At 33.3% G+C, this 288,358-nt stretch overlaps 4 protein-coding genes across 9 annotated transcripts; 2 read left to right on the top strand and 2 right to left on the bottom strand.

Annotated features, from left to right (window-relative positions):
* Positions 1 to 15,112: 15,112 nt before the first annotated feature.
* LOC129234201 (uncharacterized protein K02A2.6-like) lies at positions 15,113 to 18,148 on the bottom strand. The gene has a single exon (XM_054868124.1). The coding sequence runs from the start codon at positions 18,146 to 18,148 to the stop codon at positions 15,113 to 15,115; it is 3,036 nt and encodes a 1,011-aa protein (XP_054724099.1).
* A 13,878-nt stretch (positions 18,149 to 32,026) lies between these two features.
* Positions 32,027 to 45,556, top strand: LOC129218109 (uncharacterized). Its single transcript, XM_054852347.1, has 3 exons — positions 32,027 to 32,167; positions 36,605 to 39,785; positions 44,614 to 45,556. Exons 2-3 carry the CDS (start codon positions 38,508 to 38,510, stop codon positions 45,523 to 45,525), a joined length of 2,190 nt encoding a protein of 729 aa, XP_054708322.1. The 5' UTR covers positions 32,027 to 32,167; positions 36,605 to 38,507; the 3' UTR covers positions 45,526 to 45,556.
* Positions 45,557 to 99,253: 53,697 nt separating this feature from the next.
* On the top strand, positions 99,254 to 134,689 carry LOC129234193 (AT-rich interactive domain-containing protein 2-like). The gene is made up of 4 exons (XM_054868112.1): positions 99,254 to 99,366; positions 114,224 to 114,288; positions 115,834 to 115,962; positions 130,598 to 134,689. The coding sequence occupies exon 4, from the start codon at positions 130,706 to 130,708 to the stop codon at positions 134,597 to 134,599; it is 3,894 nt and encodes a 1,297-aa protein (XP_054724087.1). The 5' UTR covers positions 99,254 to 99,366; positions 114,224 to 114,288; positions 115,834 to 115,962; positions 130,598 to 130,705; the 3' UTR covers positions 134,600 to 134,689.
* Positions 134,690 to 160,915: 26,226 nt separating this feature from the next.
* On the bottom strand, positions 160,916 to 282,373 carry LOC129231220 (myosin-7B-like). 6 transcript variants are annotated; one of them, XM_054865492.1, is made up of 10 exons: positions 282,169 to 282,373; positions 210,783 to 210,838; positions 203,044 to 203,136; positions 198,947 to 199,039; positions 189,918 to 189,992; positions 189,795 to 189,821; positions 185,939 to 186,112; positions 181,932 to 183,878; positions 179,848 to 179,977; positions 160,916 to 162,989 (listed from the first exon to the last, which is right to left on the bottom strand). In XM_054865492.1, the coding sequence occupies exons 1-10, from the start codon at positions 282,215 to 282,217 to the stop codon at positions 162,757 to 162,759; spliced, it is 2,877 nt and encodes a 958-aa protein (XP_054721467.1). In that variant the 5' UTR covers positions 282,218 to 282,373; the 3' UTR covers positions 160,916 to 162,756. The 6 variants fall into 6 exon arrangements, with proteins under 6 accessions (XP_054721467.1, XP_054721459.1, XP_054721475.1 ...); XM_054865484.1 differs by lacking the exon at positions 282,169 to 282,373 and adding an exon at positions 228,659 to 229,122; XM_054865500.1 differs by lacking the exons at positions 198,947 to 199,039; positions 282,169 to 282,373 and adding an exon at positions 228,659 to 229,119.
* Between the last annotated feature and the right edge of the window lie 5,985 nt (positions 282,374 to 288,358).

Below are 288,358 nucleotides of genomic sequence, written 5' to 3'. Positions count from 1 at the left end.
TACAGAAACACCCTTTATACAGGTACCTACCTATTACTTAGATTTAATTAACATTTGATAATTTTATTATTTAGGTTTAATTAACAAATGAAAATTTTTCCGTGCGAAGCCCGGGGTGGGTCGCTAGCATTCATTAAATCAGAAATTTGTAATTAACTAAAAGGTTTAGATTATCCCCCTATGAAAAGCTGAGGAAAAGAACGATCGTTTATCTCCTACGAATGTGAAGGGTTTATGGCTACAATCCAGTGTCTTAGAAATGATTTTTAAAGAAAAATCATATTTACCTGGCTTAACACTATACTAGTCAAAATTAGGTATAAACATTGCTTTTATTGCTAAATTACTGACAATGATCTTTACAAAACAGCGTCATCATGGAAATACCATCAATTCTCCTGAAGTGAAGCTCATTTACAATGGCCGCCTTACAATCTTAGTTGTCAACTACTGGGACACTGCTAAAAGGCTTCAAGTTACATGTAGATTTAGATGATTATATTAGATGCTGAGAAGATTAAGGGGTTTCTATTGCATGACTTGAAGCATTAATTAACTCTGTGGTAGTTAAATCGCTCTTCTTGTCCCGATCAATATTTGAACACGATTCCTTGACCGAGAATATCCTAAGAACTTAGTTACGCAAATTTTTCTTCTGTTTATTTAGTTTCCAATTATATGATAAAGATTGGGGGATTCCAGTTGCAACAACAACTTCTGATCACTGAAAAATTATTTTAAAAATAGGTATGAATTACTTATCTACATATAAGCAGTTGTTGAAACTTCAATTTCAAAGGTATTAAGTTTCATATTAACAAAAAATTGCAGTGAATGTACCAGGACTATGTGGTGATTACATACGACACAAGAATCATAAGTAAATCATGTTGGAAAATAAATGGTTAACTAGTATAGTTCGCTGAGCAGCAGAAAGCAAGATCAGCGAGATCTCTCATAATATGTAACACTTGACACGCATTCAAAATTGGTCTTTTGACCAGTCAATACAAATCTTGTCAAACGTTGCCAAAATCAATGCTGATGATTATTTTTAAAGAACATATGCTTAATTTTTAAACAAAAAATGGAAAAGTTACATTATGAAAAAATAATTCACCAAAAAATTTAATTAAGCCATTAAAATAAAAAATAATCCACAAACTATTTTAAAAACAAGTCATTAGCTGAAGCAAAAAGTTCCAACAACATGCAAAAGTATGAGGAGCAAACCTAACTTGCTGGAATAGCAAAAAGCTATTTTAGCAATGGGAATTTTTTTCACACAGTTGGCATGTCACTCCTTATGATTATTCCCTTAATAATTCCATTATTGAAAACAACCTTAAAACTCCTCAAAGTCTTTCCCTACAGATTTTGCTTTTAAATTTTAAGGTGAATTATAAATTCTTCGATAGACTTAATTTGACGTTAGCAGATAGATGATCGTGAAAAAAGTCGTAGTATTTTAATATTAATATTAGTATTATTCATTAGTATTATTGTTGTTATTGTTGCTTTTGTTATCGCAATTAATAATATTGTTGTTGGTATTATTATTAGTATTGTTTTTGTTATTGTTATTATTATTGCTGTTTCTACACTTAATATTTTCTTTAGCATTAAAATTATAAATTATTATGTTTGTCCAAGTATTTCGCATCACCCTGTACATTTTTAGCAACTACATTTTTAGTCTTTCAAAGGTGACAACGTTTTAAAAATATTTTTGCAATAAGTTTGTCCCAGAAATAAATGTGAGCAGATTTTTCTTTCATTCTGATCTTTTTTTAAACAGAAACCAAACAGAAAATTGATCTCAAAATGTTGCAAAATCGAAACTTTTTTTTCAATGGTAATGCAGTAAAGCCAAAACTAATGATAAAAAGCCGATGATAAATGAAATACTTTCGTTAACTTTTATGAAAAAGAGCTTCATGAAGGTAATGTTTGATCGCTGTCACAATTGGTTTGAAATCGCAAAATAGCTAAATCAAAATAACAGAATAAATATATCATCTGGACACAATATGCTTTCAGCCATTGAGACATTACCCTCAGTTAACAAAAACAAAACTGAATGTCTAACAAAATAACCAATAACAGAATTTTTAAAAAAGTACCAAGCACTTTTCATGATGCACTCAAAAGGATAAAATAACTTTTCTGTGTCAGAAAGGACAATTTAAGAATTCCTGTAGTTTCCGAAAGTTCCAAGAAAATGATACCACAAACGAAGAAAAGTGCTGCTCATGTCATTAAGAGAATTTCTTATCATTATCTAGCTTTCAATCATAACTTTGAGTGTTGAAACATGTATATTTTTCTTACTGAGAAAATTTGGTTTGAATTGACTAGAACCGCACTTTTCTTCGTTTGTGGTGTCATTTTCTAGGAATTTTTGAAAATTATAGGAATTTTTAAATTTTCCTTTCTGACCCAGAAAACTTATTTTGTCCATTTGAGTGCATTATGAGAAGTGCTTGGTATTTTTAAAAAAATTCTGTTATTTTATTCTTTTTAGTGTAAATGTATTTCAGAAATAGAATAATTTTCCCCTCACGAAACTTCACCTTATTTTTTCATATAAATGCTCGGTACTACTGTCTAACCACGGATTGTATGGAAAGGCAAACATCCAGATTACACGCGGAAATGGAAGCATTTATTAGTTTTCAAGGATGTCAGATTTTGCAGATGTATGTTAGCCTATAAATTAAGCAGAGTCTCGTTCAAATGAGCGGAATACGCGCATAAAAGTTTTATTTTTCCCCTCATTCAGATGGAGTCGCCTTAATTGGATGTTTGCCAATTCCATACAATCTGTGGTCAAACAGTAAAAGGAAAAAACCTTCAAATCTTTCAATTATGATTGCTTTTAACATTACTGTTGCAAGGCAACAAAATTTATAACAATGGCTTTTATATTTAAACGTTTAATAGGAAAATTACATGAAATTTGCTGTTTTCTATCCTAACTGAAACAAAAATTTTATTTTTGAATTTTAATTTTTCAGCGCTAAGTTGTACATTAAGATTAAGCAAATCGTTTAGTGAAATCTCGAAGTCTCTAAGTGGTCTAGTTGCAGAGATATAAGCAAAACCAGGAATCGGATTTCTCCGTGACAATCGGGCCAAGTATAATGAAAGTGCTTAATAATAAAAAGCGCCGAATTGCTTTTGTTGATATTGGAAGGAAAAGTCGCTAGATAAAATAACAATAAGTGAACTTGTCACAAATCCCGTAAAGACAAGTAAGTCTGAAAAAAAAACTTTTCTTTTGGGTAAATGAATTAAAAAAAAAAAATGTGTAACTCAGCATTTGCAGAGTAATTTATGACCGACAAACTAAAAGTGAGGCCCAAGGATCACAATAATTTGGAGGCCCTCTGAAAACTCTATCGCAGAGTGTAGTGGCTGATTCACAGGTTTGAGGACCCATCAGAACGCATTTTTGGAGGCCCTTTTGTCTGTCACAGAACTGTGTTAATTATTTATCCTGTATTATGTGCATTTATGAATCCCTTTCGATCGCGTTGACCCCTAATTGCAACGTGGTATATCTGCTAATAACAGAATTTATAAAAATTCCCCTTTAGGGAATTTTCTCCCAAATAATAACTCATTATTTTGCGAAAAACACATGTAATGAGCCTTGTTTGTATTAATTTTAATGCTATGCATAAGTTTTAAAAAAAATGGGGCCTTTTAGCAGGATGGGGCGCCAGACTCAGGCCTAGTAGGCCTGTGTGGTAATCAGGTATCGCTGTTTAAGACGCAAAAATTTAGAAAATAAATTTTGAAAGCATGCAGAAAACAAAGAAAGAGTTCTTTTGAGCTTATTTCAATACTTCTTTGTCTTTATCCCTGGTAATATTTACTTAGCAATTCGTCAACCAAAAAATTTCGCCACCAAATGAAAACATAGATTATTTTTGAACATAGCATACACACTTCAACGGTTACTGTTTTTATTGATGTCAAATAAAGTAATGATAACTTTGCACTTGTGTATTTGTGACTATAAAAGTATAAGTCATCCACACGAATAGTCATTATCGACCATCTCGCTTCCCGTCATAAATCCTTGAGATTACCGCGTTTTCCGACAGCGAAGAACACTACACTTCAGATATTTTTAAATGGCCCGTAAAACGGAAACTTTTACGGCGAAATAACGTGTACGCGAAACTGAGAGTCCATGCTCCATATCTTCAAAATAATTGCTCAACTTTTAAATGCGTTTTACTTGGAACAACCGTGTAGTTAATTAGTTTCGGTGTCTCAAAGATTCTTATTCCCTTCTTATTCTTCTTTCCCAGTTGCGGTTGCTTTTTGACAAAGATATGCTCGCAGGTGCTGCCATCTAGTTCAAAAATTTTAAAAAAGAGTTTTTAATTCTTAACCGATTTTTTTCTTTTACTCAAAATTGAACTTTCGTTTTGGTACATTTTAGAAATTGAGAATTCAAAGCAAACCTAGTGTTTATGGTTAATATTATTATGCAGGTATTCATAGAATGAAATCAGCACTGAAAAGAAGTTTTTAAAAAGCAAAAACTACAAAAAAAAAGAGGGAGAAAGAGAGAAGAACCCTACAAAATTGTATGATGTCAAAATAAGGTTTTCTTTTTTGTACGTGTGTTTTGTTCTTTTTACCAACTGCGCAAAAATTATTAAGTTCATCACGAATCTGAAAATACAAAGACTTGTAACGTCGCTGCCCATGCCCGTGAAGACACAATTACTTCATGATTTTTTATCTTAATCACCCTCCATTTTTCAAAATATATCTCAGCACACTATTTTCTCTCTACTTCCCCTTTAACCTATTTATACATCACGATTACGTAGACAATTTTACTATTGAAACAATGTACTAATATGCTAGATCAACTCCACCTACAAAACTCAGCCATGGTACTGCGGGGGAAGGGAGAGTCCTCAGTATCGTTCTGCATCCATGTTGCAATCATGTTGCACCTGCAAGGGTCATGTTAGCCTGAATAGTAAGGCATTGAACTCGTGACCGGACCGTCCCGGGCTCGATCCTAGCCGGGCGAGGATCCACCGTCTTCATTAATGGTGACTGGTGGACATTAAATATGCTCGTTGTCACTAAGTCCTCCAAGTGAAACGATACCTCTGGGGGTGATGAACCAGGGATGGCTCGGCTTCTGGTCTGAATAAAAATTTACCTGTCTTCAATATCCCATCCAACTAATTAAACCACAAATAGTGGTAGGTACGGGGGTACCTAAAGTGAAAAGTATGGTTTTGCAAGCGTCCGTCCACAGGACTTTCGTAGCCACTGATTTAACAATCACGTATTATGTATGTACTCGAATAATATCAAATAAGAAAAGCATCAGAATCCATTTGCGTTCAAGCTTAAGTCATACTCACAAAACACACTTCGGAGAATATTGCAATTAATAACAATTTCCTATTAGTTTGTTCCTGATATGAATCAACTGAGCAATTTTATATAGATCATCAACTTGCTGCAAAAGTTAGAAAAGAATAAAGGAATGTTCGCTGTTTTGAACAACTAAAATGTTTAGAATGATAATTTCATAAAATACACTGTTCGGCAAAAAAAAAAAAAAAAGACCTTTCAAAATGTTTCTGACATTTCGTCTGCTGATTCCTATATAAAATGATTATGTGAAATGAAAGAAACTTTATATTAACTGCTAATATAGTTTTAGCGGGCAAGAGAGGTTCAAAGTTCAAGATCATGGACACCGATAGCAAAAAGGGGGACTTGGGGGGTATACCCCCCCTTAAATACTAGAAAAATCATGAAAAACGATCTTTTTATTCTACTTTTTTAAAACGATGTTTTTAAAAAAAATTCGGTGCAGAGTGACAGTATAAGACTCGCTTCTATGACTCCCATGTCCAAAAACATTTTCGCGGTGTAAAAAAAATTTAAAAAAAAATATGTGAATGTCGCACGTTGCATACGAGTTGAATTACAGGTCTTCATTCAAAAAGACAAAAAGACATTTTCTTCTGGCTGATTCTTATGTGAAATGACCCCTTGTTTAAAAATACGACCAACCTTGCTTCCCCATCACGCCCCCCCCCCCCTTTTTAGAACACCCACCCCCTCCCTAATCTGATTTAGAGCCTTTTTTTTAATTTGGAGGGGGAAAAGAGCATTAACCGTAACCAATAACCGTAAACAATATTCTGAATGACTAGAGATGTGGAAAGCTCAAAATCTTGTGCATATGTAGCAAAAAATAAAACTTGCTCCCCCCGCCCTCAAATTAAAAAAAGAGGGTGCCTTTCTACAAAAATCGGTACGTGTAGGAGACAAACGGAGCAGAAGAATGCAGAAGAATCAGCCTGAATTGTCTCAGAAGCATGTGAGAGTTGTTTTGCTGCACAGTGCGTTTGGGGGGGGAGGTGCCCCCCATGTATCGCTTTTTGCTACATGTGCACAAGATTTTCAGCTTTGCACATCTCTAGTCATTTAGAATAATGTTTACGGTTATTGTAGGCTCCTTTCCTCCTCCAAATTAAAAAAAATGGCTCTGAATCAAAGGGGGGAGGGGGGAACGTTCTAAAATAAGGGGGGTAGGTGGTCGTATTTGGAAACAAGGGGTCATTTCACGTAAGAATCAGCCAGAAGAATGTCTTTTTGAATGAAGACCGGAAACTCAACTCGTATGCAAACGTGCGACATTCAAATTTTGTTTTTGTTTTTTTTTTCATTTTTTTACATTGCGAAAAATTTTTTTGGACATAGAAGTCATAGAAGCGTGTCTTATACTCTCATTCTGCACCGACATTTTTTTTACAAACATCTTTTTTAAAAAAGCAGAATAAAAAGATCGTTTTTCGTGATTTTTCTAATATTTTGGGGAGTACACCCCCTAAGTCCCCCATTTTGCGATCGGTGTCCATGATCTTGAACTTTGAACCTCTCTTGTCTACCAAAACTATGTTAGTAGTTAATATAAAGCTCCTTTCACCTCCAAAAAAAAATAATTGCTCTAAAACTAAGGAAAATTGAAAAAACCTTGGGTTCTTTAAAAAAAATGGTACGTATAGGGGGAAAGCGAAGGTCATATTCGGATTCTGGAGGTCATTTTTTATAACAATCAGCCGACGAAATGTCAGAAGCATTTTGAAGGGATTTGTTTTCTATCACAGTGATATTAATGTTTCGGACTTTGTGAATTTTGTTTCAAAACCTAGGCTTTTTTTTCGGTTTTAAGCCTAAAAAAAAATACTAACATTCAAGAAGAAAGAGTTTTATTCAAAATTCGCCACTACTGAGTTTAAAGTACTACTGAGATTTTTTTTTTCTTTACAGCGTGCGAAGTAATGGTAGTTATTTTTTTAACACTATAAATATTCCTGTATAGTTATAAGCATGTTCTGTAAAAGTAAATTCTATTTTTCGTTTGCGTCCGCAAATGTTGACTGATGAGCTAAATAACTCCATAGGCGGCTAACAAGCGATATAATCTTTTTAGTACAGATTTATTAAATATTTATCTGTAGAAGACGAAACTAGTTTTATTGTTCTTCTTTAAAAAACTTGGTTCTAAGTTTCAGCGATAAGTTCTTTTAAAAGAAGTTCAAGAAGTTCGATTTTCTAGAATAGTTTTATCTCTTTTAATTAACACTGACATGTATTAAAAATCTCAGTAGTTTTCTTGATTTTTAATTGATAAATACAAATTTTAGGGAAAATATTTTTTATTTTTTTTTTTTAACTTTTTAAGACCCTTAGATAGTACGATCAAAGGTCTCCAAAAAAAGGTAACCAAGGGTGTGTATTGTAACTTTATCTGTTCCTTTTGTTGAGCGAATTACCTTTCGTTGATATTCGCTCAAACGTAAAACATTCTTTTCAAAGTCAGTTCTGTCATTTAAAATTAAAAAAATAAAACTTCCAGCAAGATTGAACACCATTAGAAACTTCGCAGCATCAACAATATCTACAGAGCTTCATAATTAACTTACAAAGACAGAATTTATCGTTTCTCGAGCCTTAAGATCAAAAAGTAATTTTCAAACTCATTCATCGAAACCTCACTACGATAAATATTTATTATATTATATTTTCTCAAAGGCAGCATTTGTAAAACTTAAATCTGAACTCGAGCGAAATAAAACTTCTTTTTTATCACAACATCATTAAAAATGCATTTGCAATCAAGTAAACAGCTCCAAAACAAACTTTTGTTTGAATTTCATTATCTAAGAGATTTTTTGAGTTTCGTGAAAATTCTTTAAAATAAGTTCCAGGTTTAAAATAGGAAGGATGCGAAGGCTTTTTGCTCTGCCTTCATTAGCATCACGACTTCGTTATGTAACATCTTTTTATAAAATATACAAATCGTAATTTAACGAGGACTATAGTTCTTAAATCTTTATGTATAACTGGTATAGTAGTAAAAAATAAGTGGCATAGTCAATCGTTTGCAAGTAACAGAGGTATGGAACCAATTAGTTTAATGTGATGCAATTAACAGTTGTCTATTAGGGTGGGCCGAAGAAAGGAAATTTTAGAGAAGCAACTTCTAATAGCAAAAAAAAGGTTGTGCATTGCCATCCTAAACATGCGAAAAATCTTTTTAAAAAAATTTATATTTATGTTTTCAGAATGCGCATCGGCAGAAAAGTTTGAAAAAAAACTTTAAAAATGTGGTCAATTTTCAAATTTTTTATAAAACCCAAATGTTCGAAATTTTTGTTCTAATACCGTTTACATGCTTCCTTTTAAAACTTTCTTCATATATCTTTGAAAATGTTTACGTTCCTTTACAGTTTTTAATTCGCGCATAAGCCGCAAAGTTTCGTGAAATAAATCAAAAATCGACATTTTTAGCTTATTTCGCACATTACGGTTTTTCTTCTTTTAGAGATTGCAGTTATAGTTGTCTTTTACAATAAATGTGCAATATACAACTCTTTGTTGGAAATGCAATTACATTTTACTGCAAATTTACCCAGAATCCACCACAAGCAGGTGGTTGTACTTTATGTTCCACCCTGCCATTTCCAAGAAGACTAGTTATTTACAGAACTTATACATTTGTAAAAAAATTACATTTATAATAACTATAGTATTTTAAACAAGTTTCTAAGTTTCGATCAAGGTTGGAAGTTGGACTTGAGGCTCGATTTTTGCATTGATAATCGCGAGTACAGTGCCCGCCGCTTATTAAAATCACATTTGTTCTGAGGACATTTGATTTTATAAAGCGGCTGATTTTATAAACCGGCAATCATGCACTGAAAAAAATAAAAGGTTTTTAAGTATAAGCACTCTAAAAAAGAAATAAATTACGATTAGTTGTATTTTATTTTTAGTCTAGTTGTATTGTATTATTTTAGTTCTCATTTGCAAAATACAGTTGACATTTTAACTTACATAAGGTAAATTTTTAAAATTTCTCAAGGGTCTTAAAATATTGACTTATTGTTGTTTGAATAAGAGAATTTGAAAGTAAAGATTGAGAAATCCCTAATTTAATTGCAGCATCACACTAACTACATTTAGGAAGCTTGTCATACTAATTCAAAATTTTGAATTGATCTTTCACACTCAAGTCGTCACGACTTGCTAACTAACAATTTTAACTCAATTGTAAAAATGAACTATCAACCCCTGTAGATAGCTGAATGAGTACGAACTGATTGACTTAGTGGTGAGTGAGCAGGGCTGCATGTCGAAACAGTTCTGCGAAGTGGAAATAGGCAGCACCAACTAAATATATGACTCTGAAACAATTCTCTTGAGACTGCTTCATTCTTCTTCTTTTTCATTCAACCCCCCCCCCCCCCAAAAAAAACGTACAACCTTCACCTTTTTTTTTGTTTTTGTTTATGTGTAATTTGTTATTTTATTAGTGCTGCAATGTTTTAAATCCTTGAAAGAAAAAATAAAATCCTGGTTTATTCAGAGAAGAATTAACATATGCTCTCCAAAAGTTTGATTTTATAAAATGGCAAGGATGATTTTATTAAAGGATAAACCTAACATGTTTTGATATAGAAAAGATTCCGTTCTTCCAGATTTGATTCTATAAAGCGGCTGATTTTATAATCCAGTGATTTTATTAGTGGCGGGCACTGTATTAAGATTTGAAGCTTCGAAATATAACAGTTGATTAACTGATCAACTTATTTATTTTTCTCCACTTCAGTGATGATGTGCAAAACAAGAATATTTTATCACTTCTAGAAACCATAAATTTGCTTAAGTATGCATTTTTAGAATTCCCACATCACACTCGGGCAGGTGAAAGGATTGTAGAACTGGTCTGTGATTCCGTAGAAAGTCATTTGAAGTATTAAACGCAAGAGATTTATTTGAAAAACTTTTTATTCGGAAAGATCAATGCCAAGACTGAGTCGTATGTTCAAGTTCAAATCTTGCTCAAAACGTAGAAAATTCTTTAAAATCATATAGTTATTGTGAATGTGAGTTACTTTACAAATATATAAGTCCTGCGCAAAACTGCTCTTGGGAAAAGCAGGTTGGAGCACGAAGTGCAACCATCTACTTGAGGTAGATTCTGGGTTGTTAATGCAATAAAATACAATTGCATTTCCATCCAAGAGCTGTTTAATGCACATTTGTTGTTAAAAAAACATAACTGGGATTTAAAAGAAGAAATTCTGCAATGTGCAAAATAAGCTAAAAACGTCCATTTTTGGTTAAATTCACGAAACTTTGCGGCTTATACACGAACTAAAATCTGCAAAGGAATGTAAATATTTTCAAAGATATATGAAGAAACTATTAAAAGGAAGCATGTTAACGGTATCAGAACCAAAAATTTCGAACATTTGGATTTTTATTTAAAAAAATTTGAAAATTGACCATTTTTTACCTTTTTTTCAAACTTTGCTGCCAATGCGCGATCTGAAGACATAAGTATAAATTTGTTTCATCATTTTCCCATGTTTAGGATGGCAATACACAACCTTTTTTTGCTATTAGAAGTTGCTTCTCGAAAGTTTCCTTTTTTCGGCCCACCCTATTGTCAATCAAAGTTTTTAAATCAAGTAGGGAAATGTGGAGCCAAGTGAAATACGGGGCTAAGTGAAATAGTGAAATATTTGCTCCGCTTTTAGCGTCATTTACCTAGTAATAGTTTAAGTATGCAGTAACATATGTAGGCTATTCCAGTCAAGCAAAAGCTACCTCTGAAAATCAAAGTATATGATAATGTAAGCAATTTTCAAAAACAGATACTCAAATTGTAATATTTTATTTTAAGTCAAAAATTATTTTGCTGTTTTTAATTAATAAAACTCTTCTTATTAACATATTAAACACTAATTGAGACCTTCTAATAATCGGTGCAGTATTTTTTTAGTTAATATTTTGCTTATTTGTATTTTTAATAGTTTCCACAATTAGTCGAGTGCATGCGGGGCAAAGTGAAATAGTTCATTTCGTTTACTTATTCAATGATTTACAAAGTTACTTACGTATTCATTTATTAACTAATTTATTTATATTCATTTATTTAATAATTCACTTATTAACTTATTTATTTATTCACTTATTTTCTTATTCATTCACTACTTTATTCACTCATTTATTTTTCCTCGGGTATTTTTAATTAACTTATTTATTTATTAGTTTTTTGTATTAATATCTTCCATTTATTAAATTATCCTTTTATTTGCTCATTAATTCGTTCAAAAATGTTTTTCACAATAGAATAACAGATGTTTCATTCGAAAAATATTTCATTTTTCAGTTTGTCCCATAAAAAAAAGTAAAAATGTTCCTTTTTTTTAAGGCACAATTTTACTGCCAAAAATGAAAAATAATTTTTCAGTGCAAGGTTTTTTTTTTAATAATTTCCTTCTTTATGTACTGTAATTTTCAAAAAAATAATTAATTTGTTCATTTTGAAACAGCTGAGTCATCTTAACTATTTTACTTTGCCCCACATTTCCCTACTTCTGCTACAGTGGCAGGTAATGGTGGTTTGAGTGAGTTCGAACGTAGTTCTATAATTGGTGTGCGAGAAATTGGACATATCATCTTTAAGATTTCAGATTGTCTCCAACGACCATTTCTAGACAGTAGTTCTCTACAGTAGAGCGGGTGGAAAAAATATTTTGATGGTGGGTCGAGAAGAAAAGGTGCCAATGCAGAACAATAGTACACATAAGAAATTGAACTTTTTTAGACACTATTTTGATTTGCCGCAATTGCATTTAAGTTTCGAACAAATGCTGCTTTTTGATATTTTAAGTAAAATTACTGAAAAAAAATTTTTTTTCGATGATAGCGGAAAGAATGCCATTGGTGGCACTAAATTGCCCCCAAAAAATGAGGTGCTGTTTATAGTTTAAGTTTCCATACTAGGCTTGACCTACCCTCATCGAGTTTCCATAAAATGTTAGATGATGGGTTAAAGTTGTAAACCAAACGCGTAAGTAAGAATTTCTACCTCTTTCAAGTGAACTAATCAGGGTTGCCAGGGGTTGAAAAGTGCCTAAAAATGAGTAGTTTACCCTCATCGAGTTTCTAAAAATCGTCATCATAAATGAAAACTAAAAGAAGGAAATAAAACGCTTAAGTAAGGTTGCCTACCTTTTTCGGGTCCCTAATCAAGGCTGTCAGGGGCTAAAAGGGGCCCAAAGACGAAGATAAGTCACCCCTCATGAAATATGGACCGGATAATCATGTCATGTCAACAAGGGACTTTTCAAGCTGCTGGAGGTTCTCTCCTGTTATGCAACGTGGTCAGTTGGAATGATATTGGACCCTGGTATGTCTAGATACTAATTTAATAGGTAACAAATACATAGGCATCCTATCTAACCACCAACCATCTATTCATGTCCATTGTGCATTTCGATGGATATGGACAATCCCAGCAGCATCGCCCCATGCGTCAGGAATTGCTACAAAAAAGCTACGGGGATAATGTTTTGACTTAAAACATTTCTGTTGTTTAACTACACCCCCTGACAGGAATATTGTTGAACATATCTGAGATGCTTTTAATGTGCTGTTTACACTACCACAGATTTGTAGATTACCCTACAGTATTCGTGGGGTTAACTATATCCAGGATTACTCCAGACGTTAGTAGAGTCGTGCTGAGGCACTTCTGTTTCCCTTTTTTATGCTTGTGTGGTAATTTTACCAGGTTTGCATCCTGTGCCATTTTAATTAATAAAAGCATGGATAAAATTGTTACGCATATTTATTCTTTTAATTTTTCACTTCATAGTAAACTCTATACTGCCGTGGGCAGGTAAACGGAAGTATCTGCAGAAAAGAGTTTTCGCGATATTTGAAGAAATGTGTGGTGGATTCAAAACTAAAAATAGGGAAATGTTGGAATTAGACTTTTTTCATGCTTTTTTTTCAGTGGAAACCAAATAAGCAAGCTTGTACAAGAAAGCTAACGTACAATAGATAACAAAAATGCAAAAAAATAAAAATAAAAAATGGAAAATTTGCAGTTACTGCCCTTGACCTGCCTACAGCAGTATGACCAGCAGTCCTTTAACCAGCTATCAAACTATGTTTATTATATGGATATTAATTGCTTCAAAATTCTATATTAGGGAGGGAGCAGTCCAAATTTCTCACCTCAGTGTAAATTTTCAGTATTGTAAATTTCTTTCTCATTCCACAAAATGTTCATAAATTCAGCTCTCATCTGATGATTTTGGAAAGCCTTGGAATAAACTTATTTACCTAATTTACAACATTTGTGTTTTACATACAATTTCAGCGATGAAATACGTCAAATGATGCAAAATTAAGCCAACGACAAATAATTGTAATATTTAAATACAATTCTCAACCGCATTTTTTTCACGTTAATCATTTCTAAATTCTTTTGTTAAGCACTTAAACCATTTTTAGATTTAGTATATAAATACCACAATCCTAAATGCATCGACTGTATGTTAATAATGATTGTACATTGCAATGACATACTCAAAAATATTACATAAGCGTCAATCATGTCACTTATATGTATATTATGTCATTCACATATTCTACGAAAAACACAATAACAAAAATGAAATAAAATGCTAATATAGTTAACTTATGTTGATGTCTTGTTTTAGTTACACTGGTAAATAAGGATTTTGGTAAATGAGACATTTACAGTGTATCTAAGTTAATTTTTGACGCTGATTTCAAATATTCAATCAGAATTTTTCCATCTCCCGCAGTTTTTGTTCAATTATAGGTTTTAAATAATTTATTTTTTGCGTTTTTTCCTATATGATCTAATGATAAAAACACATAACTTACAATAAAATACTTGTCTTAAAGACGAAAAATGTGGAGGTAGATAGTCAGGTTTGCTCCTACTGCAGTTGTAAGATGGTGGTCAGTCTTCATGGCTCCCATTTTCGTGATATACGCTACCTGAATTGAATCATTGTATGTGGTTTCATATTTGAATGCAAGCATTAAGAATTGATGTATTTTTACTCTAAGGAAAATGCTTTAGTACGCTGTAATAATATTGACTCTGTAATGAATATGTTTGTATTTTAATATAAAACAGGTGATGTTTGTATTTTAATATCAAACAGATGAGACTTGGTAGTAATTCTTTCGAAACTAGTTTAAAAGCTATACTGGTGCATGATTGAAAAATGTTGTCTTCGGCATCGTGTTTCATGTTATATAGTCTTAAAATATTTAGTAAAGAGATACTTAAACTCCTATAGTACAAAACCAACTAAATCAGTGAATTTATTTACATCTCTGGAATACAGAAATGTTGCCACTCAGGCATAACTAATAACACGTAACATCCTTCCCTTTTTACAGAACTTTCAAACAGTTATTTTCCCCCTCAAAATAAAATCACAACACAATATTATACTATAATCAAAAAATTTTTTAAAACGTCACAAAAGTTCTCTCTTCAAAATTAAAGAAATAAACTTAAAAAATCACTAAGCAGAATAAGGTACATTAAATTCTGAGAGAGAGAAAAAAAATTAAAGAAAAGTAGCAGTTCTAGTCTTTGTATCTTGATGGCAATTTCACAACGCGTCCTGATTTTGTTTTATGTTCTGTATTGTCTCTTTTTGAATCAGTACCCATTTTTTGTAGTAAAGATGGTATACAAGTTTTATTTTTTGTATTTATATTTTCTGTTGGTACACTTTCTGGTATCTGCTTGGTTGGCGTATTTGGTATTGGTGTCTCGAATTTTTTTTTTCGTGTGTGTTGTTTTGGGTATTCCTCGAATAAACCTTCTATTTCTGACATATTTTTGTCCATTATCCGTGGTGACCTCTAATCTTCTAGGTGTTAAAGTCTTTGTAACCACAGCTTTCTTCCAGGTATCATTTTTCTTTTGAGGCTGCATGTACACTATATCTCCATACTGAAATTCAGGCAGAACAGATTTCTTGTAATCAGCTTCAGACTTCCTCTGTCTTAGATCTTCTTTACGATGAGTAATTTCAGGATAGGAATTGAAAGATGGCTTAAATAAATTATTTGTAGTGGGTACTAGAGTCCTTGTCCTTTTTCCAAGAAGTAACTGTGCTGGGCTTTTTGAAATGTTTTCAATTGGAGTATTCCTATAATTCAATAGACCTAAGTAGGGATCTTCTTTTGCAAAGAGACTCCTTTTCATAATCCTCTTCACAATTTTTACGGCAGATTCAACTTGACCATTTGATTTACTATTGTATGGACTGGTCTGCTTGTGTTTAATATCCCAAGCTTCACAAAATTTGTCAAATTCAGAAGATTTCAGCTGTGAATCATTTCCAGTTACAACTATTTCTGGTATACCATATCTTGCAAAATGATGTTTGACTTTTCCTATAACAGTTGTTGATGTCGTGTCTGGTAGATAATCCACTTCTATAAATTGACTAAAATAGTCCACAGTAACTAAGTAATTTCTATCTCTTAAAACAAATAAATCAATTCCAACTTTCTGAAAAGGTCTTTCTGCTACTTCATGCCACTTTATTGCTTCTTGAGGTCTACGATCACTATATGATAAGCATGTATGGCATCCACTTATGAATTGTCTAATTTCAGATGACATACCAGGCCAAAAAATAAGCTCTCTTGCTCTTCTTAAGCATGAATTAATACCTTGGTGTCCTAGATGAATTTTGTCTTTCATTTCTCTTCTCATCGCTTTTGGAATTACTATTCTTTCTCCTCTTACTACAACACCTTCTTGAATTCCAATTTCATCTCTATAGTCAAAATAATTTCTTATATTTGGAGGAACATCAATTTTGTCCTCTGGCCATCCTTTTGTAATCATTTCTTTTAAAGCGAGAATTTCTTCATCTTTATTTGATTCATCTTGTATTTTCTCTAAACAGGTTCCTTTAATTGGCAGAGTGTGAACACTGCAAACTATATCAATTTTCTTATTGTCCTGTTCTGTTGTATTCAGTGGCGCCCTAGACAAAGTATCTGACACAAGGCTTTGTGTTCCGGGCTTGTAGACTAAATCAAAATTGTAACGTTGAGCTCTAAGTAACATACTCTGCAAGCGCTTCGGTGCCTTGTGTAAGGGTTTCTTTCTAATAGCTTCTAAAGGTTTGTGGTCATTGTATACAGTTATTTTTCTTCCATATACATAATGGTGAAATTTTTCTAAACTCCATATAACAGCTAACATTTCTTTTTCAATTTGAGCATAGTTACGCTCCGCAGCATTTAGTGTTCTACTTGCATAGGCAATTGTACCCGAGTCTTGCATTAATACTGCACCAAGCCCAAATTGGCTTGCATCACATTCTACTTGAACAGGTTTTGTAAAATCAAAAATTTTCAAAGTTGGTGCTTCTGTGAGTAGACTCTTCAGCTTCATTAGGGCTGCATCTTGTTTCTCTGTCCAATTCCATGGAATATCATTCTTTAAAAGAGTATACAATGGTTCACTAATAGTAGCATAATCTTTTAGAAACTTCATCTGATAATTACACATTCCCAAGAATCGTTTCAATTCTTCTTTATTATTAGGCTTTTTAAGATCAATAATTGCTTGAATTTTCTTTACATCAGGTTTCACGCCTTCTTTGGAGATTTTGTGACCCATAAAGATAATTTCATCACATTGCAGTTCCATTTTTTCCTTATTGAGCTTCACATTCAGATCTTTGCATCTCTGTAGAAAAAGTTGTACATTTTCATCATGTTCTTTTCTGTCTTTTCCAAAAATTACTACATCATCAGCAATATTGATGAGTCCAGGAAGACCTTCAAATGACTGTTTCATCTTAATTTGGAAAATTTCCGAAGCTACATTCAAGCCAAAAGGCAAGCGCAGAAAACAATATCGTCCAAAAATAGTTTGGAATGTTGTTAGTATACTTGATGCTTCATCAAGAGAAATGTGCCAGTAGCCATTCTGCAAATCAAATTTGCTAAAAACTGTAGCACCATTTAATTCATGTAGCACTTCTTCTAAACTAGGCATAATATATCTTGGTCTTTTAAGAGCTTTATTCAATTCAAGCGGATTTAAACAAATTCTCAACTTACCGTTTGGTTTTTCTACACAGACAATGTTACTAGTCCAAGAAGTTGGTTCAGTTATTTTCCGGATAATTCCTTTTTCTTCAAGTTGGTCCAGTTCCTTTTTAAGTTTATCTCGCAAAGCAATAGGCACTCTGTGTACAGGCATAGTAGAAGGTGAGATATTAGGGTCAGTCTGTAGATGAACAATACCAGGCAAGTCTCCAATTCCTTCAGAAAATATATTATTATAATCAGTTATGTTTACTATGTTTACAGACTGGAATTCTTTCTCTTGGATCGTAATCAATTTCATAGCTTGAATAGCCTTCAACCCTAGAAGTGGTTGTATATGTTCCTTGTCAACAATAGTAAACTCAATATTATACCTTTTGTTGTTCTTCGGATTGATTACATGTTCACGATGAACTCCAACTGGTTCTAAAGTACTACCGTTCCACATCTTTAGAACTTTATGACATGGATCTATGCCAGTAGCATAATGTTTGGGCAAAATATTTACTGTAGCTCCAGTGTCTACCTGAAAAGTTACTTCTTTTCCATTAATTAACATCAGACATTTTATGTCTTTACCTTTGTCTTCAACTTTATTCACCCATTCTTCACTCTCGTGATCTGAATCTAAATGATGAATACTTTCTTTCTTCATTTTGAATGATGATACACATTTTTTTGCAAAATGGTTCTTCTTTTTACATTTCGAACATGTTTTTCCCCAAGCTGGACAAAGTTCTTTCACAAATTTATGCTTTTTACCACAAAACTTACATGATTTTTCTTGTTTCTCGCTTTCAAAAAACTTTTTAGCTTCAAATTTTTTATTTTGCTGAATTTTGTTCACTATTTCTGGATGAAATTCTTTTCGTTTACTTTGTGCATATTCTGCAGCTCTGCAAGTATCGATGCATTTCTCTAAGGTTAATGTTATTTCTCTCAAAAGTAGTTCTTGTAACTGGGAGTCCTTTAAACCTAAAATAATTCTATCTCGAAGTAAAGAATCAATACAGTCTTCACAATAATTGCAAGTTTTGATTAACACTCTTATGGCAGATAAAAATTCATCAAATGTTTCACCATCTCCTTGTTTTCTATTATTGAACATAAATCTTTCATATGTTTCATTAATTTCACCGACTACATATTCATCGAACTTGTCAATTATTTCTTCAGTTGTTCTTGCTTCATCATCTGTCGAAAACGAAAAACCATTGTATCTTTGTAATGCAGCGTCACCCAGTGTATGTAATAATAGCGCAACTTGATACTTCATAGTCTGCTTTTCTAAATTGGTAAGAATCGCATAATTCATCCATTTTTGCTTGAACAACTTCCATCTTGTGCATAGATCACTATCGAACAACAACGGTTCAGGAGCTTTGATAATAGGCTTAGCAGCGTCCGTGCTCATTGCGGCTAATTAGAATTTCGATCTGAGTAACTTCTTCAAAGTTATTTAAGAGAATAATAATTTACTTATTTTTCCCGCTGCCACCATGTTTCATGTTATATAGTCTTAAAATATTTAGTAAAGAGATACTTAAACTCCTATAGTACAAAACCAACTAAATCAGTGAATTTATTTACATCTCTGGAATACAGGAATGTTGCCACTCAGGCATAACTAATAACACGTAACACATCGCCAGCATATTCAGTCAAAATGAATGCAACATATGGAGATTTGTAAGTTTTTTTTTTAGAAAAATTCAAGTGCAATACATATCAGGGGACAATTATTTTGGCCTGAAATTAAATTTAAAAAAATTATTAACTTCTTGGATTTTACATAATGTCTTTTTTTTCATGAATTAAAGACTATTTCTTAGCTTACATTATCCGTCATAATCCTGTGTTTTGCTTCTGGTTTTGAATTGTTGCCAGAAACAATGAAAAATAACAATAATTACGAATTTAAAATACTTCCGCTTTTTAATTGTTGCCATAAACAATGAAAAAATATAATCAATTACAAGGCTGAACTTAAACAATCATGTACGTGTATATGTGAACGCTTTTAAAAGCTTTCTTTTTTTTCAATATACTTCAAAAAAAATTGCTTTTAAATTCGAGCATGCAAACAGCAATACTGAAAAAAGATTAATGAAAAAAAAGTTATTCTTTCTTTATGCGCAATACTTTTATATTAAAATGAAAGTCAATGCCTTTTTTTTTCTTAATAAGGATAAATAACAATAAAATATGTTTTAACTTTTAAAAATTTTGATCTCAAATAACTTTTAAAAACAAAAAACTTTAAAATATGAAAAATTATTTTAAATTCTAAAGACTATTTCTATACTTTTAGATCGCACTAAAAAGTATGAAATAAACTAAGTATATGATTTCTTAATTGCAACATCCCCCCCCCCCAAAAAATGAAGTTAAAAAGTATTTTCCCAACTTTTTTCAGCTTTTTATTTTTTTAACTTATGCACTCTTAACTTTATTGTAATTGTAGAATACCCTACACATACATAAATTACTGCAGCAAAAGTGAAATAATTTCATTTATACTGACTCATTAATATTTTTATGAGTTAGTGTTTTTTTAATTTTACTACAATGAAATTGCAAAAACACCGCAAATAAACAAACAGTTCGAAATTCCATTTTCGAGCAATTTTCCCTATTTGCTTCATATCTTCCAGTCCCAGTTATTCATTCGAAAACAATGCTTCTCTGTAAGCTGGGATACAAAAAAAAAGATATAGAAATTTTTGTGTTTCGCTCGTTACTTCCTCTTTGCCTCGCTTCTAACAATAAAAGCATTTTGCACAAAAGTCACCAAATATCTGTTTCGGGATAAAACATTTCGATTTCAGTTTATTTTCCTGTATGTTCAACTGCTTAAAGAGGAAGTTAATTTCGAAGGTTTTCAGCAGGCTTCGAAATGAAAATGCATGCAGCAATTATGCTAGCAAGTTCGAAAAAGAACCAGAGCACAACTCCAATCGTCGGTAAGTATTGAATAACTTCATTAAAATATAAATTTTGAAATTAATAATACTACGTTAAAATACATCTTATCAAACGTGATAAATAAAATGACATACCTAAGTTAAAATATCCTATCTGTATGTAAAAATTGACTTTTTCCGAGCAATATTCAAGGATGGGATTATTCAGGCTTTTTTTTAACAATAAAATGTTTCGAACATTATTGATAGTGGGGCGTGCGGATGTGGGCGTGGAGGTTGAGCAATGTGTTCATTTTGGGACTTAATCTCCACGGACGTTTGTGATTATAATCCAGTACTTTAACTGCTGAGTCAAAAGGACCTCTAGGCTCGGGCCAAAGTTGGGTTGTGTGCTCTCCCGACATATGGCACAATAGAATGCATTCAAGCACCCAGTATAAATGTAAAATGAGATATCTTTAACCAGAGCATAGCGTGAGTCCTAATTCGATGATTTCATTAATCTGTACTATCGTTATTTTGAGTTAAGTGCATATTTTTTTCCACCGCAACTTTGAGACGACTAATGCTAGAACAGTTTTTATCCTCTAAATATCGTAACCATGCCTGATTTGGAAGTCAAAACTAAGGTTTGTATCTTTATACATAAATGGCTACTTCTGTATGTATGTATGTCCGGGGTAATCTTCAAAACTACTGGATCGATTTTAACGATTTTTTCACCACAGATAGCTACATTATCAGTTAGCAACTTAGGTTATAATTTATTCCTAAACAACTTAGTTTAAAAACGTTGTAATGGAAAACATTAAACGTCATGTAATTTCCCCATTTAATGATTAAACATAAAACCCATTGTGACGAAAGTTCGTTGCTTTACAACAGAAATATTAAAAGTAATCATAAAGAAACTTTTGAACCAAGTATTCTCCGAAACAAACATGAGTTTAAAGACATTCAAACATTTAGAAACTCTACTTTTTGCATACTTAGGGAAACATTGAGAGCTTTTTTTTTCTTTTTGTGTGTGTGTGTCCTATTTCATTAAATAAAGCACACGGTGTTTTTTTAGTGATCTTTGTTTTTGTTAGCTCATATTTTGGAAATTCTTCAAATTTTTATATGCTTCAATTCGTGCTTTCGTTTCTAAATGAATACTCGTTCGTTCTTTATACTTATTGCTATTTTACTTTTATGGGTAAGGGAGAAGCTTTATTTTTAACCACGTCAAAGCGGCGTGTTGTGAGTTCTTTCAGTTAAAACAGAAAACGAAAGAAAGTAGCGATTGTTTCTCACAATTATTTCTGACCCAGGCAACGCCGTGTATTTTTGCTAGTGTAACATAAATATGAATAAGTCAAAGTTAGAGAATAGGTTCCAAAAACGTAAAATTATCAACGAAAAAGAGATGAAATACATTTTTATTGAGGTGAGGATGCTATGACGGATCATCAGACATTAATGAAGGTTCAAACCTTATCAAGCTGACGACACGAAAATTATTGAGTTTCTTTTTGTTTTTGCTAATCAAATAATACATCAAATATTCACAGTTAACTTCTATTCTTATGCGAAAAAAGTCCCGCACAAGTGCATCGTCTTTCCCTTACCATACGGGTGACGTGTCGCAGACGGTTTAATTTTTTTTTTTTAACTGTCGCAACACACGTATTGTATGATAATCAATAAATAGCACCGGATGATCTATTTTATTTTATGTCTATCTCGGTACTTTTTTCACAGCATCAAAAGTAAAAAGTGCGACTCCCGGATGTATCCAAACTGCAAGTTAAATTTAAAAAAAAAAAAAAAAAAATAGATTCGGCACTAATTATGTTTTATAAAACTATGTGCATTACTTTATGTAAAAGCATGTTTATTTTCATATAGAAAACTGAAAATTGAATGAGCCAAGATTCGCCTCCTTCAGTTTTTTTTTTTTTTTACTGACCACATTTTTTGTCTGAATCCTCGCATGTGGCAAGATGGTGGCATAGCTGCTGTTTAAGAGACAGCTAGGTCTCATCGAGCCGTATTCGAGACATTCAAAGCCGTCTTAGAAGAAGAAAAGAATGCAAATTGAAATCATAGTTAAAACTAGCTGCTATACACCAGGAGTTTTCAACAAAAACATAGCGACATCAAATGGGTAAGTATTCTCATTTAAGTAATAAAAAACCCAATATTTGCCAATAATCAATCAAATTCAGCTGCTATAAATTATGAATTTCAAATAAAAAGATGATGCCACGAGATAGGTAAATATTTTGATTCGTGAGACTTAAATAGTAACTAAGACTAAATATTTCAATCATACATGCGCAAAGAAGGAAGAGGCGGAAGTTAATAGATAGTTAAATAGATGGCAAAGTAACTTTAGTTGCCATCAAGACATTCAACTTTACGTTTTTATAAATGCATTTTGAAGTAAAGCTTGCAAGGAAATATTATTTTTTATTTTTGGCAATAAATTTGTACCTTTAAAAAGTGACGAATTTTCTCTTTACGACATGTATAGGGCAAGTGAAAATAGAATATTTTTCTAATGAAGTGTTTTTTAACTGATTATAAAAAAATATTTTTCATCAAATGAATTAAATAAATAAACGAAAGAATAATTGATGAAACAATAAAAAAATAAATAAATAAATAAAGTAATTAATGAATGAGAAAAAATAAAAGAATTAATAAATAAGTGAATAATTAAATGAAGGAATACGGATTGATTAAGTAATGAATAAACACGTAGGTGATTTAATAAATGAATGAAGAATTACACGAAATAAACTTTTTTGTTTTGCCGCACTCACTTGCTCCAGGTGCACGTGTCAAATTGCATTTAACAGTTAAAATCAAAACCTGCCTAATATCACCTAATTAAGTACTGCATTGGGCATCAAGAGATCGCAGTTAATACTAAAAATGTTAGTTGCAAAACTTTATCATATTACTGCAATAAAAAATGTTTTAGATAAACCACAAAATTTTACAATATGGGTATTAAATTTCAAAAACTACTTTTGTCGGTATATACCTCTATCTCAATTTATTTTTTGACTGGAATCAATTATATGTTTTCGATCATAGTTAAAATTTTGCTAGATAAGTGGCGCAGCAAATTGTGAAAATATTTTACCATTTAATTTTGCTCCGCTACTTCATATTACTCCACACTCCCCTACTTTACATTTTTAAAAGCATTCAAGATAACTATTACGTAATGTTTTCGAGCACAACCACGTAAATGTACAATTAATCTTAAACAATTTAATTTGGCTCAGTTATCTTTTATATCTTTTTAAATATTTGTTGCCTTTACTTTTCAGAGCGGATAATAATTGAAGGGTTTGCAGCAAAAAAATAAAAGGAATAGCTCCATTTTCTAAGTTTTCGAAAGGTTCTGCAAGATCATTCCATAGTGATTAAAGTAACATTCCCAGCTGATTTTCTTACTCTTTTACGCCAAATCCATGTATTATTTGTCAATCGTGTGCAAAAATCTTACTGTCCAACCACGGATTGCATGGAATTTACAAACGTCCAGATAAGACGAATCTATGTGAATAAGGGGAAAAGTAAAAATTTGATGCGCGTATTCCGCTCATTTGAATGAGACTCTGCTTCTGCAAGAGCTGACATCGATAAAAAATAATAGATTCGTCCATTTCCGGCTGTAAAACGGATGTTTGTCTTTCCATACAATTCGTGTTCAGACAGTACTTCTAAATTTTACTTGAGAAAAGCCTTGAACAGTCACGAAAAGCAAAGACAGGCAACAATACAAAAATTGTCGCTATCGACAGGGAGTTGAGATGATACACTAAATACTATATTGAGTTGAGAAAAGCCTTCGAACATGGAACTAAAAAGCTTATAACTCGTTTTTTATTACTTAGAAATTTTGAACCGGTGCCACCTTCAGCAGAAAAATCAGAGCTTTCAATGGACATATAATGTAAATATGTGCAAGTATTTTTTCCTCCCCATATTGGAGAATTTATACGAAAATTGTGTTTTATATTCCCCTAAGGGAGTTTTGTCCCCCATAATGGGACGAAAACTACCCTATGTGTTATTTTGATGCATAAGCTATATTATTGTAAAGTTTCAGTAGTTTTTGCGTGAAAGAGTAACAAACATCCATACATCCATACAAACTTTGCATATATAATAGTAGTACGATGATTGAGTGAGTAAATGAAACAATCAATTTCACTTTGCCCCATCCACTTTGGCCCGCATGTACTTGACTAATTGTACAATTTAGTTAAAATACATAAAAGCTTAATATTAATACTGCATGAAATATTGGAGGTCTCAATTAATACTTAAAAGGTTAATAACAAGAACTTTATCATTTTATAATAACAAAAATAATTTTTGACTTACAACAAAATATGAGTATCAATTTTTTAAAATTGCCTCTATTACCAAATGCTTTAATATTCAGCGGTATTTTTTTCCTGACTGGAATAGACTACATCCGGTACTACATAGTTAAAGCAATACAAGATAGGTGGAGCTAAAAAAAAAGCAGACTAAATATTTCGCTATATTTCATTTCGCTCCGCTAGTTCACTTTGCCCCATGTTCCCCTACTAGTTATCTTCATAAGAAACTCTGCAGTACTTTTCAACGGCTATTATTTTTAAAGGTTTGCTGATTCATCGAACTAATAGTGTTATGCATCCTGAATTAAAATGATATATTGAAAAAAATTATTCAAACATTTTTACAGAATGCATTTTAATTCCAGATATAACTTCAAATGTTTAAATTTCTAAATGATCATTCATGCATTTTCTGAAATATGCTGCAGCAGCTCTCATTGTCACTGTATCGAGTAACATCTTCAAATGATTTTCAACGAGCTGCCATTACTTTATTTTAATAATAGGTGGAGATGTATTTTCTAAAAAATAGAGACATTCTCCTTTGTTGAGACTGTTTTTTTATTTTCTTAATTCTTTAGCTTGGATTCTTGTGTTGAATGCACATTAGGGTGGGCCGAAAAAACTTTTTTTGGAAATCTGTTTTTGGATAGTGCGGAAAAGTTGCTATATGGACCCGTTATTACCCATAAAAAATTTCGCTAAATTTGTTTAATATTTAGCCGGCGCTATTTGACCTTGAAAAACTGAAAAAAAGGTCAAAAATGCACTTTTTTCAAAAAAAAAAAAAAGAGGGGGGGGGGGGCAAAAATAAAAGTTTGAAGCTAGTTTCAACAAACATTAGAAATATCTGTCAGTGCATTAGTTGAAATCCTCAAAGATTTTTATACATTTCGTAGAATATTTAGCTACGCTCCTTTAAGACTGAAACATTGGAAAAATGAAAAACAAAAATAAATAAATAAATAAATAAAAGTATTTTCGAAATAAGTAAATATTGAAATGTTACGCAATACGTTACCTAGAAAAAACAGTGAAAATTCAATCAATTTTATGCGACATTTGTACGCCAATTTTAAAAAATGCACACATTCAAATAAAAAATAGTTATACATAAGATGCTAATTTTTTAATCTTTGGTTCCAGTAGTTTCTTCGGGATAATAAACGGCGCTCAACTACTTCTATTATTCCTAAGATTATTTTATAACTATTTTATATATATATTTGACAAATAGAGCCCTTAAGTATTAAAAAAATGTGAATCCTCTGAAGTCCTTTAAACTGATTAATGAATTGAACGCAAGTATTCTTCTTTAAAAGAAATGCTGTAATTCTACACCTCCACAGCTGGGAGTTAAGCAATTACAGGGGTCCTCTCTTGCGTCCAATGTCCACAATGTGTTGCCACTGAGGCATCTTATACTGGAATTGGACGGTTGCACAAAGTGGCCACATTCATATTCTGGAGCTATCGAACAACTTCTTAGAGATTGTAAAAAAATCCGGTGGTCAAATTTGATAAAATTGACTGCAATCTTCTGGTTTTGGACATGGAAGATATAAAAAATTTAAGTATTGAACAACAATATTTGTATAGAATCTGTCTTGCCGTAAAAGATGGTCAGTTGTCCTTCAAGCGTGGCTGACAGTAGCCCAGGCAAACTCAGTCAGTCTTGCGCGATGGCTGACAACTGCAAACCATTTGTTACGCTTGTATATAGGCACTCCAACTCCATCAAAAAATCTTACAATACTTGTAAAGTATGTAATGTTAGTTTATGCTCCAATGTGGTTTGAAATAAAAATAAAACCGAACTGCCATTACGGCGCCCAACATTTTTGGAAAATGTTGGGAAGGCAGTTTCCAGACAACGTTAAGGAGATAATTTTCAAAGTTCTCTCAAGTAATGCATATTTCGCTCATCCTGAACAGCTACTGTTGACAATGTTGTTTGACTCAAGAAAATACATTCGGGAATTAGCTGTTAGGCGCATTCTGAACTCTAGAAATCAGAAGACGAAGAGCTCGGATGGTGTACGATTTTTTGAGCGTCCTAAACTCAATTTTGAAACCGTTGATTATGTTGATTTGGCAAACTGTGTTGTAACAGAGCCAACTCTTACAATGCATCTAAAAGACCAATAATGGAAAGAAATGTTCAAAGAACATTCTACAGAGTTTACTTTCGAGAAATTTCCCAGCCACACGCAAGCTGTGAAACGTTGTGTGAAACTAATAACCGAAGCTGCAATAAAAGTTCGTGGTGAAACTGCATGAGATGGATACATTCGTGCAAAACTTCATGCTAGGAAAGAACTTCCATCATTTGATAACAAGGGACAATATTATTCCAAAAAATAATATTCATTATGCATGAGGTATTATAAATCAAATTTGAAGATTTCTTTTTTAAGATTTTATTATCTATATATGTAATTCTAGAAAATGTATGATACTATTGCGTGATAATAATTACTATGATTAATAGTGCTATTTAATTAATTAGTCTATGATTTAATTTTGAAAAATAATTTTCACATTAGTTTTTAAAGAAATTCAATATTTTTTCATTTTTCTCCAATTTTTGATGTCGGAAAGGAGCGGTTAAATGCTCATTAAAATCAATGAAACATTTTATGGGCTCGAACTGGCTCATTATATAACATTTTCGGTGCATTCCAGCAAAATATTTGGAATTTAGTTTTTTAAAAAAAATTTCGACAAAAATTCATTTTTCTCTTTTTTTACGGTTTTTCAATGTAAAATAGCGCCGGCTAGATATTTTTTAATATCCAAGAAATTTTTTGCGAGTGCTAACTAGCTCACTACGCAACTTTTGCGCGCTATCCAAAAATTGATTTCGAAAAAAAAATTTTTTCGGCTTATTTCGGCCCACCCTAATGCACATTCATCAGAGTACTCATTTCGTTTTACTTACCTTCTTTTTTTTAAATAATAATTCTTCAAATTGGAAGTATTTTTTAAAAGACCTTAAAAAAAGGATTTTTCTTAGTAGACAGAAGGTCTACAATGTAATATTACTCGTATTTTTCACTCTAAATATTTTTAATCAGTATAGAATGCATACTTATTCAAAATTGCTCATGAAAATGTACATTAAGTTAAAAAAGTTTTAAATATTAACGGTCATTTTTAAAATGTTACGTTAGTCACACTAATTATTTTATATCTACTGATACTAAAATAAATATTTTGCACTTTTTAAGTAGATATGATACAGATGTAAGAAAATAAAAAGTGCTGTTTGGTTCAATCATCTTGTTTAGTTTTTAAGCAGAAAATAGTACATTTTCGTGACTAACGTAACGTAAATATTCTAGTTTAAATAATCAAACTAATTAAAATACTTATCTTATAATGTACGCAAAAAGAACAGTCAATTTTATTGGGCCAACATCTAATCTTTAAGAATAAACATAGTTCTTTTAAAAATTTGCAAAACTTTTTACATTACACAACTAAACTTAGGCGTATGTTTTTTGCGTTTGCTAAACCTTTTCTACTACCTCGCATGTTTACAGCCAGAAGAAAAACACTGAATGAAATTTTCGCTAACTGTTACTATTTATGTACTAGAAAGTATGCTGAATGGAATTATAGGTCACAATTAGGGCTTTGTGAGAAAAAAAATTCGGAGGTTGAAGTTGACATTTCTATGGAAAGACCCTGCATTAGAACTGGAAACACCAATCCACTTTTTACTTTACTATATTTCAAAAGCTCCCTGTGCATGCTCCTGAGTACAGTTATACAGGAGAAGTAATGAATATACTTAAAACATTATAATGTTATGTGATATTTTAAGATTTAATGCGGACCTTTTGAAAACTGAAATCTGGAGCCACTCTTTTTTGCAACAAACCTTTCAATTGTGGTCTTAAACCTTTTAAAACAAGTTAACTGCTATTCTTAGCCTTTGAAGCAAAGAAGTCATGGTACTTACTCTTACTTCTCAACCAATTTAAAAATCTTATATCCGAACCATTATCTGTACTTCCCCTGAAGAAATACTTTGTATTTTTAGACCATTGAATTGTAAAAAGACATTACATTTTATTTTAAACATTCGTTTGGTGAAATATACTCAAAATGGAACCTATTTTTTACTATGGCATTGCTAAGAATTACTTAGTAGTTAATTCGTTATCACGTCGCCAAATTTTTAAGATATTCAAGAAAAAAAGTAATTAATTGTTCAAAATTATAAACGCCAAGACATGTAGCTTCTTTTCCAATCGTTGTAGAAAAAAAAATCTGTTTCGGTGCAATTTACTTCTTTTCTCAATTATATAGCCCCCAGCAGAGAATTTGCTAGACTACAAAACAAGAAAAACTTATTACATTCCGATTAAAAGCGATTTGTTTAATGGTGTTTATTCTGATTTGGACGCTTCAGAAGAAAGATTAGACTTTTACAGTGTTAATTGAAGAAAATATCGATTCGGTTAATTACTCGGTTAATTTCATTAACAAAATTTGAAAGGGTAGCTTTCGAGCAGTTGAAAAAGCATTTAGTCATTTTTGAATATCTTTAAAACTTTGACTTAAACCCAAAGATTCTTTGAAATGTGTATTGTGTCATATCTATTTTACGTTTTATTACACACTTACTACTTACACTACTACTTCTTACTTATTACACTATTACTTACTCTTAAGTGCTATTATAAGTATCAGTTTACAGTCACTTTAGTTGTTAAGTTTTGCTTTTTCAACTTCCATTTTGGGAAAGATGGAATTAAAAATGTTTCATTGTTTGAAAAGTAGTCCATTCGATAGCAAAGCCATTTGTGGTACAAACAGATTTCATTTTTAAAAAAACTTTAAAAATTCAAAATAATATGAAGCACCTGGAAGCGAAAGGGTGTAAGTACCAAAATTAAAAATTTGGAGGTAACTAGTATAAATAATAGAGCAAAGTCTCATCAGTTTTGAGGTATAATGATGATATACAGCATAATTTCGAAAAACTTTTCAATGAACGCCTACCTGTGGCTTGAACTTTGCCCGCTTTTTATATACTCAAAACTTTTTAAAGTACACTCATATATCTTTACTGTTCCAAATTCGTATTTTACAGTCATTAAATCTTGGAGTGGAGCTGCTTTTTCTTTCTTTACTAAGCCTTACCTCAAATATTCAGCAGAGAAAAAGTAAAGAAGGGCCATTTCACGAAAAAATCAACCCATTGTCCCGCACGTGACAACTCATATATTTCATTAAAAAGTAATACTTTTAAAGGATAATGACCAAATATTTTGCTAAAGATATCACACATTAGTTTTCGATTTGTCAAGCAGAAAAAAAAAATTTCATCAATATTTGAAAGTAGTATTTTTAATGAAATATATGAGGAGTCACGTGCGGGACAGAATGACCATTTCCCGTGGAATGAAGTAGAATGGAATGAGCTACAGTGGTTGGTTTAAAAAAAATTGTTAAGTTATTGTTAAAGAGTTGCATTCAAGCATTTCGAGTTTCAAATTTTTCACATACAATTGCTCTTTTAGTTTAAAAAAATAATGTTTGATAGTACAAAACGAATAGCATCCAATATGGAACATTTTGAAGCTTTCCAAACATTTTATATTTCTTGATCAACTTCTAATTAGATCGTTAATCAGCTTAATCGTGAAGCCGTACCAATGAATCTGGATAACTGGAAAGATATTTCAAGTCCGGTAGTAACTGTAAACTATAGAAGGAAGCTGAACTATGCAAATATTATTCTGCCTTTCATAGTAGCTTTATGTAAATTTCAGCGAGCAAGATTGAGAAAGCGACAAGTGTCATTGTTTTCTATCCAGAACGATATTTTATGATATTGTCAAGATTATACTTTTTGCGTAAAATTTAAAACAAAATTTGATTTCAGTCACGAAATTTTTTTTAAACTCTTATACGAGTATTCACAATGGACCCATCACTTACCTTTCTACCATTATATTTAATCACCGTTTAGTTTAAATATGCTCACCTAAAAGCAAAACGGGCGTTTTACCAATTTTTTAGAAACATAACCTTCTTGAATTAAAAAAGAAAAAAAGTTCTAACCCTTTGTAAAAGGGTGAATATATGGTAAATGAATGTTTTGGGTTCTCAAAGAAAATTTTTCTGTTTAGTTTAACATTCATTTTTTTTTCATAAGTTATCGTTATTTTTGTACTTGCAAAGATGAAAGTCAGATGAAGTTTGAACTTTTTTGAGCTTTATAAGCACCCGGGGGAAATATGCCTTTAAATGGCGACGCTATTGGCGTTAAAACTGCCAGATGGAGTCACGCCAAAGAAGTGACAAGTTCACACATAATCTATAAAAACAATATCGCGCGTTTTTTCATTAAAATAGGCACACAATAAACATTGCATTGTACAAACGTACATTTAGGTAACGATAAAATTTAAAAATAATTACTTACCAGGGGAAATACTGAGACGGATGGCACAAGCATGCTTTGTAGTAGTGCAAAAAGAATTGATGCAATATTATTTGAATTTCACTCATCCTCACGTGAAAATGAATACTTCTTTGTATGTTTATAAATATTTTTACAATGTCTTTTGATGAAATGTGTTTTGATGTTTATTTAGGTGCATGATTATGGTAAAATACATTATACCAAGTTATTTAAAAAGGAACGTTGAACTTGTTTGTATAAAAGGGAGGCTTAAAGAGTATACATTTTTAACTACTGACTATGTGGAAAGAATTGACTGTGTGGGGTGTGTGGGTCACATAAAAGACAATATTTTTTATTGATAAAGCATAGAACAACAATAGTATAATTTGTTTTACCTAAAAAAATTCTATGCGCCGTTGAAATTCAAATAGCGTATATTCACCCAAACCACAAAGCACAGTGGATTTTTAACAGATTTTAAATTAATTGAAATTTTTATTGGGGTTTTTCAATTTTTTATTTATATTTATAAACTTTTATCAAAATGCTAAAAGCAGTAAGTAGATTTTAGTTCACACTTTGTTAATTCCCACTTTGAACAAGAGATCAATTCTAAAAATTTCTTCTCTCTTATCTCACTTTTCTTTTCTTTAATTATCCACACTATCAGCTGGAAACGAAACGAGATAACTTATCAAATTTTGTGAGTTTTCGGTTCTTGATAGGACAGTGATAGCTATAGTAGGTTTTCATTCTTTATCGAAGCAGTTTAGGGAGGAATAAATTTCAAAACGAAATCAAGCATTTTTTTTTTTTTCAACTGATATACTCTAAATGACCAGACTCAAAAGATGTACTATTACACAAATTTTACGCCATGAATTTTAATGTACCTCATTCCAGCAATTTCATAAGATTTTCCTCTGCAGCAAAGGGTAAGTTATATTCTTCTATAATTTTCGTGTATTTTAATGCTTTCTTCATATTATAATATACTAACACATTCAAATTCAAAACTTATATTTATGCTGCATTTATCGCTTTCTTATTTTGGTAGCAAATTTTGGTAGCAAAAATAGGACTAGAATAGCGATTGGAGGTTGGTTTCAAGGGGTTTTACAAATGTGCGTCACGTTAGAAAGGTTTTCGCGCATTGAAATTAGTACTGGGCCAAATATAAGAAAATTAACTGTCGAGTTACCGGGGTAGTCGAGTTACCGAAATTTCACTGTACGTAGTTTTTGTTCTCATTAACCGAGTCTGCTCAATTGCGTTGAACTTTTTGTAATCACGCATCAATTTTTTGGACCTCATCAAGATTTTGGACCTATACAAAAAATATTTAAACTTCCAATCAGGATTTCACCTGAAAATGCAATTGGGAATAATTTTTATGGTTTTTTGTTTTAGGGAACATAAATTTGTTCTACACTGCTAAAAAAATGAAACGTTTCTGGAAAATAATGGGCTGCTAGTACGAATTTCTGCGATATGTTACTAGTGACATATCTGGCCAAAAAAAAAAGGTTATATTTGTGCTAGCAAAGTACGTATGAAAGGATTGTGGTGATAATTTTGTGGCGTAACTCAAATGCTATCTTATGATGTTAGTTTCTATTTGTGATCGACGGTTTTTCTTCATTGAAGTAAATAATTTACAGTGGTATAAAAAAAACCATGCCGATTAGCAATTTTTATAATAAAAGAAATTACAGTGGAACCTCGATAACTCGACACCCCAAGGGAACACAACATTTCGACTAAAGCGGGTTTCTAAGGTTTCCTAATTTTAATTCCTGAAGAGTTTCTGTATGGTCTGTCTGTTCTTACAAATGCTCAACATTCGCATTAAGAAAAATAATTGCAGTAAATAAATTTTCTTTTCTTTTCGTTTTCTTTTTCTGAAAATTAATAAAATCACCAATATTAATTAAACATCTCATGAGGAATAAATCTTTAATTTTTGAAAAGAGATAAAACTTCTTGTCAATCAGATGCGTTATAGATAAAAAGTCCTGCTCGAACTTGTTCGAAAGGCATGCCCATAGTACCTTCGCTGGGTACATTTATCCTATCTTTTCCTAGCATTTCAGCATTGTAGTAACAGCTCAAAGTGTGGTGACTGACTCCTTGGATAAAAGATAGAATTCTCTAAAAGAGTTTTCTATAAAAGGATTGACTGCCCAAAAAACCGCAGCACAAATTCCGAGAAAAGGTCAGTAAGAATGAATTTTGGTAGCAAAAATAGGACTAGAATAGCGATTGGAGGTTGGTTTCAAGGGGTTTTACAAATGTGCGTTACGTTAGAAAGGTTTTCGCGCATTGAAATTAGTACTGGGCCAAATATAAGAAAATTAACTGTCGAGTTACCGGGGTAGTCGAGTTACCGAAATTTCACTGTACGTAGTTTTTGTTCTCATTAACCGAGTCTGCTCAATTGCGTTGAACTTTTTGTAATTACGCATCAATTTTTTGGACCTCATCAAGATTTTGGACCTATACAAAAAAATATTTAAACTTCCAATCAGGATTTCACCTCAAAATGCAATTGGGAATAATTTTTATGGTTTTTTGTTTTAGGGAACATAAATTTGTTCTACACTGCTAAAAAAAATTAAACGTTTCTGGAAAATAATGGGCTGCTAGTACGAATTTCTGCGATATGTTACTAGTGACATTATCTGGTCAAAAAAAAAAAAAAAAGGTTATAGCTGAAAGTCACGAAACTGATTGAAATTAAAGTGGAATCTAAAGGAGACTTCAGAACCCTTCACAATGAAAGCCAGTCATGTTTCTGGAATAAAGTAGGAACCTTCAGAAAAAACTTAGATGTGTTTTAAAAAATTGCTTGGCACCTTCTCGATTTACCAAGAAGGCTCCTGGAGAAATTTTAGAAAATATGGCAAAGCAAAGGCAAAATTTTCAAGGAAAATGGAAACTAGCTTCATTTTCCTGTAATTCATGCTAAACTATTGTATCCAGAGACTGCAGTTCACCCTCGTATGGGACACAGTTAGCTAGGGAAGTGCGGTAAACGAGGTTGAAAATGAAACACCTAATAAAGGAGTCGAACATATCTTCATACTGCCGTGCTAAGCACGAAGTCGTTATCTAAACTTCTTATCAAAATTGAGTTACTGCCACGAGGTGGTTCTCTATAACATATTTTATCTTTGTACTACGTTTTATGGTCATTTTGTAAGCGGGAAATATGTTTTAAAAAATTTTGTGAAAAAGGGTTCTGAATCAAATATATAGAGGTGTAAATCTTTAGCAGTTTTTTCATTTTGAGCTCAGCTGCAGATACGACTTTTTCGCATAGTACGGCAACATAGTGGTTAGCAAACATTTTTCACAACAGTGAGAAGATTGCATTCATGCAACTTGTATTAATTCAGGGAGCGATTTTTCGGCACGATACTTCTTTTTAGGAAAACTAGTGGAAACTCGTACAATCTCTGAAAGTTATTTGGAATTAATCTGTAGCACTTTGGAATTTTCTTGCATTGCAAACATCGGAATTGTGCCCCCCCCCCCTCTCGAAATGCTCGGCCTGTTATAGTATGGCGGTCTGTTCGTCAATCTGCATAATCCTTCATGAAGACCAAAGAATGTTTGAAAGTGATTTTTTTTTTTTTCTTTTAAGGTTTGTAGTTGCGGAAAATTTACAGAGGCAAGACCCCGACCGCTAAGAACCTCCTCAGTGAGATCAAAGATGGGGCTTTCGGGGACTTAAATTTCGAACAATTTTCGTATGAAACCTTCCCCTCTCTTGCGTGTCTAACGTAGCCAAATATAGCTTTACAATGTTTTCAGGTGGAGAAGCTCTTGCGTATCCTATATCATCTCCAAGAATCACTAAAGCTTACTCGAAACTACATTTTTAACCTCAATCTTGAAACACTGAAGGCGAGATCCACGGATCCCTCCCGCTCCTCAAAATTCACAAAACATGTCCCTAAAAAGTGCATTTCAAGCTTAAAATTTCAAACATCCCCCCCCCCCGCCAAGTCTCTATATAATATTTACTAAAACTGCTTTTTGGAACTTCAACTGGGCCATTCCACGGGAAACGGTCATTTTTCCTGCACGTGACACCTCATATATTTCATTAAAAATACTACTTTAAAAAATTAATGAACAAATTTTTTCTGCTCGGCAAATTACAAACTTATGGGTGATTTCTTAAGCAAAAATTTCGTCATTTTACCCATTGAAATTATTACTTTTTAATGAAATATTATGATCCGTTATGTGCGGAACAAAGGGTTGACTTTTTCGTGGAATGGCCCAATATCAAAGAATTTCGGGAGGCATTCTCAGTTTCAAAAATATTTCAAAGGAGAGCCCCCGCCGAGCCTCAAACTTTCTTAAATGTTGCTGTTAAAGACGTTTTTAAGATTTCAGTGTCCAATTTTTTCCCCGAGATCATTCCCAATACTCCCCCCCCCCCTTCCCCCCCACACACACCCCTTTCCAACCTAATGTCATTAAACGTAGCCTAAAATTGCGATCTAAAAACTTTCCGGGAGAAGCGATCGACTCTCTAATATCCCCAAAGTTGTATTAAAATTTTGAAGAAAGTTTGGAGGGGAGCACCCCCAAACCCCCTTTACTACAACATTAAGAAATAATGACTAAAATTACGAATTTTGCCGTCAATACCAAGTACTTACATTTTGTTCTTGATACTAACCACTCTCTCAGTATCTATAGCAGAAGTTAAAAGGACAATTTCGAAATTTAACGAGTGAGGATCAGTTTAAGGAACAGATGATAGTCGATCGAAGCTCATTCATGTTCACTAACGATGACTGGGGCACTATAAATATATCGTGGTCACAAAGTTCTCCAAGATCTCATTCCAAATCAGTACATCATGGGCAGCTGAACTAGGAGTTGATATACTTCTAGTTTGGATCAAAATTATCGAAATGTCAATAGGTGGCACTTTTATCTATCGTATGTTGTCTGAGCTAAATCGGACTTCCACTTTAGTGGTACTCTATAAACGGAAGCCGTACATATCTACCTTAAATGAGATAGAATTGTCAACTCGAACTCGGATACTCAAGTGATTAAAGCAACAACAACAACAAAACTCTGTAATAGAGTTGCAACCTTGTGAAATGAAGTATTTCAACACTGAAATAAAACTAACTATGCATATTTCCAGTGTATTACAAGGGTCTAATATTTATTTAACGGATTTTTTTTTAAATATACTTAAAAAGAACCAAAATATGTTATACATAAAGCTATTAATCTCAATTACCTCGGATAAACGAAGTTCTACTGTATTTTAATTAATCAGTTTCAATAGTAAAAATGACTTATAAAAAAACACATTAATCAAATATTTTATTTTCTAGATTTTGATACCTTACAAACCTAGAAGATTCTCTGCTTCTTGCACATGGCTGATTTAAACGGTTATAACATTCGATGCCTTTCTTATAAGTTACCGAGTGATTTACCCGATTGGGAGTAAGGGTGAAAATGAAAAGATTAATTTATCACGTCTGCTAGAACAAAAGTTGTTGTAGATTTCAATATTAGTTGCGGCAAATTAACGTAGCAAGACTCGAAAAGTAAATCTTAAGTATCAAAACTTTTACGTAAGCTGTATGTAACTGAGCTATTGGTATATGATTGCAAAACTTTTAGTTGTTTGAAGAATAGTAACTTTTCCTGGGCAATGAAGAAAATTGACTTTTGATGTTTGGAAAAAGTATACGCAGCGCAATTCTACCAAATCCGTAGTGCTATGAGACAAAAAAAACAAAAGAAAATAACCATAAAATAAAATATCAGCACATTTAAAGAATAAGGTTTTGAAATAAAAAAACAAATAATGCAGCAGTTTATAATAGATAATAACGACGACATTCATACAACTGAAAGGAATTAAACTTGTTTCATGGTGTGCCCAAACAGTAAAACAAAATGTTGTCTACTGCTACCAGATGTAAAAAGGAATAAACATGTTTCCAGTCAAAGAAAATATTAATCTTTTTTTTGATAGATAATAATGAAAGCAAAATATCAGACTACTTATGCTCACCGAGTGTAAATGTGATATGTAATACTGAGATGAACCCAAAACACAATACAGTTCCACAATCAAATCCCTCATCCTTTCCGGAAAAAAATTGAAGGCTTAGTTTCCAGCACGCCAAACCATTCTTTCAAATTTAAGGAAAATGGAGTAAAAATATTTAATCCCACACACCCGTATCATGCAAATAAAATAAACGAATACGATTTTAATGATTTTGCAAAGACTGAAAGTGATGAAGCATGCAGAAAGGCTTAACTACTCACGGAAAAAATTCAAACAACAATAGCGCGAAAGCTACTGGAAACCTTACGGAAAATCTGAAATTCAAAAGACCAGAAATGGCACAAGAAAATGGGGGGAAGTATTCGAGAAGAAGATTTCAGATAATCAGGTTTTCGTATTTGGCAATACGTTAAGAAACGCGCTTCTGTCAAGTCCATTATGGAATGATACCAAATGCAAAATATATGAAGAAATTAGCAAAGAAAAAGAAAGTACTGGCGCATTAAAGGAAGAAGGAAATGAAATCCAAAATAGTATGATACAATTCATCACTGATGACATGGATGCAACTTCTATTTGTGAAAAAAATAGCACTGGTTTTACGTTTGTGCAAATTTCAAACGAAACTTCCAGCCCTTCATTGCTAGTAGATAGTAATAACACAAGTAAAATTGTTCAAAGTCAGGAGAATATTTCATTTAGCGAAAATAACGAGACCAATATACAAAATTTTCCATCTTCACCTACCGTAAACATGGTTAGCACATGTAGAAAACCCAATCATTCTATATCGATTCCTAAATCTATTGAGGCAAAAATTGAAGAGTTTGTTTTTAGCCTACCAAAAAATGCTTTCAAATTTAGCAAAAATATTACTGAAAAATCCAATTCAATATGTTCATATAATGCTGATAAAAGCAGCGAATGTACTCTGAATTATTCATTAAAAAACTTTCATACTCCGTGGAAGCAAACAATTTCTAATGTTCATGACGTAAATTCAAACGATGCCAGCGCAAAAAATTCTGCAATTCTTTCCGGAAATTTGACTTTGAAAAGACATGAAATATCAGAGAAAAAAAAGGACTCATTTGAAACAAACATTTCAGAAAATCAAAGCTCGCTGCAAGTAAATGCGCTGCGACAACGTAGAGTACTAGAAAATGCTGCCGAAAACAAATCTCAAAGTATTTGCATGAAAAGAAACAAACATGAATATAATTTATGTAAAGAAAAGAATAACGAACGTTCTCATTTACACATACAAACCGAAAAAACGAGTTTCAGGCACATCACTTGAGTGGTGTATTAGTGATAAGGAACATAAATTTAATACCAGTAATCAAAATTTACAATCATGTACAAAACATAAACCATGTATTCATCCAGACACAATTTCACCAACTTTCAATTTTTTCAAACGTTCTAACGGGAGGATGTCTGGTAGTTTTAATGATAAAATAAAAAGGGCTGAAAAGCTTCAATGTCCTGAGGCTATTTCAGCGTTTTCGTTAAATACAGCATCAAATAAAACTTCTTTACCAGATGTAGATGTCAATAGAGCAAATTCCGGAATTAGAGACTTTGAAAAAGAAGATAGCAGAATAGGAAGTAAGGAAAAAAGATTACTTTCACACAGTGATACAGAGCAAAGTGGGGACAAGCAAATAATTCAAGGGTACGAGCACCCAGCTTTCTCATTCTCTTCAGAAAATGATAATAATGGGAGCAAGTTTTATGTTGGCAAGACTAGCAGCTACGTAAAAAGTTCAGTAAATAATAATATTTGGAGCAAGTTTTATGACGGTGAGACCCACAATTACTCAAAAAGTTCGGTAAATAATAACAGTAGGAGCACGTTTTATGGTGGCAAAGCCTGCAATTACGTAGGAAGTTCAATTAATAACTTTTGTAATGCTTACAGTAAGACCAGACGTAGAATAAGTTTCTCAGACAGTACAGAAGACGAAATCAACGACAAAGATACTTGTTGTCTGAACAGGATAAAGTCACCAAGAGAAACCTTACTACGAACAGGCTATTTTCTTAACGTAAGGAAAACAAAACATTTTTATCTGCCTACCAAGACTGAAAATGCGCACACCGTAGATAAGCTTCAGCAACATCATAATCCGTCATCTAAGACTCGGGAATCGAATGAAAGCTGGTTCAAGAAGGACTCTGATCACCGCAGCTTGGCAGAATACATTTATATTGAAAAACCTAAACAAAGGAAAAGAAAAGCAACTTTGCAAATGAAACAAATCTCTTCAGAAAACGAAAGCGAAGAATTTGGTAGAGAATATAGTTACATAAACAATCAAAATATGCGAAGGAAGCAAGACGGGGTTTCGGCAAAAATAAAGGAAAGATTATTCATTGAAACTGACTCGCAAAACGGCGGCAAAAGTAACAGATTGACTTTTTCAATTAAAAACTGTCCAACACATATATCGATAACAGGCAATGGAAATTTGAGACTTGAAAGCGTAAGTAGAAAATCATTTCTTTAAAATATTTGTCAATTTTATTTTCTTGCAGAAAAAGTAAAAGATATTCATTGGAATAAATAGAATAATTCAACTTTATCACGGTTATGCTAACGTAAGATTATGTTGTTAATGATATCCATAAGAAATAGCTATTAACCAAAAAATGTTTACTGGGTTGTTGGTTTTTTTTTTTTTTTTTTTTAACTGTTAATTTTCCCTTTTACCATACTTCAACTTACTCTCTACTTTTATCTTCATAGTAATAGTTACTTTTCTGTTTTTAAGCCTGCAACCTCAGGAATTGCTTCATCAGGTAACTTAAAAAAACTGTTAATATACGTAGTTCGAACACCATAAAAATGTTTTTACACTTCTTTTTTTTTTACTTAATTTCCATGTTTCAGCTTGCTGAAATTTTCCACTAACATATTCCAATCATTTGACACAGATCCCCCTTTTTTAACAAATGTTCAGTATAAACTCACATCTTTTGCATTGAAAAGGGTGTTCTTTGCAGCCCCCCCCCCACACACACAGACAAGTTTCTACTATGTGTATTGATATTCACGCTTGTAAAACTAATTTTGATTTCTAGTTTTTAATTTTTTAACTTTCCAACAAAAATATCGTTCACGACTCTAAATCTAGCCTTTTGCCTTCGTTCTGTTTAACCAAATGTTTAGTGGTTATACAGGGTTAGTACAAAAAAAATTCCTGGTTTTAATATTTATGTTTCATAAAATATTACATTTACCGCTATAAATGATGCATAAAAATAAAGATGAACTGTCCAAGTTTTTTTTGAACGTACTTAACTATTTAAACGTGCACGTTCCGCACTAGCACAGCCAGAAATTCCTTCTGAAAGGGAGTTTTTGGTAACAGCATTCCTTACACATGCATTAACTATGGTATTAGGATTGGCAATAATGTTAAATTAAAATTTCTAAGAGGTGTTCTTGCTCCCCCCCCCCCCCCCCTTCCCACTTCGCTGCGCCACTGACGCTCCGCAACGCTGGATTAGCCATGCAGGTGATAATGATTTACCCATAATGCGTTGGCCAGCGTCCCCAAAGCTAACCCCGTGAGATTTTTTTAATGGGGTTTCGTCTAAGACAGTGTTTACACACCATCATTGCTTACGGCATTGCAAGAACTGAAAGATCGCATATGTGTAGCAAAAAATTGACAGAAAAACACTCCAAAATGTATGTTGAATGTGTGTCGCGTTAAGAAAGGTGCACACATCGAACTTTTGTGAGAGAAAAAAAAACTTGCTACTGTTTATCTTTAATTTTATGTATTACTAGCAGTACCCGCACGGCGATACTCGTGCTAAGAATTTAAACGAAGTAGTTGAATAAAAGAAAATCCAGCCCCCCCCCCTCTCCTTCTGAAGTGAAATGATCATTTCTCTTCACCTAAAATGCGCACACACATTTTCAAAAAAACTATTAAATTCTCTTTGGAATTTAAAACTGTTCGTCAAAACACATTAAAAGACCAGCTGGTTCATCTTTCTATGCTAGCAGCCCCAAAGGAGCCCATTTTGTCGGAAAATAACAAAAAGCACGTCCACTTTTACGTAAATGATTTATGTTTTCAAAGTCGAGGGAGAGGGGCATGGAACACCCGTTGAAGTTCCTTAAATACGGGACTATCTATCTCCTACTGACCACCTACCTATATCGACCTCTATATTTATCTGTCGATCTATCTATGCGATCTATGCATATCTACCTCTGATGGTAATTAACAATATTTTCTATGTATATAAAATAAAGAGCAAGCAAAAAACCGCTCGCTTTATTTATTTAATTAGAAAAACACTAAAAAATAAAGCTCTGTGTCTCCCGTAGTGTGCAAAATATAAAAAAAAAAAGCTCACTGCACACAAATATGCAATGAATAACGAATAACAACAGCAAAACAACGGGGGGGGGGGAGGAGCGGGAGGAGAAATGAATAAAATTTCTAAATGGAAAAAAAGAAGCTAAAGCAAGCGCTGCAGTTGGATCACGTGGCCATGGCGTCATTGCCCTGACTTAATGAATATCGCAAATTGAAGACAGCTAAAACTTCGGCTATGCTTGGAAGTCGTGCCGTAATCCGCATTAAAAAAATTATTTAAAAAAGAAACTATTGCGTATTTTTGAAAACTTTCTTTTTTCCAGAAGAAGGTGAAATGTTTTTACTATTACATAGTTAAATTTTAGAAAAGAAGTCTTTATACTTTTTGCGGGATGAGTTTAAAAAATATTAAACCCAGGAAAAAATGCGAAAAAAAGTTTTTTTTCAAAAATTCTTTAAAAGTACAAGTATTTCTCTATCTACAAAAAATTTTTTTTCATCATACTTAAAATTCAATTTTCTACCTTTTAGTCGAAAAAAAAATCTGACGCAATTGATTTGGAGCCTGTGGGGTAAAAAGTACTAAAAACATCTAAAAATCACATAAAACATTGAATAACTTTTTTCTCTAATTAAAATATCAATGTAAATTATAGCGTATTGCCTTCCTCAACTAATGGACTATTCTACACAAAAAGAATTTTTGCGCGTTTAAACAAACAAAGAATCAAACTCTTCAGCTTTATATTATTAGTATAGATTTAAAGTGCTAAGTGTAATAGTTTATGAAATATAACTTTTAAAACCGGGATATTCTTTTATGCTAACCCTGTATTTTAAAGTAAAAAGTAATTTGAGGAAAAGAAGAGTTAAAACGTACATAAACATATGTTCTGCAAAAATATTTAACTTTTGTTTTGATTCTTTTCAAATTATTTTGATACATACTTCATAACTAGTTATGAATCTCTGTCAATTATTCCTCATTTTCGTCTGCATCGGTATTCGTTTAACAAATGCTAATTTCGTTCATTTCAAAATGAACTTCAAATGCAATCCATTTCCCGTCCGTTTCAACATCAGATAGGTCCAATTTCATAAAAGATCCATTAGACAGGATTTGCAGTTGCGTTAACGGCTGCCATTACGGCAATTGTATTATAGTTAAAATGTATTTCAATCTATTCAGAAATAAATCCATTATTTCACCATTTCTGACTCAGATAAATTCAATTTCATGAAGTTATCACTCGTAGGTTTTTCTTTAGTTTTAATAAATGCTAATTTCGGGCATTAAAATAATCAAAGTTATCCATAACCCGATAGTATTCAGGAAAGAAATCAAGGCTTAATTTTACAAGTTTTCCCGATAATGAGAAATAAGACTTTGTAAATTTAATTGGGGATGACATTGTAGTATCTATTTTGTAGTTCCATACGCATTCGAATCTTAACTAATGAGACCAATTATGCATTTACTTATACTCATTGAAGCAGTTTTCTGATGGTTGATTCAGTCCTCAGGAACGAATAAAACTCCGTTTTTTTTTTTAATTTCGTCCTTACTTTCACAATGCTTCACAAAACGATTTATTTATTTATTTGTATTTATTGTCACTTAACCTCAGCATTTATTCTAAAACGAATAATTCTGGAGATGTATTAGATCATGGACGCTGAGTTTCTCAGGAACTTGGACACTTCAAAATAAAAAATACATTGAACGAAGTTCAAAAGGCACAAAATTGCAAAAAAAAATCTTTTTAGAGGAATCAAGGAATCAAGCCTATAGAATTTACAAATAGGACGTAAGAAGTGATGGGTTGGTCGCATGACCCCAGGTTGTCTTGTTTATATAGAGCAGTGATTCTCAACCGGTGGTCTGGCAGACTGGTACCGGTCCGCCAAAAAAAAAAAAAAAAAGACCGGTCCTCAGAGATTTTTTTTCTTGTTCATGTTGAAAAACTTTCGTTACTCAAAGAAAAAATGAAAGAAAAGAAAAAATTAAAAAAAAAAAACAGTTATAACAATAATAATAATAATATCCTTTATGACACTTTTTTTCGAACTTTGTGATTAATTTTCGTATTTTTTACAGCTTCTTTACCAATACTTCTAACTTATGAATACTTATCACAATAACTATTTATCTTTACATTCAAACACTTTTTGTGACAGGCCTTTCATACAAGTAAAGTTTAATTTATATATTAATCTTTATTTAGCTACTGTTATTATTTCTATATTTTGCAAAAGAAAAAAAACCTCAGCCGTTCGCAAATTTTCAAGCTTTAAGCGGACCCCAAGTCAAAAGGTTTCTTTTTTTCTTTTATTTTTAATTAATTTATTTATTGTATTTATTTATTTATTTATTAAGCAAAAAAGAAGTTTAAAAAACCTCACCGGTCCGGGGGGAATCGCGTTTTTTCACTGTCCGCGAGTGAAAGTTTTTTTTTTTTTTTTTTTTTTTTAATGGAAGAAAAAGGGAGGAAAAAAAGCTTGCATGTCTACGAATTCTTTTTCAATAGCTTTGGCAGTCCGCTGGTCAAAAAAGTTGAGAAACACTGATATAAAGTGCCTCTCTGCCCCATATGCAAATTTTGTTGTAGCTTTCTCCACCTTCAATTTTTTGGATAGCTTTAATATTCATTCTTTGTTATACACTTGGGAGTGTAATTGGAATATCAACCAATAGCGAGGTAAGATGCTCAGATTATTCACTGAATCACATTACATTCTGTTCAGACAGAATTTACTCTGTCAGTGCCTCTGCTTTGACAGAGCATTAACCTTTATGACCTCTTTGATTGACAGAACTGTTTAAGCACTTTGATTTCATACTCAGACTTATCACATTTTTTCCTAAAAACTATTACAACTGCACAAACGTCAATGAGTCTCACAAAAATTCACATTACATCGATCCTCAAACTTTCTTTTTCTGTCTTCATTTAATTGCCCTTTTTTCTTCCAGGAAAGTCCAGAAAATGAAAAGATATACTGGATTAGAAATTCTGGCTCGTCTTTGAATGAAGAAGACATTTTGAGTTCATCTCCTCCAGCAGGATCTAGCGATGATGAAAACTTTCATTTCCACGGAAGTACAGACACGTCGTCAGACGGTGAATTTTCGTCAGAATACAACTCTAAACAAAGAAATCCAGAAAGAAGGATTTCAACTAGCCCTTCCTCTTGCATCTCCGAAACACATCAGATACATTCTGAATCAGATATCTCTGTTGCTAATGATGATGAAAAAACAGAAAACAGTACTGCTGTCTGGAAAACTAGCCTTGATGATACAAGAGACAATTTTCGGGAGTTCGCTGGCAACGTCGAGCAAGATGAAAATGGTGCTGATGATTATTTAATTACAGCCGAGAACATCATTCAAAATCATGTGAATTTAGAAAATTCAAAATCTAAGATTTACCACTTAAAGTATGGGAATATAAATTTAAGATTTTATGACACTCCGAGAAATCACGTTACACTACGTTTAATTAGTGAAAATGAGTGCCCACAAACTGATTGGCATTCCAAGGAAAAAAGAAATTCTGAACATTATTTAGCGATAAAAGAACTGAAACCAACGAGTTTTGACAAAGAAGAGTCGTATTCAGCTTTTGGCTCTGATGTTGATTCATCGATAGACGAAGCATCTGCCAGCGATGCAAGTCCAGCGTTCAAAAAGAGCGAAGATTTGGAAGAAGCAGCATCATCCCATATTGGGAAGAATAAGACAACAGACACTGAGACAATCAAGTTTGATTTCATACCAGATAAAGGCATTTCCGAAATAAAATTCCGTCGTATGCCTGCAGTAACTTATTTGCAGTATAAATCAGAAAAAACTAAACTTTATTTTAAGAAAAAGTATTCCTAATTATTGTTAACTAAAAGTTTTAAGGATTAAAATATTCATCTTAAATCTATTCGTTCATTTTTATGCACTATAAATCACGTTTCTGTTGCAACATGCTAAACTAGGACCAGCTCTCTCGATATTCATGCTCTAAAGTTGCGAGCTCTGACCTTGACGAGGCAAAAGCTCGTTGTGTTCGCTAAAGGCGACTGGTGCATGTTAAATCGGCCGTAGTCGCAGAGTACTCCAAGTGTATACAGGTTCTTAAGGGCCAAGGCATACCTTGGGATTCTTTAAGTCCAAATTGCGGTGGGGGGGGGGGTTAATGCAAGAGCGAATAAAAGAGGTGGGAGCAATCCTTTTCTTTTCCCCTCTGCAGTTCTTTATGGGGTAATATCGCTTCCATGATCACTTGCTTAATTTCCATGACGGGATCTTCCTTCACAAATAAATGAGAAAGATCATTTGCCATTGTGAAAAAATGACTCAAAATTTTCGGTGTAAAATCTTTTGGTTGTGTGTCATCGATGTCGATACTCTCGCTGGTTTCGTTTTCTTTTATGTCTTCTAAAAGCTCTTCTTCCAGTGTGCTCTGAATTGTGTGAGTTGAATAACATTGCTTCTGGATAGAGCTCAGTTCAATCACAAAAAATGTCCCCAGTGGCCCAAGCTTACTTGTTAGCTCGCCAAAATACAGTTTATTGCTTGTTAATTGCGATATCACTAATTTGGATTTTGAAAGAGGGGAATATTTTACCTTACTGCGGTGCCGCATCCGCGTAAAATCAAAATTCATGCGCGTAAAATAAAATAAAAGTGTCAAATCATAAACCGCGTAAAATAAACCAGCGCAAAACGAGGGTCCACTCTACAAGCATCCACTACCCAATATTGATAATATGCCGCCTAATTTGTATTTTTCATTTCCATTTTATGATTTTTCTAATAAAAAATGCGTAAGTAGTTTTAAAGATATATATTTGACCGATAAATATTTGTTACTCTTAAATGGTAATCAATAGTGGTTTTGCAAGCTAATAACAGTTTGTAGTACAGCCAGGGGAGTTTTTTATTATAAGTAATGCTGTCTTTAAATTTTCTGAATCGGCAGACAAAATGTAACAAATAAGAACATACGTATTTTGGGAGATCTCGATAACCTCAGTAATTTCTCATTGGGGCATTCCTGAGTATAACACAAGCTGAATTCTCACATCAGGTTGGGTAAGAGCCAAATTTGGAAAAAAAGGCCTTCATAGTAAGGGTTTCAACCAGGGAAAAAAAGTTTCTACAATAGTAAAACACTCCTCGTTTTAAAACGTCATAGATCCGGGCACTCGATTAGCTTCTGCGCATAGGCAAACAAAATACGTTAGTAAATTACAATTCGTTTTCTTCAGAACTAGTTGTATGATTTTTATTTTAAGCAGCAGAGACTTTTGAGATTTTTACGAATTTTACTTCAGGCCATTCTGTGTTTCACATTTGAAGGTATTTAAATGAATTTTAATTGTATTTATGGCACTTGTTGTTAATAAGTGTTGCATGTTACTTGTTATAAAATACTGTGTTGTTATTAGTTAGTAAGTGTTGTATGTTACTTGTTAGGAAGTGTTAAAATTAGACTTCCTAACAAATAACATGCGTCTTCTTTTTGCATAGATCAACCAAATCTAATGTGTTTGTGTGGGGGGGGGGGATTGTCATAGTAAGCTCCATTAAAGCTTTAAAGTAATGACTCCATTTAATTGTTCACTAGCTAAAGGAAAATAAAATAGAATCAATTTACTTTCATCTTTTTAGCACAAACTATAAATACATAAGAATAGACGTTAGATTTCCCCCAAAACTATAACATTTATTATTCAGCAGATAGCTTTATGCAATTAAAGGCTATCGACGCGTTCGTCATATTAACCTTAAGTCATAACGCTTCGTTTTTTCAATATCCTATTATTATTTACTCCAATGTAGCTTAAAATAATTACAAGACCAATTTTGCAGTAAAAATTCAAAATGGTCTATTTGATTGTAAACCAAGAATCTTGACGTTACTGATTTTATATCAGAAAAAGATTCAACATCGCAGATATTTTTAATTCTTAAATACGATCCAAAACCCATGAAGCTCGACTCTTTCAATCAGGGTTCAGACCTAGAACGGTGGGCGAATTATTTTTAAAACAATATGGATTTTAGAGAACCCCTCGTTCATGAACTGAAGAGCAGGCAATATGTTTTTATATGGTGTTGAATATATACGGGTGAATATATGGTGAAGGAATTTTTTACGTGCCCAAAGAAAAAGTTTATTGTTCAGTTTAATATTCATTACTTCACTAGTTGCCGTTATATTTGAGTTTGTAAACATGAAGGCTAGAAGATTTTTTTAATTTTTTGAGTTTTATAGGCACCAGAGTAAAATGTTATCAGGAGAGTGACCCTATTGGCCGAATGCGCTATGGTTTACTCTTAGTTTTTGTTCATTTTAATTTTTCAGCAAATAGTTAAGCTTTTTTTTTTTTCTTTTTATTTAGAAATTTTATTCGGATCATTTTTAATTCTTTGGTAAATTAGTCTTTCAGGTTTTTTTCCCTGTCTAATTTTCCCTGTTTACTTTTTTCAACTGTTTTTCATGATATAAGTTCGAACGAGCAACTGGAACGAAAAAAAATGTAGTGTTTTAATCGTAAGTTGAATATGTATTTCTAGTGGCACATAAAATGCCAGAGGATTGACGTCAGAGAAGTGACAAAATCACACATAACCCGTAAAAACAACATCAAGCGTTCTTTTTACTAGAACTTAAACGCAATCCGTGTTGTTTACACACATTAAACATTGCATTGTACAAACGTACATTTAGGTAATGATAAAATATAAAAACATACACTTACGAGCGGAAATACAGCAACGACTGGTACAAGCACGCTTTGTGGCAGTGCAAAGAAAAGTGATGCAATATTATTTGAATTTTGCTCAACCCAGTTTGCTTGCATTTAACTTTAGTCTGTATTACGCGGATTATTCGTTGTCATGAAGATCCTTTAGCAGATTAAATGTTGAATCTCAGTCTTTCAATTTCGCCAGGTGGGGGTAACATCATTATTCCGTGACATAATTTTCTCTTTTTTTAATATTAATAAATATTTTTTCAATGTGTTTTGATAAAATATGCTCTGATATTTAATAAGATGTATGATTATGGTATAATACATTATGTCAGGTTATTCAAAAAAGCACGTTGAACGTGTTTGTAAAAAGTAGAAAAAAGGCAAGCCAGGAGAGTATACATTTATAACTATTTTAATCTATTAATGCTAAAACAAAACAGTTATAGGGAATTGACTGTGTGTCGGCCAAATAAAAGACAATATTCCTTGCTAATTAAGCACAGGATAACAATAATTTAATTTGCTTTAGCTAAAAAATTTCTATGCGACGACAAAATTCAAATAGCGTATATTCACCCATACTTATGATTCGCATTATTTTATTTACAATCTGAGGGAGGGGGGGATGAGCAATACAGAATAAATGAAAATTAATTAAAAATAATATACTCGCACAATACTACTGCGGAGATAATCAATGTTTAAAATCTACACGTAAAATTAAAAAAATTTCCTGCGATCTTTTGCCTCAAAATATGCTAGCTTTGTTTAAACGAAATTAAACGCACCTAGTGGTTGGGAAATTTACCATCGGAAGTTGTAAGTGATGAAGGTGATTGGGATGTTAGGGCAGCAAATGTAAAACTCAATCTGAAGAAGTTAACCATCTATTGAGGAAAGAAACTGATTATCTTGCTTCAATACAAGATTTAAAATTTCTCTTTGGTTAAAATTTTTTTAAAGAGGATTGAAAACAGGTCGGATGTTTTTTAAGTACTGATTTTAATGTATTGATTGAAACTCAATGCCATTTAAAACAGCGGGTTCTTAACCTGGAGGGCGTCCCCCCCCCTGAGGGGGGCGTAGAAGGATTTCAAGGAGTACTTATATACTTTTAAAAATCAAGTGAAAAACGTAAAATTAACTACAATGTATTTAATCTTGTTGCCGCATGTAAAAATCTTCGACATCGTTGCTTGTTTTTTTTTTTTTTTTTCAAGATACACTTTTTATTGCTACGCAGCATCGACCTCACTCGCCTGCAGCAGGTTTATACTAGGACTGGACGATATCAGAATTTTAATACCGTGATTTATCGCTCTCCAAATATCGATATTTTCGATGTATTGTTAAAATTGGGGGGGGGGGGGGGGTGCAAAGGATTGAAAAACAACAAAAACCATTTCCAAATATAATAAATACAATTAATTCTCTAATTCAAAACTTTCCTGGAGGGGAGGGGCGTGCAAATGGTATAGCTCAATGCATGTCAAAAGTGATTCGCAACGAAAAAGTTTTAAATATTCAATTCAATATTTTGTTTAAATTTTTCAATTTGAGCAGGCTCAATAATTTGAATGTACGTTGAACTATATTTCGCATTGGCGACTTAAGTCCAAGCATTGGAAAACTTTAATGAGATTCAAAAATAGCAGTAAAAAATATTGGTTTGTTGCTCCAAAGTCGAAGGCGCCATCTATCGGCATTTTTAAACTACATCTTCAAAATTCATCTTCGAGAACATACTGATGAAAAGAAGAATTTTAGCGAAATTCTCAAACGAATCGAATAATTTCTCCGTTTTTTATGATCATTTAAAATTTTGGACCCTAAACTTTAATGGCGCCTATCTCTTTCGGAAGATGTTTGGGACCCTTATTTTTGCTATTATATTGTTTGTCCAGATGTGTACTATCCCCCCTTAAAGATTTGCCCAAGAATTCAGAAACACTGTATAGGTGAACATTTTTCGCGTAGAAAATGAGACCTGCTGTGCTAAGTGAAAGAATAGGAGCATTTTGGTTCATGTTTCCAGGTGTATCGTTATTTTCCATTCTGTCTGCTTGAATGACTTTTCCAATATCTACAGTCATTTGATAATATTGCATCCAAAGTGTACAGGAAGACCCTTTTCATTCTAGGTTGCCCGCTGAATCTTTGCGTTTGATATAATTAGCCTGGACAGTTTCATTTTCTCTTGCAAAAGGAATGTGTGAACTCTTATTTTCATTTATTCTTTGTCTCTCTACTCGTCTGTCATCGGATAATTGAACAGACTACAAATTCGTCTGATATCAAAAATATTCTCCATTCAAAATAGAACTCGGTTGGTAACTTTCCAGTCGAAAAACAAAATTGCGACGGAAAATTCATCAATAAGAAAGGTATAGATACTTAGGGGGAGGAATGTTTCCGTTATCAGCATAAAGCTGTCAACTATAAGCCTTTTTTTTTCCTTCATAACCGGCGTGTTTGCCAAGCACAGGTAACCTATATAAACACACATTAGAGCCTTGTTATTTTATACTTTGCCCTATCTTTTAGAATACTACCTTCCATATTGTCTTGAAAAGTGTTTTGTCTCAGTTGTTCAAAAATCAAATTTGTAAAAGAACTATTGAATCTAAAGACTTCGTTTTCGGCTTAAATAAAAGCCAATTAAATTTTCTTTTTTTTTATTTTTTGCCAAAAATGGCCAGTTTTTGAAACACGATAGATTCTAAACTTTTGGTCGTACATAGCGCCAATTAAGCTTAAATTGTTTAACATTTAATGAACTTTAAAACAAGTACAGTTTAGGATTTAGAAAGGAAAAACTAAAAAAATCCGAAAATTTCTCCGTTTTTCGCGAATTACGCAGTAAGCACAGGTTTTTGAAAACTGCAAACTTAGGTTTACACTACTTTAACTGACTTAGAACCATATATTAAAAAATCAGAACTATATCGTGCTTTGCGATTTTAGCCAATTTTTCTGTATTATATGACTGGACTTTATATGTTTCGCTCAAAATTATTTCTTATTTACTTAAAAACTAAAAAGAAAAAAATTCAATTTTAATACAATTAAACATTAAATGCAAAACCATCAACACCTCCTTTTCATAAACTATGACTGGTTAAGAAACAAACTCTTATAACTTTGTGCCGTAACAATCTTTAAGAACGATTTCTTTTTGAAAATGGGTTTCTTATAACCTCGAAACATATGCGCTTCACATCTTTACATTGCTTTTTTCATCTAATTTATGAACATTCAGTTACTAAATGATCAATAGAGGTAACTATCTTTACTAATATTATAAAGAGAGAGGGCGGATTTTTGTATGTTTATATGTTCGAGGTAATCTCCGAAACCATTGCACCTATTTGAAAATTCTTTCACTATATGAAAGGTGCTTTCTTGCTGAGTAACATAGACTATAATAATTCGAAAAAATCCGATAAATAGTTCTTTTTTAAATCAAATTTAGGCCCAAATTTCACGTAAATTGCCTATTATTGGCTATTAAAGGGGTGAAAAATTACTTGCACATATTAATATTTTATATCGTTAAAAAGGGTAGAATTTTCTGTTCTAAACAATTTATTTCAATGCTCTAACTTAATTACGGCGGGAGTAATTTGCGTTTTTAGCTCGAACTTTTTTAGGCTTAGTTGAAATTTAGGCACTACTTTCTTCATTAAATCTATCAATAAAAAGTAAAAGAATTGTCTCACAGTTTTTTTTTTTTTTTTTTTTTTTTTTTTTTTTTTTTTTTTTTTTTGACAGCATTGGAAAAAGCTAGATTTTTTACTCCAGAAATATCTCGACTTGTGGTCAGAAAAATTAGCTTCTATCTTCAAAGGAAAAAAAGTTACAAGCATTTTTAAATCAATTTCGAAATATGTCATTTTGATTCAGGTTGTCAACCATTTTATTTTCGCGTTTCCATAGTTACGCTTTTTGAATCCATTGTATATTTTCTTATTTTACATCTGGTTTCTTAAACCAAGGCTTCACTCGCTACGCGTCTTATCCGGCTCAGTCATTTCCCAAAAGATCAAAGGCGCCGACTTGCCCGCAAGAGAGCGCTGTAGTATAACCGGAGGAAACTTTGTTTATATTAGTTAACAAATTATTTCTGCAGTAAAAGGGGATGTTGTGTCAATCTTTAAAGTAAAATTTCATTGATATGGTGAACTGATGCGTAGAACAGGGTGAATTGATGTCGTAACGCCGTATCAGTTCTGCTTTTCAGGGAAAATGAATTCCTTTTTCAGTAAAAGCTGGTCTCAACTCAGGATTCAGTTATTTCTCATTAATGTTCGCTACTTGCAAAATGTACGAATTCATCCCTGAAGCCTAATATCTTTTATTTAATGAAAGTGAATAAATAGTATTTACGTTTACCGGGATTACGACAAAAAATTTTGAGATATATAATGTGAGTAAATTTTGTAAAAGGTTTACACATTACTCTTTATCTGAATTTCAAAAAAAAAAAATGTCCAGAAAGGATCCCTTGTTGCTTACAAATTGTATAGTATTTTATTGCATATCTGAAGTAGATATTTAATGGCGCAATAGTTAAGATTTCGACAATAATCGTTTGATTTTGACTACATCGGTAAGAATGCAATACATTTTCTCCTACGATATTTTTCCGTTCTAGGTACCTCACTTATTGCACAAATTTACAGAGCCTTTCAATTTTTATTTGTGACCCGATTTATTTAATCAGCTGATTATGCTACACGATAAAGGATAATTTAAAATTGGTTTGGCGTAAATGAGATTTTTCATGTCATTTAAATGCTCGTTTTTATGTGGTGAATAATTTAACTTTGTTTTGTTTTAAAATCGACAAAAAAGACAAAATAATGTACGGTTTCACCTATTAAATTAATTAGGTAATCAAAAAGCATCCAAAGTTACATAAAGTAACAAAAGTTTATATATTACATATATATTTTAATGAAAGTTAAAATAATCTTTCCAATAAAGTAAACAAGCCACGAAACGACAGTAAAGTTTCCATAAAAGGTGAAATAATCCGGTAAAAAACTATATTAGACAACAATAAAAGCTTCATTTTATTGAAACCAAAAGACGAAACACGGGGACAGCAAATAAAATGAAAAATAATCGCCAAGATTACATTTCTTGCCTTTTAATATTCACATTAAGATTTGGAGGGGATTATCACGACGTGAAACATGCCAAATTGGCGAAAAAAATTCTATTGCTAAAATTGCAACTGCCATTGTGTGCTCTACAACATTTTGATTGAATTTTTATTGATTTTTAATAAATTAATGTATTTACTTGGCAGATTATTTTTCAATTTAACGATTCTCGTCGAAACACTTGTCTTGCTTAAAAAGTAAACACTTCAACCGCATTGTTTTCGGTGACGTTTGACTAGTTTGGCGAAAATTTTCAAAACGCGCCGAATGTTTTCACGTTAATTCTTCGGCTAATTTTTGCAACAATGATGCTTTTTTTGAATTAAATTTCTTCATAGTACTTAAGCATTTGAATACCATTTACATTTTTAACAGGTATTTATTTTTTATTCTTGTTATTATTATTATTATATTATATTTTTTTACCAAGCAAAAATTTAATTGAAACAAAATTTGGAGGAATTTTTTAAAATGGTTTTTCTAAATATTGAAAAGTAGGTTTATAAAAATCTTTTGCAAAAAGTTGCCATCTTTTGATTTTTCGAAATTTCTATTGGCATGTTTTCCTGGGTGAATTCATTATTGTTCCAATGTATTTTTTTTTTTTTTTGAGCAATCACGATTGCTTATTGTCTTTACTTGACCGTCCTCGGCGTTTGGTTCATTTTTCAGCTTGGACCAGGGGCCTCTGCAGCACCACCGTCCTCTGCAGGCGCGGCTCCTCCGTTTCTGAGCTATCCGCTTCTCCTGGTCGGAGGCGTCCATGTCCTACACACACGCACGCTCACACACATGACTTCACACACGTACACACACACGACTGCACACACACTACTTCACACACATACACTCGCACACGCCTACCTGCATACACACAGGTCTACGTACACACACAAGCCTACACACACACACACACAATTATGCACACGTAACCGCCCTGGAGGAAGGGCAGGCTTGGGGGGACAGAGCCGTTTCTAGAAACAATAACTGGAATGATAAGGGTCCTGTCGTAGTTCGTGATTGCGAAAAACATAATTTGAATTCAAAATTTCAGAATTCAAATTAGTTTTCTTTTTTTTACTTTTAAGTGATTTAATTTTTTTCATCTTTAACGTACAACGTATGCCTTTATGATATGAATTGTAATGCATTCTGATCATTAAGATATACTAATATTCAGTTTTATGTCTAAAATTTTATTTCAGAGATGTTTTCCACATTTTTTTTCTTTTAAAATCATTGCATCGTTATGCATTTTATTATTTCCTTTTGTGTAAGAAATGAAGATATAGGATTGAGTGACTGTGTTTTATTCATCATTTTCAGAATTAATAAATAACTTTTAAAAATAACTAATTTTGAGTTAAACTTCTCAAAGTAAAAAATACTACAAGGTATTTGAATGTTTCAATTAATATATGTGCATTAATTGTGTTTGAAGAGGAGCATTAACTAATTCTTGCATAATAAAACTAAAAAAATACTTTCTTTGATACAATTTATTGAGCATAGTTCATACGTTTAATAGACATTATGGTCTTGTGCATAAAATGTGATGTTTGATTTTATATTACGCATAATTTCATTCAGAACAACGTTTTCGAATGAGTTCTTTTATTAATTGAAAGCAGAAACTAAATCCAAAAAAAGAAAAAGAAACGAAAGAGAAAAACAGCATAACAAAAACATTTCATTAACATGCTTTTCCAAGCAGCAAACTTCTTTTTGAGCTTGTTTGAAATAGTTATTTAATGCATAAATAATAAATAAGAAATGATCAATATTCAATATTACTAACCACTATTTATATTTACTGAAGCTTTAAAGTTAAATTAATGTAATAATTTTGAGAATGTTTCACTGCTAAAATTGGAATAAATTAACAAACTTTTTCATTAAATTAATTTTACATTGATTTAATTAGTAGGAGAGTTAATTATCTTCCTCAGCTCATGTTCATGGGATTTTGCTTTGAAACTTTTTTTTTTTTTTTTAAACAAAATTTCACATTTATTTACTTTTTGCCTAAAATATCTTTTCAAACACTTTTCTTGAGAGAAATAACTCCACCTTTAATTTAACTTGAGCACTTTATAACTCAATTTTAAATTCTCACTTTAAAAATAAAATAATCTGATTTTTATACAGTTAAAAGTTAACAAAAAAATTCAACAGATCCGCTCATAGACTAATAATAAGAGTAGACCGAGCTTTCTCATTCTTGCTGATGAAGAAAATTGGTTCATAGATGTATCATGTGACTAGTGGAAGGGCTTGGCGAAGACTTTGGCAGCATGGTTGCTAGATGGCAGCATTATCTATAGTTTGGCACTCGACATGTATTTTAAGACAATGTGTTTTCATTAAAAAAAACTTCCAGGTGCAGAGATTGAACTGTTTTTCTTTTAGTTATGCATTATTTTGACATTAGTAATAGTTTTTGATCAGTTTTCGGTAACTTTTATTTCATTTGGAGCTGTCAGCGTTGGCGTGAACGAAATGGCGTAAACGTTTTGCGTTAACGCAAAAATGTACTAATCGGTATCTTAAATTGAAACTGTAGGTAAAAATCTTACCGTTTGCTGATTCTTCTTGGTCGCTTGCATCTTTCATTGCTTAGAGAGTTATTGAAGTTGACTAAGAAAATGCACATGTAGTGAAGTGAAGTCACTGATTCCTGCGAGCGAGCAACTCAACTCGAGCAGAGAGCAGGAGTGGAACGAAAACAATTCAGCGATCGAACAGAAGCGTTTGATTTGGTGTGTATCATTGTAAGATTAATGAATAATATGGAGTCAGATGATAGTGTTTACTGAATCAACAACAACACTAAAGCTACAGTGGTGACCTCCGGACTATTTTGTGCATTGAAAATGAGTACTGATAAAGAAATTCCGAAACAAAGCGTTTCAACGGACGTTCTTTCTGAAACCGAAAGCACTGAGCAAGCCTGCTTTGTGGGTCATGTTGGAGTGAAAGTTCCACCGTTTTGGAAGCCTGATCCCAGGATTTGGTTTCTGCAGTTAGAAGCACAGTTCCGCCGTGCAAAAATCACAAGTGACGAAACAAAATTCGACCTAGTCGTCAGTTCCATAGAGGCGGAAATCCTAGCGCAAGTTACGGACATTTTAGTTACCCCACCACCCAACAACAACTATGACGCAATAAAAGATCGCCTGATTTCGACTTTCGCAGACAGTGAATCCCAAAGGACACAAAAATTGTTGACCCAAATTGAACTTGGGGATCGTAAACCTTCAATTTTACTCTGTGAAATGAGAAATCTTGCCGACCAAAAGGTTAGTGAAAATTTTCTAAAAACCTTGTTTTTGCAACGCCTCCCAATGGACATGCGCAGCATTCTATCAGTCAGCAACGATGATTTAAATAAACTGGCCACCATGGCTGATAAAATTTGGGACCTTCGATCACCCAATAATTACAATTTGGCTTCTGTGTCACATACTAATGTGTCGATGGTTACTTTGGAATCCCTCCAAAAACAGATAACAGATCTCCGAATACTGGTGGAAAATTTAAACAAAAGGGGAAGTTCCTCAGCTCGTCGTCAGCATAGTGGGAAGAGCCACAGCAAATCTGGCAGCCGCAAACCCTCCGATCAGCACGGAATATGCTACTTCCATTCAAAGTTTGGTGATAAAGCGTATAAATGCTTACAACCATGCAGTATGTCTCTTCAACTACGGCGTGAGGGCCCCGACGTGCAGGAAAACTGATACCCCGGCTTTCCACGGCGACAGGGAGCCTAGGGGCGGAGCTGAGTCGCCTCTTCATTAGTGACAAAGCATCAGCAGCCCTTTTCCTGGTAGATTCAGGGGCGGAGATTTCTGTAATTCCTCCAATGCTCTCGGAAAGAAAAAATGTACATAAGTTTGAACTATTTGCAGCAAACCATTCGAAAATTAAAACTTTTGGGCAGAAACTGTTACGACTCGATCTTGGCCTCAGACGAGACTTTGTATGGCCGTTCATAATAGCCGATGTCGACAAGCCAATCATCGGGATAGATTTTCTGGCAAACTTCAACCTTTTAATCGACAGCAAAAATCAAATGCTAATAGATGGAAATACAAAACTATCAACAAAGGGAACGTTTTTTTCAACGAGAAGACCAGTCATCACCGAAATAGAAACGCAACAGCCATATATGTACATAGTCTCAAAATTCCCTGATCTGCTAAGACCTAATATTGTAAATACTAAAATTGTAAATCATAATATTGAACATTTCATCACCACACAGGGACCACCGGTATATAGTAAAGCGCGCAGACTTTCCACAGAAAAATTAAAGGCCGCTCGAAAAGAGTTTGACTACATGCTACAGCAAGGTTTGTGCCGCCCTTCCAAGAGCAGTTGGGCCAGCCCACTACACCTAACCCAGAAAAAATCAGGTGATTGGAGACCTTGCGGGGACTACAGGGCCGATAACAACGTTACGGTTCCAGATCGTTATCCGATACCATTTCTAACGGATTGTAGCTATATACTGCATGGAGCTAAGATTTTTTCATCCATTGACTTACTGCGAGCGTACCAGCAAATGCCGGTGCATGAAGCGGACATCCCAAAGACCGCCATAACCACGCCTTTTGGGCTATTCGAGTTCCCCTTCATGCCGTATGGCCTTTGCAATGCAGCACAGACTTTCCAACGTCTGATAAACACTGTGTTGCAGGGATTAGACTTTCTTTTCTGTTATTTAGATGACATATTGATTGCTTCGAAGGATGAAGAGACACATCAAAAACATCTGTTCCTTCTCTTCGAGCGACTGAACGAGTATGGTCTACGCATTAACCTTTCTAAATCTATATTTGGTGTAACACACATCCAATTTCTCGGATATGAAATCAGCTCCGAGGGAATGAAGCCTTGTACATCCAAAGTCGATGTCATTAAAAATTATCCCGAACCTAGCTCTGCCACTAGCCTGAGACGGTTCCTAGGAATGGTAAATTTTTACCACAGATTCATTCCTAAATGCGCTGGCATACGGCAACCACTCACCAAGTTACTTGCTGGCCATAAAAAGAATAGCACCAAACCTCTTCAGTGGACTGACGAAAGTCGTGAATCGTTTTCCAGGCTCAAGAATGCCTTATGTTCGGTGACTCTCTTATCACATCCAGATCCAGAGGCTCAACTGAGTTTGGTAACGGACGCTTCAGACATAAGCATCGGAGCCGTCCTTCAACAAGAAATCGCTGGATTAAAAAAACATCTTAGTTTCTTTTCAAGAACTCTATCCCCGGCACAGAGGAAATACAGCACGTACGATCGTGAACTTCTGGCCATTTACAGTGCAGTTAAGCATTTTAGATACTTACTAGAGGGAAGGCCTTTCGAAATCTATACGGACCACGAACCCCTCACATACGCTTTTCGACAAGACTTGGACAAAGCCTCTCCCAGACAAGCAAGACAATTGAGTTATATTGCTCAATTTTCAACGGATATTCGCTACATCAAAGGAGAAGAAAACATTATTGCTGATATCCTTTCCAGAATTGATACAATATCCGCACCATCTCCAATCGATTACGCAGCTATTGCAAAACTTCAAGATGATCACGATTTAACAATTTTGAAGAATAACCCAAGGCTGAGAATGGTTAAAATATCCATTCCAGAAACTGACGAATCCATTTATTGTGATGTCTCCACCAAGAGTAATCGACCCTACATCCCTCCAAACTTCCGACGACAGTTATTTTCTTCTATTCATAACCTATCTCATACAGGGATTAGAAGCACAAGAAAATTAATTACAAAAAGATTCATATGGCCAAATATCAATAAAGATTGTCAGTTATGGTGCAGGGAATGCGTGGAATGCCAAAAATCCAAGGTACAAAGACATACCAAATCAGCTCTTATGGACTTCAAGGTTCCTACCGAACGTTTCCAGCACGTTCACATTGATATCGTTGGACCTCTGCCACCATGTCAAGGTTTTAGATACTTACTAACGATGATTGATCGTTTTTCGAGATGGGTTGAAGCTGTTTCTATGGCAGATCAATCAGCAGAAACAGTTGCAACAGGCATGATCTCAACCTGGATTTCACGCTTTGGAATACCGCAACGTATTACGTCTGACCAAGGACGTCAGTTCGAAAGTCAAATCTTCTCATCTTTGAGTAAATACTTCGGGTTTCAAAAATCCAGAACCACAGCCTACCACCCACAATCGAACGGACTGCTTGAGCGACAACACAGGACTATTAAGGCAAGCTTGAGATGTCATTTACAACAAAGCAAATCTTGGGTTGACGCTTTACCTTTGGTTCTCCTCGGATTGCGTTCTGCACTGAAAGAAGACATAGGATACTCTTCGGCCGAGCTCCTTTACGGAAGTCCTCTACGTTTACCCGGAGAGTTTGTTGACACCATTCCTACTGTCACGCATTCAAAGTTTGTACAAAGGCTACAAAGTATTATCCGCAACCTAAAACCTTCTGCAACGACTACCCATGGTAATACGAACGTGTTCGTTTCAAAACAGCTTTTGAATTGCTCACACGTTTTCGTCTACAATAATGCCGTCACTTCATCTTTGCAACCAGTTTATCTTGGGCCTCATGTTGTGAAACATCGGTCACCAAAGTATTTTGACATTGAAATCAATGGAACTGTCAAAAGAATTTCAATTGATCGACTGAAACCATGCTTTATCGTAAAGGACAACGACGAGAAACCCCTCGAAAACCAAAGACACAGGGATTTCACGGATCAACCCACCCAAGGTGCATTTCGAGAGGAAATTTCACCACCGTTTTGCAATCGCACTCATACCATACGCAGCGGAAGGATTGTCAGGCTCCCCCCTCATTTAAAGGATTATGATTTTTTTTTTCTCTAGGGAGGGAGTGTGTAGTGAAGTGAAGTCACTGATTCCTGCGAGCGAGCAACTCAACTCGAGCGGAGAGCAGGAGTGGAACGAAAACAATTCGGCGATCGAACAGACGCGTTTGATTTGGTGTGTATCATTGTAAGATTAATAAATAATATGGAGTCAGATGATAGTGTTTACTGAATCAACAACAACACTAAAGCTACACACAATACTATATAAACGAAAAACTCACTACATTAACAAAATATTTACACCTTAGAATAACAAATTTACAAATCGGACTCCATAAAAGATCATTCTTCCGTGTTCCATCAATTCTATTTATTTTATTTCGCGTTAGCGTTGATCGTCTGCTACGATTAACGCCCGCTGTTGCTAGGATATCCACCAGTCACATGGTTTGGTTTATGAGCAGCAAAAGGGTTGCCATAGCTCGGTCTACTCTTATTATTAGTCTATGGATCCGCTGGAGTCTGACCAGATTTTTTGTTTGATTGATTGATTTCACACTACAACTTTTATTGAAATGACTAAGCCTGATAGAAACACGTATCAAGTGCAGCCTTGCTTAAACTTATTTTATTTCATGTTTCCATGGTTACGCTTTTAAAATCCATCTTTCGCATTCGCAACTCCAACAAACTATAGGGGACGCTGCAGTCACTGTCTAATGGCGGATGAAAAACTAAAACAAACGCACGCCGTAACGTATAAATTGCTTCTAAACTTAGGAAATGACAGAAATTACGTGATAGACTGCCAAGAGTAACATTTAACTCTTAGATAATATATTTCTATGACTATATGATTGGATATCAAAAGAAATCATCATGCATTTAATTCATTTGTCATGGAAATGATTTAACTGATATGCGAAATCTTGTCAAGATAAATTATTTTTTCACACAATACTAAAACCATTCGCAACTCCAACGAACTATAAGGGGCACTGCAGTCACTGTCTAATGGCCGACTTAAAAACTAAAACAAACGCATGTGGTAACGAAGAAAATGCTAAAAGTGTTGTGATTTTTGTTGTTATGTATGATTTTTTCGTTTTATACATTTGAAAAGATTTTTCAAAGTCTTTTGGTTATTCTGACCCATATAGAAAGAGATTAGAAACCAAAAAGTATTACGAAAGTAAACAATTAATGCAGAACACACAGTAAGTTGTTCTGAAGCAGCCATTTTCACGATGTTGAATTCGGAATTCATAAATTCTTGGTTCGCTTCGAACGGCATTTTCATTTTGTACCGTTTTTTCTATACATTAGTACATATTAAGTTTAGTTTCGTGACATTTCCGGCATTTGTTGATATTTTTGTCACATAGTGCACATACGTGGCAGACTGTCAAGAGTAACATTTAACACTAGATAATTTATTTCTATGACTATATGATTGGATATCCAAAGAAATCATGCATTTAATTCATTCGCCATGCAAATGATTTACCTGATATGCGAAATCTTGTCAAGATACATTATTCTTTCACACAATTTTAAAACCATAACCCTATCAACAGATTTTTGGCGAACTTTTATTTTTCATTGTTCAAATTCTTAACGTTCTTTCTGGATTTTTCAATCTGTTCTGCGATAAATATTTTCAAGAAAATTTATTTGCATACTGTCTATTTCAGTAGGATACTGTAGTAACAAAGGTTATTTAAATCATTATGTGGAATTAGGTTAAGGAAAAGTGTCCAGTCAATGTTGTTAAGTTCGTTTTTTTTTTTTTTTTTTCATTGAACTGAAAAACTGATATTTATTCAAATTCACTCAGAACAAAATAAATAAAATGTGTACTCACAGTTTATATATGGTGGTAGTTTTCTTTTCAGTTGATTGACTATTATTTCTTTTTACTTATCGAATTCTGTAATCTTACTATCATTTTATTTCACTCATGATAAAAATTAAAAATGGTTTAACTAAAAACGCGAAATCTCGCCAAGGCTACTTTGCTCGCACAATACTAAAACTATAACCCTAAACAAATTTGGCGAAACCTTTCAGCTGAGAATAAAAGGAATAAAGTAAATTATTTCTCGGTTAAACATTTTTCATTTTGTTCTACGATAATAAATTCAAGAAAATATTTTGCATACTGTCCATTCCAACTAAATGCTGCTGTAAAGTATGATTAGTTAAATTAATTTAAGATTAAAAAAAACTCATATTCTTACAAATTCATACAAAACAATAAAAAAATTTACCTGGTGTAACGTTATCCAAGTTTGTTAATCCAGAATTTTCGCTTTCACCAATTATTAACGAAATAATGAAAACTAACATTATTTTGAGAAGCTCGAGAATACTACTAAGGGACGAATTAATTTCAGTAGCTGAAAGCAGACTAAGACACATCGATTGCGTTAATAAATACTCAGAACAAACTGCCTGTGTTTACGTCAACAGACACACGTGGAACGCAACGTGGCAATGTTTTAGTTCCATCGGCAGTTTTGTAAATCACCGCAAGGTAGCGTATTCGAGCGCTGGAGTTCCGAATAACCCCATAAACAGATTTTTGGCGAAACTCTTCCACCGATAATGACAGGCGCGATATTTTAGCGATAAAAGTTCCAAGCTTTTATTTTTTATTGTTCAAATTCTTAACGTTCTTTCTGGATTTTTCAATCTGTTCTGCGATAAATATTTTCAAGAAAATTTATTTGCATACTGTTCATTTCAGTTGGATGCTATTCGCAACTCCAACGAACTATAGGGGGCACTGAAGTCACTGTCTAATGGCGGACTTAAAAACTAAAACAAACGCACATGGTAACGAAGAAAATGCTAAAAGTGTTGTAATTTTTGTTCGTACGTATGTTTTTTTCGCTTTATTCTTTTTAAATTAATTTTCAAAGTCTTGTGGATATTCTGGCCCACGTAGAAAGAAATGAGAATTCAAGAAGCATTACTAAACGTCAAAGATTAGTGCAAACTACGTAGTTCTAAGCAGCTATTTCCACGATGTTGAATTCGATATGTATCAATTCTTGATAAAACTAAATAATAATTGTGGCCTGACAAGGATAACAATTAATGCTGGAAAATTCAATATGACATTACAAATTGTTATCGAAAGAAGATACTTTTTTGCCTTGCTTGGCTAGCGATTATTGTTTTCCATTTGTAGCTGAGTTATTTCTCTCGAATTCCCGAATCGGTTAATTTAAAAATTTTCTGTTTCGATTTTTCTAATTTCTGAGTTACGATTTAATTGTGTCATGTTATGCAAATCATCAACAAAAATCTCACGGATATATGGTGGTAGTTTTCTTTTCAGTTGATTGACCATTATTTCTTTTCACTTATCGAATTCTGTAATCTTACTACCATTTTATTCCACTCATGATAAAAATTAAAAATGGTTTAACTAAAAACGCGAAATCTCGCCAAGGCTACTTTGTTCGCACTATACTAAAACTATAACCCTATACAAATTTGGCGAAACCTTTCAGCTGAGAATAAAAGGAATAAAGTAAATTCTTTCTCGGTTATTCATTTTGTTCTACGATAATACATTCAAGAAAATATTTTGCATACCGTCCATTCCAACTAAACACTGCTGTAAAATATGGTAAGTTTAATTAAAGATTTAAAAAAAACCCATATTCTTACAAATTCATACAAAACAATAAAAATTTTTACCTTGTATAACGTTGTCCAAGTTTGTTAATCCAGAATTTTCGCTTTCACCAATTATTAACGAAATAATGAAAACTAACATTATTTTGAGAAGCTCGAGAATACTACTAAGGGACGAATTAATTTCTGTAGCTGAAAGCAGACTAAGACACATCGATTGCGTTAATAAATACTCAGAACAAACTGCCTGTGTTTACGTCAACAGACACACGTGGAACGCAACGTGGCAATGTTTTAGTTCCATCGGCAGTTTTGTAAATCACCGCAAAGTAGCGTATTCGAGCGCTGGAGTTCCGAATAACCCCATAAACAGATTTTTGGCGAAACTCTTCCACCGATAATGACAGGCGCGATATTTTAGCGATAAAAGTTCCAAGCTTTTATTTTTTATTGTTCAAATTCTTAACGTTCTTTCTGGATTTTTCAATCTGTTCTGCGATAAATATTTTCAAGAAAATTTATTTGCATACTGTTCATTTCAGTTGGATGCTATTCGCAACTCCAACGAACTATAGGGGGCACTGAAGTCACTGTCTAATGGCGGACTTAAAAACTAAAACAAACGCACATGGTAACGAAGAAAATGCTAAAAGTGTTGTAATTTTTGTTCCTACGTATGATTTTTTCGCTTTATTCTTTTTAAATTAATTTTCAAAGTCTTGTGGATATTCTGGCCCACGTAGAAAGAAATGAGAATTCAAGAAGCATTACTAAACGTCAAAGATTAGTACAAACTACGTAGTTCGTGGTTCTAAGCAGCTATTTCCACGATGTTGAATTCGATATGTATCAATTCTTGATAAAACTAAATAATAATTGTGGCCTGACAAGGATAACAATTAATGCTAGAAAATTCAATATGACATTACAAATTGTTATCGAAAGAAGATACTTTTTTGCCTTGCTTGGCTAGCGATTATTGTTTTCCATTTGTAGCTGAGTTATTTCTCTCGAATTCCCGAATCGGTTAATTTAAAAATTTTCTGTTTCGATTTTTCTAATTTCTGAGTTACGATTTAATTGTGTCATGTTCTGCAAATCATCAACAAAAATCTCACGGATATATGGTGGTAGTTTTCTTTTCAGTTGATTGACCATTATTTCTTTTCACTTATCGAATTCTGTAATCTTACTACCATTTTATTCCACTCATGATAAAAATTAAAAATGGTTTAACTAAAAACGCGAAATCTCGCCAAGGCTACTTTGTTCGCACTATACTAAAACTATAACCCTAAACAAATTTGGCGAAACCTTTCAGCTGAGAATAAAAGGAATAAAGTAAATTCTTTCTCGGTTATTCATTTTGTTCTACGATAATATATTCAAGAAAATATTTTGCATACCGTCCATTCCAACTAAACACTGCTGTAAAATATGGTAAGTTTAATTAAAGATTAAAAAAAACCCATATTCTTACAAATTCATACAAAACAATAAAATTTTTTACCTTGTATAACGTTGTCCAAGTTTGTTAATCCAGAATTTTCGCTTTCACCAATTATTAACGAAATAATGAAAACTAACATTATTTTGAGAAGCTCGAGAATACTACTAAGGGACGAATTAATTTCTGTAGCTGAAAGCAAACTAAGACACATCGATTGCGTTAATAAATACTCAGAACAAACTGCCTGTGTTTACGTCAACAGACACACGTGAAACGCAACGTGGCAATGTTTTAGTTTCATTTGCAGTTTTGTAAATCACCGCAAGGTAGCGTATTCGAGCGCTGGAGTTCCGAATAGTAACAAGGTTATTTCAATTATTTATGTGGAATTAGGTTAAGGAAAAGCAGTAATTTTTCAGCATGGCCCTAGTGTCCAGTCAATGTTGTTAAGTCCGCTTTTTTTCTCATCAAATTGAAAAACTGATATTTATTCAAATTCACTCAGAACAAGATAAATAAAATGTGTACCCACACTTTATATCAGATATTTTTGATGTTACGCTGTTGCTAATGACGATTCCAAATGATGAATTACGCAAATAAAAAAATGCACATAATAAACTGTTTGTTTTGCCCAAAATGAACACGTGGAACGCAATGTTTTAGTTTTTCGGCAGTTTTGTAAATCACCTCAAGGTAGCGTATTCGAGCTCTGAAGTTGCGAATTTTAATTTCTTAAAAGTATTTAAATATCTGTCGTCATTGTTTGGAAGGGTAATTTTGCATGATGTTTCTTTTTTCTTTTATTTAAGTTATTCTATAAGTTATTAAGTTATTATTTTAATTAATTGTTCAATATCTGTCACTTGACACAATTTTTGTTTTCAAGGTAGACCGGGCAAAGACGGACAATGCAGCCCCTAATATTAGACAGTAGATTTAAAAGCTACTGTTAATGTGATTTTATACCTTTTAGTTTGTTTGGCGAAACATTTATTATTGCCAAAGAAAGAACATCCGCTTCGCTCGCAAAAAAGCTGGGTTCCGTTAGCGTCGGCGCTTGACACGTTAGGCGCTGAGCAGTTCAGTCTAGGATTATTGTTTTAAGGCAACCGTTAATGTAATTCATTGTTTTGGCGATTTGTTTTGAAAGAGAAAGAAACTTTTGATTTGTTTTTATCCGAGTTAAATGTACGACATTTTTTTCTGACGATGATTTTTGAATGTTCCACGGGATGTTTTTTTTTTTTTCGTTAGACAGATGGATTATGATAGCGTGGTTGCTGGGCAAGTTTGGCGATAAACAATAGAGCTGCAGAATTATTTTTACATTTGAAAGATATTATTTGATGTCTTTTTTTTTTTTTTTTGTTTATTTGGCGAAATATTTTAAATTGCAGTAAAAACCGCTTCACTCGCTAAATAGAGTTTTAAAGCAACTGTAAATCTAATTTAAAGATTCAACGAAAAGTTTTAAGCTCCAAAAAAGCTTAAATAGTTTTTTTTTTTTTTTTTTTGAAAAGGTGTGTAAGCATTTTATACGAAGAAAAACGATCATTTTACATCAGAGGCGGAGGGGGCGTCAATTCTTTTTATTCAACGGACTTCCATTAAATTTTTAGCACGGGCATCGCTGTGCGGGTACTGCTAGTATATCATAAAAGCGTGGGTGTCACTTTTAAAAAATTGTAAAACTAAATTTATTATTTATTTTCTTTGACAACCAACATTGCCTTGCTTGGTTTCTCATTACTAGTAAAAACGAAAAACAAATTATGTCCGAAGATCTAGAATAGCTTTACTACTAAAGTAACTTAATATATAAAGTTTCAACAGATTGAAATTTAAATAAAAATAAAGAAACAAAAAACATATCGGAAAAGTTGCTCCGCTTTTGGTAGAAATAAATACCGTAAAAAAGAAAAAGAAAGAAATTGATGAACATGTTTCAGAATTAAGGAGAAATGAACAATTTTTATACTCGTATGTCGTATGAGTGAAAAGATTTCGTTTATGCGATAGTGGTTTTGGAAATCGGTTCGTGTTCACAATTGAGATTTTTATTCATTGTTTCTTTTTTGCGTTGAACTAGTGCCAAATTAGTTTTACTTTTTTATACCTTGTAGCCCTATTGCATGTTTTTTTTATTCATTTATTTATTTACTTCTTGGAAATGAACTCCCGGCGCAATTACTTGACAGAAGACTCTCGAAATCATGATTCGGCATTTCTGCCTTCTTGTACTGTCGAGGTTTTAGTGTAATGAAAGTTTTTAATTAATTCAGACCATATAATATTATATTAGAGTGTCAGTACTTATTTCTTTAGTTTAATTTAAAAGTATTGAAGTAAAATCGGGGAAAATGCTCAGGTTTTAAATGTTTGGATGAAATGTTCAGAAATTTTTCCAACAAGTCAAACATACTATTTTGAATCTTGCTTTTGGTACTAGTTTGCTCGATGAAGTGCAGAGAAAAGAGTGGGTATGTGGGCATGTAGAATCAGACTTTATGAGGGTTTGTTGGAGATTGAAATCTTATTCACATTTTCCCCAATGTGTTTATCCCACAGAATTTGGGATTAGTTGAAGGAGTGCTTTCTCTTCCTTATGTGGTTAATGTAGGCAGATAGCCACAATACACAGATTCGGTTTAGAAGATTAAGAAGTTCAATATAAACATTACTCAATTTGCGGCTTATTGGTTGCATGAAAACTGTTGAATCCCCCAAATGCAATTGGACATCATTAAAAAAGACAAATCACACAGAAGAGTAAATCATGCACAAACTTTGCATAAAAACCAACAGAGGTTATTTATATCAAAAATTAGACTTCTAAAAAAGTACGAAGAATGAAAATTTTAATTGTTTTCCCCTTTGCCCCAAGTAGAGAATGTAGGGATACAGATAAATTGTCCATTAAAAATGGTAGGGAGCAGGATATACATTGGAAGAGAAGATAGTCAAATTTTAACTTTCATGTGATTTTTGAGATGCTGTTATAGGAGTTAGTTTTTCTGAAAGGTATTGGCACCAGAAAAACTGATTTGGATGGTGCCTATCTTGAAACTTTTAACTGCTCAGCACTGGGCTAGAAGCTTGCCGTGGTGTCATCGTCAGCGTACCTGTACCATCGAAAGGCATCGGCAATCGCTCATAGATAAACCTTGTTTCTGTTTGAGGAAAAATGACGGCCGTCGACAGATATAACTGAATATATTGTTTCAGAAAGGGCATAAGTCCTACAGGAAACCATTAGACTTAAACCTTTTCTGAAATAATCTATTCAACTGTGACTCAGTAAATACTTTAAGTCAGCCGATTTCACCGTGTGTTCCACCAGTCCTGCCCCATTCATCAAGATTAAAATTGGTGTAATTTTTGATCACAGAACGCCCCTGGTGTGCATTGACGACAGCATGACAACGGACAGCCACGTCCACAACTTGCACTGCACCTGTTTCTCTGCTCTTGTTTCAGGTCGCCCCCATCACAGCAAGGCAATACCAAACCACATGTCGCACAGCAAACTCTAAACAACCAGACCGGATTTAATATCCTTCCCTGGCCGTAAGTCTCACTAGATCTGAATCCCGTCGAGAAATTGTGAAATCTCATTGGACGTGACACGAACCGAACGCCTCTAACATAAATCATTGGTGGTCTACGCACAGTAGTGGATGTGTCTGGCAAATGTGATGTCAAAGAGTACCAATAAACTTATTTAGGCCTTGTCGGATTGCAGGACTGTATAGTTGTCCGAGGCGAGTACATTAGAAACTGAATAAACTGGTTAATTTTTAATCATTTTCGTCAATTTTTAATCATTTGCATGTCTATCTCACTCACTACTATTGCTCTTAAAAATGTTGCGTGTACAGAGGATTTCTTTCATGGTGTTTCATTTTCACTTTTGAAGAGTATGTTTGGTGAACATACAAAAATGTTTTAAGTCCTATCATTTGGATTTCAGTGACTGTCTTTAACACCATGAGTACTACTGAATTTGAGGAGCTGTTGACCAGAATCCGGCTGGCGGTAGACGTCAACGGGGATGAGGGTAAGTCAATCTCTCGCTCAATGTACGAGTAGGCTCAGTTATGGTTATGGCTTAATTTTAGATCATTCCCATCCTTTCGTATAAACCGAGAAATAAGTTTTTGACATAGGGTCTAAGACTACAATCTCCGAGAGTATGTGGACATGTAGAATCGTACTACATACTCTCGGAAGGTTTGTTAGTTATTAAATGTTTGCTTTCTTTTCCCCATGTGTTTACTGTAGGTAGATAATCATAATATACAGAATCAGGTTTGATTATTAAAAAGTTTTACATCAACAATACTCAATTCACGGCCCGTTGGTTGCATGGAAACAGTTGAATCCTACAAATGCACTCGGATATCATTTATAAAGACAAATCACACATAACATTAAATTATGCTCAAATTTATGTAACGGGTCTTGAAAAACTGATTACACGGTACTGAAAGACTTATGTACTTCTTAGTGCACTGATTTCAAACATAGCATCCATTTTTCTCAATCGGAAAAGGATTTTTCACAAAATAGGCTGAAACAGACGGGCAAAAAAGCCTATTTTACATATTTTAAGAAGTCTTTTTTAAATAACCTGTAAGTTTGATTCACAAACTAATTTATTTGTCTAGCAATTCAAAATAGCATGCTACCTATTCAAACTTATTTTATAGTAATTAGAACACTTAAAATTGTTCAACATAGCCTGAATTCGATGCTCAATTTGCCTTTTCCAAAACGGAAAGACTGTTTCATGTCTTGTGACCTCTTTTTCAAATTCTCTGTACAAGGGTGACGCACTTTATGTGGAACCCATGATTCATCCCGGTTATCAAATTTTACACCGATATATCTTATATATACTAAATCTGTTTTTTTTTCCCATGCTTCACTACAAGTTCTCCGCAAAAATAATTTTAAAAATCGGGTGGTTCAGACAAGGCCATGTTGCCATTGAGAATAGATAGGTAAAAACATGCAAACCATAAAATCATACACACTTATCTACGGCGAGAAATAAACCATGTACAGATACTACACCTTTGTAAAAAGTGTAATATCCTGCGCAGGATAGTTTTACTCAAAAATTGAAAAGTAGTTGGGCAGAGAGCAAATATGTTAAATAAGGGTATAGGAGGTCGGGTTGTGAAAAGTAAGTGAGCCATTATTTCTATTTGTTCCTCATTCTTATGAAATTCCTGTTATGATAACTAGTGAATATTAATGAAGATTTTTAAAGTATTCACTCTACAAATTAGTTATTTTTAGGACAATTCCGTTCAAAAAAACTTTTTTTTAGACGTAATTAACTTAAAAATTGCTAATTTTAAAAAAAAATTCCTCGGGACACGAAAATCTTCAGCTTTTGCAATAATGGCAATTTATGACACTACATGCTCATTCATAAAATTAAATATAACACTATTTAATGATGCGGCTATACGAAAATCTAAATTTATATTTCTGAAAAATTTGTATGTTATGGAATTTTTGACTTTTTCCTGAAATCAGCTAAAAATATCGTACACAATCAGCTTTAGGTTTGAAATCACTTTTTTGGTTACAGTCTTGTGTAATGTATGAAAATGTGCTTTCATTCTCGACGTGGAAAATTTTAATCGCTTGTAATCAATTACAGATATTTTACACACGGAAGTATGAAAAATAGACATTTTTGTGTAATGCAATTCAGATTGCACACTAGTTCCTTGTTTGGGACATATTGCAGAGTGCTTCACTGACACAAAAATATCGACACCCTAATCGCAACTCCAGTAAACTATAGGAGACCGCTGCAGCCACTGTCTAATGGCGGATGAAAAAGGTAAAACAAACACAAGCCGTAACTTATAACTTGCTTGACGCTTAGTGAATGGCAGAAATTTTTCATCGTGTTTGTGGAAAGTTTTCTTTTCTATTCTTCTGAAATTACATTACACCACAAAACTGTCTGAAGCCTGTAATTCACCCCAAAGAAAACACATATAAGTGGAATGTTTTACCTTTTTCTTTAGTATTGTTAATCACCGCAAGATAGCGTATTCGAGCTCTGGAGTTGAGAAATGCATTCTTACAAACTTAAAGATACATCCAAAATACAGGGAGCCAGCTAATAAAGTCCTTTGCCATCCCAAAAACTTCAAACAGCGAGACATAAAATCATAAAAGTGTGTTGTAGGTGTTAATCAAATTGCCATGCGCTATGCAATTAATTCGTTAACAGCGCCAGTGGTTGTAAATTTCATTAATTGTTAGTGTCCTTATCTCAGAAACAGTGAGAGAAACGGGGGAAATGTAAATTACAAAGCTGTTCAGCAGCATCAAATTCAGAAAGAAAAGATTCCCGCATCGTAATATTGAAAATAGTAGGCGGAAAATGCATTTCAGTTACAAGTCTTCCAGTATAGTAGTTGCGTAGAATGGACTTCACGTTCACCTGACTTGAACCCTAAGAATTTTTTTGGGGTAATGTTACATTATACTCGAGTTTGGCAACAGCTCAACCAACACTACAGGAATTTTAAAACCGTATTACGTATGCTTATGCCAGTGTGTTACCTACCATGTTGTACAATGTGCAACGTGAAGTGCAGTCGAGTGTCTAGATGTGTAGGGTCAGGTGGGGTGGAATGGGTATGTGGGGTGGAATGAGTAGTTTAGTCATCTTTCGAGTTACAGAAAATATTTATTTTTAATGAAAACACTCATGTTATTTACAATACTTCGACTTTATTTTGGTTCAAGAAAAAACTGAATGGAGACAGTTTAGTGGCAGCCTTCTTCTAAGTTATATTGTAAAAATCAAAACTAACTGTTATCGTTGAAACTTTGTTTTCAAGATTTTGTTTGAAATTAGATTGCATTCTATTGCTGTTATTTTCATTGAAGGAAGCCTCCTTTATCAACTGAAAAAATCAGAAAAGAAAAAATCCATAGATTTTAAGAAATATGTTAAAAAATTTTAAGTGGGGTGGAATGGGTATAATATTAGGCTTAATGACATAGACTGTGGAATTAACATTTTTTCCCATTAAAAGTTATTCTCTAAAGTAAGTTGTTCATTTTATTAAAAATTTTATACATTCTGAAATCTTTATGTTATGGAGTTGCTTATGATTGCACTAAATCTGGTTGGATGGAAGACAATCTTTTAAAGAATGGTTAAAACTTTTTACAAGGCATCTGAAAAGACATGCAAGCCAGCTGACCTATGAAACTGTAAAACATGCTATCTATAATGGAATTATCATTTGCCAATCGCCTAATACGAGTCATACCATGCAACTACTAGAAAACGCCAGAGCTGACTAAATAAATTGCAAACCAGTCTGATCCAACTCCCATTCCACTAACCTTATGTTCAAGTGCAATATCTACAGGAGATTGGGTGATAGTTAAATACAGTGTTAAGAAATTTAAAAAGTATTTTATTGCTCAAGTTCTAGAATCTTTATATACTTGTGCTTATGTTGTAAAAATTCTTTGATGGGAAATTTTTTCACCTTCCCCAATAATGGGAAAGTGGAGATTGAAGAACAGATCATCAAAACCTAAGTCAGCCAATCCTCTATAATCGTGGACATAATACCTTTCATTGCAGTGAAATTATAGAATACATTGTTCAATAATTTTTGCCCTTATATTAACATATTTTTGTAAAAATAATAGATAAATTCTTGTTTTCACTCTGTAATTTAATTTAAAACAATACTACCCATTTCACCCCAGCTCATGTGGTGAAATGGGTATAAAAACAGACTTTGAAATAAAAGCATTTTCACTAAATAATAAAATTATTTCAGCAATAATAACTATGGATATGTGAAGTGTATTGTTGAAATGTAAAAACTCAGTTGAGGTTTTTTACTTGTTGGATATCAAAATTGAATAGTTTGATAATCATTTCAAAAATACCTATTTTTATACCCATTCCACCCCACCTGATCCTAATCGTGAGAAAAAAAATGTATCATATTTAGCATTACAGATAGGTGAAGCCCAATTCCGGCAAGTGGGCAATTTTGTTCAGCGAGATCAAGCAAAGACCTACTATTAAGACCAATTAAGTCTACTATTTTCAACATCATTGTGCGGAAAATTTCTTTTCTTAATTTGATGATGTTTAAAATTATTTAATTGAATTTTTTCTCTCATCTTTTACCGTTTCTGAGATAAGAACTTGAGCTCCAAGTTTTGACGTGAGGTGACTCTTTAAGTGGCTTTATTGTGTAGCACATGGTATCTTTACTATAACTAGACACCTTTTTAATGGATATAGCTCTTGTCAATCAGAAATTATTAGGGTCGAAATGGATTTCAACGGGTACCCTGTATATCGTTAAATACTTTTACCTGCCCTACTAAAATACTGAGATATATTAAAAATTACTGTTTTAAGAAAATAATACTAGGAGGATTTTTTTTTCTTGCACTGTAATATGGGAAATCTGCAACGACTCATTAATACTGACATGCATTTTTGACAAATTGCTCTTAAAATAAGTAAATGTTCACAGATGAGTCTCATTTCTGTCTGTGAACAAATGACTGCCTTCGCAAGGTATAACGATGACTCAGAGCAGAGACGAACCAGCACATTTCACTGCCCATCACACCGATCTTGCCCCGGGCATCATGGTTTGGGGTGGCATAATGTATGATCACAGGACACCCCTGAAACAAGTTGACAGCAGTTTCGCAGTAGACCGCTACGCTACACAAGTTGTGGAACCTGTTGTTCTGGTCTTATTTCAGGCCGTACGCAACACACTGTACGCACTGTCTCTGACTGTTAAGTGTTCTCTCACGTAGAGAACTCTTAACAGCCAGACCGGATCCTACCCCGACTTGCACATTCACTAATTCTGAACTCCAACAGAAATCTGTGGGATCTCATTGAACGTGACATCTGACAAGGAACGAGAACCACTGGCATAAATCATTTATGATCTTCACCAAGTAGTGGATGTGACTTGACTAAGGTGACCTCAAAGTTCACTAATGAATTCATTGATAGTATGCCTTTCCGAGCGGGAACACTGCTTAGTAGTGGAGGCTGACACATTAGACACTGAATAAACTGATTTATTTTTAATCAATTTTTTCAGTGTTTTAATCATTTGCATTTCTATCTCACTACTATCACTCCCGCAAATGTTGTATTTGCAGAGGTTTTCTTTCTTGGTGCTTCAATTTCACTTTAGGTAAGGTAATAGCGTGAAAATGTTTTAAGTCCTTTCATTTTGACTTTCAGTGACGGCCCTTAACACCATGACTACTGCTGAATTTGAAGAGCTGTTCACCAGATTCTGGCTGGTGGTGGCGGCAAACGTCGACAGGGGTAAGTCAATTTCTCGTTTAATGTCGGAGTAGGGTCAGTTTTGGTAAATGGAACAATCTTTTGACTTTAGATCCTACCCTTTGCGTTGAATAAGCACAGGAAAAAAATTTGAGAAGAATACAATCTCCGAGAGTAAGTGGGTAAGTAGAGTTCGACAATGTGCTTTGCTAGCGATTAAAATCGTGTTCGCATTTACCCCAGTGTGTTTCCACTTATCGCAGAGACCATGGAAACAATGCTTTTCTTCCCCCATGTGGTTAATGCTGGCAGATAATCGCAATATACACAATCGGTTTTTAAATGAACTACATAAAACATTTTCAAATAAACTACACTCCTCAAAGTGAAACTGCAATACCAGGAAAGAATGCATAGTGTCATGACAGTTTGAGGAGCGAAAGTGGTCAGATGCATGTGCAAATAATGAAAAACAAACAAACATAACTAAAAATTTCCAAATTTGTTCAGTATCGAATTTGCATACATCGGGCAGCTATGCAGACATGCTATCAATAAGTTCATTAATGTTTTTTTCAGGTAACCTTAACTAAGCCGCGTCCACTGCTCTGCACAGATCATCAACGGCTTGTACCAGTGGACCTCAGTTCATGTCATGTACAAAGAGATACCACGCGCTCGATGGGATTCGGGTCTGGAAACGTTGCCGGCCAGGGAAGGAAGCTAAATTCTGTAAGGTTGTTACGAGTTCGCGGTGGAACATGCAACCTGGCATTGACTCGCTGAGTAGAATAACAGGTTCCACAACTCCTTTTGACGTAGAGTTTCGCTGTCAAACTTCAGTCAGTGTGTGCCGAGGGGCGCCCTGTGATCAAACATTATGCTACCCAAAACGTTGATGCACGGAGCAGCTATATGTGCGGGTATCAGCCACAGAGGTACCACTGGCTGCAAACAATAGGGCTAGAGGCGTGTTGAAGTGTCATCGTCCTCGTACATGTACCTTGTATGGCATCAGGAATCGTTTACGGATAAACCTCATCTCTGTTTGTAGACAAATAATGGTCATCGAGAGGCATAAAGGTAACTTAGTAAACGCTTCAAACTAGACCGTTTAGCCAAGCGTCGTCACACCGTCCCTACACTGGTCATAAGGAATTGTGTTGGCATAGTGTTTGATATAAGATTCCCCCTCGGTACACATTGACGGCAGTTTGACAGAGCAGTGCCACGTCGCACAAGTTGTACTGCCCCTGTTGTTCTACCCTTGTTAGAGATCACCTAAATTAGTACAGCAAACTCGCAACAGCCACACCGGATTTAACATCCTTTCCTGGCCGAAAGTCTCACTAGATCTGAATTCCATCGAGAACCAGTGGGATCTCATTGGGAGTGGCATGAACGGAGGATTTCTGGTATAAATCATTGATGATCTGCGAACAGCAGTGGATGTCGCTTGGCTAAGGTGACGTTGAAAACCACCGAAGAACTCATTGATAGAGTGCCTTGCCGAATCGGAGGACTGTATATGTGCCCGAGGCGGGCACTTTAGACACTGAATAAATTGGTTAATTTTAAATAATTGTTGTCAAATATGCAAATTATTAAAAACTCACAATTTTCGCTCTTGTAATTTTTGTGTGTAGGTGATTTCTTCCACTTTTGAGGCTTATGTCTGGCGGTTGCGTGAAAATGCTTTAAGTCCATTCGTTTTGACTTTCAGTGACACCCTTTAACTCCATGACTACTGTTGAATTGAAAGTGGGGATCAGAACCTGGCGAGCGGTAGAGGCAAACGTGGACAGTTACTGGGGTAAGTCAATGCGAGTAGAAGCAGTACACTGGTAAATGGAACGAACAACTTTATATTCGTCCTTTTGTCTCGGATAAACTGAGAAATAAAAATTATTGCTCATTTTGTCCGAGACTAATATCTCTGAGCTCCGAAAGTAAATGGGTATGTGCTTACATTTCTCCTAGTATGTTTCCATTTATCCCAGAGATAGGGGATTAATATAAACAGTGCTTTTCTTCAACCATGTGGTTAATACAGGTTGATTATCGCAATATAGACAGTCGGCTAGAAGTTTTACATCAACTATACTAAATCTGTATAGTTTAGGTCGCCTGCGAATCCGTTTAATCCCCCAAATGCAATCGGACAAAAAGACAATCACACACAAAATGCATGTAAAATATCCACAAAAGTGTCATTTACACAAAAATTTAGTCTTTTAAAAAATAGGAAGAATGACTTTGTTTTTTTTTTTTTTTTTTTGGTTCTACACCCAGGGACGTATCCAGAAAGGGGGCCCGACGCCCCCCACCCCTCCCCCCCGAAACCCGAAATGTTTTGTAACGTAAAACAGAAGAAAGAAAGGTTTTTTTTTTAATGTCAGAAAGGAAAATAGCAAAGATTTTTTATTCTTGATTTTGTACCTATGAAACGAGTGAAATTTTTAAGTTCTCATTAGCTGCAAAGCATACTCGAACTTTAGACACTTATTAGGACTTCCTGCTTCGTTTCCGAACTCGGTTCACGGCCGTCCTGGCCCAAGGCAGCCCCTTGTCAGTTTGGTAGACACCCTCCTTCCCCAAACACTCTTGTAAAACTTACACTACACCGATTTCGAGCCGGGGACTCCCCAAGGGTCGGGGACCTAGTTTCCGATAAGGCTAGTATCTGGTTACCAAGATAAGCTAAATTCAGCTCCTTGACACATCCTGCGTAAAAAACGCAAAAATCACGATTCTCGCGTTTTTGCAACATATTTTTCAAGGTAAATTTTTCAGACTCACAAGTTTCATGTCTTGCCACTTATGCAATACCAAATTCAGTATTTTGGAAGTTTTTTTATTATTGCTTATTTTTATGTCACTTCTACGGTATACTGTTAATATCTTAAGCATGAGAAAAAAAATGTAACTCTTACTCTACTCTATTTCATTTTCTGCACTATTTGTGATAGAAAAAAAAAGTTTGTTTTGAGAAATCTTTCATTACATTTATTTTTAACTTAAAACCAGTGTGTCTTACAAAGTTAGAATCATTTTGCAAGTCTGTGCTATCAACTTCTGGAAAGTTAAAATGAAGGGCTTTAAATAATTTCAACTGTTTTAGAGTCTTTGGAAATTTAAATTTTTGAAATTCCGAGAAAAGTACTTCAATTTTGTCTCTTGTATAAAAAAAAATGAAGTATGAATTGTTCGAATGACCAGAATATTGTTCTAAATCGATGGGCAATTTTAATCATAACTATCCATTTATATTAAATCGATTTAAATAAAACAAGATAATATCAGATAAGCCAAAGTTTACCTTCATCTGTTCATCTGTTGTTCACGTTAAGGCTTCTCTCTATAACCAATTTATATTTCTTTTAATCGTGTAGTGTTGTCATTGTTACATGCTTGATGCAGTCACTGCTCAGTAATAATTTAACTATTAAAGAAATTAACAACATTTATTAACTAACATTACATCACATATCTATAAACTACGGTGGTTCGAGAGAGACTGACTATTTTACAAAATGGACGTGAACGCGGAATAAAAATGAATTAATTAGTACGTATTGGTTTCAATTTGAAAGTTCGCGTTTTAGTTTACAGTTTTGGTCTACGTTTAGCGAGATTCCTCTTCGGTTCACTTCAGAGATCACTATTGGAACGATATTTCTAATATCCTGCTTGATCTCTGAAGTCATTATTTGCAGGTTGGTTCTACACTGGTGTGCAAAAATTAAGGACGAAGTCGAAAAATTAGCATATCAGCTGAACGAAGAGGCAGAGCGGACAGAAAGACCAATCAGGAGATTAAGTAAGGTGATGTACGGTAGCACATGAGCAGATATGCAGGCAGACGTAATGGGGGAGTGTCTGAGTAGTATAAAGCATGTTATCGGTGTAAGATCAGTATTTCTGGCAAAGAGATTGCACGCCGTATAGCAGTTAAAATCACACCGAGTTGCTGCCTCAGCGAGAAATGGCGAATAATCAATCTGTTAGACGACATCTGGATGCTTTTACCCGAGGTCGAATCATTGGGAAGTTGGAGGAAGGCCGCAGTGTGACAAGTGTGGCTGCAGAGTTCGGAATTGCTCACAGCATCGTTTCACGACTTTGGAGACAATTTCAAACTACAGGAACAGCTATCCGGGGGTTCAGTAGTGGTCGTCCACGAGGAACCACACCCGCAGGTGACCGATATATTGTCTTACAGGCCAGAAGAAACAGGCGGTAGACAGCGGGAGAAATCGCTAGACACACGTCACAGGCGACTGGACGACTGATATCGCGTTTTACCGTGGCCAGAAGACTGCACGGTGGTGGTCTGTTTGCACGACGCCCTATACGGTGTGTACCTCTAACGCCTACCCATCGGAGAAGGCGTTCTCTGTGGTGCCGGGAACACCGGAATTGAAAAGACAATGAATGGGGACGAGTAATCTTTACAGATGGGAGCAGATTCAGTCTGAGTAGCGATTCTCATTGCATACTCATCTAGAGAGAGCGAGGAAGCCGCAATCATCCCTCGAACATCATTGAAAACGACAGGTATGGAGGTCGCGGTGTTCTCGTTTGGGGATGCATCATGCTTGGTAGTCGTACAGACCTTCACATCTCCGACGCAGGTTTAGTCAACGCGACCCGTTATTGTAAACAGATTCTTCTTCCATATGTGCGTCTTTTTAGAGGCGCTATGGGTCCGCAGTTCCTTTTCATGGCGACAATGCACCATGTCATCGCACAGTAGCTGCCGAACAGCTCTTAGAGAGTGAGGATATTGAACGTATGGATTGTCCGGCACGATCTCCGGATCTCAATCCCATCGATCATGTATGGAATTTTCTAGGCAGACGCTTGGCAGCTCGTACCTTACCACCAGTAACGGTTCGGGAGCATCGATTGGCGCTGCAAGACGAATGGGCAGCAATACCTCAACAACTCATTGACACCCTCATTCTCAGCATAGGCAGACGCTGTGAAACCTGCCTAGCAGTCGGGGGAGATCATATTCCCTACTAAAGACCGGATGTTTCTTGCTGGACACCCATCACAGGGATGTTTCGGGCTTCAGTCGCATTGCGCTCCATGCTACTTTTTCAATAAAGCTTCTTTTTATCTTTCTGATTTCTCTTTTAGTAAGTGTTGCTTTCATTACACATGTCCTTACGTATTGGGGAGCTTACGGTATTAAATGTGTTGATTTGGAAAGCTTTTGTACAAAGTTATATTAAAAAAACCGTCTCATCCTTAATTTTTGCACACCAGTGTTATGTCTGATAAAGTCATTCTTTGGTAAAGACTTAGTTAAGATACCTGCTGTCTTATCCTTGTTAGGACAATATTCTTAGTCAATTATTCCAGTTTCCTTTAGATGTTTGATGTTCTGGTACTCTATATCAATGTGCCTTGTTTTAGCGTGATACTTGTGACTTTGCATCATTTTTATGCAGGATTGATTGTATTCCATCATAACTATTCGTAGTTCTTGCGGCAAATCGAAATCTTTTAAATGACGAATTATTCAGATTGTTTCTTGTGCTGCATTAGCTGCTAAAATATATTCTGCCTCAGCAGATGAAAGAGCAACTGAGTTTTGTTTCTTAGTGATCCATTGAATAGGAATTACCATGTTTAAAGAGATTTCCACTGGTTGATTTTCTGTCAGATATGTCTCCAGCCCAGTCTGCATCGGCATAGGTTGTTAATATTGGATTCATCTCTTTCTTTATAATCAACTTGTATTTTATAGTTGTTTTTAAGTATCTTATAATTCTCTTCACTGTTCTTCCCAATCCTTCTGTTTGGGTTTTTCATTCCTTCCGCTGAGGATGTTTACAGAGGCAGATATGTCAGGTCTAGTGACTGTTGCTATGTATAACAGTGTTTACGCTTTCGCCATTTACGACAATCATCACACTTTTTAGAGGGAAATAATGAAAACTAACATTATTTTGAGAAGATCGAGAATATCATTAAGGGACGAAATAATTTCTGTTGCTGAAAGCAATCTAAGACACATCGAATGCGTTAATAAATACTCCTAACAAATGGCCTGTGTTTACGTCAACAGACACACATGGAACGCAATGTTTCAGTTTTTTCGGCAGTTTAGTAAATCACCGCAAGGTAGCGTATTCGAGTGCTATAGTTGCGAATTGTTGGAAAACTACAAGAAAACATAGAGTAATCGCGAATGAAGAAAATCGCGATGATTTAAACTTTTAACTGTCGCCATCTTGTGTTTGTTAACAAATAAATGTTAGTAATTATTTAAAGCAAGGCTTTTAAAATAATTATCAATTTTCCTTCTTTGCTTTGATTTTGAGATAAATCGGGAATTGGGATGATCGTTAAGTTTTTGGCGTGTGTAATTTTGTTTTGGCTGGGAATATTGCTACCTCGTCAAGCATGGGGGGGGGGGAATCATAATTATAAGAAAGATATAGAAGAAAGTTTCGTGGTGGCCACAACATACTAGTTACTGTTAGAATAGGAAAATCTATAGAAACAGTGGTTTTACATTTCGTTTATTTCTTTACAAAGATTCGACAAAATATATAAATTTCTTGATTTTGAACATTGGTGTATTTAAGAATGCTTGTAATTCATGTTCTTTATTTCTTGGTAGATATATACATAGTCCTTTTGATGCAAGTTTAGAGCTCCATGCCAAGGGGAATATTACTCAAAATATAAACAGACAGTTCAGCTTTTTTTTTTTTTTTTTTTGAGTCATGTTCTCCTTACATTAAATGAAAAGGATTTTGTAATTTTGTGTTTTTACTCGCACAGAAGAACAAGACCGATCCACGGACGAGGGGCCCCGAACTAGGCGTCCCCGCGAAAGACGAGCGGTAGTGCCGCACCAGGCGTCTGTTGAATCGGTTCGCCATCGCCCGCGCTTGCCGGCCCCCAGTCGAAGACGACGACGAGGTACATCCCGGTAAATAAGTAAGTGACATCTTTATTGCTTTGTTGCTTAACTGATTTTCCCCAAAATTGTGCAGAGACATTGAGCGGAAATTACATGAAAAATGTTGCAAATATGTAACAATGTGACTTCTCTGTATTGTCACAATTCAATCACTTTGTGACTATGACGCTTGCGACTTAGTCGTTACACGTTATGCTATTAGGAAGGTTTTTGAAATTCACAAATCGTAAAGTAAAAGAAGCTGACCAGGGGTAGTAAAATCACGGGAGTAATGAGACAGAAGTGATGGCTAGCATTTAACGACAACTTAGTGATATTAATACAGTACTGCTCAAGATTGTTGGCGCTCGACCTTTTCGCCGAGCCTAAATCAAAACCAAATGAAAATAAGGTATGCATGAGATGCTGTAATATAGCTTTGCCAAAAAAAATTTTATTTTTGAGAACTGGTTTTTTTTTTTTTTTTTTTTTTTTTTTTTTTTTTGGCAATACAGTCGAGTCCCGACTTATGCGAGGGATGCGTTCCAAGATCTCTCGCGTAAGTTGAAATTTCGCTTTCTGGAAAAGGGTATGTATTAAAACTTTTATAAACATACCCAATTATTTTAGACACTTGTAAACACCACCTCAAACTGTTAAAAACCATTTCTTAACTATACATTACTGTTTCTTACATAAAAAACTGAATTTTTATTTCAATTAAAAAATGTTTTATTGCACAGAAAATACTGCTACGATGTACAAAATCAATAATCAATGGGAAATAAAGACATAAAACAAATCATTATGGTACGTACAGTGGGTAGTAAGAAAGACAAATGCACTATAGTTATGTACAGCAGATCCAGTAATGATTTTTGTAACTTAAAAAAAGTGAAGATGATGATGATTTATACTGCGTGATCGAACCGTTATTCTTATATATTGTTAAACACACAATACAGTTGCTTCATCCTTTCTTTTAAAAAGTTTCCATCTATGGAAACGCCCCTCTTTCTAGTTTCTTAAATTCACAATACAAGAGCAGCTTCCATTTTCATAATTTTTGCATTTTGCTTATATAGTACTCTGTGAACTTTTATGGATTCCCTTTTTTTGACTTTTAATTGTACAAATGGAAGATTCACTCATACCTAATTGTCATGCTATCTTTCACGTATTTTATAGTTGTTCAAGCACATTATCTTTAGCTTTTATTTAATTGTCGGAATTTTTCTCTTTTTCATTTTATGTTCACAAACTTTAGATGAAACAGCGCTGTTAGGTGTCATTATATATCATGAATTTTTTGTTATTTAAAATGAAAAAAATAAATGGAAAATGCGGAGCAGTTATTTGTATAAGCGATGCTCACTCCAGTACGGTGTGGGAACTACCGCTCTCAGTGATGATAAAGGGATGAAGGTCCATTCACGGGGGGGGAAAAAAAAAATGAAAGTAGTTAATAACAAAGCCGATACTTACACAACACGATTCTCTTTCGAAAATTTTCGTGTTGAGGGCGAGGAATTCGCGTTATGTCTAAAATTTTTAATGGTGAAAAAATCGCGTTATAGTCTTTTTGCGTAAGTCGGATCGCGTTGTAGTGGGAGTCGACTGTAATGAATAAATTGCAATTAAAACGGGTGCCTAACTCGTGGATAAGGTGCACATTGTAGAAGTCTTGATTTGCTTATCGCGTTTATTCCCCTTCGCATTTACAAACGAGTTTTATTTTTGACTCTTCTACCAAGTGCCAACAATATTGAGCCACTTTCCACATGCAACCATGTTTTTCATTTGTCTTTTTGTCGCAAAAAAAAATATCGCTGTTCTCGTAATTGTTGGAGATCTACAGTCACTGGTGGAAAATTTTCAGTCAACGGAAAGTATGTAGATATCTTGAAAAACAAAATTACTATACGCATCAGAGAAGTTACCTGTAAATGTACAGGCGAACCAAATTCCCTTTTAATTTTCTGCGACGGTCAAGTCCATGCGGGTTTTTATTGTCTTTTGCCAGCTATTCTAGCAATATGGGGTGCACTGCTTCACTTTTTCAACTGTACCGTAATTTGTGTGAAGTCTGACTTCCGTAGTACACACACATGCCAGGGACGTGGTGGCCTGATCGGTAAAAGGCATCGGACTTGTGACCGGAGAGTTCCGGGTTTGATCGTAGCCGGTCGAAGATCCACTGTCTTCACTAATGGTGACTGGGGGATGTTAAATATGCTCGTGGTCACAAAGTCCTCTAAATGATACCTCTGGGGTGTTGGAATAGGGATTTCTCGGTTTTTGGTCCGGATTAAAAAGTCAGAGCTATCTTCACAGTCCCGTCCAACTGGTTAAACCACAAACAGTGGTAGGTACGGGAGACTCTGTAGTGAATAGTAAAAAGTACACACATGTTTTAGGGACCAGTAAGGGTAGGCAATCATTCACAGCATAACTCATTTTCACACTAAGAAAGAACAAGGACAGGAGAGAGAAAGTACATCCATACCCGAGCTGAGATTCGAACCTGGGAACTCCTCGTCGTGGCCAGACTTCTCTAACCACTTGACAAGGTGGTCGGTGCCGTGCGGGTACCGCTAGTAATTCATATACCACGTCAACAAGAGTGTTGCTTACGCAGTTAGTTTTGAACATCAAAGAACAATTTGAATTTCTTTCAAAAAAAAGTCTTGTGTGTGTGTGTTTAGGGAGCATATATTGTGTAGATTAGTGTAGAGCCACTATATAAATTATAAATAGGGGCCTTAGACAACACACTAGACACTTGTTGGTGCGGAAATTTTTTCCCGTAAATGTGGGGGTTAAGGGCCCTATATATACGAACCGACGCATCAGCTTAAGATTAGCCATTTTGGATCGGAGCGCGTGTTTGAGTGGTTGTCTTTCTGGAGAGTTATCGCGTTTGGTGATCGTTCACAGTGAGCAATTATTAGCGGCACGTGAATTGTTTATTAAATAAAATATTATTTTCGGCAAATTTGGCGAAATCCAAAACTTTGCTGTAGTAACCTAGAGTGCAACAATGAAAAATCCGATCCAAAATATGGCTAAACTTAAGCTGATGCGTCGGTCTATCTATAAAGCGGCTCTAGTGGAGGTTAAGGCCCCTATATATACCCAAACAGCACAAATCGTCCCAACATCGTAGAAGTAATGTAACATCAACGTGGTCACATGTACCGAAATCCTCTTAAATTCGTAGAGAACTGGTTGATAAAACAGCAAAATGTCCGCCCAGCACAGCGATTTTACGTGAAATCGCTGTAGATATGATATGACTTTCAACATTTTTGGGAGCAATTATCAACGTTTTTTGGATGCTTACAAAATACCAACGATATTTCTATGTTGGTTATATTGTGCTCTGGAGGAGTTTTCAATGGATTTTAGAGGTTAAATGGATTTATCTACTAATATTAGATGAACTAACAACCTGTTTCAGAGGATTTATCAACGATTTTCTCATGTGTTTGTGTCACGAAATACCTACATAAATTGCATCTTAGTAAATTAATTACCAGTAATTTATAGACAGTTTACACACTTTTTGAAAGTCTTAAAAACTTTTTTACCCTCAAACTTTTTAAAACAGTAATATAGTTAAGATTTTTTAAAAAATCATTTGAAAAAAATTCAAATTTGGAATATAGCTCAATAAAATAATTAAGAAAGACAAGAAAAATGAAATAATTTTTAAATTGATTTCAAATATAAATAAATATGTATATTTTATTTAAATAATTTAAGAAAATGGCTAATGTTAACTATTTTTAGCGTTTCAAAAAGTAATTTTAAAGATTTAAGACTGCCAAGAAACATGCCAGTAATCTATGATTCATTGATAACCTATTTTGTGTTCATATTTAAATAGACAATAAACGATTTCTTTTGTATGCACAATTCACAAATTTTATTCCAGCAATAATCTGAACAAAAAAAACAAAATAATAATAATAATAATATAAAATAATAATAATATGAGACTTTTTAATTCAAAGCTATCTCTACGTCGTTCTTGACGATCAGAACATTGTCTCTTGAATTTAGAAAACATAATTTAAAAGAACTTAAGAACTTAAAAAGCAGGCTATATACTTACTTCACGTTAATGCAAGAAATCGCTAATTCATTTACACACTCGCAACAATACACAAGCCGACAACTGACAACGTGGAAACATACTACAGTCAGCCATTTTTCTCAACTGAAATTGTTGCGCATGAGCGGATTAAAGTTTTCAGACAGGTAAAAACTCGTCAAAATGATTACAAAAATTAGAGATACGCTATATACTATAAATGTAAACTTTCAAACATATTTTGGATTTATTTTGAAACCTGTGCCAATTTCGTACTTTTGTGAACCACATTTGGAAAAGTCCAACTACGTGAGGAAATCTACACCGCGTCGATATCCGTTTGTGATATGTCATGAGTTTTGCACCAGCTCAACGATATAACAACAAATATTGGAAGATCTGTGCTGTCTGGGTACAAGCCGGCGCATCAGCTTAAAGGCCGGATTCAAGTGAAACACTACACAATCGCAAAAAAGACAATCGCAATCGACGACATTTGCAATCGCTGTTGGCAGTCGAATTCAAGTGAAACAATTTGGACAATCGCAAGTGAGAAGTCGGGAAAGGAGCGAAGAATATAGATAAAGGGAGAAGAAGTTCCAAAAAAAGACATTAACGTCAAATCAATTTTTCTAGAATAGTGTATAAGTTATAACTTAACATGAAAAGTGCTGTGGGTTTTAAACTTTATTTCTTTTAATTAATTACATGGAAAGAGTGTTTCGCGTTGATTTTGTACGTCTATCTGTAGCGCAACATTGCTTAACGTCGCAAAATTGAATCCAGCAACATGCATGTCAAAACTATCAAAACATGTAATTTTAAGGCAGAAACACCAATATGTAAACCAAGAAACGATTCATTTCTCGCGATCGAAATTGTTAAAAAGTGTATCTAATGTGTGTTAAATTACTAACCGATTTAAACAATGCTTCAGTGTTTAATGAAAACCATTTTCCTATAATAAGATTACTATTATTAAAAGTAACTTGACTGCATTATTTCCTAGACTCCTCCTCTTGCAAGATTACAAGCATTAGAAATCTCACAATTGCAAAATTTCCATCACTATGCAAGTGTAAACAGTCACAATGCTTCTCTGGCCACCGCCATCTTGACTAGGAAGTACTTCTCACCTCCCGAGAAAGCCAACTCACCACCTGTCAACCGGGTGAAAACGAGAATGGTCCTTCTCGGCAGCTTAAGTCGGCAGCAAGACGTTTAGGATAGCTTCATGGTAGGCAGAATCGCCGCGTCACGGAATGTGACGTCACGTGCCGAGAAAAACCGATTTTCTCGCTAGCGACTTCGTTCTAGAGATAATCATTGTAGGGCCCCAGTTTGTAAGCTCCGCAGAGAAAAAAAATACTAACGGAAACATGTTTTGAGACGAAAGCCGACATTTAGGAACAAATTCATCGCCAACGGTGAACTGGCTTGGCGGAGGGTTGCCATTTCCTTGCGGGAATCGGGGAGACACGCCCCCCATGAAGATTCTAAAGCCTTTTGTATCTGAAGATTTGAAGAGTTCCAGATGTTCAATCGTTTTTCTCTTTTAACTAATGTACTCATTTGCTACTGTTGAAAAACCGCAACTGATACCGCGATTTTTCTCTTTGAGTGGGCCTGGAAGAAGTGTCATCACGCCGTTCGACCCCTGAGCGTTGTGCGAACTGATGCATCTACTAATCAGAATGAATTCGCCCTAAATTTCCCCTTTTACTGATCATTGAGGGAAGAAACATTATTATTTATTTCCACTTTTGCTGATTTATATCATTGAGGTTGTAAAAACAAAATAACCTTTTTGATCTGCTACGGGAGTTGTTTTAAGGGAGTATTCTTCTTTTTTTTTTATTTAAAGAAATGGTTTAAACGAAGAAATAAATTTAAAAGTAGTTAATATTTTGTTTGCTTAATTTTACCCCTTTTGACAGGAACACCAAGTGTCCCAGCATCTACTTTACAGCACAAAAAAAAATGTTGCATTTTTGGTGCCCAGAGTTTGACGACTGATTTTAGATATGTTCGGGGCTCTGAATCAAAATATAAAATTAGTTTTTCTCTAGCAGCTCTAGTTTTCAGATAACTTTAGCTGTTTTACCCAAATTATGCAGTTTTAACTCCATTTTATGCATTTCTAAATCAAAGTGTAGGCTTCTGAAACAAGGACCGCCTGCAGCATATTTGCTCTGCTATAGTCAGTTTGCAGTCTAGTTACATTCAGAAAAAATCACTACATGGAGTAAATATCTAGCAAGTTTAGTAACAAGGCTTCAACGAATTACGGTCAACTTGTAAGTTCTTGCAATGCATATATTCGCTTTGCGTGATGTGTGACGAATGGACTCGTTTCACGTGCCGTCATAGGTCACATGATCTCGGTGTCACGTGATCTCGCTCCGCTCCGCAAGAGTGTGAAAACGTGCTGTGATTTAGCAGAAGATTTTTGTTTACATTACTTTCTGCGAAAAAAACATTCTCTTCGGTGGTTAATTTGTTCTGATGAGTGTAGTTAAGATGTATAAAAGTACAACAAAGTTGTTTTCCATGGATTTCCAGAGAAAAAAAAGGTTTTGGACAGCTTGTCAACATGAAATGACACTTCGCCAGGAACGAATGCACTAGTTCTATGTTCCAATATTTGAGAAATGGCACTTCTCGCATCGGTATTTCCTAGCTATTATTTTTTAATATTAAGTTGACATTAATTCTGACAGTGTTTTCTGTAAAATTCGTAAAACTCATGGTAAAACTTCGAAACATTTCTGTTGAATTTTTGGAGCATCGAATACTAGATCACATACATGACTTCAATCATTCTATTTAAAGAAAAACAAATATCGGAGCATTACTACTGGAGTTACAACAGGGAGGTTTGGTGTCATGTTTGTAATCAAATCCTCTGTAGTAGTTTTTCAGTTTTCCTGACCAATACCTTGCAGCTGAGAATTATTTCTATATTTATACAAATACAAAAGTGACAACCAACAGGCTTGTTTGATGCATGATATTTTGTTTCAGCTCTGACAGATTAGGTATGTGATAACTTTCTAAATGTATATTTTAACTATTTCAACTTTATTTTACAAACCAATAGATAAATTCAATTCAAAATTTTTGTTTTTGAATTTGCCAAAATGCAATTCTGTTTTTTTTTTTTTTTTTTTTTTTTTTTTTTTTTTTTTTTTTTGTTAATTATCAATGGTATTTTCCCTTTGTTGTGTTATTTTGAAGCGAAACAATAGACAGTTGCATCTTGAACTGAGATAGACCGTGCAGATCTCATGGTGCGGTTTGGGGAGGGGAGACACCACTAAGGGACTCCCGGCCCTAGAAACCAAACTTTTTTTTTGTGACAAGTATACAAATACAGTTGTAAATATTTTTGGAAAATTTGGTAAGAAGTTGTTTTAGTAATAGCTGCAAAAAAATAGAAATTCAACGAATATTATTTAGGAAAGTCAACAAATGCTTAGTAATAAAAAAGAAGAATCTAAAATGTTTATTTCAAAAAATAACAAAAAATTGAAATGATAAAAAATGTTTTATAGCCTACGGCAACAGTGGCGCAGCGAAGGAGGAGAGAGGGTTGGGGGTGAAAACACCCCCCAAAGGTATTGTTTTTAACATAAAAATGCAAATTCTTATACAGTAGTTTTTGCATATGAAAGGGCTGTTTTAAACACACAAAAAAACCCTTCAGAAGGTATTTCTGGCTGCGGTAGTGTACGACAACATTAAGAATTTTTAAAATTTTGAAAAATCATAATGAAAAGTCATTCCAGTTCGAAAAATAAAAGTCTGAGAACAAAAACATAAGCTGACCAAACCATCGAAGTTCAGGAATGGTCACTTTTTTCACTAAAAACATTTTCAAAAGCAAAATTAGAAATTTCTGCATCCAAAATTATTAATTGTTTTGTTTCTACAAAATTTTCGGATAAATAATATGAACATTTTACTCACATTAGAAATAGAATCTCTACCAGTAATTTTGTACTTTGATATTATTATTTTTTGGAAAGTGGCACGATTTGCTAGCATCACCCCCCCCCCCCCTTCTAATGGCTCCGCAACCCCCGGAACCTGAAAGTGTCAACAAGCAGCTCTGATGCGCAGACAATTGTTTGTGTAACCGACTATTCGACTATTTCCTGAAACTTATTTTTAACTTATACATTTCGATATTTTACACGGGTTCATTACACAAAGGCATGCCGGTCCCAAGTGTCAGTTTAAGGATGAGTAGGAGATCTGAAGTGAGTTATTCAAATTATAAGTTGCAAAAGCATATGTCAAACGTATTAACAAACACAAAAGTAGAATTATTAATTAAATAAATACTTCCATATATAGAATGGGGAAATCTTACGGGAGAAGTTTTAGATAATTTTAAAAACCTGGATTGAAATTCCAAAAATTGAATGAAATTTGAACAGTGCTGAGCAATGCGAAACTTGATTACTTGGTGCTTATAAGCATAACTTATCAAATAATGTTTCCAAAAAGCATGATTGAAAAAATCTGCATTGCGCTCTTCGAAATACTTAGACAAGTAGTAAAAAGCTTTTATATTTTTCATAATAAATTCAAACATTAAAACAAATGAATTCGAAAATGTATGTAGAAATATTGAAGATGTGAATTAAACACACTGATTTAAAATTAAATTTTTGGGGGGAGCAGGGGAGACCTAGTTGACAGTTTTGGGGCCTCATGGATCTTTTTTCAGGAGTGCTCAAAATTTATAGATCCAGATCTGCTTACATAATTAAATTTGCTTAAAAACAACTCTTGTGAATTACTGTTACAAGGTAACTGTTGTACGATAACATTATATTTAGTTAATACCCTTCGACGCTCCGCCCCTTAATTAAAAAAATTTAAAATGACAGGGATGTCAATTCGATATCTGAAAAAATTATGCATAGTTTTGGCTTTCTCAAGTCTCACCGCATAAAGCTCTGTACTTTCTACTGTGCTTATTTTCTTATCTGTAACATCGGTACAATCTTGCAGGGGTGAGAAGGGCGCAAGTTTGCGAGCTTTCTTGTGTATTAATAAAACTTAAAAAACTTATCTTAGTTATAACTGCCTTCATGAAAACAGGGCCGACAAGAGGTTATATGACATGTCAGGTTGTCGGAGAACTAGGGGCCCTTCCCTTCAGGGTGCCTGTCTCAGAATCGAAGTAGCATAAATTTGACAACTTTTATGGCAAGGCGCGCCTTGGCTCTCAGCGGCCCTGCACACAATTTGATATCCAAGGTGTGGTGGAAGGAGGAGACGATATTACATTATACCGTCCCGTCCCAAGTAGTGTTCCAGTGGGTTCCTGTACACAGATAGCCGCAAAATGGTTATCGGCTATCATCAATGAAAGGGCTAATTAGGTAGGGTGCTAATCGATTGCTTATTCTGGCGCCGAGTGCGTGGTGGCTCGGCCCACGAGCAGGGCCTTTCCACAAGGGAAGGAAAAGATGACTTTTGTCATGTACGAGTCGACGTTTTTTTAAAAAAAGAAGACAATTGTCTTCATAAGGTTTTTACAAAGATTTGAAATCGGTTTACAAAAATGAGTGAACCAATTTTAGATTTTCCAATGTCGCCCAGTGGTTTGATTTCACATCTTCTAGGAGACAGATTTTTTTCAATAGGCGACATTGGTGTCGCGTAGTCCCTATGTCAAAAAATGCTCTGGTGTAAGTCGGCTGGGTGGCGTGGTGGTCAGGTTATGTCTTGGTACTGTGTTCTGATTCCCGTTGGCCAGTTGGTATGTTTTCCAGATGCAGAAAATCATCAGGGCCCTTGTGGTACGATTATGCGACAGTAAAAGATCCCTTGAGTAATTGTTAAGCTTTGAACGCTTTCGGCAAAATTGAAAAAAAAATCCTATTTCGGTTTCTAATCGTTGAGGTGCCTCTATCTCGTGGAAACAGGGTAACAAAACCATCTGTGCATTGACATCCGTGTCTTAATGGTGGCACCAGCCGCTTTTGGTACCTGATATAATTTTTGTTTCTCATGTGAGCCTATGTTGGCCTAAAACTTTAAATAGCAGTTCCTCATTTTGAGCTCACTTCAGATGCAGATATGACTTGAGCTTAGCACGGCAGCATAAGGATTTTAATCTAAAATGTATGTTAAATTTTGCAATATGCCCAGACTTGATTCCCCTTAATCCAGCAATGAAACCTTGAATGATTATTTGAATGATTATTGAATGAAACCTTTTAGAAAATAAAATAGCCGAGAAGTTTAAATAATCAAATAACATTATGACTTTTTCGCATTCCTCGAAAAAATTTTTTGGCACCCTCGTTTCGCATATATGAATTGCTTGGCACCTGATATAGTTTAGTTTCTTAATGTAGGCTTTAACCCTCCCCCCCTCCTCTTGTAGTTGCTTTAGTAATTCTCGATCTTGGGCTTTAACAATTCCTTAATCAAAAAACTAAATTTTAAGTTATATTTACTTGTTTGTTTTGAAGAATCAAGTTGAAATAGCTAAAAGAAAATGCTTCGAAAGAAAGCACTTGTAATAAACTATTTAGAAAAGTTTTTACATTAAATTTTAGAGGGGAAAAAACATGTATAACTCATCAAACAAGAAAATAGAAGCAATTCTAAGCTGCAAAGCATTAGTCAGGTAAACTGAAAAGCTACTACAAAGGATTTGATTTTAAATATGACACTAAACCTCCCTGTTGTAACCACCCAGTCATGCAGAAGAACCAAATTCTTTGATTCTTGTTTCGTTTGAAATTATGAATATGATTTTGTATTTGAATGCTCTGAAAATTTTCCTCGCATGGAAGTACGTGTAACGAAAAAACCCAGCAAATATCCGAAACGATTATTTGAATAGCTAACAAATATGTATTTTAATGTAACATGTATTCGATGACAGCAAAATATGTCGTACTTACTGCGAGTCATATGTGGTACGATAAGATTTTGTTTATAACACATTTATTCAATAAAAATGCTGCAAGAAGTGCATGTTTGTGTAAAAAAAAAATCTTCAGTGAATGGCTGGGTCGAACACAATATTAATCAAGTATTTGAACTCATAACAACAATGCATTCGTTCCTGGCAAAGCTTGTCATTTCGTGTTGACAAGCTCTGTTCAAAAAACTTTTTTTTCAAAGGAAATTCATGGAAAACAACCTTGTTTGACTTTTATATCTCTTAAATAAACTCATGAGAACAAGTAACCATGAAACAGAATGGTTTTTTCCCCCAAAACTTAACGTAAACAAAAATCTTCTGCTTAATCACAACACGAATTCACCGTCTTTCGGCGCGAACCAGAAATCATGTGACACCGAGATCACGTGATCGAGCAGACGAAGCTGAAACAAGTCCATTGGATCTTTGTATGTAATATTTTCAGGGCCCGACTAATGTAGAACCTAAACAAACTTTTTTGGGGGTCCTCTACAGTCAAACCTTATAAACAAAAGCATTAATGAAGAATCAGGGGTGGTAGTTTCAGGGGTGTTCAGGTGTTTAATCACTTATTCAAAGCAACCCACACTTGAACACATGAAAAACTGTAGATAAATTCAGGAGAGTACCTTAATTTTCTTAAATAGAAACTACAGCAATTTTAGTATTTTGGGGGCTCTTAAAAATTGGGGACCCATGGCCAACAGCCTAATTGGTCTGGGTAGTAATTGAGCTCTCATTCTTTTGTATAATACACTATGAATAAAACTTCGAATCAAGATATTTTAGTATTTTAACCATGGAATATTTTCTTGTTCATTTCTGCTGTTTTTTTCATTTTGCAATTCCATTGTCATAGAATGAAACAATATGGTTGACTGTCCCACGGACTATTTGTTTTAGGAATTGCTCAGAAAGTGTTGGATATCGTAAAAGTAGCCTAAACCATAACTTGAACAAACAATATGAATCAAATTTTATTTTGGCGTCTAGGTCCTTAGTATCTGCAAATATACCTTATACAGTGCAACCTCTCTGAGCAGACACCCCTTCGTTCCGCAAAATTTCGGCCGTTCAAAATGGGAGGCCGCTTTAAAGGGTTTTCGTTACAGTTGCAATGTTATTCTTCATTAAGCAATATAAGTTAGTCTAATACATAAAATGAAATTTGAGGCTGTTCTAAAATGGAAATAGTATATTATTTAATTATTGCTTACATTTTTTCGAAGAAAGGATACAATTTGGGACTTGAGTTTTCAATCTTCTCCTACAATTGTGCACAAAATCGAATTCAAAATGTTGCTTGTTGCAATTCAAATGTTTTTCAGTTCAAAATGCCAAAAAAAAAAAAAAAAAAAAAAAAAAAAGCTCTAACCAATTTATTTGTCATTGCATCTGAGCAGATTTCTAGTGAAATATAGCTTTGTAATTAATTTGTTGACCTGACAACAATAAGAAATGTAATGATATGGAAGCAAACTAATGAACTACTCATGTAAATATTCTGATTTTATGTAATAAAGTGTTTCAGTGTATTATGAATTTTATTGACTCAAATTTTTAATGCAATCTTTATTTTTGATGCAAACAATACAATTGGGAAAATGAGAATGCATACCAAACTGATTGAAGTCAAGATAAATCTCTACATAGTATAAAAGGAAGTTTCCAAAAAGCGTCTGTTTGTTTCAACTCGCAAAACTCGAGAACTACCCGGCCGATTTTGCTGAAATTTTCACAGTTTGTTCCTTTAAGTCCTGAGAAGGTTTGCAGACCAGTTCGAAAACAATTCGATGAATAGTTCTTTTTTTTATTCCAATTTAGGCCCAATTTTTACATAAATTCCCGAATATGGGGGTGAAAAACTACTCGCAAATAGTAATATTACATATCGCTGGAAAGGGAAGAATTTTCCGCGTTCTATGCAATTTGTTCCAATGCTCTAACTTAATTGTTGCGGGAGTTTTTTACGTTTTTAGCTCGAATTTTTTTAGGCATAGCTGAAATTTAGGCACTACTTTCTTCATTAAATCCATCGATAAAAAGTGAAGGAATTGTCCCACAGTTTTCTTTTTGACAGCATTGGAAAGAGCTGTTTTTTTTTACTCCAGATCTAACTCGACCAAAGGTCGAAAGTTTAACCCTCTATCTCCATTAGAAAAAAAGTTACAAGCGAATTAAATGAAGTTCAAAAATCTGTTCTCTATTCAAGTCTTAAACCATTTTATTTTGCGTTTCCACGGAAACGCTTTTTGAATTCATTGCTTATTTCCATCTTTCTCATTTTCAATTCTTAAACTTATTTTATTTTGTGTTTCCATGGTTACGCATTTCAAATCCATCTTTCTCATTTTATTTTAATTTCTTAAAAGTATTTTAGTATCTGTCGTCATTGTTTGGCGAGAAAATTTTGCATGATGATTTTTTTTCTTTCATTTAATCCTGGTTATTGAAGATACTTCACTTGACACAATGATTTTTTTCAAGGTAGACCGGGCAATGCAGCTAGTTTAATATAAAAGTAAATAAATAACTAATGAAATTGCCTATGGATCATTAGAATATTAGCTCTATATAGACTGTAGTACACATTACGTAGCATAAAAAAACATTGTATTATGAAAAACATTGAATGATTTCACCAGAAATGAATTGAATTTGTGGGATCAAAGCTATTTTTTAAATTAGACATCTTGCATTACTTTTCATCATTGAAAGACTATCACTCATTATCATGTTACCGACCTTTGTTAAAATTATTTTTTCTTTTTTTTTTTTTTTTTTTTTTTTGCACAATCTAAAACACTTTCACTTTTATTAGAACCTGTTGAATTTGTCAAAGTGAAGTTTCAGTACGAGTTCTCTCGAGTACATTTCCGGACGAAAATAGTTTTAAACATTAGTTCTTAATTGTTTCCATCCAGGTATTTTTGATTTGTTGAATTTTATTGATTTTGAACTATTTTGACTAGAACCTGGGTCAGTAATAATTATTAGAAAAAATCGTTACTTGCTTTTGTTATCTGTTTTAAGTGAAAGAATTTAAAACACATTTTTTTACGTGATTAAAAATCGAGTTTCCTCCTTACCCATAAAATTAAAATAGCAATAAGTATAAAGAACAAAGTAGTATTGATTTAGAAACGAAAGCACTATATTTAAGCATATACAAATTTAAAAAACATGAAATTAATCTTCTCATGTTTAAAAAGATTAATCTGTTGATACCTTTTTTTTTTAACATGGAGTCTAAAACCTTCTCTGTATGGCTAATGAAGTACGAAACGATTTAAAAAAAGTAGCTGCGCTCGTAATCCCCTTATACTTGCTTTAGTTATTTCGGGAAATTTCAATCATTGTGGCTCTTGGTGCGATTTTATCGAATTTGCGAAAGTCGTTTCGGTTTACCATCGATGATGCTCCCCCATTCTTTCCTTACTTTGTAAAACGATATGATATTAATTTTCGTTACAGAGATATCGTCGCCAGATGCTGAGATATTTTTGGTCACCATAAAATGGCGCTAAACAGTTTCATCCGAAATGTTACCTAAATAAGTAATAAAATTTGGTGATTGTTTGAAATTGTGCAAAAAGGAAAATTAATGGAAGTTTTTGTGCTGTTTATGGATTTGCCTAATTTAGTTGCTGGACTATTTAACACAGTAAAAAAAGTCTTTTGAAAATTCTTTGATTGGCGATATTTTGTTTACATGGTGGAAGCTGAGAAACATTATGACGTAGTCTTCGGCTTCAAAAACAGCAACGTTGAAAAAACTGCCAAATGCATCAGCTACGGAAATATTTCTGCAAAAATTTTGGCGATCTGCTGGTTGTTTGGATAATGAGTAAGTGTTCAATTAGCATAAATAATAATAAAAACCATTAATTACATTAAAGTTCCGTTTAAATGGAAAATCATCAGCCAAATCATGTATTATTTGCCAATCTTGTGCAAAAATCTTACTTCAAGATTTGACTTGAGAAAAGCCTTGAACAATCACGAAAAGCAAAGAAGTCAACAATACAACAATTGCCGCTATCGACAGGGAGTTGAGATGATACACTAAATACTGTATTGAGTTGAGGAAAGCCTTCGAACATGGATCTAAAAAGCTCATAACTCGTTTTTTATTCTACTTAAAAATTTCGAACAGGTGCCATCTTCAGCAGAAAAATCAGAGCTTTCGATGGACATATAATGTAAATATGTGCAAGTATTTTTTCATCCCAATATTAGAGAATTTATACAAAAATTGTGTTTTATTGCCCCCCTAAGGGGGTTTTTAACCCATAACGGGACGAAAACTACCCTATGTGTTATTCTGATGCATAAGCTATATTATTGTAAAGTTTCATCAAAATCCGTTCAGTAGTTTTTGCGTGAAAGAGTAACAAACATCCATACATCCATACAGACAAACTTATATAATATTAGTAAGATAACAACATTTAGATTGCAAGGATATCTATTCCTCAAGTGTGATGGCGCACCTTTTAAAATCAAGCCCCCCCCCCACCCTCAAGAAGGATATTCCCTAAATATGACTAACGTCCATTAAGAATTTCAATGGCGCAGTCTGCGCCATGATCCACCTCCCCTGTGGGCACCGCAGCGCAGCCCGTCAGTCACTCCAAATTTTTCTGGGGGAAGGGTTCAATGCAAATCTTCTCGGAAGACAACAAAAACCATGCCCATTCATAAGTAAAATCATTAATTTTCCAAAGCCAGCCCTCTGACCCCCTAAATGGCGGATCCGCCCCTGCAATTGAATCACTTCAGAAGCAGAGGTGCCCCCCGTAGGTCAAAGGCGCCCCTCTCAATATCGCGGAGCCCCCCAAAAAAGAAAAATACCCCTTAAAACACCCCCCCCCTAAAAATGTCAATGGCACAGGCTGAGCCATGACCCCCCCCCCCCCCCTCCCTTCCTAGGTGGGCACCCCTGTCAGAAGTCAACTATATTGAGAGGTTCATTCGATTATCATATCGGTCGAAAAATACATTGCTCGAGTGATTGACATCTCGAGAACTCAACATCTCGAAAACTCAACATCTCGAGATTTTAACATCTCGAGAACTCAAGATCTCGAGAAGTTCAAAGCGAGAACTCGAGCAGTCGATCACTCGAGCACTCGGAAAGTGGCAGTCGAGAACTCGAGCAGTTGATCGCTCGAGTACTCGGAAAGCGATATTCGAGAACTCGAGCAGTCCGCATCGCTCGAGAACTCGGAAAGTGATAATCGAGAACTCGAGAAGTTCATCGCTCGAGAACTCGAAAAGTGATAACCGAGAACTCGAGATACGATAATCGAGAACTCGTGGTAATCGAGTTCTCGAATGATTTTGAATAATCGAGTGATTCATTTATGAGAACTCGATTATGCCCATCACTAACTTGTACTGTTGTTCAGCCGGAAAAAAAATCCGTTGATTTCTTCAAAACGATGAAATAGTATAATGACTATGCAGAATATTATGCCATCAAGTATTAAGTCATAATTAAAATAAGTACTGCATTTGTAGATGAAAACAATGTTAAATTGAAGAAGTATCGCATATTTTGAGTAAATAATACCAATTATACTTCCAATTTAAAATGAAGGCTACTGCAAAAATGCTATACGGTAAACAAAAAACGAGTCTCGCATTGAGTTTCCAATTTAGAATTGAATATTTTCAACTATAGCATTCCATTTATTCTAAAATCAACTTTGCATTCAAAACAGACGCCATTGATGTTTTTCTTCACTTGCGAGGGATTTTCCAGACTTATGACAGCTCGAGAGCAATTGCAAATATTGCGAGGGAATCGGGACTGAAGACAATCGCAATGTTACACTTGAATTCAAATTGGGGAAATAGCGATCGCAGCGGTGCGTTGCGATCGACCGTGTTTCACTTGAATCCCTGTGTAAGATCAGCCTTTTTGGATTGGAGCGCGAGTTTGATTGATTGTCTTTTCTGGCGATTGTTCGTGTTTGGTGATTGTTCAAGGCGAGCGATTATTTGGCGGCACGTGAATTGTTTATTAAATAAAGTGTTATATTTAGCGAAACTCGAAATTGTGCTGTGGTAACCCAAGCAGTGCAACAATGAAAAATCCGATCCAAAATAGCTAAACTTAAGCTAATGCGTCGGCCTGTCTATATAGCGGCTCTGCGGGGGGGGGGGTGACTTGTCAGTGACGTCATGTAAATAGAGTCCGCAGCTTCCAGGGTCAGCTACCTCTCCATTTAAACGTACCTCATCGTTCTGAAGCATTTTTGGTATCTTTTTCTTTTAAAACCGTTGGCAACAGTACGTGTAAACAAAGCCGGTTGTGCTTTGTGAAATGATTGTATAGTTATAAAATAAAATGTAAAATTCTAAATTCCGTTTAGAATTGTACTTGACATATTTTTGATTTATAGTTTTAAATTCTCTCATTAAGAGTTCTCTAGTGCTATCATTTGACAAGCAATGTTGAGGCATAAGTATTCAAAATGATTCCCCGACTGAAACACGAAAACTGGTTTAGTAATTTATCGTACGTAATTAAAGAACATTCAAGTCTTTTTTTAGGTAATGAATTTTTTTTTAATCTTAGGTAACAGGTCTATGTATTGGTCATCTTTGTCACTTCAACCTAGAGCGCCGGTTTATTTGTTGAATTTTTCGTAAGTTAAGATTAATGAAGTATATGTATACAGGAATCGATGGCATGAAAATAACAAATGAGAGATGTTTTAGTACCTTAGTCCAGCTTGATTGTTTCAAAACCATTTTAGTTTCGTATGGTGTTTAGTTTACTTTCCTCTGCCCTCAATTTTGTCCACTAATTGTAATTTTGCCATTTTTTTGTTGAAACACCAGTTCCATACTCATATGTTAGGGATAACGCTGGGGATCTTGAAAAATTTCTTTAGCAATGCCTAATGAGAATGTTGTTGTAAGTGTTCCCTTAGGAGTAACTATTTGTAACATTTTAGGAAGAATTAATTTGTTCTATTTACCCTTTTTTTTCCTCTCTCATATTAATCAGAATCATGCTTAATTACTTCCAAAAATATTTCTTTAAGAACAACTTTTCATTCAATAACGTAAAAGCCTGAAGTGAAATTATTGATATTCAATGAGATTTAAAATGTGCTAATGCTGGCAAACTTTTTGCATTTTACAGCTTAAGATAATTATGCAACATCAATGATAGCCAGGAAACAGACCCATTTTTACTTTAAAAAAAAAATCACAAACGTTTTATTTATTATAAGTTAATTCATTCATGAAAGGTTTGTAAAAAAAAAAAAAGATGATATACTATAAGTTATTGCGATGTGTCCATATCAGTTAAAAAGTATGTTTTTAAAATAATGTAATCAATATTTTGCAGCTTTTTACTTTTATTTTCAAACTTTATTTGCATATTTATTATAAAATTTATAAATGAGTAAAATAGGTCAGTTTGAAAAAACATTTTTTAAAAAATATGAAAATCATAATGTTTTTCTGTGGTGACAGTTTTATGTATTTTAATACGTCATCATTTTGTATGCAAAATTAGCTGCAACATCTGCTTCAGAATTACAAATATTAGTGATTTAAAGCTTTCTGTAATTACAAGCTTGAATGTGTCGATCATAAAATCTTTTGATTAAAACATATTAAAGGGAAGCGCAAAGTATTTTTATTAACTTACTGTATAGAGCACATGTGATGATTAATTTGGGGCAATTAAATGAAAAGTGAAACCAGTAGGTCAAAATTTCATATTGCTGTTACGTTGCTTTATCATACAGACCCCGAAGAGTTCCTATTTTTCCTACTTTTTAGAGCTCTCTCCTAGGGCTGGACGATATCTGGATTTGAATATCGCGATCTATCGGAAAGTAAACATCATGATATATCGTTATGTTATAATCAGCTGTATACACATAGAGGGTTACTTATCATGGCGTGCCTTCTCCACACCTTTATAAAATAGATATCAAAATCAGGCTCTCATTATTTACAGGCTCATACTAATAATTACTATTTTCAATTCGAAACAAGAGTGTTGAAGAATTTCCCAACCTTTATAGGTACAGTACAAGAGCGTTACAACACACACCTTCGGATCATTTGCATTGTAAAGATTTTGGCATTATGTAGACAAATTCGAAAATTTATAAAATACTATTCAGATACCAATCATCCAGTCACATCAGAATACAGGTCTGCCAATCCCCCCCCCCCCATTTTTTTCTTTAACCTCTCCCTTTTTTATATCTCCTTTTAATTTCATTTATTTTTTAAAATATTTTTTATACATATTATTGATTTATTATTATTTTATTAGAAAAATTGTGTGCTGTGAAAAACTGTGTGCTACGTCAATGACACACACTCACAAACTAAATAAATAAATGAAATATAAACATAATAAAATAAATAATTCAAATTAAAAATAAATCAAATAAAAAAAAAAGTTATCCCCCCCCCAAAAAATTTTTTTTTTTTTTGATGGCGCAAGTTGTTCTATACCCCCTCCTCCCCTCGCTGTGAGCACCCCCCCCCCCTGTCAGAATAAGTTTTAACTATATCTATCTTATTGTGATATAAATTGCATCAAACGGTCTAAAATCATAAACTAAGAAAGTTAAAAAAAGAACAATAAACAACAATAATTATTTAAAATATGTAACAGTAACGATAACAACAAAGTAAGAAGGACAAAAAAGAAAATTAATAAAGCGCCAGAAAACCAAATGAACGGTACCAAATAAAAGCTTAGTGACAAATTCGGTGAAGCTTGCGAAGTGAAAAAAACGGTATCAGCAGCTTCGACAAGTTCGAAATTCGAAATGACAAAGCTTGCTCCTAAATATCGGTATTGTTAGGCATGACCCCTCCCACCCTCCATCCACCCTCGAAGCAGCGCAAGCGTGGTCCATGCCAGATGCACCGATGACCTAACACTTCTCTGTTCGCGCTATGCAATGGGAAGCTGTACGGATCGTGCGGTGGACAGGGGGGAGGAGTGTAGTCTTCGAATCAGCAGGTCTCGGAGGGGAATCGGCGATCTTCAGGCAGGTCGAACGTCCGTCGGAGAGATTGCAATTCAACCGGTTTCGTGCAGCCGATTCCAGCGTCGGTGAATTCGAAATTCCAAGACTCCGGTTTCATTTACAATATACCGCCGTCCGGATATATCATAGGTTCAGTTTTGAAAAAACCGGTTTTTATGATATGGCTATGAAACCGGTGTTCAGCGGTATATCAATATGTCGTCCAGCACTACTCTCTCCTTATTTTCCTACTTTTTCCTATTTTTTCTTTCTTTAGTATAGTACTTCTAATTGTGCATTGATTCTTATTTTTACAATGCCGCACCAATAATTTTATGCGTGTTTTGATTTTGAAAAGTAAAAGGAACAAACGGATCCTTAGCTTTTCATTGAATGACTACAGTAATTTCTGGAAGGAACACCGCGGCGTTTGTGTGTTTAAAAGTTAAATTTTCATAAGTGATTTTTTTGACGTTGTGGCATTTGTGATCGACTTTTCTTTTTATCGTCCTGACTTCAGTCTTACTGTATTAATGAAACGGCCGACTGTTCAAAAAATGGGGAAAAACTGAATTTCCTATTCGCCATTTTTTGTATGATTACAAATGAAATAGAGTCGCAGAAACTTTTTCGTACATAGATATAATTATTGTTCATTCTAAATCGTAAACCTGATTATAAAATTTATAAAATTTCATTTTCTTTCTTTGCAAAGAGTATTTGCAAAAAAAAAAAAAGCGGCAAAACCTGGATGGGCAAAATGGTCTCGATTTTTTGAGAAATTTCGGAAATCAATTTAAATGCAATATTTTGTTTTTATTTCTTCACATTTTTAAAAGTAGGGGGATAGAGCTACAAACTATTATGTTTTTTTTTTTTCATTTTAATGGGTATTTTCTAATCTGATATACCATCAATATCGAGGAGTTGCTCATCATTTTAATGTGCTGTGTTTATAACAATACGACATTTCTGAGCATTTAAAATTTTTTCGACAGACTCTTACTCTTTTCGGGGTGCGGCAATTATACCGACGCGGCGTATCTACTGTAAGTTATTGTACTTAGTGCGCCTAATCAAAGCGAGGGGGAGAAAGAGATATATGCAGGCATTTGATGCCAAGTGCTCCCCCCCCCCCTCAATTTCGTGAACAATTTCCGAATGAATATTTTTGTTGCATGGTGAGGATTGAGATAAACTACATGCCTTCCTTTTATGCACAGAGAAACATTAGTAACTGATCTTTGTCTTTGATAAAAATGTTATGTTTACTATGTGCATGGATGCTTCCTTTTATTTTCATGACAAAAATTTAGGAACAAGAAGGAGGTAAAAATCATCAAACCATTAAAACAATATTCGTTTTTATTGCATGATTAAAATTAGAACTGGCTCATCACTTTGATTCCCCCTCCCCCCCCCCAACCCCCTCCCCTGGAGGTAGCTAGCGAAGAATGTATACTGAATGCAAATTATATCTGCAAACAATAAAAACCACACAATTTTGTATACTAGCTAAGCATTAATTTTCCAAAGCCAGGGAGGGGAGAAATTGACCCCCCATAAATGACGTGCCTGAAACAAAACTGTATGTTGAATTCTAAAAGTACATAACACAGTACAAATCCTTTAGTTGACTTATTTCATTATTTATTTAGTTTAATTATTTTATTATAAATTTTATGTCCCATATTTAAGAACACTTTTATTTTAGTTCTGCAATTTCAGTCGATTTCCTGTTTTTTTTTTTTTTTTTTAATTAAAACATCTGCCTCTGGTTATGCAAGAATGCATGTCAGCTGCTTATTATTTTTTAACTAAAATTAATTTAATATTTGCTTTGCTTTTGTATCATAGTTTATGATAACTGGAGCTGAAAGCGAGAGTATTTTAAAATGATAAATGGATGCTCTCGAAGGAATGTTTTTGTTTTTGACAAAACAAATCTTTAACAAAAATGGTTTTATTGAACCAAAATAGGACGCTATGTTCCATTTTATTCTTTCACACTTAAAAATTTTATTACTGTATCGGTTAAAGGTGTTTCTTTGTTTAGATTTTATTTTCATATTTTTGTAATTAATATCTTTGTTTCCACCCCATTTTTTCCTACTTTTTTAAGTGATTTTTTTTCCTACATTTCCTACTTTTTTTGATTCCTTATTTCCTACTTTTTCCCCTCAAAAAACCACTTCGGGGTCTGATCATATATCATTGTAAAGCTTAAAATGTGTATTTTCAGAATATTGCATTGATTTGTAAAAAAAAAAAGTTAAGTAATAAATTTTTTTCCTAGTTGGAAGTATGATATTCGGGTCTTCATAATAATCAGAAAAAAATACCACAGTTTTAAGCGTTTATTTCTAATAGCAAAATGAGAATAAACAAAATTAATTGCAGCACAGTTTAAACTATTAACATGATACTATAATAACATACATCTATTTAAATTGTTTTGCAATATGAAATCAGGCAATTTAAATTTTAAAAAAAAATGAAGTTTAATGTTACGTTTGTAACAAAAATTTAGCAAAAGTTGTCATTACTTTATAAAAATTAAAATTAAAAGAAATCCTTTTTTGTTCTTTTAGCAAATCATCAGAGTAATTGTTTACCATAGTTAGAAACATTACAATTTCTTTAATTTTTTTAAAAATGGCGTTACAGACGTAACATTTTTTGTTTCAAACGTAACGAAAAGCAGTACGTTACGTCTGTAACACATGTATATTTCTGATTAAACAAAAAAAAGTACAGAATGGGCAGTGAAAATATAGTGTATGACATGTAATATAATCTTTCAAAACTTCTGATACTCTGATTTTCAAATTTTTATAAATGTTAGTGGATATTTAATTTTATTTTTTTAAATTATTGAAATATACATGTGTTCCTCTCAAGGTAAGATTTTTTGTCCTCCTAATCATGTAATAAATTCAATTGGTGTTAATAATTCTACACTTGCAATTAATGCTTAATAACTTGCATAAAAATATTCTAGAGGGAGAGGATTCCTTAATTTCTCCAACTTCGCTTCATCAATATACTTTATTTAAAAGTAATATCTACATACATATATATACATACACAGGGGTCTGGCCAGAGGATATTTGGGTCCGTTAACGGACCCTTCACAAAAATCCGATCAACCAAAACGGACCTTTCACAAAATCCCGATCAAACAAAACGGACCCTTCACAAAATTCTGATGAACAAGATCGGATCTGTCACAAATTGTTTATTGAAAGAGCAAATCTGAAAGCAAAATAACGCATATTTCTGTGTATAAACCGATAATTTTTGGAACCTTTTTTTGAGTCAAATTAGAGGGTTCAGCTTATACGAAATCGGCTAATTTTGAAGAAAAAAAAAAGAAAGAAAAAATCGGCACTCTTTCGATGCTCCTGCAAGCAATAAATAATTGCTACTGCCAAATAAATATAATGGTTGTTTGTTTTATCACAGCAAATTAGTAGCGGTGTTGTTGTACACTTTTCTGAAAAGGCATTGGTAAGCACTTTTCTCAGCTCATGATTTAATAAACAATAATAATATATATCTGTGAAATGAACTTAGAACTGCAAAGGGATAGAAAGGATGAGGAAAAAATATGATGGCTTCAGATAGGGTTACCAACTTCAAAACTATCACCACTTAGCGTCTGGCATTGAACCTTTATAATGACTTGATTAGAAAATATTCTCATCATTTTGTTGGCTTGTCAATATTTGCGTTTTAGGGTGCGGTGCAATCTTAATTGTTATTTTGGGAGAAAATTATATGGGTTTTGATTTTTCGATGCTAACAAGGATGATTAACTTTAAATAAACGCTTTTAATTACCGTTTTTTTTTCTTTAGATGTCTACATTTTGGAAAATGCAATCTTTTAACATCCGATATGAGAATCATATTTTGTTCTTTTTTCAAGCTAACTTCGCTTTATTAGGATACAAATAAATGAAAAGTCTCTTTATTTCTGTTAGAACTCTCATTTCAAGTTTTAAAAGCAAAATTCCATTTTCTGTTCTATCAAAAATTAAAATGCTGAATAGATGGTTTATTTTATTTTATTATTTTTTTTTTGGAGGGGGGGGGTCAACTATGTTCACAGATATTAATGATATGTTATCATAGGACTCTAAAATGTAATTTTGAAATAATTCTATCAAAAATATTTCTTTTACAAGCCGTTTTTATGATTTTGATGCCTTCACTTTGAGAATTGCGATCTCTTTGCATACGCTATGGGAATCCGATTTTTCGAATTTTTGATGATTATTACGCTTTGTTAAGAGGTAAACAATTGAAATATCTTTTTTTTTTTGCTAAAATTACGGAATTTATAAGTTTTAAACGAAATTCTGTGCTTTTTAAGAGTGTCTTGGGTCAAAAAGTTGAATGCTGAACCCTATTCTGAATTGTGTTTTACTTATTTACATTTTTGTTACAATTATTTTAAATACTGTACAGAAATATATCTAGTATAATTTAACATAATGCAGAATGGTAGATAAATATTGATACTTGAAAGAGCAATACCCCCCCCCCCCACCCGCCGAATATCAGGCAAAAAAACCAGAATGATTTTCTCGTCATAGAAGAGGAAAACACTCAACTTTAAGTTCAATTGATGCAGTTTGTGCCATCTCTAAATTCTAAAATTTCGTTTTAACAAAAAAAAACTTTTTTTTTTTTTTTTTTTTTTTTTTGCGAAATTTTTTGATTTTTCACAAAAAATGAACCCTGTAAAAAATCCTGGACAGACCCCTGATACATATACAAAAGTTGACGACCAGCAACAGGCTCTGGGCCCAGCTAGACTGGTCCTAGTCGATTTACAATCCCCAGTGAAGATCAATAGCCCTCTTAAAACTATCTACTCCCTTGTTCAAAAAATTGTGTCCTTCAAGTAGATTTTAGTGAAAATTGACGATTCTTGACGATGAAACCCAAAGCATTTTTTGCTTAATTTTCATTAATAAAGTTTTCTGTCAACTTTATATATTACAATACATTATTCATAGTTTTTCTCTTCAAACTTCTACCATTCTGACAGCATAGCTAAATTGATATTACTTCTTCATTAAAAAATAACTTAGAGATAAGAATGTGTCATGTTGTTTAATAGAGTTTAAACCAAAGTTAGTGAGTTACTTTATTGTCATTTACTTTCCACAAAATATTAATGTTTAGATTACTGTTTCATTGATGAATTAAATATTTTATAGTTTTAAAACTTAAATTTAATAACAAAATTAAATTGGAGCTAAAAGAACTAAATATGAAACTTGCTACATCTGATTCTCAGATCAGCACATCTATTTTTGAAACAAGATTAAGATTTACTTAGGCAAATGTTGGCCAAAATGTATTTTTCCGATGACAGTAATGACCGTTTTTTCCCACCTTTGACAAAAACGTGTCAATTCTATTAACAAGCAATCGAAATCAAAGGCAACTGTTAAGCTTTAAAAGAAATTGGATAGTTAATATGTTTGGTGAGAGATAGATAAAATTCTCAAACTGTAAAAGTATCCTAAAAACTCGCAGATTCACGGGAAAAAAAACTTAACAAAATTTAGTCTTATAGACCCCCCTCCTGTTCACGTTAAAAAAGTTGAAAAATTTATTTGTAACTGAATAATTTGACACATTTCTTTTGCTTAACTTCCCCTTGGATAATTTAACTTCTTATGCACCAATTTATTTTTTACATTTATCTATATGGTGGTATATGTAAGGGTGCTGCTCCCTACCTCCCCAAATCTTTGAAAACTATTAAAGCATAGCTTAAAGTATCAATATAATGTGTTACTCTATACCATTGCACTCTCTTAACAAAAATTATTAGTATATGTAAGCTTTTATTTGCTTTGTGCAATCAACATATCAGACATGTTACGTCCGTAACACTTTTTTGTTACGTCCGTAACAAATATATTAATTTCTATCATAAATGTTACAAACAATATCCACGAAAACTTTATGGTTTTAGAAAGCTTGAAATCTCTAGAATAAGTCAAAGAACATTTTAGAAATTATGAATAATTGACATTAATATTGGCAGTTGTATGACAATGTATACATTTTGCGTTTTCTGAGTTACGTCCGTAACAAGCAGTTTTTAATTTTTGTTACTTTTTGTAATTGAGCAATCTGCTCCTAAATTTTTGATAGCATAAATAAAACCAATTTATACAACAGGAAAAGAATTGTAGCCTTTTATGAAACCAAATTGAAATTATGTGTATTTACAGTCTGTGATTGTTACGTCTGTAACAGTGGAATTGCCCTTTGGTAAAATTTTGAAGTAAGAACAGTAAAAATAATTTTGTTAGGTAGAAAAATATGTGGGGTGAAACAGGTCATATTTTGAATTAGGTTGACCTTAGCGTACATTATATAGATTAATATTTTTTGGTTTTTAAATATATTTTTATGTACATATATGTTTGTACTAATTGTCACTCTTTACACATAATAAATGCTTAAAACCAATATTTAGGAATGTAGCAGTATCTCATTCAAAGAACTTCCTTGTTAAAATGCTGTTCGACAGGTCAGAGGAGGTGACTTGCTTTCTCTATCGAAAGCAACGTGCAAATAAGCACTAGTGCACTTTAAAACCATTATACAGAGCTGATTTCAAATAATGTATTTCAAACAGTGACATTTACATCTAGAATCGAAACCAACAAATGAAGCAGTTTGTTCATCTGGGAACAAGATGATTCAAGCATAGGTTCACGTTTTAAACATTCTTTCTATCATATACACTCATTGTTTTCTCCACCAACTACCACTTGTAAAAAAGCTTTGAAGAATGCCCAAAAAAAAAAAAAAAAAAAAAAACAAGTGTGCATAATGAAATTGGTGAAATCTTAACAGCTCTGACAACTGGAGAACTATTGCAGTCAAAAAATAGAAAAAAAAAGTTGATATCAAGTAGGACACTAATTGAACTAAACTGTCTTTGAAAAACCCACACACAGAAACCAAAAAAAAAAAAAGTCTTTGAAAGAAACTTCTGCAACTGATTCAGAATACATCAATGAGGGCTTTTTCAAAATTAGATAATGGATACAAAAAAACTGATTGGAAAAAAAAGTAAGCCTATTTCACCCCATCATTTTTTTCCACAATAAAGAATCATTTACAGTGAAATTTTCAAGTGGAAATTAAAGTTTTTTGCTTTTCTATAAAAAGATTGTTTGATAGGTTGATATATCACAAATAGTGAAACTCATTCCTGAACCTAAGATGAATCACAGAGGACAATATTATCTTCTTTTAAGTTCTTTTACCAATTGCTTTCTCATTATTGATTAAATGTACAAAATCAGCATTCAATAAATTGCACAATATAAACTTTTAAAGACTTACTTTTCATACCCTGCTAGCCCCAAAGCAGAATACTAACTAAATTTGCGACATATGTCGTAGAACAGATGCCTGAGTTGCAGAACAATTCTATTCAAATGTGAAAGGAAAACTGAGACAAATTTTCTGCAGAAATACAACAGATTTCTGAAATTTCTGCTGAAACTGCAGATTTTCTGCAAATATCTTCCAACTAAAGATAGAGTTTTGCACAAATTCTGCAGATTTCTTTAAATTAGAAGGAAAATCTAAAATTCTCGGAAATTACTATCATTCGGGAGGAAAGCTCTCTAAAAATGTCGAATTCGATAAGTCATCTGCAGGAACTTTAGATTTACTTTGAACTACAGAAAGCTGCAGAATTTCTGAAAAATTCTAATTTGAGTTTGAAGATATTTAGAAAATCGATAGTTTCTGCAGCAATTTCATTTCTAAATCTGAAAAGGTTCTGATTTTTCTGGCGTTTTTGGTTCCCCTTTTCCTTATTTTCCTAATAGATCTTTATCCACTGCAATTTCCTCCATAAATGTATGTTTTGGAAACCTGCCAACATTGAAACACGTCTATCACTGAAAAATTGAGTGTCATGTTTGAGATTTCAATCCTTTTAACATCCTGAAAATTTTTCAATTATTTAGAAAGTTTTGAAGTGTTTTATTATATGGTACCCTAACTAAACTGTTTTTTATTAACTTTATTTATTATTTTAGTAATTTATTTATTAAAGTTATTTTAATTGCTCCTTCATGCCATGTAAAATTAACAAAAAAAAAAAAAAAAAAAAACATAATTTGATACTTAGGTTTGGATTTTTATAAAATTTTGTATCTTTGCTCTTTCTATGCATTTTAGAAAACATATAAAATATGTTTGGAGAATCTCAATCAATTTGGGTTCCGCAGAAATGCATAGCAAGAGTGAAATTTTAAAAACTGAAAAAAGAAAAAAAAAAAAAAAAAAACTGCTGTATTTAAACAATTTTGATTTAGGACTCCCGATTTATGAAAAAGGTCATGTTGGTTGCTTGTGTAATATTATATATAATGCCTGAAGTAATTGTAGAACAATTGTGGTTGGAATTTTACGTTGTAGAACATCGTCAAGTCTTCTGCTTTAGGGCCTGCTAGTAACATATTTTATACCTTATTCATCAGTTCCCGACATTTTGTTTTCTCAGTGATGTCACTTAAAATGTCATAAGTGCATATTCATTTGCTAATCCTCAGCGTTTTTTCACCAGTTTAATCAATAGATTTTGTTGCGATCAAGGTGTGAATATAAAATTGTTTGTCTTGTTTTACTCCACCTGATCTGACTAGATTGCAGATCTGCCAACTCTCCATTTTTCATGGGGAGACTCCCATTCCTTGCTCATTTTTCCAGGTTTTACCTTTAAGAAAAATCAACTTTTCCTGTTTTCTTCATATTTTTTATTTTCTCATGATTTATCAAGATTTTTGTTTGTAAAAGGAAAATTGTTTTTCTATTCCTGATCACTGCAATAGCTTCTAGACCAGTGGTTCCCAACCTTTTTTGGCCCATCGCCCCTTTCGGAAGTAAAATTACACCGATTGCCCCCCCCCCCCACCACGTTCTTCCCTTAAAAACACAAATTAGATGGTGCTGATTTAATTGAAGATTAATGTTAATGAACGCCTAATTTTAGTTTAAAGCTTCAAAAGTGCATGATAAAGTAATAATTAGCTTTAAAACTGACTTTTTTATTCTTAACCCCTTCTCCCCCCCCACCCCCCCACCCCCCACCCCCCCAAAAAAAAGAAAAAAACGGGCTTTAATTAACCAGCGTCAGTTACATACTTAGCAAAAATAAGCATACTACATTTTTCAGTAACATGCTTTTTTTCCTTACATCCCCCTTGAGGCAGATGTCCAATCCATTTCTTTGCTTAGTGAAGAGCTGCACTACAGAGCTACTATATCCTCTTTCAACTAAATATGTTGAGGGGAATGAGATGAAAAGCTGTTCAACTTTTTTCCAAAGTTGTGGGTAAGTACCCATAAGCTTAACCCAGGCAAGTTCGTAACCGTATTGCTTGAAAGTAATTTTTGATTCACAATCAAATTTCAAATCCATAAACTCTGTCTGCAAAGAGTTTTCCAGTTCATCCACATCTTCAAATCTAAATGGGTCTAAAATCCAGTCAGGAATTTGTAAGTTAATCAAATCTGCAAAACCTTGATTCCATGTTCTTTTTTAACTGATCAAGGTGATGAATAAAAATAAAAAAAATTTCTGCAGGAAGTTCATCATTCACGATTAAACTTTTTTCTAGAGTCGGAAACAGGATTTGTGGATTTCGAATTTGACAATGAATGCTGAAATTAGGCTTTTGGCCTTGATGCGGTTCATCTTGTTTCCTTGAAGCTTAATGTTGACTTCGTTCATTTTTTCAAAAATATCTGTGAAATACGCAAGTTCCAATTTGCGCTGTTTCAAATTCTCACTCCAAAGCAGGATCATGCAAGGTCGAGAAACTCAGCTACAGAGTCGAATAATTCAAAGAAACGGCGCAAACAGTTTCCTTTGGAAAGTCATCTTACAGACGTATGTAAAAAGCAAGCATTCGAATTTTTCATCATTTTCATGGCAAAACTCTTGAAACAGGCCGATCATTGAGAGAATTAGCTTTTGATCTTGTTAATACCAGTAATGACATTGTAAGGTTTCATGTAAAACACCACACTGTTAGAAATTTAGGAAGATTTTCTGGTAATTGTTACTGTAAAATGGCGGACTAACGCATCGCTGATTTTTACGGTAATTTATACCGGAGAAATAAGCGATCCCCAGCGCCAATTGGTTGTTGTGGCCTACCAAGGAAACCGTAAAATTTTACAGTAACATTTGATTTTTACAGTAATAGTTACTGGCAACATGGATGCCAGTAACAGATACCGTCAATTTTCCGGAAAATTTTTAACAGTGCACTCAATTTTTTTGTAGGCAAGTGCTGACGATGAGTGACACAATGGATGGTAATCACTTCTGGCACTTCCTTTTTAATGTGTGCAAGAGACCCAATATGACGACCCGCCATGGTAGGGCACCATCTGCTGCGCAAGCACTTACATTTATCAATGGAATTTCTTTTTCTTCAAAATAATCCTTCACCACTTTAAAAATCGACAATCCCTTTGTATCAGTAATCAAAGTTCTGGCGAACAACATTTCCTCAGTTATCTCTTTCAGCTCATTAATAAACCTCACGTAAGCTAATAAAATAGCTCTGTCATTTGTCACAGTTGATTCGTTAATCTGTAGTGCAAATTTACTTTGTTTCAAAACATTTATGAGTTTGCACTCAACGTCAGCAGCCATTTCATCTATTCTCCTGGAAACTGTGTTGTTACTCAGGTGGAGAGATTGACTTTTCTTTTTACTGGAGCCCTCACCAAGCAAAATTTCAACTATTTTTTCGGCAGCCGGTAGAATAAGAGATTCGCCAATTGTATGATTCTTACCACATTTTGCTATCAAAAGAGACACTTCGTAAGAAGCAAGAAGCCCTTTGTCAAGATCTGTTGCTTGTCTTCTAAGTAATTCACCCACCTTTGGCCGTTTTGAGGTCTTGAAAAATAACTAAGAGGTTTATTTACTTTGTCACCATGTACTCTTGACAAATGCTCTTTCATTCTCGAGGGCTTCATCGCTTCATGCTAGAAAATGTTTTATCTCACAAAAGACAATGCGGAAACTGCACATTTTGCGGTGACGTGACAAACCCAAATTTTAAATCCTCTGCTGAATACTGCCGGCACTTCTTTTTTGAATTCATATCGAACTTCCACATTACGAAACATGCACAATTAAACTGAAATCTACTAAATTAAATCAAACACTAGAAACCATACATAAGGTGGTTTATGCGCTGATTGCAAGATTCTGAATGACAACTGATAAGTAAATGCAAAAAATCCATTCCTACACATATCCATCCACTTCTCAGGCGTTACAATATATGCTGGCACCAACAGTCGGACAGTACTTACAAGATTTTTTTCTTCCTCCGGAAAACGTCAATAAAATAAAATATTTGCTTTTTCGCTTTTGGGATTTTTTTTTTATCCGAACAGATTCGATTGAGCTGTAAATTATACATGTCTTATTTTCTGGGAACAATTTTCTTTGATTTGATGTACCATATGCTTGGTTTTGTATTACACAACATAGGTATTATGAAAGATATTTCTGAATTGTGTACCGATTTGTTTTAATAAATATAGTTTTTGAAAAGTCAAGAATTTCTCATTACCAGGTATCCGAATACCGTCGCCCCCCTATCGCCCCCCAGAAATCTATCGCCCCCTAGAAGAGTTTGATCGCCCCCAGGTTGGGAATCACTGTTCTAGACCTTTCCAAGACCCGATTGCACCACTATTCTATACAGTATATTGTATGCACGTGGGAAAAAGGCTTCTGCAATTTCAGTGCATTGCAGGGCAGCAATCTTTCAGTTTCTCTATCTGGTTTGTCCTTTTTCTGATTATATCCTGAATAGTCGACTGTGCAATGCCTATTTGAGCTAAAATTCAAAGGTATTTTTGGCATCCCTTGCTTTCAGACCGGCCCAAAAAATTTCTTAAATCAGAGTTGGTTGTTCTACTTGAAATGTACTGCCCTAGAAAACTATTTGGTGACATTTTTCAGTACATAGTACATATTTTCTTCAACATATTTACATATAATCAAAATCCTACCTAAGGTGACTTTATTTTATTTTATTTTTTTTTTTTTTTTTGAGTAAATTAATGTTTGATATAGTTTCTGTTATTTGCATGCTACGATACAAGAAATCTTTTAGCACTCCTAGATGTTAAATTTATATCTTAAATCAGTGTATTTTGAACTAAAAATGCTTGATAAAATGATATTTCTTTCCTCAAATAGTGTTGGTTAAAATAGCCTGTTTTCTCCCTTGAAACTTGGACTTTGTCTCCTGTTATTGTTTTTACTTTTACTTACTTTCATTTAATGTATCATGTATACTTTTAGAAGCAGAAGACATGTTCAACGTTCATCTCTTTTATCCCTTCTGGCTGCTTTTATCTGATCCACTGGTAAGAATTCAGTTTGATTTTGATTTGATTTTTTTTTTTTTTTTTAATTTCTATTTTTATGTAATTGAAGGATTTGTTCATTTTTTACCACATTTTCTAATTTTTGTCTCCTTGATTTACATTTCATTCTATGCACACAAAAAAATTTCTTATTTTTATTTCAATTTATTTTACTAATCTCTTGTAAATTTTTTGCAATTTTTATTGAAATGAAGTATTTTCATTATCATTTGTATATTGCTTTCTAAACTTAATTTCGTTTTTCATTAGCACATTTTGTCACACCTCAATTTTAAAGTCTCGCCTATTTTATCAACTTCATTAAACTCGGCTCAGTACTGGCTGACTTTGACATTATCATTAAAGTTGAACAGTAAAATGGTTGTAAAAAAATATTGAACATCAGCACTTTCACAGAAACTATTCAAAAATTGAGTATTGTTTATGTCGTCTGACTTGGTTAGGTAAAACCTTCTGCAAATTGGAACGTATGTCAGGCATCCTAATTTCATCAAAAATAAGGAATATCGGAGATATACCAATGTGAGGGCATTATTCTGTTTTTCTCAATCAAGATGCAACTGGGTTGTTTCCCATTTTTCAAAAATATTTTTTTCTGAAAGAACATAATTGAAAACATGGGATAAGTTCCTTTTTTTCGTAATTTTGACTTACAGTAGGCACCGCTTAATGTGATCACAGTTAATGTTATCATTCGCTTAATGTTATCAGAATTACGAAGTGCCAGAACACTTGTATGTTAAAACACGTTAAAAAATCGGATATTGTAATCAGCGTCTTCGTTTATTGTTATCACTTTTTCATAAACCTGTTTCAAGTACAAACATTCTACATGAACAATTTATTAAATAGAAACAATTATACTTGAAACAAAAGTGTATAAGGACCCTGGCTTAACTATCCCACAAATTATTGCTTTCTTCAACATCTGTTGATAAAATTTACAGAGTACAATAACAGCATTTTTTCTAAATATTTTAAGGTTTTAATGAGATAGCCACCTATTCCTGGATATTTTACTTTTGGTTTTAATAAATTGGTCGAAATATTTTATCCAAATTTATGCATTTTAAGATTGATATTTACTTAATTCTCTTTTCATGGTCTGGGCAAGCGTACTCAATTGCATTGAAAACTGTTTGTGAGGCAAAGTGCTTGAAATCAAGAAATGGGTTAAACAAGTGCTTACGGAAAAGTTTAACAATCATTTATTTTATTTCAATTTAACAAGCTTATGAGGGAAATGCGACCCCTTAAGCCTTAACAAGTGTGAAAAATACAAAGCCTAAATTCTACCATGCCATAAAAATCTTTTTCTTTCATTAAATTTCTTTTTGGAAGAATATAACCAGATTTGTATTTTGTTCACTTTTTATTTCAATTACTAAAAAAATGAGTAAAAAGTCTTCTTATATCAAGTATTTCAACGGCTTTTGCTTTTCCTCTTGTTATGGTAAGCAACTTATTATTAACAACTAAATAATAGCAAACAATCTTATCAATAAATTTTTTATTGTGTAATAGGTTTGATGATGACTATGGAGTAGTGATCTGAAAACAAGTTTCTGATTGTCTTATCTCTATTATTTTGTTCATTTTTTCTGGCATCTGAGGATTTAAGTTTTCCTGCAAAGTACCAAAAAGAAAGAAATTGTAAGTACTATAATTTTCAGCCTGTAAAACTCTAAACACTTTGTGAACATTAAATTATACCTTGTGGAATAAGCGAAAATGAGAAAAAAAGTGGTGGTAGTAGTAGTGGTAATATATTTTAATGAAATTTGGCATACAGGTTCATTTTATGTTTATCTAAAACTATCTAAAATATTTTCGATTAATCTTTTAATTTAGTTGTGCTACTGAAGTTTGGCCCAATTGAACAGAACATCATTCACACAAATGCTAAAAGTTGCATTTTTGAAGCCTTGTATTTCATTACCTAGTTAATGTAAAAAAAAATCATATTGCAGGAATCTTTGGAGTAAAGCTATTTATCTGTTTCACATTTACTATTTTTATTGCAATAGTTAACTTTTAACCAAGTTGTAAAAACTGAAAATATTTCAGTTTTCTCATAATCAAACATTTTATTTTTATATTTTCAAGCTACAAGGAATGTGTAAGCATTGCTGAAATCAATATCCAATGAAGTGCTAAGTGTCATAAAAGGAATGTCTTGCTTTTGAAGTTGTATTTAAACACTTTTGTCTTTAAAACCAGTTTTAAACTAAGACATTTTGCAAGCCTTCATGCATGTACAAAAATTTAACTGAGGGAAACTTTAAAGTTTGAATAACTGTGTCAAATTTTGAAAAGATATAGGTCAACTTCTACTATTTGCTTGATGAAACTCAACATTGGCTTTTGATTTCCAAACCCAAAAAAGAAAATCAGAACAACAACGTTTTCTTAGTAATTTATGTGAATATCTTGAAATTCAAAAGATTACACAAACAGATAAATTTATCAAGTACAAATGCATTCAACGTCACTTTCAATTATTAATAAATACTATGTGTAGCTATGAAGCCCAGTGGCTCAGTTGTAGCTCTATGCATTCCCACGTGACAGGCCCGGGATCTATTCCTGGGTCAAGCATGGTTGACTCAGGCTTTCAACCCTTCAGTGGGTCAATAAAATGAGTACAAAGCTTGCTTGGGAGCCAAACACTTGGGTTTCCGCATTAGGCTAACCACCTAACCGGGATATCTGCCTTGAACCCCAGAGCTCCAGGACAGGAAAACTGAATTAGGCACAGTAGGCCTTGACTTTCACGGGCTGTCGTGCCACAGGGTTTGGTTTATGTCAGCCATGGGATAAAATTCGAAATCAATTATGTAGATTCTGTTTTTTATGTTGTAATCAAAAAAATAGAAAAATGAAATTATTAAAGTAGGATTTTGGTGTTAATTTCCAAAGTGTCGTTTTCTTTTAAAACCTTTTTTTTTTTCACTGATGCTAGCAATAAGGTTAAAAGATGGATTTTTGATGTGCAATTTTAAATGGGGATGAAGTAATGATAGTTACTTGGGGGGGGGGGGACCAAAATACTTTATCAAATCATTATTAAAGCTTGCCATCAGTATTGGCAACATTTACTGATAGGATAGAAAGCACTTAATATTTGTGATTGCAGCAGTGATTAAGGGGAAAATACCTTCTTCACTAATAATCTAGTTGTGATGTGCTCTATGTGAACTTGCTCCTGCTACCAATCCCAATCTCTTGATAGTCCCACCAATGCTATCACAAGAACTTTTGCTGTAGCTTGTAGCCCCAAAGCAGAACACTACTAAATTTGCGATGTACGTTGCAGAACAGATGCCTGAGCTGCAGAACAATTCTTCAAATGTGAGAGGAAAACTGAGAATTTTTCCGCAGAAATTTCTGCAGAAACTGTGGTGCAGAAAATCTGCAGAAACCGTGGTGTCGAAAATCTTCAGAAACTGCAGAGCAGAAAACCTGTAGAAACTGCAGATTTTCTACAAATATCTTCCAACTCAACATAGAATTTTGCAGAAAATCAGCAGATTTCTTAATTAGAAGAAAGCCTTAAAAAACCTAAAATTCTCGCAAATTACGATAATTTGAAAAGCTCGCGATGTTAAATTTGATAAGTCCTTTGTAGGGGGGGACTTTCCCAATTGATCTTCATCCGCTGCAATTTCCGCCAACACGTATGTTTGGAAACATGCTAACATTCAAACAAGTCCATCACCGGAAATTGGGTGTCTTGTTTTGTGATTTCAATCCCTTTGCATCCAGAAAATTCTACAATTATGTAGAAAGTTTGAAGCGTTTTATTATATGCTACAGAGACTAGACTCATTTCATTTTTTATTTCAGTAATTTATTTATTTAGTAACATTATTTTAATTGCTCATTCATGCCATGTAAAATTAATAAAAAAAAATGGTTTGACATTAGGTTCAGATTTTTATAAAATTTTATATCTTTACTCTTTTTATTTATTTTAGAAAGCATATAAACTATTTTTGGAGAATCTCAATTGGTTTAGGTTTGATACCTTGTTAGTTTTTTTAAATTTTATAGTTTTCATGATCAACTATTTTTCCAAATTCAGTGCTCTTTAATTACTCATTTGGTCGAAAACTGTGTGTCCAAAATATCTCATTTCCACAAAAGAAATAGCAACATTCCAGTTTCACTGTTTCACAACAGCTGGTGGTACCGGAGCTGATTGCGCTCTATATACAAGCACTACACTTGAGATAATTGCTAAGAAGGGATGGTAATAGCTACCACAAAAAGAAGGGCAAGGAAGTATGGAAATTAGCGTAAGTGCAGGATACAGTAAGACGTGGGCTTATGCAAATTTTTGATTCACGACATTGTTCATAATATGGTAGCTCTAATAAGCAAAAAAAAAAGGATTTGGTGAAGATTGCTGTTGTTCAGAGGCAGAGTTTAATGGGAAAGAATCGACAAAATTGCAATTTTCAGTATTTCTTCCCGACACCACTGATTTTACAGCTGGCTGTATTATTGGCAAGATTTAAAAAGGATGAAAAATAAGAGATGTTCAGACCCCGAAGAGTTCCTATTTTTCCTACTTTTTCCTATTTTTTAGAACTCTCCTTATTTTCCTACTTTTTCCTTTTTTTCCCTACTTTTTTCTTTCTTTAGTATAGCACTTCTAATTGTGCATTGATTATTATTTTTACAATGGCGCACCGATAATTTTTTGCATCTTTCAAATTTGAAAAACAAAAGAAACAAGCGAATCCTGACCTTTTCATTGACTGACTGCAGTAATTTCTTTAAGGAACGCCGCGGCATCTGCGTGTTTAAAAGTTAAATTTTAGTATGTGACTTTTTTACCGTTGCTCCGTTTATGATAGACTTTTCTTTTTAGCGCCCCGACTTCAGTCCTACTGTTTTAACGAAACAATAAGGAAGTGGATACCGGCACATTCTGATGTAATTATACATACTTACCCGTATATAAACTTACCCGTCAATTAGAAGCTTTAATAACGGCCGAGTGTTCAAAAAGTGAGGAAAAAGCCGAATTTCCAATTCATCAATTTTTCGTATAGATGATTACAAGGGAAATGGAGCTCTATTTAAACAGAAAGGCAATGTAAAACCTTAAAAGGAACGTAAGGAAGCAAAAATTGAAAAACCTGTACACAGTACATATTTTCTTGATATTAGTACAAAATAAAAGCGACATATAACAGAAATTCGCAAAAACGGAACACTTCAAAAATAATCGCAGAAACTAACTTTTTTCATACATAAATATGATTGTTGTTCATTCTAAATAGGAAACATGATTATAAAATTTCAGTTTCTTTCCTTGCAAAGAGTGTATTTGCAAAAAAAGAAAAAACTCTGCAAAACCTAGATGGGCAAAACGTTGCCGATTTTCGGAGAAAAATCGGAAAACAATTTAAATGCGAGATACCGTTTTTATTTCTTCACATTTTTAAAAGTTGGGGGGGGGGCGATACAGTCACAAGGAAATATGTACTGTATTTCTTTTTCTTTTTAATAGATATTTTTTTATCTGATATATCATCAATATCGAGGAATTGCTCCCCCCTCCCCAGATCACTCTTAATTTCGTGAACAATTTCCGGATGAATATTTTTATCGTATGGTGAGGATTGAATTGTTTACCATGAAAGGATTTTCCCTTTTTTTTCCCGTGACAAAAATTTTGGAAGAAGGAGGTAAAAAATCATCAAACCAATAAAACAATATTCCTTTTTATTGCTTGATTGAAATTAAAACTGGCCCGTCATTTTGATTTTTCCCCCGGGGAAGGCTAGCGAAGTATGCATACTGAATGCAAATTTTGTCTGAAAACAATAAAAATCACACAAACTTGTATAGTTAAGCGTTAATTTTCTAAAGCCAGGGAGGGGAGAAATTGACCTCACTGACCCCCCTAAATGATGTTCCTGAAAGAAAAATTTTCTTGTATGCTAAAAATATATAACATAATACAAACCCTCTAGTTTACTTATTTCGTTATTTATTTAGTTTAATTATTTTATTATGAATTTTATGTCCCATATTTAAGAACAAATTTATTTTAGTTCTGCACTTTTAGCTTATTTCCTTTTTTTTTCAAATTCAAACATCTGCCCCTGCTTATGCAAAAATGCATGTCAGCTGCTGATTATTTTCAACTAAAACGAATTTTATATTTGCTTTGCATTTTGTATCATAGTTTATGACAACAGGAACTGAAAGTGTTAGTATTTTCAAATGATAAAATGGATGCTCTCGAAGGAATGTTTTCGTTTTTGACAAAACATATCTTTAACAAAAATGGTTTTATTGCACCAAAATATGAGTTTTATTATTATTGTTACTATTTATTTATTTATTTATTATTATTATTATTATTATTGCGATTGCTATATTGCATTTTATTCTTTCGCACTTGAAATTTTTATTACTGTATTGTCGAAAGGTGTTTGTTTGGATTTTATTTTTATATTTTTGTATTTAGTACCTTTGTTTCCACTAGTTTATTTTTCATACTGAAAATTGTCTGTTTGTTTCTTTCGTTTTGTTTTTTGACTCGGTCTTTCATTAAAACCCTTTAATACTTCAAAAGTACTGTTAGTTTATTTTTGGGACAGTTTTAAATCAAAAATAGTGTTAGTTTATTTTACATTAGAAATAAAGTTTACGCTAAATCTGTTTCCTCTTGACGTCTGTTTAGTTTTATCTCTTCCTATTTTTTCCTACTTTTTAACTGATTTTTTTCCTAATTTTCCTACTTTTTAAATTTTTGATTCCTTATTTCCTACTTTTTCCCCCCAAAAAACCACTTCGGGGTCTGGATGTTACCAGGGAGTTCGATACCTCATGTAACTTTGGCATCCCTAAAGAAATCCTTATGTAAGGAATGGGATAAAAAGTGGAGTTGCGGCCTATCCCTGAAAATTGTGTTACATGTATAAAGCTCTGTATTTCGGCTAAAGGTGGTAACTTTTAAAATCTAAATATTTTAGACAACTTAATGTATTCATATTTATTTTGAAGTTTGGTTGTAATATTTTCATTAGCTTTAAACTTATAATGTATCCCATGTGTCTAAGTTATTTCTTGTCACTCTGTAGTTGGTGGCTAGAGAACTTCGGGTGATTAAGCCTTGAGGACTCATTTTACACCAAGGCAGAATTTACAGCTAAGATTTTAGCTGGTTAATTTTTCTTTAATGACCTAATATTTTTAAATTAAATATATATTATAAAGGGTGTTCTCTCGTGCCTAGAATCATGGCATAAATTTCAACTATGATCGAATTTGAGCTTGGAAAATCCGGATTTTCTGCAGAGCATGGATTTTGAACTCTAAAACATATGCAACAAAATGTTATGGGTTAGGCTTAAAATTTACGGAAATTAGATTCTTTTTACATATTAGCCCACCACCTCCCACATAGAAAGCCCTATTACTGGTTTCGTCACATGACCGAAAGAGGCTGACTGGGGGGAAATTTCCCTATGAAAATCGTTTTAATTTATATCTCTTAAAAGCTATTTTAAATTCTAAAGCTATTATTTTGTGAACAGTAGTTCGTCAAACTTATAAACATAGATCAAAGGAAAAATCAAAACACTTATTTTTCTAAGTTAGTGCTGTTTCTTTCTTTAAATTGAACAAATACATAAAAAAGAATGTAGGGAACAACATGATTACAGCAACAAAAATGTTCAATACATTGTATCATATGCGTATAATATTTAAGGAGCCTCATTAGATTCGAAAAATGTCTTAGTATCATAATAAAGTAAACATAAATGAAAATTTTAACTATGATAGACTGATATTTGAACAAGAACGACATACTTTAAATTTTCTCATCCACTATCGTAGAAGCGAGCGTTCACCTACTCAGTTACGCAGTGGGTATCACAATAAAATGTATAATTGAATATGAAATGCACTCTGCATAAATATAAAAATATACATGAGAATTATGTAAATCATGCGTCACTATCTGCAGCACAAAGTAATCAAATATTTTGTAAAACAGAAAGCAATATTTTTAGAAATGTCAGTTGTGAGTGAAATATTTTCTTCTTGTTTACTTTCCTTAGAGGCATAAGTTTCATCTTTCACAATCAATTAAAACAAGTTTTTAGCTTTATTCTTACCAATTTTTGAATTTCTTTTTTCCAATTTCAAAAGAAAACATTTTTTTTACCTGTTTTTATGTTATAAATTATATCTATTATAGATTATTAAACTTCAGAGATTTTCATTTCTTTTTTATTCTTCATTATAGTGTAATATTACTAAAATGCTTTCAAAACGGAGTTTTACTAAATCCAAGAGTGAACTCTGTTGTACAGTAGCATTAGTGAAAAAAAGATGGCAAAGAATTCAAAACTTAATTTGAGATTGTCGCTTGCGTTGGCGAGTACTGAGAGCGCTAAACAGCCAAATTAGGATTTGACTCTACCACTTTTTAGTATGTCATCTCTCATTTAAGGTAACCATTGATGGGGCCTTCTTATAGGTAGTAATGATTAGCTCAGATTTTAACCGCATATCAAAATCTGGTTGCATCCGTTTATGTAAAACTAGCTGAGTTTCGTTTACTGTATTTCTATCGCTTGGACATTTTTGTACTTCACATTGTGTAATTGAGAGGTTGCCCACACGTCATTCTGCCATGCCCAATCAAAAATTTTAATCCTTTTGCGTCCAAGTTGATTCTAACTGATATCACCATCAGTATTAACTTCAATCTATAAAAAAAATTTGAAATTAAATTTACCAAAATAGTTAATTAAGAAAATTTAAAATGGTGGCAAAGCATGGAAATCCTGAGTGTTCATTGTTTATTATTAAGTCAAGAAATGTTGCAAATTATGTAAATTTCAAATTTTTTTCAGTATTTATATGTAGCTTTTCCTAAAATTTCGATGATCATATCATATAAGTGAATAGCTAATATTAAAGGCAATTTCTTTAAATAATTATATTTGAGATTTCAATCCTTTTATGTCCTACTAATACAGTAGACCCTCGTTTTATGTGGGGGTTACGTTTGACGGAAATGCTGCATAAATTGAAACCACATCAAGACCTAATATTAGTGTTGAAATGAGGGCTAGGTTCAATAGATTTTAAAATACTTCAATCCAATGATAGAGGAATAAAGTTAACTAATGTACTTATTCCGATACATATGCACAACGTCCCATAAGAAAACATAAATTAACTTTGTGTTTATTAAAAAAAGCTGTTACGATCTTCTTTTGGCAGTCATTATTTTCCTCTATAGTTCTTTGTGGGGCATTTAACGCATCCATGATCACCATCTCATTTCCATGAAGCAGGGCTCATAGTCTTCCTATATTTCCTATATTTTCACAATTTTCAAATATTCTCCTATATTTCCTATATTTTCTCACTTACTCCTGTATTTTTTTCATTAGATGTTAAATGCTACCCAAATATTCATAATGCTTTGATCCATTATTTCCTTCTTTCTCCCCTGCAATGTGCACTCTTACATCTTAAATGTTGGCATATGTACTAAACTTATGTTTGATAATTTTTATGAAATATACCAAGTATTTTCTTGCATTAACTTGTTTTCAATTAATTATTTTCTTCTAATAAGTTTACTTTGTAATTTTAATAGTATAATATGTTAATTTGAAGTGTACTGCTGTAAAGATTTTAAAAGCTTTTAATTTTGTCACATACAATCTTACATGTAGTTCAAATGACCGCTTGTAGCTCAAATGATTATTTTTGAAAAAGGCTGTGTACAGATTTTGGTACTAATTCAACTTTGAGTACTTCAATTGTTTCAAAGCTTGTAGCTTGCAGAAAAATGTAACTATGTCAATGAAAAAAAAAGTCATTTTATAGGATTTTGCCCGCTTTTTTTCAAATATGTACTTATTTTTTGTGTGTAGATTTTCCAAGAATTTCAGAAATCAGTCTTCATCTCAGATTTTTTTTTTTTTTTTTTTAAATCTACTTGATTATGGTTTCAAATTGGACAGGATACTGGATAGTTCTGTGCTCCACTTGAGCTCTTCTAACGCCCCTTTTCATTTGGCAGATTAGATTAAATTCACTCTTTATACATGGTGTGTGTAAATATATATACACATTTTAATTAATATAATAATACACACATTATGGATAATGCCATTACAGTGGGCGCCGGGTAATTAAATCAGCCACTTTAATGAATCAATTCCTCGAAAACAAAACAAAATCCAGTTTTAATAGTAAGAAATTGCTGAATTTTTGAATCAAACATGCTGCTTAAATGAATCAAGCATATGAGACTGACCATTTCCCTCAAACGTGATGCATTAGCGCAGCCTTTTTTTCTTTGCCTTTGTTTAGTAAAGTTAGTTTTTTTTCTTTAAATAGTGAAACAAATTGGAGACAGAGTGTTGCACACTTTTTGTAACTATTTTTTTCAACGATATGTCCAACAAAATCAGTGGGAGGAGAGAGATGTGGAGTCGACAGGACATTTAATCATTAGTGTTGGCATTGAAGCAATAAGGTACCAATATCAAGGACTATGAGTAGATTTATGACATTAAAAAAAGAATGTCCAAAATAATGATTACCTAGTTTTAGCAATCAATAACAGATGCATTTTTCAAAGCACGTAAGTTAAAAACTGAATTTTGTAATTGCTTTTTCATACTGTTTTGTGATAAAATTCTTTAAATAATCAAAGAATAGATATTTTGAGTGCACGATATACTTCTAATAATATCTCATTTGACCAAAAATTTATTGAAAATCTCTTAAATTGTATGTAGAATTACACTTTTAAAAAAAAAAAGAAAAACAGGCACACACAATTTTGCGAAATTAAATCAAATTTGTCTTAAACAAACATGATTCATATAAGCGGCTGTAGATACGAAAATTCATTTGCTCTCACATATGTGACTCTTCACATTGCCATAACTTCATGCATGATATAGAATTGTATTGATAATGGCATTTTTTTTTTTGTACAGTGATCCAAACATGCCTACTAGATCCTATACTTTTTTCAAATTCCTATATTATTTTTCTATCTAACTCCTATATTTTTCCTTTTAAACTCCTATATATTTTGCTATTGAACTTCTATATATTTTACTATTAAAGTCCTATATTTTTTCTTTTAACCTCCTGTATATTTTTTTCCACTTGCTATGAACCCTGATGATAGGATCTTGTTTCACTAACAAATCAGAAAAATCATTTGCCATTATCAAGGAATGGCTCAAAATTTTCAATATCAGAGGTGTTTGCTTCTGTGCCATCTGTTGGTATCCTCGTTGGTCCATTCTTATTTGTTACTCTAACAGCTGTTCTTCAATGAGCTTTGAATGTTGTGAAATTTATGCCTTTATTTCTGGAAAGAGCTCTGATATCAATTACAAAAAAGTTTTCAGTATCCTAAGCTAACTCTAAAATGAAGTTTCTTATGTGTTATCTGCAACCTTAGGAGTTTCAATTTTAAAAGAGGCGAAAATGTTTGCAATGCCTCCACCACGTAAAATAAAATAAAGGTGTCAAAACCGCGTATAATCGAATCCGCGTAAAATAATCCCAAATAAAATAAACCTATGTGAAATGAGGGTGTACCGCATTTCAATCATTTGAATGAATGGGAGTTGAATGGGTTGCCACGCACCGGGGAAACCTGGAATTGTCAGGGAAAATGAAAATGGCCAAAAATGATCAGGGAAATGTCAGGAAAAATGAAAAATTGCATAATTTTCTGGAAATGTCGGGGGAATTTCTTTTATTTTCCATTCGTTCTTAGTGCGGACCGTGGTCTATGTCGTCAAACAAAAAAAAAAAAACTTTCAGCCTTGTTTTTCCTGCCACCATTTGTCGTTTTGTCATTCCCATCTTTCTTCTTCCCCCTGCAGTTGTTTTTATCAACTCTCTGCCAGGGTTGGGTTTTGGACTGTCCAAAACTGGTTTAGGATAGGACAGGAGATTTTTACCGTCCAAAACTGTCCAAAAGTGTCTGAAACTGCCTTAAAATGTCCAAAACTATGTTAAAGTTAAAGGGGTGTAATCTAATCAATTCGTTTTCACTGCAATATTCATGATGCATAAATAAAGATATTACTGAGGTTTAATTAATCAGTATTTGATAATATTTTTTTTCAAAATGTTCATTTAAAAAACATTTTACTTAAAAAAAATTGCCAGTAACTTTTTCACAAAAACTTATTTAACAGTTGGTAGAGTTTTGAAAGGAAATTCACAACACTACCAAGACAACTAATTTCAGTTCCATTCATAACGCAAAGGAATATTATTAAATGTACAATATTTAAGTGCAAGGAAATAGCTCAATTTTTAAAATGGTTTTTGCAAATAAGTTTTACATGATTTTTTAACAAAAATCATTTTTTAAATCTTAGATTAAAGAACAAGAAATTGATGATTAAACACTTATATTATAAAACTTGTGCTATTCTTTTTTTAGTTTACGCTTTTAATATACATTCTGTAACTAAAAAAAATTGTAATTTATTGCATTTAAGTCAATTATTGCACTATATTTTGAACACTTTCTTTTGCACACATGCATAAATGTTAAAAAATTTAGTTTATGCAAAAAAAAACTCCTGCATACAAATTGAAATTTTTGATGAAGAATTTAATAATTTCTACTTAACTAGATTAAAATCAGCTGCATAAATAAGTTACATATATATATATATATATATATATATATATATATATATATACCTACACTGAATGTTCACATTGAATAAATATATTAAATAGTCAATAAAATAATTTTAACACTTTGTTCTGTTTTTGATATTTTCTCACAAAATAGTTTTGGACATTTTCGGACACAAGTGTTTTGAACAGGATGGTAAAAACCTTGCCAACCCTGCTTTCATTTGCACACATGCATAAACATAAGGAAATTTTGTTCCTATTATCAAAAATAAATAAACTTATGTATAAAAATTGAAATTTTTATCAGGAATTCAACTCCTATGCAACTAGATTAAAATCAGCTGCATAAGTAAGTTGAATGTTCTCATTGAATAAATGTTCAATATAAAACATTACTTTGATGCATTTTATTCTGTTTTTTGATGTTTTCTGACACAATACTATTTTTCTTAAAATATAGTTTTGGACACTTTCGGACAGTTTTGGTCGCTAGGGTTTTGGACAGGATGGTAAAAACCAGGGTTTTTACCATGGTTTTTACCGTAGTGTCCAAAACCTTGCCAACCCTGCTCTCTGCCATTGGCCCGCGCCATAGCAGTCTAGCAGTTGGTGGTGGACATGCGCAGAAGGTATTTTTTTTCTTCCTAGTTTGAGCGGGCTCTGTCTAACGCTGCTTGTTTACGTCAGCAATTCTGAAGTTATGATACGCAGCATATTGTTTTATCTGCGAGTACGACTAAAGTTTATAATGAGCTGCAATGATCTTTTCATATTTTATATTACTTCTTTAAATTAATTAATGAAATCGTATTCTTCTAAACAATTTTGTTCTGTAAATTTAGTTCATTAGACAATTTTAAATTTAACAAGTTTTTTTTTTATAAAATTATCGCTATCTTTTAGTATTTTGGTAGTGATCTTTAAAGACTTTCAATGCGCTTCTTTCTTTCAAAATAAAAGTAATCCGATTTTTAAAAAAAATCTGCACATCAGAGAAGTTTCTCAGCATTGCTCAAAATTTAACTGTATGACAGGGTGCCCACAGGGGGGGATGCGCCATCAAACTAGTGCAGAACTTTTCTTTTAAAACAATAATGATAAAAATAAATAAAAAGGTAAATAAAAAAATATTCAATAAATAAATAAATAAACAAATAAAAAAGAGGGTTAAAAATAAAAAAAGCGCTAAGGCGTTCAGAAATATTGGGGGGGGGGATGCCATTGAACTTGGGAGGGGGCACCCCTGCTTTATGAGCAACAAACAGGGGAAATATGTGGAGTGAAAAGATGCATGATTTTTTTTACAGGCCAAAGTCTAAAAGCACTGTGAATTTAATGGATTGGAGAAGTGGAAGGCAATAATTGAAAAGTTTAGGTTTCATAAGTTTTTAGTTCAGATTATTTTAGCAATTAACTTTATTTTTGTGATACAGATGTCACAATTGTTAATTTAGTAGTTCTTTCACTTGATGTAAGGCAGTGTCTCCTCGCTATTGAAAAGAAGATATGCTACATTTACATTAATTCTTAATTCTTTATTAAAGTGATTTGCTTCCCTTGTGTTAGTACATTAGGGTCGTTCAAAAATACACTTAAAAACAAAAAAAGGTTTCTCCTAGAAAACAGGACACCACTCAATGTTTTTAGGCTTGTGGATAGTAATGTACTGGAAGAATTTTAGCTTCCTATTTCAACTGAAAGAGGGTGCTCAATCCCCTCCCCAAACTTCATAAGTATGTGAAGAGGGTTAAAAAAATACATTGAACTGAAAAAACAATGTTACATACTATTATAATATACATGAGTTATATGCATATACATTGCAATAAAATAATTACTTAGCTGGAAAAATTAAATGTTTCTAAATTTGTGACTTTTTCTATGCTAGGGCTAATGTTAAATTGAGGGGTCATTGAGCAACTTCTTAAAATTTGAGTAAGAAGCTAAAACTTTTACAGCACAATACTATTAGTAAGCCTAAAAAAATAAGGGGTGTCTTGAACTCGAGCTGAAAAAAAAAATTTGAAACACCCTTAGTACATATTTTTGATTATTTCAGCTTGAATAAATATAATTTGGTAACCATTGTTTGTTAAGTTTGAAAATGAGGTAAATTTTATCAAAATTTGAGATGTATATATTAATGTTGCAAAATGAAGGTGGAGATCGATAACCTGGAATTTTTCTCAAAACCACCTGGAAAGCCTGGAAATGTCTGGGAATTTCATTCTTGAACTTCCGTGGCAACCCTGTCTATTTGATTTATCGTTTGTTAATTTAATTTTACTACTTAAGAAAATTATAGATAGCTGTATACTATTTGATTTAAAAAATCTCTCTAAATTTAAAAAAGAATGGAAAATACTTTTTAAACTTTCTTAATAGTTCCCTCTTTGTGACAGTAAATTTATCATATCATTATTGACACAAATTTGAAGATTCTTTTATTCTGGGATTTCATTTTAGGGTCAATACTTTTATTCTGTATATTTAGTGATTAAAAGAATATTATTGTGTATCATAAAAAAATTTCTGGAAAAAAAAAAAAAAAAACGCATACATTTTAAGTTTTTATCCAATACAACTTTTTCCCACAAAAATAAAGAAAATTAACAAAACTATTTTACTCTTCTCATGGGGGCCCGAAAACTGAATCCTGGATTGACCCTTGATACAAAACAACAACACTAAGCATAACATGGAGCTGGTTCAAAGTTAGCCTGAAAACTTGTCTTGCATTTTGTCATTTTACTAAATATTACTAAACAAATTACTATAGATTATCACTAGAAAAATGAGAAAAATTCACCATATGCAAGGAAGAATATCTCTGATAAATGAATCTTATGTTACTTTGAAGAAGAAAGTAACATTTCAACAACTTCCAAACAGCATTCCAAAAATGCTTCCAAATAGCAATTTTAAATTTGTTTTACTTTACAATTTTCTGTGTACAGCTGTACAAACCTATTTCCTAAAATAAAAGGGTAAAAAAACTGATTTAATAACCTTGCCAGCATTGTGAAGCACTAGATCTTCAAGTTTTTTTGTTAAACATTTGAAGTGGCACAAAGTTGACCAGAATTTCTCAAAGCATGGCCCCCACTTAATTCTTATAGGCCATGATAATCGCTGAAACTCCTGGCAACAAAGAAGGCGCTACAGGGAACCCCTGTTTCCATTACGTTGCCATTGACTGATTGATGCAGGGGTGCCTATCAGCACCTCTAGCGGTCAAAATGGGCGATACCCAATCAAATTTAAACAAACTTTGATGACAGTGACATTTGCATGAGCTGCATCGGTTTATCACAGAAAAGTCGTAAATTGTCAAGCATAAGCGCCATCTAGTGCAGCCATGCTCAAAGATACTCCGAATGACAGTGTTGCCATTATGTTACAGTGGAACTATTTCCTCATTTTTAATGTCGTGGCATAGTATTAATGTCATGTCCTCAAGTTTTATTACCTTTCACAGGTTTTACTTTTGTTTTCCCATGAAATATGCTTTGAAGTATATTCAAAAGTTGTTTTAAATTATTACACCAGATTGTCTTAAGTGTTTTATGTAAATTTTAACTAATAACTTCTTTCCGTTTTCTTTCAGCTTGCTGGTTTTAGGTTTCTGAAATAACCCATACAATGCTATAATTGTATCAAAATCTTCTTTCAATCGAACAAGTTACTTTTACTGAAAACGAACAAGGAGTTGATCATGGAGAGCTTACATAAAAGTGGTCAAATTAATGATCAGCATTATAATGCATTTCTTCATGAATTAAAAATTTTCCACCAAAACAGAGGATCGCCTTTTCATCACATTCCTAAAATTAGTGGCCGTGAAATTAATTTGCTTCATTTTTACAATGTAGTTACTGAGGCTGGAGGCTTTAAAGTAATAACAGAGCAAAGAAAATGGAATGATATTGCCAGCATCCTGAAATTTCCGAGAGGTTGTGTGAATATTTCTCTGAGCCTTCGAAAGATCTACATTCGTTATTTGAAACATTATGAAAAAATACATTTTCTGAGAATACAGAAAAGTGATAATGTAAAAGCAGGATCTCAAACCAAGAAATTAAAAATTTGTCAAAATGTGCCAATGGTTTATGATATTGCGCAGCATGATATTTCAGATGCTTGTCGTTCGAGTTTTGGTCTTAATGAAACCTTTGTTTCCCCTAATCATTACATTAAATTATGCATGTCTCTGCTTTGTGGGCTGCCAAATGAGCAAGAATTAGCTTTAAATATCTGCATTTTGCTGTCCAGCAAAGAGAATTTTAATTTTGATTTAAGTCAGTCACCGAAATTGATTGATTTTCTTATTGCCCAATCAGGAATTTGGAACTCAGATGATGCTGCATTGAAGACACTGTACTTGGAAAGTTGGAGGGATGTCAAAGGTCGAAATATGGCATGGTTCTGGAGAAGTGTTCTTAATATTAGAAATGATCAATTAGCCGAGTTTCTTGGTTCAGATCTGAATGAGCACAATTCAGATGAATCGCTTCTAAATATTAGGCAAGGCATCTGGTGTCCATCTTTTGAAGGTGAACTAGTGTTTAAAATTGCTGTCATAATATATAATTTATCATTTGAAAAAAAAAATAAGTCTGTGTTAGCTGATAATAAAATTTTATTAAGGTTTTTATTGTTATGTATTCATTCTTCATGGGGATCTTTGAAACAGACTGCATATGACACACTAGGAAATATAGCTGTTGAACTAAAAGTTTCTACTGAACAGGATATATATTCACGTGTTATACTGCAAACTGTTATCGAGGGTATAAGCTCTGCTGACCGTTTTATAGTTATAAAATCCATGGATATCTTATCTCAGCTGTGTTACTGCATAGCAAATGAAGATGTTATTACATCTCTTTTAAATGTAGAAGTATATGAACAGTTGTTACTGTACTTGACAGTACATGATATAGTACTGCTAACTCACTCTCTGGATGCTCTTTATGCTTTGTCTGATTTGGGAAAATATCCGTGCGACAAAATAGCTAGTGGACATCATTTTGTTGCAACATTAGTTAGTTTGCTGACATGTGAAGCTGATAAATTTGAGCAATCTGCATACATCAATATGAAAATTATCAAAACTCTATATCCTGTTGAATCAGACTTAAATAAGGAAGTGGCTTCAACCTCGACAAACTCATTGAAGACGGGATCTAGCACTACAGGTGGTTCTGAAAATATTACATGCAAATGGTTAACAGACAAATATGAGAAAAGCGAAAATTTTTCATGTTCGCAGGAGGAAATGTTTTCACAGTATGTCTCCTTTTGTCAGCAATCGGATATCACACAAAATGGTTTAAGTTCATTCCACACTTACATTAAAAGTGTATTTCCTGATTGTAAGTTAAAAGTGTACAGATCTAAAAGTGGTGCTAAAAGTAATCGGTATTATGGTCTTAAAAAGAAACCTTCTGCACAGTCTACTGTTTCCAAAACTTCAAATGTTTCACATTCATTTTCATCTCATCATGAGTCTGTTGTAGTTGATAACCCAATCAATGAAATGAAAGCACAAACCTTCCATCATTTTAAATCAGTGTCAGAAAATCAGAAGAATAAAGCAAATGGAGAAGGCATAAAGACGTTGGAAGAGAAAAGTGAAATCAGTTTAAGTCCTGCTCTTAGTTTGAAATCTATGCCTCCTGACCCTTATATTTGGAAGCAAAATTCAACTCCAAATACAAAAATGGTTCAGAAAAATGTTCCAGACTCCATTTCGGTTTCAAATAAAGAAAAACTACTTCCGTGCTCAATAAATAAAAGGAAAATTTCTTTTACAGCAGATACAGAGCATGTTGAAATAAATAAAACTGCAAAATATGTTGATTCTCCAGTTTCAACTCCAATCACTTTTATTTCACTGAAACAGAAACTGATATCTAAAATTTCTGAAGATGTCGCTCAAAAGTTCTATAATAAAACTAATACAAATCAATCCATTGCATCTGCTGCAAATGATTCTGCATCAGTTAACCACCATTGTTCAAGCAACGTTATTCCAACAGCAACATGTTCTGTAGTCCCACTAATTAATTGCGTACCAATTGATTCATTGAATGGTATCAAGTCACCAGTTCAAAATATCTCAAGCATCCAGGATCCTAAATTGAGAGCTGAAATTGAAAAAATTATATTAGTATCACAAAGTCCTGAATCACTATTGTCTAAATCTATAAAACCATCTAATGAAATTTCTTTTGATAAACACTATTCATTAAATAGTTCTAAGAATAACATAGTGAGCAAGCAGTTGATCTTTTCAAACATTTCATCACCTTCTGTCTTTCTAAGTTCTCCTGTTAAGCAAAATAGCAAAGAATTTTCTTCCGTTAGTGTATTGGGACTGCAGTCTGATACAATAATTTCAAAATCTCCATTGCTGTCCAGCATTCTTAATAAAGGAACTGAATTAGTTGCAAGAAGTAAATCAAATACTGGGACTGAAAATTGTTTGTCATCAAAAGATTCTAATCTGAAAATCATCTCTAATGTACAAGAATCAACATGTCTCAAAATTGTTCCAGTTTCATCTCTTAACACAACCTTTAAAATTGCATCCCATAATCTTGAAAATGCTTCTTGTCTTTCCCAAAATCCAGTTATTGCTGCGTCAGCTACTCAAAATTCTATTGCTCCAAATGCTTCATCGTGTTTAGATGTTTTACCTATTGTGCCTATTTGTATTGAAAACTGTAACAATAACGTAGCTTCAGCTGTAGCTTATGAAATAATATCAGAAAAAAATAGTACTTCCAATTTTCAGGTTCAAAATCCAGAAGATTCTGTTCAGAAAACTAGTTTTGTTTCATTGCAATCTTCTGCACAAGTATTAAACAATACATCATTAAATAGTGTTGTGTCGAATAAACAAGTAGAAAGCCAATCTGCTGCTATAAAACTTGTCCTGAATAATTTTTCTGAAGAAAAGGAATTGAGTGGCTCACGTATTTTACTGCCGTATACTAGATCTTCCAGTTCAAAGGAAATGAAACAAGTTCCTAGTACAGTGTGCGAGAACATGAAATATTCTTGCAATTGGAGGGGCTGTGGGTTAAAATTTTCTAAGATTCCTTCAATGTTCCTTCATATCAGCCAGGTTCATGTTCCAGCAAGTGATGATGACATGATTTGCTTGTGGGATGGCTGCGGTCCAATGAAACGACCAAGAATGTCATTACTCACGCATTTACAAGATTGGCACTGCAATGAGACATCTCTGAACTCTCAAAGTATTAAGAAACAACAATTGCCACTTGGAAGAAAGACTGCAGCTCATCCTCCTCCTAATGCCGTCTACTCTTCCGATGCAGCTATCATTGCCATAAGACGCCGTGCTCTTCAAGATATTGATCCAAACAAGCAGTCTGCAAGAAAGACATCATCAAATGAGAAAGAGCAGGCTTTAGAAGAGAGCATTCGTTTAACGAGTGCTTTGATTTTGCGCAATTTGGTTTCTTACAGCCCAATGGCCAGGACTTACATAAGAAGATATGAGTCGGAATTAGTTCATTTGGCCATGTGTCAAAGTGAATCATCAACTATTCTTGCTCAGTGCCTTTCATACTTAACTTAATTATTCAGTCCTAAATAAATCGGCTCCTTTTCATGTTTTTAATGACCTTTTATATTTTCTGTGCAATTTTTTAATGAATTCTCATTTTCATCTGATCAAAAAAAAAATGTATCTTGTTTTATTTGATAAATCATGGAGCATTTTATTTTTAGAATGGATGTTGTTTTCTTCATTTAAGCTGTGAAAGCTATGCATTTTGGTTAATTTTAATTCTTTATTTATCTATAGCAAATACTTTTCAGAAAACTTGTGCAAAGTAATGTATACTGACAGCTTTTAAGTATTATCAAATATGGCAGAGGCTCTCAAAGTTCAGGTAACCCCCTCCCCCCTCCCCGTTTTTTGATACAACCTTTTAATACATTTAAATCTTATTTTTTAATGTGTATTTACACATTGTTAGGGGAAGCTGCTGTACCCATGGACGGTTGTTCCTATGGACGTCGGTCGGGAAATTCCATGTATCATAGAGAGGGATCCTAATTGGGGTTCAACCTGTGTGTCACACCCTCTACAATACTCCAGAAAGTTTCAATGCCATCAAATGAACATTTAAGATTCTATCGCATTTTTCCGGTTTTAGTAGGATCTAAATAAAAAAGCATGAACAATTTCTTTTTTTTACTTCGTCGTGGATTGTATTATTCATTTTTGTTGTAGATATCATGATTCCCTATATTTTGAAGGTTTTGTTTCTGATTTTTAATGTTGTAAAACTGTGGTCCTGTTGATGTGACTGCCTTGCAAGACCAAAATGGCATACCTTTGTACCCAAGGACACACAACCATGTGTACCCACGAACAGCAATTTTTAGTCTCCTTGGGTCACACCTGAGTCTTCTTACAATGTGAAGTACCTCAAAATGGTGCCTTGTCATCAACGTCCAAAATTTGCTTTTAACAATGAATGATGAATTTGAAGTACAACTTGAAAATATAGTTTTGAAGTAACCCCCACACCTGTTGTATGACAGACCATCAATCCCACATATTTTTTATTTGATGTCGACTTTTCTAAATTTTTGTTGGTTTAATCTGAACTGAGTTTTTTTTGTAATGAGTTAGTTTTGGTTAAAGGTTTCTATTTGCATATAAATTGAAGTTCTTAAGTAAGTACATGGAGAGCCATACTATCATGAATCTAGTTATTTTTTTGTTTTAAAACATTTTAATTATTCATAACATCATTAACTCTCTTAAGACTTGTAACTTTTTTAAAGAGTTCACTGACGTTAAAATTTAAGGAAAAATTGAAAAAAAACCTTTGATTAATTTTCAAAGTTTAATTTCTGTTGGATATGTTATTTAATGTTATTTTCAATGGATGTTTGAAGTATTTCAATATAAAATAGCTTATGAAAATGCATTGAGTATAAATTAGTTCCTCAGACCTTTTTATATATTATTGTTTTATATGTCTATGGGTACAAAGGCACCTGTCCGCGGGGTGAACGGATTGCTGTACCCACGGACAAAAAAGATGGTTTTTAAGAAAAATATTTTGTGGTTGAAAGCTTTCAGATTTTTAGCTGACAAAAATTGCCAAATTAGATGATAAGTTGTAGTATCTGCCAGAAGAGTTTTCCGATCGATTATCCATTCCCAGAGACTAGTAAAAATTGAAAAGTAAATTTCGTCCGTGGGTACAGCAGCTTCCCCTATGTATATATTTTGTGCCATAACTTTTTTCTTTTTGCTAGTAATAACAAACCCTTTGGAGTTTTGAGTTTTGAACAAAACAATAATAGCCTTGTTGAAGTGAGATCATTCTTCATATGATTTGCATAGCCAGGGTGTATCACAGAGTTACCACAGTCCTTATAAAAGTTCTTAGAAGCTCATAATTTTTAATTTCTAAAAATAAGGGCCCTTTAGTTTGTGTTCAAGATCTTTAAAACTCGTTCGCAGTAGTCCTTGTTTTTAACTACTGCTAGCAATGTAACAATTTAAAAAAGCTAGCAAAAGTGGAGCTCCAGGCTAAAGAAAAAAATTCTTGGTGGGAGATGTAAAATGTATGGATCAATCTTATGAAACTCTTACTGATGAAGGGGAGAGAGAAAGATACAGGTGTATCCCTTGTATAACACGGTTTATTCGTTTTGTGTATTATCGAAACCATGTTATACAAGACTTTTTTTATGAGTGGTTTTTTTACTCATTTTTTAACCTAATAAATCACGTACCTATCAAATCATGTCAATGTGTACTGTTTTATATCGAAATCATGTTATACGAAATCTTGAAATAATGTAAATCAAGGAATGTGTATCGTGTAATATCAAAACCAATTCATAAGGTGCAGATTTTATAATACATGAAACAATAGAACATGTAAATGAAAACTGGTAACCAGAACATACAAAGACCCACTGATTTAAAAAAAAGAATTGTTATAAATGATAAAACTTAATCATTTTACATACATTAAATTAAAACTGTTATGCACAACAAGAAGAAATTTCATTCACTTTTCTTTCTGTGCTAAGAACAAAACGCTTTCGATAAGAAAAAATATCTGCGCTTTTCTATAGCAATCAAGTTTGTTTGAGCAACAAACAGCAAAACAAAATTTCAAATAAAATAAATAGAATCATTCTATTTATTTTATTTCATTTTCGACTACATTTTTTATTTATTGTTTGCCAAGTTTAGCTTATCTTTAATCCTAATGTTATTTTCTTACAATGCATAGGAAATAAAATAATATTCACCTTTTTGCTTTTAGAACACTGATGAGAAAAATTAAGTATGTATTTAAAAGTTGAAAGTTAGTGTTATACGAGGAAACCAAACGTTTAAGCCCAATACAGACAATCTTTCATCAAAGTTTTATAAAAACAAAGTAAAACTTATTACAGTTGTTATCATACATTTTTTAACAGTGTGTTGTACAAAAATTGAATTATTTCTTTTAAAATTCATGTTACATCAAAACCGTGTAGTTATAAATTAAAAGTTTTGTACTGTGTAATATCAAAATCGATTTATACTAATCACTAATTTGGTTGGTTGTAGAAGTACCATGTTATACGAGGGACGCCTGTATATCTCTTGCTCTCAAATAAACTTCGCTAAAAAAACAAATAGCAGAAAGAAGTTTTTAACTTAAATCCTTAGAAGGAAATATTAGTGAAAACCATGAGGAATTAAGTTAGTAACTGAACCCCTAGCATCCCAGTTCAATAAAATTTACTCGTGAGATTTTAATCCTTTATGATGACCTTAATATGATTTACTTTGATTTTTATTTTCATGATTACAGTTGAAATGATTTTTTATTTTCAACTTGATTTTATTTATTATTAGTAGTTACTTCTGAAAAAGTACTAAATTTAAAACATATGTTTTTTTTTTTTTTTAATAGTAGTAGTAGCTCATTTAAGAATGAATTTTCTACTTAAAAGAAAACTAGATAAACAAAATTTGAAAAAAAAAATAAATAAATAACTGCTCAAAATTGCTAACGTGAAAAAATTTTTAATATTTTGGATAGCATCCTCTATACTTTTGAATATAATTTTTAAAGTTGACGCAAAAACGAAAAGAAAAATTATGTGCAACCATACTTTATTCTCATTTTTCCGAAAAATCACTGAAATTTAATAGCAAAACATTAATGCCCTTACACAAATAATTTATCAATGCATAAATAATGTATGTGAGTTGGTATTAAAGCACCTGGGTACATTTGAATTTATATTTAACTAGATGCCTGCGGTGACCAGCTGGTTTGCCTTTTTTCGCCATTCGCCTTTTTACGCCATAATTTCCGCCTTCGGGGGCTGCTTAGATAAATTTGGCGATGGTATTAATCAATCTGCTCTCTTCTCTCTATATATCAATATTGTTATCATTCCCCTTTTTACACCAAGGTTGCCGCCTTCGGCAACTGCTTAAATAAATTTTTTGGCGGTATCAATCAATCTATATCTATCAATATATCAATATTAATTTGAATAAAATATTTTCTAAATCTACCTCCAGTTCCGTCATTTTGAATATTTTTATAGGAGGGGGTGGGGGACATAAAGGGCTCTTCATGCAAATTGTGTCGTAAAATAACAAAAAGCACTTCCACTTTTATGTGAAAGCATTGTTTTTTCAAAGTCATGGTGTGTGTGGGGGGGGGGGGGGGGACGGGGGAGACTATTGAACCCGTGTTGAAGTTCCTTAAATGACGGGCATGTCTATTTCGTATTGTCCATCTACCATATCGACCTCTAAATTTGTCTATCTATCTATACGATGTATGCATATCTACCTCAGAAAGTAAGTAACAATCTTTTTTTTATGTTTTTAATTCAAAAACATTTTTTGCCCACTCAACATATATCTATCTCTACCAGGGGTGCCCATCCCCCCCCCCCCCCCCAAGTTCAATAGCGCAAAATCCCCAAAATTTTCCTCAACTCTCCCGCCCCCCTTTTTTTAGTTTTAGCTCTTTTTTATTTTATATATTTATTTTTTTACATAATTTTTATTTATTTATGTATTTAATTATTTTTAATTATTATTATTATTTTATTAAAAAATTTCTGTGCTACGCCAATGACACACACACCACACACAAACTAAATAAATGAAATAAAAAATAAATACATAAATAAAAAGCAATTTTAAAAATCCCCCCAAAAATTTGATGGCGCAACTTGCGCCATAATCCCCCCCTTGTGGGCACCCCTGATCTCTACCTAACTTAATCGCCAATTCCTAACAAGAACAAAGATCATGCAAAAAACCGCAGGCTTTATTTATTTAATTAAAAAACAACAAAAAAGGGTTCAATGTTCCCCGTAGTATGCTAAGAGTAGTGCAACATACAGCAATGAGATTTTTCCGACTTTCTCTGTTGGGGTTTAAAACTTTTCCACCCTCCCCCCCCCCCTTTTTTTTGTCTCTTTCACGTCTCATAACAATCCTTTTTTTTTTAAATATCTGAAAAGATTCCGATTTTTCCAAATTTTCGATTCCCCCTTGAATCTTTATCTTCCTCGTTATCTGCCAAAAACGTATGCTCGGGAAGCATGCCAACGATATCAAACACGTGCATCGTCGAAAATGGTGTGCCTTGTTTGAGATTTCAATCTTTTTGCATCCTGCAAATATTTCAATCATTTTAATGTGGCAGGGTTTTTTACCATATACTATCTTTTTTCTACTTATTTTATTCATTATTTCAATAATATTTTTGTTTCTTCGATTTATTTTTTTAATGCAAAATTCGAGCGAAAACATGTGGTCCGACTCTCACAGTCTCGGATTTTAATGAACTTTTTTTATGTATTTAAGAGAGCGAACAAAAGATTTGTTCTCGAATGGTTTAGACTTTACAAACTTAAAATTTTTGGAATTTCATGAGGCAACTGCAAGTTTTTTTATCCTGCAAAATTTTTATTTTGCTTTCGAACAATATGTGCCATGTATTAATTACTGCCCAATTATTTCAAACAAATTTAATATGGAAAAATATTCTTATATTACCTTTAAAACTGGTAAATCAACCATTTTTTTATTGAATTTTTGAATATCATGGCTTCTAGAGGTTATTTTGATGCAGTTTTGAACATCATCCATTTCCCGCATGATTTTAAGAATTTTTTCGGACTTCTTCATTTTTGCTCTCTGACCACTCAAATTTCTGAGGAAAAAAAATCGTTGCTTTTATTGATTTAAAATGCGTACAAATATATGACCAAAAATAAACAAAACCAAAACGTCCAGGAAAAAAAGAAATGAAATCTCTGAATGTAAAATTTAAAAAAAATGAAAAGAAAGCAAACGATTTCAGTTAGATCGCGTGATGAGGTAAGCGGTACTCAACCGGCAATGCGTACACCTCGCGTCCTGTTCTGCATTTAAAAAATTGTTTAAAAAAAATACATATTTTAAAAAAAAAATTTCTTCTGAAGAGGACGAAATGTTTTTACTATTATCAACTTCAATTTTAGAATAGAGGCTTTTCTACTTTTCACGGGATGAGTTTAAAAAAATATTAAACTTAGGGAAAACCCTGTTGTGCAGCTTATAAACTCTTCTTTCGATTTGAAAACGAGAAGTTTTTAACTAAGAAACGTTGTAAAAGAATGATGAACTCGAAATACGAAATATTCTCTTTCATGGGTTTGAACCTCTTTGGTTCAAACTCATCAGAAACATGGTGAAAACTCAAATTCTCTTTTTACTTTTCTTGGCATTTTTCATGCAGTCATAAGTCTCTATAAGGCCTAAGAATGTTCATTATGCGCATGAAGGCAGTAATTCTTAAATAAAACGAGTTTTTTTTAACGCTGCTGACACTACGTAGTTGGTCAAAATACCCGCAGATGGACAGCTGATGGGACCGTTGCCAAACCGTGAATAATTTCCTTTTTTTTTAATAACAGAAATAACTCTAAAATTTTTTCAATTTGAAAAATGTACACAGTAAAGTTGGACAAAAAGTAATAGAGAAAAAATTATTATTGAAACATATAGGTCTCCTGCATTTATTCTAAACTTCCGTGATTTTTACAAAAACAAAAAAAAAAAAAAAAAAAAGAAGCGTTTCACAGGGCCATGTGGCTAAACAGGGTTTTTAATCCTGAATTCTGTGGGATCCCGCATGATATTTTTCAGGATTAATTTCGGTGGATTGAGAGCAAATTTCCGCAAGATTTCCCACCCCCGCAAAGATTTTCTGTGCAAACGCTGTCCAACTTTTGCCGCTCATAAAACTAATATTTTCACATATGATGAACGATGAATATGAATTTGTATTCTCATTCTAGGTTTCAGTTTCATATGTTCAGCAATTGAGAAATTATAAACGTTTTTGAAAACCGTCCCTAAAATTGAAAACCTAAAAATTCGCGCTTTTGAAAAAATTGAGAAAGTGCAGCACAGATCGAAAAACCCGCTGAAGTAATAAAGGTTAGAAAACTATGTTGGAACGCTTCAGTAAGCTTATAGTCCAGGATCTGAAGGGGGTTGAGCATGCATGGAAAGGCTGACGCAATATTATTTCTGATTATTGTTACAGGCACGATGGTGATTATGAAACCACATGTCGTCGCCCCCCTGAGTGGTCGACAACCCCGGGGGAGGGGGGAAAGTAGTGGGGGAGCCGTTTTCTAAAACACTCATAACTCACGAACTATTTGAGATAAAACACTGAAAAAAGTGGCAATCGACGCAATGAAACAAGGGCTTCATAAAAGCTAAATATGATTATGGACCTATCTTTGTTGGTTTCTGAGTAAAATTCCATAAACAAGCAAAATTTTTGAATAAAATGCGCAAAACAAACTTTTTTGACCAAAATAAATTTCAAATCAAAATTGTTTGATTTTTTTAAAATAAAGTCCTAAATATCATTATTCAGTTTGTTAAAACTATTTAAGTTCTGTTAACGCGTTGAAAAACAAAATGACAGTAGCAAGCTCGAACACTATTTGTAGTATATTTCAGGATCTGAAGGGGGGATTTGAGCTTGCATGGAATACCTGACGCAAAACTATTTCTGATTATTGTTACAGGCACTATAGTGATTATGAAAACACATGTCTCCCCCCCCCCCTCGGTGGTCGACATCCCCGGGGGAGAGGGAAAGCAATAGAGGGACGCCGTTTACTAAAACACTCATAACTCGCGAACCGTAGGCGGTAAAGCACTAAAAATGTGGCAAAAGATGCAACAGAACACGGGCTTGAAAAACCTAAATATTGTAACGGATTCGGTGCGACTTCCACTTTCTTGAAATGAAGACACAGTTCTTGATAAAAACACAGGAAATTTATTTACACTATGTACAGGAAAGATCTTCAACCACTGCTAAATTATTCATCAGCAATTAAGCAATTATCACACAACACCGTAAACTCAACGTTTACACACGTATTTACTTCCAAATACGAAAACAACACAGCGAAATGCCTCGCTATAAACAGAGCAAAATGCTATCAGTTCGAAATATCAATCGAAACTCACTGTTTATCCATCGCTAACGGCTTTTATAAACATCCAAGAATTTTCTACAACATTCTTTCTGCTTCGAGAAATGCGTAGACCGTTATCAAACTTTATCAATAAAAATAAAAAGAATAGGGGGTTGTATACTTTAGCCATATGTTAAGGGGTTGTATATTCATTACGGGAAATTATTTACAGGTTACGTTACTACAATAATTACTATTTACAGGAATTGTAACATTGCCCCCTTCCCAAGGACTGCACGTCCCGGGCAGTACAATCCCCAGAAAGGGTGCCAAACTTCTATCACAAGTTTACAAATATACACATTAATTAATAACTAACAGATACAGAAAACACAATAATAACAAGAAATATTACTAAACATTAAAAGCAAAAATTATCTACAACTTTTATGTTATCAACCATGGTTGTTTACGTAATACTCATGAACTATGGCCATAGTATGGAGCTAACCGATCATAATGTACAACCCTAGGTTTTGCATTAGGTGATTTTTGGATCCTCACTACGACGTCATTTAGTCGGCTAACGACTTTGTAGGGTCCATCCCAATGCGACTGCAATTTGGGTGAAAGACCTTTCCGTCGGATGGGATTCCATAACCAAACCTTGTCGCCTTCGTTGAATTCATGTCCAGTAGACCTTGTGTCGTATCGGGTCTTCATCTTCTCCGCCGCGATGTTGATTCGCTCTCGTGCGAAGTTATGAACGTCTTCCAACCGGGCCTGGAGATCCTGGATGTACTCCTCAGGCGATGCAGGCGCATCCGGAGGACGACCGAAGACGAGATCACAAGGTAGCCGAAGCTCTCGTCCGAAGAGCATCTGAGATGGGGCATATCCGGTAGTCTCGTGGACAGCACTGCGGTAGGCCAGCAGGAACAAAGGTAGCTTCTTGTCCCAATCCTGTTGATTTCTGGATACCATAAGCGAGAGATTATTTAGGATTGTGCGGTTAAATCTCTCCACCATGCCGTCCGATTGTGGGTGTAGTGGTGTTGTCCTAGTTTTCTCAATTCCGAAAATTTGACATAGGCCCTTAAACACAGCAGAGATGAAATTCCTCCCTTGATCGGAATGAATCTGCAAAGGTGTTTCGTATCTCGAGATCCAATGTTGGACTAGAGTCTCTGCTACGGTGGTAGCTTCTTGATCTGGAATGGGATATGCTTCCGGCCATTTGGTGAAGTAGTCGATGGAAACAAGAATGTATTTGTTCCCATCAGCAGTTCTTGGTAGAGGACCCAGGATGTCGATACCAATTCGTTCGAAAGGAGCTCCAACGTTGTACAGATGTAGCTTCCCTCTGCTTCTCTTCTTCGGTCCTTTACGAGCAGCACAGGCGTCACAAGAATGGCACCACTTCTCCACGTCATCCTTCGCCTTGCTCCAGAAGAAGCGCTCCCGAACTTTATTGAGGGTTTTCAAGACACCAAAATGTCCTCCTGTCGCACTACTATGTATTTCTTTCAGAACATCTGAAATCCTTGATCGGGGAAGTAGTAACTGCCACCTAGATGTCTTGCCGTCGTCAGATTCCCATTTCCGGTGTAGCACGCCGTTCCGTAAATGGAGTGAGTTCCATAAAGCCCAGTATCTTTTTGTTGCGGGACTGAAGATGGAAACGTCCTGCCAGCTAGGGCGTCGACTGTCACTTTCCATGAATTCTAAAATTGGTTTTATGTCGGGGTCTTCAAGTTGATCTTTTCGAACTTGGTCATCACTCCATGGATCAGGTTCTGATGATGTTGGAGTCACTGTCACCTGATAGGCGGTAGGGCTAGTCGTTCCATACTGTTTCTCGATTCGGGAACAATAGTGGCAGTTCTCGGGACAGGGTCTCCTTGATAAAGCGTCAGCATTACCGTGAGATAACCCTTTTCGATGCTTGATCTCCATGTCATATTCCTGGAGCCGCTGTATCCATCTGGCTATCTGACCTTCCGGATTTTTGAAGTTCAAAAGCCAAGTTAATGAGGCATGATCTGTCCGAAGCAGAAATTTTCGGCCGTAGAGATAATGATGGAAGTGTTCTACAGCTTTCACTATGGCCAGTAACTCCTTTCTGGTGACGCAGTAATTTCGCTCCGACTTTGATAAGCATTTGCTCCAGTAAGCGATGACATGTTCATTTCCGTCAATTTCTTGGGATAAAACAGCTCCGATGCCCTCGTTGCTCGCATCAGTGTCCAGGATGAAGGATTTTTCAGGCTGAGGATAGGCGAGGATAGGCGTTGATGTTAAAGCCTCCTTCAGTCGTAGAAATGCATCTTCGCATTCCTTGGACCATTCAAACTTTTGTTTGCTTTCCGTCAGCTTATGCAAAGGTCGTGCAATGTTGGAAAAACCCTTTACAAACTTCCTGTAGTACGTGCAGAGCCCCAGGAAACTTCGCAGCTGATGGATGTTTTCGGGACGACTCCAACTCTTGACCGCAGATACCTTCTCTGGATCGGTTTGTACACCTTCAGAAGAGATGATGTGACCAAGGTAGTTCACTTCCCGGCGGAACAAATTACATTTGGACGGGCTTAACTTCAGATTGGCTTCCTTAAGCTTTTGCAGCACCTTCCTAAGATTAGCCAGATGTTCTTCGAAACTGCGTCCCACGATGATGATATCGTCTAAGTAGACCAGACAGGATTCGTAGGAAAGTCCTCTTAACACTGTCTCCATAAGACGCTCGAACGTGGCTGGTGCATTGCAGAGGCCGAAGGGCATCACTTTAAACTGCCATAAGCCTTGTCCAGTTGTAAATGCTGTCTTTTCTCGGTCATCAGGGTGTATCTCAACCTGCCAGTAGCCGCTCTTCAAGTCCAGGGTCGAAAACCACTTGTGTCCGGAAAGAGTGTCCAAGGTGTCGTCTATCCGTGGAAGAGGGTAGCTGTCTTTCTTGGTGATTTCATTCAGCCGTCGGTAATCGACACAAAATCTGGTGGAGCCATCTTTCTTTCGGACCAAGACGATGGGAGAGGCCCAAGGACTGGATGAGGGTTCGATGACATCATTCTCCTGCATCTCTTTCAGGAGGGTCTCAACCTCTTCCTTCTTGGCGAACGGTAGTCGTCTTGGATGCTGTTTAATAGGGGGGTGTTCTCCAGTGTAGATCCTATGCTGCGTTAAATTCGTACGGCCAACATCCTCCGATGTAGATGAAAACAGATGCTTGAAATCGTCCACCAATTGCTCCGCAGCAGTTCTTTGATCTTTCGACAATGGCGCACTCCCAATTAACTTCGATTTCAAGGACTCAGAAGACACAGTCTCGGGGGAATTGATTCTTCTAATGATGCAGTTTACTGGAGTACAAGTTGCCAACACTTCACCTTTCCGGATATTCCTTGGCCTTTCACTCACGTTGACGACTCGCACAGGAATTACATCTTTAGAAAGGTCCACAAGCGTAGATGCGACCGGCACTCCTTTTGGGTTATTGCTTAAGTTGGGGGATTCAATGAGTCCAAATCGAAAACTATTGCTTTCTTCAATGGAGCCAGGTATTAATGATTCTGACCTTGAGGGAATCGATAAATCTGTTTGGGCTATTATTTGATGAGCGGATTTTACATCACTTTCTGCGGGGAAAACGGCTATGTCTTCTCTCATCGAGTGCAGCTCATTTGTCTTGAAGTCGAGGTTGAAGTCATACTTCTTTAAAAAGTCCAATCCGAGAATGAAGGGGTCTGTGATAGCAGCAACGAATGCCGTATGATGGTAAGTGGCATTTCCAAACACAATTTCTAAGTTTACTTTACCTTCAATCTCGATCTTGTCACCTGTCACAGTTTGGAGGGTAACGCTGGGCGGCGTCCATAGAATGTTGAGTCCAAATTGACGAGCCACATCTGTTCTAATGATTGTAACATTGGCTCCAGTGTCAATAATCAGTTCGCAGGGAAACCCGTTTACGTATGCGTAAACAAACAGTCCATTACTGCCGCCACTCGTCGATGAAATCTGGAAAACTTTAAGATGGGGCTCATTCCAATTTGGCGACCTCTGCCCCGCGAGATTGCCATGGCTTAGTTTTCCTGGACCTGGGAGGGAGAGGTGTTCTTCCCTCTGGTTTCTTGGCGAGCTTCACAGTTTCTACGTAAGTGACCCTCGCCGCCACATTTCCAGCACTTAAGTGATTGTCCATTTTGGTACTTGGGAGCCGAAGTCCTTTTGAGGATTCCTGCAATTTCTTTTATTTGCTTTTCCAGTTCAGCAAAGCGTGACGAAACCGGATCAGGCTCATCAGTTTTCACGCCGCGGATTGAATGGCAATCCTTGCGGGTTGCTTGCTGGGCGGCCTCCAACTTCATCGCATACACAACAGCAGAACTCAGGTCTTTGACATCCGCCATCCGTAGAGCTTTCTGGATTTCCGGATCTCGAACCCCGTCGATGTAGTAGTTGAGTGCCAGGTTGTCTCGAACATCCGCAGGACAGTCGCAAAAAGCAAGATGAGACAGTCTCTCGACGTCCGCCGCTAGCTCTTGCAGGGTTTCCCCGGTTTTCTGGAAGCGGGACTTCAACTGGAGTCGGCTGAAATCTTTCTGGCACTTCTCACCGAAGCGAAGCTCCAACGCAGATGTGAGGGCGGCGAAATCCAGGCGCTGGCTGTCCGGAAGGGTCTGAAGAATGTCCGCTGCGTCACCTCTCAGGGATGCTGCAAGATGGCAGGCCTTGGTAGCAGAGTCCCATCCGTTCGCTTCCGCCACTATCATGAACTGAGTTTTGTAAACCTGCCACGAAGTTTTCCCATCAAATGTGGCAAGTTTAATGGACGGTCGAGCAACCGATGTGGGAGCGCCAAACTGTACAGAGCTGCTTTCCGCGGTCGCCAATCTCCTTTCCACGTCCTTAAAGATCTCTTCTTTAAGTAGATGAAATCTTCTATCTTCTTCTTCAAATTTATTTTCTACAGCATTGAATCGGCTTTCAACGGTATCAAATTTTTCTTCAATAGCATCAACTCGATGCTCTATGTCATTAAATTTATTTTCCATCACAGTCTTTACCGAAATAAGGTCGTTTTTAATTTCTTCTTGGTTAGACGTTAAGTCCTTTTTCAGCACCGTTAAATCGCTTTTTAACTGGTCTTGATTTGCCAACATACTTGCAGTCAGATCACTTTTTAATTGGTCTTGATTAGCTGCCAATTCATTTTTAACAGAGTTGATTGCATCAAGCAGTTGTTTTAATTGTTCATCCATTGCGCGAGTAATCACCATAAAATTAAAGTCCAAATTCAAAAAGTTTTTATGAAAAAATGTCCAAAGTCACACTTACTGCAAGAAAGTCCTGAAGTAGCCCCACGTTGGGCGCCAAATTGTAACGGATTCGGTGCGACTTCCACTTTCTTGAAATGAAGACACAGTTCTTGATAAAAACACAGGAAATTTATTTACACTATGTACAGGAAAGATCTTCAACCACTGCTAAATTATTCATCAGCAATTAAGCAATTATCACACAACACCGTAAACTCAACGTTTACACACGTATTTACTTCCAAATACGAAAACAACACAGCGAAATGCCTCCCTATAAACAGAGCAAAATGCTATCAGTTCGAAATATCAATCGAAACTCACTGTTTATCCATCGCTAACGGCTTTTATAAACATCCAAGAATTTTCTACAACATTCTTTCTGCTTCGAGAAATGCGTAGACCGTTATCAAACTTTATCAATAAAAATAAAAAGAATAGGGGGTTGTATACTTTAGCCATATGTTAAGGGGTTGTATATTCATTACGGGAAATTATTTACAGGTTACGTTACTACAATAATTACTATTTACAGGAATTGTAACAATATGTTTATGGTCCTATCTTTGTTGGTTTTTAATTAAAATTCCTTTTTTAGCAGCCATGCAAAAATTTTGAATAAAATACGAAAAGCTTTTTTTTTTAAATATAAATTCTCTTTTAAAATTAATTAACCGTTTAGGGAATCAATAAAATCTGAAACTTCATCATTCAGTTTGTTTAAAACTACTTAATTATTACCAACGTGAGCGTTAAAAAGCGAAATAGTGTGCTAAGGAGAAAAAAATAGACTTATTATCCTTATGACGAACTATTCATTCTTCAGTTTACAAACATATTCTAATTGCAAAGTATTCAACTACGGCTTTAATTTTGTTATATACTGCTTTAAATTTGAGAGGAACTAGGGAACCAGGCCCAGAGTAGTTTCAATTCAAACATAAATTTAATTTATTTCTATTAATTTATGTTTTCAAATTGCACAAAAGAATATTGCGGGTATTATTTTGCGGATATTGTTTTTTATAATTTACTCAACAAAGAACAATGATACAAGAAATAATGTGTACTAAATAAATATAAAAAATGAGAAGCATGAGCTTTTATGAAAACGAATATAAATATAAAATTATACACTAGAGTTCTAAAAAAACTAATTAAATAAAATTAGTAAAATAATGCGTATTAAAAAATAATTGTAGAATATCAAGATGCATACATAAAGCATTAATATATCAGAAATTCTGAAAGCTGGATCATACTCTTTTTTGTTGACTTGTAATTGTTCTATTGAATCGTTCTCTTCTGAGTATTTTGTAGTTTATGGGTTTTTGCTTTGGTCTTAAAAGCACAGTATTTACAGAAAGATGAATTATTAGTAAAACAATTACAAGATTATTTACAGTTCTTGCCTGCGCAGGGTGGAATTAAACTCTCTGGTAATACTGGCTGCATCATAAGATGTGGGGCTTTATTGTTTTATTTTCATTCAAGTGAAACGCAAACTTGGTTACATCTAAAGGCACTGCTAAAGTAGAGGGGAATTGATTCAATAGTACAGTTGAGCAATACTTCTTAGCACATGTTGGAAAGAATTGCAGGAGCATGGTAAAGAGCTGATATTATATTTATTTCTGATGGAAATGACAAGAAATAATTGTGTAATGTACTTTCCGGAACTTTTGGTTTTCAAGTTATGAAAACGACAATGAGATGTACCGATCGTGTTTAAGGTCCACTCGTGTATTTTGACTATTGGAGAGAAAATTTTATAATTTTTTATTTGGAGACCTGCAAAATCTTTGCTACATTTGAAAGTAGTGTTTGGGACATTATGAACCAGAGTCATTCCATCGATAACTTGAACTTTGTTCTTGAAATAGGGTGCTTCTTTCAGAGTTTTGCTGCAAAAAGTATCATTTTCAATTACATTCACGAAATCGGACCTCTCGCTTTGCTTCAGTGAACCATTCAGATGAACCTAACCTAGCATTGGGCTTATTGTATGGGAATGATTTTTAGATGTACTAACATCACTTTTGAGCCAACGTTTCCCAGGTTAAATGCTTTTTTGGTTTTCTTTTGCTGTTTTGCAGTCGCTATTGAAGACATTACCATTGCAGGACTTCTCTGGATAGGAGACTATTCACATTTTCTTCAACGTTCCACTGAAATTTTGATGCTGCTTATGTGGCAATAGCCTCCCTCACTATGTTTCGTAACTCAGGTGTAAAATCTGCAAAAGGGTTATCCTGATCATTTATCCTTTCCGTAATTACTTCGTACTTGCAAACTTGCATGTTTTAATTTTTAAAAAAGTGCCATTCTGACCCATACTAAGTAGCTATAATGCGTTAAAGGTTAAGTAATTACTTAACTGGGACATTGTTTTGATAATACTACGAAATAAAACCTCCGAAACAGGAGAGCCACAAAATTTACTTTGGTTTATGTCGAGTCTTCAAGGTACATTCCGCAAACTTGTTTTTTTTTTTTTTTTTTTTTTTTTTTTTTTTTTTTTTTTTTTTTTTTTTTTTTTTTTTTTTTTTTTTGTGAATTACCTCAAATGCTTTTTGAGCTTGCTTTTATTTCACTTTTCAACACTTTGATAATATTTAAGTAATTTTAAACAAACTGGATAATGATCTTTCAGATTTTATTGGTTACTTAAACAATTAAATAATTTTGATAATTTAAAAGAAAAAAAAATGCGTATTTTATTCAAATTTTTTGCTTGTTTGCGAAAAATAGAATTTTACTCAGAAATTAACAAAGATATGATCATAGTCATATTGAGCTTTTATGAAGCCCTTGTTTTGTTGCGTCGATTGCCACTTTTTTCAGTGTTTAATTTCAAATAGTTCGCGAGTTATGTGTGTGCAAACGGCTCCCCCCCACAGCTTTCCCCCCTCCCCCGGGGTTGTCGACCACCCGGGGGGGGGCGAAGACATGTGTGAGACTATAGTGACACAGGCACTATAGTGCCTGTGACATTAATCAGAAATAATTTTGCGTCAGGTCTTTCATGCATGCTCAAAATACTCCTTCAGATCCTGAACTATAATGCAAATCGTGTTCGAGCTTACTACTGTCATTTTGTTTTTCAACGCGTTAACAGTACTTAAATGATTTTAACAAACTGAATAATGATATTTTGGACTTTATTTGAAAAAAAAATCAAACAATTTTGATTTGGAATTTATTTTAGTCAAAAAAAGTTTGTTTTGCGCATTTTATTCAAAAATTTTGCTTGTTTGCGAAAAATGGAATTTTACTCAGAAACAAACAAAGATAGGTCCATAATCATATTTAGTTTTTATGAAGCCCTTGTTTTGTTGCTTCGATTGCCACTTTTTTTAGTGTTTTATCTCAAATAGTTCGCGAGTTATGAGTGTTTTAGCAAACGACTCCCCCCACTGCTTTCCCCCCTCCCCCTGGGTTGTCGACCACCCAGGGGGACGACGACATGTGGTTTCATAATTATCATCGTGCCTGTAACAATAATCAGAAATAATATTGCGTCAGCCTTTCCATGCATGCTCTACCCCCTTCAGATCCCGGTCTATTAAGGAAAACACTCAAAACCTGTAACTTGCTAAAACGGCACACTATTTTTCGCCGAAGTATAAAGCAACGAAAAACCTACCATTATGCTCTTTAACCTGTAGAAAGTGCCTGCCGATGTCTTTGTCACCGTGAAGCTGATATTATAAATGTGGATGGTACCTTCAAAATTATTTTGCATGTACTAGCTGACTAGTCTGCAATATTCGGCAAAGAAGCGACAAAAACTTGGATGAAACACAGAATGACTCGCAGTACGTTAATCGACTAGAGTTTTTGAATGTCTCTTTTAAGTGAGAAGTAAAATTTGCGAAGTTATATAAAAACTTTTACTGAGACTGACTTGGTGGAACCAATCAGCGTTCACTCCTTTCTGTAATGAATCAAATACACTGATACAACGTTAATGTAATTAAATTGGATACAGCTGTACACAAATCAAAGACATCGTATTTGTCCGAAATTTGCAGTTCTTGAGCAAAAGCCAAGCATTACTCCCATAAGGGGAAAAAAAGAAAGAAAAATTATTGGAAGGTCATGAGGTTTATGGAGAGCTTTTGCTAAGTGTCCACAATTATTTAAACTCTGTAAAACTAATTGCTGTAGTCCGTGTTTTGAATGGAATGCGTAGTATTTCCTCCAATATATTCTGGTCTTCCCATTAATGAGGAATAGTGTTAAACGTTAGAAATTTTCAAAAATATAACCACATTGTTAAGATAAGTTCACCCAAGGGGGGATCCAACTTCTAGTTTTTAATGATGTCATTATCAGGGCTACCGTTGGTATTTATCGCAAGGCACAAGATTGTGCTCATAAAATTAAGTATATTCTAGGCATTTGCAGTTGTAAGTTTTGGCCACCCTGTTCAAAATGTTGTTTTAAATATCAAACTTGCATAATAAAAAAAATTACTTCACTTAAAGCATTTATTACATTGTGAATATTTCTTCATGAAAAATTGCATACGTTAGTATAGTTAGAAATAATCAGTTATCCAACGTTTTGAAGCACAAAAAAATGCAAATTACTGCAGACAAGTGGTTCGGTGTTACAAGGAACACCTTTTTCAATGCAAAGAAGTGTAAGCTTCTGGATGAAAAGTCATCCGAGGAAAGCCGTTATGTTAGTATAGTTCTTTTACTTCAGTATGTACTGATATACAATACAGCCAGAAATAATGATATCTCAAATAATCACACACAAAATGTACCAACCTCTTCCAGATAAATTACAATTTGATTCCCGTTATTAAATGATTTTAATAACATGAGTGAGCAATGAGCTTCCCTCTCCCCCCGCCTTTTTTACTTGTTCCTTGTGTCAACGAAAGGATTACATATCACTTAGTTTGAGCTTGGACTCTGGATCAACATTCGTGAACAATGAAATTTAATATATCTGGCCTGTAACACCTACAATAAAAATAAATATACCTTTTTAAAAGTGTTTTTATGATCTATATTACTTTATAAATTATTTTATTCGGAAATAAATACAGTGGACCATTGTTTTACGCGGTTTAAGATATGATACCTTAATTTTATTTTACGCGGATGCGGCAATGCAAACAGATAAAGTTTTCCCCTCTTTCAAAATTCAAACCCCTAAGGATTCCAGATTGCACGTAATAAACTGCATTTTGGTGTGCTAATAATCGAGTTTGGGTTAGGCCATTGGAGACACTTCATGCGATTGGTTCCAGAGCTAAAATTATTAAACTCACACAGTTCAGAACTCACTGGAAGCTTTTAAAGCAACGAAGATACCGACATCAATGACACAGAACCAAAAACGTTAACGTTGAAAATTTGAGCCTTTCCTTAACAATAGAAATGATCTTTCTGATTTATTAGTGAAAGAAGATTCTAAGAACTGCTGAGAGAAATTCTTGACAGCCAAAAGACTATCATAGCCAGCTCCTTTTCATAAACACTAAATTAATTTGTGTTTTCTTTTTCATGTTCTGCATAAAAATTGATATAAGTACACATTAAACTTATTATACAATTAGTCATCACTAGAATAAAGTTTTTTTTTTTATCTACGGAGCCTATCCCGTATTTTAACACTAATATTAAGTCTTGATTTACGCGGTGTGGCATGGTACGCTTTCTGTCAACGGATGCCACTGTTTCCCGCGCTTTTTACTCATTCCCACACTTTGAAGCCAGCTGCATCGAATTCTTTCAAATCCATAAAATACTATGTTCCGCCCCCAAGCTGACCTTTGGCCGTTTTGGCTCAAGTTTAACATTCCGTTCCCAGGATGGCCACCTGCATCCATGAACCAGCTGCATCCGAGAGAGAGAATCCCCGTTTGTTTTCCAAGAAAAAGGGGAGATGAAATTTGCGGGGCTGGGGCGCGGCTGACTCGGAAAACGAGGAGAACGATCAAAAACTTTGGAGAGGTCAGTCATGCTGTCTGGCTCTCCAGATATCTGTCTAACTACGAATCAATAGTATTTGTCTAAATCTTGTAAATAGCTGTGTAAATAAAAAAATGTTAAGTTTACCCCTGGTAACTTCTTGCTTTACCACTCAGCATGCCACACGTAACTACCAAAACGCCACAGATAGAAATAATTTGGAACCAGCGGTGGAGATGATTGATAGATAGAAAATGAGAGTTTTTCGTCCTCCCTTCTCTGTATTGAAGAAAGGCAATCTTTCTTTGAGAAGTTTTTGTGCTGCAGCCTAGCTGCGGAAAAAGGAAGATCGACCCTTTATCTTATTTAATTAAGGTTCGAGTTTTATGACTTCGTTCCTGCTCCCTTTCTACTGCGTGAAGGACCTCCTGCTGGTTTCTTCTGTTGAATGGAGAAGATCGACCCCGATCTTGATGAGAAGTCATTAGACTGAGTGAAAAAATCGCCCTGCGGATCTGTTGAGAAAAACGGAACTTCGTAGTCGTCTTGCGATTATCCTGATCTCTGAGATATATTTTTTCGAAAGATTCGAAATTTTTCTCTGGCCAACCTGGCTGATGTGTATGTGCGAAGTGTTCCAGTGGCGATCCTTGCCTGTTGCGTTGTTCCTATGGCTACCCTAGCCGATTGTGTTGTTCCTGGGCTATTCCTGCCGATTGTGTGACGCTGTGACAGGCGTTAAGGAGACATCCTGTTCTCCGGGGAAAATTTGTGAACAAATTTATTGGTGAGGCCAACTTGGTCTGATTCTGGTCGGAACGTCCGTTTCTGAACAGTGTGTTTATCCGCGCATTTGGTTTGTGGCAACGGCCTAAACTCAGAGAAACAGCGCATGCAAATCTGGCAAAGTTTATTAAAAAGTCTCCAGCTGTGTTGGCTAGCGCGCGGTATCTGGATTGATGTGTTGTGTGTAAATGTTAGATTATTCCGAGATGGAACTGATTAATTTATATTTATTTCTTTTAATGGTAATGTGTTTTGTTGCAATTTACAATAAATTTTCGCTTTTAACAACTGGATTACCCGTCTCTACAGGTTCTGTCCAAGAAATGTGATATTTATAACAAATTGACTCATTTTTTCGCGAGTGCTATGTGATGTGAACATTTAAGTTGCATTGGATTACTTTGAAGCAGTGCCAGGGTACAGCCAGCGTAAGTTTTTTTTTTCTTATTGTTGGTTGTGAATAGCTTGTTGGTAAAAATTCAAAACAGTGCATTTGCTTGTTTACATCAGATTGAATTGTTTACTTATTTTGTGCTTTTGCTGTTTATTCTGATGCTTTTCATACAACTTTAATTTTATGCCGCTTAAACACTCTTGTGTGTGTGTGTGTGTGTTTTTTAATTTACTGAAAGAGTTTTGGTTATTGTAATTTGTATTTTATTTTAATATGGCATTTTTGATAAAAGTAAAGAAGGTGGACCTTGAAGAACTCGCAACAGAGTTCGGGGTACAATTTACTTCCAATATACGAAAGCTAGATAAAATAAAACAAATCACTGAATGTACTGATTATGAGGAAGAGCTAGCTCAGATTCTTTTAGAGGATATTGTTCAAACTAGAGATAAGAAAGAGAAAGATGAAAGGGATAGAATTGAGAGAGAGGAAAAGGATAAACAACGTGCTTTTGAACTTGCTATGCGCACGAGCAAGAATGGGGGAACAGCAAATTCTTCTACTAGAGTAGTTCAATCAAGTATTCACAATTTAATACCTAAATTTGATTCCTCCCAAAGTGATATTTGTCTCTACTTAGTCATGTTCGAACGGCAAGTTAGACGCGCGGGCATCGAGGAAAGTGATTGGGTATCACATTTGATTCCATTACTGCCCTTAGAAATAGCGCAGCTAATAGCGCGTGAATCAGATGAGGATGCTGAAAATTATTCTTTTGTTAAAAATTTGCTTTTAAAGCGATTCAAGTTAAGTGCCGAAAGCTTCCGAAAAAAATTCGTTCAGCACCAAAAACGCGACGACAGTACATGGAAAGACTTTGTTTTTGAGCTTCGAAACTATCTAAATGAATGGATTGACAGTCTAGAGGTTAAGGATTTTGAAAATTTAAAAGACCTTATGATTACGGATCAAATGAAAAAAAGAGCCCCATCGGAAGCAAAAGAACACTTCCTAGATGACTGCTCAACAATAAAAAGCTCATCGAAGTTAGCAGACATGCTTGATAACTACGATGAAGTGAGGAAATTCAAAAATCCTAATTCGGAAAAAAAGAAGGACAGGAATAATTTGTCTGAAAAGACGGAGCTAATAAAGAACGAAAGCAATAAACCCCAAAACAGATCCCTTTTCGATAGTGTAAACAGCAGTTTTGAGAAACGAAGACCCCTGCGGTACTTTGGTTGTAGCAGTGAGACACATTTGTGGCCGACTTGTCCTAAGAATAAAAAGAATAGTGGATTGGATTCCCCGTGGCGGAAGAGGTAGTCAATTGCGTGAAAAATCGCGCTGGAGAAGAGCTATTAGCTCCATTCATTACTGAGGGAAGTGTGAATTCTTTTCCCATTCGTATTCTTCGGGACAGTGGTAGCTCTATTGACTTGGTTTGTAGAAAATATGTAAACCATAACGATTTTACCGGGGAAAATGTTTGGTTACAAACGCCTTTAGGCAAAAATAAAGTTTGTTTACCCCTTGCCAGTGTTTACTAAGAAGGTAAATTTGGGAAAGTGAAAACTAAGGTAGCAGTCATAAGTGACGAATTAGATCAAGGGAGATACTTACTAGGAAATAGAACTGCGCTTTTGTTAGGTGACAGTTTCGGAAATTATTGCTCGAGCGGAGAGGATTTAGATGCTGTAACAACGCGTGATCAGGCTCGTGAAAAACAAAAAAGCTTAGAAGGAAAACATCCTTCTGAGAAGTGTAAGGTTTCTTTGGACAATACTCCAATTTTTCCTGTAACGCCTTTATAAAATGTAAAAATTTCGGAAGTCGATATAAAGGCGCCAGAACTTCTGTTAGCCAGGATAAGTCCTGAGGAATTCAAGTCAGCGCAGATGGAGTGCCCCACTCTTAAGCCCCTCTTTGAGTTAACGGGGAAAAATACGGGTCTAAAGGGAAAGGACTATTATTGTCTTGAAAATGGAATACTGTTTAGGTTTCAGGAGGGTGGTTTAGGATCATAAGGGTAACACTAAAAAATTAGCGGTCGTCCCGGAAAGTTTGAGAAGTAAAATACTTACTCTTTGTACATGAGGGAATTACAAAGTCTAGGGAAAATTTGAGTCATTATTTTTTCTGGCCTGGTTGCCATAAGCAACTGGAGAAGTTATCCAAGCTAGACATGAATGTCAGATAGCTGAGAAGTCAACTGATAAGAAGAAAGCCCCTTTGAAACTAGTTTCAATTATTCAAGAGGTATTTTTTGGAATCAATTTTGATGCAAGGCAATGGCGCCGATTTCTTTATTTTTGTTCTTACCTTTTGGGGAGCAAAAAGAAAAAAAGAAAGAAAATTCGACTTAAAGAGTTACACTAGCATGGAAAACTTTGATGACAGTCATAAAGTAATGTTCCACTTACTAAAGTTTCACTGTAGTTGCAAAATTTTAAAAATTTTGGTTTTGTGTATGTACCAGTTTTACTTAATGTATTATGTATGTATTCATTTATGATTGAATAAGTTCATCATTGGACAAATGATTGATTAATGATTTTTCAGGGTTTTTTGAATTTTAAATTGGTTGAAAATTATTTTAGTGACATTACTAAAAATCTGAAAATGTGTTAACTGTGCATTTTTAAAGCAACTGCACTGGTCAAGTTATTATGCTATACATCTTAGATGCTTTGAAATTTAAATTTAAACTAAAATTTTGAAATTTTAAATGTGGTAAGATCAGACAAGCTGTTTATTTTTGTATCACAACCAACTCATAGGAAAGAAATGCTTGATATTTTGATATGAATTTGCATAAGGTATTATAGTTTAATTTCTTAATGGATTTGAAAGTTCTAAAGAGGGGAGGAGTTGTGGCATGGTACGCTTTCTGTCAACGGATGCCACTGTTTCCCACGCTTTTTACTCATTCCCACGCTTTGAAGCCAGCTGCATCGAATTCTTTCAAATCCATAAAATACTATGTTCCGCCCCCAAGCTGACCTTTGGCCGTTTTGGCTCAAGTTTAACATTCCGTTCCCAGGATGGCCACCTGCATCCATGGACCAGCTGCATCCGAGAGAGAGAATCCTCGTTTGTTTTCCAAGAAAAAGGGGAGATGAAATTTGCGGGGCTGGGGAGCGGCTGACTCGGAAAACGAGGAGAACGATCAAAAACTTTGGAGAGGTCAGTCATGCTGTCTGGCTCTCCAGATATCTGTCTAACTACGAATGAATAGTATTTGTCTAAATCTTGTAAATAGCTGTGTAAATAAAAAAATGTTAAGTTTACCCCTGGTAACTTCTTGCTTTACCACTCAGCATGCCACACGTACTACCAAAACGCCACAGCGGCATTTCCGAAGAACGTAACCTCCGCGTAAAACGAGGGTCTACTGTTGTTCTTGCAATATGGAACGAAAACTGAAGTAACGCACCTAGAATCCTAGATGGCGGAGCGAGTTTCCCTTACGTCCGGCCATATTTTGACAAAAAGCACATTCATCTTATCACAGTAATTCAAAAAAAAAAATATTTTTTGAATTTTTTGTTCAAATATTGTTCGTCTCCGTTTTATGACAAACGCTGATTTTAATCTTTCAAACAAAAGGTTTTTATTTCTGCCAAACTTTAACTCCAATCTGATGCTAGTGGGGTGGACCAGTTTTCAGTAGGTTATTTGACCGGTTGTAGCTAATACGATTGTTTTTGAAAACACCTTTTACAGATTTTGGCGCCAATTCAACTTTGAGTACCTTAAATGAGGCTACTTGAACATATGAGAAAAAAATGTTTAAAATCCGTCCTGATCCTATGTAACTCAATCTATAGACTTAAAAAACTTCCTCTATGACAGGTAGCAGTACTAGGTAGAAGCTGGAGCATGAAACAAAGTTTCTTGCTATTCCCGCCTTTTTCTGCTTGAGGTTTTGATTACAAGTCGTCTAAACAATTGTTTTTTGTGTCTGCACACTTTCACATGTAAGTTCATAAACATCTGATATCATCAAGGTCAAGATAGTTTTATGTTTGCATTCTATTTCTTAATAAAATAAGTGTTTTAAGGTTATAGCTATATAATTAAAACGGTAACTAATATGTTAGTAAAAATGCACTGGTTGCCTTAAAATGGGGCTACTTGAACCCAGCGTTCGAACAGCCCCAAACCATAGTTTCATCACTAAATTATGTTAAGTAAGGTTTGCAATCTTTAAAAATAAAGAGGTTAATTACTATTTATACCCGTTTTTTGCAGATCTGGGGATGAAAAGGGTCGGAAAGTAAAATAGAGCCCTTTGAAGTAGGAAATAATGCGGATCATTAAGAGAAAAAATTACAATTACGTCCAGATTCAACTAATTCCGGAGAAATGTCTTATCGAGTGGCATCAGCCCATTTTGACTTATGTATATCATTTCCAAAAAGGAAATTGAAAGATCGTTCACAAAACAAGCCTGGCCATCCTGTAGTATTTAGGAGCTAGGAAGAGCAGGTATTAAATAATATCAGAGAAAAAAAAAATCCAGTCAAGCTATTAAATTGAGGAGTTTTCATTCTTTCTAATGTTTAAATAATTAGCATTTCAATTGGTTTTAGATGTAGTTAGATTATGTTACTATTTGAAACTATGTTTGCCTAAAAATATGTTACGTTGATTTTATATTAATTTATATAAATAATTTGCAATTTATATAAATAGTTTGCTCACTAGAATGTACGTTTTGAGTTTATTTTTCAAAATCATTGGTCCTTCTTCATACCACCACCTGTTTTAAAGCGTTTTCTAATGGATTTGCTGAGTGAGACCAAGTAGCCCCAGCGCGGGGCTACTTGAATCCAATTTTTAAAAATAGAAAAAATATATATAAAGAGTTAAAATTGTTGTTTAAAAAAGGCTTTAGGTGGTAGTAGAACGTCTGAAAAGTGGTTAAAACAAGGTTATCAGTGTAAAACTCGCAAAAAGTATAAAATTTTGGGTCTAAGTAGCCCCACTTTACGGTACTTCGAATGTTTCAAAGCTTGTATCTCGCTGAAATATGTAACTATCTCGATGAAAAAAATTTCATTTTTTTAGGATTTTACTGCTCTTTTCAAATATGTTCTCATTTTATGCGTAGAATCTCAGGAAGGTCAGAAATCGGGCTTAATCTCAGATTTATTTATTTATTTATGGCTCACTTTTTTTCTTTTTACCGTAACTCAGTTAGGGTTACGAATTGCATAGGATAATGGGTGGTCCTATGCTCCACTTGGGCTCTTCTAGCACCCACTTTTGGTTTGGCAGATTAGGTCAAATTCACCCGGTATATACGATTATAAAATAAATGTTATCAGTCATCTTATAAAAATTTGAACTTTTGTTCGAACAAGCTGCTTTAAGTGTTTTTAGTTGTTTCAAGAAATTTCGTATTAATTTTTAAGACAATAGTAAATTTTATTTAAGATAATTTTCGTTTTAGTGCTAATAAAACCGTTTGCAGAAAGTTCCATTCAAGCTGCACTGTTGAAGGAAAATCGATGTTTCACGGAAAACTTGGAAAATAACTAGCGCTTCATCTTTTCAAAGAAATGAAGTAAAATTACTTTACCGAAACCTGTAGCAATCATATGACAGAACATCAGTATTTCTTCTCGGCGTGTTGGTTAAGATCAAAAATATGTAATATAGCAATGATACTATAGAGTGCACCTTTCATTGCTGGCAAGGCAGAAATTATACTCAAAAAATTCGGGGTGGAGGATCTTTTTTTTTTCTCTCTCTTGCGTCGCTCTCGCCATCTCAGTATAATAAAGTTTCCTGATAAACTAAATATTTTACTTTAAAACTACATAGCTGAACGTTAGATCACAAAATTCGAAAAATGTCTACATGATTGTAAAAAAAAAAAAAAAAAAAACTCTACAGTTATCTTTGATGTGAAATTTAAACAGCTTTTCGAACACAAATAAGAAATAGATAAGACACAAAGATAGACGCTGAAATTAATAAGCAATTTATTTACATTTTTATTTTCAAATTTCAAAAGCTTTTATTACAAAAAAACAGCTGCATCAATTATTTTCTATGTACTCTGCTCTTGGTGAAAAACGAAACAATGCGATAAACAGAGGCGCATCAATCACAGATCCGGCAATAGGAAAACAGACGGACCTGTTGAAGCTTTGAGACTAAACACACCAAATCATTTTCGAACTTGATCAGATCAGCTTCAGGTGAAGGACTCCCGAAGTAATGTTGAGCGATCTATATGTCTTGAACAATGAATTCTAAAACATAATGGCACTTTTTGTTTTAATAGTTTAAGAGACATTGTTAAAAAGATGCATGAAGTTTATCTTAACATTTTGGCAATTTTAATTTGTTCATTTTTTCTTTTTAAATTCACATATCGAAGTTGTTTACGGATTTGGTAACCAGCTTTGTGTGTGTGACTGAAGGTCGTGGTATTGAGTGTTCTTGTTTGTCATATACCAATCAATCAAATAGTAATAATCTTAATTTGGAAAAGAACATATTGACGTTTTTGACGTTTTTCTGAATCAAAAAAAAAAAAAAATGTTAGTGTTATCTCCTTCACTTCCTTAGTACGTTGCAGTGAGAAACAAGAGAGCTCCTACTCGTTGAGTCGGAAACTCTCTACGTGCTGCAAATACTTCAGAAGCTCCGACTCCGAAGGTCATCCCACCTGCTCCTTGCCGAAGTCAACGAGGTGCAGGTGTCCATTCCCTTTATATATTTATTTATTTTTGCTATCGTTCTTCTGTTTCATTCTGAATTGTACTTTTATATTTTAAAGTCGACAGATTCACGCAGAAATCAATTGAAGAAAAAAATTTCAGTTTGAAAATAATTTCCAGACTTTTGCAAGAATCGGCGACGAGCATCCAAGCGTCTGCTACCGAGTTTGAACCTTTCAGTCACGTCAATAAGATATTGAAGTTTTGATTAGAATACGTAATTAGAATCAAATATTCCGAATCCCAACAACATGGCACTAATACGAAAAGAAAATGCAATTACAATTAAAAAAAAAAAAATTAAATGAGTATTTTTGAATCACCATTTTGCAATGAACCAAACACCTTTAATTTGCAAGCTAATGCATGCCAAACATTACTGACGTCATCAATTTAACATGTTTTGAAACAAATGTATTTCAAGAGAAGTATTTCATTGTGTTTCCCTATCTACCTGTTTGATAGAAAATATCACAAAAATCAATGCTCTTAGGGAATTTTTGAAATAGTTGCACATTTGCGGCTACTTCGATTAAAGTAGTTGTATCCTAACATTTTGCAACTCTGTTTTCATTGTCATTTTCCACACAAAATTTAAAAGCTGAACCTAAACAGCGGAAATCTAATACTTGATAGAAAACTACTAACACAAATCTCCTTCGAGTACACATATTGTCCATAATGCACGATAATGAAAAGAAAAATAATCGAATTAAGCTCAATGGACACATGCTGAGAAAGCCTGATTAAGTTTGTGAAAGAAAAATGCGGGAATGTATGAGAAACGAAGTTATTTCTTCAGTAAAATAACGGGAACCGAGAAATCTGAATGAAAATTCGCTAGTCACAGTGCCAATTATATCACATTTAATTGACATATCTAGAGCAGGATCTCCTAAGCATTTGTTTCTACTGTAAAAAATCTGGCAGGCGTTTGTTGAAAATTTTCAAAATTGAAGCCGTTATTTAACAAAAATATTGTGCTTGAAAAGCGATAGGTACTTCTGTGTGTATGAAGAAGACTGATCTGAGTTCGATTACATTGGTGTGAGCAAGATGTCCATATGCAGAAAAAAAGGCTATTTGCTTTTCTGATCCTTGCGAACTTTGTATCCCCTGAAGGCAGCTTGGATCTTGGTGGCGGCCTCTTTCTGTCCTTCGCCAAGGCCTTCCTCCAGCCAAGAGAGCTCCTGCTCGTTGAGTTGGGAACTCTCTGCGTCCTGCAAGTACTCCAGAAGTTCAGACTCTGAAGGTCCTTCCACCTGCTCCTTGCCCAAGTCAACGAGGAGGTCGCTGTCTGTGCTTGCATCCTCTGCACCAAAAGAAAAGGCAGAATATTAAAATTATGCTTACTTCCTCTATACATCTCAATAAGGGACTTGGGGAAAACTCAACATCATGCTAACGTCTTTAAACCACTGAAAAGGGTAAGATAAATAAATACCTTTGTGCTGAACAGTAAAGTTACGTAAAGTAACAACGTCTAAAAAGGACAACGTCAACGGATGAAAAGACCGTCTTTTCACCCATAAGCTCACTACGCTTTGCATTGAAAAAGGCGTTCCCTGAAACGCCAAAACATCTGCAGTAATCTGCGAATTTGTGCTTGTTAGACGTTGTTACTTTACGTTAGTTTACTGAAAAGGGATCTAAAACTAACGTTATCGTCACGCTCATATTAAGACATGAGCACATGGGACACGGACCCAGGGCACCAAATCAGTAGATTTCGAGTAATTTCGAATAAAATATTTTCCTTTTAACTTTAATCTCTTCCGCAACCGCCCAAAGTTACATAAAGTTTCGCCCATTTTTTTCACTATTATCAGGTTTAAAAGTAATAGAGTAGCTACTGTTAATGTACTGATTTACGTCTTATTGGAACTAAGCAAAATTTGACGAAATCTTAAACTATAATGCTTTCTTTTTTTTTCATATATCACTTCTACTAATATTATTGCTACTATAACATATATTACAGTCGATTCCTGTTAATCGGAACACATTAGGGTCGGGCCATTTTGGTCCTACACTGCAAAAAATAATTGTTGTTTTTACAGTAATATACTGTTTTTTCCTACAGTTTAATACTGCTGTGCCAAATAACAGAAAAAAACTGTGAAAATGATTTAGATTGCGCAAAACGATGCGCAAAAGGTTTTTCTTTTCATACGGGAAGAGAAAATGAATTTAAGGTATCGAGACAGCCATGTTAGTTATTTTTCGGGAACGCTGAGGCAGGACTGCTCAGATGTAATCCAAGTTAAAGGCAAGTGCTAGTTATATTACTCATTCCCTTTTCCTCAAAATGTAGTTTTCTTTATCATCGAGAATGTATGTAAAATAAGTTTTTATTTTTAAATCGCAATTCGTATCCCAATATTCGTTGATGTTGACTTTGCAATTTCTTTTAGTTGTAAGTTGTACCGATTGCTTTATAGCGACAATCCGAGTAGTTGTTGTGATTCTGAACATTTTACAGCACGTATGATAGTTTTTAAACATTTTCTGAACCTCAGATTTGTTTTTAAAAGAAATCAATTCCTTTCTTAATCGTATTTAAAGTTATTAGAACATTATACTTTGTCTACGACTATATTTTGTGTTATATAGGATGTCAGTACTTAAAATTTAAATTCCTATGTATAAAATAACAATGTGACTGAGAGACATGCAAACAGTATCACGTTTACTGATATTTTTTGTTGAAGAATTTGCCACTCTGGAAATAAACAGTCTGATGTCTAAACGACTTAAAGTTCTCTGAAATCTGGAGTCAGCTTCATACTTATCGATCAAAACTAAAATAATAGTAATTAAAAAAATAATCAATGAAGCACTCAAAAAAAAAAAAATAATAATAAAAATAAGCATTTTCAGACACAATCACAAAACCTTTTTGTTTCAAAAGTTTTATATTTCCGTCAGCAGGAAATTAAAGTTTTACTTCAGGAAAAATGCACTAGTACCATTGGAACTTGTGAACATAAAAATAATTTTAAAAACTATATTCAAAGGCACTCGATGGGAGGTCAAGGAAAGTCTGTATGACCTCCTCAAAATTTCCACATTGGGAAAATTTTGTCTGGCGATTCGGCAAATTTGGGGATATAACTGTAATGTTGCAATTTTTGAATTCTCGAATGTTCAAATTCCATTACATATTGTATTTATTGTTGTGCGTACTTAATGTGCACATGCACCAGTATTTTATTAATCGGCAAATATGTAAATTCCAATTGACAAATTGAGATTATACGCCTTCCCAACATATTTAAGTTCAGGCCGTGCCTGGCTATATTTTAAAATTTTCAGCTCTTCATTTCTTATCTGGTAGTGTTTCGTTCTCGTCAAAATTAGTTTTTTAATTTAAAGTAGAATATTTACATTATTATGCATTGTTTGTCATATTTTATTCGCCTTAAGGGACATGCTCATTTAGAAAAGTAGATGCTAGTAAACTACAGTAGAATTTGAAACTCTGGTAACCTTGAACTCGTCAGTTTCCTTACATTTTAACTTTTAGAACCCTTGGGTTTTAAAGATTGGCATCAACGTGTTTATGATGACGACAAAAACTACATTATAAATACTGAAAAGGTGCCTCAGTGGCCGCCGAGCGGTCTGAGTGACTGCTTGACATTGACAGACTTGAGGCGGTGGGTTCGACTCCCACCCTCGTTCAGGTTGTACTTTCCCTTCTTTGTGATGTAAATTACTTCATGTGTTGTTTATATGTGTAATAAAATACATCATGCGTAAGGGAGGCAAAGCACTCAGATTGTAGTCCTCATCAAAATAAACCTTGTGCAATTAAGCACCAAAAGAAAGAAATACTGAAAAGTGATTCTGTACTTCACTGTCTTTCACTGCATATAAAAAGTAAAAGTATGTTAAATTGTTATCCGTGTAAAGTGGAAAAATCGGAGAATTTCGTTTCAACTTGTAACGGAGGTTCAAGCCAAAGCCGGGTAAAATCTTTTGCATTTAAATGCGGTGGGTTCCTTAGCAGTTGAGTGCTTTAAGGCTGGAGGGATTATTTTCACAATAATAGACGATTTTTCAAGAAAGCCTTCGGTTTGTTTCTTATAAAAGAAAAGTGAGGTTTTTGAATACTTTGTCAGGTTTCAAAAGAGAACAGAGATATTTGCGGGAAAGATCCGATAACGGAAAGGAATTTCTGAACTTCCGCTTTGAAATTTACCTTAGCGACCAAAGCATAAGAATTGAAAAAACCCAACAAATCCTTCAGTTAACAAAGTAGCGTCATAGAACACTATGACTCAACATTAATAAATGGAATTAGGACACTTTTAAATGAATCGGGTTTGCCTCAGCAGTTTTGAGCCGAAGCAGCTATATGCTACCACTACTTACGGACTAGAGCGGTTTTAAAAGGAAAAACCAAAACCTTTTTTGAGCTATTTAGGTGAAGAAAGCCATCTATTAAACACTCCCGTGTTTTTTGGCTGTATTTCGTACATTGGACTTCCAAAACAGAAAATAAACAAATTGGATATGAGAGCTAAACAGGGAGTCATAGTAGGATATGCGTTTTATACGAAAGGTTATAGAATTTGGGATCCCGAAAATCGCGAAATAACCGAAACGCTGAATGTTTAATTCGATGAAAATAAATTCTGGGGGCGTAAAAAATTAACGGGAAACAGAGGGACACAGTTTTATTTCACTACTGAGTAAATCTGAAGTAGGAAAAGATTATCCTGAAAATAAAATCGAGCGTGTTGAGAATTAATAGGGTTAAATAAATACCAAAGCAGAGAATTCAGGGATATGTATTATTCTATTGACACGACGACGGTTCTAAAGTTCGAATCACGAAGCCGAGGTTTATTGTTCTGAAAATAACATTAAATATGACCCAATATATTTTGATTTCACTTGTGATGATAATTCAACAAAAGTATCGGATTCCGATGAAGATAGGGGGGATAATTCAAGTAAGCTAGAAGTTAACATTTCTGAAGATGTAATTTCTTCGAATTTGAAACAAAGTTTGAAAACGGAATGGCTCAAGAAATTCAGGTGATCTGAGAAAGAAACGTTTACGAATTGGTTAAACTGACTGAAAATTTTAGAAAGAAAGAAGGATATAGATGACGGTTTTGATTTAAAAACAGATGAGCAGAATGAAATAATGCGCTTTAAGGCGAGACTGGTAATTTTAGGTAACCACCAGGTATGGGGGGGGGGGATACTTTTCGCAAGTGTTCTCTCCAGTAATTTCCTTTGATTGAGGCTTTCTTTTCAATTTTTGTGTATAAACTACATTGGGTTCATTTCCAAGTAGATGATTGCAATCCGTATTTATATGGGGATTTAAAAGGGGAGATTTGTGAGGCAACCTGAAAGGTTTGTCTATCCCTAAAATTTAAATTTTATCTGTAAATTGTCATTCTGATTCAGATTACGCCTCGAATCACGACGACCGGATTTCAATGGCGGGGGGGGGGGCTTGTAGTGTTTTTGGATAGGATACGAATAGTATGGTTTAAATACAAACAAAAATGCGTAGCACTGTCAACGATGGAAGCGAAGTATATTTCATTTAGTGGAAAATCTAAGGAAGTTATGCGGATCAAAAGAATTTTAAATGAATTAATTGGCTACGAAAAGAGTTAAGAATTTTAGATTGATAGATAGTACTTAGTACTGTGACAATCTATTTGCGATCGATTTTTCTAGTTCAGCAATAGAAAATTGCAGAACTAAGCAGATTGATGTGGGGTACCATTTCCTTAGGAATTTGATTGATGAAAACAAATTTGGAATAAAATTTGTTGAAACTAAAAATAATTTAGCTGATTGTTTTACAAAACTTTTCTCAAGGGAAAATTTACGTAAACCTTGAATTGCAATGACATATTTTTCTAGATTGTTTTATTTATTTATTATTATTATTTTTTTTTTTTTTGGAAATGTTTCAATTATTCCATTATGTTTAAGTTATAATTTGTGCACACAAACGGATGGCCTGTAATATATTTTTTATTCATGTCTTAAAGTATTTCCTGTTTCCCGTGTGCTGGCGTACCAAGAAGGGGGGAATATGCTAGCGAATATTTTGTTCCTGTCCTTCCACGGAGGAAAAAAAATGTAGTTGATTTAATTTTGAATTTGTGCCCGGTGATATGGTTGCGTTAGGTATTTCGAAAAAATTTAAACTATCAATTTCATTCTAGCCGCCTGAATTCACTTCATTTAAATTTATTCACTAATGCAATATTATTTCTTTGAGTTTAGTGGTATGCAAATGTAAAGAACTACGTAACTTGTGACCAGAATTGAATGGAATAATGGGTTCGTGGCAGTTCGCAGTTGTGTTCCGCTTGGAATTTCAAAGAAGCCTCTTGTCTGAACGACGTTGCAGTGGTTCACTTAGTGACACGAATGCCGGCAACGGAAGTATCTCTTTTCATCTTTATAAGTATCTCTTTTCATTTATATTTTTGTGTTTATATTTTTGTATCGGATGTAATTTGTAATCACAAATGCTTTTGAGTTTTAGAGCGTTCTAAGGCACTGAACCCTCTCCTACGGCCTGCGTGCCATATTGGTTCCCTGAAGCTGTTTTTTGTGGCCCGTTGTCAGGTTCTATGTATCATTACAATCAAGAACTATGTATTGGAACAATATAAACGAAATTTTATTTAGTTTTGATTAAAATGTGATCGGTCATACAATTCATTTAAGTCTTGAGTTTTTTAAATTTGTAATTCAATATTAATTTTTGCGGGTAGTTGAATATTAACACTTCAAGAATCACCGGAATATAGAAATTTGTTGCTAGAGCTAAATTAGACGTACATTTCTTTCAGTATTATTATTATTTTTTTAATTTTTCAGTAAATTTTAGAACATTGATTCTTTGTTTTTACATGTTATTAAAATCGAAGGAACCGAAACAGAATGCTGAGTACTTTATTATTTATTGTACGCATTTTTGTAAAAATTAAAGGAACAAAATTTAAAGTCAACTTCATAATGAGAAAACCGATGAAGATTAAAGTTTAAAGTACGAAGTATTAAAGCGTATGAAATTTTCTTCGCATATTCAGACTTGACTTATCAAACAAAATTATAGATTATTTTTATTGTAATGTAAATAAAAAGCAGTTATTTTGCAAATGTGGGCATGTTTAAAACTACAGTAAAAGTGGTGCGGTCTTCTGGTAAGCGTTTTCAAGAAGGGTAGCATTGTTTACAACAAGGACGGCGGGCCAAATATGGACTTACAATTAATGATTAGAGCTGGCACTACCAGATTTAATCCATTTTTTGACATATTTGACGATTTATTCTTTTGTTAAAAACTTTCAACTTTTCTGACCAATTTTAGTTTCTTACTGAACTGACTTTAACTAAGCCATCTTGATTTTGGGAATAAAGAATTTTCTTCCAGATTTCACGTAAATTCTGAAAAACTTAAAGATAATTTGTGTAAAACCTTCCAAAAGAAGTGCCACTTAAAATAAAAGTCGCTGGTGGCTTAAATGGGGAAATGGCTGTTCAAAACGAAGAGGGAGGGGGCTCCCCATTTTGAAAGACATAGAATATAAATGAAGCATCTTAAATTATGCTTAAATATTAAGACATATATAAGATACAATGATCTTACGGTATTATTTTATTTCAACTCAAATGATTCTTTTATGTGATTCCTTAGTACTTAAGAAAAAAAACTCCAAAAAATGAAATTTTAACAATGTAATAACACGATTGTAAAATAAAATATATGAAAAAAATATTTAAAAAAATTAAAGTAAAATATTTTACATTAAGTACAGACAGAGTTCTAAATATTTCTAACAATAGGGAGCTGTCAAAGAAAAAGAAAATGAAGCTGGTATCCGTTGAACATAGCTCGAGCTATTTAACAAGTGTTGGAAAGGAATATCGGTTACAAAAATACCTCGGGAGGGGGGCGGGGTAAAAGAGTCTAGATACGGTATTCATTGTTTTAAATGAATACCCCAATATTTCCGAATTGGTTGTCCTAAACGTCGACATTGCTCCATTTTCTAAAAAAAAAATATCTCTACCTCATCCTAATTATTGTTTTGAAGTAAATATATTGCAATACGATAATCTGAAGCCTATTCTAAGAAGAAACTAGTTTCAAGTTTTATCATCTTTCAAACATTTTTTTTCTTTAGGCCAAGATGCTAGCTTTCCCATTTTGGACAACTTTCCGCTGTTTTTTTTTTCTCTTGATTTATAAAAGGAGTTATTCTCCCGATCACTTCAGTTATCCGATCGAAACAAATAAACATTATTCTTAATCAACAGTCTTATATAAATTACAAAATCCTTCAAAAATACCGAAAATTACAAGGATTTTTTTTTTAATTGTATTTCAGGAACCAGTATAAGTGCATTTCTTTACATGGAAGATAAAATGTAAGATATTATTTTCTTTCTTTTTCATTTTTTGAGTTCTTATGTAAAGTATCCAGATTAGGTCTACTTTAATTAAACATTAATAACCGCCGCTACAAATGCGTAGGTTGCAAATTGCTGCCAAACAGTTTTTTTTCTCCTTACGACAACATATTTAGCGCTTAACTGGTTCTTGAAATCAACGGTTCAATTACAATTTAGGTATATGTTAAGCGGTTTCGAAATAAAAGCTATTCCCAAGGCATCCTTAATTTCAGATCATTCAGAGTCATAATTTTAATCATTTTAGGGCGTATTTTTATGCCTACGTAATTTGATTTTTTCAAGGTATGTTTTTTCGTGTCTAAAAGGTTTATGAGATTCTAACAATTTTTATTTTGACAGATGCTTTCCTAGTATAAGGCCTAATGATGGCACCTAAGTCGGCAACGATGTCACAAAGAAGAATCAAGGTTGTGATGTAAAAATTTTGACCTTGAAAAAAATAGTATTCGATTTTAAATGAATTTCTGCAATTTCACTGTAAAAATTACTAATCTATATTTATAGGTAATGTATACGAAATAAAATAATTTGGTAATTTTTAATGGTGTGAATTTTTCCTTTTTTGTCATGAAAACAGTATAACATAATATAAAGTTATATAATTTTTGGAGTAGTAAAACTAAGTTTTAACTTTCAATACTAGTACTCATAAACCTGACAGATTTTATTATACCGGGTGAAAAATTGTTTCTGTTTAACAGCTCTGGAATATAGAACTGTCACATATTTATTGTTTTCATTTATGAAAACTTTAAAAGATCAATAGGAAAAAGTATTATCAAATCTATAATAATCAGTATACAATAAAAACCATTCTGTGCAGTCTAAATGCTGAATACTGCAGATATAGTGTGAAATAAAATTAGTTTGTCAGTAGTATTTCTCAAATAAAGTAAGTCCAAGTGCAAATTATAATATTAAAAAAAGAACAACACCGTGAACATAATCTGTTTTACCAGAAAAGGAAAATAAATGCACAGAATTGCATGCATAAAGTCAAAATAAACTTAAAGGTATAATGGAATACATATTGCAAAACATTTCCCACGTTATGCTGCACATTTTAGCAACTCGATAAGCTGAAAGTGAAAAAAAGTACTTTTAGTGAAGATACGATGTAGTATTTTCAGTCATATATAAAAACCTTCTCATTTTTACTACCTTCATGGGTCAAAAAGTTTTGTATTTTGAAAAGGCTATAACTGTTCTTAAAATAAAGCTTCAGACCATATTTTGCAATTTCCTTCAATTTGTAAATTTTTGTTTGCAATAGAGCCAAAAGTTTTTTGTAGAAATGAAAATGCACCACTTTTTCTTTAACATGTGTTTATAAAATATTGAGATGGGGCATTGATTTATTTTGTGTACAAGGAAATTAATATCAATAAAACATATTTAGCAGCAGTTAACTATTTTTATGTAAAAGTGTTTTATATTTCTTTATTTGTCGCTTTTCATAGCCTAAAACATTATTTTTGTTGTTGAAAAACTTAAGAAAAGGAACAGATTTCGTATGTAGACTGATTTATACGACGTACATACTGACTCAATTGCTTTACTTTTCGATATTGTTCTTCAGCTGTAAAAGCAGTGATTTCGGCTATGAAAAGAAACTATAGGGTGAAAAAACCCTGTTGCATAAAAATTGATAATTTCATTTTATGGTTTACTGCTGTTAATTTTACTGTACAAATCATTTATAAAACCGTATACTACTGCTGCTTTTATGGCACAATTCAGTTGATTCCGCAGCATAATACTGCTAACTTTACAGTTTGATACTGTTAATTTTGCATTGCAATTCCGTTACAAAACAGTATATAACTGTTAATTTTACATATTATCTCTGTTAAATTTACAGGTCAAGTCATTCCTAAAACAGTATATTACTGCTGATTTTACAGTTTGATACTGTAAGTTTTACAGGGCAGTTCTATTAAAAAGCAGTATATTACTGCTAATTTTACAGTTTATCGCTGTAAATTTCACAGTAAAAGTCTATTATAAAACAGTATATTACTGCAAATTTTACAGTTTAGAATTGTAATTTTTGCAGTTTTTCTTTGGAATGCGAGCTGCCAGTATTTTACTGTAAAAACAACAGCTTTTTTTTTGCAGTGTAATAACCGGCTGGTCCGATTAAGCTAACAGGACCTGTGCTGTTTGACCGAACAAGTTATATAAAAAACATTTAAATGCCCTTCTACTGTGAGCCCCGTATGAATGGTGAGCACACAAAGAATAAAAATTGCTGTTTAGGAAATTTTTCGATTAAAAATTAAATTAAAATAAAGCGAATAATCTCTTTACACACACACACTCGTTCAACAACGTGTTCATTCAGACTAGAGATGTGTCTTTCATGAACGAACGACTCAAAAAGAACGAATCTTTAAAATGAACGGATCTGTTCGTTCACTTAAAAAATGAACGACCGTTCTTTTGAACGGTGAGCAGTTTGGAACAGTTGTATTGTTGCACTTGTGATGAAATCGGATTAATATATATATATATATATTCATTTCGAACCTTTTTACTTTCTGCTTTATTCATCATTTTGCTTTAACCATTGCAGTTTGTTTGCAATTTTCCAATGTATCTATTATTTTTTATTTTTTTTGTAACTTGGGCTACTAACAAAATGTTTGAAGATTCCCCATCTGTCCCACGCAACTGCTAAAATCTTTTTCACGATTTCTGTCGCCAAAGTTTTTTCTAAAACGCCTTTTATCACTTATCCCCCTGGCGATTCTCTTGTTTTCTATAACATCCCTATCAACTACCATCTATATTGATTTGACTTTATTTTAAAAAAAAGTGTTGCCCTTTTTTTTTGTTCTCATCTACAATATGAAGTAATTTTGAAGCTCCCTTATTATTAGGTGAGTCTTTTTTAATTAAGTTATCTGGTACTCCGGCTGAACTACCGATAAATTAGTTGCTGTGTTGGGTTTTGGACTGTCCGAAACTGGTTTAGGACAGAACAGGTGGTTTTTACCATCCTAAACTGTCTAAAACTGTTCAAAAAGGGTTTTAAACTGTCCTAAAATGCTAAAGCTGAAGGTGTATAATATGATCAGTTCGTATTTACCGCAATATTCGTAATGCATAAATGTAAATATTAATAAGTTTTAATTAATGAGCATTTATTAATATTTTTCTCCGGAATGTTCATTTAAAAAATATTTTACTTTAAAAAATGCTGATAATTCTATTACATAAAAACTCCCTTATGCAACAGCTCGTAGAGTTTTCTCAAATATTCAGCAATGAATATGGTCGAATTTCGAACATATCCATTACTGAACTCATTTACAACTCATAGAATGTTATTAAATGTGTAATATTTAGGTGCAGAAAAAGCCTATTTTTTAAAATGGTTTCTGCATTTATACATGATGTTTTAACGAAAACTCTTTTTTAAATCAGAGATTAAAGATTTGGTGTTTAGCTCATGAAATGGGGGCACCATAGCCAATGGAAGAAAATCTTTACAAAGCAGTAAAAGGTTCTCAAAGGAGTTGTATTCCATTTTAGTTTAAAAATTTTCATTTATTGCATTTAAGTCGATTATTGCACTATATTTTGAACACTTTCATTTGCACACATGCATAAATGTCGAAAAATGTGGTTACTATTATGAGGGGGGAAAACCTTATGCGTACAAATAGAAATTTTTAATAAAGAATTCAACTTCCATTTAACTGGATTCGAATCAGCTGTATAAATAAGTTACATATACTATATTTATACTTGAATGCTCACCATTGAACAAATATTCAATATAAAACATAACTTTGACACATTTTGTTCTGTTTTTGATATTTTCTCACCTAACACAGTTCCTCTAAACATGTAGTTTTGGACACAAGGATTTTGGACAGGACGGTAAAAACCACGGTATTTACTGTGGTTTTTACCGTAGTGTCCAAAACCTTGTAAAGCCTGGTACCCTATATTTGTATACAGTGTGTTTCGGTTTAACCTGCAAGACTTTTTTTTCGCAACCGTTAGTCTTAGATGCATACTTCCAATTGCAAAAATGTTCAAAATCAGTTGCAGAGTTCAAAATCAAATAGCGAAAGTATGAAACGAAAATTAAAATGAGTAAAAAATCCAAAATTTAATATTTTATAAGGGCTTTAGGTCCCTTAACTTATATTGAGGGAAATAATATCCAATGAAAAATATTACTAACACAGAAAATGTGACATTTGTGCGACCAAAATTCAAGGAGATATTAGAGTTCAAAGTTTTAAGGGACCATACAGAAGATAAGATTTGAACTCATTGCCATTTCAGAAAAATGACAGGTTGTCGAAGTAAAAAAAAAGTTTTTATTTTTCATTGATATCTAAAAATAAATGCAAATGTTATGCCATGATACGCAACAACAAACTACAAAACCTCGAACAATTGAAAAAACCTCATTCCATGCACACATTTAGTAAATTTAAACCCATGTTAACCGCTATATTTTCCCTCCAAAAGGCGTTGTTGACGGCGAATGTAAAGAGGTGTAAGTCACAAAATGCTGCGTTTTATATCTCGCTGAATATTGGTCGTATTAATATCAAACGTTTTGTGTTGGAATTATTTTTCAATGGATATTAATAGAGTTCTGTAAAACACGATTTCTCATAACTTAAAATTTTATCTAGCGAGTAATTTACAAATTAAAATATTACATATAATATACAGAGACCAACAGAAATGGTAAAATCTAGGGAGTCAGCAGGGGTAGAAGTGGTCAGCTTCTAATATATAGGACATTTTCCACAAAAAATATAGGACAAATATAGGACATGTTTTTATGAATGATTTTGATGTGAAAAAATAAACAATACATACAGTAGGCGCCGCTTAATGTGATCCCTTTGGGACAAATGTAGTTTGATAACAATAACCGATTGTTAACAATATCCAAATATAATCCAGGACGCACAAAATGATTTTTTCCTTCAATTAAGAAGCATTGATTTTTACAGCTGCAAATTAAAATTACAATGACTCAACTAAACGCAGTTTTAAATTATAAATTATTAAATTAGCAGAATGGAATAGCTCTTTTTTCCATCGATTAAACCATTCGTCCGATGCTACTGAGTCGGTCTTTTTTGTCCATTTTAAAAGCAAGATCTTCAGCTTTTTGTCGCATTAACGGACCGTTTACTTGCGCATCCTTTTCCCTGACATTCGCACACCGCAGTTTTAAAGCAGATTCAACTTCACCATCTTTTCCGGCACTGTTTCGTTTTTTGTTTAAATTTTTAATCGACTTTACTTTGTTTTAAATCTCGTCACTCATCAGCTCTTCTGTAGCATTTCCGTGACTCATCACGGTGAAATTGTTAAAGTGTTTTAAAACGTAATTTTTTTCCTTGACAGCTAAATCATTGCACCTTTTCTAAATCTTGGAAATGTTTGGCTGTTTAGAGTGAAGGTTTCAGTGTAAGCAGGGAGAAAAATCTTCTGCTTTACTGGTAAAAGGGAAACTTGTTTTCCTGGAAGCTACGTGTCAGGATTTGCCTTTGTATTTCTGTTGATTGAGGAGAAAAAAAAGGGGAAAAAATTGAAATTTTATGGAAAGCTGATAACAATAAACCAAGGCACTGATTACAATATCCGATTTTTTTAACACATGGTAATATAGAAGTGTTTCGGGACTTCGTAATTTTGATAATATTAAGCGAATGATAACATTAACCATGATCACTGATCACATTAAGCGGCGCCAACTGTAGTTTATTTTTTCTAATTATTTTTGCACCAATTATTATCAATGATTTCAATGAATCATGCTGCATACAGTTTAAAAACCCAAATAAAAATGCTAGAGTTTCCTGTTCCTGAAAGAATAATGTAATAAGAAAATAAGTTTACTTAAATACAAAAAATTATAAAACAAATTTGAACAATCTGAAAGCTATTTACAGTTAATACAACTATTTACAATCATTGATTATTTATATTTTGGAAAAGTTTTTACCTAACACTTTTCTGCATTTCATCTTTTGCCAAGTACATCAAATCCCCATTCTTCAAAAATTTTTACATTAATCTCTTTTTTTTTGCATAATTACCTACATTTAAATACTTAAAATAGATTTTTTTTGTATTAATAATGACTGATCCTTCACCACATTTTGGTGCTAGTGAAGATTCATTAACAAAGTGCTTTATCAAAAGTTTGGAGAGCTCGTCATAAAATATGGATAACTGAAGCTTTCTCTTAAAACAATTTTTAAATTTTGTAAAAATACTCTACACTTACAACAAAATTTAAACAGCGGGTACCGGCAGACATAAAAAAAAAAAATTATACTTATGTATCTCATTTTTAAGCAGTCTTGGATTATCTTTTGTCAACTTGTGAGATAAAGTGCAAATCAAGTAACCTAAAGGCATTTCTATAGTCATTTTCTATAAATCTTTATAACAAACTATGGGAATATAGGAAATATAAGGCATTTCGCAAAAATATAGGAAATACAGGACACTTTTGATGCTTTTTTTTGAAAATATAGGAAATATAGGATATATAAGAATACTTCTACCCCTGGAGTCAGGGAAAAGTTTTGGCACCAGACAAATAATTTCCCAGAGTTTAGAGGAAAATTCAGTATAACGTGGCTTTCGTAAGATTCACGTTCATAAAAAAAATTAAGTCACAAAGGTATATTTTTAGGCTTCCGGGCGGCCGAAGTTTTATTGACCTCTGACAGTTCCTCATACAGACTGTATAAACTACCTATGCGTACAGGGGCGGAGAGGGGGGCCATGGGGACCATGGCCCCTCCCAAAGCCTTGTGATTGTAGGAATTTTTTTAAGAAAAAAGAGAAAAAAAAATATTATGAGAAGATAACAAAATTTAACACGTGTTATACTGAAAAAGAAGTATAGGCCTTAATTGGGAGATAAATTATGTCCCTACCCTCAAAACAAAACTTATTTCCAAAATTTTTCTCCATCTTTTACATCATTTCTTGATTCCAACTACAGACACTTGGACGATCTCTAAATGCTGCGGTTCTCAGAGTATACCTATTGTTTACAAGACCAAAGAGAGCCTAAATTTTCGTTTTTATGGCTTTAATTTCGAAACTAGGGTGAGAACCCCTTTTCCCATACCCTTTCACAAATGCCTTGATATGTAGTAAAAAAATTGCATTTTAAGTATATGGCAAAACTGTCAACAGAAACTAGCTTATCCAGCCCTTATCAGTTAACTTGCTTAAAAGCAACTTAAATGAAATTTTTTGGGACTTCAATTACAAACGATCTTTGATAGGAACCCCTCCCTCCCTAGTTTATATCGTGATAATAGCTTTAAAAGAAGGTTTTTGGAGGAGCTCACGAATTTTCCATCTCTTTCTAAAATATGTATAAAAATAGTTAAAAATGGAATTTTTAGAGCCTCAAATGCAAAATATTTCCAGAAATGAAGGATTCTAAGCACCTTCACTCTTCCTGAAATGTAAGCAAACATTACCTAAAGGTGCATTTTTATGATGGATAGATGAAGAGCTAGAAGAGCATCCCTCCTCTTTTAACTTCTCGATGTATAATGACAGAGTATTTTGGTTTCTCAGCTTTATTTTCAAAAAATATTTTGGGGCCAGCACCTAAAGCCGACCTTTCTCGGTACATCATCAAAAATAGACAAAATGCGTTTTTAGTTTCCTAATTTTCAAAAATTACACGGTAATTTAAATTTTGAAACATTTTCAAGGGAGATTCTGAAATCCACCCCCTCACTTAATGTCCCGATACCCCGAAATTAAGTTTTTAAAACTTCATTTTAATAAAATTTCTGGGGATTTCGGAGTTTGTTCAAAAATTTCGGATGGCTCCTCCCAAAACAATCGGCTGGATCCGCCACTGTATGCGTGATTTGTACGTGCATAAGTATTAGTTTTGTTGAATTTATTGCATGCAATTAATATTTAAAAAGAAATTGTTATCAAATGGACAATACGTGTCTCTACACAAATTAAAAGTTCGGGATTAACGGTCGGCATTCGCCAAAAGGCTACCATTTCATTGAAAACGATACTAAAAAACATAAATCATAGACAACACGATTCCAATTGTGAGACATTCAGCGCATCAGTCGACTTTATTTTGGCAACGTAATTCGGAGCAAACCGTTACGGTTATTTATTTTTTGAGCTGAATATATATTTTTTAAAAAATGGCTACCATTTTTTATGACTCTGGTAGCCAGTGCTCACTATTCAGAATTCTTAGTCTAAAACTTTATTACAAAAGATGAATAAGAAAGAATATAAAAATTATCATAGTTTATGAGGTATAATACAGGTTAATTAATTAACATTTACTAAAAAAAGTTATAAAGCGAATAATGATTTACTTACTTAACCATTTTTTTGATTGGAGACTGAAAATCAATCCAAGCAAGTTTTTAAAAACAAAAAGAAAATGTTTGTAATAGTTATGTTATTTACATACATTAACACATCTACAAATATACACTGATAGTTAAACTACACATTAAAGGAATCGGGAGACACATAAATTTCGACCACATTCAATTAGAGTGCTTTCTTTTCTCACACACCAAAAAGAAGAGTGAACTTTGTCTTTTTTTGCTGAAAAATAAACGGAGATCCAACTGACAATAAAGTATTAATAAAGTGATCAAGCATGCACATTAAAATATCTAATACTAAATATTTTGCATCAAGCAAATTTTTAGATGCACACGTGTATTTTTGAAGATGATAAATATTACTCAGAAGATACTTCTGAAATTCTTAGTGTTTTTTTTTTTTCTTTTCTTTCTTTTTTTTTCTTTTTTTGATATAAGGGAGACCGGGTACAACAGTTGATACATATTTTATACATTTTGATTTTCCTATTTTTTGACTATCTTCCTTGAAATATGTTTTTTTTTTTTTTTTCAAATACTGCAAGAGGAATTTCTTTCCTTTTTTCCAGTTTTTCCCACCATTTTTAAACATTTGTGGAAAAGAAAAAAAAAATGGGAAAGTTAAATTATTAAGTGGGTTCGCAGCGGAGTCAGAATTACTTCTTGGAGGGTTTTTCTAAATTAAAATGGACCTTATGTGTGTATCAACTACTGTATTAGGATTAGTAATAGTGTTAAAACCATGGTCTCAGGGGGATGTTTTTGCTCTCAAATCCCCCCCCCCCGACTCTAGCGCAATGTATCAACTCGACCCAAACATCGCTATTACGTTCACTCAAATATGGTAAAAAAAACACAGTTGGAAAAAAAAGCAACTTCTAAATTCTAAATCATTTAAGCTCTTTATACAACAGTTAAAAGCAGAAGCGTCTTTAGGGAAAGTCACTGTGGTCTCCCAAAAATTCGTCAAAAATTCCGAATTTTTGGGACATTTGGGAAGTCCCAATCCTTGCTGAATGATGATAATTTTGTCGAATCGTCAGACAAAGTTTGCCGAATAAGGAAATTATTGGGAGGTCACAGTGACCTCCCATCGGGACATCCCTGAGTCGGAGATGGTCCCTTCCTCTCTTGCATTGAATGTGGCGGAAATCTTATTTGGTTCTCTTTAATAAGAATATAAAATGAATAAAAGCCTGGTAAATTATAAGAAAAAAACTGTTAAATAACCACAAATGTGAGCTGCTGGTAAACAGAATGGCAACAAAGTTTTATTAGCTCAAAGAATTGTACTGATATTCGGTTACTTACCGTTATTTGTAGAGGAGGGATCAGCCGATTCTTTCTTTCCTTTCAATGATTTCCGAGTGAGGTAGCCACGAACTCCGGCTTGAATTTTAACAACGGCATCATTTACGTTGGCAGTACCGTCGTCTACGACCTAAATCGGTTAAAAACAAAACAGAGGCATCTTGCATTAAAATGTATAATTAAAAATGAATTAACTGAGAGATAAATCACACAAAGTATAATTGTGTGTTTTTTTTCCACTCCCAAAACTCGGTTTCCTGAATTTTCTATCTCTTTTCGATTCTTTTCATTTTTTAAGAATCATACAGTTAAAGCGAAAAAAAGTCTTTTTTTTTTTTTTTTAAACAATTTTCAAGCCATAAATTCTGAAAATGACAACATACACACATGCTTTCTCCACCCACTTATACTGAGATTAATGGCGGCAATGTTTATGGTGAAATAGTATAGATTCAGTGCAGAATGCAATTTTTCCCTAATAGGAACTATTTGTAATTTTCCTAGACCCCCAGACAATTTCAAAGTAACTTTTAAATCGGTTTTGTTGACATGGGAAAACGCAAAAAGGAATGAAAATTACTAAACAAAGAATTACAAGCATATCATATACTGACTAGGGGTGCGACATCGATGTCGATGTTTTGGAAACATCGATGTTTTTGATAAAACATCGATGTTTTTAGCATCCATTTTTTACTTTCGATGTTTTTGGACCATCGATGTTTTGGTTTCGATGTTTCTTCGATGTTGATGTTTTTGCATTTTAATTGAAAATTATCATAAAATTTGCTCCAATTTTCTCGCTATGTAATTAAGTTTACTTATGGACTTTCTTAAAAAAAAAATCATTTTTTGCACCCATTTTATAAGATCAGTTTTTCTGTGTAGAGGATGATTTTTGGGAAGATCACTACAAGATAGTAGAAGATTAACTAGAGAGTGAGGAAGAGGTAAAAGCTATTGGAAGAACCAGACGCTGGTATTCTGGTGCCAGCGTCTTGCAGTCTATTTCAAGGCTCCAGTTCTTAAACTAAATGAAAATTCTATACATTACTACGGTGAAAAGTATAACTTTAAAAATTCAGAACTGGTAAAAGTTGCTTTAAAGTATTTGATAGTGATGGCAACTTCTGTTTCATCGTAAAGAGATGTTTCTCTGACTGGTGGGATAGTCTGCGAAAAGAGAAATTCGCTTTTGGGGGACAAAGTAAACAAACTGCTTTTTCTGCAAACTGTCATCACCAACATTCGGGGTTATTTATCGACTTTCCCCAACCAGTCGTCCCTCTATTACTAACAATTTGTGTTTGATTATTAACTAACAGTACAACACATGTTTCTTGCTCTTAAAAATAATTGTCGGAATGAATTTTCTATTTTTAAAATAATTAGCACAACTTTTTCTCGTCATTCAACTGACGGTAAATGCTATGATACATTTTTCATTCAGTTTAAAAATCTTTCCTTATTACTATAACTAGTTTGTATTAATCGGTTCTTGTCTTATTATCAATTTTTGTCCTACTATATTACCAAGATGTTGCGAAATTATTCTTTTTAAATTATATTCATGATTTGAAGTTCAGTATTTTCAATATACTCGTCGGGTACGTATTCTTTTGTATTGCTTAAATTAGTGTAGTATATTCAAAAACGTATGTTATACATTGATAAAAAGATCGATGTTTGGAAACATCGATGTTTTTTGGTCGATGTATCAATACCATCGATGTTTTAATTTCTAACATCGATGTTTTGAAACATTGATGTTTTTTCATCGATGTCGAACCTCTAATACTGACACCCTGGCGAAATGCCTTTTTTCTTCTTTTTTTCCCGCTTTTCATTTTTTTTTTTTCGATGTCATAAAAACTCTTGAACCTGTGAAGTATTATGGTGTAAACTACAAATTCATACGACAATTTTTTGGTTTTCTATGAATTTTTTTAATGTGTCAAGGACTTTTCGGACACCCTGTATTTTAATATTTTATGCTAAGAACTTGAAACTATTATAACGTAGAAAGTTCATTGTTGAAGTTTTTATTAGAGTACTAAACAATTAACTGATTAGTTTCAAATTACCTTTGTCACTGTTTCCTCAGCCGTTGTTTGGAGATTCTGTACAGCTGTTTGTCCTTGTTGCATAACAGAGGACTGAACTTGCATAATAGTTTCCTTAGCTATGGTGGGAATTTGCTTCAGATCTGTAGCTATGTCTTGCGCCTTTGATTGTACCTGAGAAATGACTTCTTGAGCTTGCCGTGGGACTTCTTGAATGGTGGACATTAAATTCTGAACGCCACCGCTTGCATCCGCACCCGAGCTGTTCTGCAAGCCAGGGAGTCCAGCGAGAGCTCCCATAGCCATTTTGGGCATGAAATTCTCAAATGATTCTTTCGAGTTTGCTTGTATCTGGCTTTCTGTATCCTGAAATTTCGCACTAACGTTAGAAACGGCTTCATTAGCATCACCCTTCATTTGTGTGAGCCGTTCTTCTGCTTCTTTACTTTTTGACTTGAATTCTAAGTTAGCTGTGGCAACGAAATCTTCAGCTTTCGCCTGTGTTTTTTGTATTTGAGATTCAACTTCTTTCATAGAAGATGAAATTTGCTTTTCTGCTTCTTTTGAACGATTTTTTATTTCAGATTCCGCCGATGAAGTCATGTCGAGCACTTTGTTCTGCATACCAGCCACCTTCGATTCCACGTCTTTAGTAACCGATGTCAAAGTAGATTCTGCTTTATTTTGTGCTTCGCGAACATTCGACTCTACTTCCCCAACTTTACTTTGTAACTGATTTGCTGTTGAAGAAAGTGTACCTAATGCTTTAGACTGAACACCTTGAACAGTGGATTCTATTTCCCGGGATTTGGCTTGGATGGTGTTCTCTGCTTTGGACTGCAAATCTTTAGCAGCGGATTCAGCTTCACGAGCTTTAGATTCTAGCTGCTTCACAGCATTGGACGCTGTTTCTTCTGCTTTAGCCTGAAGTTTCTGAGTTGCCTGTTCAGCTTCTTTGGTTTTTTCTTCTAACTTTGTTGTTGCATCAAGTGCAGCTTTTTCAGCCATCGATTGAACGTTTCGAACTTCTTGCTCAGCTTGTTTCGCTTTATCTTCAACCTGCTTGCTTGCATTTAATACAGTTCTTTCTGCGCTTGATTGTAAATTCTGAACAGCACCTTGAGCTTCTCGAGCTTTTGCATCAAGCTGTTGACTAACTTGAGCTACAGTGTTTTCAACTTTTGACTGAAACTGTTGCACTTTAGCTTCTGCTTCTCGAGTTTTTGCTTCCAATTGGCTAGTTGCGCTCGACAAAGTATTTTCAGCTGTGGATTGCACTTCCAGTGCTTTAGACTGTAGCTGATCATTTAAATTGGCGACACTTTTCTCAGCGTTCGATTTCAAATTTTGTGCCGCCGATTCAGTTTCTTTTATTTTTGATGATACAGCGTCCTTTGTTTGTGTTTGAAGATCTTGTACTTTATTCTCTGCTTCTTTTGCTCTTGTCTGAATATAAGTATTCGCATCCGATACAGCCTTTTCAGCTTGAGATTGTGTTTGTTTTATTTTCGATTCTGCTTCTTGGGTTTTGCTCTGAAGTAGCGATTGTCCATATGAAATTGAATCAACAGCTTTCTTTTGAGCATTATCTAAACCAGATTTAAGTTCTTTTGTTTTCAATTGTATCTCCGTATTGGTTTTAGATACTAAATTTTCAGTTTTGGTCTGCAGATCAGTTACCGTATCTTGAGCCTTATTTTGTAATTGTAAACTTGCATCAGCAACTGTTTTCTCAGTTTCATCTTTAAGTTTAGACAACTCAGAGTCTGCTTTTTGGGCTTGAGTTTCTGCTTGAATTTTTAAATCGGAAATGTTTTTTTCTGCTTTGTTTTGTAAATCAGAAATATTTTTAGAAGCTTCTTCTGTCTTGCTTTGTACTTGAGCGTTAACATCAGAAATGGCTTTTTCAGCTTTTGATTGCAAATCCTTAGATGCTTTGTTAAAAGAAGATGTCAATGATCCTTTTTTCTACAACGGGGAAAAAAACAATAGTAATAAAAGTGATCCATGAGAAAATTACACTATACACATTTTAAAAATCACCAAAAAACATAACACATTCTTTTGTGCTGAGACACAGAATATTTTTTCTACCAAAAATTAAAATAAGGTAAATAATAAATCTTTTCAAGTAAAAATTTTAACAGGAAAAAAAACAATAAAAATAAGAAATAAGTTCTCCAAAATAAAAATTTTGTATGGTACATGTTGCACATTGTCTGAAAAAAAATGAATGCACGTTGCAATCACTAAAAAAAAAACAAAAAAAAACCCTACTTTAAAATTTTTTTTTTCCAAAATATTCAACAGAGTATTGTATCCTAAATTTGGAAGGGAAATTATTGTATTTTTTAAATTATTGTGAAATAAATTTCAAATTTAAGGGTAAAATAGCAATTTGATTTACAGTCCAACATTATGAAAAAAAATGACAAAATCATGCTATTAATGCATTTAACACAAAAAATAAAGGGAAATTTTTAATCTTTACAGAATTTACCATAGAAGGAAATTTGCATCGAAAAACCGACACACTCATTAAGCAGTCATTGATTTCCATAGCACTAGAATAACATTTAACCTTCACCTGCTTCATGGCGAAATTCCAAAAAATAACTCATGAGGTACAATTTTCACTCCCAAATTTTGTTTTATTCTAATAGCGTGACGATTCTGAAAGTACTGCTCCAATTTTATAGTGTGTCGCAGTTTTTATTAATTACAGTTTCGATACTAAAAATGCAAGACATCCAAGGATTGAGAGACAAGAAAAGAAGTTTGGGAGCAGGAACTTTTGATGAAAAGGGGGGGGGGGGAGGAATCATTGGAAGTGTTTACATTTATTTTTACGGCAGGGCTACCTAAGAGCTGGCAGATTCCTTCTCGGCAGTAAGTTCTACTTTTGCTAGAACCAAAATGTGCAAACAAGTAGTAAAAATTACGCTTACGCTAGAGTACGATAAGAGTTTTATTAATGCAGTAGGTTATATTCCTTGGAAACAATTCGGAAGCAAATTCGATGAATTATATGCTTCAAATTTCTGGATTTATGCAACTTCTCTAATGGATGGTGAATTATTGATCCCTCCCCCCTTAAAACTGTTAATTTCTAATTTCTTCTCTTTCTTTTTCTTTCATCCATTTCAGTATTTGGTTTGGTAATCCCCCAGTTTTTAGTAGCCTCTCATTATATATATAGCTTTCTTCAGTAGAAACTCCAACAATTGCGGTCTTGATCTATTGCATTTTAGAAACAGTCAATAAGAAAAAGTATACTTTTAGCTATACTTCAGAAAAAAAGAAAGTAAAAATGTGTTTTCAAGCGTCATAATCCTACATGAAGCAACTGTAAGGACATAAGCTACAATAGAAACATTTTTGTTGTATTATCAACATCTAAAATCTACAGAGGAAGGCTTATCTTTTTTTTTCTTTTCAATTTTTTGAAAATGAAATCATAACAAGAAAATAATAATTGATTTAACCTAGCTTAGTGTATTGTTTTTCTTTATGTCGTTTTTTTTTTCGTTTAGTCCTTCGGAAGTCACGCAAAATGAGTGACGTGAAAAAACGTGTGTGAAAACTTTGCACAAACCAACTTCTCTCAACAAATATTTAAAATGCTTTTTAGTTCAAAATATTTCATTTACTGTTCATTCTAAACACCAAGCATTAGAAAGAATGATAGAATTTGATGAAGTAAAATGTTAAAGATATTATTTCATTTCTTGATGTGTGAGTATTTTGCTCACGGCGCGAGTTCTGAAGGGTTAAATTTTATCTACTTTTGCCACATGCTGCATGCATTTAATTTATGTCTGCTAACACATTAGTGTTAAGTTTTCTACATGTCTTCAAGTGCGTCAAAAAAAAAAAAAAATAAATAAATAAATAAAAAATAATTTATGTCAATTGCTTTGAAGTATGACACACATCTGAAACTCAAAACAACGCAGCGAGCTTTGGATGGCCAATTAAGTAAACCGCCGGGAATATTAGTAGGGAGTCACACCACATGCAAAACTTGCCTCAATCGAATCTTGCTCGTGAGACACAGTTTGTAAAGGGTCATTAAAAAGCCCAGAAGATTCTTCTTTTTTTACTTCTTTAATGATTGGATGATACACTTCAGACGATGTTTGACTGATAGTCGATGCAGGTCTCCCGATGGAAGATGCACTTGAAAATGTGTTGAAAGACTCCTGATTGAAGGATCGCAAGTGATTTAATAAACGTTATAACTACACTGAGATTCATTGTTTTCAGTTTAGTGAATAATCAACAGAAAATACTTAGATGGTACTTAGCACTACACATTCTTTGATGAAAAATCTCAAATTGATTTTAATGATAAAATAATCTGAATTAAAAAAAAAAAAAAAAAAAAAAAAAAAAAAACAGAAATATAAGTATTGAAGAGGTAATATACACACGATACTTATATTTTGAGGGGAAAAAAACCAACACATTTTTTGATACATCATGCCAAATCCAAATGAACAGCATTTCGAATCGAGAAAAAAAAAGTTCTTTACATTTGCTTTGTGAATATTTTAATGACATTCTGTATTTAAAAGATTGACACTCATTTTTGAGATTCTGTTTTTTAAGAAAAACAAAAACAGAACATTCAAGTGTAATTAATACGTTTTCAAAAAACCCCAATACTTTTTTTCTCTCGTTTTCCATTTTTTAAGATGTTTATTTTCATTAAAATTTACATTTTGCGAAAACATGCTTGACAAAATTTTTTGAAATGTATTTCCAGTTTTTAAAGAATGAAACACGCTAAAATCCTCTAGAAAGGCATCAAAAACATCTATGATTGTAAGGGTTACCAAAAACGCAACTTCACCTCTAGTTACGAAAGTTACTTTATCTAAAGACTATAATTCAAAACGTTTTCAGAAAATAACTTCGTACATAGTTGTGCCATGAACTAAAAGGATATTGTTAATGTCATTATCTTTGTTATTTAACGTTCGAATATAATTTTGTCAGGTTTGTCCACCAGGGGGACCGTCGTGACACAGGCTGAGCCATTAAAATTATTCGTAGTGTTCTTCTCATTTTTCGGGGTTGATCTCGCTCTCTGCGGTACTTGAGAACCATTGCTCTTTGGGGAATGAACACCCTTGATATAACGAAACATCTACACTGTAAAAACGATTCAGAAACGTTCCTGGAAAATAATGGGCAGCTGATGTGCGCGATTTCTGCCAGTAACATATCTTGCAAAACGCAGGAATGTATCCCGGTAAAAGTCAGTAACCTTCCTGAAATCATCCTTAAATCTTTCTAAATGATATTGAAATATCTCCGATTTAAAGCCAGTCATGTTTCTGGAACCTTTAGAAAGATTTAAGTAGGTTTTAAGTAGTAACTTAACGCCTGCCTGATTTGCCAAGAAAGTTCAAAAAGCATTCTTGCAACTAGGGCCAACGCTAAGACAAAATTGCAAATACCAAGCATCTCGCACTACTTGCAATTCTTGCAAAGCTGCGGAATCCAGAGACTTCTTCGCTCTCAGTAGGAGCATAGTCAGTCTGGATGGGTCGTAATCACCCTTAAGCCAATACACTTAATACTGGTAGCTAAAAAAAATTTCCCGAGAATGAGAAGTCTGCATTCGTTTCAACTTGGAGCAATTCAGGAAGTTTTTTGACAAAGATGCTTAATTTTCCCAGGCAATGGGTGAAAACCTGTGAAATCATGAAATGTTCCATGGAAATTACTAGTAACGTTTCGGAATTCTGTACAGTGTAACTAAGAAGAGTAACAAAAATTAGCCACAATTCATTTGCAGACATAAAAAGCAATATCAAATAAAATAAGGACCGGTCTCAATCAATGGCATGCGATCGTGTTTTCTCACATCTGCTTGTTGTTGCAAGCAGTTGTCTGACTACGCTTCGTCATGGGATACGTCGTTCTTGAAAGGTTCATTCTGGAATTGAAAGAAAAAATATGGGACTACTGCAGCCTACCGCACTAAAAATGTGCCGCTCGTGCCAGGAAAAATTATCACAGTCGTGAGAATAAATTACAGTCGAGAGAAGAAGGAACATATATATGGAGAGAGTAACATTAATGATGTGCCTTCGTAATGCGTGCAAGCTTCATTTTGCACTTCACTAGCAGAAAGGTTTCTAAATATGCTTCAAAACCGTTGCGACTGTTATTGTGCAGTGCAATGTTTATTACATTTTGGCCAACGGAAAATTAAGTATAGCTCTGAAGTTATTATGTTTACCTTCAAAATAACTAAATGAATAAATTAATTAATAAACTGAAAAAAAAAAAACATTCATTAAGAGTGAGTTATCGAGAATAATATGCACTTGAAACATTATGAATTCGTAAAATAAAATTTAACTATGTATATTGTTTATTGTAAGAATATTTTTGATGACAAAAACTTGAGTTACTATTCAATAAGATGAAGATATAGATCTATTAATCTTGCCGGTTGAGTATTTGTTTTCTGTGCCCAGGGTTGACCAGTGGCGTCCGCCCCAGGTATCACCCGTCTGGGTGAGAGCATAGGTGGAATTGCAAGTTTTTGAAAAATATGAATACAGTAGACCCTCGTTTTACGCGGGTTTATTTTACGCGGTTTCGATTATACGCGGTTTAAAATTTGATACATTTATTTTACTTTACGCGGATGAGTTTCGGTTTTACGCGGATGCGGCAACGCAAACAGATAAAATTTTCCCCTCTTTGAAAAACCAAACTCCTAAATATTGCAGATTACGCTTAATCAACTGCATTTGGCGTGCTAATAATAGAGCTTGGGCCACTGGAGACATTTTATACGATTGGTTCCAGAGCTCTTCCCAGAAATAAAGTTATTAAACTCACACAGTTCAGAACTCACTGGAAGAAGAGCTTTTAGGAGTGACCAAGGAGGCCAAAACCAACGAGGATACCGACGTTGGTGACACACAACCAAAAACGTTCACATTGAAAATTTTGAGCCATTCCTAGACAATAGAAATGATCTTTCTGATTTGTTAGTGAAGGAAGATTCTATCATTTAAATCACGCAAGTGATCATGGATGCGTTAATGCTCTGCAAAAAATTGCAAGGAAAAATTCTTAATGACTGCCCAAAGACTATCATAGCCAGCTCCTCTTACCTCTTTATAACCAGAACACGAAATTAATTTATATTTTCTTTATGCATGTTGTGCATAAAAGTCGATATAAGTACACATTAAACTTATTTTACAAGTAGTCATCACTAGAGTGAAGTATTTTGTTATCTACAGAACCAAACCCCTATTTTAACACTATTGTTAGGTCTCAATTTACGCGGTTTCGATTTACGCGGCATTTCCGTGGAATGTAACCCCCGCGTAAAATGAGGGTCTACTGCACTTAATTCAGAACCGCATCACCCCCCCCCCCTTGTTCAAATTATATTTACTCTATCAAACGTAGTTGCATCACCACGGGGAAAAAGGAGCGCTTGCGTTGTGAGACACGCTTTGGAGGGGGCTGAAACCAAATTGGGTTTTAGAATTTCATTTTAAAATTAATACTTTTTTTTACGTTTGTAGGGGGTGGGGGTGATACCACAAATTACCACCCCGGGTGTCACCCATGCTGGGTACGCCACTGATTGAACGATACGATTATTTTGCATTTCATTTTCCATTTCACGTGATATTCTAAGCCATTTTTATTGCTCTATGATTTAAGTTTTACTTCTAGTAAATCTTCTGTGTCTTGTAATGAGCTTCAACTTGTAGTAATAAATGCACAAATAAATAAATGAAAACAAATTAAAAGTGCAAATAAACTATAAGATTTTTTTTTTCTTACAGAATAAGAATAATCTGCAAAATATGGTATAGTAAATAAAATGGTATTCCTTACCTTACTAAATGATGGGAAGAGTGATTTCTGAAAAATATTTTAAAAAGCATATTAAACATAACGAAAATGGTCGCAGTATTAGACGAAAGCTAAATCTAATACATAATGTAAGTAAGCACTTACGCTCTTCTTAACAGGAGAAGCATCTTTGGATTCTTCTACTTTCACACTTTCTTGAATTTCAGTATAAACGGTTTTCTAATGAAATACAACAATGCAAAATCAATACACGACAGGGATTATCTTTCATTGGTTTACATTAAAGCAAAATAAAAAAATCTTTTGTGACAATAAATACAGGCGTCACTCATATAACACGGTGCTGGTACAACATGGTACCAAATATGCGATTATTATAACACGGTTTCGATATTACACGGTACGAAACTTAAATTTAATACATCATGGTTTTGATATAACACGAATGTTATTAAAAAAGATGGAATTTCATTTTTGTTTAATACATTCTGTTAATGTTTGATAACTCTAATAAGTTTTACTTCGTTTTTATATGAAACTTGATTTCGATATAACACGGTACACATCCCTTGATTTACATTATTTCAGTGTCTCGTCTAACACGGTTTCGATGCAACACGATACATACTGACATGAATTTTACTATGAACATGATTAATTAGTGTAAAAAAAGAGTTAAAAGTTATTTTTAAAAAATCTCGAGTAACACGGTTTCGATACTACACGGACCGAATTAAGGTTATACGAGAGACTCCTGTAAATAAAAATTCCGTAAAATACCATAACTTTAGTTTAAAAGAGTGCTTTAGGAAGCTTAAAAGATGACGGAACAACTTAACAGAAGTAGGACATGAGCTCCAGGGCCCTTCAATAGAGTAGCAGAGTCGCTCTCAATCGGATTTTTAGACTCTAGTCCTGAACAGGAAAGGACGGGACTTATCCAGATTTTATACGTTGCTCACGTGCAAAATATTGTACACAAACGAAAATAAAGATGCTGCTATTTCTGTTTCTTATGCAATAGTTTTTAAATCTGTAATGTTATACCAGTGATTAGCAACCTAAATTAACTGCCGATCTACTTTCCAAGTTTGGTAAATAAAAGGTTCGACTTCACTGGGTGGTGGGGACTGATCTCTCCTCGCTGCGCCACAGATAAAATTCTGTTCAAAATAACGTTTTCCTTTCTCAAAAAGTTATAAAACATTTATACCAAGTTTTATCTGAAAATCCATACTAACTTTTGCGGACAAAAGCTAAACAGGATTTTTTTCCCCTTAAATATTAAAACTGGTTGCCTTTTCAGGGATTTTAAAAAGATCTAATAAATTTCAAAATTTTTTTGATTCAAATGTTAAGCTTGTTTTTTCCCCAGAAAATAATGTTTCTTAATTTTACTCTGACAATAAATAAATAAATAAATAAATAAACAAGGTCCAGAATGTTTCCGGGATAACAGGCTCGCAATCGACGGGGCGTCTACGCTGTGTTATACCTTTTAAAACTATAAATAATATCGCCCCCCCCCCCCCACACACAAAAAAAAATGCTTCACGACCTACAGGTTGGGAACCCCTGTTTTAAGATGTCAAGAACAATGCAGACTTCTGTTTCGATGTTTGAAAGATTTCTCCTTGCAGAGAAAACAAGAAACAGTAGACACCTGCACCAACACAGCTATTTATTTTGTAACCATCTGTATATACACGGACCACTCTGTTTTGAGATATTGAAACTCCACCATTGATAATGCAGTTTTGTAGATCATATCCACAAAAACGTTTATTATTATTTATTTATTTTTATTTTATTTATTTATTTATTTTTTTTTTGGTGCATATTCTTAAATATTCAGGATCTCTTTACAGTTAAAAGTTCAAGATTATTTAAGATGTTGATTTTTTGCTAATTGGGATGAATTTTAAATGCTGGTACTTTTAACTTTCGGAAGAATATTTATATTGACAAAATTCTTGATACATTCTGACTTTTTTGTCTGAAGCTATTTGCAGGATAATATATAATTTCTTTTAAATCCAATATTAGAGATTATTAGCAAGGCAACAAAATAACTAAGTGAGGATCAAAGTCAATTCACAATGATTCAAACACAATCACACATACAACTTTTTTTTTTCATGCAGTGTATAAATGTTGATAGTTAGTTTGGTTTAATTACAGTCATGCTTGGACAGTGTTGCCAGATGGTCAAATCCAGATTTCCCCAATTCCCTTCCAATTTTTCCCCAAAAAGCGATGTTTTCTACCAGAATTCCCCAAATTCAAAAATTATTTTTCCACTAATATTTTCAGAAAATGAATCGACTTCCTCTAATATTTTTGTCTCTTGAAAAATTTATTTTTCCCCAAATAGCCAAATTTTCTCATAAAATTCCCCAACTTTCTTTTTTCTTCCCATTTTCGCTTTTTTTTTTTTTTTTTTGCCTTCTTTATCTTTATCTTTCTTTATCTGTAGTAATAATAAAGCTGAAAGTATCTCTGTCTGTCAGGATCTCTGAGACACGCATAGCGCCTAGACCGTTCGGCTGATTTTCATGAAATTCGGCAAAGAATTAGTTTGTAGCATGGAGGTGTGCACCTTTAAGCGATTTTTCGAAAATTCGATTTTGTTCTTTTTCTATTCATTTAAGAACATTTTCCAGGGCAAAATTATCATAAGATGGACGAGTAAATTACTAAGCTATCATAACGTGGAACCGTAACGTGGGCAAGCCAATTGGCGAGAAATTCATCATGCATTATTTGTAAATATAAGGGGAACCAAAAGACCTTTTAATTTTCTACAACGGGCAAAGCCATGCGGGTGCAACTAGTTATAAATACAAGCGCCTGAAAGATAAGAAATAGCGAAATGTTTTTTTTTCTACTTGCATTTACTACTCTGCTTCTGTATGTACATTTAAACTATGATTTTTGTATATATTTTTCCAAGAACATTCATCACACTTATTTTTACCCGTTTCACGTAGTAACTAGTTACTCACATAGAACATTAATGCGAATTCCGTCGCATAATATTCCACATAATGCGAAATGCGAATTCCATATAGTTGAGCAAAGCTAAACCAACGCTGTTTGATACAAATAATGTAACTACTACTTCTTGATACGAATCTAAATACGAAAAAAAAAAAATTTTTTTTTCCTTGAGGTTTATTTTTTCCCCAAGTTTTCCCCAATAAAAAAAATTTTCCCCAAAGAATTCCTCTCAAAACCCATTTCCCCAAAATTTCACCAGAGAGCACCAGATTTCCCCTAAATGGGGAAATTTTCCCCAATCTGGCAACATCGTGCTTGGATACTAGAAAAAATTAAATCGAAGTTTTTCTTTGGTCCCGCTACATCCGAGTAATCGTGAATCGACTGAATCAATCAATGACGAAAATTGGTGCCGTGACAAAAATTCTAATATTTCATAGGGTGCAGCGAAGGGTAAAAGTTTAGGAACCTGTGAAATAACGTTTTAATGAAAAGCACTAAAATTTTAAGTCATTGAGATGCGATTGTCGAAAAAATAGCGTGTCTTAAATTGTGTTCCACGGAATCCAAGGGTTCCTTCACGCGCTCCACGACACTTGCATTATTTATTTTAATTAAAATTACAAACATAAAAAACTGATAAAAACAGTGTTAGTGAAGCTTCAAAGTCAGTATTTTCTAAATGAACAAACAATAGGGAATGTATAAAGAATTGTAAATTGAAGACCAATTTCTTGTCAGTAAACGCCCTTCAACTATGACAGTACAAGAATGAGTCATTATATGTCAAGTGAACTAGGGGTTCCCACTCGACCATCTCTGATTTGGATGAAATTTTATAGAGGTGTAGAGATGCTTTTGAAACTAACCTATGCAAATTTTCAGCTTCCTAGGTCCAAATCCTGAGGCTTTAGGATCTGCGAAAAATGTGATCCAAAATGGCGGATTAGCTTTTTGCGCCAAATTGCCGTATTTAGACTCAGTTTACACAAAATTTTATTACACTGGAAGCCTGAAATTTTAGGCGCTTGAAGTACGTTTAGCCGTTAATATATTCAATTATTTTCGTGTATTTCAGCTCGTTATATTTTGTATAGCATGCGCGTAAACTTGTGAAAAAGTGCGAAATGGAAAATTTTTCCTGGTTTTTATGTTGTCATAAAATCTGAACGAAATATATTCAAAAGCTCATACTTCCTGATTCCATTGTAAAAATACTTGTTTTTAATGGGTTACAGTTGTAGAGCTTAAATATCTATTTTTTAAAAGATATTGACATCCAAAGTGGAAGAAAAAAAAAGTCAAAAATAAATAAAATAATTAAATAAATATCGAAAAATTAAAAATTGGAAAGTAGAGTATTGAGATGGGGGAAAATGTCTGTCGGACTGTCTGTCTATCCCCCCTTAATAACTTATGAGTGAAAAGTCCAATTCGAACAATTTTTTTTTTTTTTTTGTTCGAAAGATCTCGGCTAGGACACCTCATTCCCACATTTCATTTTTTGGTTTGAAAAATTTTTCGTCCAATTTTGAACAGTTCAAAAAAACTTAACATTAGCGCCTATACGGGGAAATTCAAGGCAAATATAAATCCTGAACTTAGAATCAAACTGGTTTCAAACAAGCTTTGTAGGAAAAAGATTTTGTTGAAGAATACGTAAGATAGATTTTTTTTTTTTAATTTGAACAGTTTTGCATTCAATTTAGGACGGCACCCAACTTTCACTTAACATTAGCACCTACACAGGGAAACTCAATACATATTCCGAACTTAAAAGCGGATTTACTTCAAACAAATTTTGTTGGAAATAGCAATTGACGAACAACTCTTGACTCCGACTCCAAGAACTTCGGGGCACCTGACTCCAACTCCTGTACCCGATAATTATTCGGTCTGCGACTTCTCGACTTCGACTCTGACTACGTAGCTTTGGCAAAAATTTATACACGAAGGAAAAATGACCGACTCCGACTCTTGGAAATTCGACTCCGACTCCTATATCCCAAAGAAAGTCCGACTCCGACTTCGCATACATTGGCAGAGTTGCAGACTTAAAGGGAAAATGACCGATTCCAACTCCGAGTCTTTTAATTAAAAACTTTCGGCTTCCGAATCTGACTCTTTTGCCCAAAAATGAGATTGACTTCGACTCTGACTCCGCAGCTATGGTTTTTACTGTGAAATAATTATTTTCAATGTGATTTGTTTCTATTTTCACATTAAAGTTTTGATTTATGTATTCATTTTTTGGCGGAGAAATTCGGAGTCCTTTATGTTTCTAGTTTCTACATATTGATATGCGCAGACGTTTTTTTTTTCGACAATGAAAATTATTTCTTGAAGTTGGTATTTTATTGTTTTTATTTGATTTTGAAAGCACATAAATTCATTTTTAAAATTATTTTCTGGCAACAAAGGAAAAACAAACGATTTTTTTTTTGATATGATGTATTTATTTTAATGAGCTTATTAATTTTAATTCCTTTTATTTTTCTTTTTGAAAGCGGTTAAAGATTTTGTTTTCTAATGGAAAAAAATGCATTAGCAGCCTTGTTTAAAAGATGCTGCAACTTTATTTCTTCATTTATTTATTTTTTACGCATCTAATTCTTTAAATGAGCGAGGCATATCTTATTTCTAGAAATCATCTTAATTATTAAAAAATTATGTTTGAAATAATTTGCGATTTTAGCTAATTCGCAACTCCAGCGCTCGAATACGCTACCTTGCGGTGATTTACAAAACTGCCGAAGAAACTAAAACATTGCCACGTTGCGTTCCACGTGTGTCTGTTGACGTAAACACAGGCAGTTTGTTCTGAGTATTTATTAACGCAATCGATGTGTTCTAGTTTGCTTTCAGCTACAGAAATTAATTCGCTCCTTAGTAGTATTCTCGAGCTTCTCAAAATAATGTTAGTTTCCCTTATTTCCTTCTAAAATATGAGTTGATTGAGAAATGGTGAAAGCGAAAACTCTGGATTAACAAACTTGGATAACGTTATACAAAGTAAAAAATTTTATTGTTTTGTATGAATTTGTAAGAATATGAGTTTTTTTTTAATCTTAAATTAATTTAACTAACCATATTTTACAGCAGCATTTAGTTGGAATGGACAGTATGCAAAATATTTTCTTGAATATATTATCGTAGAACAAAATTAAAAGTGTTTAATCGAGAAAGAATTTACTTTATTCCTTTTATTCTCAGCTGAAAGGTTTCGCCAAATTTGTTTAATGTTATAGTTTTAGTATTGTGCGAACAAAGTAGCCTTGGCGAGATTTCGCGTTTTTAGTTAAACCATTTTTAATTTTTATCACGAGTGGAATAAAATGGTAGTAAGATTACAGAATTCGATAAGTAAAAAGAAATAATGGTGAATCAACTGAAAAGAAAACTACCACCATATATCCGCAAGAATTTTGCAGATGATTTGCATATCATGACATAATTAAATCGTAACTCAGAAATTAGAAACATCGAAGCAGAAAAATTTTAAATTAACTGATTCGGGGATTCGAGAGAAATAACTCAGCTACAAATGTAAAACAATAAGCGCTAGCCAAAGCAAAGCAAAGAAGTATCATCTTCTTTTTGTAATAATTTGTAATGTCATATTAAATTTTCTAGCATTAATTGTTATTCTTGTCAGGTCACAATTATTATTTAGTTTTATCAAGAATTGATAAATATCGAATTCAACATCGTGAAAATGGCTGCTTAGAACTACGAACTACGTAGTTTGCATTAATGTTTGACGTTTAGTAATGCTTCTTGAATTCTCATTTCTTTCTACGTGGGTCAGAATATCAACAAGACTTTGAAAATTAATTTAAAAATAATAAAGCGAAAAAATCATGCATACGAACAAAATTTACTAGGCTTATTAGCATTTTCTTCGTTACCACGTGCGTTTGTTTTAGTTTTTGTCCGCCATTAGACAGTGACTGCAGTGCCCCCTATAGTTCGTTGGAGTTGCGAATTTTGAGAATATTGATCAGATACTAGAAAGTCGATATTTGATACGGGAAAGTAGTCTCGTTTATTCAGTAAGTTACCGACCTATAGCCAGGGCTAAGGCAGAAATACATGAAATACACCGCCAGCTCAGTCAATGAGCTGGCAGTGTATTTCATGTAGTCTCGTTTAGTTCTGGACGGAACTTCTTGTTGTTTTTATGCGAAGGTAGTAGGAAAGTTTTATCACTGGAGAAAAATAAAACATAGATAAATAAAGAAGTGGAATAATCTGTTTTTATATTTTAAGAGAGATCAAACCGCTTTGTGACGTAGAGCGAAAGTTCTTTCAGTTATTTTATTTTTTTAGGCGTGGGAGGAAAACTTTTAGACAGGCCAAATTGGCACGCGTTCCTTGTAATTGCCGTCCCTGGTATGACGTTCGGGATGATAATTTTTTCTTTTACCCCTACAACAAGAATACATTTATCTCTGTGAAACAGCTTATTCATAAATAGTTTAGTTCATTACTTAATTTCTGACAAATCAAAAGTCTTTTGAGGAACACTGGGGATTGCAGCCTTCTCCCCACATAAAACTTATAAAAATAATAGTACACCGATTCCGAGCCAGAGGTCCTTACGTTCCGACTAGGATTACATGGCCTCTCGTCGGCAAAAAAAGAAAAAGTTTGTTTTAAAAAGAATTTCGTCAATTGAGTCCCAATCTGATGGAAATTACGTAGAACGTAGAAAATTCTACCCTTTCCAACGATACATAATATGAAGATATGCAAGTAATATTTCACCCCTTTAATAGGCAATAATAGGCAATTTACGCGAAATTTGAGCTCAAAAAATTATTTACAAAAAACTAATTGAAAATTAAAAAAAAAACAAAACCCCAGGTGCAAACCCCTCGGGCTCGAAGTAATTTTGTACAAAATTTCAAGGCTGTAGGTGCTATGGGCTCTCCTAGACGCAGGCCCGCCACAGACTTCCTTTCAAAATTTTCTTTGACCTTAATTTTTTTTAATATAAGGAAATTACGTTCGCATGGCAAGATTCGGTATAGGCTTCTACATTCAATGCACCAATAAACGGAAGTTGAAATTTTTGGACTTACGTCTTTCTGTCTCTGAGATACAGATTAATGTGCAGAAAATTAAAAAAAAAATAATAAAAAAAAACTTTTGGAAAAGTGGATTTGAATAGGAAGGCGTTAAAACTTTAAAAAGCAATTCCTCATTTTGAATTCAGCTGCAGATACCAAATTTTGTGCTTATTACGACAATATTACCTTTAAAACGTATTTTCTAAGGTAAATAACAATAATTCTGTCAAAAAAAAAAAAAATACAAGAAAATGAAAAGAAGTGTAAGAGCTGAGTTCCCGTGGCTACCGTGCAAATTAAATCATGGGTTTGTGCAAGAGGAGTAACTTTAAGCTGATCTCGTATTAATTACAAATTTTGTAAACTGTTAAGAATTATTGAAAGATGCGGATATTAAAAAATATTTAAAAAATAATAATAACGGTAATGATCAACACTATGATTGGGGAAAACCTCAGCATTGTGAAGGTTATACAGATCTTAATGTTAGTATTACGATGCTTCCAGGTTAGGTTTGCCCCAATTATAGTGATGATCTGTCTTTGTAATGTAAGACAGTTTAAATCGCGTTTCCATTAACAGTTACGATACTTGTTGATAATAATCAACTAACAGGAAAACAAAGCATTTTTATCACAATATAAAAAAATAATTTTGTTACCACTTCCTTATTTAAAAAATTGAATACCAATATGTTTATCAGAAAATTGCTGAAAGTTTTGAAAACTTATTAGAAGCTATACTGTTAGCTATAACCTCTCTAATTACATCTAAGTGACACATGAACTAGAAATCAACCAAAAGCTGACCAACGCAGATTAAGCGGTCAATTTTGTTCAACCGTTTTTACATGCATTTAAATCGTAGGTTTAGCATATAATCTTCATGCTGCCTTTCATTCTCTATTTTTACCAATTCTGAAAAGTAAAAAAAAAAAAAAAAAAAAAAAAAAAAAAAAAAAAATTAAAACAATTTCAAAAAGGGGATGCTATACCAGGGTTCTAGACATACTAGATATTTAGTTCAAATCAAACAATGTTAGTGACGACTTGCTGGTTAGGCAGTTATTTCACTCAGTTTCCGGAGTCATGCTGAACTCACCTCTGTCGTTTCCCCTGTGTCTTTGACTGTTTTTTCTTTCTCTACTTTCGTTTCTCGAACGAGATCGAACTCTTTTACCAGCGGTTCAGCACTCTATATTTTGGAGAGAAACCTTATGTTCATTTTTAGTGCACAGATGGTGAACTATGTTCATTTTTGGAAACATAGATTGTTAACTTGTTTTTCCTGGGAAGCGTAGACGATTGACTTGTTTTGCTTTGTGTTCATTTCTGGAATCATAGATGGTTAATTCTTTTAACATTGTGTCCATTTTTAAAGGGACACAATGTGTTTTTTTTGCCATCAGTCCATTTTTAGAAGCGTAAAATGTTATCTTATTTTTTAGTAACAAAAAGTGTTTGAAAAAATCATTGAAAAACATATTTTAAATTTTTTGAAGGTTTCTGCACGTTTTCTCTCGTATTGGAGTTACAAGCTCAGTCTCATGGCATTGAATTTTGAAATATACAAACACCCATTTGTTTTCTTTAAACACACAAACACTCTTCGCTTACGGAATTATAAATGCATCGTCGAGGCTTAAATTTGAATTTGCCCCAATGGCGCGATTTGAAATTGAACTATACGAATTGTGAAACTTCTAGAGAAGCAGTATCCCATACTCCTATATTAATACTGGCACCAATTGCTGTTTTTTGATCAATTTCATTAGAGATAATAATGCAGTATTCGTACTTGTAGTATCACAGTTTTTTTTTTCTTTGCAATAATGTAACTTACCGTTTGCTCCCAGATAATTTTGTTTCCTTCTATAAATAAAAGTATAATAGTTTTTTTTAACATTCCACAACTCAAATGTATATTTTTACTTAAATTTGACATTTTGGTTCTACTCAAAGGTACAGCGAGGGGTAGCGTTGAGGGTCAAACGCACGAAAACCCTTGGTTTTAGCACATAGTAAGTTGGCTAGCTGCTGTGCAGTACTTTAATGGTCAACTTAGATAAATGGGCAACTTATGGAGGTTGATACATATGATCCAGGACAAGATCTGTACTCGACAATAGCGGTCAACTTAGACAAGTGGTCAACTTATTTAGGTTGATATACATGATCCAGGACAAGATCTGTACCTGGCAATAGCGGTCAACTTAGACAGGGGTTCAACTTTCAAAGGTGGTGAACTTTATAGGTTTTACAGTATCGTATTACGTATTTTTTATGCATGAAAGGACTTGTCACTTCCTCCCTCCCTCCCAGGAGATAAATTCAGGCTGCCAATGGTTTGAATAAATGTAAGTAATATGACGTAAAAAAAAACATATTTTCCTAGAAAAATATCATGGATAACTATTAAAGTTTACGAGTTCAACGTAAAAAATAAGGACACAGTTCATGTAATTGGTGTCTTTGAAATGATTAATTATAAACCTTGTTGAATTCAGGATTTCTAGGCCGAAATACTTGATGTAAAATACTTGGTCTGTTTTGGGAGTGCAACTTTAAACCCTTGTTACTTGTTAGAAAACTTCTGATTTTCACCACGAACTTAAATAAATAAATATGTATATAAAAAAAGAAGCGTCTTTAAATGAAGGTCGGGAATTGTTTTCATATATTTTCATGTCAAGGTTAATTTGTTCTTCTGAAAAGTAGTTCCTGAGGAGTCAAGTAAGCAAATAAAAAAATGAGTCTCTTGTTGAGTGTTGGTTTTTTTCCAATAGAAGTTTCATGGGGGAAAAAGAGGGGGGATCGAGCTGGAGAAACATTGCACATAAATATGCCTCGCTTCCTCGCCAGCAGAAATCTTTCGGCTCTTTCTCTGAAGAATAAAAATAACCGTTTCATGTTTGACCTTTCAATTGCAGGTCATCACGGGAAGACTTCATCACCCAGGGATTCTGATGCAATGGGAAAAAAGAGAAGCTTGTCGACAGGACTAAGTCGTCGAAGATATGTATGATTAATCAATGTTTACATATATTGAGCTGCAATTCCATGGCTCAGTGACCAGAGTGCGATAAGACACCACGACGGATTAAATGATAGAACAAGAAACATTCTCTGGCAATGACTCAAAAAAAAAAAAAAAAAAGATGCATTTGTAACGGTATTATCACCACTAATACATTTTATGATGGTCAAAGAAAAAATCTACTTTGACTGTTCTCTGACGCAGAGCTAATCTAGAGTAATTACATTTCCCAGAACCTAACCACGCGTGACATTATACTAGAGTACATAATATTTGTGTAGTACCTGGATTTTTTAATTATTTTTATTTTAAGAAAATTGTAACTGAAAGTTTTCAAAATCATTAGGCACTTCAAAATATAACACCTTGTAATCCCACCGAAACAGAACACGTGTCTGGACTTTTTTTTTTCTTTTTGTGTCTCTGTGTGTTTAAGGTTTTTAGTTTTACTCGTAGCTTTTGAAAACGTCTAAACTCTATTAACATTTGTGTTTTAATAATTCTTCGAAATATATTTAAAAAGTTGTTCGTACTTTGGATTGCTTCAGTCTTATCGTTAACCCTTACTTAATAACCAAGCTTTCTCCCTTAAGTTCCGTTGATCCAAGTCAACAAATATTTCCAATTTCTGAAACATTTTCGCTGTGCTGAAAAAGGACGCATAGTTTTGGCTAAGATTATATAGAATCGATACTTGTTTCGCCTCCCTTTATTGGTAACGCTTCTTCTTTTATTTAAGTCAATTGACAATATTATTGCTCGCTCCATTTTACTTAGAAGAATATGATTTGAACTGTTTCAATTCAAGTAAATGATTTTCAGATGAAACAGTTAAGAAATCAAAATGAGACCCCCTCTTCTTGGTTTGAAGCACAGATTAAGGAGACTCCATCCTATGAAGTACGAACTGTTAAATGATTCCACCTTCAGAAATTTGTTCTTTAAGTGACAATACTACATGCAGCAAAGATAGTTTTAGCTGTGATCATTTTTTAAACATTTGTTTCGCCTCTCTTTAATCGCAACGCCTTTTTTTTATCATAGAGATTGATAAATTATCATTCGCTCTATTTTAGTTAAATCTACGATTTCTTTTCTCAGTTTTGCAAATCAAGTAAAGCAGGGGTTCTCAACCTCGGAGGGGAGTAGAAAAATTGCAAGGGGGGCATGGGTGTATGGAAAAAGAATAAAAGTAAAGAGAGTAAAACGAACTGTACTCAATTACTCATAAATATTGTGAAAGTTCCTTGTGTTGCATACCAATTTCACTCAGATTCCAGATTAAATTTTAAGAAGTATTTTTTTAATTGCTTTTATTACTGAATTTCATATGTTCCTATAATAACATATTCTTACAGTATGCGTTCAAAATAAATTTATGTGTAGTGAACTGTGATATTAAATTTTGTGTGGGAAATTATCTGGATTTTTATTTACTAACCAGCATCTGTTGCCGATTGTACTACTTTGTATTGACCTCATATGAGGGAGAAGGGGGCATTGCCTCACATAAGTTTTCAGAGGGGGGTGTAGAGCCGAAAAGGTCGAGAACCCCAGATGTAAAGGAGTCTTAAATGAAAAAGAAACGTTTCAAGAAATAGAATTGAGATGCAACATTCTTGGTTAGAGGCATGGACAAAGAGATTAATTTTTAGAGAAAGAGAAGTACTAATTATCAAATTATTCCCTCTGCGGAAATTTGTTCTTCAAGTGAAAGATACACTAAAATGAAGTATTTAGAAATAAAAGAAAGAATGCTAATTGTTTTCTGTTATGCATTACTACCGCTGCAGTCTCGGTAAATATGGTATTTCTAAACATATACAGAGAAGCAGTATAAAACGTTTCTTTTTTATGCGCTTGTGTCACTGGTACGATTTTAAAATCATATCGGGTCCAATACATACTAAATCAAAATACAGCTAACATACGTTTTTCCATTTATGCATTTTTTTTCCAGACAGTATCTTCAATACCGCATAAAAGATCCTTCATTGTATTACCGTCTAAAGGAAATTTTTAATGTTGTTCAGTGTAATTAGTAAACACGAAATTATCTTTTAATTAACTAGAAATTCATCAATTTCTGTCTTTAAATGTCATGACGCATCGAAAATGCTAATGCATTCACTTGGTGTTTTGAAATTCATAGAATTACCGACCTCATTTTTCTTTTCTGCCTCCTCAAGTTTCACATGTTCGACGTCAATTGGCTTCTCTTTCACATCCTCTTCTGGAACAGCTTTAGGTGGCACCTAAAAATCAGAACACAATTCAAGTACTTGCTTTAAGATCATCGAAAGTAATTTCAGACGTCAAAATTGTTTTCATTGTTGATGCTCTTAATTGTTAAGGCTGCCCTCCCCTAAGATATGTGACTTACAGTACTGCGCAGAAAAAAAATTGGAAGTTTTCAATAAAATGTCATAGAATTATTACGATGCATTTTTTTTTAACAAAAGAATATTGAAAAGCAAAATGTAAAGAAATATTGCTTAAATTATTTCATTTTACTCTGTTCTATACTTAAAAGTTGTAAAATAAGAAGAGACTAGAAGTGACGAAACTAGGATAATATAAGCCAGTGGTTCTGAAATTGGGTGCCGAGGCACCCTGGGGTACTGTAGGAAGAGACGAGGGATGCCGCGAAGTTTTCATGATATCAATATATAAGAAATCTGGGTGCGCCAAATAAGGCTACGTAGACCAGAAACACATCATCCGGAGCCCCATTTTTTGATGTAGCATAATAAAAAGTCTCTAGATTGTGACTTCATCGTCATCAGAAAGCCTAATTGATGATAAAGCGTTATCAAAAAACAACTTTTAATTACCAGACAATATTGAAGCAAAAATTATATAAAAGAATTATGTCAAAATTACTTGATCTTATTTTCAGTAAATCTTGTTTCTTCATCATTCACTGTAGTTTAATGGTATAAAAAAGTTGTTGATTGTCCTTGGAGCCCAACTTATCAAGTTGACGAATTGGAAAAGAAAAATGTCGTTGTGTACCGTCATTTTTTCCCGTGACGGTGTCTTCATAATATGACACCGGAGTATCGAATGGAGGACATGATCCAGTGCTGTACATATGTGCATATTATAAATTATCGGTTGTCACGATGATTGATCTTTCTCTTTTCCATGGAAAAAAATATTCAATTTTTGTATTTGAGCTTATCAACCGTGATGAATGCATTTTTATATTGATATTGAAGAATTTCTACAAATTCTTTTTAATTTGATAGTATTTTATTGCGATTTTTTCTTCTACTCTGCGTGAGAAAAACCTTCCCCAGGTTTGACCTTATTATGAACCCATGTTCCTAATAAAATCAAGTCACCTTTCTTGGTCAAAATTGCTGAAAAACGTTAGTTAAAACTTAAACATTCGCTTGGTTTTATTTATTTATTTTCTCATTTTTTATAAGTCATTTAGTGAATGTGAAAAAGCAAGAGACAATTCAATCATAAATATGAGAGATATTAGGTTATTAAAATTAGAAAGGCTTTATTTGACGCACTACAGATGGGCTAGGGTGCGGTGAGAACTTTCTAATTCTTCAAAGCGCGCCGCAAGTCAAAAAAGTTTCAGAACCCCTGGTATAAGCTATGAAATATTTTTTTACTTTATCAAAACTTTTCTTATTAATTTATTGTTGGCATTGCGTTTAATGAGATTAGCGAAATCTAAGGCGTCAAAGGATAGTCTATTTATATGCAATTTCAAAATTGATACAAAGTTATGTAAATAAATACCATTGAATTTGTTTCTGAAAAATTCAACTTTTTCGCAGTCAATAACTGCAATTTCGAAGCATGCTTACCAACAACGTTATTATTATTTTTTTTATTTGTGGTTGATTATTCAACGCTTCTAAAAGCAGCAGTTTTGCATAAATTTCAGACTGTATTTCAGATCTTTTACTCATATCTAAATGCAAGAGTATATACGGTGACCATTGATTTTTTTCCCTCAAAACGAGACATTTAACAATTTTGGGCATTTTTGTAATGTAAACTTAAGAAAAAAGTTACATATTTTTTAACAGTTTGGGCTCATCATAGAAAAGAATATGAACTTAAAAAATATAATAATTAAGAATTCTGTAGCATTATATTTTCAATGAAGAAGTGAGGCAGTGAGAAGCAAAACGATGCAAGTATGCTTTTTAAAGTTTTGAGTAAAACGCGTTTACTGTTCAGATTTTAGGCAAACTTCCATTGATTTTTTTTCATTATTATTATAAATTATGCTGTATTACAGCTTCCATCAGAGCTACTAGTATATTATCTCTTACCCAAAATCATAGGAGAGGTTCTTCTACCACTTGTACCGATTACTATTTCAATATTTTACATTTTAGCACTTACATCTCTTTGCTTCTCACTGGCACAAATTTGCTTGAATATGTTTCGTGCTAATTTTAAAGAATTGTTACATGATTTCATACAGTTCACTTAAGTAATCAACTTTGCTTTAAAACACTACTTTTTCGCAAGTTCACAGATGATTGTTAATAGAAAATGTACTTTTAACCGGGACATTAGGGCACGGAAAACGTAATCCCACCAACAACATAAAATGTACAAAAAAGCCCAAGTCGAACTTCCACCGCAAAAAGTAGACTGATATCAAGTAAAACCAAGTCAGTTGTTTTAGATAATTAGTTTTTCGGGAAGCACCTATTTAATAACTTGTCATAAATTGTTTCCTAACACATTACCTTGCAATATTTAGTATCCGTATTAATATTGGATACCTTTATTTCTATATAGGTTCTATATATCTTATGAAGACTTTGCAATCGCGCGGCAACATAACATCTACGTGCTCTTGGCGTCCTAAATGAGCGCTTTATTTGTATAAATATTGCATAAATACGGTCTGTCAGCCCTATGTTCCATTAGGAGTATTCTTAATGGTAGATCATTCGGTACTAATCCATTTTTTTTGTGCTAATCTCGCCTAGCCTATTAGATTTCATTGGCGACAATACACAGGATACACATTAAAATAATGTTGATTTAAACATTTCTAAAAATAAGGCAGTGGAGACTTTCCAATTAGCATTGGCAATACCCTTTTTGGCCACTATAAAGCCTGCTCCAGCAAATTAGAAAAATATCCATGATTCTTTTGTCATAATTTAGCCATGCGGTTGCCAAGTCATTATATTAATATAGAAATAAAGGTATACAATTTTAAACGGATACTATAAATGTTGCTTGGTTGCGTGTTAGGAAATAATTTATGACAAAGTTATTAAATGAGTGCTTCCCAAAATACTAATTAAAACAACTGACTTCGTTTTACTTGATATCTCACTACGTTTTACGGTGGAAACGAGACTTGGCTTTTTTGTACATTAGGGTGGTCCAAAAACGGCCCTTTGATAAAAATTTCTGATTTTTACTGGTCTTACCCTCTTATTTGGTTCCATTTATGTAAAAAATAGTTGTTGTGAAGTTTGAGCTCATAATTTTAACTTTTAAAGGTAGCTCAACACTCTCAAAGTTTGGTAATATTTGATTTTACGCAATAAATGTAGAAGGAAAGAAATAAGCTGAGAAATCAATACAGCTTTAATTCATTTAATTATTTAGCATTTTGTAAGTTGAAAATTGCAATACAACAATTATATTTAAATCACTATGGATGTGATTGTGCTAGTAACTACTTAACTATATTTTGCAATCGGTATAAGCACGGCAATGTTTTTTGCCAACCTGCAACAAGAATTAAAATTGATCTTCCTTGGTTATAATTTTTTTTATTAAAGTCTTATAATTTATATTAATTCCTTTCTACAACATTATTAATAGTTGGCTTCCTTCAATGAATTTTAGTGCTTTGTGATAATTCTCCCCAAACTGGCAGATTTGTTTGATCTCCCATGTTTTGCATGATAAAATGTGTCAGGTAAATTAATTTTTTCAGTTAATGAAGCTGATCATGTGGTTAGAAAGTCCTTAAATTTCATATTTTTGGGCATAATCTCAGGTACTTTGCAGCTTTTTTTTTCATTCACTTCTTGAACAGCTTTACCAATTATCTACTATTCAATTGTGTCACTTGATTGTCAAAAAGAGCCCTGTAATTTTACTTACTTTTTCATTAATATTTCTGTATTGCAATAGTGAAATTTAGATTTTATTAAATTGAAATTATTACATAGTGCATTCTGAAGTACAGAAGCTGTCATCCAAGGTTTTAAATAAACATATTCCGCAAATATAACATTTCTCTTGCAATTCAATATCTTCCACTGACGTGATGATCAACTAGTGGTTAAAATTTATATTTAAAACAGCAGAACATTCATTTTAACATTCATTGTGTATGGTGCATAGCTCCAATACAATACAAATGTAACTGGTTCTAGGAGAAGGGGTTTTATGCTGAACTATTAAAATCATTTCAAGAAGTTCTCAGTTATCACCTCTTGAGTAAGAGTCATATAGTAACGTTTTGACAGATTGTATTTAAAAATCTTTTACATCAGCCACCTTATTATTCAGTTTTGTAATGTAATTCTTCTTATCAATGAACTCCCAGAAGGCCTAGAATCTGTTACAGAGAAGTACTTTTGATGCAGAAGAGAACAATATATGCTTTTAGTAAAAATGGCAAAAATAATCAATTCCATAATGTGGTGTTCACATTCTAGAATTAATTATTTCTTTTGTTCTGCCCCAGTAAAACAGGTGCTTTTGCCAGTATTGTTGCGTCTTTGGTTAAATTCACAACACTTTGGCGATGTACAAAGAATTGTACAGAATTACATAAACTGCAACATCTTACATTTTTTTTTGTATATTTACAGAATATTTTCCACGGCTAATGTTAAAACAGTACATAAAATAGCAATTTTTCAATGTAATTAATTACTATTAATAGAAATAGCATCATATTTGTGATTAGTTTTGTCTTTTGTCACTTATATTCGGCAACGATGCAAACTTCAACTGCTTTGAGCTGCCTCTAAAGATTATTCAAATGTTATAAAGTTTTGGCCCACTTATTTTCTAATGTATTATTACCAAATGGGAGGGTAAGACTCAAAATTTTTTCACCTTCAAAATTTTGGATCACCCTATTGTACATTTTATATTTTTAATGGGATCTCATTTCTTTTTGTTGGTAGCCTTCTTTTTTTTTCGGGCGAAATTTCTTGCATGTCAGCTGCACATTACTTAAAAGTAATTCTCTGGTACCTGTTCTACGTCGTAAAAATAATGTTAGATAAAATACAGCTTTTCCGTTCTTTTCAAGATCTTGTTATCGTCGTGTAACTTATAGCATCCAACTTTTGTAGAGAATGGAAGTGATTCAACTATGTAGTAAAATTTGGTGAAACCATGCAAGTTATTTGTTTCAAATTCTTTAGACCTGTTGAGATAGTAATCGTCGATCCAAATCTTATAACATATTTTGGTTAACTCTCGAGCATTTTCATATCAACTTAAATTTAAAGCATAAGTTCTGATAAATGTGGACTTCAAACCATCGAATTGTTGAGGTAGGATTATGGTCATTCAGAGGAAAGCCAAGTAAGGTGTCACTAAGCTAAGGGCGTCACGCTTCCTGCTAGATGAAACTTTAAGGGCAAAGTTAAATAAGCGGCTTCTTCTTCTTCTTCTTCTTCTTTTTTTTTTTTTTTTTTTTTTTTTGCGTTTATGTCCTCAAATATATCAAAGTAACAGATGACAGAAGTACTAAATAGGTAAATACTTTCACAGGTTGGGGAAAGGGGGCACATGTGAGCACGGGCAAATGCGCAAATGTTTTACTAGGATAACGTCATGCAAAAAATCTTAAAAAATTCTCAAGTAATGGCAGTACCAGCCCTACTTCTTGGCCAAACTTTTAGAGCAATGAGCCAGTTTATATTTCTATGGTGGTAACTTCTTTGTTTTCGCAGGTGTTGTATGTAATTTTATCGCGGGCTTCTTCACGTGAAAATATATTTTAATCTTACTAATAAGCTGAAATTAATTATTGCAAGCCATTAAACGAGCATTTAAGTAAATATATTGCAATGATTAAAATTTTTAACTTAATTAAGAATTCTTTATTTTTTGAAATTTAGTTCTAAGGTAGATGACGGGCATTTGTGAACACATCATGTAGGGGCACATGTGAACAGTTCCCATATCCTCTCCGAAATATAAATAGTTGTGTAGGGTTAATACAAGTGTTAAAACATTTTTATAGAGATTTTATAATTAATATTTTGCTCCAATCAGTTTGTAAATTTATTGTTAATCATTACTACATTATTATTATTTATTTATTTTGTTATTTTTTATTTTTTAAATTCTTTTGTTACTAAATAGCTGGCCAACAACTGGGTGTCATAAAATACATGCAGAAAAAAAGACAAAATATTTTCCTTTAACGAAAAACTGAAGTTAAAAACAATTATAAAACTCATCATCATATTCTATATGAAGCTTAAACGCAGCATATAACAAGAATAAACTTTACATAATAAAATATTTTTTCTACTATTCAGTCAAGTTTTTTGCTTGTCAATCCAGCGATTAGAACATGCTACGATACTTTAAAATTTTACAGTGAGCAGAGTTATATAATTCAGAAAAAATAGTTTCTTATTGATAGTTACTGTACAATTCAAACTTACATAGTATGGGGTACAAACTTTTCAATGTAATTGGTATATACGTATATGTTTCATAGTAAAAAGAACAACAATGTTAGATCCTTAAGAAAGATACACAGAATATATACATACATATATACATATAATAAAGAAAAACCCTTCAAAACCTTAAATCCAAAAAAAAAAAAAAAATAGCATTCTTTCTTTTTGAACATTTTTCCAAGCATAGATAAAACTATGTTTGAAAAAAAAAAATATCTTAGGGGTGTGCTTGAAAGATGATATTTTGAGAATCCACTAATGTTGTTCCGGGAATATCGATTACAAACTTGACATTGACAATACAAGACAAATCTGTCCATTACTGTTTGGGTGCCCATAACTAGCCATTTACCCTCGTTGTCACTTGGAGATAGAATTAATTAATTGTATTCTGAAAATTCTAAGAACTGTGTTTCAGGGTCTTTAGTGGGGAACTATATCTGGGACAAACCTAATCCGACAGCATTGTGAAGGCTACGCAGATCCTAATTACAGCGTTACAACGCTGCCAGGTTAGTTTTGCCCCAACTATAGTGTTTCCTTAAACATGGAGCAATTACTGTTAAATTTGACTCCTAATAAAAGATCGTTGGACAAGGGCAAATTTTCAAGTAGGGGGCGACTGTTTTTTCACTGATCTCTTACTACGTGTCTATACATCTACTGGAGGTGAGTGGTGATACGTCATTTTTATTCAAAGCAGTTAAATTATAGAGATTTAGCCAGTGAGGTCCCCTAACACATTTCTTTCATTTTCCGTCCATAGAAGTATTATAAAAATGCGTTTCAGAATCTAATTTCATAAAATTTCAGAGGGAATGATATTGAAATCCGTCTAAAATTCTACTTTTTGGGACTTCAGTTTCCAAAAATTACCGGAGGAAAGTCAGTGAACCCATTTCTTCACATAACCCGATTAATTTCCTTAACGTTATATCAAAGATGGCAAACACTTTCTTTTTAGAACCACAATTCGTAAAAAAATTTCCGGGGCAATGTCCTTAAAGGGAGGCGCGATCGCCAATCCGTTCTTGCGTATGAATAAATTTATTATATTTTAAGCAAAAGATTAAAAAAAAAGCTTCTCCAGTGGTATTTAGTATAACAAAAATTAATGGTAGTAAATGGGTCAGTATATCGACTTTAACTGACAATGCATATTCAACAAAGCTAAAACTATCTTTAGTTTCGTTTTTATTCATAAAATGTATAAATGATAAAAGTCTTACTTCATTTGAGGATGTATTTTCATCTATTGCGTTCTCAAGTTCTTCCTTAGCTGCCTCTGGAAACGATAGAAACCGAATAGTTCAGAGTTACGAAAGAAAGACATAAAAACATTACAATTTCTACTGTAATGATTTTTTCACATAAAAATATTTTGGCACAAATACATCATTATAACAAAACCAGAGGTTTTAAAAATTTCTTAAGTACACATATTTGAGAATTTTCGACACGTCAAGCTATACAGTCGAACTCACTTGTAACGAGCGAAAAGGGACCGCGATATTTTCTCGTCGCAAAAACGGATTTATGAAAAAATCGTAAAATTTCAAACACATTTGCTTCGTGTGACATTTATTTCTGTACAGTACCAAAGAAGTTAGTTAACATGCTTTGAACTGGTCTTATTGTCTCTTTCTTGCTTTTCTGGTTTCCGAGAAATTCTCATAGCTAGAAAATCAGCCATTTGCACCCCTGACTTCCAAAAGAGTTTGAAGCGTTTCTGCACATCAAAAGTCATTGACTATGTTGATCGTGGTTTAGCTCTTTTTTTTTTTTTTGTCATCTGATCATTTGTTATTATCGTTTTCGCTCTCAAGATTGTTTTCACCTGTTTTAGCTTGAATTAGAGCTACAATAACCTCGGAAGTGATAACGTAGGCAGCAACTACTCGACCAGTATTTTTCAAATTTTTCTCCACTCCACAAATTAAAGTAAGATGCAGTGATCACTTGTTCTCTGGATTTATGACTCATCACTTAACTTAGGTTGACTTTGGAAAGTTGAAGGAATTTTTCCAAGAAAGGGTAATTTGAGTAGGAAGCCAATAGAATTTTATGAATCGCAAAATATTGCTCGCTTTAAGCGGATTTTGCTCATTAAAAGCGAGTTATGCTCCCGTAGACTTAACATTGTACCAACCAAGTAATTCTGATTTATTAGTTCAATACAGGTTTTCGTTAAATCAGGGCTCGTTATAACTCGTCAACTGTATTTTCAAGAAGTATCTATGTTTTAGGAATACCCACGTAAAAGAACTACTATAACGCAAGTCGTACGGCGCGGCAGTTACTTTATAAATTACGTTTACTTGCTTTTCACTGAAAATTTACTGAAGCCTTCCAGATGAAAACGTTTCAAACCTAGATACTATTTTAATTCCTGAATATTTTTTCAATGCAGTAAAAAACAGGAAACTAAGTGGCGTTTTAACGAGTCTCAGTGCCAGGTACGGTAAATGTTTCTGAGCATTCAAAGCTCAAAAAATAGCAAACACATCAGCATTTTCATACCTGACAGATAGACTTTCAACATTTTTAAAACTAATAAACGGATGTATTGATAAGTGTATCTCCGATAAAACATGGCGACATTTCTCGCAAATATTTAGAGCAATTACATAGCACTTGTAATATAATTTAATGTGAAGTTCAACACAAATTCAGAGCTGAATTGCGAGTGATGCAATAACAAATCAGATATGGACACCACACTACTTCTTTTATGCTTACTAAATAATATATGCTTTTAATAACTCAAAAGAATGGGTCATTGTTCTATTTTACTAGCGATAGAAGAAATACTTCTTAATTTAACAACTTTTTAGAAGTTTTGTACATGCATAAAAGTATAGTAAACACAGAGGATTGGGTACTTTTCCGCGGTACTTCACTTGGCTAATTTCAAATCTGGGCAATAATTTTTCATTCTGTTCATTGCACTAAATTGTTGATCAACTATTTTAGTAACAAAGAAATAAAAAATAAAATGAAATAATAATTTTAAAAAATAAAAAATTAAATATTTAATAATAATAATTAACCATGAATTAACAAACCGATTATAGAAAAATAGTAATTGCAAATGTTTACATATCTTTTAACACCAGTAACAGACAGGCGTCCAGTAACAGAGAGTAATAAGTTTAGATTTAATTAATAAGAGTTTTAGGCGGGTAAAACTGATGTCGCTGTGGCCTATGAATACGGTGCAACCATCTAGTGTTATCAGAGTAAATTTTACGACCCAGTTGGTATTTATAAAGCAGTGGTGTAAGATTATGAACAGCCACCAGGATGTCAGCTGGTGTTTCGTGTTCATTTTAATTTAATATGGCTTCAGTTCAAAAAAAAAAGAACTTTTTCACATTTTGAAGAGAACAAGGGAATTATGTCCATTACTCATCCCTTCCTCAACCTATTTGTTACTGGGTATCACCAGATTTTTCGATGTCTGTTACTGGGGGGTCAGACCTTTTTTTTTCGAAATTGAGCAAATGAAAATAGAATTAACTAATTCAGAGGATCCAGAAGCATCCAAACGTTAGATGAGATGTAGTTGCATGAGAGAAATACAGTTTAAAAATTCTAAATACTTTAAAAGGCTCAGAAAATTCAGTTAACCTGAGAGCAATGTCTTAAGCATGTCTGTTACTGGTGCGGTTACCCTATAATATCTTACACTGATATTATTAATATTACGGAGAACATATGGAAACTGTTCACACGTGCCCCTAGATATTGTGTTCACTCGTGCCCCATCACCGATCTTAAAACTAATTTGCAAAAAAAAAAAAAAAAGAGATAAAAAAAGTTTAAATATTGTCATTGATTCATTTTGATGTTCCCGTAATAGTTTGCAATAGAAAACTAAGTTTAGCTTAAAAGTTTTTTTAATATATGTTTTCACTAGAAAAGTCAGAGATAAAATAAAAAATAGCACTTTCTAAAGCAAAGAAGTTGTCACCATAAAAACATAAAATTGCTCATTGCTATAGAAGTTTGGCAAAGAAGTCGGAACTATGAATTTATTTTAAATTGCCATTGCGTCATATTGTATCAGATTTCTTGCTTAAGTTATTTTAGTAAAACACATGTGCACCCCCCTCCCCTATGCAAATCATTTCAAATTTAGAAATTTCAATTCCACGATTGGGCAACCACAAATTGTACATTTTGGCAATCTTATGTTTTAAGGGCACTTAGTATTTAAGTCTGAAGGAAATCATTCTTTACTAAGCGGTTTTACTGTATATATTAATAGCAGTTACATTTCCTCTTTCTCATTTATATCGGTATATAGCAGAGACAACAAGATGAATAAAGGGGAAAAAATGCAAAAATAATTTTTAATGAATTTGGGCTTATATTTATCACCTAAGCAACAGCAGAAAAGTAAATTTTATTTTAAATCGTCATTAAAGGAAACAAATAAGTAAAAATTGTACAATGATGCATTTTCCTTACTTGAAAATAGATTGGAATTAAGAAATGAAAAACGGTCTCGCTTGAAATTGTTTCAAAAGACAAAGCAAGAAGCCACAATATTTACTTATTACATAATAACGTCTAGTTTGGCATTTAAACTGTACTCTACTAATAACGTATTTTATATCTTTTTCTCCTACTACCCTCTCTCTTTCACTTTTTTCTTTCTTTCTCTCTTTTTTTAAAATTTTAACACGAATCGATTTTGAATAGTTTAAACAGATACACTTATTTAAAAAGAAAGATATTAAAAGTTTTGATCTTCTTAAAATAATGTTCTTTTCGAAGAAAAACAAATCTTTTTCAAATACTGAGTGGGGTTTAGATTTGATATTCAGGCATAATAATTGACTACCCAAGACACAAATAAAAGATTTATAGGAAAAAATAAGGGTTTCTTTTTATTTATTTATTTTTTTTCGGTATGTTCCGTACGTGAAAAGTTGGAATGTGATGAATTAATCAGACATTTTGTCGAGCTTAAATCGACGAAGATCAGCTTTTGGTATTTGATACACAAAATAATTTAAGTTTAATTCTCAATATAATAAGAAAAAATTCGCGTGAGAGTTTGTCACGTAATGCAAATTGCTTACATAAATGCTTTCTGGAAGCACATATACATTTTTGTACCTCAGCCCATTTGGCTTCTATAAACGGGACAACTATTTAGGCATAGCCCTATGGACCTGCTTAGGGGGAAAATTGGGATACCCCCCCCCCTCCCACCTTATAATTCTGATTTCAATCGAAGCCATTTAAAAAGCAGGCGTTAAAAAACGGTTCCCAACCAATGGGGAAAAAACACAGGCCCCACACAAATAAGTCTGTGCACAAATGTCGAAAACTAAATTATTGTGGGCACTGTTTCTCATTATAGTTCATTAATAAAAATAAATAGACGCGGAGACCTGGGCGGGTTGCTCGGACTTCCCAGCCCTGGAGTAGGTACAGTGAAACCTGTGTAAGTTGACCACTCGCGGTGCACTACTTTAGTGGTCAACTTACAGAGGTTGATTTATATGATAAGGGCTAATTCAAGGCCTGAAAAAAGCGGTCAACTTAGACAGGTGGTCAACTTACAAAGGTGGTCAACTTCACAGGTTTTACTGAACTACTGTTTTAGAGCAGGGTCGTAATCAAACTTGTGTTTTGGGGAAGGATTACCAAACACATATTTCGAGAAATCTATATGATCAATCAAACTTGATTTTATTCATGTATTCTACTGTATTTTGTTACAATTTTAAGAAAACGTAAAAGATAACGTACGCATGTAATGAAGGAAAAAATCTGATGTGTACACTACATACATAACTTTCTTGTACCCCTAGTGCACAAATGTCGAAAACTAAATTATTGTGGGCACTGTTTCTCATTATAGTTCATTAATAAAAATAAATAGACGCGGAGACCTGGGCATTGCTCGGACTTCCCAGCCATTCTGGAGTAGGTCACAGTGAAACCTGTGTAAGTTGACCACTTACCGCGGTGCACTACTTTAGTGGTCAACTTACAGAGGTTGATTTATATGATAAGGGCTAATTCAAGGCCTGAAAAAAGCGGTCAACTTAGACAGGTGGTCAACTTACAAAGGTGGTCAACTTCACAGGTTTTACTGAACTACTGTTTTAGAGCAGGGTCGTAATCAAACTTGTGTTTGGGGGAAGGATTACCAAACACATATTTCGAGAAATCTATATGATCAATCAAACTTGATGTATTCTACTGTATTTTGTTACAATTTTAAGAAAACGTAAAAGATAACGTACCCATGTAATGAAGGAAAAAATCTGATGTGTACACTACATACATAACTTTCTTGTACCCCTATTTATTGATGTTTTTTTGATAACTCAAGAGAATAGATACGTGTATTCATTACACCATTCGAAATAGTACTTCTTACATTCAATTTTTTTGACAATAACAAAAAAGTATGTTAAATATAGAATTTGTCCCTTTCAAAATCAAAGAATTTCGATGTTTTTGAATCTGTAGGAAAACGCTGAATTGTTTTGTAGGAAATGATGTTCGCAATAACAACAAAATAAATGTTGCAAATACAACACTGAGTTTAGTTTTTTTTATGATAAAGATTTCATTTTTCGAATGAAATTGAAAAAAAGAAAAATTGAATTGAAAAAAACCGAAAAAATAAATTAGTAATAATATTTTTTTCATCAAAAATGAATGATGAAAAGCACTTTTGAAATGCTTTTGAAACATTTTGGACGGAGTTTGAACACTAAAATCCCAATTCTTAAATATAGCCCTCTCTCGAGTAAACATAATCTACACATAACGGTTAAGGCTTACCTGACCTATTATTGGGATTTAGGCGAAGAACGTCCATTTAAACAGGGGTGCCCCCGGTTCAATGGTGCAAACTCCCCCCACCCCTCCCCCTCCCCAAAAATTCTTTTAAGTTTTTTTTTATTTTCTTAACTTTTTTTTAAAAAAAATTTAAATTTTTTTTAAAAATATTTTTATTTATTTATTTATTTTTGATTATTATTATAATTTTATTACAAAAGGTTTGTGATACGCCAATGACGTACACACCACACACACACACAAACTAAATAAATAAATGAAATGAAATATAAACAGAATAAAATAATATAAAATAGGGTAACTACTTTAGTAGTCGGCCACAGGGCCATACAACTGCTTATAAATAGAATATGTATAATTCAAAATCGGATATGATGCATTCCCACATTCCTTTACTTGTCCCCAATCATCATCCAATATCAGTGAAGTTCTAATTACCTTTCATTAACTAGTAATAAGTCATTTTATTTCAAATGGTGTGTCCATCATCCTAGTTTGCGATTCTGTTTATCTTTTGTTAAGAAGACACATCATCTTTAAAGGTTAAGTACCCATCTTTTTATCGTTCTGCTGTAAATTTGCTTTTACTTATGTTTTAATGGATTGTATATCATAACGCTTCAATTGAAAAATAGAATCCTTCTTAGACTCAATTAATTATAGAGGGTTGGCCGACCACTGGGTACTGAATTTTTATGCATTTCCAACAATCGGCCACAGTATATTAACCGCTGGTTCTATAGTGTTGTTGCTGTACCCAATAGTCGACTACGTACTTAATAAGAATTTTCTAAAGTTCATAAAATAGTAATTGAAATAAAGTATTGAGACAGTGGCAATTTAGCTGTTTTGAGTAAAAAATTCCTATGTAACGTTATTTCTTCAAAAGAAAATGTTTAAATTCTGTACCTAAACTTTTTCTGACAAATAGGGTCGTTTCATCATTTTACTGCTTCTAATGTTGGTTTTAGTGAAGAATTCTCAAAAACGGGGTTGAAAATAGGTTGTAAATTCCGTCTGTCGTTGCGTTTAGAATATAAGTTCTAATACTCAACTTGTCATTACTAAATGGTAGTTTATTGTTTTTTTTTTTTTTAATCAAATCATGATGCGTTGATGAAAGTGAAAAAACAAATGGCTTCAATAAACGAATGACTTCAATTAGCATTTAATCAACATTTTAGTTTATTCATTGTAATGTTCTTGTTGAAAGCTGTAAGATTATCTTCATGACAACCCCCATTTCTCAATTTCCATTTACCCACATACAAGACGGTCATCTAGGCAATAGGCAAGAGGGAGGGGGGGAGGCAATTGACCCTCTGTATTTTCAAAACAGAATTTAAATTTGCAGTTTGATACCTTTTTTCTTATAAAATGCACTGAATTCATACCTTGGGATCCCACCACCCCCATGAGAAAAACTTTGAAAATACGGACCTGCCAACATAATTCGTCTTACTCCAGTTCTTTCACAATAAAAGTACCTCTTTTATGATACATTTTGTTTTAGGTGTGCCTACGATTGCCAATATTTTAAGTGGTTTTTGAACGGATTTTTACTCGCTTTGTTTTGAGGTGAAATTGTTTCAAAAACTATAATTTTATGTTCCGCGTGTCCCATTCTATTAAACATGGACCAGGCAAGCGTCAATCGTATTGATCCTTAATTCCCTCTGTATTGATCGTTAATTTTAGTTACACTTTTATTCAGTCTTTATGTTAGCATACAGAGTTTAAACTTTTTGCGGCAGGGGCCGGGGGGTGGGGGGTGGGAGGGAATCTACGTTTTCATACTTTCAAAATTCCTATCCCAAAAAATCCAAGTCTTTCTCATTTTTTAATTTCTATTTTCGCAGCAGATGATATTATTTAAGTAAGTGTTGTAGAATATAAATCATAAAAAGATTATTGCATGTGATGCATATCCAAACTGGTTGCAAATTGAAAAATAATATAAACATACGAACGGATGTTTACGAAGACATCAAGAATGCAGAATTATTTCGTAATTACTGGGATAATTAATTTGTAAGTACAATGCTATGCTGTAAGTTTCGCATTAAATTTTGTTTAAATTTATTCCCTCATACGCCATGAGAGTAATGAAAATGAAGCGGCCGACTATTGGGCACTTACATGGCCGTGCACTGGATTTCTATATGGTCGACTACTGGAGCATTTTCTCGTATTAACAATAGGTTAGATTTTTTAAAAATAGTTTTATTTCTGAAACAATTTAATGAATCATTACCAGAAAGGTATAGCCTAAAGCCTTACAATGTTTTTGTTGGTGCATTGATTGCTGAAATTTATAGGTTAACAAAAAACAGCAATCGCTGTCTTAAGTGGCCGACTACTGGAGCTCTTACCCTATAATAAATAATTTAAATTTAAAATAAATCAATAAATAAATTTGAATTAAAAAATTAAATAAACAAACCCTTCCCCCGCGCAAATTTAGATAGCGCAACTTACGACATAATACCTCCCTGTGAACACCCCTGCATTTAAACTTTGAGTTCATTATCTGAGCTAGTCAAACTCAAAAACCCTAGAAGCAATTCCATGATAGTGACTATGATTCTGATAATGATAGTATGTCTTTTACTGTAGGCATTTTTGAATCAAATTGAAAAAAAAAAAAAATAAATAAATAAATAAATAAAGTTTTTGTTTAAACTTTAACAACGTACTATTGTAACAATTCGTTTCATGATAACAATCCAGATTGACTAATTCTTCGAAGGTTTTCTTTACTTATTTATCCCTTCTCCTAATGACCACTCCTTGTTCTCCCTCTTCTTCTATGATGCCGCTGGAGATGGAAGAAACAGACCACTGCTCACGGCTCATCTTTCCCTCTTCAATCCGACACAGTAGTGTCGCTGAATCAGCGAACACTTGCCTCAAAAAAAAAAAAAAAAACTTCTGGTGTCTGTGATACATCATTTTTGGAGTTATGTAGAAAAGAGCTGGTGTGAGGGACGTATCTAATGTCATACATTCTCGACTTTGAGGAATTTGTTCATGTGTCGCATATGTGTTTAGAGAAAACGTTCACTAAACAGCTTTTTCATTCGACTTTCACTTCGAGGATTCCAAAAAATAACAACATTTAAAAGCAGCTGGGGATTAAGGAATAAACAAAATTGAATTCGGCGTTTTGTTTGTTTGTTTTAGTACGTTGTTCGTTTTAGCTAACCAGCTACACATACATACATACATAGAGGCAGGGGCGGATACAGACTACCATTTTGGGACTACCATACTGAAGAATGACCCCTCCAACCCATGAACGAAAATACGGTTTTGGTACTAAAAATTTCTGAAAATGCGTAGGGTTCCATAAAAAGCACCAAATCAGCCAGGAATAAAATACTTAGTGGAGGATAAACGTGACTAATTAATTTCATAAGCAATGAAAAGAAGCAATATTTCAAATATTTGCTTTAAAAAAAAAGATAATAAATTGAAAAAAATAAATGAAATCGTTCACATTTTATTCATCAAGTGCTTGAAAACAATGTGGACTCATAATATTGTCGACGGTTTAGGTGGTGAATGACCCCCAGGACCCTCCCCTTGTATCCGTCACTGCATAGAGGACGGCGAACAAAACGTCTTTTCCTCCAAACAAGCAAAAGAAATATTTACAGCACAAATAGCTAAAGGAAACAGCACCTAGGGCACCGGTGAGAATCGAACCCAAGTTCTCTGGCATACAAATCGAAGCTTCTACCACATACCACATATCCTACGTCCAATTTCTTATTCTCAACGTCGTGGCGAGGGATATTTAGAAGTCAAAAACTCCTCCAGAATCCATAGATTTCGTCCATATGCAAAATTTTAGGGGGGGGGGGCTCAGATATTTTCCCCATGGTTTAGCAGGATTTTTTTCTCCATAGAAAACGATTTCAGTACAGATTATATTTATTAAAATTTGCCATTTTTAATAACTTATTCATTAATTGCTGGAGAAGAAATGTTTTTACATTTTTGCAAAGAAAAAAGTACTAAAAGCAAGGAAGTTCTAATTTCAAAGGGGGGGGGGGGCTTGAGCCCCCTCTTGCCCCCCATATGAGCGCCCTTGGAATTGACACTAATTTCGAATCATCACAACGTTGTTTATGTACATGTAAGGACAGGTATTGACGAACCTCCTCCCTCGTCCAGAAGGTAAATTCTAGCTGAGAACAAAATAGATGAAATAGGAAGAAATGGACAAAATGAAAATACCTTGATCTGTTTATTTAATACGGAAAACTATTTCTATGATGTAATAACATTATTGTATCACACTATTAAATTATGTATCAATGAGAAAATACTTTTTATTTAATAATTTATTTAATCATAAGGATTGCGTATTAATTATAATATAATATTATTTCAGAAAAAGTTAATTGCGTATTTTTAAATACAGTTGCTTCATTGGTTCTTTTATAAAGTTTACATCTATGGCATTACCCCTTTTATTTACAATAGAGAGCAGCTTCCATCTTCATATTTTTTGCATTTTGCTTGGATACTATTACTCGGTGAACTTGTATGGATTTTCTTTTCTTGACTTTTAATTGTACGTATGGAGGATTCACTCATACCGTCATACCTAACTGTTGTGCTACAATTCGAAGCATTTTTTGGTTCAGCTTCAGCTTTTCGAGAAGCTTTACCTTTTCTTTAATTGTCAGAATCTTCACCAACTTCAGATGAAACAGCGCTCTTAGGTGTCGTTATATTTTGTTAACTTTCGCATTTAGAATGAAACAAATTAATGGAAAATGAGAAGTAGTTATTTGTATAAGCGATAAAAGTCTAGTACGGTGTGATTGTACTGACAAATTGACGCGCAACATAAACAGTAATATACGTAGACATTATTCAAATAAGAAAGAACGTTCCCAGGAAAGCGCATTTCCTTCATATTCCTTAAGTAAATTACTAACATATTTCTTTATCTCCACAGCATAACTACTTGCACATTTCCTGAAATCTTTGAACAAGCACAACTAATTTACAGGTAGGGAAAACTGATCCAATGTGGATCAGGGCAGTGCCATACCTAGGATGGAACAAGCTGGGCCCTTGCCCATGGTGGCAATTTCTCGGGTGCGGCTAATTCACCCTGTTTCTGTCTTTCTTTCGTTGAAACTTAGAAGAGTTAAAACTTGAGGAAAGATGGGTAAGGGCGGCAGTTTCAAAATTTGCCCTAAAGTGGAAAAATCGAAGATCCCGTACTGGATAAAGGTCCTAAGTAATTGATCATTATATTTAAAAAGGTTTTTTTTTAATGGCACCATTTCATTGGTATTTTGGTAAAAAATAATGTTGTATTCATGTATCAAGATACAAGGTCAGAAATCGTATTGCGGGCAAGAAAACAACGAACGTAAACAAAATGTGTTGAAGTATTTTACGATAAGATAGATTACTTGTAAAATAAGTGTCCAAGATCTGCGAATGTGCGTAAATTTCATGACAAGTAAGAAATAAGTAGGATAATGTAGGGCAAAGTGAAACGATAAAATATTTACTATACTTTTAGAGCAACATATCTGGTAACATTTTAACTATGCATTAATACATCTAGTGTATTGCAGTCAAGAAAAAGTCACCTCTGCAAACCAAAAAATATGACAATAAAAGCAATTTTCAAAAACTGATACTTACATTGCTTTTTATTTTAGTGTAAGTCAACAACTATTTTTGTTACTATTTAAGGATAAAGTTATTGAAAAAATGTTTTAAATTTTAATTGAGATCGACCTGATATTCGGTGCTGCATTTATTTGTTTAACATTAAGTAAATTTGTATTTTAAAACATTTGTACAGTTAATCAAGTGCATGCGGGGAAACGTGAATGGGGCAATGTGAAATAACTCACTTCATTTACTTATTCAGTCCTTTATCAAATCACTTACGTATTCAATTATTAACTATTTCATTTGCATTCCTTCATTTAATAATTCCTTTATATCTATCTATTCATTCACTTATTGTCTTATTGATTCACTATTTTATTCACTCTATTACTTTTTATCATATCGATTAATTTTTTTATTTATTCGTTTATTGTTTCATTTTCTTTTCCTTTATTGATTCAAAATTTTATATGCTCATTATTAATTTGATCAAAAATATCTTACAAATCGAATAGAAAATATGTCATCACAAAAAATTTCATTTTTCACTTTTCCATATGAAAAAGAAAGTGAAATAATTCCACCTTGATTTGAAAGTACAAATTTACTGCCAAAAATTAAAAAAAAATAATGTTTCAGTGCAAGCTTTAATGTAAAATATCTTGTCAGTTCTTTATGTATCGTAATTTTTAGAACAAATTTTCGATATGTTCATTTTGTAAGAAGTAAGTTATCTCAACTATTTCACTTTGCCCTACATTCTCCTACAGAAAACAACTTAAAAACATGATACTTAGCTATCACTAAATATACAAAGGCAAAAATATATATATATATTAATTTGAATTTTTGGCATCTTGAATTCAAATTATGTTTTTCGCAATCACGAACGTATGTGTGTATGTATGCGCGTGTGTGTTTGTGTAGGCGCATGTGTGTGAGTGTATGTATGCATGTGTCTGCGTGTTGTGTATGCAGTGCTTGCTGTGCGTGTAGGCTTTCATCTGTGTGTGTGTGTGGGCGTTCGTGTGTGTGTGTGTGTGGGCGTTCGTGTGTGTGGGCGTTCGTGTGTGTGTGTGTGTGGGCGTTCGTGTGTGTGTGTGTGTGTAGGCATGTGTGTTTGTGTCTGCGTGCTGGCATGAGTGTGTGTATGTGTAGGTGTTTGAGTTTGTAGGAGTGTGTATATGCGTGTGTGTATAGGATATGGACGCAACCTGGAGAGAGTTTTCGCAAGAGGAGCAGTATCGTGAGGCGGCCGGTCGACGGTGATGCTGCTGAGGGTGCTGGCGGGAAGATAAAATCAGCGTAACATCAAAAACAATCAAATGAGAACAATAAGCAATCGTGATTGCTTAAAAAATAATAATAATAATAAAAACTACATCACAAGCGAAACAGTGGAAAAGAGTACAATTAATTTTTTTCGAATGAGTGTTTCTAAAATGATGATATTGTTTCGATAAAATATAGTTGTAGGATTATTCCTTATCATATTTTGTCAAGACAAATAAAATTTTTACCTTATTGTCTCGAAAAAAAAATAGAAGAAAGGTAAAAAGAGTAGTATTTAAGAAAACGTAGAACGATGTAATATATGCAAAGTCTACAGCACTGTAATTATATTGCATGTACTTAGAAGTGTATGCAATCATGGGGAACAGTTCAATGTTAAGTAGATCCTCCATGAGCTACGAGGAGAATGTTGATACGGTTCCACATAAAGATATCTGAATGTACTCCTACCAGCCAGAGGCCAACAATGATTTCCTGTAGTTTTAGCTAAAGAACACGTCCCTGTAGTTTTAGCTAAAATACACTTTCCTGTAATTTAGCTAAGCCTTCTTAGCAGCAATTTTGCACCCATTGTATACCAACAATTTTCAATTCAGGGTCAAACTCAGTAATTTTGTTGAACTTTCTAGTCTTCGAGCAAAAAAAGGTCAATGAACTTCTTTTTCTAACAATGTGTAACATTTATTTCATAAAATTATAACTCGTAAACTATTTACTTTTTGAAAAAAATCTTAGCTCAAAACTTTTGCATTGAAAAAGAGTTCCTTCCAAACAGGAAACTAGTGTCTGCATTTCTCTGCATATTTGAAGATTTGACATTGTTATATTTTCTTTTAGATATAACGATGCTTGTAATATTTGTTTTGTAAATTGAAAAATAATTTTTAAAAAGTGTAAGAAATTCTAAATGATCCACTTTGGGCAATCTTCTCACCGTGATCTTTGATAGCGATCAGTTTTATTCTTCAGGAGAAAAAAAAAAAACAGTGTCTTATTTAGTTATTGTTGTTATTAGTGTTATTATTATTATTATTATTATTTAATTTTATTATTATTTTTTAATTTCTGAATTTATTTATTTATTTTTATTTTATTCTTTTTTTTTTTTTTTTTTGCAATTAGTGGCCGCCGCTCATATGAATCACGTTTGTTCTAAACAGTTTAGATTCCACAAAGCAGCTGATTCAATAAAGCTAGATTTTGTTCTGTTTTTGACAATATGATTCATTAAAGCGGTTGATTCAACAAACCACTGATTCAATTAACCGGCGTCCACTGTATTACAAGAGAAGTAACTGCTGTATTTTTTAAAATCGTTCTATGGTGAGGCAGAAAGGGAGCTGAGTAGCAAAGTAAGTACGTAAAGTAAAAACGAAGGCTTTGAGGAGGGATTAACATCTCGTGTAAAAGCAACAAAAAAAATCATAAATATTAATCACGCTTTTAAAGGAAAACATATTCGAAATAATTTTAAATGAGCTTTTCATGAAACTTGACCAGCAATTCGAATGCAATTGCTTTCCGTGACGCAGCTGCTTAGGAGAGAAAAAAAACGTACCTCTTTCTTTAGAAAAGAAATGAGTCGGAAAGGGTTTCGCATCATGAATTCGCTTTTATATTTACAAGCAAAAAAGTCTTTGATAATCTAAAGAAACTATTACGTTTAATAGAGAAATAAATATCGTTTACACTAAACATTTCAGTGGCACTTCATAGAATTTTCTTAAAATTAAAGCATTATATATATATATATATATATATATATATATATATACATATATCACCAGAAAAAATGTAAAAGCATTATTAAGCTTAATGCAACTCTATTTTCATATCGGAAAACTTGGCGCGCTTTCATTTTACATTAGCATTCAGAAGGTTGCCACTTCTTTTTTTCTCGACTGTGAAATAAACAAAATTTTGTTTTTGTTTTGAGGTAAAAATTTCCCCTTTTGATTATTGTTTGACAATTCATCTTCTTCTTCTTCTTTTTTTATTATTAAACGATTATAGTGGTATTTATGGAGGGTTGCGTTTAATTTACTCGGGAATTTTTGATTCGCCGTTTTTTTCTTTAAGTTTTGACAGGAAATTTTACAGTATTTTTTTTTCTCTAATTGAAGCCTGATTGTTGAACATGAGTCACTTCACATAGCTTTTATTTTCGCGGAAGACCGTGCCAAGCCGGGCAATACAGCTAGTAGACAATTAAATCAGAACAAATTTTTTATTTTCTTAGTTTCATTTTTATTTTCTTCAGTTATTTATTTTTCTTTGTGGATCATTCCAAAGTTTTTAAAGAAGTCACTACTATTTCAGAAAGTCAAAATATCGAATTCGTTTGTTAATTTAGCTGTCATTTAAGTTTAATTGAGCAGATTAATATCGATTATTAACCTTCGGTCCACAAGTGGCTCAAAATAGAATTTTAATTATTCCTTTTCTGGAGAATAAATCCTATCTGATGGTAAAATAAGAATCATATGTTTTAAAAGTTTATGCCATCCTTTTAAGATAATTCCCATAAATTAAATTCCCATAAATTGTTATTAAAGTTCGGCAACACTGGAGGGTGCCCTCATTCGCACTTGTTATATTTTGTTTTTCCCTTCCTTTTTTAAACAGAACATGGTTTTATAATTTTTTTTAAAAAATGTTTTATGATTTTTTCCAACTTTTATTTACTCATAGATAATAAGTACAGTGACTGCTTGACCTTATATTTAAATATTGTTTCACAAACGATTGTGAAAAATGTCGTTGTTGGCCTAATTAGCTTTTTTTTTTTTTTAATGTCTAGAAAAGTTATTTTCCAAAAACAGAAGGAAAAAAAACTGTCGACGAAATGTATCCCAATTTTTACCGTTTGCGCAAGTCAAAACAGTTGAGAAACGTCATATTAAAAACTAAATTCAAAAACAAAAGATCAAAAGCATTGAAAAACTAAAATGATATTTTCATGGCAACTACTCGAACTAATAGGTTTGAAGCGTAATACTATGTGGAAAGGTTTCAATAACTAAGAAAAGTTTAAACAAAGGCTTAGATCAGTGTTACCCATCCACCCCTCCCCCTTTTTCGCTACTATGCCTCACTTGAAGTTTTCTAAAATACTTATGTTCCCCATTTATTAAATACACGATTTTTAATATTATAAAATTGAAATGTTCTTAAGAGACTTGAATGATGAGGAAAAAAAAAAAAAACACTCGCAAAACATTGAGAAAATGCAATAAGTAAATTTTTAAAACAAATAATTGAGAATAATTCAAGTGCAAAATAGGTGGAATGAAAAATTTAATAAATTTATTTGTTAGAAATTATTTACTTAGATTTAGTAAGACCATTGCGCTGCAAAGGTATTTTATACCAGGTTTCAATTCAGTTAACTTAAATCTCATGTCTCAACGTTTAATTACATGAAATCTAATTTTTTTTTCCTTCTTTATTTTTACATGTTTTCACTTTTCAACAGAAAATCTTTTATGGCACTGTATCTGCGTTCAGATAAACATTAAGACGGAAAGGTAAAAACAACTCCTTGAAATCAGAAAGTAAAACGTTCAGATGATTGACAGCAACAAGTATAGCGGCACCAGTAACTTCATGTTTTTAGAGTAAATGAAAGTTTTCAAAAATTTTTTGCAGACCTTTGTCTGCTACAACTCAACAAAAGTACTGAATTCAAATACAATACTTTCGCTTTTGCATCGTTTTTTTTTTCTCCTTGAAGTTTTTTATTCAATGCAATTAGTTTTTCAAAGATATTGACTCAATAACAAACAAAAGCCCTACCATCAACAGTTAGCCAATTTTTTAATTAAAGTTCGTCGCGTAAAAAATCACTGCAGTTTGTTCTATAAGTCATATTTCATTTCAAGCAGATACCTTTCGAGAACCAACTTCAGTGTGCAGTATAAATCTCGTAAACTTTTGCTCGAAAGAAGACATAAATGATGCATCTCATTAAGTAAACTTTAGAGATAGTAGTTTAATAAAATTTCAATCAATTCTTCATTTTCCAAAAATTGTTAAAAACTTTAATTTTTTGAATTTTTTCTCGAAGAAACATGAAAAAAAAAGGGAAAAAAAATTATATTTACCTAAATGTAATACTTACACTACAGTTTTTTTTTCTTAACACGAAATGAAAGGCGTTAAATTTGGCACTTGATCTAATAGTATTGATACACTTAATAACTAAATTTAGTGTTTCATTTAAAACACAAAAAATATTTTTTAGCTACGTATTCCCTGTGAGAGAAGTATTTTTTGCACGGCTGCTCAGTCGGATTCAGAAGTCGAAGGCTTAAAATTCCAAGATCCGGAGTCGGCGTTGGGCTGATTTTGGGGTAAAGGAGTAGGAGTCGAAGACTCTAAATTTCATGGAGACAGAATTTTACCCTCTATGGTATGTTTGTGATTAAATAATATTATGAGCCAGGTTATCAAATTTTATGTTCCAGAGCATAGAAGAAGTGTTACTCAAAGTTAGTTCCAAATTTTATGACCAGGTACAGCTTGGAAAAAACTGTTAGACATTATACAAAGATCTTAACGTCGCAATGAAAGAGTAAAAACTGACAAGCCTAGTTTAATCTAACCAAAATAATAAAGATAAACATGCAACATCTTAATTAAAACAGCACGTGAAAAACCAAAATTCTTTCTAAATAATAAGAATGTGAACCAGAGTCTCTGATTTAATGTTGAGCTGCAACTTAAAGCTCCAGTTTCAATTTTTGTGACCAGAAACAATTTGGAAAAACTGTTAGACGTTATAACAGATTTAAAAGTCGCAACGGCAGAGTAAAAATAAACAAATCTATTGTATTCTTGTGAAAATACTAAAAGCAAATACTACATCAAACAGGTAATTCTCACATTTTCAGCAAACCTTAGAATGAAACAACCAAAAATGTGTTTAAATAATAACAAAATGAGAAGGTTCTCTATTTCGACGCTTCTACATAAATGGCATAAAGCTACGATTGAAATTCGTGACCCAATATAATTCGGATAAAGCTCCGAGACATCATATAAGTGTTTAACATCGCAACGAAGGGAAAGAAAAAGACAAATCTACAGTCTCTCATAAAATAATGGAGGTAAAAATGTGATGAGGCAAAGGTAAATATCTTACAATTTAAGTATAACCACAGCATGAAACAACCGAAATTGTTACTAATAACAATATGAGCCATGTTTTCTATTTCAATGTCCTGAAAAATGTACTAAAAGCTCAAGTTTCACCTTTCGTGACCAAATTTTCAAAAACTGTGTCATTATATAAGTGCTAAACATCGCAGCGAAAGAGTAAAAATAGACAGACCTACTTTACTCTCATCCACGAGGTACGATCCATACTGGAAGACCGACGACACACACCCCATGTTGAAATGGCATTCAAGACCAAATTGGAAGAGTATAAAACCGAACTGATGCAAAAACACTATCTTCTTCTTAAGAAATAACTGCGTGCTCAAGTCTGTCTTTCCTCCCTCACGGTTTCTGATCTGAGTGCCAGGAGTCCCTCACATTCGGCAAATCCGACACAGCGATAAAGATGATGGAGGGAAAAAAGAAATCTTCCAACTTTCTCGGAGTCTGGCCGGGCCGGCGTGGCCCTGATTTTTCAGATATCTTCGCGTTTCACTTTTCTTCCAGCGAGCAACGTCCTCATCCTTTTTCAAAGGAAGAGTCTATGCGATGTGCAAAATCGGTGTGCTGGCAATCGGAAGAACTAGACTGTTTTGCCAGCCAGAGAATCGGGGGAAGTGATGTAGTGATGTTTCACTTCCTGCGGAAGTCACCATTTGAGGAGATAATTTTTTCTTCTTCGTGCTCTTATTTCTGTGGTTGGATCCAGGAAGAGAAGAATGATTAGCTGCTGTATGTCCAGGACTGCGGAGTCGTGCAGCCTCGTGTCGGAGTCGGAGTCAGGAGTCGATGACTTTTAAGTTCAGAGAGCCGGTGTCGGAGTCGAATATTTTCTCTCTGATTCCACAGCTCTTCTAGGACTGCGGAGTCGGAGTTGAATTAACTAAAATTCCAGGAGTCAAGAGTCAAGTCTACGTTTTCTCTTCAAAACCACAGCACTGTATAACCTGCTTCAATTTTCACTTTTTTCCAAAATCATTTTATGGTTTCAAAAGATCCAATGTGTCAACAAAATTTAAAAAAAAAAAAAAAAACAATACTACCAACTGAATTTAAATAATTGTCGTATGCTACAAAAAAAAGTCACTAGAGACTCAGTTTTCCCTCCAATACAACCAACTATTATTTGTAGATTTCACGAATAATTCAAAAAACTGCATTCAATCTGTCTTTTTTTTCTTGTGGAGATCATTAGTAAGAACATTTCGGAATTATATTCTATTTTTAATGTTTTTGTTAATGCTTGAGTACCACAGTACTGGTCATTTCCAAAAATAACAGACGAATGGTTTGTGTCAAATTTGACAATGTCAAACTTTTTTTTTTAAAGCAGTAAAGTTGGAACCGTTATCAGGGTCTATTTAAATTCCGCAGAAGGTAATTTATGGGTTGTCTAACAAAAGAACAAAAACACTTGCCACACACCATAATTGAGAAAGATAAAATTTAACATCATTAATTTTTTGGTAGGCTATTGAAGAAACAAGAGAATGCAAGAAACAGAAGTAGGGGAATGTAGGGCAAAGTGAAATGGTGAACTATTTATTATGCTCTTAGCGCCACCTGTCTAGTAATATTTTAACTATGTAGTAACACATATGGTCTATTCCAGACAAGAAAAAATTACTACTGAAAATCAAAGAATGATAAAACAAGCGATTTTCAAAAATTGATAATCATGGTCTAACTTGAAAGTCGCTCGCAAGGTATGATGGGTGAAAATTGCTTTTACTCCTCTACATTGAACGAAGCAATTGCATGTTTGGTGATATTTTGATATTTGAAATTTTAACCCTATTTCCAGGGGATTAACCCTAAACTCCAGTGGATAGCGTTCATTTCCAACCTCTTTTTTTTAATTCTCCATTCCCCTGAAATGACTGTCTTACCAGTAAAACAGTTAAATTACCGTATCGAGGTCATCCTTGTCACAATAAAGCCTTTCCCTGCATGTTAAACATTATCAAAACATATTATCAAATTATCATGCCGTGGCGCGAGTTTCATTGCAGAAACTCGCGGGTTACTCGAATATTGGTTATGATTTATATGAGAAGTCATTTATATGAAGTCAAAAATTATTTTTGTTATTATTAATGATAAAGTGCTTGCTATATTAACATTTTAAATATTAAGTGAGACGTACTAATATTCAGTGCAGTATTGATTTGTTTAACATTAAGCTTATTTGTATTTTGAACGCTTTGTACTGTTAGTCAAGTGCATGCGGGGCAAAGTGAAACAGTTCATTTCATTTACAAATTAAATCTTTCATCAAATCACTTACATACTCATTTATAAATAATTTTATTTGCATATCTCAATTTATTAATTCCCTTATTTATTCATTCTTTCACTTATATTCTTATTCATTCACTATTTTATTTACTCATTTATCTTTTCTCAATATTAACTCATTTCTTTCTTTATTTATTCGTTTATTGTTTCATTTCCTTTTTATTAATTCATTAACTCTTTTGTTTACTCATTTATCTGATCAAAAATATTTTAAATAATCGAATAGAAAATATTTCATTATAAAAAATATTTTATTTTTCACTTTGCCCCATGAAAAAAAGAAGTGAAAAATTTCCACCCTTTTTTTAGAAATACAAAATTACTGCAAAAAATAAAAAATAATAATGTTTCATTGCAAGTCTTATTATAAAATACATTGTCCTTTCTTTATGTACCGTAGTTTTCAGAACAAATTTCCAGCTCGTTCATTTTGAAAAAAGTAAGTTACCTTAACCATTTCACTTTGCCTCACATTCCCTACTATTATTTTCATAACGACCATTAAACTGAATGGGAATTATCTATCCTAAATTCAACAATGGCAAAATTTTGGGTTGTTTTCCCTAGACGAGAGGATTCTTGTCATTATTCAAAGATCAAACTACCTTGTTATATTACTATAATATTTTTCTTGCACTTTCGCAGATTAAAATGCAACATCATTTCGGGGACATCTCAAACCCTGGGGGATTTCGAATGATTAAAAAAATCCTTCGAGTCGAAGTTCAAAAGCAGACAAAATTATTGTGGGCAGTACCTGGTCAGAGTGGGTGAAATGCGTTGGAGACTCTAATAGGTAGTTCCAATGAGGTGTGAGTAGAGAATAGCAATCAAACTCAGTTTGCACACATGCAACACATGCTCATAGTTAAAAGGGGAATCCTCATATAAATATATTTGGCTATCTGTTTAACGACTTTCAAGGGACCACAAAAAATCGTCCTTAAGTAGCATGCGTCGTTAATCAGAGTTTTTCTAAAACTACATTAGAGGATCCGGGACCGTGAAACGTTGTCTCTAAATTCAGAAAGTCGTCATATACAACGCCGTTAAACGGAGAGTCAACTGTAATAGCCAATCATCAAGTAACCCGCGAGTTTCAACAATGAAACTCGCGCCATGGCATGATAATTTTATAATATGTTTTGGTAATTTTTAACTTGCAGGGAAAGGCTTTATTGTGACAAGGATAAACTCGATACGGTAACTTAAATATTTTACTGGTAAAACTGTCATTTCAGGAGAATGAAAAATCAAAAAAGTGGTTGAAAATGAACGCTATCCACTGGAGTTTAGGGTTAATCCACTAGAGTTAGGGTTAAAATTTCAAGTATCAAAATATCACCAAACAAGCAATTGCTTCGTTCAAATGTAGAAGGGTAGAAGCAATTTTCATCCGTCATACCATGACGGGCGACTTTCTAATGAGTTAACAAAGAGTGTTTAATCAGTTTATCTTCAGTTCCTGTTTTAGTCCGTTGTTCTTATTCCGTACAAAATCCATCGCTCTGTAATTCACCCCGTACCTGTCAAGATCTCCCGTAGTTAAGGGAGAAGTACTTTTATGTTTTTTATTGTATTTACATGATTTATGTTGTTTTCAAGCAAAACCAAATCTTCACAATGCGATACTAACAAAATTTATTCGGTCCTCAAATATGAACTAGTTATTTGTAATTTTTCCTTAAGGAGTCGAAATGTCCCAGAATGGCTCTAGTTTCACTACTAAAGAAGTTTTATTTTTGTCCTGAATCATTATTGTAGAAAATGTAGCAATATCAAAAATAGTTTAATAGTTTCCACGAAAAAAATTTCACTAACAAAAAGATTTACAACATGTTTTTCATGATTAAATCACTCCCCCCCCCCCCTTCTCTCTTGGTCCCATTTTAAACTCCGAGTTTGAATATCAGTCTAACTGATTTTCAAAGCCCGGTACCATTGCCCCTGGACTAGGATTTTTCGCATAAAACGTCTTCTGCTGGAAAACCTACATGAAAAGGGATTTATTTTTGCTGTCTCACTTAACTAATCGTTGAAAACAAAATTATGGACTAGATTACAATGAAAAAGAACCAGCTTTGTTTCTAAAACAACATTAAAAAAGATAAGTCGTTAAATTCACTTCAGATAATAGTAAAACGTTTTCACTTGGAAACTTATAAAAGCTCTTCCGAAATTTCAAAATGGCTCCTAAGCTAGCATCCTTTTGTGCTGACACTCATCCAAACGTGGCATAAAACATATAGCAAAAAATTTAATTAATAAAGAAGGGATCTAAGAGTGGGTATACTGCCCCTGATACAAGTTTCCCCAACATACCCAAATGCAGGGGGGGGGGGGAATAGCAGCATTTAACTATACACAAGCGCGCGGGCAGAATCATATGCAGGGGGTGCACCCACATGAAAATCACTAAAAATACTTTCTTTTTTTTTTAATTTTACTGTTTTATTAATTTAATACTTCATTTTTCAATATTTTTTAGAAATTTTTTTATTAACTAATTAATCAGTTATTTATTTATCGAAGCAAATTCTGAGACGGATTTTCATCATTGTTAAATTCATTTAATTTATATTTATTTCTCTGATCACCAGATTTTTGTGATTTGTTATTTGCTTAAAACAAATTTCCACTTTCTTAAAACTAATAATTATTTTTAAAAATTTTAATTAATACTTAAGAAAATATCAAATCAATTTTACTTTGTTAAAGGGGGGCCTTGCATTCCTCTACCGATGCCCATTACTAGATATGAACAGTTTTATCTATTTATGAAACAAATAGCGGGGAAACATAAATGTCTTGAACTAATACGATAAACCGTAGTGTTTTTCGCATTCAGAGCTTATTTTTTCAGGAAATAAAATTTAATTTCTTACCAGAGAGAGCGCGTGGTCAACATTTTGATGCTCCTTTTCATTGTTTTTCCTACCGATAATGTAGCCATAAAGGATAAACAACACAGATTTTGAACATAAAAAGGTGAAATATTTGCATAAAAGGACGACAATTATCTTATTCGCATAGCGCCTGACCTATGGAAAGCTGTCCTTGACCTCTGTTCAATGTTATCTCAAACGAGTTTAAAGGAATGACTCCCGACGTTGCTTAACTAAGAAAAGCGATAACATTATTTCCCAGATTATAAAATCTTAAAAATAAGACGGCGGATATAGCTATTATAGCTTCTTTAGCTTTGAACAAATGTTTTCTTTCGTGGAAAATTTGGTCTCACGTCTGTATTTTAACTTTAATGCCAGCAACAGTAATAGCAAAGATTTCAAATGTTTTCCGCGTATTCAATTTTTTTAAAACATGTAATTGATACTTCAAATCAGCCAATCTACATACTTAACTATAACGTGATGAAACATTTTACATTTGAAGCAAATCAATATAATAAATGTAAATTTTCGAAAAAATATAGAAAGAAAGAAAACGCACAGCATGAAATTTTCCGCTGGTGAAGTTGTTGGTGAAATATTTCACGTATGTAATATATTATATGCTAAAGAAAATTTTATTTCAAAACATATAAAAGAGCGAGGCGATATATGAGGGTAATTAGAGGCGCTTTTAACACGGTAAATAATTACCTGATTAAAAATTTTAAAAACAATGAGTCATATATTCATATCTATAAAACTGGCTCCAAAATTAAGACTTTAATAATTGTGATAATGATACGAATGATACAGAGAATAAAAAAAAAGATATTTAAATCATTGAAACACATTACAAGCCGGGTAAAGTTGAATTAACATGGATATTTGCGTCGTTTTTTATTAGTGATGTTCCAGATATCCGTTTCCGTATCCGCGGATATCCGAGGGAAAATTAAGATCTGCATCCGTATCCGTATCCGTTACTTTTTTGACGGATCTTAAACGGATCATTTCTATTCTAAAAATTTTTAAATATCTGAATAAAACTCTTAAATTCCGCTTAAATTAGGTTTTATTCCCTATTTAAATTATAAGGTATCATTTCAGAAGCCAATTTGTATTCCCCCCCCCCCCTCCCGTTGCAAAAAGGAAGGGGAAATAAGTTTTAAAAGTGTGTATCAATGTGTCTTTTTGTGGCATCGTAGCTCCTAAACAGATGAACCGATTTTAATAGTTCATTTTTCGTTTAAAAGGTGACTTGATCGAACGTGTTCTTAGCTTGGAATCGTTTTTGTAGAATTTTAATCACCGGAGATATTAATTAAAAACCGATTTAACGTTTGTCACAATTATGGTAGTAAAAATTTACCCTTACGTTAAAAATCTTGGCCCAAATTGAAAGAACGAAGTTTTCTGCATTTGATATTTATTTGAAACTTCCAACTTATATACAGTAGGAGCTATAATCTCGTTAAGTAAATTTTAAATGCAATTCTAAGCCTTTATACGCGTGATTAGTAGCGATTTCATAGTCGGAAGATAAGGAGAAAAAGCTCAATGATTTAAAATTTTTACCTGCTGTCAGTTCATATTTGTTAACAAATGTGTGTTCTGACCCGCGAATTTCATCTTAATATGAGGTCGACTCTATGGCACATGTTTTTTTTTTTTTTTTTTTTTAAATTCAATATTCGTTTTTGTTATTGATTTGGGGTTTCTGTTATTCTTCATTTTTGTTTTTCTCCGCATCCTTTAAACAATGTGAGACTAAATTCTCTTTTTACTGATTGTAAAGGTGTTCTCGGCTCTGTATTTCGTCGGTCAAAGAAGTTCGGTGGAATGGGTCAGCGCTACATTTATGCTGAAATAAAATGGGAAAAATTATTTCTAGCCTGTCCAGTAGCAGCTTTATGCTCTTGCTCCTGTATCCTACATCTACCGAGTAAGCTAGAAATAAGTTTTCACATTCCATCCAAGCATTAATGCGGCGATGACCCATTCCTTCCAAATCTCCCTCAATTTTAACGGAGAATTCTTTAATGAGTAAATCATAGTCTTGATTATATTTTTGCCGCAGTTGACATTTTTTGAAGAAACTGCCATTATTCTGACGGGAATACCTTCCGTAACAAATTTTACACTTGGATAGTTAAATTGGATTTAAAAAAAAATTGAGATCCGTATCCGTATATCTTGACATTAATGATCCGGATCCGTATCCGCGGATCTACTTTTTTAACGATCCGGCACATCACTAGTTTTTATCACAAGGGATACAATAAAACTGTCCAGTTTCCCACCAACCCCAATCCTCAATTTCTCAAATTAAGCTGTAAACAAAGACGTAAGACGTAAGGAGGTCAAAACAGAATTCATTTGAATATAATGTAAATAAATATAATTTACAGACATTTAAAGAACCAAATAAATTTCTTAAATTCTTGCAATTGGAAGAGCGTTTCTTAAACCTTGTTCTGTTTATAAACTTTGGAATAAGGTAAATGAAGGATTATTCAATGTGTCAGTTTGAAAATTTATTAATTATTGATTAAGAAGGAAGTCGGAAAACGTTATCTCCATCTGTAGGAAGGCCAAAACAATTTCCTTTTTTTCAATTAAACATTTTTCTTACTTGTTGTCTATCTTTTAGCCCGAGCTTTCTTGCAAGAAATTAATTTAGAAAACGGGTACCTACCAATTGCACCACAACAAGCAGTTACTCAGAATAATCACCAGAAACTATTCTCCTGAGTTTTCAGTTGCGTCGTGTCACGCTGTTTATTATTATTATTATTTATTTTTTTCGTCAACAGCTTTTGTTCACTTTGTCCCGCGTGAGGCATCGTTAAGAAAGTAATATGAGGAATAGAGTGATAGAAGAATTTGCAGAAGCGCTAGTCGTTATACACAGGCTAATTATGCATCATGAACGCTTCTTTTTTTTTTTTCTTTCATTTTGTTCCCCCCCCCCCCCTCAAATTAAAATGAAACCAAAAAAGTGGGATGAAGGAAAATTTTACCAAAATTTAAAATTAAAGGGATTAATAATGACATGTGATAGCATGTGTGTAAATTAGGCATGGCAATATGCTTCTTGAAATTGATGTGACATTTTTAAAAAACATTGTGTTCTTTTAATTATGCAGTTTGAATATTTAAGCATTTGAAAGATCATTATGTTGCGATTTTTTTTTCTTGCGGTTCGAAAACTGGCTATGACATCTAATTCTAAGAACGCATTGAACGAAAAAAAAAATAATAATCCAGTAAATAACGTACTGAAGTTGCAAAGAAATCTGGTTCTTCATCGCTTCGTGATGTCTGGCTTCTCAAAAATTTCATCCTTTCTGAATAGAAATCACTTGATTTACAATGACGTAAATTATTTTAGAGTTTCTTCCCCCTTTCCCCTCCCCCGGATCGAGAGAAGTTAAACTCCTCAGAAACTTTGATGGGGCCAATATCTATTTGACTTTTGCGTAGTGAACATTTAGTTTTTAGAATTGAGGCAGTGGGAAGCAAAGGGATGTAAGTGGACATTTTCGAGTTTTGAGTGAAACGTGTTTAAAGTTGTGGGACTCGGTAGGCTTTCATTGATTTTTTTTCTAAATCATGCTGCATAGCAGTACCTACCAGGGCTATTAGTACTATCCCTTGCCCCAAGATAGACGAGAGTTCACCTACCATTTGTAACAATTATCACCAAATTTTTAATTTTGTCACTTACATCCCTTTGCTTCTCACTGCCTCAATTTGTCCATTTCATTCTTGGATTCATCTTCAAGCTTTCTACAGCAGCCATCAGCACTCGAGATTTTGCCCAACTAGAATTTTATGTTTCAGTATTTCCTTCTATTGAGACAGTTGCTTCACACAATGAGAAAACTTAATAAACAAGTCCCAAAGAGCAATTAGTTCATCATAGCAACAACATACAACAAAACATTACTTGGAATATTTCCGAACAAGCACTAGCATCTCAACCATAACGAAGACCTTAAATAAACCTCAGTGCCCCTCCAAGCACTTCTCGCGGTAGACGGGGAGCCCTTGAAGTGCTTAATATACGCCCGGTGGAGCTATGATGGAGGGATTCTAAAATTAGACAATCTACGAACTTGAGCAAAAAAACTGCAGCAACACGTGATGTTTTTTCATTCGAGGGTCTTGAGAAACTGGAGCGATGGAGAACACGTGTACTTTTGCATGGTGTTTACTAAATACAAAAGTTGAATTATTCAAATATTTATCCATTGTGGTAAGGGATATGACTAAAATCGAATTCAAGTTTATTAGATGAAATAGCTTTTGGCAATCTGAATTAGCTGGGTAGTATGAAATTTCACTAGAATAGGACCATTATCGATATTTATTCTAATTAGATAGTAGGGGAATGTCGGGCGAGGTGAAATAGTTAAGATGTCTTAAGCTTTTTCAAAATGAACAAATTTGAAATTTAATTTGAAAACTACAGTACAAAAAGAAAGAACATTTCATTTACAATATAAAACTTTTTTAACAGTGAATTTGCGCCTAAAAAAGTGGAAAATATTCACTTTTTTTTTCAAGATGCAAAGTGAAAAATAAAATATTTTTTCAATGAAATATTTTTAATCCGATTATAAAAAAATAATTTTATTAAAAGAATCAGTTTATTAAAGGTTGAATGAACAAATGAAAAGATAATGAAATAATTAACGAATAAGTAAATAAATAAATTAATTAATATATGAAGAAAAATATTGAGTTAATATGCGAATGGATAAGAAAATAAGTGAATGAAAGGTCAAATATTTAAGTGAATTACTAAATGAAGGAATGTAAATGTATCAAAAAATAAATGGATACGTATGTGATTTAGTGAATGACTGAGTAAGTAAACGAAATGAACTACTATTTAACTTTGGCCCGTCCACTTTGCCCCGCAAGTACTTGTCTAATTGTACAAAATATTTAATTTACAAATAAGATTAATATTAATTAAATAAATACTGAACCGATTATTAGAAGATCTCAATTAATAGTTAAAATGTTAAAAACAAGAACTTTATCATTTTGTGATAACAAAAATAATTTTTGACTTACGACAAAATATTACAGTATGAGTGTCATTTTTTAAAAATTGCCTTTATTATCACAAGCTTTAATCTTCGGTGGCATTTTTTTCCTGGCTGGAATAGACTACATGTGTAACGACATAGTTAAAATGTTACCAGATAGAAGGCGCTAAAAGCAGAGTAAATATTTCACCATTTCACTTAGCTCCACATTCCTTTATTAGAGAAATAAGAGTTTCCTATTCAACGAAATTTTTGCCTTACAATAAATGAGCTAAGTAACAGTTATGGTAGATGAGCACTTCCATGCATGTCGAAATGAATATTTGATTGAAAAAAAAGTTCAAGCATTTATAATGAAGCTTTGCTCATTAAAGCATATTCTTCCGCTTTTCTCATTGTTAATCATTCAAAGGTGACAATATACTAAAACAACATTTTTTTTAATATATAATTTTCAGTATTTTTTAGCTTTGTGGTGGAATGACATTTCTGTGTCATTCCCAACAATCTAAAAAAATGTTAAAAGTAGTATTTTTTCTTTTTTGTTCATTCTTGAACTGCGAGTTATTAACGAAATGCAAAGCAAAAAATGTTTATCTTGATAAACGCAACTTTATTGAAACTACCTGCGTCCCTTTACAGCATAGAAAAATGTCATTCCGTTGCAGGCACCTGTCTAGGATTTCATAAAGGGAGGGGTTTTTGGTTTTTCAATGTTATTTCATTCTCATCTGCATTGTCAGGAAAACAACAGTATTTCAAATTATTCATTTCTGTTTAATGGTCACAATGAGAAACGTAGTGGGGGGGGAGTAAATTCCCCGAAGATTTGACTTTAAGTAATATTACCAATTCTGTTCCCCCCCCCCCCCCCCCCCAGCAGAACTTCGTTTATCCAGCTCCGTTTATCCGGATAAAATTTGTAGAGTTAAAAAATGTTACGGCTTCTTCCTTTTACGTGCAATGGTCGGCTTAATAGTTTTTCTGTTTATCGTCTGCGGTTTTTATTTCTTTTTATGTATGGCAACAGCGAAGAACTGTAACGGAACAGGAGGGAGTTTGTGAATAACAACGTGGTAGTTGAATAGTTTTTTTCTCGCCCTACGTCGGCGGAGAACTGTATTACGTTATATTCAATAAAATATCTTCCTTTGTTTAAATAAGTTTTGGAATTAGTTAATGAAGTTTAGAATTATTGATTTATGAGATTTTCTGAGTGAAATGGAAGAACATAAATTAGTGGAGGCACCCGGCGAGATAAGTGCTTTATACTAAGATAAGTGCTTTATTCTAAAATTCTTTATTCTATTTATAAAATCTGTTAAGAAGATAATTGGACGTCTTGAGAAGATTTAAAGCAGATATTTTATTTACTTGTATTTATTGCATAAGATCATTTTCCGATGTTTCATGAAAATATTATTATTTGAAGTATTAATTTGATTTGTAGAAAATTTTATTGTTAATATTTTGATGCGTTCTTATTGAGGATTACACTTAATTTTTTGGAACTGATGCTAATTTGATATTGGTTTATGCGAGATGTATAAATTTATTTGAATTAAGAATTTGGACTTTAATTCGATTACTTTTGACTTAGTATTATGGAAGGGGCAGATAGAGCTCAAATAATAGCTTCTAGAGGAAGAATTAAAGCTTCTGTAACAAGACTTGAGAATACATTTAATGATATAAATACGAAAAATGAAGTTTTGATACGTATTCAAAGGTTAGATACTTTATTTACGGAATTTGAAAAACTTGATGTTTTATTAGATGATAAAGATTCTGAAGTAGCAGAATTTGAGGAAAAATATTTTAGATTAAAAGCTCAGTATCAAAATAAAATCGAAAGCTTTCATGTTCCGTCTCAGATAAGAGAAGTACAAATTAATGGTGGTGGTTCTACTGTAACGCAAAATGCGGAGACAAATTTAAGTAATTTCCGATTGCCAAAGCTAAATATTACGCCTTTCTCTGGCAATTTCAATGATTGGATAAATTTTAAAGATCTTTATCTTGTAACAGTTCATAATCAAGATTCATTATCTAATGTACAAAAGTTTCAATATTTGAAAGGGTTGCTCACCGATGAGCCAGCGTCTTTAATTAAGCATATTCCCTTATCTAACGCTTCATATTTGGAAGCATGGGAAAAGCTATTGGATAGGTATGATAAAAAGAAGAAAATTGTACAGTCTTTGATAGGAACATTTTTAGAACAGAAAGGTATCTCACAGGCGAATGATACAAATTTAAAGAACTTTATGGATACAAGTGATGAAATTATTAGAGGATTGAAAGCTCTTGGTGAGGAAGCATCAAGTAGAGATCCTTGGTTAATTTATTTAATGCTTCAAAAACTTGATTCAGAAAGTAGAAGGCTTTGGTCTTCTGAGACTGCTAACGTAGACTTTCCTTCTTTGAAATCATTTTTTGATTTCTTGAAAACAAGGTGTTCGTCTCTTGAGTTAATAATGAACAACGAGTTAAAACAAGTAGAACCAATGAAAAATAATGTTGGTATAAACAATCGCTCAGGTGTCAGAATTACTAAAAATTGCATTAAGTGTCATGGAGTGCATCCCTTGTTTAAATGCGTGAAATTTAAAAGCATGGATTTTAGTGGGAGAAAGAATTTTGTAAAGCGAAACCAATTGTGTTATTTGTGCTTAAATTTGCACAGGGTAAAAGACTGTCCGAATTCACATTTAAAGTGTATGCTGTGTCAAGCAAAGCACAATACATTATTGCATGAAAATATTAAGGGGAATACTGCTAGTGTTTCTGAATATTTAGTTGAGAAAAAAAGATTTCCAACTACCGTAGAAGAAAATGACAATCCACGAGAGAGTTTTTCACCTGATTGTGAACTTGACTCTAACAACGTAAATCGGGGTGTTATTTCCAGTACTTCTGTAAACAATACTAGAAGTGTTTCTTTTCTTCCTACTGCTCAAGTTGTAGTTCAGGATAGTTCTGGAAAATCTTACACTTTCAGGGCTTTGCTGGATTCAGGATCTGAGTGCTCATTCATCAGTGAGAATTTAATGAATGTGTTACGATTAAGAAGAAAAAATGATAGAATTTCTTTGACTGGGATCGCTGAAGTGTCCGCAGGTCAAACTCGAGGTTCCGTAATGCTTGACATTGGGTCGAAATTTTCTAATGAGCGCATCGAAGTTAAAGCATATATTTTGAATAAATTAACTGCTCAGTTACCATCTGAATTTTTGGATTTAAAGGACTTAGATTATATTAAAGCTATCAATAATCTTGCGGACAAAGAATTCATGCGTCCGCAACCAATTGACATTATTTTGGGTTCCGACTGTTTTTTCACGATAATGCGAAATGGTAAAATTGTTGGTTCGAAGAATGAACCCATTGCCCAAAATACGATGTTTGGATGGGTCATTGCTGGAAGAATTCTTCGTAGTGACATTTCGTCTCCCATTGCTCATTCGCATTTTATTAATGTCGAAGAAAATACAAATATAGATGCAATTCTTCAGAAATTTTGGCAAACTGAAGAATTACCCGTGAAAAAGAGACTGCTATCCGAAGAAGAGGAATTTTGTGAAACTCATTTTCAGACTACCTTTAAAATTAATGATCAGGGTCGATTTGTTGTCAAGTTGCCAATTTACAAAGATAAATCATTGTTAAGAAACTCTAAGAAACTAGCTGTATCGAGATTATTTGCAATGGAAAGAAAATTCAAAACTGATAAGGAGTTTGAAGATGAATATAAAAGTTTTATGATTGATTATGAAAAATTGGGACACATGACACGTGCTGAAACAAGCTCTGACTTTGTAAACTCTGATACATACTTTCTTCCTCATCATGCTGTTATCAAGAATGATAGTGTTTCTACAAAACTCAGAGTTGTTTTCGATGGTTCATGTAAGCCACCTGATTCACATTCCTTGAATTCTATCTTGGCTGTTGGTCAAACAGTGCAACCAGATTTATATGCTATTCTCATGAGGTTTCGTATGAATAGAGTAGCATTTTCAGCAGATATTCAACAGATGTATCGGCAAATTCTTGTTGATTTTGCGGATCAAGATCTACAGAGAATTGTTTGGAGGGAATCGGAGAGTTCTCCAATTAGTGAATTTCGATTATGTACTCTTACCTATGGTACTTCGGCAGCACCATTTTTAGCGACGCGAGTGTTGCATCAAATTGGTTTAGACATTGAAAACGAAGATCCTACTGTATCATCTATAATTAAGAATTCTTTCTACATTGATGACTTAATGTCAGGTTCAAATTCGAACGAAGAAGCTATTGCAACAATCAAAACACTTTCTGAAGTTTTGGAAGCTAGAGGATTTCATTTGAGAAAATGGCGTTCTAATTCTCCACAAGTACTGTCTGATTCTTTGCCTACTTCACCCAAAGAAGTTCAAAATTTAGAGATTCATCCAGATGAGTGCTCTAAAGCTTTAGGTCTCACGTGGGACTCCTTAAACGACTGCTTTGTTTTTAAAGTTAATTTCAAATTTGAAGGTAATATTACAAAACGAACATTTTTATCGCAATCAGCTAAGTTATTTGATCCTCTTGGGTTTTTATCACCATGTACTATTTCTATCAAAATATTTTATCAGCAGTTATGGCTTTTGAAATTGGACTGGGATAGTCCTCTGCCTCAAGAACTTGCTACGAAATGGGAAGCTTTTCAAAGGAACTTTGAGCAAGTGTGCTACATTCGCATTCCGAGATGGATTCAAACAACTAATAAGAACATTATTCTTCATGGTTTTTGTGACGCCTCAGAATGTGCTTATGCTGCTGTCATCTATGCAGTGCAGCCTCGTTCTGATGAGGAGTCAGAAGTAATTATTTTGACATCTAAAAGCAAGGTTGCTCCACTGAAGTCTGTTTCAATTCCCAGACTTGAATTAAATGGTGCTCTGTTACTAGCAAGATTGTATTCTTCGACAAAGAGCATATTTTCAGACTGTGATATCTCATTCCATGCATGGACAGATTCTCAAGTCGTTTTAACCTGGCTGTCGTCTCCTCCTCGTAATTGGAAACCTTATGTTTCTAACAGAACTTCTGAAATTTTAGACTTAGTACCAGTTAAAAGTTGGTCGTTCGTCCCAACGAAGGAAAATCCGGCAGACATTGCGTCCAGAGGATTAGCCCCTAAATATCTTCCGGATTGCACAATTTGGTGGAAAGGGCCTTCGTGGCTAAAATTAACTGAAGAAAGCTGGCCTAAACAACTACATAGAGCTGAAAATTCAGAAACTGTCTTGAAGGAGAAAAAGAACTTTAAATTTAGTTTCAATACTTCTGTTAATTGTAGTATCATTGATAACTTATTTCAGAAATTTTCTTCATTTTCTAAAATTATTGATATATTAGCATTTTGTTTTAGGTTTATCTCAAATTGTAGAGTGAGAAATCGTAAGCGAAAACCAGGTATTTTGAGCAATGATAAGCCATTGCCACTGACTACATCTGAAAGAAAGCAGGCAGGTAAAGTGGTAATTTCTTATATTCAATCTGCGTACTTTAGCGATGAAATTAATTGCATCAAGAATGACAAGTCTCTACCATGTAAAAGTTCATTGCTAAGTTTATGCCCATTTATTGATAAAGATGGCTTGATTAGGGTGGGAGGAAGGTTGCAAAATTCGCAGCTGCCTTTTAGTGCTAAACACCCAGTTATTTTACCAGCTAAGCATAAAATTAGTTCATTATTAGTTAAACATTTTCATATGTTACATTTTCATGCTGGTACTACTTTATTACTAGGTATTTTGCGCCAACAGTATTGGATTATAGGTGCTAGAAAAATTATCAAAAAATGTATTCATAACTGCGTTATTTGTTGTAGATATAGATTTTCTGTTTCAAAACAAATAATGGGTAATCTTCCTGTAGATAGAGTTACTCTTACTAAACCGTTTTCAGTGTGTGGGGTAGATTATGCTGGCCCAGTTAGTATTTTGAAGCATAGAGGTAGGGGTGCCAAAACTACTAAAGGTTACATAGCGCTATTTGTTTGTTTTGCCACCAAGGCTCTACATTTAGAGTTAGTTAGTGATATGACATCTGAAACTTTTATTGCTGCTTTGCGCAGATTTTGTTCCCGAAGAGGAGCTCCAAAGCACATCCATTCTGATAATGGTACTACCTTTGTCGGGGCTAAAAAACAGTTGTCAACTATATACAACTTTGTGTCCTCTATTAATAAAGATGAAAAAATAAGTTATTTCTTGTCCCAAATGAATATTGAATGGCATATGATACCGCCACTAAGTCCTCACTTTGGTGGATTATGGGAGGCAGGCGTTAAATCAGTAAAATTTCATATAAAACGGGTTATCGGGAATATAAATTTAACGTTTGAAGAACTAACCACTCTTCTGACTCAAATCGAGGCTTTACTTAATTCTCGTCCTCTCATTACACTTGATGATAGTGATTTGAGCCAGTTGAGCATGTTAACACCCTCCCATTTCTTGATAGGTGAAGTTATTTCTTCTCCTCCTGAGTATGTACAGGAAAGTAAGTTGTCACTACGCTCTAGATGGGATATTGTTCAAAAAATGAAACTTGGATTTTGGAAAAGATGGCGTGTGGACTATTTGAGTTCACTCCAAAATAAAAAAAAATGGAAAACTAAGGGCATTAATTTTGTTGTAGGGGATATAGTCCTCATAAGAGAGGATAGCGTTCCTCCTTCTATTTGGCCTTTGGGTAAAATAATTGCTACCCATTCAGGTAAGGATGGTGTGGTAAGAGTTGTTACTTTAAAAACTGCAAAAGGTAGTTTTAAACGGCGAATTGTAAAATTGTGCAAACTTCCAACACATCAAGAATAGTTTCTTGATGGGTGGGAGTATGTTACGGCTTCTTCCTTTTACGTGCAATGGTCGGCTTAATAGTTTTTCTGTTTATCGTCTGCGGTTTATATTTCTTTTTATGTATGGCAACAGCGAAGAACTGTAACGGAACAGGAGGGAGTTTGTGAATAACAACGTGGTAGTTGAATAGTTTTTTTCTCGCCCTACGTCGGCGGAGAACTGTATTACGTTATATTCAATAAAATATCTTCCTTTGTTTAAATAAGTTTTGGAATTAGTTAATGAAGTTTAGAATTATTGATTTATGAGATTTTCTGAGTGAAATGGAAGAACAAAAAACGTATATTTACTTATAAAATAACTTTAAATTATAATTGCAAGAATGGAGCTATAAAGATGGCAAACATTCAGTTTTTGTTTTGATTGAACATAAAACTCCTGCACAGAACGTACAATAAAGAACAGTACTGATTTACCAAACAATATGGCGTACTTTGGAGCGTCAGACCGAGATCTCTGCAGCTGAATGAAATGATAAAGTATTTGCGAGAAACGATACAACGTAGTTTTATTAGAAAGCATTGTTTTTTGCTTTAACAAAATACAAGTCTGCTCATTTAATTTTTTTTTTTTTTTTTTTTGCTTTTTCTCAGATTATTCGGATTTTCGTTTATTCAGATTTCATTTGGTCGAAGTTAATCCGGATACATAAAGTTGTGCTGTATATGTAAGGATCCTTATAAACCCCACCTCCAAGGAAAAAAAAAATCTTACTGCGCTTGTAACCTCAGTATTTATTCATATCACTGCTTGTTTAGATTCAAACCTTATTATGTTTACTGTGTGGTTTATTGCTAAAACAATTTCAAATTCTTTTATAGCACGTGTTTATATTCTATGTGTTGTATTTTACGTGTTTCTACAGCATGTGTTTTATATTCTAAGATAATGCTTGGACAACTAAATGGGAAGGGGCTCGTGCTGGATGCAAATGACATTACCAAACACAATTACTATACACCTTCATAGAGGCAGCAGTTATATATATATATATATATATTTTCGAAACAACCAAGTCTTCATAACCTCCATATGAAAAGCAATATTCAATGCAGCCAATGCTTTGTATTGAAAGCCTATTCCATTGTTCCTCCATCACTGTTTTTCCAAATTATGATCTTAGTCGATAAAGAGAGGGGCATTTCCGAATTGCAGGGAAACTTTAAAGGGAATGTTTAAATAAAAAGAAAAAATGTTGACCACAAACTACAACATTCAAAGTAATTTTAAGTCAAATATATAAATATATATATATTTTTTCATTTGCTTTTTTATTAGTTTTTCCCCAATGATAGGGGTTTAACCCCTAAAACCCTCTCCCCTTGGACACGGCCCTGTTCCGTGGTACATGGACCTGTGCAGAAAAGTTTTTCTTTTCTTTTTTTGATAGTCAACTCATTTTCTTTATTTTGTACATTCAACTCATTTATATTTTACGATGAAATCAGAAAATAACAATATTAAGATTGAATAAAAATAAATAAATATGAAAAATCATAATTGAAATTTTATTGTTATGCCGTTTTTTGTATTTTAAATTTTCGCTTCAAAAATAATTATTCAAATAATAGAATTGGTTGCCCTTTAGTTTTTTTTTTTTTTTCTAATTTAAAAAAAAAAAAAAATCCTCTCGTTTCTTATTCTTTTATGACTTTTTTTTTTCCCATTTTATTTTTCAAATTTATTGTCGAAATTGTTACTGTCCTATTACGTGTCCAAATTAACTGTTTATTACAGGTCTTTTTTGAGTTTAATCTTCAACGATAAAGTTTTTTTTTTTTTTTGCAAAGAAAGAAACTGCCCAGCTTCTAAAATCTTCCTTTAACTCTCAACAACCTCTAGGGACAGTAGCCATCTTTTTCTTCTTGACAGAGGGGAGGGAAGATAGCTTCTGCACAAACGAAGTATACTCTTAATTTTCCGTAGTAAAATATACTATTTCATGTTGTTTGCGGAAGCCAATCACGTTTACCCGTCAGTAAAAATCTGGCACAAACCAATAACGAGTTACCCGAAAAGTCGATTTATGAATCCAGAGGTCAGTCAATGCTTACTCCCGGAAACAGGCAAGCGGGATCGTAGATTACACAATTAAGTATGATAGATGCTTTCAAGGTCATTATTTCTTAATCGCCTGATGGGAATCCTTCAGAAAGCTTTTTTTTCCCCTCTTCAATTGTGGTGGTGGTCTTTGAACACGAATCTATCCTGATAAAGAAATATTTGCGGATTGGCCCGGAAAACTGGCCTTTTGCTTTTTTGTATTAATTCCAAAAATTTGTAACCGGAAAAAAAAAGAAAATAAAAGAAAATGTGTGTCACAAAGACACACAATAGAATTTAAACGTTTATCTTTTCTCGCACGTTTTCTCTCATGGCCTCTTATTCTTTTTGCACCTGACTTAGGCACATTCACAACAAAATTTTACATTTTAATGAAAAAAATGATTAAAAACAAGAAAACTAAACAATTCTAGAAATCTGCTTTTTAATTCTAGCCAAAAACAATGCAAAATATTAGTAATTATAAAGTCATTTTTTTTACGAAAGGTCAACAAACTAATTTCAAGGCTGAACGTAAGCAATGTGGATTATGCTTTAAATTGACAATTTGACTTGAGTTTTATGCTGACTTAATTTCAGCCTTGAAAACTAACTTCATAATTGCTATTATTTTTCATTGTTTTTGGCAACATTTAAAAAACAACTACGTCACTTCCGTCACACAAAAAGCTTGCAGATCAGAATTTCAAAGCCCTCGCATAAGATGTTTGACTTCAAAAATTAAAAATCCGCTATGCGCTTACAAGGGACTCATTCAGGGCTTAATTTGCGAGCTCCTACTCATCCTTTAAATTTTATTTAAATTTTAGCATTTTTGACGAAGTTCAGGCTATTTACAGTGGTGGTAAAAAAAAAAAAAAATGCATCATTCGCGCCGCAATGGAGAGGAATATCATCCCGACTGCATTCAGCACACAGTCAAGCATCCCGTATCCCAGATGATTTGGGGATGTATTTCTGATCAAGGAGTTGGTGGGCTTCACTTTGTGCAAGGAACAGTAAACGTTCTGGTGTATATTGGCATTTTGGAGGAGAAATTGCTTCCTACTATCCGGGATCACTTTACTTCCAAACAGTTCCAAACGTCATTTTCCAGGATGATTCTGCTCCGTACTGCCTCTGTACGAGGGCAAAACTGGTAAGTAACAATTAAAAAACCTTGATCCTGTCATTAGACTTAAATTGACATGAGGTTAAGTAATTTTTTTTCTCTAAACTCACACGCAGGTTCAGAAATGGAAAAATGAGCATGGGGTCAGCAGTCTGCCTTGGCCCGGAAACAGACCCGATCTACGTAAACAATTATCGGATTCCTGCTGTTAAATGTTTATTTCATAAGTTTTGCAGAATGTCACATACATTCATCGTTAATCGGTCGACCAAAACTTCTCACATAATCCCATTGTTGTGGAAATGCAAGGGTGATGCTTTTTTTTTTTTACCAGCACTGTAAGTGTAAAAATAAGTTTCGGGGAAAAGAGAGCTTCAGCACTTTTTTTTATATAGAAATTAAACCCTAGGTGCACCGACGAGCAAACTAGCCGATTAATAATTTATTATAATGATGATATTTTCAACTCCCTTCATTAACAAAACTTTCTCACACTTTCTTTGACAATTATCGACTTTTCGAGATTCTTTCTCTGGTTGACAGTTTAGTTTTCTCCGTTTTCATAATTTCGTTTAAAAATTAATGTCTCAGCATTTTATTTCAATTATGTGAGCAAATTTTCTCACATTATTAACAAATTTCTATCTGTTAACTAGGCACTAAAAATCAAATATTTAGTTAGTGATCAGTGGTTAGTAGACAATTTCAATTTAGTTGAAACTTTTAAATCATTAGTAACCCTTTAACCCTGGACTTTTTTTCTCAATGAAAATTACAAGATAATCTCAAAAATTACAAGTTAAAAGTGTGGAGAAAAGACATGACACATGAAATCTGTAGTGTGCAATATTGTATACATGTATCATCAACATATAAAATAGAAAATTTTAATTAAAAACTAACATTGCTTCACCTATAAATTTTTGTAAGAGCAAAAGAAAGAACGAGAGAAAAGTTACAGCGTTTTGGTAAATTTTAAAAACTCAAAACAAATTTAATTGCACTAAAATTTTTCTTCAATGAAAAAAAGAAAATTGTAAGATGTTTGTTGTAACAAAATGTAAAAGCAAGGTGAAACAAGAAGTTCTTTTCTTTGTTTTTTTTTTTTTTTTTTTTAATCAGAATTATTCCCTTAAACGTTTTAGGGGAGAGAGCGACAGACAGGCATGTAATAAACCATCCTGTAACACCTTATTTTTCTAAAATATACATAAATTCAATAAATATTTTTTAATGAATGAGTTTACCTTTTTAAAATACTATATTATAATTATTATTACACATTTACTTTTTTATGCTGTCTTATGTTGCCGAAAATTATTTATTTATTGTTAATAAATTCAATCAGAAGAGTTTCTTGAGAAAGGTGTATTTTGAGTTATTTTAATTAAAAAATATTTTTTCTGCCGATTAATCGATAGAAATTGGACGATTGTAACTAATCGAAAAGTAGCCGATTATGATCAATTGCTACCGATTGATCGGTGCATTCCTAGTGCTTCAAAAAAACTGTGCTTCTAAATCCGCTGATGTGAAAATAAAGTTGCGTATACTGTGAAAAATTAATGTAAAAACTAATTATTTGCATCAAATACTATAAAATTAAAATTTGAACAAAAGTTTCAAATTAAAAAAAAATCAAAGTGATAACGTTTTTACTTTTTCCAGAACAACATGAAGCAGTGAGAAGCAAAGGGATGCAAGTGGACATTTTCAAGCTTTGAGTAAAACGCGTATAAAGATAACGTCCTAGGTAGGTTTTCATTGTTTTTTTCCAAATCACGCTATACAGCAGTATCAACTAAAGCTACTAATACCAAAGACAATAGCTAATAGATAATAGCTAGATAATTTGCTCTTGCCCCAAGAAAGAGGAAAAGTCCACCTACCATTTGTACTGTTCATCTCCAAATTTTTAGTCTTGTCACTTACATTCCTTTGCTTCTCACTGCCTCATATGTACAAATGCACATATTTTGTTTTGGAGATACATTGGCGCTACTTTTTTAAAGTGGAAATAATAATTTACGTGGTGAAACGTGTTTCTCTCGCAATATATACCTTCTTTTGCTTCTAAATTCCGCAAAAAATATGAGAATTTTTTTCACTCAGCGTAAGCTGCGGAGTCTGAGGGAATATGGTAACTCCAACTCCTGGATTTTGAAACGTTCGACTCCGACTCTGTTTTTGTTTTTGTTTTTTCTTCAACTTCTCCCCCTCATGGGAGGGGGGAAAACCCGGAAACAGTGATTGAAATATTAGTTTCTTTTTGTAAAATTTTCGTGTCGTGTTTTATTGATAACGACACGAAAATTTTACAGATTGGAAATCAAGCTTGAAAATCAAATTTCCCAATAGTTGCGATTTTTAAAGTGAGATTACTCAATAACCCAATTTTTTGAAAGAATGAGATGGATTATTTTGCTCTCCTTTTAATGTTCAACAAATTAATGTTGATCAAATCGTGTGAATTCAATTCTTGAAAGCTGTAACTTTAGAGAAAGAAGCTTTCTTGCAAAGCCCCCGGGTAACACCCATCTGGATCTGGGGGGGGGGGAGAACACCCCAAGTTAATTTAAGAGTTTAAAAAGTATATAAATACTTTAAAATACTTTAATTATGAAATTCCCCCCCGCACCAAAATAAATCTTAAATTATGTTTCCTTTACAAAACTTAAATGAAAATAGAGTACTATGTTGCTGGGAGAAGATCGATACATATGCGTCTGGGGCAAATTTAACAAAAGATGTGGCGGTATACAGCTTTGCACGAATAGCTTTGAAATTGTACCTGTATTTCCTCTTTTTTCAATTTTGAATTTGCATTTTATTGGCTGCTTTAGAATTAACCTTAATTCAAAGATTTTTAAGATTAACTTCTATTGAGCGCTGTAATCAATAAATCAATATTTTGAATTAGTGCTTTCGTGCCAGAACTTATCTGAATCTGCTGCCCCTCAGAAGTTTCCACCCAGGCTTCGGGACCCGACTTGCCCCAGAGATACATTTCTTTTACTACAGTATAACTGAAATCAAAGTTAAAAAATTTTTATTTGAAAGTGATTATTTCCAATTCAAAAACTTCTTGACTTACAAAATATTTGGGAACAAAACCTTTTGCTGACAGTTGCAATTAGAAAAAGAAAGTTATGAAAACAAGCAAATTAGCAAGTCGGCGGAGGTAGCTATCACAGAAACTGAAAGTACGATAAATAAAATAGCTAACTATAGTTGCCAATGGCAATTGTTTTCTAATTAGTAGATCTTCACACGTAACTCAAACCAACTTGCACTCAGTTTTTTTTTTTTTTGTAATGTAAGGAGAGTAAAAATTTGAAGAAAAAAAAAAAGAAGCCCGGAGTCGGAGTTGGAGTTGGCCTGTTTTCCAACGACTCCGACTCCCTTAGCCTAAGATCAGTCCGACTCCGACTCTTCGACTTCGACTCCGACTCCACAGTCCTGGATCTACTACCACTCAAGTGTAAAGGTAAATATCCTGCTTCTGGGTAGCATTCATTAGCAGCTAGAGCTAAAGACATTTTTTTTTAAATAAAAAAAGGTTGGAATTAAATGCTTACTAAGAGGTCGGTGCGAAGCATTCGGGCTTGTGTAAAAAATGCTACCAAAGCAGGCCACCCTGACTGAGACTCGAGCCTTAGAACGTTCTGTTGAAAGCCTAACGCTCTTCCCACAGTAGAAATCCAGCCGTTTTTCTCTTTGTTTTAAGTGTATTTTTCTTAAAAACATTCAAAATGTGAACTGTTAATTAATTTTCGCCGAAAGCAAAAGACGTCTTTAAAATGACACCGCACTTATAATGCAGTCTAATGACGTCTGAAGAAAATTATGACTTTCCTACCAAAAAAGACCTTTGAGAAATAACATACGATAATTGTCTCAAAACAGCTCTTGCTTGATTAAAGCTTTTTTTTCCTTTTAGAAAATAATGTACTCACAAAACCAATTCCCAAACTTCAAGGGGTATTTGTGGTAAAACGAACTAAAAACATCGTTTCTTTCTGCCGGTCGGTTGGTCGAATTCATTGGCTCTCTTTCACCTGGCCGCTTGCCAATTTAACGTGCTTGGACATTCAGAAAGTATTCTGCTTATTAGTCACTAAAGAGAGCTGTCTAAAACGCTGTTCATACTAAAAATATGTGAAGTACTAAGTCTTAACAGATCAGCAAGGAGCAAGTTTCATTACCCTCGAAACACATGACTTAATGTGAGCACAAAATTGCAGATAATCACTTTAATGCGGGTTGCCAACCATAGAGAAACTATTTGAGGAGCATTAGAGGCGATATTGAGGAGCATTTGAAATTTTGCGGAGTAGCTCGGTATTTTGTGTGAAAATCAATTTTTAAAATTAAACCTCTTTTATCCTTTTTTTTTTTTTTTTGATAATCATTTCAAGCACTAGAACAAAAATAATTATTTTTAAATTAATAAAATAGCTTTAAACACTACGTCATGCTTTGAGTATAAGCATCTTTAATTTCCCATATTTACATGCCTGTCATAAAAAACTAGCAAAATATAATAATAAATTTAATTTTATTAAAATATTTGTCTGGTCAGAATTAAGACCTAATGGAAAGTGCGGAGCAAAATAACTTCATTTCGGAGCTGCAGAGTTTCGCTATTTTTGCGGAGCAACTCTGCAAAACGTGGAGTAGTTGGCATCCCTGTTAATGTGATTTTGCGGAATTTTATCATTTCTTGTAGAACGATATTACGATAAAATGTGAGGTAAAACATCAATTAAAAATCACAGAAAGAAGAGTGTGTACTATATTGTTTCGCATCCCAACTACGATAGAGAAAAAGCATTCGCATTCCATTTCAGACATCGAGCTATGACATGCTCTCATGAAAACAAGAGATGAGATTACTCAGCACGGACAGAAGGCGGACAGCGGTAATATTTTACCGGTCCTCCGAGATTTTTACCTGTCAGAGTTAAAAGCTTTTCCTCATTCAACTAAGATGAGAAAGATAAATAGTAATTTATGTGATTTTATGTTTATGTTGTGATTTCTTTTTTATTTTCTATAATTTTACTCAAGAATTTATTTACTTTTGTATAATATTTACAATTCGGAATGTACCAATTAATCGGCAGTAATCGATTATCACTATAATTGGTCACTTTGCCGATTATATATAATCGGCCAACTTTCACGAATTAATCGGCAAAATACAATAGTTACAATTAAAATTACTTTAGAAACAACAACTTTTAGAACAAGAAACTTTGCTGAATGAGTTCATAAACATTATATGAAATGTTTTCTGCAATAAAAGGGGACGTGTCATTGTAAGTTAATAATTTTAATAACAAAAATATAGAATAAAAGAAGATTAAATCATTCATTTTTATTGCATAGTTGTTTAAACAGTAGGAGATAAGGAGATATAATAGTTATAAAAGTGTCAGTCAAGTTCCTTCCCCTTCTAAACGTAAAAGAGAATGTTTAGATTCAAACTTTCTTTTTCATTATTTCATTTTAAAACCAATACCTTTTTCACTCAATCAAGTTTTAATCATTTTTTTTTCTTTAATGAATACTGCACTGCAATGTTATTTTTTCAATTCAATTTTTCAATTTTATATTGATGTGCAGATATACAATGTTGCACACGTTTCCTGTGTCAACTTTTCCCCACACCCTAATTTGTGTTAAGACAGAAGGCCTGCACTGAACGTTAGGTATTTTTATTTCTTATCAATCTTAAATTATGAGGATTAGTAATCTGGAATTTTTGTATTCAGATGAAGTTTGACTGTTTAATTTCATCTATATAAGTGTTTTTCCCCCCTGAAAAAACGTAAATTTTCGTGACAGCCACAATATAGTAACTAGCTTGAAACCATGTTTTTGCAAAACGTTGAACCTTCTTTCAACTTTTTTTTTCCCTTTTTTTTAAACGAATTACAATGATTGCTAGAACTGAAAAAAATAAAGTTTACATGACGAATTGTCACAGCTGCCATCATTACTAAAAAGACATACTTCCCATTAGAAGCAAAATAAAAGGGGGGGGGGAGGGTTGAGATCCAATCATCAGATGTACGAAGAAGCTCTAAGTGATGAACAAGAAATGAAAGCATATGTCGGCTCCCCGCCAAGTGGGCGGAGCCTTCATTTCGAGATTCAATGTCCAGAATGACATCGTGGAATAGCATGTACTTCAACGCGCTATCACAAAATATTGTCTGATAAATCAATGATTTTTCGGAGTTTCGAAATTCAGATTTTGTCGCAGTAAGTCACAGATGAAAGACGCAAAATCAAGAAAGTGAACTAAGAAGCCTTCTTCCGAGGCAGACTCCGCAGGCGGCTAGTCAGTTTCCTACATTATGACTAGTGATGGGCGCAATCGAGTTCTCATAATGGAATCATTCGATTATTCAAGATCACTGGAGAACTCGATTATCACGAGTTCTCAATTATTTGATCTCGAGTTCTCGATTTTTACATCTCGAGTTCTTGATTCTCAAATCTCGAATTCTCAATTATCACATCTCAAGTTCTCGATTATCACATCTCGAGTTCTCGATTATCGCATCTCGAGTTTTCGATTATCACATATCGAGTTCTCGATTATCACATCTCGAGTTCTCGATCATCACATCTCGAGTTCTCTCGATTATCGCAACTCGAGTTCGCAATTTCAAAAGATTTCGATTATCAATCGCTCGAGTTCTCGATTTGGAAAAATCTCGATTATCAGCTGTGCTCAATTCCCGAGATCTCGATTATCAAAAGTTCTCGATTATGCCCATCACTAATTGAAACTAGTATTCTAGTGACATATTTATAACAAATCAAACATTTTTTAAGCGTTTAAAAAACAATTTTCAAGGCATTTGCGTTTGATGTTTATTATTGAATATCAACATTATGCCTGATTTAGCTTTTTACTCTTTTAATGATTTAATGCAAATAAAATTATCAGGTGCGGATATGCTTTGACGCAGCCCGAAGTGAAGATTTTTTATATTGTTCATTCATTAGCACGGGTGTGACATTTTTATGCATAAACTTGCTATCAAGGAATTAACAAGGTTGGTTAAAAAAAAACGTTTTTTTAAAACCAAAAAATAAACGTTTTTTTCACTTCAACCAGTTTTTTTTTTTTTTGGTTTAAACCGGGTTTATTTGGTTTAAACACTATTTGTAAGAAAAACCATTTTGTTTTAGGAAAAGCATGAAGATGTTATCAAATAATTGTTAAGGAATGTTTAATGTTCATATTTGTACCTAATTTTTTTGTAATTATTAAATAATTAAGAGTAAAATCTTGTAATTTTATTTCCTCATACGTGGAAACTTCTAAAGGAGAATATTGTATAAAAAATACAGCATGTAAATGAGCCTTAATTTAAACAATCAAAAAAATAATTTACTGTGATAGTTCAGACATTATTAATTAAATAACCAAAAATAAATTCTTGTAAATATTTAATTCCTCCATAATCCTAGCTATCTACGATAAATAAAAAAAATAAATAAATAAAAGTATACTAAAAATCACATATTCTTAAACATGGAAAGTATTTTGCAGTATCTACAAAGGAATCAAAAGTCCTGATGTACATTACAAAACTTAAAAAATCAAAAGATCAACACATATTTTGTTTAAAGATTTTTTTAAAAAAGTTACAAATCTTGTAATTTATTTACATAATATATCAGTGGCAGCAATTATAGAAACAGGACAAGTAGGTTTTAAAAAAATCACTATGTTTTCCATTTTAGACATTTCTCCTGGTTTAATGCATTTAGGAATACATTTTTTTTTAACAAAGAAAAAAAAATAATTAAACGCCTTAGTATGAAAGTACTCTTTTCACATATTTTACTAATGAAGACTGTCATAAAAATGAATGTTTATTGATTCTTTCACCATTCATATATAAGACTTTTTTTATTATATTGGGATAAAAAAGAGTTCTTTGAAAAGTGAAAATTTAACGTTATTATTATTATTATTATAATTTTTATAAGAGCACACATATATATTTTCTGTTTTCATAATTTTATATATTTTCGTTTCTTGCTCTGAGTCCATCGTCTCTCGAGGATGCAAAAAGTGTGCTGGTATAAGCGCAATTTTATGCCTACTCGAAGTGTTCTTGGACTTCTTTAGTTATTTTTTTTCTCTTCATTTAAATATTCTAGCGTCAAAATGCATATACACTATGCTTCGCTTCAATAATACATAATCTATCTCAGTAAATCTTAAGTAATCAAGCAAATTAAGTAGTAAATGAAATTTTGGTTAAAACATGCTTCTTGGACTATTTTGAAACGCAAAAGACTGAAAAATAATGATAATTGAATTAATAAAAAATGGATTCTTCATCCGTGTAATTTTAGTAAAACTTAGTTGATATGTCTTGTATATATATGTACCTAATAGTAAAGCTGCATTGATTTAGAAAAAGAAAAAGAAACAAAAGAAAACTATTTAGCAAACTTGCATTTACTTAAAAAATATAAGTTTCCAAATTTATTAAGTCAGTAATTTGTCTATAAAACTTCGCTAGCTACTTTGCATCAATTAGATTTTACTCTTTGCAGTAATATGCAAAATTTATGAAAACATTTGGGGGAAAACGATGAAGATTTAAAAAAAAAAACATTTTTGGAAAAAAAACACATTTTTTTTAAACCACTTGGTTTCAAACGCGGTTTAAACCATGGTTTGAAACCAACGTGGTTTAAAGCAAACAACCCTGGAATTAGTACCAAAGAATCGTAAGTAAGGTTCTTCGGCTGCAACTAAGAAAACATTTGATTTGTGAACAACCCTACTTCGCGGATATTTACTTATCGCAGTAGAGCCACCACGCATTATTATCGCATTAACCACGATAAACGACTATATCGTGGTATCTTTTGTCGCAAATAATAAATTGTGGCTCAGAGGGGATACTTTGTGTTCGATGGACACACAGTGCGTGCATAGATTAAGCGAGTAAAATAAAGGACAGCGCAACATCCCAGACTGAAACGGAGGGCGATTTATCGATCCGTTCTAGTAGGAGTGGACGACGTTTGGACTGGTTCTAGGTTTTGCGGCGCCAAAGTTTCATCTACCAGGATTTTTATGACTAGAATTGGAGCGCACTTTAGGGCGGTGTCTGTTTTGATGAGGACTTTCCACGAAAATGATATTGGAACACAAAAACTGCTATGTTACTTTGTTTCAAGTTGTCGCTTGTTATGGGAAGTTGGCCCAAAGCGGGAAGGTTTTCGAAGAACGCTCGAAAATTTTAGTTTTTGGCTTTTTATTGAAACAATTTTTGTTTTATTTCATAGCAGGATTATCGAACTTCAAAATAAAAAGTGATTCGTGCATTATTTCAAACTCAATATTTATTTATTATCAAATATTACAGACACTTGAAAAACCCGCTTTGCCATACTAGGGGGTCCAAAACGGGTAAGCTTAACTAATTGTGATTTGGTACATTTGCCAATCAAATATGAAGTTATAAATGATTAAATTAGTTGACTAGCTACCTGCCGTTATAATATATATATATATATATATATATATATATATATATATATATATATATATATATGTAAAAGTTATACTTATCCAATTTAAAGTCGGTTATTTGTTTATAAAACATAAAGAAATAACTGATTAAATTAATATATTAATTAATTGCCATCATAAAAAATAACTTTTTAAAGTTATACTTATCCAATTGAAATAGAAAATCTAAGTCAGCACATGTTTCAAGAAATAAAAAATAAATACATGGTTAAATCCTATACCCGCTTTGCCCAAAAGCACGTTTTCTATTTCAATAATTATAACCTTAAATTAATAATTTAAAACAAAACGGAATGACGATCGTAGTTTATAGGTGGATAGTGTCAGAATAACGTAATATTATTGACATTAAAAAACAATAAGCTGTTCTTCGACTAATCACAAATTACAAAACTTCATTAAAAAAAAATGTATCTTTTTTTTTATTTTAAGCCTGCTTGTGCCATGCCGCTTCACTGATGCTTCGCTTGACTGATAATAACTCGGTGGTGTTCGGGTAAACACGCATACATATTCATCGCCGCTTACAGACCATGGGAGGGGGGGGGGGCATATGAAGGTCTACCCGCTTTGGGCGATATACCCGCTTTGGGCCACCCTCCCCTACATGGAAGCTTCTTATTTAGTGAGTGAAAGTAATAAATTAAGATTCAAAGTTGGCCTCCTACTAAGCAAAAAAAAAGCAATATTTTTTCTCAAATTTATAACAAACAAAATTGTAATTAATATACAATGTGATAAGTAATAAAATAATAATAACACAATTGTTAAAAATAATAATAATGATAGCAATAATAATAATAATAGTATAAGAAGTAATAATATTAACAATAATGGTATAAGAGGTAATAATAATAATAGCAATAATAGCAATAATAATAGCAATAATGCTACAAGAAGTAATAATAAGAATAATAAAACTATGCCAGTAATAGTAATAATAATAGTAACAACAATATATATAATAATAATTATTATTACTATTATAATCCAGGAAATAATAATAATAATAATAATGAATTAAATAATGCAGAAAATAATAATAGTTGAAGTATTATTGATAAAACTGAATTGAGAAAATCTTTAAATTGATTGACATAAAAAATAATTAGTCACCATTGCAACTGTGTCAATAGTTGATACAAGAAGTATTGCAAGGAAATCTGCACCTGTATTTCGGGAAAACAGGGCACTGCTTTTTCAGAAATTGAGAAACGCAAATTAGGCTCATCATTGTTTCGTTTTAGATTCTTTTTAAATTTCTTCTTACCCTGACGGAAAAAAATAAAATGTTGAAAGTGTTTTTTTTTTTTTAATAAATCAACTAACTCTTAAATAAATCAACTAATTAACTATAACTTAAAAAATCAACTTTTAATCTCATATAAAACAAATTAAAATTCTTACAATTTTAATTCATTTTTTTTATTTTAGTTACCACCAAATGTAATATAAAGTTTAAAATGTAGCTTCCATAGCTTGATTAATTGACTTTTTCGAAACGAATTATTTAATTTTCTACTTGCTCTTTTCTTTAACTGCCACGATTACTGTGCGCCCAGTATCTTTACTACGCAGATATTGTTAACCCTTCAAGCGACCGTGACGTAAAATTCCTTCACCCAGCGATGTATCGAAGAGCGGCCGTGTCGAAAAATTTCGCCATGAATATTCTTCCATAGAATTTTACGCCGCAGCCGTTCTCGAAGGGCAAATTTTTCGGGATATTCAAGGCCAAATTTTTCGACACGGCCGCTCTTCAATACATCGCTGGGTGAAGGAATTTTACGTCACGGCCGCTTGAAGGGTTAATTCTGTTGATTTATTGTTCATAAAGGTAACAAATATTTTTTTATGTGCACTAAAACCTTTTTTTAATGCGCTCAACACATGTAGAAAACAATTGCATACCTGATAAAAGTTTAAAATTTCCAAGACAACGATTTAAAAGTAAAACAAATGGCGTCGTGTAAATAGCATTTTTATCACTTTCTCGGATTTATAACACTTCAGCTAGAATTTAACTAGATACTAGAACAGAACTAAGGCAATCAATTTTCACCTAAACATTTTGCTTTTTAATTTAAAAGACTTTTCTACTTTTAATGAATCGTATGTATATCTTTACAAATATTTTTTTGTCTGGATCTTAACAAAATTTGTACTTGATCATTATAATTCTTAAGAAATGAAATATTAACAATAAAACCTTCTTTTAGGTAATAAAAACTCGCTTGCTGCATGTTAACTAAATCTCACAAATTGAATAAATATTACTCAACAAACTAGTACGGTATTTCAACTTCAAGAAATAAATTTTCTAATCATTTTTAAAAGGAACAACAAATAACTGAAAATGCAAAATATAAATGAATTAATAAATCATTAACCCCCGATACACAAATTAAGGGGGGGTTATAAGTTAGACGTGTCTTTATCAGTGAATCTGTTTGTGGCACTCTAGCGCCTAAACGGATGGACCGATTTTGAAAAACAAAATTTTTGCTCGAAAGGACAGTTGATCGAAAGTGTTCTTAGCTATGTTGCGTCTTCGGATGTCATTAGTTAACGAAGATATTAATTAAAAACCTCTAAAAGGTTTTTCGCGATTATTGCAGTGAAAACATATTTAAAAATTTTAAAAATTTAGTACCAAAACAAAGAGAATTTTTTTCTGCGTCTTAAATAATGCGTTCGAAACTTCCATGTTACACAAAATTCGAATTATTAAGTTTTTTTAAAGCAGATTTTAAATACGGCTAAACCTTTATTCATGCGATTGGTAACCGAATTCATTGTTGCCGACAAGGAAATTAAACGCAATGATTTAAAATTTTTATCTGTTGCCAGTTTCCATTAGCAAATAAAATACTTGTAATTGATTTTTAATAGTATAAGGTTTTCAAAAGAATTTTAAATTTTCCCTCTTACTTCTACATCTGCAACTCAGTCGGTTTTTTTTTTTCTTTTTGCACTTTTAGTTAAGTTTCCTCATTTTGCAACTCATACTTTAGAACATTTTGACTGTCTTTACAAAAAGGGGGGGGGGGATTTTTCTTTGATTTCGCACATCAACTATTTTTTAACATGTGTGATAGTGTCGAAAATATAGGGGGAAACGGGGCACATGTGAACATTTTTTTCATTTCTTTATTTTTCAAAAACTGTTATCAATTTCTCAAGAGTAAAGATGCAAACATGATTGAATAGTCTTTTCTTTGTGCCGTTCAAATTTATCAGATTCTTTAAAAATTATTCATTTACTTCTTATGATTTTTTTAAAAAAATTCTTCAATTGCTCACATGTGTCCCTATAGGGGGGCATATGGGATTAGCCAGGGCCTCATATGAACATAACTGAGGCAGTGAGAAGCAAAGTAAGTGGAAATTTTCAAGTTTCGAGTAAAACACGTTTTAAGTTCAGATAATAGCTAGGCTGTTAAAAGATTTCTTTCTTTCTAAATCTTGCTGTATAGCGACACCCACTACAGCTACTAGCTACTAGTGCTATCTCTTGCTCTAAAACGGAGGAGAGGTTCTCCTGCCATTTGGACAGATTGACTCCAAAATTTTTATTTTGGCACTTATATAAATCCCTTTGCTTCTCACTGCCTCAGTGAGGCAATGCAGACAAGCATCTCATTTCAACGAAAAACTCTGTAATACGAGAGACATATAGGTGAAAATGGGGCACATGTGAGCACAGGGCGCATGTGAACATGTTATGTTCTGCTAAGATAACATCAATCAAAAAATCTTGAAAAATTCTCAAATAATGACAGTAAAAGTCCTACTTCTTAGACAAACTTTTAGACCAAAGAGCGAGTTTATGTACCTATGATGATAGCTTCTTTGTTCTCGCAGGTGTTGATGTGTTTTTATCACTGTCTTCTTCACGTGGAAAAATATTTTATACTAACTAATGAGCAAAATTTAATTACTGCAAACCATTATAAGAACAATAAAGTAAATTTATGACAATGTTTTAATTTCTTAATTAAATTAATAATTCTTCATTTTTGAAACTTAGTTCTGAGGTAGATGCCGGGGCACTTGTGAGCACAACATGTAGGGGCACATGTGAACAGTTCCCATATCTTCTCCGTAATATAAATATCAGAGTAGGGTTATTAAAAGTGTTGAAAAAGGTGTAAAGATGTGTAATTATTATTTTCCTGCAATCAGTTTGTACATTTATTGATAATTATTATTGCACTATTATTTATTTATTTACTTATTTTATTATTTTTAATTTTGATGATTCTTTTGTTATTCAATAGTTGGCTAGCAATTTAGTATTACATAATATTTACGAGAAGAAAAAAAGAAAAATTATTTTTCTTCAACTAAACACTGAAGTTTAAATTAATTTTAAAATTCATCGTCATCTTATGTATAATGCTTAAATGTACTATACAACAAGAATAAACTTTGCGTAATAAAATCTTCTTTGTATTGTTTATTCTAATAAGTTTTTTTTTTAATAAAAGTTTTTTTTCCGTCGATCTAGTGATTGGAACATGCCACAAAGCTTTGAAATTTAACAAAGAGGCAGAGTTAGAAAGTTCGAAAAAAGGCAGCTACGATTCGAAAGGTACAATTTAAACTGATACAGTATAACAAACCGTTCAGTGAAGTTGTCATACATGTAGGTAATTTTCACATTAAAGAGTCTTTGGTTTAAATTTGATGCTTATCCCGCATTTTTCAATCATATTTATATGTGCCCCAGGCTTGTTCACATGTGCCTCCTTGCAGGAGCACATATGAACAATTGAAGAAATTTTTTAAAAATTTCAAAAAGTAAAGAAATATTTTTTTTAATCTGAAATAATTCCAGAGCACAAAGAAAAGACTAAACAATCATGGGGACACTTTTGCTTTGAGAAATTGATAATATTTTTTGAGAAATTAAGAAATGAAAAAAAAATCACAAGTGCCCCCTTTTCCCCTACTTATATACCAGTTACATTGAAGGATCTGTAACCTATATTATGTCAAGTTACTGTGCAGAAATTGTGCCATTACGAAAATATTTTTTCCGAAACATATGTCTCTGCTCATTGTGAAATTTTTACGTTTTGTAGCATATTCTGATCACTAGATAGATAAAAAAAAACTTATAAGGCTACATAATACAAAGAATATTTTATTGTGCAAAGATGATTGTTATACATTGCGTTTATGCTTCATGCAAAAAATGATAATAAATTTTAAAATTATTTGAAACTTCAATTTTTAGTTAAATGACAATATTTTGTCTGTTTACTTAATGTAAGTGTTAAAAACACTATTAACTCTTGATCAACTATTAAGTTACAAATAAACTAAATAAAAGTAATAATAAAAATAAATAAATAAATATTTACTGATTGTGGAAAGATTATAATTGTAAATATTTACATATTTTTTCTCACAGTTATAATACCCTACACTAATATTTATATTACCGAGAGGATATGGGAACTGTTCACATATGCCCCTTCATCTACTTCAGATCTTACTGGCAAAAATAAAGAATTCTTAGTTAAATAAAAAAAGTAAATAAATATATTCATAAATTTACTTGTGAATGTTCTAATAAATGTTTGCAATAATTAAGTTTATCTTATTATTTAACTTAATATATGTTTTTACATTAAGAAGCGATAAAATTACATACAACACTCGCGAAAATAGAGGTGTCACCACAGAAACATAAACTGGCCTAAGGATACTGCAGTCTCGATTGAAATAAGTTATAATGTGATAAAAAAAATACATACGGTAAACTTAGAATGGTCGCTACATGGTCATCTCTTTTCTTGTAGTCAATTTGTTAACAGTGTTTTACTTTTCTCTTTAAAATTATTATTTCTTAACTTTGGATAAGCATACAATATTTTAGGAGCATGGGCGTCCATATGCAAAATTGTAAGGGGGGGCTCAGATATTTTAACCATGGTTTAGCAGGATATTTTCCCCATGAAAGCAGATTTCAGGACAGATTAGAGTCATTAAAATTTGACATTTTTAATTACTTATTCGTTAATGGCTGTAGAACAAATGTTTTTACATTTTTGCAAAGAAAAAAGTACTAAAAGCAAGAAAGTTCTATTTTCTAAGGGGGGTGCTCGAGCCCCCCCCCCCCTTGCACCCTTATATTTAGGAGCGTTTCTTCTGTTTTAGATCAACAAATACAGTAGAACGATTAATATAAATGGGCATTTCAAAATAAAAAAATTTTGGTACAAAACTTTTTAAGCTAAATAAATAAAAAACAAAGAAACACAACAGAAATTTTAATTTGAAAATTAAAAAAAACAGACTTAAAAAAAACTGATTTAAAAGAAAAAAAAACAAAATCAGCAAACAAACACAATCAACATACAATGATTCATACATTCATAATCTGATGTTCAACACTATGATCTCTTAAAAATAGAGTTCATTCATTCGTTGGCTACGCTGAAGTATGTTTTTATTTTATATTAATAAGTTGATAGAACCTTTCGTGTTCGAATGATAACAAACAGTTTTAGTAATAACATCGATGTCGAATCAACGCCCACCTCAAAATTCAATAGTCTAAAATTAGAACAGATTTCAGCTGTATTGACAAAATGTCGTTACCTGGGATACAGACAGGTTTAACGTCACTCAGAGCGCAAAGAGAAAGACACTCTGGATATACATTTCCTATCCCCTGAGATTGTCTGAAAAACAGCTTCTTATGCAACAAGTACGTCACACTCTTCACCGAGTCCCAGAGCTGAAATATTTGACGACGTATCAGGAAAAAAGAAAAAAAAAAAAAAGCTCGTAAACTGGGAAACGCTGGCAAGTCGCCTTCCATTCAAACCCAATAAATTGAAGTTAGTGTTCTGATAGGACCTCCGAGGCTTTATGGTAGAAGCTTCGCTTCAGATGTCGGAGGTCTTAGGTTCGATTCCCACCAATGCCCTGGTGTTGGTGCTATTTCCTCTCCTTGTCAGTGGCGTATACAGAAATATTTGAGCTCGTCACAACTGACCTTTCCGGGTCCCCTCCATATTGTTTATCCTTTCGTCCCTACATATATTTCACCCCTCATTTCAAAAATCTCGTGTCTTCTGGCTCGGGCCCGGGCCAACAGGCGTCCCCACCCCCCTCCTGTGCACTCCCCTGCTCAAAGAGCAGCAAATCTTTGTTGTGTTGTCTTGTATGTAAACAAAGATATCCAACCTCTCGAGGTACTGGCATCCAATCTTTCCATTTTTACTATTGAGACGCCAACAACAACAAACAGCGTTCTGATCAAAGCTTAATTTCTGACACAAAAGTGTGGAGAAGTCCTATCCTCCTCAAAAATTATTTTCGTTCGCATATTGTGTAAATTTTGTCTGAAATGTTAAAATTGATATGAAATTCAAGAAAAGTGTTGGAACTTAGCTTCCGTAAGGTCCCATTCAAATTAAGCCCTCGTTCGGATCATCTGTGTGTGAAATTAAAACTCCTGAAACAGGCAAAATAAGAGAATTTGATGATATCAGTCATTTCCAAGATAGGAAAGTATAAACTATGTAAGGGATTTATTTAACTTTGATAATTGCTAATTTCAGGGGGTTCATTAGTGAGACCGCAATTTTTGTCAAGGGTCTGTTCTTGAGACTACAGTCGACCATTTTAGGAGGGATACTCTGAAGAATGACCCCCACCCCCACCCCCTTTCCGTCTACGAACGAACCTACGATTTTGGCTTCGAAAAATTTCTGAAAACTCTTGAGTGTCAATAAAAAGCACCAAATCTACAGGAATAATGCACCTAATATAGCATAAACGTTACAAATTAATTTCATAAGAAAGGAAAATAAGCAGACCTTTAAAGAAGTTAAGTTTTGTAAATAATTAATGAATTGAAAATATTACTGCAAACTTTTATGTTTTATTCATTAAGTGTTTGAACACAATATGGCTGAATAATATTGTCGACGATTTAGGTGGAGAGGTCCAGACCCCCATGAACCTCCCTCTATATCCACTCCTGCTTGAGTCCGCCACTTTTGTGAAGGTAATAGGCCTTTTCCCCTATCGGAAATGAATGCCCATGCTACATGGCTTAAATTATTTAACAGTGATTTGCGAACCAAGTAGAAGAATTTCATAATGATACTCTGGTCATCTAACCCACCAAGAAAAAACATTTGTGGTATTAAGAAGAATCGATTCAGAAGCCGAAAACCACTCGCTTAACTGGCACAACGTGACGTGTGTTTGGATATTTGATTAAATTTCTCAGTCAGCTGTCAAAGACGTGTAGTTTGAGAGCAGTATTTGACATTTTCCTACAAAAAGTTACATAAATAATTCATATTGTATTGATAGATTTCTTAACCAAAGAAAAAAAAATATCTAAAACTGTGAGCACGCTATTTATAAATTTTAAAAATGAATGATTTTTTTTTTTTTTTTTGCACAAATTGATTTGATATAACCATTAGTGATATAAACATTTCATGTCCTGATTCATTTAGCTCATTAGTGAGTATTATCGAACCACGCAGAACATTTATCTATGATTCATATCGCAATTTCATAACTCTTCAACTAATTATTTCCAGGGACGGTCGTAAATATCTTTATTTCAACATTCCATTATTACATCTGTAACATGTACTCTGTGGGAAATCTAGTTCTGGAAATGATTTATTAGTTGCTAGTGTTTCAGCACGATATTTTTAGGGACAGATTTTGAAATTAGAAATATTTAACTACTGAAAACTCGTTTTTGGATAAGGTTGGTTTCGGTCATTGATCGAAGAAAAATGAATCTTGATTTCATAACGGAAAAACCATGCTAAGTATTTTTTTTTTTCCAGGCTTAATAGGAACGTTAATGACCTAGTGGTTTGATAATGCTCATACATATCGAATTCCCTGATCCAGTAACGTTCCTGATGTCATCAATAACGAAACTCGCGCCATGGCATTTGAATTTGATATAATTTTTTGGCAACGTTTGACATGGAAGGAAATGCTTTATTTTGACAAGGTTGAACTGGATCCGGTAATTTGACTGCTTTACCAGTAAGACTCATTTTAGGAGAATGAAGAAACGAAAAAGTGATCAACAATTATTAATGATATCAACGAGAGTTTAGGGTTAATCCTCTGGAGTTAGGATTAAAATTTCAACTATCCAAATATCACCAAACAGGTAATTGCTTCGTTTAAATGCAGAAGCAAGTTTCACCCGTCATACCTTGACGAGCGATTTTCTAGTTTCTTAAATGGCAAGCAAGAATGCATTTTCTAATGATTAGAAGGAATTCCAAGTTGCATTCTGATATTCAAAATGAATGCTATGGATCAGCTTTGTCCGAATTATAGATTTCGACCCACTGATGAACCATTAGTCGATTCTTGGTGTATCGTTAGGGGCCATTCATAAATTACGTAAGGGTCCCGCATGGGGGGGGGGTTGAAAAGATCTCTACATATCCTTTCTTTGTGGGGGGGGTCAAACCCATTCTTACGTAATATTCTCCAAGTCGATATTTTACGTTAGAAATCACGAGGTCAGGTGGTTTGACAGGGATCATATTTCATTTGCGCCGGGAAGGTAAAAAACGTGTTAGGATGAGTTGTTTTTTATTTGTTTTACAAAGAATGAATAGTGTAAAATTTCAAAAAGAATCACACTGTATATGGCATGTTTTATTTTTTATTCGTATCGCATCAAATGCCAAAAACATGTCGAAAAAACATTCAGTCTAGATTCCAACTTTTTAGTAAATATTTCTGTGCACAAAAAAGTTGAATTTGATAATAGTGAATTTAAAAACGTTTTCAGAATCTTACGTAAGAATAACGGGGAGATGTTTGGAAAATCTTCCGTACCCTTACATGGGGGAGGGAAGGGGGTCAAAAACTGCCAAACTCATCCATATGTAATTAATGAATGGCCTCCTACACTCCAATGATAACGACGCATCGCAAAAAAAAAACGGTGTACATCCTACATCGTTAAACCGGTTTAGAATTTTTCTCTAAACCGATGCATCGATACCGCAACAACTACAAATCCAAGCACCGATATACAGAGACAGACACCCTGCACTGGTGGAAGCAGGGACACCCTGATGGGAGGTCACTGTGACCTACCAAAAGTTTTCTTAGTTGACAATTTTTTTCTGACGATTCGGTAAATTTGGAGACTGCACTGCGAAATTGTGTGGCTTTTTAAATTTTATTAAGGATGTTTAATGGCTCTTCTCATTAGGTACATGTTTGTGTTCATTTTATCATTCGAAAAAATTCAGAATATCATTCGGCAATTTTAAAAATCACCCCCTACCAAACAAATAAGTTCGAGACGTCTCTGAAGGGAAGTATCATAAGCGAACAAAGACCTTCACATTTCCCAAAATTTGCTGGAAATGGAATTGTTTTTAAAGCTCTTAACGGAAAATTTTATGATGAACAAAGTTTATCATATAATCTCTCACAAAAACGAAAAAAACGGAGGAAAAAAAAAACGAAGGATAAAATGTTGAAATTTTAAAATAGCAACAAAGATTGCACATAAACAAATTTCGGTGCTTTGAGTTACCCCCTTTTAAATGCAAGATGAGATTGCTTCCATAACCTTACATCTTTTGCATTGCAAAAATAGGTACAAGACACATGTCTGCAATCTTTATTGCTATCTTGCACGTTCAACTTTCTTTTTTTTTTTTTTTTTTTTGTTCTTTTGACAATTTCTTACTGGTGCTAGAATCTGCTTGTAGAACTTATATTTTTTCATCTGGAATACATTTTGTAAAATTTAAACAAGCAGTTTTAAGTAAAGGTCTTAAAAAAGAAAAAAAAAATGCACATCTTATGCATCGTAACATCGCGATGTAAAGTTGGCGATGCGTCACGATATAGAAATTCCTACATCGCCCAGCCCTAGGGTATATGTTCGTACAAAAGTTTATTAAAGACTACTTTCTTTCGCACATGAGTTATTTCACTGCAACGTGTAACGTTAAAATAAATGTGAAGTTTATAAATAAAATTTTCATTACAAAAGAAATTATTTTGCAGCTGGTCAATTATCTCTAAAACGTTTCACTATTTCGTGGAAAAAGGATAAAAATTGTCCTTACAAATTGAATTTCCAAAAAGTAGGCAGCAATGCTTAAAAGTTTGTTTTAAAAGCCAGTCATCTTATTAGTGACAAGGACATGGACATTTTACTTTGAAAAATCCAATATATTCCTTTTAAAATAAATTAACAATGAAAATCGCATTCGCGATATTTCTGAGCTGAAGTAACAATAAAGAAAACAGAACAATAGGAAACATGTACATGGAAATTTTTACTGCAAATTTGTGCAGGCGAAGTTTGATTTATCTGTGTACAAGCCTCTGAATCGGCAGCCATTGCAATTTGCATAGAAACCAATCTAAGAACTCTTAGATTATTTTTAAATTAATATGAGGGGGAACTTTAAAAAGACGTTACACCTACTGAAAAAGTATGACTAAGTGATTATTTTACTGCCGTCTAATGTTGTCGATTATATCTGGTTTTATACCCAAACAAGAAAATAATTCAATGACTCTGATGTAAAGGAAACATTAGCGAACACAACCGCACCACAATGCGACTAAATAATAATAAAAAAAGGCGACTTAAAGAATCATCTGTTAAGTGTCACCTCGAAAAATAACAAAATGTCCTCAAAGGGTACAAGAAGAGTGAAGTAATAGCCAAATTTACTCAAAATATATTACTTGCACTAATTAATGTATTTAAGACTTTGAACTTTCATCCAGGGATGTGTTTTGGACAGGACAGGTGGTTTTTACTGTCTTAAACTGTCCAAAACTATGCTTAAGCTAAAGGGGTCCAAATCGAATCAATTTGTCTTTCTTTACTTCAATTTTATTAATTTATAAATACTAATACTAATTAGTTTTAATTAATGAACATTTAATAATAGTTTTCTCTGAAATGTTCATTAAAAATAGTTTCCGTAAGAAGCCCATAAACTATAACATAAAACTTCTTTATGTAAAGCATGCTATTGTTGTGAAAATAATTTCACAACACTACCAAAGACACACTACCTAATTTCAGATCCATTTATTACTCAAAGAAATGCTATTATATGTGTAATATTTAAAGCAAAAAAGAGTAATTTTTAATGGTTTCTGCATAATAAGTTTTTCAAAATGTTTTAACCAAAAATATCTTAAAAACTTAGATTGAAGAACAATAAATTATATTTTAAAACTAGTGCAATTTCTATCTTTACATTTAATATGAATACATTCTAATTACGATAAACAAAAAATATAATTGCTTGATAATTTAAAAAAAAATTATCAGCGGTAGATTGATGATAGTTCAATTTCAGATAATTAAATGGGCACTAAGATCATTTCATCACTATAATCAGGATAAGAAAAGTTTGACGGTATACTCCAAGTAATCCATTACACACAATATGTGTATGCAATCATATATATAATGTGTCATAATATGAAAATTTTTGAAGCTTGAGGGTATACACTATATGTCAAAAAAAGTTAGAGAGTATACGGCGTACATGGAGTATAGATGAGAACACCACTGTGAGAACACCACTGTGTATAAATATGTAGGGAAATTTGGTTATTATTATTTTTAATCCAAAATATTATTTCAATAGAAAGATTCTATTTTTGACATTTTTTCAAGAAATAGAATTTTATTAAAAATATAGTTTTGGCCAGGGCTGCGGAGTCGGAAGAGAAATCGCCGACTCCTGGATTTTGAAAGGTCCAACTCCGACCTTTTTTATTTATTTATTTTTTCAAATACCCCCTCATGGGAACGAGGAGGAAACCCTTAAACAGAGATTGAAATATTAATTCCTTTTTTGAAATTTTCGCGATGTATTTTTTTTTAAACCTAAGGTGCATACAATGTTAGAAATTCAATTTTAAAATCAAATTATCCAATTGCTGCGATTTCTAAAGTGAGATTAATTAAAAAACTCATTTTTAAAAAAATGAAAAAAAAATGAATTGGCTCCCCTTTAATGTTTAACAAATAGATGTTAATCAAATTCTGTGCTTTCAATTTCTGAAAGCTGTAACTTGAGCGAAAAAAAAAGCCTTTTCTTGAGAGAGGGAGCCCCCCCCCCCCTCTCGGTGACACCCGTTTGGTATGTGACACTTCAACCTAATTTTAGAGTTTATAAAAATTGAAATACTTTAATTCTGAAAAATTTCCCAAATAATAAATCTTAAATTTCATCTTAAAAATTTCAACGAAAATATTGCACTCTATTGCCGAGAGAGGTCGGGTTTACGTCTGCTACTATTGTCTGGAGTAAATGTACGTCTGGAGCGATTTTACACAAACACAGCCTTGTACGAACAGCGTTTACTATACCTACAATTTATTGGCTCTACTTTTAATTTTAATTTTATTGGCAGTTTTAGAATTAACTTTAACATGAAGATTTTAGGATTAACTTACTTAGGATTAACTTAGGAACTTAGGATTAATTCAATTATTGAGTGTTGTAACCAATAAGTCATGTATTGATTTTATTTTGTACTTTTTGGTGATAACCAAACTTTCTTAGATATAAAGTAATCTTGAGATTTAAAAATATGTATATTTTTTATCAGATCGTTTGGATTTGCGCTTTGTACCAACACTTATTTGAATTTACCAAGCCCCTCAGAAGTTTCTCGACTTGCTCAAGCGATACATACATTCCTTTTACTATTTTATAACTGAGATTGAGGTAAAAAACATATATAGGGGAGGGTGGCCCAAAGCGGCTAGGTTTTCGAAGAACGCTCGAAAATTGTAGTTTTTGGATTTTTATCGCAACAATTTCGGTTTTATATACTAGCAGGGTTTTTGAACTTCAAAATAAAAAGTGATTTTTGCATTATTTCAAACCCAGCCAATATTTATTTATTATCAAACTTTACAAATATTTTTTTAAAAACCCGCTTTGGAGCCCAAAGCGGATAAGCTTAACTAATTGTGATTTGGTACATTTGTCAATCAAATATGAAGTTATAAATGATTAAAATAGTTGACTAGCTACCTGCCATCCTGCCATTATAGAAAAAATACCCGCTTTGGGCCACTCTCCCCTATTATTATTATTATTATTATTACTATTATTATTATTATTATTATTATTATTATTATTTGAAAGTGATTACTTAGAAAATGTTAGGCAACAAAATTGTTTGCTGACAGTTGCTATCAGTAAAATAAAATTTTTAAAAAATTAAAATGAATCTACTTCAAAAAATAAAGAGGAACTAAAAAGTAAAAAATTTAAATTGACGTTAAGTACTTATACATTGACTTAATATACGCTACTTTTCATTACGTTTTTTTTTTAATGGTTACTGTGTCATGTTTAAATGAGTTTGTAACTGTATAAACGTGCCATAAGATTTAAGAAAAATTGAAAAATAACATAATTTGAAATAACCGAGTGGATTCTCTTGCATTAAAATTACTTTGAATGTGACGAAATTAGTAAGTAACAATTTGAATTAATTTCGTACTATGGTACACCAACATAGACTGCATTTGCTGTATTTTAAAAATATTTTTGTTTACCAATCATCAAACATTTAAGTTTGTTTACTATTCAGTTTCCGAACATTAAAGCATTCGGCAGAACCGAATATTCGGTTTGTCTGCCGTATATGCAGTATACCGAATATCAACCTAACATTCGGTGCATATATAGAACAAAGCAACTTATGGTAAATTTACGATTCTTCAGGAATTAAGTTTAAAGTTTTAAAAACGTGAGGTTTTATGAGGTAGTAATTCAAGAAAATATTTTTTATCTAAAGAAATATTTAGAATATTGACAACATCTTTATATCTTTTCAAAGCTGAAGGATTGAAAAACATTGAAGCATTAACAATGTATGAGGCAGTGAGAGGCAAGGAATGTATAAGTGCCAAAATTACAAATTTGGAGATAACCAGTACAAATGGTAGGTGAACCTCTCCTATGTTTTGGGGCAAGTCATAGTTCTAGTAGCTCTGGTAGATGCTGCTGTACAGCATAATTTAGAAAAACATTTCAATGAAAGCCTACCTAGGACCCCAATTTAAAACGCGTTTTACTCAAAATCTGAAACTATTCACTTACACCCCTTTGTTTCTCACTACCTCATATGTGTTATCATGTTTGAAACAAAGCAACATTTGGCAAAATTACGATTCTTCAGAAATTGAGTTTAAAGTTTTGGAAACAAGAAGTTTTACATGGTAGAACCTCAAGAAAATCCTTGTCGAAAAAAATATTTCGAATGTTAGCAGCACCTTCGTGTCGTTTGAAAGCCGAAGGATTAAAAATTTTTCTAAAAAAGAAACACAATTCTCCTATTTGCCTCGGCTTTTGCTACTTCAAGAGCGCACAACGTCTCACTCTAGAAAAATGAAAGGACAAGTTTCATGTTTCACTTTTTAAATGCGTACGAATGTCGGCGGTAGAAAGCCATAGAAAGGCTTTCTCTCTCGACAAACGGTCGCCCCAATCTCTCTTTTTTTGCCCTCGCATTTACACCATTCAAACACAATCACTTCTAATCTAATAATTCTTTCACTCCAGCTCGAATGACCATTTTTTGATCAAAATACTTCCGTCTTTTTTCTCAACTGGCAGATCGAATGAAGAGGCCATATCGGTTTAGATACATGCACATAAGCCCAGAGAATGTGGAAAAAGCGAATAGTACTTCATAACCTTCTCTTTTTTTTTCTCTCTCTCTAACTACTTTCTTTTTTTAAAAAACCTGTTAGCGAAAGGGTGCGTCCAAGGCCAATTCGGCAGTCCTTAAGTAGCGGGTTTTCGAGATGTCTCATAACGACGCGACGTAGTGATTCAAACACACAACCTTTTTACACAGTGGCGCGATTTTAAACATTTGGAGACCCGTCCAGGCCGGGTTCGTCGGGTAGGCGACCTATGCCTCTGCCTAGAGCGGCAGCTTTTAAGGGTGGCAAATTTTCTGATGGCAAAATGTAAAAAGGCAAAAAAGGAAGAAAAATGGGACACTCGAATTTGTTCCTCAGTTTTTTTTTTTTTTTTTTACTTCGTTGCAGTTCAAATTGCAGCAGCACGTGAAAGTATGCTCGATGATTTAAGGGGTCTAAGGACCCTTAACCTTCAAAATGTTCGATTTTCTGGGAAAAATATATGTTATGCCTAATTTAATTCTGAACATTTTGATACCTTATTTATTAGAATACGCAAAAAACTTTTCAAGTTATCGTGAAAATGCGTAAACTTTCCCCATAGAGATTTATGTTAACAGTAGCTGTTTAAGCCTATTTTTCTCAGGTTGCGTTCCCTCAGGTTTCTCGTTTTGCGTGCATTATATATTTCGGTAAAACTTTTTGTGCATGCTTGTCTGGTTTATTTTTATGATCTAAACCTAAATTTATTTATTTTTTTAAGGTATTTAGTTTTTTTTTTAAATTTTATAAGTTAATATCAAAATTTTCAAAATTTTTGGGGGAAAATGTTTTTTTTTTTAAATATTAACTTTTATTTTTAGTTAAAATTTAGGTTCAGATCATAAAAATAAACCAGATAAACACGCATGAAAAGTTTAACGGAAATAGATAAGAAACTTTCTAAGATATCATGCGCGCAAAACGAGAAACCGTCACTTGAGAAAAAGAGGCTTAAACAACTGCTGTAAACATTAATATCTATGGGGAAAGTTTACGCATTTTCACGATAACTTAAAAAGTATTTTGCGTATGGTAATAAATAAGGTATCAACTTGTTCAGAATTAAATTAGGCATAACTTATATTTTTTCCAGAAAATTGAAAATTTTGAAGGTTAAGGGTCCTTAGACCCCTTATATATATATATATATATATATATATATATATATATATATATATATATATATATAAGGGGCTAACTATGTATAACACTTGTTAACATTGCCTGGGGAGCCAAAACTACTAGAGCCGGCGCTGGGCACGTTGCAATGTATTTTTAGGAGTTCATTTGCTAATTATCCTTAAAATAAGCGTTGTTGAGAAACTGGCGTGATTTTTCAATAATTATTACAACCGCTATTTATGAAGACACCCTGTAACAATCAAATGAAAAGTCTTTTCGCAAGATTGCCTTTTTATAACTCTTTTTTTTTTTTCAGTTATTTATTTAAAGTCAATCGATTTAACGAGCTTTGTAAGAAGCTTTCGCCGACATTTCAAATTTCCACCTTATCAAAATGTTTTAATTGAAACAGAAAAACCGGAAGGGGCTCGTGTCGGCGAAATCGGGAGGGGGGAGGACACCGTCAAAAGTCACCATAATTACCCTTCTGGAGGAAATCATTTACAATTAGAGCTATAAAAAATCATTCGTTTAACTGAAAAATGATATGGCAGCAATAATTTTAGCAATGTACTAGTATTTAACTAATGACATATCGAAGTTGTTTTTTTTTTCCTAATTTGTTTTTAAGTTTCAAAAGCTCTGCAGGAGCCACACCTTATAACATGAGGCTTAAGAAGTAAAAGAAACGAAAAAAAAGGAAACAAAAACATTTAAACATTCAAAAATTCAAAAGCAGGAGAAAATTTCGAGCTTGGCTTTCAATCTTCTCCATCAGATCCGAAAGAACAGGAGGCCAACAAAAGAACTAACTTTCTAAATTTCCCCTAAAAGTAGCTCTGGCACAAACATTTAACGCGTAATAAAATAGTGATGATAGTCAATAAATGCATTTTAATGGTGAAAAAGTTTCTACGAAGGAGTCCTACTAAAATTTAGGAACCAAGCTGAAGGCCTTGTCGAAACCAAGACCACGTATAATTCCATTAAAATTTTTGGAGATAGTAATGGGACATAAACTTTCGAAAAATAATTGCAAGGCTTTGCGCACACTTGTTCAAGAGCACCGAACGAAAAGTGAACCATTTCTCAACAGCAGAGGCAATTATTCGCATATCATAGAAATGATTCATTCGTTTGCTTCATGCATTAGTAACTTGATCAATTAAAATGAGTCAAACTCGTCCATGTGAGACATAAAATATTTTCGGTTTTCTTGAGAAATTGTTCAATTGGAAATTTTAAATGAAGGTAAAGGGTTCTGTGAGGCAAATAAATTACAGGAAATTCAAATTTAAGTTTGCCAGTTTTGTATTTATTTATTTAATTTACTGAAATCATTTTATTGTTATAGCAATTGTAATTTCCTTTCCCTATTACTGTTAGTGTTTAAACCCTGAATATTATATCAAAAATAAATAATAATAGAATACATGTCGCCCACAAATGATATCGCGTTTTCAGAGGGAAAGGGCAATTCGTGAAATTGGGAGAATTTGTTACAAGGGGATGGAGAAGGTAACAAAAAATGTGTTACACTTTTTCTAAAAAACAATAATGCTTATGGAAAAACAGCGTGAAATGTGTCAAAGGGAGCGGAGTAAAACTCTAAGCTAGGAATTCCGAATAAGTAGCCACTGGGTTACCAGAGTCAGAAAAAAATGGTAGACACTTTTGACTTTCGGTAACCATTTTATTAAACATATTCAGAGCCAAAAATAAATACTCTTAAAGGAGTTTATCCTGAATTACGCTGTCAATATGAAGTCGACTGATGCGCTGGACACCTCAGGATTGGAAGTGTGGTTGTCTTTACACGACAATTTTAACAAATAGAAAAGACAAGAAACATATGGTCGCCACTTTTGGCGACTGGTGCTTTATTTTTTGGTAGCTATTTTTAATGAAATGGTCGGCCGTTGGCGACTGGTGACCGCTAATTTAGAGCTTTAGAGGGAAGGGAGTTTGGTGAAGTGTGTCACTTTTATGACGAAGGGGAAGAGGCGATCAAACTTGTTCAAAAAAGTGTGACATCATTTACAGACAGCCCCGAAGTCTTTAAATTGCTAATTTCAAATTGTATTTCACTTCAGATGTGGTCATTTATTTGTTCCGAGGTGAGATGAGTTAAATGTCTATTTCTTTGAGAAAATTTAAAATTAAGATTGAAAAAATATGTAAAAATATTTGTTTGGAAATAATACAGTATAAAAATTAAATATAAAATGCGTTTGACTGACAAGAATAAAATAAAATTGATAAAAGTATTAAACTGATGAAAAGAATAAAAGCAGGGATTAATATCATACAACAAAATGAATGCAGGGAGATTTATTCTTCAGATTTTTTTTCATGCTTAAATAGTCAAAAATCCGGTCAAATCTGTAAAAAGCAAGATTCTAAGTAAGTTAAACCTACTTATTCAAAGCTCCTCCAAATTAAGCCCTGGATACTTGGAAAACATAAAAGAAGTTTTCAACATATTTAATCTGCTACTTAAATTTTTGCATTTTGAAATTAAGATGTGCATTACTTCAAAGCAAAAAAAAATCTGCAATTTCTACATTCTTTTTTCATTATTGTATTAAAATATACAACAAAACCTTTTTCCCTCCACTTAGAAAAATAGAAATTAGCTTGCTCTAAAAACTTTACAATGGACGGATTTAGCTTCATTGGAAACTTGTTCTGGTAACCAAGCGCCGATAACGGATACAAATGCAGTAAGACTACCAGAAAATTTAATATCTTTTAAACTCATGTACAGAAATAGAAACCCAATAGTTGCATGTTCCTGTAGTTTATCCATAAAAAGTCACACAAGTTAAAAACAAACAATATTTTAAAAACAACATTAACATAGACGTGAATTTAACTAATATAACAGGAGTCATTTCCAAACTGGGTACCGAGACACCCTAGGTTGCCATAGGAGAAGATGAGGGGTGCCACGAGATGTCCATGGTGTCAACATATGTATATAACAGATATAGAGTAGGGTACTGTGAGAAAATTTTAATTCTTCAAAAATTGCCGCGAATCGGAAAAGTTTGGGAACCCCTGGATTATAGCCTTTTTTGCAAGTGTATTTTTAATGCGTTTATTTCATAACCATTGCAAAAAAAAAAAAAAAAAAAAATTCAGAGTCAACTTTTTTTCAATAATTAAAATTCAAAAAATAAATAAAAATAGATGATAAAATAAAGTAAAATCCATTTAAGAGTAATGCTTCGTAAAGCTGAATGCAAAAATTAAATAAATCAAGTAAATAAAATTAAAGAATAAAGATTTGAAATAGGGTAATAAGATGAGGAAAATAAAGCATCAGCCGGGCAGCATGCCCCTCCCCCCCCCCTCCCACCCCGAATAAATCTTTTTTGTAACACTTTGGTTGAAACAAAATATATTTTGTGCGAAACATCTCAGTCAGCACAACTCCTTCTCTTGATTAATTTTTAGTTTTTTTCCCCGAACTTAGAGCAGTTCAAACAATCAAACAATGTAACATTAGTGCCTATGGCGAAATTTGAAGTATTCTAAGCCCTGATCTAAGAGGTGGATTTGATTTTAACAAGCTTTCTTAGAAAGAGCACTAAACAAAGAACATATAATAAACTTTTTTTTTCTGATTAGCTACTTTAAGGGTTGTTTTGAGCCATTCAAAATGTTTAATATTATCATCTATATGAGAAATTTTTTTTTTCCCCCTTTCATCTGACAAGCCAACAAAGCTAAATTTACTTGTTAAGCCTAAAAACTCGGTAAAATTTCAGAGGTTTTAAATATACCATTAGGTCGTGTTTTTTTTTTTTTTTTTTTTTTCAAGAAAAAGATGAATTGTCATTAAAAACTGAGAAACCGTTTCTTTAATACCTTATACAATTGATTATGGAGACATAGATCTCATTTTCATTATAATTTTTTTAGATTATTTTTTTAAGTTTATCTTTCTTTTTCGAGTTTGGCAAGGATTAAGAAGTTAAAAAAGTTATTCTCGTGAAATATCGCATGTAAATTACATACAACTTTTTGACAACAATTTAAAAAATTAATAAACCTCAAGAGAAGAATAGCATTTTCCATGTTTGGTTCAAATTACGCACTTTGGAAAAGTGATATATAAAAATTGTTCTCACTTTATTTGATTGTTGTTAAATTTTTTTTTTTTTTTTTTGTTTTTCTTACTTAATGTTAAAAAATGTTATTGAGAGACTGTTTTCGTTGTAAATCATTTGTATGATTTGCTTCTCTTTTCGACTGTCACAAATGATGTCACACTTTTTTTTCAAAAATTTTGACCCCTCTCCCCACTTTTGTCACAAAGTATTACACATCACTATACCCCCTCCCCCCTTCCCTTGCCACATATTTCGCTATTTTTCACAACTGCATTTTTCCCATACAAATAAGCGATGTCACACTTCTTGTTACCCCCTCCCTCTCTCTTGTCACAAACTGTCACAATTTCATGAACTTCCTCTCCCTCAAAACGTGACATCATTTGTGGATAACCTCATATACATTAACAAAAATTGCTTGATTTAAAATTTTCTATTTAAAAACACATAAATAGTCCTTTTCACATAAAACCGTAATTAGCCTTTAAAAATTGCTTTTACAGTTGGAAAAGTATATTTGAAACAATTTGGACATTCGAGAGAGAAAGAGAGAAGTTAGAGAGATTTGTGTTTGAAAATCGACGTTGACATATACATACAGTAAAATTAGGCCAAAAAATGGCTAAACCCAAACATGCAAAGAAAAAAGTGAAACCTGTTGCAAATTACTTCTTACCTTTCCAGCAAGAAGGGGTAAAAAGTTCCAGCACTTAGTGCTCCAAGTTTGGGGGTAAGGGGGGAGGCGAAATAACCCTCTTTTAAATAAAATTAATTTCTATTACTTAAAAAAAGTACTCAAAAGTCGCAGAAACGACACTCTATAATAGTAAAATAATAAACTTTCATAGAAAAAAATGCTAATTAATCGGGGTGCACAGGCGGGGGGGGGGGGGGGGGTCCAAGGCGCAGATTGCGTCATTGGAATTTTAAGGCAGTTTTTTCAAGGTGTATTTCTTTCTTTTTTGTGGGCTTTTATTCTGGATGGGTACTTTGTCACACTTGAAGTGTACGCCATCGCTTTTGGGGGGGGGGGGGAGGACCCTGAATTTGCATTCTAAAATCAGCGATTGCAGTGAAGTTCTCGAAAAAATTTCACTGATTTTAAACTTTTCCGAAGTACAAAATGCCACACAATGATATAGTAATGTCAGAAGAATAGTTCTAAATGATCTAAGCGCGCCCAGTAACCAATTTAGTTGTGTTTGGAGTTATTAAATTGTTTAGAGCGCTGAAGTGATATCTTAAACAAAATCCCTGTGCAACATAAAAAAAAGTCCTAAACCCGACGCATAATGGGGTGAAACTTTTTACCTGTTATTATGGGGAGGATAATAAAAAATCTGCAACAGGTTGAAACTTTTTTTTTTTTTTTGGATGTTTGGGTCCGACCACTATTTTTACTGTACTAATACTGAAAAGGTGATTCGTTCAGTTCTGTCGATTCAGATATAATGTAGTTTCCCTTTCGGTTCCATTTTTAAGAATACGTTTGTACGTATTATTTACTTATTAAGCAAACAGCTTACAAAAAAATATACAATTGACATAAAAAGTTAAAACAATTAACAACTGGTACTATTAATTAGTCAAGTAGAAAATATTCATATATTCATATTATAGTTTGAGAATTTTACTGAGCTACTTTGGGGCATTGGTTGAAGGAATAAATCTATCTGGATTAGTTCCAATATCCCTTAAATCAGTTTTCTTACATAAAAATAAATTGTTTTTCTTGTTTCTTTCTTGTAACCAAGAAAAGCGTTATAGTTACAAATTTTCTCGAGAGAGCTCTAAACTTTAAAGCCAGATTTAAAAAGAAATCAGTCTAAAAATTCCTTATTTTAAAAATAGAAGTTTTCTTTTTTTGAATTCATGAACCCATGAACCCATTAACTGATACATTTGCATTTCATTTCGTGGAACTTGACATGTTGAATTATGAAAAAGTTCAAAACGAACATTTCATAAATGCAAAAAGGTTAACTTAAGAAAAATGTTTAACCCTTATGTCTTGAACAATTTTACCTCATCATTTTGTTCTACCAATATGTAAAGACTTGCAATATTTATTTATTTGTTTATTTTTATTTATTTATTTTTTATTTATTTATTTTATTTTATTTTTCATAAACAAATAATTTAGAAAAAAAGACATTTGTCACTTGATTTGTTTAATGGGAATTAAAAGAAAAAACAGTGCTGAAGAACATGCATGAATTAATTTTGAAATATTTTATTCTTTTTGCACAAAACAAGAAAACAGTCAAGGCAAGTTTGTATTTTTTTCTTTCAGGGATGTTTTTTTTCTTTTTAAACGCTTTTTCAAAGACTAAATTTATCATTGGACTCAAAAAATTGCAAATATTAATTGACTGTCTCTTTCCTCCCCCCCCCTCCCCGCACATCACACGCAAAAGCTCATGAGGTTTTTTTTTCCCAGTTGACTGTTCAAGTTGCGAAACTCAACCACATATAAACTAATTTCCCGAGCAAGTTCATAATTTTATCATTCATAGACTTTTTTTTCCTTGCAATGCACATAATAATGCAGTGAAAAAAGTATTACCACTTTTCTTAAAACCTTTATGCGTTACGATTTCCACACATGTTGCTTTTTATCCCTCAGAAACACAAACAGAGGAGAAATGAAAAAAAAAAAAAATCCTCAACTGAGATTCATTAATCATTTAGGCTCCTCCCAAATGTTAGAAGAGAAAAGAAAAACATTAACTTCTCTTCATGGTGTAAGTAAAAAAAAAAACATTTTCCACGAAAATATTAACTGTGACCAGAGAAACAAAAATAAACTTACCTATTGCGGGTAGTTTTTTCCCGCGAAACTTTGTAAGTAAGGCCCCCATGATGGTATCTCCTAGTTCCCGCGTTTCAGTCTGGCACTGTCCGGCAAATGACTATAAAAACTCCGGCGCAAGTTCAGCACATGCCTGACAACGCGTAGTTCAGAGAGAGAGAAAGGTTTTCCCGAGTTTCGACGCAGAAACTGAAATTGCCGACTGCGACGCCACATTCGCCTCCGAAACGAGAGTCACGTGGTCTCTCGCCGTTTATTTGGGTCGCTTGGCTCAATCCAGAAATATTTGCGTGCGGCGTTTGCTCAGCTTTGCGTGAGGCGATGAAGGAGGGATCGAGGGTCAAGGATGAGTCACGGGGAAGATACTCCCCTCGTTCTATTTCCGGGTCGACGAGGAGACAAACCTGAGTGCGGGTTCCAAAGGGTTCTCCGCTGTGTCTCTTTCTTGTGAGGTGGTAATGAGCCCTTATTTGTTTATTAATTATTTTGCTGCATGATGAGGGTCATAAATAGATTCTTTCAGAGATTTTTTCTTCAGACGTTAATTATAATAAACACGTATGCACTGGTGATGATTTGCAAACCGCGGTGCGGGAGAGCCCCATACTTACACCCCGAACTTAAGTTTTTGGAAAGGCGGAAATTCTCAATTTTCAGAATGGAACTGCAGATTTTGAAGAATGATGATGATTTTGCTGAATAAACCGCCAAATTTTGAAGAATAATGATAATTTTTCCGAATGGAACTCCACTTTTCTCCAGATGATGATAATTTTACCGAATCGTCAGACGAAATTTACCGGAGAAGGAAATTCTTGGGCATAGTCATCGTGACTCGTGACCTCGCAAAAATGTCCTTCTTTGCTAAATTTTGTGGAGATCAGGGTGGCCTCCCATCGGCGCACTTCTAGTCCCATGTCCTACTCCCGAGACACAACGGAATTACCTTAAAAACTGCCAAAAAATTTTAAAAATGTCTTTTAGCCCTGGTAGACATTTTGCGAGACGATCTTTTTCTGATAAACGCACAAAATTTTACTCTTACCCAGACCTATCATTTTGAATTTTTCCAAGGGACAAAGGTTGTATACTCAATGTAAATTTTATGGGGAGACAGCAAAAACCGCACGCACTTTTTGCAAAAACATTGATTTTTAAGAGCCAGGTGGGGGCAATTCACCACCCCTGGGGCGTTTATTGGAATTTTAAAATTGTTTTAAAATTTATAAAGAGTGTTTTTAATTTTCAGTTTGGGATAATACACAAATGATGTCACGCTTTGAGGAGGGGGAGGGGTGTTAATGAAATTGTGACAATGGGAAAGAACGAAGGGTGACATCACAGATTTTGGTTGAAATGAAAACATTTTCATAACAGTATTTTCATATTGTAATATAGTGAGACAAGTGAAGGAGAGGAGGTACTTAGTGACAAAGGGGTGGAGTGTACGTTGAAAAAAAGTCAGACACCATTTATATAATAATGCTTTATAAAAATACTTTCTGGATTAATATTAGTTTTGAAAAAAGAAATTTATGAGTCAAATTATATAGTTGCTTCATTTTGGATGAGTTGAAAAAACACAACTGTGTCTCATTAAAAGTAATAAGCTTTTATATTTTTTAAAGCCCAGTTACAAAAAGTAGTTTTATCTCCTATTTGAGCTTCGAAGGCTAAAGAGCATTCGTTTGGTTACTCAGAAAACATTCAGTACCTTTATTATCTGCAAGGAATAAACCAAAAGGTCACCGCCCTGAAAGTTAAATCAGTAGGAGGACTGGACTTCGGTATTTTGTGAGAACAATGTCGAGACCAGGGTTGCCAGATTTAAGAAAAGTAAATACGGGACAGGCTTCTAGAAGTGAAAGGAGGAGGTGGGGGGATTTTTGAGGTTGCAGGCAAAGTCTGGGTATTTTTAAGGGGTGATTTCCGACGTAGAACGTCTCTTCATGATGAATCCATAAACTTCAATCGTAACATGGCATTAAACTTTACAAAAATGTCGCCGATCAAAGTATAAAAACCGTTTTCATTGTGATTCACGACGCGATGCGCATGGATATATTTCCAACATTAGTCAATGAGCAAAGAGGAAATTGCTCTTTATTTCACATGTTTTGTTTTACTTTATTTCCCTCCCTTAAAATAATGTCTCGTTTTATAAAATATTGTTATTAGCCAGAATACGGGACTTTAGTCGTCCTGTATGGAAGCTCCCCAGTACACGGGACAATTTTTCAAAATACGGGACTGTTCCTTGAAATCTGGGACGTCTGGCAACCCTGGTAGAGACACCGCAGTTACGAAATGTAACATAAGGAGAGACAGGCTTTTTAGTTTCTGAGAAAAAAAAGTACGGGAACTGAACATTTTTCTAAACTTGTTTTCTTTCGTACATGATCTGAATTCGGACCAATACGTAAAAAAAATTGGATAGTGTGATTTCGGGACATCTTGACACCTTAAAGGAGAATGATGAATAGTATTTCAGTATTTTATCTTTTCTTTTGTTCAGGAAATATTTACTTGGGCATAAGCGAGTTGCCCTCCTAGTACTGGGCGGGGATCATAACGCAGACTGTGTCATTGATTTTGATTTTTTTTTTTTGGGGGGGGGGGGGAGGGTTAAGCAGTTTTTTTTTTTCTTTTTAAGGAGGAGCTCTTGCTTTTGGGAAGTCATCAAGGTATTTGAGGGGGAGCTCCCTTGGGAGATGGACACTTCTGGCACAAGATAGAAAAATTTAGATTTGACTTGAAAACACCATTAATGGAATGTGAAACAATTTAAAACATAAAAGAAAATGTTCATTTCTCCCTTAACTTCAGAAGACCACGACAGATTTACTGGATGCATCTCTAAAATCCTGTAAAAATCTAGGAATAAATAGAGAGCTTTAATAATGTTTGATCTTTTTTGTAAGTCGTTTGGAAATCGCGAAAAACCAAAGCATTTATTGCAGTCAATAGGGGAGACAGGGGTTAGTTGTTACCATGTTTTTCAATATTTTTTTACGCTAAACTAGTTTTATCCACTAATTCACCATGAATTAATTTTTGCAAAAAAGTTTAAATGAAACTATTTGTTAAAGAGTCACAACACGTTCTTCAGCTATAAAGTTTTAAATTATTAAATACTTTAAAAACTTAAATTGGATACGTGTACGTATTAAGCGCAAAGCATTAATTTAACCCATAATAATTGTTGTTTATTTTGCTTGACATGTGTTTCACACTTTTTCTCAAAACGCCTAATTTCTTTACACGGTTTTGGAATTTAAGGAGGAGCAGGAGAGAGGAAAACATTAAAGTCAATCCAGTTGCTCAGTCACTATGTATTACAGGGGAAAATGAATATAGAAAATTTTCTTATAGCTTATTCAAGAATAAATGACTTTTCTCAGCTAATTTTACTAAAATAAGCAAGCTAATATCGACTTTAAATAAATAAGCTTGAATACAAGAATAAATATTCTTTGCTTAAATTGGACTACAAATAAAACAAAATTAAGGAAATCTAAGTTTTAAGACGACGCAACTTGTTCATAAAAATAACCCAGCAAAATCGTTCCAATCAATCTATTCAAACTCTCTGAAAAAGGTTAATCTCAACTTTCTGGAGCTAGATTTCAGTTACTATTTATTTTTATTGGAATCCAGATACCCTCTTTTGCACTTAGACTAACAATGTACTAATAGTAATATGTTTTTCTCAAAATTTAGAACAATTAAGTCAAGAAAAAATAAATAAATATATATTTTTAAAAAAAAGTAAAGTATTGCTGCACTTGATGGCTGGAATAAATTATTCATAGTACAAGCACATTCGTAATTACACTTGAAATTAACTTTTACAAAAGGCTTAGTGAGTAATCAAGGATATTCAAAAGAAAAAACGTTTTCCACATAAAAGCACGAAAATGCAATTTGTCACACCATCTAGAGATGAAAATATCATCTTGTAATCTTTCGCTGCTTTTTATCCATAGATATTCCATCAATTCGTGCTTTTGAGGCAAAATTTTCCAACCAATAGATTGATTTTGGTGGAGTCTCATCGAAAAGGAAATGTATATTTAAAATTTTAAAATAACAGCAGGTATCTAATAAGTTAAATTGAAAACTTTTTAATTAAAAGGTTTTAATTGTTCTCAGCTAATACCGAAAATACCGGTATTTTACCTCAGCAAATACCGGTATTACGAAATTACAAAATAGCTCGAAATATGGCATTCGGTATAACGGGTTTCCGGTATTGCAATCACTAGCTGCATTGTTTAAAAGCTGCACTTTATTTGTTCGTTTATTTATTTTTTACTCATCTATTTCATTGGATGAGAGAGGCATATTTTGTTTATAGAAATCAATTTTAAATGTCAAAAAGTATGTTTGACATTGTAATTTGCAGTCTTACACTGCAAAAAGATGCGTAAGGTTACCAGCATTGATGTGTGCAACGTTATACGAATTCCGAAGAGTGTAGTGTCATTGTATTAAAACTCAAATTGTTGCAGGAACCTTGCACTATGGTTTAAGCAGAATTCAAAGCGCATGCGCAAAGATCAGAATCGGTGCAGAACACGTAAATTTTTATCAGCGAAACGAAAACCGGCCTTTGTGGCCGAGTGGTAAACGCTCTTGCTTTGCGAACATAGGCGGATTTAGGACTGAGTTCCTGGGGGGGGGGGCAGGATTTTTTTTTAGCAACATTTTTATTTTCCCCACTCCCATGTTTTTGTCTGTTTCCTGTGATGCCTAAGTCCATGCTTTACTTTTCTGTGTGTCGTTTTCATTAATGTGTGTTTTCATGAGGTCCTTTTTGAATTGACCTTAAGAGAGGCAGCTGGTATCAAGAGAGTGACGCAGGGCTCCATTTTAAGTGGATAATAGAATATCTTCAATTTTAGGGGGCCGGGGGTTTCTCCCCCAGAGAAAATTTTGTAAAATGGATATAAAATTCTGCAGTTTGAAGCCTTATAAAGGTTAATTGGATAGACATAGAAATTGATAACTAGATTGTACAGTTGTATTGTTCAAACTTTGTAAGTTTGAACAATATGTAATTTTAAGTTTGAGAGAAAAAATAAACTATAGATTTCTCATAACTTTTTTTTAATTATAAGTAGTGCAGAAAAGGAAAAGAAATAGAGGTAGTGTATCATTTTTTTCCCCTAGCTAAACAGATTAACAATATACAGTAGAAATTGGAGCCCACTTTGCTTAGGATTTTCAAAGACTTATCTAATTATTTTCAAGGACTCTAGAATAAATAAAATTATTTAACGCTCTTCATTTGTACTTTCCAGTTTCTGATATTTTAGTGTTCGATTGTAAATTTTTAGTCCTGTTCTAATTTTGTGAGAAATAGCTATTTTAAATTTAAAAGAAAAAGGAAACTATAGATTTCTCATGATAACAACTTTTCTTCAGTTGCAAGTAGGGCAGAAAACTAATAGAAATAGAAGTAGTGCGTATTTTTTTCCGTGCTAAACGGATAGACAATATGCAGAAGAAGTAAGATAAAAGCAATCAATACAAAAGAATTTCCAAAATACTGCATCCAGGATTGAATAAATAGCAAGATATGAAATACATGAGTCACAAAAATTTATTTCAAATAATGTTATTAATGTGAGAATCATGATTTTTACATTTTTAATACAGGATGTGGCAAGGAGCTGAATTTGACATATTTTGGCATTCCACCCCTCTACCATTTGTTTGAAATTTTAAAATTCAAGGTTTGTAGCCACACGTTTAAAAATATTCAAAGCTTTCAAGTACTTAAAAATGAAATTAGTTTTTTTCAAGCAATTTCCATCTTATAAGGAACGAATCATAAATATTTTTGAGAGTTAGGGACCCACTTCAACGCAGGGGCCCTAAGCAATAGTTTGTTTATCTTATAGGCAAATTTAGCCCCGTTTGTAATTCACTCTTACCTGCAAATTTTTGTTTGTTATTTTCGTAATTTTTACGAATTCGTCAGTTTTTACTGTTAATGGATTTTTACGATTTTACCAATCTTTGTTAGGTTTTTATAGACTTTTATTAAATTTCAGCAAATTTTTCCAAAACTTTTGATGACTCTATTATTTAGATTTCAATAATGACAAGGACTGACTCACTTAGACTTAGACGATTATGACTTACCTTAATTTTTAAACAGTATTTATAAAGTAAGTAAAATTGT

The sequence above is a fragment of the Uloborus diversus genome, chromosome 1 (genome assembly GCF_026930045.1).
Source record: "Uloborus diversus isolate 005 chromosome 1, Udiv.v.3.1, whole genome shotgun sequence".
NCBI classification, from domain to species: domain Eukaryota; kingdom Metazoa; phylum Arthropoda; class Arachnida; order Araneae; family Uloboridae; genus Uloborus; species Uloborus diversus.
Note: the sequence above shows the minus strand (reverse complement) of the source record. Positions and strands in the feature narration are given on the sequence as shown.

What these genes read in the sequence shown, in the direction of transcription:
- LOC129218109 (XM_054852347.1), top strand. Translation starts at nt 38,508, where the DNA reads ATGAATATAATTTATGTAAAGAAAAGAATAACGAACGTTCTCATTTAC. An exon ending in GAAATTTGAGACTTGAAAGC is followed by an intron (nt 39,786 to 44,613) that starts GTAAGTAGAAAA and finishes TTTTTCTTCCAG; the next exon opens with GAAAGTCCAGAAAATGAAAA.
- LOC129231220 (XM_054865484.1), bottom strand. Translation starts at nt 228,719, where the DNA reads ATGGGGTGTGTGTCGTCGGTCTTCCAGTATGGATCGTACCTCGTGGAT. An exon ending in ACACAGGGGAAACGACAGAG is followed by an intron (nt 189,993 to 198,946) that starts GTGAGTTCAGCA and finishes GTATTTCATTAG; the next exon opens with AAAACCGTTTATACTGAAAT. An exon ending in TCCCTCCTCTACAAATAACG is followed by an intron (nt 162,990 to 179,847) that starts GTAAGTAACCGA and finishes CTTTTGGTGCAG; the next exon opens with AGGATGCAAGCACAGACAGC.
- LOC129234201 (XM_054868124.1), bottom strand. Translation starts at nt 18,148, where the DNA reads ATGAAGAAAGAAAGTATTCATCATTTAGATTCAGATCACGAGAGTGAA.
- LOC129234193 (XM_054868112.1), top strand. Translation starts at nt 130,706, where the DNA reads ATGGAGAGCTTACATAAAAGTGGTCAAATTAATGATCAGCATTATAAT.